The sequence below is a fragment of the Alligator mississippiensis genome, chromosome 5, assembly GCF_030867095.1.
Source record: "Alligator mississippiensis isolate rAllMis1 chromosome 5, rAllMis1, whole genome shotgun sequence".
NCBI classification, from domain to species: Eukaryota; Metazoa; Chordata; order Crocodylia; family Alligatoridae; genus Alligator; species Alligator mississippiensis.
Window position 1 is genome coordinate 220,278,142 of NC_081828.1, and position 278,085 is coordinate 220,556,226.

General features: G+C 53.8%; 11 protein-coding genes and 2 long non-coding RNA genes across 30 annotated transcripts; 8 read left to right on the plus strand and 5 right to left on the minus strand.

Annotated features, from left to right (window-relative positions):
• Positions 1-4,916: 4,916 nt before the first annotated feature.
• On the plus strand, positions 4,917-16,689 carry LOC132250968 (zinc finger protein 883-like). Its single transcript, XM_059729311.1, has 7 exons — positions 4,917-5,121; positions 6,346-6,541; positions 7,165-7,325; positions 7,806-7,932; positions 11,832-11,948; positions 13,131-13,315; positions 13,800-16,689. The coding sequence occupies exons 2-7, from the start codon at positions 6,388-6,390 to the stop codon at positions 14,898-14,900; spliced, it is 1,845 nt and encodes a 614-aa protein (XP_059585294.1). The 5' UTR covers positions 4,917-5,121; positions 6,346-6,387; the 3' UTR covers positions 14,901-16,689.
• A 7,579-nt stretch (positions 16,690-24,268) lies between these two features.
• LOC102563050 (zinc finger protein 436-like) lies at positions 24,269-34,492 on the plus strand. The gene is made up of 9 exons (XM_059729310.1): positions 24,269-24,290; positions 24,649-25,084; positions 25,208-25,403; positions 25,816-25,905; positions 26,400-26,560; positions 27,015-27,141; positions 28,963-29,079; positions 30,272-30,456; positions 30,942-34,492. Exons 2-9 carry the CDS (start codon positions 24,701-24,703, stop codon positions 32,208-32,210), a joined length of 2,529 nt encoding a protein of 842 aa, XP_059585293.1. The 5' UTR covers positions 24,269-24,290; positions 24,649-24,700; the 3' UTR covers positions 32,211-34,492.
• A 29,872-nt stretch (positions 34,493-64,364) lies between these two features.
• LOC106738918 (zinc finger protein 2) lies at positions 64,365-78,043 on the plus strand. 2 transcript variants are annotated; one of them, XM_059729313.1, is made up of 8 exons: positions 64,366-65,072; positions 65,196-65,391; positions 65,798-65,887; positions 66,382-66,542; positions 67,020-67,146; positions 69,566-69,682; positions 73,952-74,136; positions 74,632-78,043. In XM_059729313.1, the coding sequence occupies exons 1-8, from the start codon at positions 64,689-64,691 to the stop codon at positions 75,562-75,564; spliced, it is 2,193 nt and encodes a 730-aa protein (XP_059585296.1). In that variant the 5' UTR covers positions 64,366-64,688; the 3' UTR covers positions 75,565-78,043. The 2 variants fall into 2 exon arrangements, with proteins under 2 accessions (XP_059585297.1, XP_059585296.1); XM_059729314.1 differs by lacking the exon at positions 65,798-65,887 and having other exon boundaries at positions 64,365-65,072.
• Positions 78,044-91,595: 13,552 nt separating this feature from the next.
• Positions 91,596-100,203, minus strand: LOC132250970 (uncharacterized). Of its 3 annotated transcripts, XR_009462753.1 has the most exons (7): positions 99,477-100,192; positions 99,069-99,229; positions 98,462-98,588; positions 96,904-97,820; positions 93,455-94,581; positions 92,954-93,138; positions 91,596-92,463 (listed from the first exon to the last, which is right to left on the minus strand). It is a non-coding gene; the product is annotated as an uncharacterized LOC132250970 (long non-coding RNA). The 3 variants fall into 3 exon arrangements; XR_009462751.1 differs by having other exon boundaries at positions 93,455-97,820; positions 99,477-100,203; XR_009462752.1 differs by lacking the exons at positions 93,455-94,581; positions 96,904-97,820 and having other exon boundaries at positions 99,477-100,146.
• Positions 100,204-100,274: 71 nt separating this feature from the next.
• Positions 100,275-130,132, plus strand: LOC102574318 (zinc finger protein 850). Its single transcript, XM_059729312.1, is given in 7 exon segments — positions 100,275-100,616; positions 115,538-115,627; positions 116,092-116,264; positions 116,755-116,881; positions 119,761-119,877; positions 125,465-125,649; positions 126,146-130,132. Coding segments are annotated over 7 exon segments (3,708 nt in total). The 5' UTR covers positions 100,275-100,471; the 3' UTR covers positions 129,017-130,132.
• LOC132250969 (uncharacterized) lies at positions 100,772-142,287 on the minus strand. Its single transcript, XM_059729315.1, has 3 exons — positions 141,594-142,287; positions 134,427-134,605; positions 100,772-101,570 (listed from the first exon to the last, which is right to left on the minus strand). Exons 1-3 carry the CDS (start codon positions 141,736-141,738, stop codon positions 101,229-101,231), a joined length of 666 nt encoding a protein of 221 aa, XP_059585298.1. The 5' UTR covers positions 141,739-142,287; the 3' UTR covers positions 100,772-101,228.
• Positions 142,288-142,557: 270 nt separating this feature from the next.
• Positions 142,558-150,888, plus strand: LOC132250971 (zinc finger protein 829-like). Of its 3 annotated transcripts, XM_059729319.1 has the most exons (8): positions 142,558-143,249; positions 143,373-143,568; positions 144,042-144,202; positions 144,674-144,800; positions 146,339-146,428; positions 147,614-147,730; positions 148,916-149,100; positions 149,596-150,888. In XM_059729319.1, exons 1-8 carry the CDS (start codon positions 142,578-142,580, stop codon positions 150,412-150,414), a joined length of 2,367 nt encoding a protein of 788 aa, XP_059585302.1. In that variant the 5' UTR covers positions 142,558-142,577; the 3' UTR covers positions 150,415-150,888. The 3 variants fall into 3 exon arrangements, with proteins under 3 accessions (XP_059585302.1, XP_059585303.1, XP_059585304.1); XM_059729320.1 differs by lacking the exon at positions 146,339-146,428 and having other exon boundaries at positions 142,559-143,249; XM_059729321.1 differs by lacking the exons at positions 146,339-146,428; positions 147,614-147,730 and having other exon boundaries at positions 142,559-143,249.
• Positions 150,889-159,031: 8,143 nt separating this feature from the next.
• On the minus strand, positions 159,032-186,860 carry LOC106738948 (zinc finger protein 708). The gene is made up of 9 exons (XM_059729317.1): positions 186,572-186,860; positions 183,553-184,205; positions 183,234-183,429; positions 182,732-182,821; positions 182,077-182,237; positions 181,470-181,596; positions 168,493-168,609; positions 162,035-162,219; positions 159,032-161,538 (listed from the first exon to the last, which is right to left on the minus strand). Exons 1-9 carry the CDS (start codon positions 186,756-186,758, stop codon positions 160,342-160,344), a joined length of 2,913 nt encoding a protein of 970 aa, XP_059585300.1. The 5' UTR covers positions 186,759-186,860; the 3' UTR covers positions 159,032-160,341.
• Positions 186,861-186,909: 49 nt separating this feature from the next.
• Positions 186,910-198,366, plus strand: LOC132250972 (uncharacterized). Of its 2 annotated transcripts, XR_009462756.1 has the most exons (3): positions 186,910-187,571; positions 189,736-189,935; positions 197,649-198,366. It is a non-coding gene; the product is annotated as an uncharacterized LOC132250972 (long non-coding RNA). The 2 variants fall into 2 exon arrangements; XR_009462755.1 differs by having other exon boundaries at positions 186,910-189,935.
• LOC102573831 (zinc finger protein 345) lies at positions 197,978-215,450 on the minus strand. 3 transcript variants are annotated; one of them, XM_019498998.2, is made up of 7 exons: positions 215,112-215,450; positions 210,773-210,983; positions 209,357-209,529; positions 208,732-208,858; positions 206,918-207,034; positions 200,524-200,708; positions 197,978-200,035 (listed from the first exon to the last, which is right to left on the minus strand). In XM_019498998.2, exons 1-7 carry the CDS (start codon positions 215,448-215,450, stop codon positions 198,377-198,379), a joined length of 2,811 nt encoding a protein of 936 aa, XP_019354543.2. In that variant the 3' UTR covers positions 197,978-198,376. The 3 variants fall into 3 exon arrangements, with proteins under 3 accessions (XP_019354543.2, XP_019354545.2, XP_019354546.2); XM_019499000.2 differs by lacking the exon at positions 215,112-215,450 and adding an exon at positions 214,043-214,820; XM_019499001.2 differs by lacking the exon at positions 215,112-215,450 and adding an exon at positions 213,903-214,820.
• On the minus strand, positions 210,962-211,650 carry LOC132243330 (zinc finger and SCAN domain-containing protein 26-like). The gene has a single exon (XM_059729322.1). The coding sequence runs from the start codon at positions 211,402-211,404 to the stop codon at positions 211,090-211,092; it is 315 nt and encodes a 104-aa protein (XP_059585305.1). The 5' UTR covers positions 211,405-211,650; the 3' UTR covers positions 210,962-211,089.
• Positions 215,435-238,420, plus strand: LOC109286048 (zinc finger protein 420). The gene is made up of 7 exons (XM_059729318.1): positions 215,435-215,715; positions 215,968-216,155; positions 226,553-226,725; positions 227,225-227,351; positions 233,100-233,216; positions 234,716-234,900; positions 235,205-238,420. Exons 1-7 carry the CDS (start codon positions 215,486-215,488, stop codon positions 236,900-236,902), a joined length of 2,718 nt encoding a protein of 905 aa, XP_059585301.1. The 5' UTR covers positions 215,435-215,485; the 3' UTR covers positions 236,903-238,420.
• A 14,210-nt stretch (positions 238,421-252,630) lies between these two features.
• On the plus strand, positions 252,631-264,675 carry LOC109286047 (SCAN domain-containing protein 1). 10 transcript variants are annotated; one of them, XR_009462760.1, is made up of 3 exons: positions 252,631-252,746; positions 254,542-254,739; positions 255,033-264,675. XR_009462760.1 is itself a non-coding variant. In XM_059729324.1 (3 exons), exon 1 carries the CDS (start codon positions 253,580-253,582, stop codon positions 254,519-254,521), a length of 942 nt encoding a protein of 313 aa, XP_059585307.1. In that variant the 5' UTR covers positions 253,535-253,579; the 3' UTR covers positions 254,522-254,739; positions 255,033-255,723; positions 255,901-264,675. The 10 variants fall into 10 exon arrangements, 8 of the variants coding, with proteins under 8 accessions (XP_059585307.1, XP_059585310.1, XP_059585311.1 ...); XR_009462759.1 differs by lacking the exon at positions 252,631-252,746 and adding an exon at positions 253,293-253,479; XM_059729324.1 differs by lacking the exon at positions 252,631-252,746 and having other exon boundaries at positions 253,535-254,739; positions 255,033-255,723; positions 255,901-264,675.
• The last annotated feature ends 13,410 nt before the right edge of the window (positions 264,676-278,085 follow it).

Genomic DNA, 278,085 nt, shown 5'->3' on the forward strand with positions numbered 1-278,085 from the left:
AAATACCCATGGTAGAAAACAGGCACAACTACACCTAGATCATCCCCAGCTAATGGCTGCCCAACCTCCTCTTGAGCTCCTCCAATGATGCAGAGTCCCCAGCTTCCCTAGGCAGGGTATTCCACTGCCTCGCTATTCCTACAGGGAAGCATAGGTAGGACCTGATTTAGGTCAAGCCAGTTTATGAAACTTCTGTCCCAGACCCCTTCCTGGTTTAAGTTAACTCAGAGTCCCTCAGCATCCCAGCATGCCTACCTATTCATTCCTGCCCATGGCAGGGGGTCGGACTTGATGATCTGCTCAGGTCCCCTCCGACCCTACATCTATGAATCTATGCAAGAAGTTTTTCTAGATATCCAACCTCAGTTTGCTTTGCTGCAAGTTCCAGCCATTGTTCTGCATCCTCCTCTCTGCAGCAAGAGAGAACAGGGGCTTTCCCTCTGTCGTTTATGGCAGCCCTTTGAGTAGTTGAAGTCTGCTGTCATGTCCCCTCTTAAGCACCTTGTCTGCCAGCTGAACACATCCAGCTCCTTCAGTCTCTCCTCATGCGCCTTGCCTTCCAAGCCCTACATCATCTTTGTTGCTGCCTCTGGACCCTCAAATTTCTCCATGCCCTTATTTAAACGCGGAGCCCAGAACGGCACACAGTATCCAGAGGAAGCCTAACCAGCGTTGAGTAGCTAGGCAGAGTCACCTCCTGTGTCTTGCACCTAATGCTGCTATTGATGCTGGAATAAGTCACCTGAAGAATGGCAAAACAGCTGGACTTTGTGACATGCATGGAGCAGATCAAACACTTTGATCCTACAACCAAGTTATGGGCGTTACGTCCTTAACATCAGCCCTTAGAATAACTAAACTATGGGCAACAAGCCCATCTAACAGCTCTATTTTGAAGCCAGGGAAGGATGCCTTTGGCGCAGAGAACTTTAGGCCAGTGTCACTTCTGAGCCATCTTTATAACCTTTACAAGCGCCTTACTCTCAGTTGTCTTTCACCTCATATCAGACAACATCTAGTCCCACAGCAAGCTCGATTTAGACCAGGCAAGTCCTGCACTGGCCAAATACTAAACATCATATAGAAATTGGATTTGAGAAAGGGACAATAACAGACGCTGTGTTTGTAGACCTATCAGCAACATACGCCACAGTCAACCACCAAAACCTGCTTGCCAAAGTCTACGGTATGACGCACGACTACCGCCTAGAGCAGCTCATCCGATCTCTTTGGGAGAACAGATGTTTTTACATAGAACTGTGCAAGAAATAGAAGTGCTGGCGATGACAACAAAACAGCATCCCACAGGGTGCTGGCACCAATCCTTTTATGTAGATAGATAGATATATATATATATATATAGATATATAGATATATATATACACACCAATGACCAACCCAAATGGAATAATACAAGGAGCTTCACGTATGCTGATGATCCATGCATCATGTCACAAGAGAAGGACTTTGCTACTGTTGAGAACAGACTGACACGTGCACTGAGCAACCTCTCAGGTTACTACAATAAGAACCAGCTTCATCCATGAACAACGCGTGCCCCGGGCGGCTGCGGGGACGTGGAGGTGGCAGCGCGGCGCCGGTAAGCAGGAGCTCCCGCAGACGCTGCTGGCACTGTTGGGGGGCGGGGGGGAGGTGGTGAGCGCCGACCAGAGGTTGGTGACCACCCAAAGATGCCACCAGCAGTGTCAGCAGTGGCCAGTGGTGATCGCTGACCTGGCTGGTGGCATCAGCAGCGGGGGGGAGTGGTGTGTAGTGACTGCCCGTAGGCGCCGCCGACAGTGTTGGTGCCTTTTCAAAGGGGTGCAGTGCCACGCTCAGGGGCTGCACACGCACCCACGTGGACCCCCTACGCGTCGCCAGTGGCTTCACAGCGACCCGGGCAAGATGCAGGTCACAGCTTTTCATCTCACTATCGAGAAGTCAAGTGGAAATTAAACAGCGCCTGGGGTGGAATCCCACTAACTCGTTACCCGAACCCTGTGTACTTGGGGGTCACACTGGACCAAACACTTGCCTTCAAAGCACATGTGAAGAAGATGAAAGGGAAAGTCAGTGCCCAGAACAACATACTTTGAAAGATGGTCACCTCAAGCTGGGGAGTGAACGCAGCTACGTTATGAACCACTGCTACTGCCTTGTGCTCCTCCCCTGCGGAGGATGCATGTCTGGTATGGGAATGATCAGTTCATGCCCAGAAATAAGACTCAGCTCTAAATGACAGCTGTCCTGCAATCACAGGGTGTCTAAAGTCAACACCAAAGGATAGCCTGTACTGACTGGCTGGCATTGCACCACCTGATATCGGAAGAAAAGTATTGAGCCAAAAAGAAAGCAGGGCCCAGGCAACCACTCTGTGGTCACACCGGGGTAGATGAATGGCTCAAAGCACGAAAGAGTTTTGTGACCAGTGTCGTGTTGTTGGACATGATGGGGCGTGAGTGAGGTTAGGTAACGTGCAATCAGATGCCGACATGGACCTGGAGCCCCAGGAGGATCTTCCAAGAGGGGCGGAAGATGTCGTTATGCCATGCAGAGGTAATACATCCCCTGGGGCCCTGGGCTTGTGACCAGAATGGGGGGTGTTTATAATATCTGTGGGGTTAATTCTGGGTTTTTCACATTCATGTTTCCTGCCTCAATTTTCCTTTTTTGTACCCTGTCACCATGGGAAAGAATGGGTTAAGTATGCTATGACTCATACCAGGAAGGAAGGGCAGAGGCAACGGGAAGGGGCCACAGATCACAATGGACTGATTTGCATTTTTTTTTTTTTGCAAAAATATTTATTTCTATATATAGGAATAAAGATATATAGAAATAAATATATTTCAGGGGTGTGGCAAAGCACGTGTGGTGGGGGGCACGGCTTGCAGCTGTGAGGTGGAGCGTAGCTGCAGGGTGCTGTGGAGGGTGCGTCCCACCCCGCGGCCAAGAGCGGCATGGTGGGTGTGCACCACCCCGTGGCCGTGTGTTACAGCCAGCGGGCCCTGCCCACTCCCCACACGGCACCTACCCCCACCTCCGCCTGCGTGTCCGTCTGTCAGTAAGGCTCTGGGCAGCGCAGACAGAAGTGCTACGGCTTTTATTATATTTGGATTATATATCGACCTGGAGGGCTCAGTCCTCGGGCCCGCACTGTTCAACATCTTCATCAGCGACTTGGATGAGGGGGTAAAAAGCACCCTGTTCAAATCTGCTGATGACACTAAGATGTGGGGGGATGTGGGCACGCTAGAAGGGAGGAATAGGCTGCAATGGGACCTAGACAGGTCACAGGGGTGGGCGGATGAGAAAAGATGGGGTTCAACACTCCAAGTGCAAGGTGCTGCACCTGGGGAGGAAGAACCAGCAGCAGACCTACAGGCTGGGAACTCCCTTCTCGTCAGTGCAGAGGCAGAAAAGGGCCGACAGTGTGGGGACACAGTCAGGAAGGTCAACCGCACCTTGTCGTGCATCCACAGATGCATCTCGAGCAGGGCCAAGGAGGTGATCCTCCCCCTCTGTGTGACACTGGTCAGGCCGCAGCTGGAGTACTGCGTCCAGTTCTGGGCGCCGCACTTCAGGAGGGATGTGGACAGCATGGAGAGGGTCCAGAGGAGGCCACCCGCATGATCAGGGGGCAGCAGGGCAGACCCTACGAGGAGAGGTGACGAGACCTGAACCTGTTCAGCCTCCACAAGAGAAGGCTGAGGGGGGACCTGGTAGCCGTCTATAAACTCACTAGGGGGACCAGCAGGTATTGGGGGAGTCCCTGTTCCCCCGAGCACTCCCAGGAGTGACTAGAAATACCGGTCACAAGCTGGCAGAGGGTAGATTCAAACTAGACATCAGGAGGCGCGACTTCACTGTCAGGTTGGCTAGGATCTGGAACCAACTTCCAAGGGAAGTGGTGCTGGCTCCTACCTGGGGGTCTTTAAGAGGAGGTTGGACGAACACCTTGCTGGGGTCGTTTGACCCCAGTGCTCTTTCCTGCCATGGCAGGGGGTCGGACTTGATGATCTGCTCAGGTCCCTTCTGACCCGACCAACTATGACACTATGAAACTAGGATACCTCCACCCCAAAGCGCACTAAACACCCATTGCACAGCTTGCACCGCTCAGCCGCACACCCGTCTCCAGAGCAGCACCGAACCTGGAGAGCCCTGTGGTCCCTGGCACACCCAGGAGGGACAGGAGGAACCCCAGGACAAGCCACTGGCTTGGCAAAGACTCCCAGGGACACGCGGGGATGGAGAAGGCTGAAGCAGAGCAGACCTCTGCCCGCTGCTGTGCTGGGCAGGACTCCCCGCGCCCGGAGCTCGCAGCACGAGAGGTAAAGTCGGACAAAAAGAGAGACCCTGGGCACGGGTCATGCAGAGAGCCGGGGACGGGCCTGGGGGCGAGCCCCGAGGGCCAGGGCTGCCCAGGTCTTGCAGCGATGCCGGGCTGGCTTCAAGGGAAGCTCAGACAGGACGTGTCAAGGTTTGGGATCCAGACACAAAGCCCCAGCGGGCCGGTCGCGCACCTGCCTGGGAAGCGCTCTCCCGCCTCAGCACCAGGCCCTTGGCCAAGCGAGCGGCTGCAGGAAACCCGCGAGGGACACACGTCCCGGTCCCAGGATCTGACTGAGAAACAGACGCGTCCCCAAAGTGACCATCCCCTGCCTTCTGCAGGGTAGACCCGGCCCCTCCGGCCCCTCGCCCCCCCAGCCGCGCCCCCACCCGGCGTCATGTGCAGCCCCCGGGCCGCTGCCCCGCCCCGCCCCGCCCCGCGCCGCGCTCAGCCCCTGCGGCCCCTCCAGCCCAGCACGGCCCCGCCACCCCACAGCTCCCCCCGCAGCCCTGCCCCCTCCCAACCCCTCCGGGACCCCGCCCCGCCCCGCCCCGCCCTGGGGCACGCGCTCCCCCGGCCGCGGCCCCGGCCCCGGCCCCGCCGGGCGGCCCCCGACACACTTGCAGCTGCCCGGGCGGGTCCCGGGGCCGGCGCCAACGCTGCAGCCGCCCCGCCCCGCCCCGGGGGCGTCCCTGACGTCACGGGACGTCACGGGAGTGACGCACAAAGAGGAGGAGGCTGCCGGCAGCGAAGGAGGTCGGGACTGGGCCGGCGGCGCTCGGCTCGGGGTGAGGGCTGCGGGGCGGGGCGGGGCGGGTCTCCGCAGCCTCGGGGGGGGGGGCAGACTGTGCCCCCCGGAGGAAAGGGGGGTCTGGTTGCTTTGTCCCGGGAGCGGAGCCGAGCCCCCCCCGGGCAGGGCGCTCCGGGCCGACACGTCGGGGTGCGGGGAACCCGGCCGGGCCGGGCGATGCGCGGGAAGCAGTCACCTGCAGAGGCGGGAAACGGACAAAAGCAGGAGCCCCCCCCCAGTCCTGTCACCGCGGAGACCGGGTGACGAGACCCTGGCGCGGAAGGACCTTCCAAGCCGAGTCGGGCGATGCTGAGCCCAACACGTGCCCGGTAGACAACGCAGACAAGTGCGGGGTGCTGCACTGGGGAGAAGGGATCCACAGCACACATACAGGCTGGGGAGTTCCCTTCTTGAAAGCACAGAGGCGGAAAGGGATCTCGGAGTCGTTATTGACTCCAAGATGGACATGAGCCCCCAATGCCAGACCGCAGCCAGCAAGGCCAGCCAGACCCTGTCATGCATCTGAAGGTGCATCTCAAGCCAGTCCAGAGAGGTGATCCTCCCCTCTACATGACACTGGTCAGGCCACAGTTGGAGTACTGCGTCCAGTTCTGGGCGCCGCACTTCAGGAGGGATGTGGCCAGCACGGAGAGGGGTCAGAGGAGGCCACCCGCTCGGTGAGAGGGCAGCAGGACAGGCCCTACGAGGAGAGACGGAGGGACCTGAACTTTCAGGTTCAGCCTCGGCAAGAGGAGGCCGAGGGGGACCTGGGGGCTGCCTACAAACTCATCAGGGGAGATCAACAGCAAATAGGCAGAGCCCTTTTCTCCCCAGCACCACCTGGGGTGACGAGGAACAATGGTCATAAGCTGATGGAGAATAGGTTTAAGTTGGAGATCAGGAGGCAATATTTTACAGTTAGGGTGGCCAAACTTCCCAGGGACGTGGTCCTTGCCCCTACCTTGGGCAAATTCAAGAGGAGCTTGGACGATCACCTGTCTGGGGTCTTGTGACCCCAGCATTCATTCCTGCCTGTGGCAGGGGGTCAGGCGAGATGATCTGTTCAGGTCCCTCCTGACCCGAGCTACTAGGAAACTATCTTTATTTATTTCCCCCTGGTCATGGATGCTGCTGTCCCTACGTCTAAGTGTTTTGGGGATGCTCCCTCCCCCCGTCGCTCCCACGTCCCTGCTCCCCCGTGATGGACTGATCTCGTCCCCAGGTCGCGGCGCGGGGGAAGGTGCAGGACGTGGGCGCAGAGGAGATGCCGTCCCCGGGGGCGCAGCGGGAGCCTGGCGATGCCTGGCGGGAGCAGCCCCAGGCCCGCGGTGCCGACAGGCCGCTGGAGGAGCCCGGGCAGAGGGAGACGCCGGGGCCTCAGGACCCTGAGGAGGAGCCCCCGCCCCGCCAGGAGTCAGGTGAGGCGCAGGGCGCAGGCCCGGGCGTGCGAGGTGTGGGCGCCGGCGAGGCCGTCCTGCGCACGGGGAGCGGTCGGACGTCTGCCCGTGCACGGGACACGGCTGCGGTATTTGTCGCCCGGGGGGGCAGAGCTGTGGTCCCCGTGGGGGTGTCTCCCAGGCTGGGGCCCTCGGTCTTTCTCCGTGACTGTGTGCAGTGCCCAGCAAAGAGGGGCTTCGTCTTGCTTGGGCCTTGTCGTGCTGCCAAGATAACAGTCAGTGACCTTATTCACGTCCCAGCAGCCAGTGTTCGCTCGTCCCTTTCTCGTGCCTCCATGAGCCCTCCGTGCCCCACAAGGGGCTGGTGCAGGTGAGATGCCCCAGTGGTCTCCGTCTGGGGCAGGTACAGTTAACCCAGGCCTCTCTCTTGCAGACTGCCCCAAAACAGAGGAGACCTGGGAGATGTCAGCAGATGAAAGCTCCTCGGGCTGCTGCCCCAGACGAGGCCCTTCCCCAGGGCTCCTCCTCACTCTCCACACAATGAAGCCTCCGGCTGCCTTTGTCCCGGGCCAGTACAGGAGACGAGCAGGGCTTTCCCCGTGCCAGCAGCACCAGAGCTCATTTCTACCTTCTCTGCCCCGCAGGTGCTGGGACCCTGAGCAGAGCTGAGCAGAAGCGTCCTGGAGAAGAGCCTGTAACCCTGGAGCTGCACAGGACTTCCCCAGGGAGCCTGGAGGAGAGGGGCTCCCCGACACGTGAGCTGGGCCAACTGCAGAAGGGGCAGGGCAGGCCTCCAAGGCAAGAGGTGAGCAGGGCACCGGGTTGGGTTGGGGGCGGGAGTGCAGGTGGGGCAGAGCACAGGAGGAGTTGGGGGTGGTGTAAAGAAGATGGGGAGCAGAGAGCTCTGAAGAGCGACAAGCCTGTGGTGACAAACGTGGAAACGCAGCAAGCTGCATTAGCAGGAGCCCCCTCCCAAGTGCAGAGAGCAAGGGGGGCTGGCACGGGAAGGCCTGGTCAGAGCTCAAGGTGCTGGGGCTCCCTGACCCCAAAAGTGGTGCCCCGGCTGCCTCAAGGGGCCGAGCAAAGAGAAGGTGGTGAGCTGGGCTAAGTCCTGTGTCCACAGCTGCATCCACACCACAGGCCAGCTGACTAATGGGGACTTTTGCACCCCTGCCTGGCACGGCTAGACGTGCAGTTAGCTGTAGGACAGTCATGGCAGACAGGGCCGAGGGGCTGGAAGCAGCTGGAAGAGGAGACACTGATGGTGCAACGCTTGTGCCCGCAGCTCCAGGAGGTGTTTGAGGACGTGGCTGTGTACTTCACACGGAAGGAGTGGGAGCTGCTGGAAGATGAAGACAAGGTGCTTTACCGGGACCAGATGCTGAAGAATTTCGACGCCCTCATTTCGCTGGGTAAAGCGCTGGTTCTTGCTTCTCCCTGGAGTACTTTAAAGAAGCCTTGCTGAGAGCGCAGGCACAAACCTTCCTGATGGGCAGGAAGACTAACGAGTGTGGCAGAAGAGCAGCTTGGCAGCAGTGTGCCCTTGTTGCCAATAAGGCTAACGCCATCCTGGGCTGCACTGGTAGGTGTGTTGCCAGTCGGCCAAGGGAAGTGATTCTTCCCCCTCTGTTCAGCACTGGGGAGGCCACGTCTGGGACCCTGGGTTTAGTTTTTGGCCCTTGGATGTGGACAAGCTGGAGAGAGTCCAGTGGAGGGCAATTAAAATGGCAAAGGGGCTAGGGGACGTGACTTGTGAGGAGAAGCTGAGGGAGCTGGACTTATTTAGTCTAGAGATGAAACTGTTTGGCAACCACTGAGCTTTCCAGATCGTGGTGTATGCGTGAGAGGTCCCCCAGACCTTCAGTGCACGTGCCGAGGCAGGAGTTTATTTGTGTGGTGGTTTTTTTGAGGAGTGGAGGCTGCCCAGGCCTGCATCTGCCCTTTCGGCCACTGAGACCGATTCCAAGGCCAGACTGGGTTCAGACGTTTGGTGCCTCCATGGCTGTATTTGTATAAAGGTCCGTGAATTGGACCCAGGTCTTTTGTGTGGCAGACAGGGACTCTGCCACTGAACCGCTGGGGACTGCAGAGGAGGAGACGGAGAGGGGACTTAATAGCAGCCTTCAACTACCTGAAGGAGGGTTCGAAAGAGGCTGGAGCTGGACTGTTCTCTGTGGTGCCAGATGTCAGAACAAGGAGCAACTCTCTCAGGTTGCAGCAAGGGAAGTTTAGGTTCAATATTAGAACAGTTTTTTCACTAGGATGGTAGTGGAGCAGGTTACCCAGAGATATGGGGGGGCTCTGTCCTTGGACGTTTTCAAGACCCAGACCAACAAAGCCTTTCCTGGAATGATGCAGTTGGGGCTGGTCCTGCTTTGAGCAGGGGGTTGGACTAGATGTGAGCTCCTGAGGTCACTTCCAGCCCCAACTTTCAATGATTCAGTGTGACCTCTGAAGCTTTGTAGTCTACTGCCTGCTGTTCAACAGTCTTACCCTCGAGCACTCTTGGCTGGTGGTTTCAGTCTTTCTCCCCACTGCTCTGTCCGTGATCAGGCCTGTCTCACATTTCATATTGGTAGATCCTCCTTCATTTGATCAACCCCCCTTCACTTGCGTCTTCGCCATTCTTGCTGCATCTGGAAGCACCAGGAGTTACAGTTTCTTGACAACATGATCTCCCTTTGCCTTCTCAGCATGTTCGTATCATGTCTAGTCTGTTGTACATAAATGCACTAAGAGCTGTTCCTTGGGGAAATGATTCTGATTTCTTGCCTCATTTGTCCTCTCCAAACACATTTAGCAATCCCAGCATGCTCAGTTGTGTGATATCTAAATCCCCTTTTCTCCTCCTTTGGTTCCGACCCATCAGAAGTTGACAGAAGTCTTATCAGCCACTCATGCCACAGCACGTGGACGATGCGTTTCCTCAGCTCTTCCTCCAGTGACAGATGTACAGGTGATGGACCCCAGGTACTTCTACCAAGGGATTGTTGGAAGCTTCTGTCCACATTCCTCCCTAATTTCTTCCTCTTCATACACCAGGGACTCTGGCTTTGCTGTACTTACTTTAAGACCTGTGCTCTCAAGCTCGCTCTGCCATTCTCAGAAGTTTTCCTCTGCTCTTCCTAAAATCCCTCTGCAGATCAGACGCCCATCGCTGTGATTAGAAGTGGGCTAGGTGAAGGTCCTAGCGAAAACCAGTTTTCATTTCCAGAGGATCTCTAATACATGGGCTTGTTCTGGCTTGTGCGCAGGGTTGAGGTACTTACCTTTTACTAGGTTAGTTTGCTTTTCTGATGCTTTCTTTCCCCTCCATTTCCCCCCAAAGGATTTCCTTAGGGAAGTGCTCAAATGCCGTATCTAGTTCAATAAAGTGGATATAGAGCATTTCTACATTACGCCTGCCCACCTATTCAGGGCTAACCCCCACCTCAGCTCGCCTGCCACGCCTTGATGAAAAACAATATGAATGTTTTTACTAAGGCAGGAGGCTGCCCATATTTCAGCCTCCCCTTACAAGTGTCCCATACCTCATGTTTCTAGGCCTAGCACCTGGCCTCCCTTCTGGTGCACACACCGGGGCTTTACCACTGTCTAACTAAGTTTGCCTGGAGGTGTTTGAGGATGCAGCTGTGAACTTCATGTGGAAGGGGTGGGAGCTGCTGGAAGATGAAGACAAGGTGCTTTACCAGGACCAGATGCTGAAGAATTACAAAGCCCTCATTTCCCTAGGTAAAGTCTTGGTTCTTGCTTTTCCCTGGAGTACTTTAAAGAAGCCTTAATGCGAGTGCAGGAATAAACCATCCTGATGTGCAGGAAGACTAACGAGTATGGCAGAAGCACTGGTGAGGCCAAATCTGGAGTCCTGTGTTCAGGTTTGGGCCCTTGGATGTGGACAGATTGGAGAGTCCAGCGGAGGGCAACAAAAAAGGTGATGGGGCTGGGGGACATGACTTGTGAGGAAAGACTGAGGAAACTGGACTTACAGAGAAGAGGAGACTGTTTGTCAACCATTGATCTTTCCAGATCGTGGTGTATGCATAAGAGTTCACCCAGGCATTCAATGCATATGACTGTACAACTGTTTTTAGAGGAGTCGGTGCTGCCCAGACCTTGCATCAGCCCTTTAGGCCACTAAGACAGATTTCAAAGGCCAGACTGGGCCCATACACTTGGTGCCTCCATGGCAAGTCTTTTGTGTGGCAGACAAGGACTCTACCACTAACCACAGGGGACTGAGAAAGAGGACACTGAGACGGGACTTAATAACAGCCTTCAACTATCTGCAGGGGGGTTCAACATAGGATGGAGCTGGACTGATCTCAGTGGTGACAGAAGTCAGAACAAGGAGCAACTGTCTCAGGTTGCAGCAAGGGAAGTTTACATTAGATATTAGGAGGATTTTCTCATTAGGAGGGTAGCAGAACAGGTTATCCAGAGAGGTGGTGGCATCTCTGTCCTTGGAGGTATCAAGACCTGGGTAGACAAAGCCTTGGCTGGGATGATGTAGCTGGGGCTGGTCCTGCTTTGAGTGGGGGGTTGGACTAGATGTGACCTCCTGACCATTTCTACATCATGGCCTTTCACATGCTGTGAGATGTGTCTCCTTTTGCCTTCTTTTGTCCGTATCCCTGAGCCCCAGGAACTGTTTTGAACCCTGCAGTATTTGCCAACCTGTGGACTCATCTCCTCCACTGGGATGATCCTTTCATTGGATGGGATGACTGCTTCAACAGCAAATACAGTTATAACAAAATCATCCATTCCTGTGCCCTTGTGACGATGATCTACCCACTTTGCCAAAATAAAATCTCATATTTAGCCACGTCTCATGTGTTTTCATTCCCAGAAGCCCTCGCTTTAAACCTGCACTGAAAATAAGCTCATTTCTACTCCTTTTCCTGACATTGCACCAATAAGATAAATGTTATACATCCATCTGCGTGTCCAATGTCTCTTCTTTTTGGTATCTTGACAACAGTAAAGCTTTCTCGTTCTGCTTCCTCCTCGTCATGGATCACTGCATCTCCATGCCTGGCCTTGATGACTGTCAGTTTAATGCCCTTTCTATACCAGGGGGTGGTTTGGCTTTTCTATGCCCATCCGTCCACCACCTGGGTGACAAGGACCATCATCTCTTCAAGGCTTCTCCCTGCAGTGCCTTCTCTTTCATCCCAGATGCCCATCCTCCCTTGTCCATCAAACCCCTAATACAAACCTTGAGTTTCTTGAATCTATTCCCCAAATCCCAGTTGGTTGTTCTGCATCCAGTACCCCGTCACTAACCCTGTTTAACCACTGCCCCAAACAGGATATCAGGGTCCCACACCGGACTTAGTCTGCCGCATCCAGCAAGGACAGGTGGAGCTGTGGGTCTGTGAAGATGAGGACGGTGGGGAAATCTCAAGGTCCGAGGAGCTGCTGCCAGGTGAGTTGTGGCTGTCCCCTCCACCCGACTGCGCTAAGTAATGCTCCGTGCCCAGAGTGCCCACCCGCCCGGGGGACGTGGAAAGTGAGACCTGTCCTGTGCTGCCATTGCAGGGTGCTGACCTCAAGCACAGTACATTACGCTGCAACGTGTCCAGGCAGGTCTTGTTCCCGCTCCCTGAAATTCAAGGATGCGGAGAGAAGCAACTTTTCCCTTCTTCTCCCTCTAATGACATACGTCATGGGACAATCAGATTTGGTGTCTTGACTTATTGGCCGAGATATAGTTTCCCTGGGATACTGTGATCTATCTTCACTCAGCAATGTAATAGTTCATCCCGCAGCCCAAGGTAGCCATACCTCTCTAACACTGTCCCAGGGCATTATGGTATGCAGAGGCTCTGTGTAGCTGTTACCGTAGGACAAGGAAGAAGCTGCACTCTCCCTCTTCTGCTCAGGCTGCTCTGGACCCCAGGAAGCGTTTCATCACGGTCTCGGGATGCATTAAAAGACTCCGCAGCATGGGTGGGATTCAGAAACTTTCATATGGGCAGAAGTGAGTTCCCACAGTTTGCACCAGAATTGCCCCCTTCATGTTTAGTCTCTGTGGCCCCGAGTGTCACGAAGTCTGAGACTCGGCACAGAGTCCAGGTTCAGGCTCATGCTGATGCCTTAGACCTGGTGCAGACTCCTGTGACATGGAGCCCACCTGGGACCTGTCAGCAGAGGAAAGCTGCACGGGCTCATCTCCTGCACCAGACCGTGCCCTGGAAGCAGGCAGGAAGCGCAGCCCTGCTCCTTTCAGAAGAGAGAGCCGTAGCTCTAAGCCCTTCCCTCCTCCTTAGCCCGCTACAGCGTGAAGCCATTCAGGTACTGTCCTAACGCACACGTCCCACACGTGCTTCTAGCAGGGTCTGAGGTGTTGGGGCTGACAGCTGGGCCAGAAACTCCTGAGAGTCCTGCTCTGAACCCCACCGAGCAGTGAACGTTATCCCAGCAGAGGGACCTGCCCCTCCCGCAGCCCCAGCACTTGGGGTTTTGGCAGGGAGACCTGGTTTTCTTCAGGGGACACAAGTGCCAAGGGGCAGGCCTGCTGTGCGGCCCGTGCCAGCTGAACGAATAGCAGCGTTTGCCCTCTGCCAACAGGGTAGGCACTAATCTGGTGTTTCTCTTCCCCGAGCAGGAGGCGCCTGGCTGCTGAGCAGAGCTGAGGAGCAACCTCCTGCAGATGGGGCTGCAGACCTGGAGCCAGCAGGGACTTCCCCAGGGAGTTTGGCTGAGATGGACCCCCTGACACCTGAGGAGGATCAGTGGCACAAGAGTCAGGGGAGGCCCCAAAAGCAGAAGAAGAATGAAGCGGTGAACCAGGTACCATCTCGAGTTGGGCGTGAGAGTGGGGAAGGGGCAGAACCCAGAAGGAGCCGTGGGTGCAGGGCAGAGTTTGTGGAGCTGAGAGACCTAAAGAGCCGCTGGAAAGATGCACTGCGTCCCAGCCAAGGCAGTGGGGAGGGGCTCAGAGGGAAGCAGGAGCTCACTGCCAAGCACCGGGGCAAAACCCACCCATTCCCTGAGGTCAGAAAAACCTTTATCTGGGCTCTTCAAAAGGTGAAGCACAGTGGGGAGAAACCCCATGTATGCACCAAGTGTGGGAAGAGCTTCACCTGCCTCTTGACCCTGGTTGCTCACCACCAGACCCATTCTGGAGAGCTACCCCACTGGTTCACCTAGTGGGTGAAGAGCTTTGTGTTACCCCCAGACCTGGTCAAGCACCTACATTTGGAGAGGGGGAAGTGTCAGGCATAGCTGTGTCAAGTGTGACAAGACCTTCACCCCTTTTTTCTCCCTGTCTCAGCACCGACGCATCCACGTGGGCAGAAGGACACACCGCTGCACTAAGTGCAAGAAGAACTTCATCTGCTGGCAAGACCTGTCCCAGCACCAGTGTGTGCGGCACTGCTGCACCAAGTGTGGGAAGAGATTCAAGCAGCTCTCCAACCTGGCCAGGCACTGGTGCATGCACACAAGGGAGAAGCCACTTGAGTGCTCAGAGTGTGGGAAAAGCTTCACCCGATCCTCCTACCTGGCCCGGCACCAGCTCATCCACACAGGGGAGAAGCCACATCAGTGCTTAGAGTGTGGCAAAAGCTTCAACCTGTCCTCTAACCTGGCCCAGCACCAGCGTATCCACACAGGGGAGAAGCCACATCAGTGCTCCGAGTGTGGGAAATGCTTCACCCAGTCCTCCAGCCTGACCAAACACTGGCTTATCCACATCGGGGAGAAACCACATCAGTGCTTGGAGTGTGGGAAAAGGTTCAGACAATCCTCTAACCTGGCCCAGCACCAGCGCATCCACACAGGGGACAAGCCACATAAGTGTTCAGAGTGTGGGAAGAGCTTCTCTTATTCCTCCAGCCTGGCTGAGCACCAGCGTATCCACACAGGGGAGGAGGCATATCAGTGCTTAGTATGTGGGAAGAGCTTTACCCGATCCTATCACCTGGCCCGGCACCAGCTCATCCACACGGGGGATAAGCCCCATCAGTGCTCGGAGTGTGGGAAAAGCTTTAACCGATCCTCTAACCTGGCCCAGCACCAGCTCGTCCACACCGGGGAGAAGCCACATCAGTGCTCAGAGTGTGGGAAAAGCTTCACCCTATCCTCCAGCTTGAGCAAACACCGGCTCATCCACACCGGGGAGAAGCCACATCAGTGCTCGGAGTGTGGGAAGTGCTTCAGTCGATCCTCTCACCTCACCCGGCACCAACTCATCCACACCGGGGAGAAGCCATATCAATGCTTGGTGTGTGGGAAGAGGTTCAACCGAGCCTCCAACCTGGCCCAGCATCAGCTCATCCACACCGGGGAGAAACCACATCAGTGCTCGGTGTGTGGGAAGACATTCAACCGATCCTCCCACCTGGCCCAGCACCAGCTCATCCACACAAGGTAGAAGTCACAGCAGCGCTTCGAGCGTGGGAAGTGCTTCCTTGACTCCTCCAAACTGGCCCTGCACCAGTGCATCCATATCCCATTTTTCTGCCAGCTATACAGGAAGGACTTGGGGATGTATTACCTGCTCAGCACCCACCAGTGTCTACATCCAGGGAAGCGGCCTCGTGTAGGTGTTATACACTGACAGTTCACCCTTCATTCAGCCCTTCTAGGGCACTGCAGCATCTCAAGGACACAGAGGCTGGCTTCCCAGGTTCGATGCGGGTGATGGGTTACAAGGAAACACTTCAGGCAAAGGCCAGCCCAGATGCTGGGGGAACCTGTGAGAAGATCTTTGCATCAGTCATGGAGCCTGTGCCATCCCCATCATTCTCCAAAAGCAGCCAGTGCTCCCAGGGGGAGAAATGCGTGCACGATAGGTGCCCTCCCCAAGACAGCTGGCTCCAAATGACACCCAGGGACCGTCTTTGGCTGACTCCCAATGTTGACTTCCCTCCTGGTCCCAGGGTCCTTGTATGTGCAGCTCTAGAGTTGCAGGAAGGAGGAATTGCTAGGGAAGCATTCCCTGCCTTCCCCCCTGACCTTGCCTTTCCTCCCCAGGACATCACCCTGTTTCCAGGCCTGCACATGCCCATTGGGGTCTGTAAGAAACTGCTACAGCCACCCCGTGAGCCCAGTTTTGGCAGGTTTTGCTTCCCAGCTCCTCATCAGATCTCTGCACCAGCAGGTGCCAACTGCCCCCCGTCCTCCTCCCCTTCATGCCATTCTCTATAACAGATTCCTTGGTAATCAAGGCCCACAGCTTAACATGATACCCCTGTGGTTGGTCTCTATGTCCTCTGCAGAGCTGTGAAATGGGAACAGACCAGGGCCCAGAACCCTTTCCATGGAAGATCTCTCTGTGATTCCTCACCCCCTTCCCTTTCCAGAGGATTCACCACAATCCAGGGGGTTTTGCTAAGTCTCAGGAGCAGGAGTTGGTCATATTTGAGGCATCAGCCCCAAATCCTGCTGTGCAGCCAAGAACCCTTCCCTTTTGAATGAATCTCTGGCTAGGGGGAAGTAGATCTCTTTTCTGGGATAAATGCAATAGTTGTGATAAAGGAAGTGCATCCTGTGACAGGTCCTGCCTCTTATTGAAGGGTGGGGAAAGTAAGGCATCCTGTGGGTGAAACGCAGCACGTTGTAATCTCCCATTGGCAAGTGAGGCTCCCCACTGTGCTTAAGCCATTTGGCTCCATGAGTGTCCTATAGGGGCTACTCCAAGAGGTTAAGAGCCCATCCTGCAGAAAATGAGGGCCCTGAGCAGGCTTGCATAGGAGTGCAGGGGGGTCCCAAAGTCCACTAAGGCTCCCCACTATCTGAAATGGGTCAGGCCCTACGCGTAAATGCAGCCAGCCTCATTTACTGCAAAGAGAAAGGCCAAATGTCTGCTTCTCTCCCACAGCAGCTCCAGCAAGTGAATGGGAACATGGGAGAGTCCCACTGAGACCCTGCCGAGAGGTCAGGCCTCCACTTACCCCTGTGGCCACAGCCAGGTTATGCTCCAGTTCCTATTTGATGATGGCATTTGCACCAGGAGGGATGAAGCCAGTACATCTTCCCTTTTGATTTCTCTCCCCTTGGCTCAGATTGCAGAGACCCAAAGGGCTGCTGAGCAAGGTGAAGTTGGAGGTGGTGATTTAGAGCCCACATCTGGCAGCCTGTGTCAGGTTTCAGACAGTGTTTCTGCCTCCTCCTTTTCCCTCTATTACAGCATTTAGGAAAATAAACTTGTGACTTTTGAATGAGCCTCATGTGTTTGGCAGGAGGGATGGCTTGTCTTGCTGTTCGAGGTGGCCACAAAAAGAAGGGAGGCGATGGGACTTTGTTCAACACATTCTGAATGTGCCTGTTTCTTGTTGAATTCCTAAGAAACTGGCACAAGAAGCAAGGGGGAGTTCCCACTTGTGCTTGCAAGTCAATAGGTGAAAGGGAAGGACCAGGTAAAAGGGAAGGAAACAGTAACTTTGTGGTAACACACTCTACACATTGATTCCCTGCCACCCCCAACATCTCCAGACGTGTTCCCCAAACAAACTTTTAGTCCCAGATTGCATTCACACTACACTAGAATATTTGCCAAAACACCCAACTAAAGGAAGCTTTGCTGGGGTTGGCCCTTTCCTTGGCCCACTATGGTTTTCAGAAATGTAGAAATGGGAAGGCAGATGCTCTTTCCCAGAAAGTGGAATGTGTTGCTAATCTGGCACAGGGAACATTGGAGCCTAGACCCCTTTGAAGCCACGTGACATCCTCGCACCCCCTTGCCAGTGTCTCTGCTGCCTTCACTTGACCGCTGCCTTGGGTCCAGGATGGTGTTATCTTTGCTCAGGGTAAGATTTCCATGCCCCCAGGTCCAGACAGACCCATGGTACTATGTTTATGCCATGAGTTCCTGTTAACTAGGCACTCTGGAAGGGAGAAAAACCTGTCAACTAATCGCCCAATATTTGGGTGGTCATGCTGGGGCAAGATCATGCCAGTGTTCATCTGCTCTTGTAACATTTGCACCCACATAGTGAAGCCCAGTCAAAACCCCTATGTTCTCTTCCAGCCCTTATTCACTTCCTCTCAGTCATGGTCCACTATTTGGAAGGACCATGATATTTTTAGATCTTCTCTAAATGGTTGGGTTCCCTATGATCTGGGTGGTGACAGATTTACTATGACGATGCATTGTAGCCCATGTGTAAGTCTTTCCTCAGCCAAGGGCACTGCCCATCTGCGGTTGGACCACATAGTTCACATCCACACCCTTTGAAGCAGCATAACTTTCAACTCTGCATCCCAGTTTATCTCCTGGTTTGGGCACAAGATCCTGGAACTTTTGGGTTTGGGACCGAGCTTTCATCACTGCATCACCCACACGTGAGCAGCCAAACCAAGAGAACCAGGCAGGTGTGTGCGTTGTTGGAACATTGATCAATATATATACTGCTAACCCCAAAGCATTGGGTAATGTAGGCCTGAGTACCAAGTGTCCCATGCATGAGCTCCTTATAGAAACAGAACTTGATAAGTTGGTCATGTGAGCACTCCTGTTAGGAGCTGGAAGGGGGAGACGACTGGACAAGGTGGAGGTTAGTCCAGTCTTGGGTTGAAACAGAACAGCTAGGTCAAGATGCGAAGCCCATAGCACAGGATGGGTCAAGATATTCAAGATATATGTGGAATGTAATAAGTAATTTGTTTGCATGACTAAAAAATGAAAATTAGAAAGCGGTGGCCAACAGGAGCCTACATGGTGTTGTACTGATACCTTGCCACAGGCATACATGCAATAATATCTTGTCTGTGAAATCACATCTGTGTTTGGGCCATGGCTTGTAGACAATACACTTGCCTAAACCTTTGCTAGCTGCAACTCCAATTGTGCTTTGGCTTTCCTGATTTCATCCCTGCATGCCTGAGCAATACTCTTATACTACTCTCTAGTCATCTGTCCAGGCTCCCACTTCTGATAAACTCCCTCTTTTGTGTTTAAGCTCACTGAAGAGTTCTCTGCTAATCCACGCTGGTCCCCTGCCATACTTGTTAATCTTCCTGCCTCTCGGGACGGTTCGTTCCTACACTCTCAGTGAGGTTTCTTTAAATTACAGTCAGCTCTCCTGGACTCCGTTCCCCCTCAGACTGGCTTCCCAGAGCATCCTGCCCATCACTTCCCTGAGCACGTCAAAGTCTGGTTTTCTGAAGTCCAGGGTCCATACTCTGCTGATCTTCTTTCTTCCTTTGGTCAGGATCCTGAACTCAATCATCTTGTGCGCAGTGCTGCCCAACTTGCCATCCACCAATTCTTCCCAGTTTATAAACCATAGGTCAAGAAGAGCATGGCCCCTAATTGCTCTCCTGAACACTTGCACTAGGAAGTTGTCTCCTACACCGTCCAACAACTTCCTAGATTGCCTGTGCATTGCTGTATTGCCCTCTCAGCAGATGTCAGGGTGACTGAGCCCTCCATGAGAACCGGGCCCTGTGGGCTGGACATTTCTGCTAGTTGTCTGAAGAAAGCTTCATCTACCTCATCCTCCAGGTCTGGTGGTCTATAGCAGACACCCAACATGATTCATAGATTCATAGATGTTAGGGTCGGAAGGGACCTCAATAGATCATCGAGTCCGACCCCCTGAATAAGCAGGAAAGAGTGCTGGGTCTAGATGACCCCAGCTAGATACTCGTCTAACCTCCTCTTGAAGACCCCCAGGGTAGGGGAGAGCACCACCTCCCTTGGGAGCCCGTTCCAGACCTTAAATGATATGATATCATCCTTGCTGCTTTCCCCTCTAACCTGAACCCAGAGACTATCAAAAGACCTATCTCCAGTTTCATATTGAAGCTCTGACAACTATACAGCTTTTTTATACACAGCACAACTCCTCCTCCTCTTCTCCCCCACCTGTCCTTTCTGGACAGTCTGTACCCATCCATGACACTACTTCAGTCATGTGAGTTATCCCACCAAGCCTCTGTTTTTCTAATCACGGATAGTTCCTTGACTGTGAGTGTGGAGACAGTTCAGCCTTTTGACACCAGGCAGGGCTGCGGTGGTCCTTTAGGCTGCAGGAGCAGGGGACCTGCCGGTAAAGGGAGGCAGTGTCTATTAAGCAGCCCTAGTTTCACAAGGAAAGGGAGTGTGGGGAGACATTTAACGTCCTAGTGCCTGTAAGAAGGTTGTTTACAGGGAAGGAATTAGGGCCGAGGGAGGCTTTGGCCAGAGCTTCAGACGCTTCGGGGTCTGAAGCAGCACATCCAGGTGGAAGCGCTGCCTCATTCAGCTTCCCAAGGCGGTTCGGAGCCACCTTGGAGATCCAGCCATAGGGGTATAATGGGGAAACAATAAAATATCTTTAACTTTGTTGTTTTTTTGTCCAATTTAGATGACATTTTCAGGGGTGGTAGACTGCAGAGAGGATGAAACCTGCCACGTTCCAAGAAGATCGGTGCAGGGATTTGGGGGGAACTGCCCCTCAAGCGGTGGCCAAGCAAAACTGGTGCCAGGGGTGCTGTGGGACTGACTGTCTGTCTTGGGGCGGGGAGGGGAGACACTGCTGCAGGCCTGGCTGCTCAGCTGCCCTGTTCCCAGTTACCAACCATGATTCATTCAGGGACCAGGGACTGGGGGCCCAGCTCAATACACAGGACCTAGCTACTGCATTATGACTTAACGAGCAGCAATTGGCACCTACAAAACCAGGCTAAGGAGAGGACATAATCAATACAGACAATCAACTGGCCCAGGACAGAGACAGTCCTGGCACAAGTTTTGCCTGTCAGCAGCTCGGGGTGCAGGGCCCCAGCAGCCCCCTGCACCGATCTCCGCAGCTGGCAGGCATCACAGCAGGGGTCACCCCGCCGTGCCTTAGCACATGCAGTGTCACCCATGGCACCAGTTTTGCTTGTCTGCAGCTTGGGGGTGCAGTTCCCCACAAACCCCTGCACCGATCTTCTTGAAACTTGGCAGGTGTTATAGTCTGGTTTTCTAATAAAATGCCTTTTTTTTTTTTTTTAAAGTAAAAGTCATGCTCTCAGCAGGGGCTACCGTTCCTGCAAGTTTCATCCAAATCGGACAAAAAACAACAAAGTTATAGATATTTCATTGATTCCCCATTATACCCTATGGCTGGATCTCCGAGGCAGCACCGAAGCTTCCGAGCCACTTCGGCCGGATCGAGGTGGAAATCCGGTCCGGATCTCCAGATCGGGTCACGGCCATCCGAAGCGGCTGGATCTGAAGCTGGATTGGATCACTGCTGACTGGCACAGGCCTAGAAGGAATCACCCCGCTACCATCCGGACAGAGGTTTCTGCTTGGAAGAAACACCGGGACCATGCACACTGCTGCAGAGATGCACTGCCGTCTGGTGACCACGCACAGCACCGGCAGTGTTGCCATTGATTTTTATTAGAGTGAACTGAATTCCTGGTGGAACTGGGGTTTAGAGACCATGATCTGGGAAAGGACATATACTGATGGGGCTGTTGTATGTGGGATCACTTGCTGGATGGACTATTCACTAATGTTGGGTTTATAGATCATATTTTGGTTATGGGTTGTAATGGACGTTGTTGAACCTATGTAATGTGTATGTGTATATATGTGAATTATATTGGTTATTAATATTTTCTCTTCTTTCCTGTAGATATCTATAGCTAAAATAAAGAACCCTATTTGTTACTGAGGCTGGAGTGGACTCTTGGGAAGGTGAGAGTGAGGAGCACACCCTTCTCTTTGGCAGGACACCTCAGCCCGCCGAGCTGCCCGAGGGAGAGCCCAAAGCTATTGGCACCCTGAGGATCTTGAATCTGGCATAGCGCCTGGCCATGATGCTGGGGGAGGGTTACATATATTTTTCATAGATTATAGAGCCGGAAGAGACCCAATGGATCATTGTGTCCGACCCCCTGCCCCTGGACACGATGATCCACCGAGGCCAGACAACCCCAGCCAGGTGGTTGTCAAGCCTCCTCTTGAAGACGACCTCCAAGCTAGGTGAGAGCACCACCTCTCTTGGAAGCCCATTCCAGACTCAGCCATCCTTACTGTAAAAAATTTCTTCCTGATATCGAACCTAAATCTACTCTCCACTAGCTTGCACCCATTATTCCTAGTCACTCCCTGGGGCACTCTGGAAAACAGCACGTTTCCTGCTGTCCTCCCGATAAATTTGTAGGCGGTCACAAGGTCACCCCTCAGCCGTCTTTTGTAAAGGCTGAAGAGATCCAGATCTCTCAACCTCACCTTGTAGGGTCTTTCACGGAGGCCACTAATCATGCGAGTGGCCTCCTCTGAACCCTCTCCAGATCCTCCACGTCCCTGTTGAAGCGTGGCGCCCAGAACTGGACACGGTACTCCAACCACAGCCTGACCGATGCCACGTAGAGGGGGAGCATCACCTCCCTTGATCTGTTGGTCATGCACCTGCTAATGCACGACAAGGTGCGATTGGCCTTGTTGATGGCCTCGTTGCACTGCCGGCTCACGTTCATCTTGGAGGCAGCTATGACTCCAAGATCCCTCTCTGCCTCCGAGCTGCTGAGGAGGTCGTCCCCCAACCTGTAGGTGTGCTGGGGGTTCCTCCTCCTCAGGTGGAGTACCTTGCATTTATCTTCGTTGAATTGCATTTTATTTCGTTCCGCCCATTGGTCCAACCTATCCAGATCGGCCTATATCTGCTCCCTGCCCTCCAGTGTCTTAACTTTGCCCCATAATTTGGTATCATCCGTGAACTTGGAGAGGGTGCTCTCCACACCCTTGTCCAAATTGCTGATGAAGGTATTAAATAATACCAGCCCGAGGACCGAACCCTGTGGGACCCCACTGCCCACCTCCTCCCAGGCTGAGAACGACCCGTCCACCCCCACTCTCTGGGCACGGTCCCTGAGCCAGTTGTCACTCCCTGACCGTGTAGGCATCCATTGCACAGCCCCTTAGCTTCCCTATGAGAATAGGATGTGAAACTGTGTCGAAAGCCTTCCTAAAGTCCAGGTAGATGACATGGGCCTCCACTCCTGTGTCAAGGCAGCGTGTGACCTGGTTGTAAAAGGCTATAAGGTTTGTCAGGCAGGATCTACCTGGGACGAACCCGTGCTGGTTTATTTTCAGCATTGTTTCCCCTGCCAGGCCTGCACAAATGCACTCTTTGATTATTTTTTCCAGTGTTTTCCCAGGAATAGAGGTAAGACTGACTGGCCTAAAGTTACCCAGCTCATCCCTTCTCCCTTTCTTAAAAATGGGCACCGCATTGGCCTTTTTCCAGTCCTCAGGGACCTGGCCTGTGCACCACAGTGCTCGAACAACCATGCCAGCGGCTCAGCAATGACACAGGCCAATTCCTTCAGCACCCGTGGATGGAGGTCATCCGGGCCGGCTGACTTGTGCCCATCCAGCTCCTCCAAGTGCTCCTTCACTAAGTCAGCACTAACCTTTGGCGGTCTGGTGCCTTTTGGACATCCGTCTATGTCCAAGGTGGGGGGATTGTCTTGGTCAGTATTGAGGAATACTGAAGCAAAGACCTCATTGAAGAGCTTAGCTCTGCCTTTTTGTCTGCATCAACCACCAACTGTCCTGACTCGTCCTGCAGGGCCCTGTGCTACTCTGCGCCTTATTTTTGCTCACTGTGTATCTGCCGCAGGAATTTTATCCATCTATATATAGATATATATATACTCTACCTCCAATACTGCCAAGTTGCCAAGTGAACCACACAGGCAGCTCAAAGCGCCCTAAGAACCTGTTACACAGTTTGCACCCTCACAACCGCACACCCATCTCCACACCCGCCCCCACCACTGCCCTCCTCAGAGGGTCGCTCCCGACAGCCGATGCCAGACCCCTCTGCCCCAGACGAGCTCTGCCATGTCTTTGCCGGTGGCCTCGTCTGTCTTCCTGCAGTACCAGCACGTTTCACTCAGTCCCACTGCATTGTAATCCAGTCCCGCGCTGTGGGGCCGAGTGTGCGTCCGCGAGCCGGTTCCTGGGTTTCCACAAGTCGCTGTCAGGGCGTCTGGGCAGGGCCCGCAGGAATCACTTCCCTGGTCGGGTCCCGGAGCCGTGTGGGCACCACGAGGCGCGCACGGCCGGGCCGTCCCCCACCCCCGGCTAGGGCAGTCCCAGAGGAGGGGTCGGTCCATCCTGCCGGGCCGGTCTCGGGCAGGTGGATGGCCCTGTCTGCCGGCGCTGTTGCTCCATGGCCGCGCAGGGCGTGCTCCCGCTGCGGGGCCCCGGGACAGTTGCTCCTACCCCGGGCACCGGGTCATGTCCACAGGCGCTGCGCTGCCTCTTGCCCCAAGCACCGCACAGCAGCGCGGCCCGCCAGGGAGCCCAGCGCCCGCCCCGCCCCGGGCCACGCGCGCCCCCAGCCCCAGCCCCAGCCCCGGACGCACGGGGACGGCTCCCGGCACGGGGGCATCGGCATCGGCATCGGCATCGGCATCGGCGTCTGCCCGGGCGGCGGCGGCGCGAGCCCTGCAGCCGCCCCGCCCCGCCCCGCCCCGCACAGACCCGGGCGATGCCGGCCGCCCTCCCCCGGCCCCGGCCCCGCGGCGGGACGTGCGGGAACGACCCCGAGGGGCGGCCGGGCCCGCCCGCTGCCCAGCCCCACGGGCCGGGCCCTCCTCCGCCTCCGCCCGCAGCCGGGCCGGCAGCTCCTGCCGGGGGCAGAAGCCCCTCTTCGGCCCCGGCCCGGGTCTGACGGGACGAGCCCCGGCCCCGCCGGACACGCGCCCGGGCGGCCCCGATCCCCATCCCGATCCGCCCGCACGGCCCCGCCCCGCCCCGTCTCGCCCCGCCCCGCCCCATGACGTCACGGGAGTGACGCGCGAAGGGAGGAGGCCGCCGGGAGCGAAGGAGGTCGGGACCGGGCCGGCCGCGCTCGGGGGGACGGCTGCGGGGCGGGGCGGGGCTGCGCGCGGGGGTCTCCGCAGCCCCGGGGGGGGGTCTGGTTGCTTTGTCCCGGGAGCGGAGCCGAGCCGAGCCGAGCCGAGCCCCCCCCCGGGCAGGGGGCCGACACGTCGGGGTGCGGGGAACCCGTCCGGGCCCGGGCGCGGGGGGGGGGCAGGGAAGCAGTCACGTGCAGAGGTGGGAAACGGACAAAAGCAGGAGAGCGCCCCCCCCCCATCCTGTCACCGCGGAGACCGGGTGACAGACCCTGGCGCGGAAGGACCTTCCAAGCCGAGTCGGGCGATGCTGAGCCCCGGTTCTGCCACAGGCACCAGGCCACGGAGCTGCAGCCGCAGGAGGAGCCGGTCCAGCACCGGGAGATGCGGGGGCCGGCAGTGATGTGGGCCATGCAGCCCCCGTCTGGGACCGGTTCCCCCACACACCCCCCAGCCGGGGCCGGGGCCGGGGCCGAGCTCCCCGGCCCAGAGCCCTGGCGCCAGCGCTTCCGGGGCCTGTGCTACCGGGACGCCCCGGGGCCGCGGGAGGTGTGCCGGCGCCTGCAGGAGCTGTGCCGGGGCTGGCTGGAGCCCCAGCGCCGCAGCAAGGAGCAGGTGCTGGAGCTGGTGGTGCTGGAGCAGTTCCTGGCCATCCTGCCCCCGGGCATGCGGAGCTGGGAGTGGGGGCGCAGCGTGCAGACCTGCGCCCAGGCCGTGGCCCTGGCCGAGGGGTTTCAGCGGGGGCTGGAGGAGGACGAGAAACGCCAGGTGAGAAGGTTTCGCCCTGGTCGTGGATGCTGCTGTCCCCGTGTCCGTGTGTGTGTGGGATGCTCCCTCCCCCCGTCGCTCCCACGTCCCTGCTCCCCCGTGATGGACTGATCTCGTCCCCAGGTCGCGGCGCGGGGGAAGGTGCAGGACGTGGGCGCAGAGGAGATGCCGTCCCCGGGGGCGCGGCGGGAGCCTGGCGATGCCTGGCGGGAGCAGCCCCAGGCCCGCGGTGCCGACAGGCCGCTGGAGGAGGCCGGGCAGAGGGAGACGCGGGGGCCTCAGGACCCCGAGGAGGAGCCCCCGCCCCGCCAGGAGTCAGGTGAGGCGCAGGGCGGCGGCCCGGGCGTGCGAGGTGTGGGCGCCGGCGAGGCCGTCCTGCACGCGGGGAGCGGTCGGACGTCTGCCCGTGCACGGGACAGGGCTGCGGTATTTGTTGCCCTGGGGGGGGCAGAGCTGTGGTCCCCGTGGGGGTGTCTCCCAGGCTGGGGCCCTCGGTCTTTCTCCGTGACTGTGCAGCACCCAGCAGAGAGGGGCTTCGTCTTGCTTGGGCCTTGTCGTGCTGCCGCGATGACAGTCAGTGACCTTATTCACGTCCCAGCAGCCAGTGTTCGCTCGTCCCTTTCTCGTGCCTCCACGAGCCCTCCATGCCCCGCAAGGGGCTGGTGCAGGTGAGATGCCCCAGTGGTCTCCGTCTGGGGCAGGTACAGTTAACCCAGGCCTCTCTCTTGCAGACTGCCCCAAAACAGAGGAGACCTGGGAGATGTCAGCAGATGAAAGCTCCTCGGGCTGCTGCCCCAGACGAGGCCCTTCCCCAGGAGCAGGTACGGAGCGGTGGTTCTCCCTTTTCCAGCAGCACGAGGCACCGTCCCTCAGTGGAGTGATCTCTCCTCCACATGTTTTCATGGGGTCAGTGTCCCAAAGGATCGGCTGTTCTTGTTCTCCCAGCGCCCCTGGAAGCCTTTCACGTGCCCTGGAGAAGCCCCACCGTGCATTCCTCCTCCCCGACCCCTAACCTGTGGATGTGACACAGCACCAACATCCCCCCAGCTTCTTCCCCAAGGAGCGCAGTCCCTGCGGGCTCTGACATGGTGTTGTGATCCCCGCCCCGAACTGAGACAGTTATTGGGTCTCATCTTCTTCCTCATGCCCTTAGAAGTCCATTAGGAAGAGCTGTGGGGCTTGGAGTCTTTCTTCTCCCCACTCGCCACACAATGAAGCCTCTGGCTGCCTTTGTCCCGGGCCAGTACAGGAGACGAGCAGGGCTTTCCCCGTGCCAGCAGCACCAGAGCTCATTTCTACCTTCTTCGCCCCGCAGGTGCTGGGACCCTGAGCAGAGCTGAGCAGAAGCCTCCTGGAGAAGAGCCTGTAACCCTGGAGCTGCACAGGACTTCCCCAGGGAGCCTGGAGGAGAGGGGCTCCCCGACACGTGAGCTGGGCCAACTGCAGAAGGGGCAGGGCAGGCCTCCAAGGCAAGAGGTGAGCAGGGCACCAGGTTGGGTTGGGGGCGGGAGGACACCTGGGGCAGAGCACAGGAGGAGTTGGGGGTGGTGTAAAGAAGATGGGGAGCGGGGAGCTCTGAAGAGCGACAAGCCTGTGGTGACAAACGTGGAAACGCAGCAAGCTGCATTAGCAGGAGCCCCCTCCCAAGTGCAGAGAGCAAGGGGGGCTGGCACGGGAAGGCCTGGTCAGAGCGCGAGGAGCTGGGGCTCCCTGACCCCAAAAGTGCTGAGCTGGGCTAAGGCAGATGCCTGAACTCCTCTGTCCACAGCTGCATCCACATCACAGGTCAGCTGACTAGTGGGGACTTTTACACCTCTGCCTGGCACAGCTAGACTTGCAATTACTAGTACAGAGTCATTGCAGACAGGGCTGAGGGGGCTGGAAGCAGCTGGAAGAGGAGACACTGATGGTGTAATGCTTGTGACTACAGCTCCGGGAGGTGTTTGAGGACGTGGCTGTGTATTTCACACGGAAGGAGTGGGAGCTGCTGGAAGATGAAGACAAGGTGCTTTACCGGGACGAGATGCTGAAGTATTACGAAGCCCTCATTTCCCTGGGTAAACTGTCTCTGGTTGCAGCAAGGGACATTTAGATTAGATATTAGGCAATTCTCTCACTGGGAGGGTCGTGAAACAGTGGAACAAGTTGCCCAGAGAGGTGGTGGCAGCTCTGTCCTTGGAGGTTTTCAAGACCTGGCTAGACAAAGCCTTGGCTGGGATGATGTATTTGGGGTTGGTCCTGTTATGAGCAATGGGTTGGACTGGATGCATGGATGTCTGGTGCCTCTTGAGTCATGGGGGCATGTGCCCCCCCCTGACACCAGTCAGCGACTGGGGAGGGTCCCCCGGCAGCCAATCCTGCTGGTTGCGGCGGCACCGATTTCACTCACTGTCAAAGCAGCCACGACGCTTCGGGAGCTCCACAGCCACTTTCCAACGTGCCGCAGCGCTTTAGCTGGCAGCCCTGCTCCCCGGCCGGTGCTCACGGGGTGGCACTAGTGCTCCCGCCTGTCCCCCTGCCTGCCAGCTATGCAGGAAGCGTGGCCTGAAAGGGGGTGCACTGGCACTCTCGCGAGGTGCATGTGCACCCCCTAAGCATCGCCACTGACTAGATGTGACCTCCTGAGTCCCCTTCCAGCCCCAACTTTCTATGATTCGATGTGAACTCTGGAGCTTCTTAGTCTACTGCCTGTGTTTTGACAGTCTTGCCCTCGAGCACTCTTGGTTGGTGGTTTACATCTTTCTACCCACTGCTCTGTCCATGATCAGGCCTGTCTCACATTTCACATTGGTAGATCCTCCTCCATTTGATCAACCCCCCTTCACTTACATCTTCCCCCTTCTTGTAACTCCTGGTGCTTCCAGGTGCAGCAGTTCCTTGACAACATGATCTCCCTTTGCCTTCCCAGCGTGTTCATATCATGTCTAGTTTGTTGTACATAAATGCACTAAGAGCTGTTCCTTGGGGAAATGATTCTGATTTCTTGCCTCGCTTGTCCTCTCCAAGCTCAGTTAGCAATCCCAGCATGCTCAGTTGTGTGATATCTAAATCCCCTTTTCTTCTCCTTTGGTTCTGCCCTAGCAGAAGTTGACCGTAGTCTTATCAGCCACTCATGCCACACCAGGTGGACGATGCATTTCCTCAACACTTCCTTTAGTGACTGTTGTACACGTGATGTAACCCAGGTACTTCTACCAAGGGATCACTGAAAGTTTCTGTCCACATTCCTCCCTAGTATCTTCTGCTTCATACACCAGGATCTCCTGGGATGATCCTCACATTGGATGGGATGACTGCTTCACCTGCAAATGCAATTATAAAATCATCCTTTCATGTGCCCTGGTGATGATGAGTTACCCTCTCTCCTAGAAAAAAATCTCAGTTTCAGCCACCTCTCGTGTGTTTTCATTCCTAGAAGTCCTCACTGTAAACCTGCACTGAAAATAAGATAATTTCCACTCCTTTGCCTGGTATTACACCAATAAGATAAATGTTATCCATCCATAATTGTGTCCAGTGTCTCTTCTTTGTGGTACCTTGAAAACAGTAAAAGCTTTATCTTTCTGCTCCCTCCTACGGCATGTATCACTGCATCTCCATGCCTCTCCCTGATGACTGCCAGTTTAATGCCCTTTCTATACCAGGGAGTGGTTGGGCTTTGCTGTGCCCATCCGTCCACCACCTGGGTGACAAGGACCATCATCTCTTCAAGGCTTCTCCCTGCAGTGCCTTCTCTTTCATCCCAGATGCCCATCCTCCCTTGTCCATCAAGGCCCTGATAGAAACCTTGAGCTCCTTGGATAGATCCCCAAATCCCAGTTGGTTGTTCTGCATCCAGTACCCCGTCACTAACCCTGTTTAACCACTGCCCCAAACAGGATATCAGGGTCCCACACCGGACTTAGTCTGCCGCATCCAGCAAGGACAGGTGGAGCTGTGGGTCTGTGAAGATGAGGACGGTGGGGAAATCTCAAGGTCCGAGGAGCTGCTGCCAGGTGAGTTGTGGCTGTCCCCTCCACCCGACTGCGCTAAGTAATGCTCCGTGCCCAGAGTGCCCACCCGCCCGGGGGACGTGGAAAGTGAGACCTGTCCTGTGCTGCCATTGCAGGGTGCTGACCTCAAGCACAGTACATAACGCTGCAACGTGTCCAGGCAGGTCTTGTTCCCGCTCCCTGAAATTCAATGGTGTGGAGACAAACAACTTTTCCCTTCTTCTCCCTCTAATGACATACGTCATGGGACAATCAGATTTGGTGTCTTGACTTATTGGCCGAGATATAGTTTCCCTGGGATACTGTGGTCTTGAATTTCCATCTCCACTCAGCAATGTAATAGTTCATCCCCCAGCCCAAGGTAGCCATACCTCTCTAACACTGTCCCAGGGCATTATGGTACGCAGAGGCTCTGTGTAGCTGTTACCGTAGGACAAGGAAGAAGCTGCTCTTCCTCTTCTGCTCAGGCTGCTCTGGACCCCAGGAAGCGTTTCATCACGGTCTCGGGATGCATTAAAGGACTCCGCAGCATGGGTGGGATTCAGAAACTTTCATGTGGGCAGAAGTGAGTCCCCACAGTTTGCACCACTATTGCCCCCTTCATGTTTCCTCTTTGCGGCCCTGCGTGTCACGAAGTCTGAAACTTGGCACAAAGTCCAGGTTCAGGCTCATGCCAAGGCCTTTGACCTGGTGCAGACTCCTGTGACATGGAGCCCACCTGGGACCTGTCAGCAGAGGAAAGCTGCACGGGCTCATCTCCTGCACCAGACCGTGCCCTGGAAGCAGGCAGGCATCGCAGCCCTGCTCCTTTCAGAAGAGAGAGCCGTAGCTCTAAGCCCTTCCCTCCTCCTTAGCCCGCTACAGCGTGAAGCCATTCAGGTACTGTCCTAACGCACATGTCCCACACGTGCTTCTCCTAGCAGGGTCTGAGGTGTTGGGGCTGACAGCTGGGCCAGAAACTCCTGAGAGTCCTGCTCTGAACCCCACCGAGCAGTGAACGTTATCCCAGCAGAGGGACCTGCCCCTCCCGCAGCCCCAGCACTTGGGGTTTTGGCAGGGAGACCTGGTTTTCTTCAGGGGACACAAGTGCCAAGGAGCAGGCCTGCTGTGCGGCCCGTGCCAGCTGAACGAATAGCAGCGTTTGCCCTCTGCCAACAGGGTAGGCACTAATCTGGTGTTTCTCTTCCCCGAGCAGGAGGCACCTGGCTGCTGAGCAGAGCTGAGGAGCAACCTCCTGCGGATGGGGCTGCAGACCTGGAGCCAGCAGGGACTTCCCCAGGGAGTTTGGCTGAGATGGACCCCCTCACACCTGAGGAGGATCAGTGGCACAAGAGTCAGGGGAGGCCCCAAAAGCAGAAGGGGAATGTAGCGGTGAACCAGGTACCAGTTTCAGTTGGGCGTGAGAGTGGAGAAGGGGCAATACCCAGAAAGAGCCCTGGGTGCAGGGAAAAGTTTGTGGAGCTGAGAGACCTAAAGAGCCGCTGGAAAGATGCACTGTGTCCCAGCCAAGGCAGTGGGGAGGGGCTCAGAGGGAAGCAGGAGCTCACTGCCAAGCACTGGGGCAAAACCCACCCCAGAAAAGGTCAGGAAAGCCCATCCCTCCTGGCTCTTCACAAGATAAGGCACAGTGGGGAGAAGCCCCACGTATGCACCAAGTGTGGGAAGAGCTTCACCTGCCTCTTGACCCTGGTTGCTCACCACCAGACCCATTCTGGAGAGCTACGGCACCGCTTCACAAAACGGGGGTAGAGGTTTTTTGCGCCCCACAGACCTGGTCAGGCGCCTACATGTGCAGAGGGGGAAGCATCAGGCACGGCTGTGTCAAGTGTGGCCAGAACTTCACCCATTTTTTCTCCCTGTCTCAGCAGCAAAGCACCCACCTGGGCAGGAAGACACACCGCTGCACTGAGTGCAGGAAGAACTTCATCTGCTGGCAAGACCTGTCCCAGCACCAGTGTGTGCGGCACTGCTGCACCAAGTGTGGGAAGAGATTCAAGCAGCTCTCCAACCTGGCTAGGCACTGGTGCACGCACACAAGGGAGAAGCCACATCAGTGCTCAGAGTGTGGGAAGAGCTTCACTCAGTCGTCCTACCTGGCCCGGCACCAGCTCAGTCACACAAGGCAGAAGCCACATCGGTGCTCGGAGTGTGGGAAAAGCTTCACTTTTTCCTCCAGCCTGGCTGAGCACCAGTGTATGCATGCAGGGGAGGAGGTATATCAGTGCTCAGTATGTGGGACGAGCTTCACCCGACCCTCTCACCTGGCCCGGCACGAGCTCATGCACACCGGGGAGAAGCCACATCAATGCTTGGAATGTGGGAAAAGCTTCAACCGATCTTCTCACCTGGCCCAGCACCAGCGTATCCACACTGGGGAGAAGCCACATCAGTGCTCTGAGTGCGGGAAGAGCTTCACTCAGTCCTCCTACCTGGCCCGACACCAGGTCAGCCACACCAGGCAGAAACCACATCGGTGCTCGGAGTGTGGGAAAAGCTTCACCCAGTCCTCCAGCCTGACCAAACACTGGCTCATCCACACTGGGGAGAAACCACATCAGTGCTCGGAGTGTGGGAAGAGCTTCACTTATTCCTCCAGCCTGGCTGAGCACCAGCGTATGCACAAAGGGGAGGAGGTATATCAGTGCTCAGTATGTGGGACGAGCTTCACCCGACCCTCTCACCTGGCCCGGCACCAGCTCATCCACACCGGGGAGAAGCCACATCAGTGCTTGGAGTGTGGGAAGAGCTTCAACCGATCCTCTAACCTGGCTAAGCACCAGCTCATCCACACTGGGGAGAAACCACATCAGTGCTCAGAGTGCGGGAAGAGCTTCACCCACTCCTCCAGCCTGACCCAACACCGGCTCATCCACACAGGGAAGAAGACACATCAGTGCCCAGAGTGCGGGAAGTGCTTCACCCGATCCTGTCACCTCACCCGGCACCAGCTCATCCACACCGGGGAGAAGCCATATCAATGCTTGGTGTGTGGGAAGAGATTCAACCGATCCTCCAACCTCGCCCAGCACCAACTCATCCACACCAGGGAGAAACCACATCAGTGCTTGGTGTGCGGGAAGAAGTTCAGTCGATCCTCCATCCTGGCCCAGCACCAGCTCATCCACACAAGGTAGAAGTCACAGCAGTGCTCAGTGTGGGAAGCGCTTCCTCCACTCCACCAGACTGGCTCGGCACCAGTGCATCCATAGTCAGCAGTGTCCATAATTCTGCCAGCAATACAGGAAGGGCTTGGGGATTTATACCTGCCTAGCACCCACCCGTGTCTACATTCAGGGAAGTGGTCTCATGCTCATGTGATGCAGCAACAGTTCACCCTTCGTTCAGCCCTTCTAGGGCACTGCAGATCCCAAAGGACACAGGGGCTGCCCTCCCAGGTCTGATGTGGGTGATGGTTTAAAAGGAAACACGTCAGGCAGAGGCTAGCCGGATGCTGGGGGAACCTGTAAGGAAAAGATCATCCTGGGAGCCTGTGGCATCCCCATCATTCTCCAAAAGCAGCTGGTGCTCTCACGGGGAGAAGTACCTGCACAGTAGGTGCCCTCCCCAAGACAGCTGGCTCCAAATGACCCCCAGGGACTGTCTTTGGCCAACTCCCAGCTTCAACTTCCCTCCTGGTCCCAGGGTCCTTGTATGTGAAGCTCTGCAGTTGCAGGGAGGAGGACGTTTATTGCTAGAGAAGGATTCCCTGCCTTCCACCCTGCCCATGCCTTTCCTCCCCACTGCATCATCCCTTTCCCAGGCCTGCACATGCCCAGCAGGGTCTGCAAGAAACTGCTACAGCCGCCCCATGAGCCCAGTTTTGGCAGGTTTCACTTCCCAGCCCGTCATCAGATCTCTGCACCACCAGGTGCCAGCTGCCCCCCGTCCTCCTTCCCTTCATGCTATTGTCTATAGCATATTTCTTGATAATCAAGCCCCACAACTTAACATGATACCCCTGTGGTTGATCTCTGTGTCCTCTGCAGAGCTGTGAAATGGAAACAGACCAGGGCCCAGAACCCTTTCCATGGAAGATCTCTGTGATTCCTCACCCCCGTCCCTTTCCAGAGGATTCGCCACAATCCAGGGGGTTTTGATTAGGCTCAGAAGCAGGAGTTCATCATCTTTGAGGCATCAGTCCCAAATCCTGCTGTACAGCCAAGAACCCTTCCCTTTTGAATGACCCCCTGCCCAGGGGGAAGTAGAGTCTCTTCTCTGGGTTAAATGCGATAGTTGGGGTAAATGAGGTGCAGCCTGTGACAGGTCCTGGCCCTTCTGTGGAAGGGCGGGGAAAGTGTGAAGGCATCCTGTGGGTGAAACGCAGCATGTTGTAATTTCCCACTGGGAATATCGAGGCTTCCCTGCTAGTGCCAAAGCCATTTGGCTCCATGAGTGCCTGTAGGGGCTACTCCTACAGTGTATATAAATCTGCCTTCTCTCTTTCCCTTTTATAGCATTTAAGAAAATAAATATCACTTCTCAGTGAGCCATTTTTTTTGGCAGGATGGCTCGTTTCTCTTGTTGTTGGAGATGGCCACAGAAAGAAGGGAGGGGATGGGACTTTGTTCAACACATTCTGAATGTGCCGGTTTCCTGTTGAATGGCTAAGGGGTGGTGAAGTTTGGGGCCAGGTGTGTAGGTGAGGGAGTGTGTGGCAAAGGAATTGAAATCCAACCCACCCCTTTCCAAGAGGAGGGCATGTGTGCAGATCAGTCAAGGTCCCTGATGTCTCTTCAGAAGTCCTGTGTCCCCAGTGTAGTTCTCACTGCTTTTTGTGGCATAGTCCTGTGGAGAAGAGCGTGGTGTGTTACAAAAGTAGATGTGTAAGCACTGGTTGTGGGGGCCCTGAGCAGGCTTGAATGGAAGCATAGGGAGGCCCCAAAGTCCACTAAGGCCCCCACTATCTGAAATTGGTCAGACTGCATGTGGGGATGTGGCCAGCCTCTGCCTGCAAAGAGAAAGGCCAAATAGCTGCTTCTCTCCCACAGCAGCTCCAGCAAGTGGATGGGAACATGGGAGAGTCCCACTGAGACCCTGCCCAGAGGTCAGGCCTCCACTTACCCCCGTGGCCACAGCCACGTCATGCTCCAGTTCTTATTTGATGATGACATTTGCACCAGGAGGGATGAAGCCAGTACATCTTCCCTTTTGATTTCTTTCCCCTCGGCTCAGATTGCAGAGACCCAAAAGGCTGCTGAGCAAGGTGAAGTTGGAGGTGGTGATTTAGAGCCCACATCTGGCAGCCTGTGTCAGGTTTCAGACAGTGTATAAACCTGCCTCCTCCTTTTCCCTCTATTACGGTGTTTAAGAAAATGAACTCCCTGTTAACTATGTAGCAGGAACTGAACTAATGTAGGTGATGTTAACATAAGGTGTAATAATAGTGAAATATAACCATGTTAGTCTTGTCCTGTAAGCAACTTGAAAACTTCATTTTGTATCCTTCTGCTTGACGTAAGTGAATGAACTCTGCGTCGCCTTTATGTAGGAGTGTGTGTAAAAGGGTGAATGGTGAGATAAGGGCATAGAGATGGGAGAAGAAGATTTAACTGTTTGTGTAAGCAACAAGGCGCCAATGTACGTTACCAGTCAGTAAACTAATTAATGAATGGCTGAAGAATCCCTTTGAGGCCAAGCACAAGAGATATAACGAGGAGGAAGAATGCACACATCCTTTCTAAGGTCTCGCTCATGATTTGAGCAATTGGCAATTTAAAGTAACAACTAGGCACCCTCAAAGAGAGAAAAACCTATCAACTAATTGCCCAATAGTTTGGTGGTAATGCCTGGGCAAGACCATGCCAATGTTCATGTGCTCTTGTAACGTTTGCACCCACATTATGAAGCCCACTCAAACCCCCTTTGGTCTCTTCCAGCCCTTATTCACTTCCTCTCAGCCATGGTCCACTATTCTGAAGGACCATGATATTTTTAGATCTTCCCTAATTGTTTGAGTTCTCTGTGATCTGGATAGTGACAGATTTACTACGCTGGTGCACGGCATCCCGTGTGTAAGTCTTTCCTCAGTCAAGGGCACTGCCCATCTGTGGTTGGACCACATAGTTCACATCCACAGTCTTCAAAGCAGCAAAACATTCAACTGTTCATCCCAGTTTGTCTCCTGGCTTGGGCACAAGGTCCTGAAACTTTTTGGTTTGGGACCAAGGTTTCATCACCACATCACCCACACGTGAACAGCCAAACCAAGAGAACCAGGCAGGTGTGTGCGTTGTTGGAACATTCATCAATATATATATATATATATATATATATATACTGCTGACACTGAAGCATTGCATGATACAGGCCTGAGGAGCAAAAGTGTCCCATGCATGAGCTCTTTCTAGAGGCAGAACTTGACCAATCGGTCAGATGAGCACTCCTGTTAGGAGCTGGAAGGAGGAGACGACTGGACGAGGTGGAGGTTAGTCCAGGAACAGAACACCTAGGTCAAGATGTGAAACAAGCCGATAGCAAAAGACATATCAAGATATTTGTTGAATGTAATAAGTAATTTGTTTGGATGACGATAGAAGGAAAATTAGAAAGCAGTGGCCAACAGGAGCCTGCGTGGTGTTGTACTGATACCTTGCCACAGGCATACATGAAACATTATCTTGCCTGTGAACTCACAGCTGTGTTTGGGCCATGGCTTGTAGACAATAACCTGGTTTAAACCTTTGCTAGCTGCTGTGGTGGGCGAGTAGGTGGTGCTCCTGTGCTGAACCACCCACCTCACTGCACCCGATGACCTTCCAGGCTCCGAGTGTCTCCCTGGGGGCACCTCGCATCCGGCCACCGCCTTCCTGGAGCACAGCTGCTAGCCTGGAGGAAACGCTGCCTGCGCCCAGGGTCTGGACTGATCTGGGACCTGCGCCCTCTGGGAAACACAGGCCTCTTAGTCCTTGAGGGTACTTAGTTCATGGTTGGTCGGGTTGGAAGGGACCTGAGCGGATCAACAAGTCCGACCCCCTGCCATGGCGGGAAAGAGTACTGGGATCAAACGACCCCAGCAAGGTGTTCATCTAACCTCCTCTTAAAGACCCCCAGGGTAGAAGCCAGCACCACTTCTCTTGGAAGTTGGTTCCAGATCCTAGCCGCCCTGACTGTGAAGTAGTTCCTACGGATGTCTAGTCTGAATCTACCCTCTGCCAGCTTGTGACCAGTATTTCTAGTCACTCCTGGTAGCGCTCGGGGGAACAGGGGCTCCCCCAATGCCTGTTGGTCCCCCCTGACTAGTTTGTAACAGGCCACCAGGTCCCCCCTCAACCTTCTCCTGTGGAGGCTGAACAGGTTCAGGTCCCATCGCCTCTCCTCGTAGGGCCTGCCCTGCTGCCCCTGACCATGCGGGTGGCCTCCTCTGGACCCTCTCCATGCTGTCCACATCCCTCCTGAAGTGCGGCGCCCAGACCTGGACGCAGTACTCCAGCTGTGGCCTGACCAGTGCCACGTAGAGGGGGAGGATCACCTCCTTGGACCTGCTCGAGATGCATCTGTGGATGCACGACAAGGTGCGGTTGGCCTTCCTGACCGCGTCCCCACACTGCCGGCCCATGTTCATTTTGGCATCAATAATGACTCCAAGATCCTTTTCTGCCTCTGTGCTGACGAGAAGGGAGTTCCCAGCCTGTAGGTCTGCTGCTGGGTCTTCCCCCCAGGTGCAGCACCTTGCACTTGTCAGTGTTGAAACCCATCCTGTTCTCATCTGCCCACCCCTGTAACCTGTCCCGGTCCGATTGCAGCCTATTCCTCCCTTCTAGCGTGCCTGCTTCTCCCCACATCTTAGTGTCATCTGCAAATTTGAGCAGGGTGCTTTTCACCCCCTCGTCCAAGTCGCTGATGAAGATGTTGAACAGTGCGGGCCCAAGGACCGAGCCCTGGGGGACCCCACTGCCCACAGCCCCCCAGGTCGAATAGGACCCGTCCACCACCGCTCTCTGGGTGTGGCCCTCCAGCCAGTTAGCGACCCATCTCACTGTGTAGGTGTTGACACCACAGACTCCTAGTTTTTTAATGAGGATGGGGTGAGAGACAGTGTCGAAGGCCTTCCTGAAGTCCAGAAACACTACGTCCACTGCTACCCCTGCGTCTAAGGATGTTGTACCTGGTCGTAGAAGGCACCAGGTTGGTCTGACAGGACCTGCCTCGAATGAACCCATGTTGGTTGCCCCTAAGCATAACCTCCACTGCTGGCCCCTCGCAGACATACGCCCGGATAATTTTCTCAAAAAGCTTTCCCAGGACCAAGGTAAGACTCACGGGCCTATAGTTTCCTGGGTCCTCCTTCCCCCCTTTTTTGAAAATGGGAACCACTTTGGCCCTTTTCCAGTCCTCCAGCACCACACCAGAGCACCACGAGTGCTTGTAAAGCCGTGCCAGGGGTCCTGCAATGACTTCTGCTCATTCCCTCAGCACTCGGGGGTGGAGATTGTCAGGACCAGCTGATTTAAATACATCCAGTCCCTCCAGAAGTTCCCTGACTAGATCTTTGCTGACCCTAGATCTGGGTACGCCTCCCACGGGGCCTGAGGGGGTCCCGGTGGGGGGATGACCTGGTCTCTGCTCAGAAAAATGGAAGCAAAAGAAATTGTTAAGTAGGTTAGCTCTGCTGTCTGGTGTGACGGCCAGATTTCCTAGTGTGTCCTGCAGAGGCCCCACGTTACCCGGTAACTTCTTTTTACCCGCTATGTATTTAAAAAAGGACTTCTTATTGTCCTTGATCCAGGTCGCTAGTCCCAGTCCCACCTCCGCTTTGGCCTTCCTGACCTACGGCCCCCCGGCAGCCCTGAGCAACCAAGGTATAGTCCTCTTTGGTGATGGCTCCTCCCTTCCAATGGGTGTACGCCTCCTTTTTAGCTTGGAGATATTTCCGGATGCTTTGGTGAGCCATGGGGGCCTTTGCACCTCTTGCCCCCTTTGATCCATGTAGGGATTACCTCCCTTTGGGCTTGGAGGATCATCTCTTTCAGGAATGACCACTCTTCTTGGACACCCAACTCCCCCCCCCCCACCCTTCCGGACCCCAGTGCCTCCCCGACTAGTCTCCTTACCTCGTTGAAATCCTCCCTCCTGAAGTCCGGGGTTGCTGCCTTGCTGCAGTCCTTTGCCACCCTGCGCTGGATGGTGAATCCCAGCAGGCAATGATCACTGTCGCCCAGGTGTTCGAGCACCCACAGACCCCTCATCAGGTTGTTGCCCGTGGCCAGAACCAGGTCCAACAAGGCGTCTCCCCCGGTGGGGCTATGCACCTCCTGGGTTAGGTGGAGGTCCTGTATCTCGGCTAGGAACCTACGTGAGGAACCTGCATGAGCGGTTAGATCTGGCTGACTGCTCTTCCCAGCAGATGTCTGGAAAGTTCAGGTCACCCATGATGACCACGTCCTTTGACCTAACTACCTCCATGAGCTGACTTAAGAAATCCCCGTCCAGCTCTTCCCCCTGGTTGGGTGGTCTGTAGTAGACCCCCACCGTTAAGTCCCTTTCCCCTCGGCCTTCTTGGACTCTAACCCAGAGCACTTCAGCCTGCCCCTCCTCTGACCCCGTGCTGCTCGTTGAGGATGTGTATTCCTCCTTGACGCAGAGCGCCACACCCCGCCTCTCCTCCCTGTCCTGTCCCTCCTGTACAGCCTATAGCCCTTGATATTCACCGCCCAGTCGTGTGTTGGGTCCCACCACATTTTGGTGAGCCCCACTATGTTTGGGTTGGTGTCAGCTAGCAGGAGGGCAAGGTCCTCCTGCTTGTTCCCCATGCTACGAGCATTAGTGTAGAGGCATTTGAGGCCTCCTGAAGATGCATGCACTGCCCCCCTAATCCCAGTACTACCCGGGCCCCTGTTACTTACCTGGGTATTTGTTCTGCTCGTCATTGGTCTAGGCTGGGCTGCTTTTGTGGGTGACGCTTGATTTGGTGGTCCAAGGCTACCTCCACCCTCGTCTTCCCCTTTCCCCAATGAGCCTAGTTTAAAGCCCACTGGAGGAGATCCGCCAACCTAGAAGAGAACACGCTTACCTTTGGGGGAAGGTGAAGCCCAGCCCATCTGAGCATGTCTCTCATCCTGATGTGTGGGTTGTTGTCTAAGAAGCCGAAGCCTGCCTCGAGACACCATTCCTGAAGCCTCAAGTTGAGCTCTCTGATTCAGGTCTCACGTCATCTTCTACATCCACTCACTGGTAGGACAGAAGAGAATACCACCTGTGCCCCTATCTCCTTCAGCATGCCCCCCCCACCACCCCTCCAGAGCATGGTAGTCCATCATCAGGTGATCGGGGCTTCTCCTGGCTGCATCATTAGTGCCCACATGGATTAGGACCATGGGGTAGTAATCAGTGTGGTGGATAATGGCCGGGATCATCCCTGTCACATCCTGGATCTTTGCTCCGGGCAGACAGTAGACTGCACGTGTTGAGGGGTCCTGGTGACGGATGGGACCCTCTGTACCTCTCAGGATGGAGTCACCTATGACAATCACTCAACGTTTCTACTTGACCCACCACCAGGACTTGGGGTGCTTCCCTCAGTTTGATGTACAAATAGTGGTCTCCCTTAGTCACCCAGACCAAGGGGACCTCAAGGCATAATTTACACCCTCTCCCAATAAGTCTCCAATGCTAGGTACAAAGGAGAACTTTATTGGTTACGAGGAGTATGTTTGAAATAGGGTACAGGCTAGAGCAATATCAGAGGAATCCCTTAGAGCAAAGTGGCATGGTAGCCTTTGATCACACATCTGAGTTATTTATTATAAGCTATATATCTAGCTAGATCTCAGATGGCTTACTCATGAGTATCATCCAGAGGCAGGTGGAGCTCCCCTCTGGAGGCAGGCAGCTCATTGATCATGAGTTTCAAGACAGAGAGTGAGTTTCAGATGGTCCAGCTTCTCTCTGAGTTTTCATCATGGCCACTGCCCCTCCTCCTGGGCAATCCTTCACTTATATAGCCCTCATGACCTCATTTATGTGATCCAATGAAGGCCAGCAACTGTGGGCTGCGAGCCAACCAGTCTGAAATGCATCACTGGTTGCCGGGCAGACTGGCAGGGTCTTAGCCCCCTCCCAGGCATGTTGGCATTGCTCAGAACAATAGGGAGCTTAAGCCCCACCACCCAGGTGTGTGAGGCCAGTCACATGGGCAGCGGGAGCAGGTTTCCCCCTCCCTCAGGAATGTATCCAGCTCCAGTCACAACTCAGGATCAGAGGTGTCTGCCCTCTGCAGTGACCATGGTAACCAATTTGTCAGATAGCAGAGCTTTGGGGAGAGTCAGATGTTCCGCCACAGCTGCAACTCCAGTTGTGCTTTGCCTTTCCTGATTTCATCCCTGCATGCCCGAGCAATACTCTTATATTACCCCCTGGTCATCTGTCCAGGCTCCCACTTCTTATAAACTCCCTCTTTTGTGTTTAAGCTCACTGAAGAGTTCTCTGCTAATCCACGCTGGTCCCCTGCCATACTTGTTAATCTTCCTGCCTCTCGGGATGGTTCATTCCTGCACTCTCAGTGAGGTTTCTTTAAATTATAATCAGCTCTCCTGGACTCCGTTCCTCCTCAGACTGGCTTCCCAGAGCATCCTGCTCATAATTTTTCTGATGAAGTCCAAGTCTGGTTTTCTAAAGCCCAAGGTCCATACTCTGCTGATCTTCTTTCTTCCTTTGGTCAGGATCCCAAACTCAATCATCTTGTGCGCAGTGCTGCCCAACTTGCCATCCACTTCTACATCCCCCACCAATTCTTCCCAGTTCATAAACCATAGGTCAAGAAGAGCATGGCCCCTAATTGCTCTCCTGAACACTTGCACTAGGAAGTTGTCTCCTACACCGTCCAACAACTTCCTAGATTGCCTGTGCATTGCTGTATTGCCCTCTCAGCAGATGTCAGGGTGACTGAGCCCTCCATGAGAACCGGGCCCTGTGGGCTGGACATTTCTGCTAGTTGTCTGAAGAAAGCTTCATCTACCTCATCCTCCAGGTCTGGGGTCTATAGCAGACACCCAACATGGCATCAGCCTTGCTGCTTTCCCCTCTAACCTGAACCCAGAGACTATCAAAAGACCTATCTCCAGTTTCATATTGAAGCTCTGACAACTATACAGCTTTTTTACACACAGCACAACTCTTCCTCCTCTTCTCCCCCACCTGTCCTTTCTGGACAGTCTGTACCCATCCATGACACTACTTCAGTCATGCGAGCTATCCCACCAAGCCTCTGTTTTTCTAATCATGGATAGTTCCTTGACTATGAGTTTGGAGACAGTTCAGCCTTTTGACACCTGACAGGACTGCTGTGGTCCTTTAAGCCTGCAAAGCATATCCTTGACATGAGTGCATTGAGGAGCTAGCTCCTGTGCACAGGCTATAATTATATAACTTGTTTTTCTGTGAAAAGTCTGAGAAAATGGCCTATTAGCACATATTCCAGTCTATCTGAAGCAGGAGGGTCCTGGTGCTGAGGAGGAGAGTATGGATAGAGGACAGAAAGAAGTACGTTTATAAAACAACAACAAACCCAAATAAAACCTGTTGATGAACTACAAAAGCTGACCTCGCTGGTGACTGTGTGACCAAAGGACTATAAATATCACCACCTTGAACAGAGGAGAAACAAGCTGCTTCTTCCCCAGTTCTGATTGTGTCTGAAGTGGGAAAAACATCTGATCTCCCTTCAGGTGAACCAGCGTCTCCGACAGTGGTGCCACCAAGAAGCCTTCGGCATCTACAACCACGGTGCCCACTTCGAGGACAGAGGACTCTTGGGGAGAGACAGCATCCACCTCAGGCAGAAAGGTAAGTCTCTTTTCTTGGCCAGGATGGCCGATCTCTAAGATACGGCTTTAAACTAAGATCACTGGGGGATGGGGAGGCGCTAACTGGATCCTACCCAGGGACCAATATACAGTGTAGTCCAGGCGGTCCTCCAAGAGCTACCCCCCTCTCCAATTGAATGGATCAGAGCAGGTGCACAAGCTCTGCGGGAGCTCCTCCCCCTATAGAGTAGAGCCAGACCACCAATGGGGACTTAACTGTATACCTTGTAATGAGAGAACAGTAGTGGGAACATAACCAATATAAACCAGGGGTACAGCGGATGCTACAATGCCCTGAGGGGGCAGGATTCAACAAGGGTTAGGCACTTACAATCGTAGATATATTCATCAAGTTGACAAAAGACAGAAATAACAAAATATAAAACACAGACCGCAGAACAAACAATATTGGTGGGTGAAATATAAAAGGCACAAAATACAAAACATGAAATAACAAGAAGCATAGGACCTAGGTACCTTGAGGGGGGGAAAGACACCTTGTTCCCGTTCCACTGCAGCACAGATTTCTCCCTCTCACTTCACTCACACCTACGTGATCCCAGCTGGGACTTGCATTCAGCTCGCCATGTGGCAGGCAGAAACTCTACCGCACAACCACCAGTGCTCATGCTGCCCCAAGCTGCTAGGGGTCTTGACCTTTCAGGTGCCCTGGCCTCACGTCGAGCTTCCTGGCCTCTTGCTGGAAGAGCTGGAAGCGGAGCTGGGAACCTCTCAGGGACATACAAGAGATGGCCGAAGTAATCGCAGAGAACCTGGCAAAGGTCTTTCAAAAATCACTGGCCTCTGGAGAAATGCTAGAAGACTGGAAGAGGGCCAGTGTTGTGCACATCTTCAAGAAGGGGAAGTGTGAAGACCCGGGAAACTACAGGCTGATTAGCTTAACTCCTATTCCAGGGAAAATCCTAGAAACATGCATCAAAGAGGCTATATGTGACAAACTTGCGGCAGGCATGATACTGAAAAACAGCCAGCATGGCTTCATCACAGACAGGACTTGTCTGGCCAACCTCATTTCTTTCTATGATTAGGTGACTCATCACCTGGAGAAGACAAAAGCGGTTATCATATACCTCGACTTCCAGAAAGTCTTTGATGTGGTATCCCATGAAATACTGATCAGAAAACTAGAAGATATCAGGCTCAACTGCAGGACTGACAAGTGGGTGTGAAACCGGTTGCAGGGTAGATGCAGAGTCCAAATGAATGGATCGGTGTTGTCCTGGTGAGATGTGGGCAGCGGCATACCCCAGTGGTCAGTACTTGGCCCAGTTCCATTCAATATCTTCATCAACAACCTGGATGAGGGGGTGAAAAGCCCATTGGCCAAGTTTGCAGAAGACACCAGGATATGGGGTTGTGCGGACACACCTGCAGATGAAGAGGCTGCAGATGCAAGCAGACATAGACAGGCTGGCATCGTGGGCAGAACGGAGCCAGATGTAGAGAAATGCAAAGTGCTGCAAAGTGCTGCGTCTGGGAAGGAAGAACCCCCAGCTGCGAATCACTAACCTGAGCAGCACTACAAATGAAAGGGATCTGGGGGTAAGCATAGACCCCAGCATGATTATGAGCCGGCAATGCGAAACAGTAGCCGCTAGGGCCAATAAAGCTCGGGCATGCATCAATCGATGCATCTTCAGTAAATCCAAAGGAGTGATTCTCCTGCTTTACTCAACATCGGTGCGGCCGCAGCTGGAGTATCGAGTCCAGTTCTGGACGTGCTAAAGCTCAAGAGGGTCCAGAGAAGGGTCACCCATATAATCAGGGACTTGCACGGCAAGTCATACGAGGAGAGGCTGAGGGATCTCGGACTCTTCAGCCTAAAGAAGAGAAGGCTGAGAGGGGACCTGAATGCGGCTTATCGCTGTATCGGAGGTGTACATCAGGGGCTAAGGGGTCCATTACCACTTCCCTTTAGTAAATCCATCAATGGCGCTGTTACTTCAGTGAAATGCAGGATGAACTGGCAGTAGTTTCATAGTTTCATAGTAGGTAGGGTCGGAAGGGACCTGAGCAGATCATCAAGTCCAACCCCCTGCCACAAGAAAGAGCACTGGGGTCAAATGACCCTGGCTAGGTGTTCATCCAGCCTCCTTTTGAAGACCCCCTGGGTAGGAGCCAGCACCACTTCCCTTGGAAGTTGGTTCCAGATCCTAGCCGCCCTGACAGTGAAGTAGTGCCTCCTGATGTCTAGTCTACATCTACTCTCAGTCAACTTTTGGCCATTATTCTTCATTACTCCCTGTAGTGCTCAGGGGGAACAGGGACTTTCCCATAGCCTGCTGGTCCCCCTTGGTCAACTTGTAGACAGCCACCAGATCCCCCTCAGGCTCCTCTTGTGAAGGCTGAACAGGTTCAGGTCCCGTCGCCTCTCCTCGTATGGCCTGCCCTGCTGACCCCTGATCATGCGAGCGGCCCTCCTCTGGACCCTCTCCGTGCTGTTCACATCCCTCCTGAAGTGCGGCGCCCAGAACTGGACACAGTACTCCAGCTGCGGCCTGACCAGTGCCGCATAGAGGGGGAGGATCACCTCCTTGGACCTGCTCGAGATGCATCTGTGGACGCACGACAAGGTGCGGTTGGGCTTCCTGACCGTGTCCCCACACTGCCAGCCCATGTTCATTTTGGAATCAGTAATGACTCCAAGATCCTTTTCTGCCTCTGCACTGATGAGAAGGGAGTTCCCAGCCTGTAGGTCTGCTGCTGGTTCCTCCTCCCCAGGTGCAGCACCTTGCGTTTGTCAGTATTGAATCCCATCCTGTTCTCATCCGCCCACCCCGTAACCTGTCTAGATCTAGTTGTAGCCTGTCCCTCTCCTCCAGCGTGCCCACTTCTCCCCACATCTTAGTGTCATCCACGAATTTGAACAAGGTGCTTTTCACCCCCTCGTCCAAGTTGCTGATGAAGATGTTGAACAGTGCGGGCCCGAGGACTGAGCCCTGGGGGACCCCACTGCCCACATCCCTCCAGGCTGAAAAAGACCCATCCACCACCACTCTCTGAGTGTGGTCTGCCAGCCAATTTGCAACCCATCTGACTGTGTAGGCTTCGATGCCACAGTCACCTAATTTCTTAATGAGAATGGGGTGGGAGACCGTGTCGAAGGCCTTCCTGAAGTCCAGAAAGACTATGTCCACCGCGACACCTGCATCCAAGGATTTTGTGACCTGGTCATAGAAGACCACCAGGTTGGTCTGACAGGACCTGCCCATGATGAACCCATGTTGGTTGCCCCAAGCATGATCCCCCCTGCTGGTTCCTCACAGATGTGCTCCTGGATAATTTTCTCAAAGAACTTCCCAAGGACCAAGGGAAGACTAATGGGCCTGTAGTCTCCTGGGTCCTCCTTCCTCCCTTTTTTGAAAATGGGGACCACATTGGCCCATTTCCAGTCCTCTGGCACCTCACCAGAGCACCACGAGTGCTCGTAAAGCCGTGCCAGGGGTCCTGCAATGACCTCTGCCAATTCCTTCAGCACTCGGGGGTGGAGATCATCAGGACCTGCTGACTTGAACACATCTAGACCCACCAGAAGTTCTCTGACTAGGTCCTCGCTGACCCTGGGCCTGGCAGCGACTCCCCTAGGTCCGTCAGGGATCCCAGTGGGGGGGATGCCCCAGTCCCTGCTCAAGAAGATGGAGGCAAAGAAATTGTTAAAGAGGTTAGCTTTGTCATCTGGTATGACCAAGTAATAAAAGCATTGACCTTCATCCCCAACATCAGTAGTAACCGGCTAATCCTAGGAAGGCTCTCGTTTGTTTCCTCATCTGGAGTGGAGTGTAGTCTCAAATCACCTTTATCTTGTCTGTTAGAGGATTAATATGCCCTTGGCCTACCATGATACCTAAATACTTAGCCTCTGCTTTTCCTAGCACACGTTTTCTGGGATTTGCTGTCAGCCCAGTTAATTGTAACTCATGTAGGACTGCCCAGAGAGCTTCTAAATGTTGGTCCTAGTCATCGTTATATATAATATCATCTAAAGGCAAGGGATGTAGCTGTCATGGGTGATCTAAATTACCCGGACATCTGCTGAGAGGAGCAGTCAGCCAGGTCGGACCGTTCCAGGAGGTTCCTGGCCAAGATACAGGACCTCCACTTGACCCTGGAGGTGCACAGTCCCACCAGAGGAAATGCCCTGTTGGACCTGGTCCTGGCCACAGGCAATGATCTGGTAAGGGGGCTCCAGGTCCTGGACCACCTGGGTGATAGCGATCATCACCTGCTGGAATTCATCATCCAGCGCAGGGTGACAAGGGCCTGCAGCAAGGCGGTAGCCCTAGACTTCAAAAGGGTCAACTTCAACAAGTTGAGGAGATTGGTGGGAGAGGCGCTGGGGTTCTCAAGGACAGGGGAACTCAGTGCCCAAGATGAGTGGTCATTCCTTAAGGAGATGATACTCAGGGCCCAAGGGGTGACGATCCCAACAAGAAGCAAGCGGGGCAAGAGTGCCCAAAACCCCCCCTGGCTTACTAAGGATGTCCAGGAATGCCTGGTTGCCAAAAAGGCGGCGTACACCCAGTGGAAGGCAGGGGCGATCTCCAAAGAGGAGTACACCTCCACTGCTCGGGCCTGTAGGGGGGCTGTTAGGAAAGCTAAGGTGAACATAGAGCTAGGACTAGCCTCCAAGATGAAAGATAATAAAAAGTCCTTTTTCAAATATATAGGGAGGATGAAGAAGGCGCTGGGAAATGTGGGGCCCCTGCAAGATGCGCTGGGCAATCTGGTGGTTGCGCCAGAGGAGAAGGCAGACCTCTTTAACAAATTCTTCACCTCCGTTTTCTTGTGCAGGGACTGGGACTCCCCCACCATGTTTCAAGATGGACTCAAGGGAAACGCCTCCAGACCTAAGGTTGAGGAGGACCGGGTTAGAGTGCTTCTGGAGGGGCTGGATGTGTTCAAGTCAGCAGGTCCAGATGCTCTCCACCCCAGGGTGTTGAGGGAGCTAGCACGGGTTATTGCAGGGCCCTTGGCATGGCTTTACGAGCACTCGTGGTGCTCGGGCCGGGTGCCAGATGATTGGAGGGTGGCCAATGTGGCCCCCATCTTTAAAAAGGGAGGAGGGAGGGCCCGGGCAACTATAGGCCCATCAGTCTTACCTCAATCCTGGGGAAACTCTTTGAGAAGATCATCAAGGAGCACATCTGTGATGGGCTGGCATCGGGGATAATGCTTAAGGGCAACCAGCACAGTTTCATTAGAGGCAGGTCATGTCAGACCAACCTGATTGCCTTTTACGATCAGGTCACAAAAGCATTGGAAGCAGTGTCGCCGTGGATGTAGTCTTTCTGGACTTCAGCAAGGCCTTTGACACTGTCTCTCACCCCATCCTCATTAAAAACTAGGCAACTGTGGCATCGATGCCTACACAGTCAGATGGATTGTGAATTGGCTGAAGGGTCGTACTCAGAGGGTGGTGGTGGATGGGTCATATTTGACTTGGGGGGAAGTGGGCAGCGGAGTCCCCCAGGCCTCAGTCCTTGGGCCCACACTGTTCAATTTCTTTATCAGCGATTTGGATGATGTGGTGAAAAGCAACCTGTTCAAATTTGCTGATGATACCAAAATTTGGGGTGAGGTGGGCATGCTAGTAGGGAGGGAAAGACTGCAGCAAGACCTGGATAGGTTGCAGGGGTGGGCTAACAAAAACAGGATGCGTTTCAATACAGACAGGTGCAGGGTGCTGCACGTGGGCAGTAGTAACCAGCAGCACACTTATAAGATGGGAAACTCCCCTCTTGAGAGCACAGAGGCAGAAAGGGATCTTGGAGTCATCATTGACTCCAAGATGAACATGGGCCGACAATGCGAGGTCACGGTCGGCAGGGCTAACCGGACCCTATCGTGCATCCACAGGTGCATCTCGAGCAGGGCCAAGGAGGTGATCCTCCCCCTCTACGCGACACTGGTCAGGCCGCAGCTGGAGTACTGCGTCCAGTTCTGGGCACCCCACTTTAAGAGGGATGTGGACAACATTGAGAGGGTCCAGAGGAGGCCACCCGCATGATCCGGGGACAGCAGGGCAGACCCTACAATGAGAGGCGACGGGACCTGAACCTGTTCAGCCTTCACAAGAGAAGGCTGAGGGGGGACCTGGTGACCATCTATAAACTCACTGGGGGGACCAGAAGGGTTTGGGGGAGACCCTGTTTCCCCCAGCACCCCCCGGGATAACAAGGAATAATGGCCACAAGTTGTTGGAGAGTAGTTTTAGATTAGACATCCGTAGGAACTACTTCACAGTCAGGGCGGCTAGGATCTGGAACCGACTTCCAAGGGAAGTGGTGCTGGCTCCTACCCTGGGGGGCTTTAAGAAGCGGCTCGATGCCTACCTGGCTGGGGTCATTTGAGCCCAGTTTTCCTCCTGCCCAGGCGGGGGTCGGACCTGAAGATCTACAAGGTCCTTTCCGACCCGACTTGTATGATTCTATGATTGTATGAATATATCATCCAGCCTTGTGACCAGCAACTTTTGCTGAGATTACTTTTAATATATCATCCAGCCTTTTGACAAGCAGCTTTTTCTGAGACACAGGAAAAAACTTCATTCAGCTGCACACCCAGTACTCCCCAAAATTCACATCGTTACTGTAACAGAGTCCTGGCTGCAAGTCTGTTACTTAGAAGGGGTAACAGCTGACGAGGATTAACACAGCTGGGAAATGGGAAACACCATGCCTCAGGAAGCCAATGAGGACCCAGAGGGAAGAATAAGAGGCGGAGAAGATCTCCCAGGTTTGCCTTCGGGCACACACTGAGTGAGAAGCGGGAACGAGGGTCCTGTCGGGCAAGACCAAGAGGCAGTGCCAGGGATTGAGACTCCCCTCCCCTCCTGCAACTGGAGACCGGGATCACAATGCCCAGTAGGTTGCCACCTACCTGAGAAGCCAGCTCCAGTGGTGAGTCACAGGAACAGAGCAGGGAAGCAGCGACAAGCTACAGCTCCTAGGTGGTTGGGACTTGCGGAGAGAGAGAAGAGGAGCGAGCGGAGAGTCCAGGAGAGAGTCACGCTCCATTCATGGACTCAAGCCACAGTCAGGGTGAATCACCGGTTCTGGCGCTAATCAACTGATGGACAAATAACGTCTAGTTTATCGCCTGTGACCATTCCCAAGGAGTTCCTTGGCAGATCCCCATAATTTGCTCTTTTTGCCTGGCGTTCACAGTGAAACTAAGACCAGGCTGCAAACAATAAAGTACCATTAACCAGAGACCATTGCCAGCGTGTTCCTTCCCGCGGGTACCGGCGCATAACAACTTTTCCTCCCCAGGAATTGGTGAAGATCAAAAGTCGTGGCAGGCAAGAATCGCGGGAAAAGCAGGTCCCCAGGGCAGACACGCTGACAGTTACCCTAACAACGCTAACATATTCTTAAAATGCCATTTTATACTCTAAATACTATTTCATTTACAAAAACATACATAAAGGAAAACAAATGCTAAATCAATTAAATAACAACAACAACAAAAATCCAGAATCTTGTTTAGGATGGAGCTGTCAGAGGTTTTGGGTAGGGCCTTGATCAGAAGGACTTGGGGGCCCCCCGAGAGCAGCACTGGAGAGTGGGACTTCTGCATGCCACATATCACGTGTCCCACCGCAGGACAGGGATTTGGAGCTAGGCTGCATCTGAAAAACAAAACTAAGAGGAGCTCTGCTGCAATTACTTATTGCCCTTCTGCTCCTTCAGTTGTGAGGAGTGGTACCACTTGCACATTTTTGCCTTATCATTATGGATTTCAACTTGATATACAGTAGGGCTGACTTTGTTAATTATGTACACTGGGCCTTTCCACACAGCAGAGAAAGCATCCTTAGCATCCCAGGCTCAATACTTTACTTGATCTCCCACCTGCCACTCTAGGTTTTAACAGAGGGCCCAAGTGTTTGTCCATCTTAGCATAATTCTTTTCAGAGTGGCTGCAACCTGACAGTGAGCTTCAGAAATGGTAGCTAACAAGTTGCCCATCCCAGTGTCATTTAGAACATGAGGTTGCAAAGAACCTGGGCTGGCATCTCCCAACCACCAATGTTCAGGAAGGCACAGAAGGCATCCTGTCATAGCTTCACGTGGGGAAAATCCATGGGCTGCTTGAGTTCCTGATAGCCATCAAGACCAGAGGTAACTTTTCATCCCAGTCTTTGCCTTCTAGATTCATAGATTCATAGATGTTAGGTTCGGAAGGGACCTCAATAGATCATCAAGTCCGACCCCCTGCATAAGCAGGAAAGAGTGCTGGGTCTAGATGACCCCAGCTAGATGCCTATCCAACCTCCTCTTGAAGACCCCCAGGGTAGGGGAGAGCACCACCTCCCTTGGGAGCCCGTTCCAGACCTTGGCCACTCGAACTGTGAAGAAGTTCTTCCTAATGTCCAGTCTGAATCTGCTCTCCGATAGCTTGTGGTCATTATTTCTTGTAAACCCCGGGGGCACCTTGGTGAATAAATCCTCACCAATTCCCTTCTGTGCCCCCGTGATGAACTTATAGGCAGCCACAAGGTCGTCTCTCAACCTTCTCTTGCGGAGGCTGAAGAGGTCCAGTTTCTCTAGTCTCTCCTCGTAGGGCTTGGTCTGCAGGCCCTTGACCATACGAGTTGCCCTTCGCTGTACCCTCTCCAGGTTATCCGCATCCTTCTTGAAGTGCGGCGCCCAGAATTGCACGCAGTACTCCAACTGCGGTCTGACCAGCGCCCGATAGAGGGGAAGTATCACCTCCCTGGACCTATTTGTCATGCATCTGCTGATGCACGATAAAGTGCCATTGGCTTTTCTGATGGCTTCGTCACACTGCCGACTCATGTTCATCTCGGAGTCCACTAGGACTCCAAGATCCCTTTCCACCTCTGTGCCACCCAGCAGGTCATTTCCTAGGCTGTAGGTGTGCTGGACATTTTTCCTCCCTAGGTGCAGCACTTTGCATTTCTCCTTGTTGAACTGCATCCTGTTGTTTTCTGCCCACTTGTCCAACCTGTCCAGGTCTGCCTCCAGCTGTTCCCTGCCCTCCGGCGTGTCCACTTCTCCCCATAGCTTTGTGTCATCTGCAAACTTGGACAGAGTACATTTGACACCCTCGTCCAAGGCACTGATGAAGACATTGAAGAGTATCGGTCCAAGGACCGAGCCCTGCGGGACCCCACTGCCCACACCCTTCCAGGTCGAGACCGACCCATCCACCACGACTCTCTGGGTGCGACCCTCCAGCCAATTCGCCACCCACCGGACTGTGCAGTCATCCACATCACAGCCTCTTAACTTGTTCACCAGTATGGGGTGGGATACCGTATCGAAGGCCTTCCTGAAGTCTAAGTATACGACATCCACCCCTCCTCCTGTGTGCAGGCATTTCGTAACCTGGTCATAAAAAGAAACTAGATTGGTCAGGCATGATCTGCCCGCCACGAACCCGTGCTGGTTTCCCCTCAGCATAATTTGTCCTGCCGGGCTCTCACAAATGTGAGCCTTGATAATTTTTTCAAAGACTTTACCAAGGATGGAGGTGAGACTGACCGGCCTATAGTTGCCCAGGTCCTCCTTCCTCCCCTTCTTGAAAACGGGGACCACGTTAGCCCTTTTCCAGTCCTCCGGGACTTGGCCTGTGCACCACAAGCATTCGAATATTCCCGCCAGTGGCTCGGCGATGACGTCGGCTAGTGCCTTCAGCACCCTCGGATGGAGCCCATCCGGGCCTGCCGACTTAAAGGCATCCAGTTCTTCCAAGTGACTCTGCACCACCTCAGGATCTACGTATGGACGTCTGGCGCCTTGCTGCTGCCTCTCCACAACCCCAGTGAGAGACTTGTCGTGCCCCTCGCTTAGGAACACTGAGGCAAAGAACTCGTTGAGGAGTTCAGCCTTGTCCCCCCTGTCTGTCACCAATTGTTTCTGCCCATTTAGCAGGGGTCCTATTCCTCCCTGGGCCTTCCTTTTACTCCCTATATATCTAAAAAACAATTTCTTGTTGTCCTTTACTTGGGTTGCCATCCTCAGCTCCATGGTAGCTTTGGCCCGCCTAACTGCCTCCCTACAAGCACAAGCAGAGGAGGTATATTCATCTTCAGTGATCTCTCCCTGTTTCCACTTTTTATGTGCTCCCCTTTTGGCCCTTAGGCTGCCCTGGATTTCTCTGGTCAGCCAGGGAAGCCTCCTGGCCCCTTTCCCTCTTTTGCCTCGCTCGGGGATCGTCTTGCTTTGTGCCCGAAGGATCGTTTCCTTTAGGCACAGCCACCCTTCTTGGGCTCCCATCACTTCAAAACTCCTACTCTGCAGTGCGTCCTTGACTAATCGCCTGAGTGCATTGAGATCAGCTTTCCTAAAGTCTAGCATTTTCACCCTACTAGTTACCTTACCCACTCGCCGTCTTATGGTGAATTCTATTATAAGGTGATCACTGTCTCCCAAATGGCTACCCATCTGGAGGTCCCCTACCATGTCATCTCCTGTTGCCAATACCAGATCCAGTATGGCATTCCCCCTAGTGGGACCGTGCACCTCCTGTGTCAGATGGAGGTCCTGTACACAGGTTAGAAACCTGCGTGAGCGATGGGACCTTGCTGTCTGCGTCTCCCAGCAGATGTCCGGGTAGTTTAGGTCCCCCATGACTACCGCCTCTTTAGCTTTTATGGTCTCCGAGATTTGCCTCAGGAGCCCCGCATCTATTTCTTCCCCTTGGTGTGGGGGTCTGTAGCAGACCCCTACCACCAAATCCCTTTCTCCTTGCCCCCCATGTAGCCTAACCCACAATCCTTCTACTTCCTCAGCCTCGGATTCTGTCTTGATGAGGGTTGATATATATTGCTCACTGACATAAAGTGCAACCCCCCCCCCTTTCTTCCCCGACCTGTCCTTTCTATACAATCTATAGCCCTCAATATGTACCGCCCAGTCATGGGATGAATCCCACCAGGTCTCTGTTAGCCCCACTAAGTCATAGGTGTTTAGTGCAAGCAGGAGCGCTAGTTCATCCTGCTCGTTCCCCATGCTCCTAGCATTAGTATATAGGCACTTGAGCCCTTGTTACTCAGTAACTTTTTTCAAGGCCAGTTTTAAGGTGCGTGTGAAGAGGGACTGGTTAAAAAAAAGATTCAGGGAACAGAAAACACGATTGCTTTCTTTGAAGTTGAAGAGACCCGGGGCAGTGCAGTGTGACGCACAGGGGGAGGGAAGACGGAGAGTGTTTTTGAGAGAGGAGCAGCAGGGGGGAGAGGATTGAGATAGAGGAATCCCAGGAGCTGGTCTGATCAGAAGAGAAGGTTCAACAAGAGGGGAGGATCTGGAGTCCCTGAAGAAATGGGTTGCCTTGTGAGCCGCTCAGAGGAGTAGCACGACAGGAATAGAAACTGCGAGAAGGAAGGAGCTGAGGATGCTTGTAAGCTTACACAAAGGTCCAGTTCATTCTTCCCTGTTCAGTTTTTATGGTTTGTTTGATTTTTAAATTTGAGTGGGACCAGGTGTGTTCTGAGTGTGTTGGGAAGAGGAAGAGTCCGAATCCAGGCTGTGCTCACACCCAAACAAGGAGGAAGCAGAAGCATATGGAAGAACTTATTAAGATAATCTCCCTCCCCCCCCCCCCCAAAAAAAAAAAAACCCAAAAAAACAAATGAAAAGGGAGAAGAAAGAAAGATACTGAAAGAAATACACCTGGTCAAGAGGGGAAAAAATTATAAATAGTTCTGAAGGTGACTTTAACTGGTTGAGGACGTGTCTTTATGGTATTAAATAAATGCAACAAAGTGTTCTCAAGGGTTTAAATAAAAGTATGTAAAACAGTTTGAAAGATTCACAAGCTGTATAAATGTTCACTGCTAGAGGCTGCAAGAAAAACAAAAGTTAATAATAAAGAGAATTGATCAACCGTATAGGAATTCGATTCAGTTGGTGATTAAAAATTCTGGGATGTTCTCCAAAAGAACTAGAGGAGAGGGGTAGCGCAGTCAGAAATCTCTCTGTATAGTCGGTGTCCTACTGCGCCAATAACACCTCCCACTAATAACATCAAATTAGATCAAGATGTGGCAGGAAAGAGTCAGACTATAATGCAGAGGTACACAAATCTGGGAATCGGAGAGATAAGAGCAAAGAGCAGACTCTCAAATATCAAGGGAAAACCACAGTGCGGTTAGTTCTTCCAACTTGGCCTGAGGATTGAGGGTTTCCTGCAATATGAAATCACTGTTTTATACCCAGGCCTCACAAAGTTCCTGCGTTACCTTCCCCACAAAGTGAGGACCTTGATCAGAGTCAGTTTCATCCAGGAGCCCAAATCGAGCAAACTGTCTGCCATTAGGACTTTGGCAGTAGTAAGCGCATCATTTTTATGAGTGGGAATTGCTTCTACCCACTTGGTGAGGGCATCCACTATTACCAGACAATACTTAAATCCTTTTCTGCTCTGGGGCAACTTAATATAGACTATCTGGAGGCAGTTCCATAGTCCTAAAATGGGTTGGTGATCTAAAGGTCCCTTTACAATTTGTAAGTCTGGGTTATTTGCTGCACAAGGGATGCAATTGTAGATATAATGCTCTATGTCCTCCATCATGTTTGGTTACCAGCCAGCATATGATAACCTTTCAAGGGTTTTATCTACCCCAAAACCGCCATCTCTGTGGGCTAACCCCACCATTTCCCATCTTACTCCCTGTGGAACTACCCAAACAGGCAATCCATCTTCCCCCTGTTGTGACAGCACCAGTAGATGTTCATTTTTCCAAATTGTCCGCTCTCCCCTTTTCCCCTTTTCTGCTAGCTTCTGGACTTGGGGGTCTGAGGCCTGCAATGCACGTAGGCTGAGTTCAGGCTGATTGGATCCTGTTTTAGCTGCTGCTACTGGGGCAGTCTTACCAGGCAGCATCCACAAAGGGCCTTCTAGGGCTCCTCCCTTAGCTGCGACATCTGCTTGATTATTTAGATCAGCAGCCTGCGACCTTTTTTTGGTGTATACTTTCCCTATGCTAACAGGCACCTTGAGTTGTTTTACTAAGTAACACACATATTGCAGTAGCTGTGAGTGGGTAATTTGCTTCCCAGCTGAAGAGACCCATCCTCTCAATTCCCATAAGGGTAACCAGTCTAGCAGTGCACACACTACCCAATCCAAATCAGAGGAAATGCAGACCCGACCAGCGGTGCCTCTGGACTTTTCCAGTGCTACTGCAGCAGCCACCGCTTCTGCGGCTGGAGCAAAATGGGGCTCACAGGATCCTTTATAAAGCATTAAGTGTTCCTGCTGATTCTGTCCAGGCTTGTGCTGGAATTTGTGTTCAGACACTTTAATTGCTGCACGCCCAGGATGGGGTTTCCCTTCCTGATAGGAACTAGACCCATCAACAAACCACACTAAAATACCCTCCACACTTTCTAGAGCTGGATCATAAGTGCAAAAAGCAAATGGACTTGGTTTTTCTGGTGTAATTTGTGGTAGTGGGCGCTCATGGGTGGCTCCATGAGGTGTCTCCCCTCCTTCCACCGGCCATGCTGTTAGGGCATAAGGGACAAGGCATGGGCGAGGGACCTTTTGTACAGTCACATTTTGGTTTTGAAGTTTAGAAATCTTGCCTTCATTGTTTTTGCCTGATAAAATATATTTGAGAGGAGTGTGGCTTCTTTGCAAGACCACTGGGCTGTTGCCAATTAAGTATTCCCAGTGCTGCAAGGCCTGACTAGAGCAAGGACTTCCTTTGCACAGGGGGTGAATGCTTGTTCAACTTGGATCAGTATTTGTGACACATAGGCTGTAGGCCTTAGCCCAGTGCCATGGTCCTGTAAAAGCACAGCACCTAAGCTGTCTTCTGAGCCAGCTAAGCGTAACTCAAAAGGTAACTCTGGTCTAGGATAGGCCAATGCTGGGGCTTGCATCAGGACATGTCACAACTTATTAAAAGCACTTTGCTGAGCAGGGCCCCACTCCCGTGGCTGACCCTTTGTTAGTAGCTGATACAGCAGAGCAGGTTTTTGAGCATAAAACTCAGGAAATTCATGTGAAAACCCTGTCAGGCCCAAGAATGGTGGAGGGTTGTTAAGTCAGTAGGAGCTGGAAGTTTGCACAGAAGTTCAACTTTTTGCTTATAGGGGTACATCCCTCTGTTCCTAATTCAATGCCCAGATACTTAACTTGTTGTTGTTCCAGCTGTGTCTTTTGTGGGTATATCGATTAAGCTCACAATAGTCAATAGTGACTTGCCAGGTATTTCCACCTGCCTTTAAGACTGGCCAAATTGGACTATTACTGCTACTGGGTTGTTCAACTAGGACTTTTTGTTGCATGAGGCTCTGAATGATTTATAGCATAATGTACTGTATTTGAGGTCAGCACCCTGCAATGGCAGCACAGCGCAGGTCTACATCTTCCAGATCCCCTTGGTACTCTGGGCAAGGAGCATTACTTAGAGCAGAGTCGGGTGGAGGGGACAGCCACAACTCACCTGGCAGCAGGTCCTCAGACCTTGAGTTTTCCCCAGTGTCCACATCATCACAGACCCAGAGCTCTACCTGTCTTTGCTGGATGAGGCAAATTAAGTCAGGTGTGGGAATTTGATATCCTGTTAGGGGCCTGTAACAGGGAACCCTAGCCCTGTTATCAGGAAGCAGCGTGGCCCCTTTAAATCCAGAACCTCCCAGGCACAGTCATCCTGCCGAGCAGGGGTTAAGGATCGGGCCCTGCCAGGTGGTCAGGTGACAGGAAGGGGCAGGCTGGAGCCATATAAACCTCAAGCAGAGAAGACCAAGGAGGCAGCAGAGAGGGAGACTCCCAATGACTATGGAGCCTCCTCGGGAAGAATATGCCACGCTGTGAGACAGAAGCACAAGCACGTGTAAGCGGGCACTTTGCCTCTCTTAGTTTTTTTATTTTCATTATATGGCCATAGGGACCTATGGTTTACGTTTAACATTAAATGCCGGTGGTTTGTGGCTGAGGCTGTAGGGGAGGAGGAGACCTCATTATCGCTGAGGGGTGCTGTGATGAGTGCTCAAGAAGCCGGGCTGCACTAGGGGTGCAGCACTAGGGCCATGAGCCCAAAGTAACTTGAAGGGAAGCTAGGAGCCCTGAAGCCAGGTCCTAGCGGGTGGACTTAGGTGAACCGCCCTAACTACAGAAAGAGGGGCAAAGCTGGAGGGGCTGAGGCCCCAACAGCCTGGTGCTGCAGGGGTGCAGCGTAGAAGGGCCAGTAGGCCTGGTGTTGTGGAAAGTATGGGATGGAGACCTTGAGCCCGAGCGAGTTAGAGAGCGAGAGCCTTGGAGTCAAGCCTTGCTTAGTGGGTTTTTTGACTGACAGGCCTAGCTAGAGAGAGATGGGATAAGCCCACAGATACTGAGCCCCCAACATAAAGAGAAAATTATGAAACATCTGTGAGGCATGGGGCACATCAAGGGGAGGTAGGAATGTGCATTTTGCCCTTAAGGCAACAGCTTATTATCCTACAGGTGGTGAGCCTAGAGCCTGACTGGGAACCTGTGGGTCAGCCTCCTGCCTTTTAAGAAACAAGTAATATCAAGTTGTGGCAGGCAAGTAAAAGGGGGGAAAGCTGATCCCCAGGGGAGGAAAATTCAGCAAGACTTGATGGATGAACATGCACTGGCCTATACAAATATGTAGCTGAAGACGGCACCCTGTCACAGGGCTATAGTGGCTATAGAGAGTTTGTGACTGGGTACTGGATATAGAATAACCAACTGGGATTTGAGGAATGGATCCAGGGATCTTAAGATTTCTATTAAGGCCTTGATGGGGAAGGGAGAATGGGCATTTAAGATGAAAGCAGAAGGCACGACACAGTGAAGCCTTCTATTTATGATGGTCCTTGTTACCCAGGGGGTGGAGGGATGGGCATAGAAAATAAAGGTCCAACCACTCCTGGTTTAGAAAGGGCATTAAACTGACAGTTGCCAGGCATGGAGATGCAGTGATCCATGATGTACCAGGGAGCAGAAAGATAGAGCTTTTACTGTTTCCAAGGTACAAAAATGAAGAGACATTGGGCACACTTGTAGATGGATAACAGTTATCTCATCAGTGGAATTCCAGGAAAAAGAGCGGAAATGAGCTTATTGTCAGTGCAGCTTTAAAGCGAGGACTTGTGGCAATGAAAAGTATTCATGACAGGTGCTTGAAAAAGAATCTTTTTTCTGGGAGAGAGTGTAATTCATCTTCATCAAGGCAAAGGCAAGGATAATTTTGTAATAACGGTAGTTGCAACTGAAGCATTATCCCATCCAACGGGAGGAACATCCCAGAAAGGGAGATGAGTCCACACATTGGGAAATACTGCGGGGTTTATCACAAAGTTTCTGGGAGTCACAGATGTGGACAAAAGAAGAGACAAGGGACACGTTTCACAGCATGTGAAAGTCCATATTGTAGAAATGGTTTATAGGTCTTTAGAAATGCCCCTGAGGCCAGGATAGAGCCTGCGAGTAAGGGACATTGGCAGGGCTGCGGGTCAGGAATGAGGGTCCCATGCTGCAGGACTGGGAATAGGGGATGCTGGTGCCCCTCATCCCGGACCCCCCCCTCCCCACCCCAGCACTGGGCAGGGCTGGTGGGGGCAGGAGATGTGAGTCGGTAGTGAGGGGTCCTGGCAGGGCTGGGGGGGAGGGGCTGGGGGTCACTGAACACGTACCATCAAAGCACACGTGAAGAAGATGAAAGGGAAAGTCAGAGCCAGCAACACGATACCTCCAAGGATGGTCATATCAAGCTGTGGAGTGAATGCAGCTACGTTATGAACCACTGCTACTGCCTTGTGCTCCTCCCCTGCGGAGCGTGCATGTCCAGTACGGGAATGATCAGCTCATGCCAAGAAATAAGACTCAGCTCTAAATGACAGCTGTCCTGCAATAACAGGATGTCTAAAGTCAACACCAAAGGATAGCCTGTACTGACTGGCTGGCATTGCACCACCTAATATCAGAAGAAAGGTACTGAGCCAAAAAGAAGGATCATGGCAGATGAAAGATGGCAGGCATCCACTCTGTGGTCACACAGGAGTAAATAAACAGCTTAAAGAGTGAGAGTTTTGTGACTAGTGTTGTGTTGTTGGACATGACAGGGCATGAGTGAGGTTTGATTACGCTCAATCAGATGTCCCGACATGGACCTGGAACCCCAGGAGGACCTTCCAAGAGGGGTGGAAGACTCAGGGGGCATGGGCGACTGGTGCCACCTGAGTCAGGGTGGGCACGTACCCCTCCCAGCCGCCAGTCAGTGATGGGGGGCAGTGTTCCCCTCACAGCCGATCTCGCCAACCAGGGGGGAAGTGCCGGTAGCGCTTCACCTGGCACCCCCACTCTGTGACTGGCACTCCTGCCTGCCCCCCTGCCTGTCATCTAAGTGGGGAGCACTGCCTGTCGGGGGTTGCACCAGTGCTCTCACCCTCTATACATTACCTCTGAGCAGAGGCAAAAAACTCCCGGCGCCCTGGGTTTGAGACCAGAATAGGGGTTGTTTATAATATCTGTGGGGTTAATTGTGGGGTGCCCCAAGGGGATGCAAGCAGAGGGCCTGGAGCCCCCGAAAAGCCCTGAGGGCAGGGCATACTTACTTCTTTTAGTGGAAGCAGAGCCGGATGACCCGCACTGGGATGGACCAACCACGCAGTTTGTCAGCTGTTTTTATTGCCAGCTAGGGATGGCGCAAGCAGATGACCTCATCAGAAAATGCATCCTGGCTGATTTAAAAGCCAGTGGTGGGGAGCACCACCAGACGGCAAGGCTGCTCCCGAGCTACACACAGGCTGCACCAGCAGCCCGGAGAGAACCCAGACAGGGACCCGATGGAGGGGTCCAGGACTGATTGAAGAAGGCACCACACTGGCCCAGCAGGGCAGCCAGGCCAAGGAGGATGGTATTGAGGGACCTTGGAGCCGCAGATGCCAGACCTATGAGTGGGGTGGGCTGAGGCACCATGCCCCAAACTTTCCTTTTTGTCCTGTTTTGTTTTGAGTTATCCTAGGGCCCCCAAGCAGGAAGAGGGATCACGAGCAAACCCTGTAGGCCACGGGGAGCCAGAACAGTGCAGCAGATGGCTACGGAGCGAGGGAAGGCCCGGAGCTTTGCCAGGGATGGTCCAACATCCCATGGTCAGCCCATGTAGAAGGAGACCAGGAGATGAGTAGGGGGAAGAGAGACAGACAAGAACATCAGAGGGGGAGCCGGAAATCCATCATCTGGTCTTCCTGAGGGCTGGGGCATGGCTGGGGTGTAGGGGAGGTGGAGCCCCAAGAATGCCTGCTAAGGGCAGTGCCCAGTCTGTGAGGAGTTACGAGACAGAGCCCAACCACTGAAGAAGAAGATCAAGTCACGGAAGGCGAGTATCAGGATCCCCTTCGGGGTGAACATGACCCAATGTCCAGGCTACAGGAACACACCTGTGGCCGGCACTGGGTACATGCTCCAAAGCAGCAGGTCAGCGCCTACATGAGGCTAGGTGGGTGCATGGCGTTATCACATTGATGTTTCCTGCTTCAATTTCTCTTTCTTGTACCCTCTGTCACCCTAGGAAAGAATGGGTTCAGGATGATATGACCTAAACCAGGAAGGAAAGGGAGGGGCAACTCAGCTCCTGGGGAGGGGCGCACTAAGATTACAATGGGCTGATTTGCATTTTTGTTTTGGCAAATGTGTGTGTATATATATATATATATATATATATATATATATATATATATATACACACACACACACATATATATATATATATATATATATATACACACACACACATATATGTGTATATATATATATATATATATATATATACACACACACTAGCCAATTGGCTGTCAGGAATGACTCAGGGTGGGGGGAGCATGCGGGGATGGAGCCTCAGGTCCCCCGCCATCTGGGCCCACTCCCCCTTTACCTCCTGCTGCTTGGGGTCCAGGCCCACTGTCACAGGTAGGCTAGGAGCTGTGAGTGTATCAGCCATTAGGCTGCTAGGTTTGGGATCGAGGAGGTGAGTCGGGAGTGAATCAAAGGCAAATTTACTGATAGCTCACGCATACAACAATTGACAAACAGATAGTACAATAATAAAAAGCTAGTAGTAAATAATAACAGCAGATAGACAAAATGACAAAGAATTCTCACATGGGGTTGGCAACTTACCGGCAGTCACTCTATGCCAGGTGCATGCCAAGTTGTTCCAGCGAAGTCGGGCGTCCCTTATCAATGCTGTCCGACGGGTCACCTGGAAGGTCCCTAGATCGGGATCCGGTTCTCACTCACACTGGGAGTCTGGGGTCCAGGCTTGGTACAGTGATGATCCTTCTGTTCCATCCTTCATGCTGGTCACTTGACATACGTGCTACTTTATACCTTATTTTATGCTAATCTGTTAGTTTAGAGCTACTCACGGTCTTGCCCTACAGCTCTTACCCTATGGGATTAGAAGGTGTTAGAAAGTATCATAAAAGGTTACTGCCTAAACTTGGACTCACTCAATAAGCAAATCACACCACATCACTTTGGGGTTTGAGATGAGCATTTACTCCGTCCAAGATCAACCCCCTTGGTTTCTTCCTCTTTTTTCAACTCTTCTTTGGATTTATGAAAGGTGCTAATTATATTTTGTGGTTAGGGTTTGCTGTTATGGCCGAACCTTAAGTGAGAACCATTAGATTAGCTGATGTTTGCAGTTTTATTTTTGGGGCTCAGTTAATCTCATGATCAGTGTAGACAGTTAGTTTCAACACTTCGGTTAAATTTATGACAGACAAGTTACATTTGCGGGTTACAAACTTGCAAGCTTTGCATTAGCTAATATTAACTGCCACACAATTACCATATGTCTCCAAGACCCTATATTTATTGATTTAACTCCTCTGGTTCTGGCCATCACAGTCCACTCCCTGCCTCCCCGCTGCAGCGGCAGGAGGAGGGGAGGAGTGGGCCTGGGCCCAATGCAGGGGAGGACCGGGCCTGAGGGTGGGGAGAATCGGCCTGCCATGGTAGAGAGAGCAGCAGGCCCAGGCTGATTTGGTGGCAGTGAGGGGACAGGAGGAGAGGGCTCAGTGCCAATGGGAGGTAGGAGGGGGCGTGGGGGAGGTGTGAGCCTCGCCTCCCTCCTCCCATCCCCTGTGTCCCCCCCATGATCATGGCAGCACTCCACCACACCACCAGCTCTTGTTTGCACTCTGATTGGCTGTTTGTCCTATCACCTGGACAAGGGAGAAGACATTGATGTCATATATCTTGACTTCAAAAAAGCCTTTGATCTGGTATCCCATGATCACCTCTGGGTGAAACTGGCCAATTGTGGCCTTGGGTCCACCGCGATCCACTGGCTGGGGAATAGGCTCATTGGTGGGACCCAGAGGGTGCTATTTGATGGAAGTCAATCGTCTTGGTGTCCTGTGACCAGTGGGGTCCCCCAAGGCTCTGTCCTTGGACCCATACTGTTCAACATCTTCATTAGCGATGTGGACACTGGAGTCAGAAGCGGACTGGCCAAGTTCACCAATGACACCAAACTTTGGGGCAAAGCATCCACACCTGAGGACAGGAGGGCGATCCAGGCTGACCTGGGCAGGCTCAGCAAGTGGGTGGGCGAGAATCTGATGGTGTTTAACACTGAAAAATGCCAGGTTCTCCACCTTGGGAGGAAAAACCTGCAGCATCCTTATAGGCTCAGCAGTGCTACGCTGGTTAGCACTATGGACGGAAGGGACTTGGGGGTCATCATTGACCACAAGATGAACATGAACCTGCAATGTGATGCTGCCGCTAGTAAAGCGACCAAAACGCTGGCTTGCATCCATAGATGCTTCTCAAGCAAGTCCCGGGGCATCATTCTCCCCCTGTACTCAGCCTTAGTGAGGCCGCAGCTGGAGTACTGCATCCAGTTTTGGGCTCCACAATTCAAAAAGGATGTGGAGAAGCTTGAGAGTCCAGAGAAGAGCCACGCGCACGATCAGAGCTCAGGGAAGCAGACCCTACGATGACAGGCTGAGAGCCCTGGGGCTCTTTAGCCTGGAAAAGCGCAGGCTCAGGGGTGATCTGGTGGCCACCTGTAAGTTTATCGGGGCGCTCACCAGGATGTGGGGGAACATCTGTTCACCAGAGCGCCCCAAGGGATGACAAGGTCGAATGGTCACAAACTCCTTCATGACCGTTTCAGGCTGGACATAAGGAAGAACTTTAATGTCCGAGCCCCCAGGGTCTGGAGTAATTTGCCATCGGAGGTGGTTCAAGCACCCAGTTTGAACGCCTTCAAGACACGTTTGGATGCTTATCTTGCTGGGATTGTATGAGCCCTGCTGACTTCCTGCCCCTGGGGCAGGGGGCTGTACTCAGTGATCCTCCAGGGTCCTTTCCAGCCTGAATGTCTATGAAATGTATAAAATTTCATTGTAATCCAGTCCCGCGCTGTGGGGCGGAGTGTGCGTCCGTGAGCCGGTTCCTGGGTTTCCACAGCGCACACCTGAAGCACAAGATGAGCTGCTCGAAGCCACTGTCAGGGCGTCTGGGCAGGGCCCGCAGGAATCACTTCCCTGGTCGGGTCCCGGAGTCGTGTCGGCACCACGAGGCGCGCACGGCCGGGCCGTCCCCCACCCCCGGCTAGGGCAGTCCCAGAGGAGGGGTCGGTCCATCCTGCCGGGCCGGTCCCGGGCAGGTCGATGGCCCTGTCTGCCGGCGCTGTTGCTCCATGCCCGCGCAGGGCGTGCTCCCGCTGCGGGGCCCCCGGGACAGTTGCTCCTACCCCGGGCACCGGGTCATGTCCACAGGCGCTGCGCTGCCTCTTGCCCCAAGCACCGCACAGCAGCGCGGCCCGCCAGGGAGCCCAGCGCCTGCAGCGCCCCGCCCGGACAGCCCCGCTGCAGAGCCCAGCCGCCCCACAGCCCTCTCAGCGCCTCTGGGACCCCTGCCCCGCCCCGCCCCTGCTTCCCCGCGCCGGGGCACGCGCTTCCCACCCCGCGGGGCGGCTCCCGACACGGCACGCGCTGCATCTGTATCTGCATCTGCCCGGGCGGCGGCGGCGGGTCCCGGGGGCGGCGCGAACCCTGCAGCCTCCCCGCCCCGCCCCGCCCCGCACAGACCCGGCCGCCCCCGGCCCCGCGCCGGGACATGCTGGCACGACCCCGAGGAGAGGCCCCGCCTGACAGCTGCCCAGCTCCACGGGCCGGGGCCGGGGCCTCCTCCGCCTCCGCCCGCAGCGGGGGCCGAGAGCCCCTGCCGGGGGGAGAAGCCAGGCGGCCAGGCGGAGGGCGGGGGGAAAGCCCCTGCTCGGCCGCGGCCCCGGCCCCGGGACTGACGGGACGAGCCCCGGCCCCGCCGGCCACACGAGCCCGGGCGGCCCCGATCCCGATCCCAATCCGCCCGCACGGCCCCGCCCCGCCCCATGACGTCCCGGGACGTCACGGGAGTGACGCGCGAAGGGAGGAGGCCGCCGGGAGCGAAGGAGGTCGGGACCGGGCCGGCCGCGCTCGGGGGGAGGGCTGCGGGGCGGGGCGGGGCTGCGCGCGGGGGTCGCCGCAGCCCCAAGGGGGGGTCTGGTTGCTTTGTCCGGGATTAGAGCGGAGCCCCCCCCCCCCGGGCAGGGGGCCGACACGTCGGGGTGCGGGGAACCCGTCCGGGCGCGGGGGGGGGCAGGGAAGCAGTCACGTGCAGAGGTGGGAAACGGACAAAAGCAGGAGAGCGCCCCCCCCCCCCATCCTGTCACCGCGGAGACCGGGCGACAGACCCTGGCGCGGAAGGACCTTCCAAGCCGAGTGGGGCGATGCTGAGCCCCGGTTCTGCCACAGGCACCAGGCCACGGAGCTGCAGCCGCAGGAGGAGCCGGTGCAGCGCGGGGAGATGCGGGGGCCGGCGGTGATGCGGGCCATGCAGCCCCCGTCTGGGGCCGGTTCCCCCACACACCCCCCAGCCGGCGCCGGGGCCGGGGCCGAGCTCCCCGGCCCAGAGCCCTGGCGCCAGCGCTTCCGGGGCCTGCGCTACCGGGACGCCCCGGGGCCGCGGGAGGTGTGCCGGCGCCTGCAGGAGCTGTGCCGGGGCTGGCTGGAGCCCCAGCGCCGCAGCAAGGAGCAGGTGCTGGAGCTGGTGGTGCTGGAGCAGTTCCTGGCCATCCTGCCCCCGGGCATGCGGAGCTGGGAGTGGGGGCGCAGCGTGCAGACCTGCGCCCAGGCCGTGGCCCTGGCCGAGGGGTTTCAGCGGGGGCTGGAGGAGGACGAGAAACGCCAGGTGAGAAGGTTTCGCCCTGGTCGTGGATGCTGCTGTCCCCGTGTCCGTGTGTGTGTGGGATGCTCCCTCCCCCCGTCGCTCCCACGTCCCTGCTCCCCCGTGATGGACTGATCTCGTCCCCAGGTCGCGGCGTGGGGGAAGGTGCAGGACGTGGGCGCAGAGGAGATGCCGTCCCCGGGGGCGCAGTGGGAGCCTGGCGATGCCTGGCGGGAGCAGCCCCAGGCCCGCGGTGCCGACAGGCCGCTGGAGGAGCCCGGGCAGAGGGAGACGCCGGGGCCTCAGGACGCTAAGGAGGAGCCCCCGCCCCGCCAGGAGTCAGGTGAGGTGCAGGGCGCAGGCCCGGGCGTGCGAGGTGTGGGCGCCGGCGAGGCCGTCCTGCGCGCGGGGAGCGGTCGGACGTCTGCACGGGACAGGGCTGCGGTATTTGTCGCCCGGGGGGGCGCAGAGCTGTGGTCCCCGTGGGGGTGTCTCCCAGGCTGGGGCCCTCGGTCTTTCTCCGTGACTGTGCAGCACCCAGCAGAGAGGGGCTTCGTCTTGCTTGGGCCTTGTCGTGCTGCCGCGATAACAGTCAGTGACCTTATTCACGTCCCAGCAGCCAGTGTTCGCTCGTCCCTTTCTCGTGCCTCCATGGGCCCTCCGTGCCGCGCAAGGGGCTGGTGCAGGTGAGATGCCCCAGTGGTCTCCGTCTGGGGCAGGTACAGTTAACCCAGGCCTCTCTCTTGCAGACTGCCCCAAAACAGAGGAGACCTGGGAGATGTCAGCAGTTGAAAGCTCCTCGGGCTGCTGCCCCAGACGAGGCCCTTCCCCAGCAGCAGGTACGGAGCGGTGGTTCTCCCTTTTCCAGCAGTACGAGGCACCGTCCCTCAGTGGAGTGATCTCTCCTCCACATGTTTTCATGGGGTCAGTGTCCCAAAGGATCGGCTGTTCTTGTTCTCCCAGCGCCCCTGGAAGCCTTTCACGTGCCCTGGAGAAGCCCCACCGTGCATTCCTCCTCCCCGACCCCTAACCTGTGGATGTGACACAGCACCAACATCCCCACAGCTTCTTCCCCAAGGAGCGCAGTCCCTGCGGGCTCTGACATGGTGTTGTGATCCCCGCCCCGAACTGAGACAGTTATTGGGTCTCATCTTCTTCCTCATGCCCTTAGAAGTCCATTAGGAAGAGCTGTGGGGCTTGGCGTCCTTCTTCTCCCCACTCTCCACACAATGAAGCCTCTGGCTGCCTTTGTCCCGGGCCAGTACAGGAGACGAGCAGGGCTTTCCCCGTGCCAGCAGCACCAGAGCTCATTTCTACCTTCTCCGCCCCACAGGTGCCGGGACCCTGAGCAGAGCTGAGCAGAAGCGTCCTGGAAAAGAGCCTGTAACCCTGGAGCTGCACAGGACTTCCCCAGGGAGCCTGGAGGAGAGGGGCTCCCCGACACGTGAGCTGGGCCAACTGCAGAAGGGGCAGGGCAGGCCTCCAAGGCAAGAGGTGAGCAGGGCACCAGGTTGGGTTGGGGGCGGGAGGACACCTGGGGCAGAGCGCAGGAAGAGCCAGGGATGGTGTAAAGAAGCTGGGGAGCGGAGAGCTCTGAAGAGCAACAAGCCTGTGGTGACAAACATGGAAACGCAGCAAGCTGCATTAGCAGGAGCCCCCTCCCAAGTGCAGAGAGCAAGGGGGGCTGGCACGGGAGGGCCTGGTCAGTGTGAGAAGCCAGGGCTCCCTGACCCCAAAAGTGCTGCCCCGGCTGCCTCAAGGGGCCGAGCAAAGAGAAGGTGGTGAGCTGGGCTAAGTCCTGTCTCCACAGCTGCATCCACATCACAGGTCAGCTGACTAGTGGGGACTTTTGCACCCCTGCCTGGCACGGCTAGACATGCAATTAGCTGTAGGACAGTCATGGCAGACAGGGCTGAGGGGCCTGGAAGCAACTGGAGGAGGACACTGATGGTGCAACGCTTGTGCCCGCAGCTCCGGGAGGTGTTTGAGGACGTGGCTGTGTACTTCACACGGAAGGAGTGGGAGCTGCTGGAAGATGAAGACAAGGTGCTTTACTGGGACCAGATGCTGAAGAATTACCAAGCCCTCATTTCCCTGGGTAAACTGTCTCCGGTTGCAGCAATTGAAGTTTAGGTTAGATATTAGGCAGTTCTCTCACTTGGAGGGTAGTGAAACAGTGGAACAATTTACCCAGAGAGGTGGTGGAAGCTCTGTCTTTGAAGGTTTTCAAGACCTGGCTAGACAAAGCCTTGCTAGGATGATGTAGCTGAGGCTGGTCCTGCTTTGATCAGTGGGTTGGCCTAGATGCCCCGCCCCTGACACCAATCCCGATAGCCACGGGGAAACCAGCTGTAAAAGCAGCCGCACCGCTCCGGGAGCTCTGCAGCCTCGTGCACCCCCTACGTGTCGCCCGCCACTGACTAGATGTGAGCTCCTGAGGCCCCTTCCAGCCCCAACTTCCTACAATTCGATGTGACCTCTGGAGTTTCATAGTCTACTGCCTGCTGTTCAACAGTCTTGCCCTCGAGCACTCTTGGCTGGTGGTTTCAGTCTTTCTCCCCACTGCCCTGTCCGTGATCAGGCCTGTCTCACATTTCACATTGGTAGATCCTCTTCCATTTGATCAAGCCCCCTTCACTTGCATCTTCCCCCTTCTTGTAACTCCTGGTGCTTCCAGGTGCAGCAGTTCCTTGACAACATGATCTCCCTTTGCCTTCCCAGCGTGTTCATATCATGGCCAGCCCGTTGTACATAAATGCACTAAGAGCTGTTCCTTCGGGAAATTATTCTGATTTCCTCCCTGTCTTGCCTTGCTTGTCCTCTCCAAACACATTTAGCAATCCCAGCATGCTCAGTTGTGTGATATCTAAATCCCCTTTTCTCTTCCTTTGGTTCTGACCCAGCACAAGTTGACAGAAGTCTTATCAGCCACTCATGCCACAGCTCGTGGACGATGCATTTCCCCAGCTCTTCCTCCAGTGACAGATGTACAGGTGATGGACCCCAGGTACTTCTACCAAGGGATCACTAGAAGTTTCTGTCCACATTCCTCCCTAATATCTTCCTTTTCATAACACCAAAGGCTCTGGCTTTGCTGTACTTACTTTAAGACCTGTGCTCTCAAGCTCGCTCTGCCATTCTTAAAAGTTTTCCTCTCCTCTTCCTAAAATCGGTCTGCAGATCAGACGCTCATCACTGTGATAAGTGGGCTAGGTGCAGGTCCTAGCGAAATCCAGTTTTCATTTCCGGAGGATCTCTAATACAGGGGCTTGTTCTGGCTTGTGCACAAGCTTGAGGTACTTACCTTTTACTGGGTCAGTTTGCTTTTCTGATGTTTTCTTTTCCCTCCATTTCCCCCCAAATAATTTCCTTAAGGAAGTGCTCAAATGTCTTCTCTAGTTCAAGGATGTGGATATAGACCATTTCTACATTATGGCCTTTCATATGCTGTGAGATGTGTCTCCTTTTGCTGCCTTTTGTCCATATCCCTGAGCCCCAGGAACTGTTTTGAACCCTGCAGTATTTGTCAACCTGTGGACTCATCTCCCTACCTGGGATGATCCTCTCAACTGGATGGGATGACTGCTTCAATGGCAAATATGGCCATCTATAACCTTACCAAGGGGGACCAGCAGGGAATGGGAGAGACCCTCTTCCCTCTAGCACCACCAGGACTAACAAGGAATAACGGCCATAAGTTGACTTGAGAGTAGATTCAGGCTAAATATCAGGAGGCGCTACTTCACCGTCAGGGCAGCTAGGACCTGGAACCAACTTCCAGGGGAAGTGGTACTCGCTTCTACCCTGGGGGTCTTGAAGAGAAGGCTGGATGAACACCTCACCGGGGCCGTTTGACCCCAGTACTCTTTCCTGCCTATGCAGGGGGTCGGACTTGATGATCTGCTCCGGTCTCTTCCGACCCTACCAACTATGAAACTATGAAATACAGTTGTAATAAAATCATCCTTTCCTGTGCCCTGGTGATGATGAATTACCTTCTCCCAGAAAAAAATCTCATTTTCCACCACCTCTCATGTGTTTTCATTGCCAGAAGTCCTTGTTTTATACCTGCACTGAAAATAAGGTAATTTCCACTCCTCTGCCTGATATTGCACCAATGAGATAAGTGTTAGTCATCCATCTGTGTGTCCAGTGTCTTTTCTTTTTGGTACCTTGACAACGGTAAAAGCTTTATCCTTCTGCTCCCTCCTACAGCATGGGTCACGGCATCTCCATGCCGGTCCCTGGTGATGACTGTCAGTTTAATGCCCTTTCTATACCAGGGAGTGGTTGGGCCTTGCTATGCCCATCCCTCCACCACCTGGGTGACAAGGACCATCATCTCTTCGAGGCTTCTCCCTGCAGTGCCTTCTCTTTCATCCCAAATGCCCATCCTCCCTTGTCTATCAAGGCCCTAATACAAACCTTGAGTTCCTTGGATATATTTCCAAATCCCAGTTGGTTGTTCTGCATCCAGTACCCAGTCACTAACTCTGTCTAACCACTGCTCCAAACAGGATATCGGGGTCCCACACCTGACTTAATCTGCAGCATCCAGCAAGGACAGGTGGAGCTGTGGGTCTGTGAAGATGAGGACGGTGGGGAAATGTCAAAGTCCAAGGAGCTGCTGCCAGGTGAGTTGTGGCTGTCCCCGCTGTTGCCTTGAGGGGTCAGGCCAACCCTCAGGATCTCAATATTCTGCTGTTAGACAGGAGGGCGTGGTGTATAATTGCACATGCACACACTCAAAACCCAAGTAGGTGCATACACACACTCTAGGTGCATACACCCCCTCCAGGCGTGCACGTGCACGTATATCATGCACACAGTGACATTCATGTATATGAGTTCACATACATACCACTCACCTACACATACACACAGGTGAGTTCCTAATTTGGGTGTTGTGGTGTGCGTGTATGTACTTGGTGTACTTGAGATACCTGGGGGAAGGTTAAGATAATAGAGAGAGAGAGTGAAAGTGTAGGGGGTGAAAGTTGCCAGGACCAGGAATAGAACCTGCAGACTGGAGGGGAGTTGGGGTAACTTAAAGTTAATTGGTGTTAATTGAAAGCCAGCAAAGCAAAGGAGCAATGCCAGGGAGAAGCCCGGAGGCTGCAGCTGGAGCAAGGAAGCTACAGGGGAGCCAAGAGGTCTGTAGGGAGAGGAATACTGGGAGTGAGGCTGTGGGGCAGAGGGAGGGGGCGGGCTGGAGAACACGGAGAGAGAGAGCGAGACAAAGTGTAGGCAGTGAGAGATGGGGATTGGGAAGAGGTGGCAAGAGGGAAAAAGTGGCAGGAACCGGGCTGAGAGTCTGCAGAAAGCAACGGGGCTGACAGCCTGCAGAAAAGGGACAGAGAGGAGGCAAAAGGTGGCAGGAACCGGGGTGAGAGCCGAGAGGGAGAGAGAGAGACAGAAACTGGAATTTAAGATAGGGAAGGGACTGGGGCTCAGTAAAACACAACCCAACTCAGCGTTACAAATGACAGTAGTTTTATTGAACAGAGGAGATGGTAACACAATATTTTTATTGTTTCCTTTGCACACAGATGCACACACACACACAGACAATGGCAGCAGGGGTCAGAGAGGCTTGGTGCAGGGGCTGAAGTCCAGGAGAAGAGAGAGAGGGTCCAAATTGGAAGGGGAACTATGCAGGTGATATCTACCTATCTCAGGCTGAAAGTGGGTCCTCGATGGCCAGTCGGGGTCTCCTTCAGGTCAGTGTTGTCTAGAGGGGGTTGCAGGCAGTGCCTCTGGGGTGGATAGGCAGCATGACATGGAGCTGGTCTGGTCCAGATGGAAATGGCGTTCCCAAGGAGTCAGTCTTCACTACCCCTTTTTATGGGGCAGACTACCTCTGATCTCTTATGGGGAGGGCCTGTCCAGGCAATGTCAGTCCTGTCCCAGAGGGCTCCAGGTGTTCTTACTGAGCATCTGCAGCCTGGGCACAATGGTGGGTTGCCTCATCTTTTGTTTCTTGAATGCTGAGAGTGGTTCCAAGGGCTGGGTCCTTGGTCCAGGTATTGGTGTTGATAGTTTGGTCATTCAGAAGGAGCTATTTTTAGACCTACTGCCATTGTCTCTCAAGCACCCTCATTCATCCCCATTCATTCAGGAATCAAGTTACATAGGAGGGGTAGGTGTGAGTCATAGGTTACACAACCAGGCATGGGGATAAGATGGAGGCTTGACATTACAAGATGGAAACTTGACATGACTTACGCTAACCTACATATATAGGCCTTAAAACAGTAATCACACAATATAAAATCAGTAAAAAATCAATACAAACATAATAATTGTAACTTATAAAACAGTGGATATCTATATCAAAATAGCAGGGCACTTATTTGCAAAGAGGGGAGAGAAAAATAAAACTTACTACCTAAAATAAAATGTTAAAGCTTATCCTATATCTTAGCTTACTTATAATTATCTATAGGGAATAGAGAGTTAGAGGAAAAGTCAGAAATAGTTGGGGAAGGGAAGGGAATGCATATCTGTGTGTGTGTGTGTGTGTGTGTGTGTGTGTGTGTGTGTGTGTGTGTGTAAAAGAAAAGAAACTGGGGTTTATGTTACACCGCCACCCAACTGCTCTAAGTAATGCTCCATGCCCAGAGTGCTTGCCAAGGGGACGTGGGAAGTGCAGACCTGTCCTGTGCTGACCTCAAGCACAGTACATTATGCTGTAATGTGTCCAGGCAGGTGTTGTTCCCACTCCCTGAAATTCAAGGGTGTGGAGTGTGACAGCTGAAAAGTGTGCCTGTGTGATAAAGGTGCTTGCTGAAGGCTCTATGAAGATTAGACCAAGTGTTTTTCTGTATTTGTTTAGATATTAAGCTATATGTTGTTGCTAAAAGCCTAATTAAAGTCTAAGATGTAGTGAGGCCTTGTATAAAGTAAAACCTAGTAAATTTAGCAAAGCCTTGAAGTAGTAAGGCCCTGTAGCGTAGTTAAAATTACCTTATCAAAGGAATGCAAGGCTTGTTGCTCACTAGGGGAGGCATGCTCAAAGGAAAAACGTTAAAGCACACTGATGAATTGCTAACTGATGTAGGATTAAAGACAGCCCATTTTGCTCAGGTCATGATGGACACTGCTTTTAAAGCAGACAAAAATCAAACTTGGAGTACTGCTTGTGTGCAAGTTCAGTTATCATTGAATATGCATTTTTCCCAGGTAATAAACAACGTTAAAAATAGAAAATGACCCCCTGGCTTAGAGAATCATAGGATGCCTGCAACATTTAAATAAAGATACCCCTACCAAAGTACCTAGATTACCACTTGGGAAGGCTGTGATAATATAACACAGTCCCCCTTAGTTCAAATTAGTAGCACCTTAATTAGATTAGGGACCCTATGGAGAGGCTGGCCTCTCAACCCACCTAACATGACCTGAGTATATGAGTTACCTAATGTGTCATATGTAACAATAGGGCAATCTGTTTGTTGGGAAGGACCAAGTCGTTTGCTGCATGAAAACGGTACCACCTGGACTTCATGCAATTCGTGTTGCTTAGGAGCTAAAAGTGGAGCCATTGCTCTACTTCAATTGAGTAACGATACTATTGCCCTAAAATGGCCAGAAATTTCCTCTGAAACTATACCTCTCAACTTTACGATACCCACTTCATGGGTATCAGATGTAGGCATGCCATGGTTAGAAAACTGGAATGAAGTGAAAAATAAGCTGCAAAACCTTGAGGCAAAGGCTCGGCAAGGCACTCAGTCGGCACTCCTAGCTCGACAGGGTGGGCGAATGATCAGCCTAGCTGTCAACGTGCCCAAGCCATGTAAACGGTATGATGTAATCTGTACTATTCGTGTATCGCCAAGTGTCACCACAACTACATAGCTAACCATCTTAAACATCATAGTATTCTGCATTGCCCTAATAGCAACAGCTAAATAGTGTTTTAACCGTTGTTGTCGTAAATCTGTTTATGCTATGCAAGTTAAATTTATAGATCCCTCCCCATTTCTCTAATGTAGCACATGTGGCTTTAGCATCTCAATTGTAGCTATCATAGTGCTTCAGCAAGCAAGGAGTGGAGTGTGACAGCTGGAAAGTGTGCCTGTGTGATAAAGGTGCTTGCTGAAGGCCCTATGAATATTAGACCAAGTGTTTTTCTGTATTTGTTTAAATATTAAGCTATATGTTGTTGCTAAAAGCCTAATTAAAGTCTAAGATGTAGTGAGGCCTTGTATAAAGTAAAACCTAGTAAATTTAGCAAAGCCTTGAAGTAGTAAGGCCCTGTAGCGTAGTTAAAATTACCTTATCAAAGGAATGCAAGGCTTGTACTGCTATTGGTCAGTCAAAGGACAGTTGAAGTAAAAAGAATCTGAGTAGTTGTATGTTATCAGATCCATTCAGAAGCTTTGAATTGGCTAGAATATCTAGAAACCATTCAGAAGGTAGATACAGCTCTGTAAAAAGGATTAGTTAGCTGTTGCGTGAATCAGTGGGCCCGTGGACCTCGAGGAGCCCAAGGACTGCATTCCAGGGTCCTTCATGGTACCCTTCGGACAGCGCTGTTCGGGGACGCCTGACTTCACTGAACTTTGTAGAAAGAGAAGCTTGCTGTGTATCAGGCATCAGAGGGGACTGCCGATAAGTTGCCGACGTGAATTGCTTTTGTCTGTCATTGTTTGTCTCGTTACTATGTGTAGTTGTGTTTTTGTTAAGTCAGTAAATCTTTCTTACCGTACTGCCCTCGACCATACTCTCAATCCTGAACCCTCTGCAGGCAGCTGAAACAGAGAAAACAAATTGTTCCCTTCTTCTCCCTCTAATGACACAGATCAGGGGACAATCAGGTTTGGTGTCTGAACAAATAGCAGCGGTTGCCCTCTGCCAACAGGGTAGGCACTAATCTGGTGTTTCTCTTCCCCGAGCAGGAGGCGCCTGGCTGCTGAGCAGAGCTGAGGAGCAACCTCCTGCGGATGGGGCTGCAGACCCAGAGCCAGCAGGGACTTCCCCAGGGAGTTTGGCTGAGATGGACCCCCTGACACCCGAGGAGGATCAGTGGCACAAGAGTCAGGGGAGGCCCCAAAAGCAAAAGGAGAATGTAGCGGTGAACCAGGTACCAGCTTGAGTTGGGCAGGAGAGTGGAGAAGGGGCAACACCCAGAAGGAGCTCTGGGTGCAGGGAAGAGTTTGTGGAGCTGAGAGACCTAAAGAGCCGCTGGAAAGATGCACTGCATCCCAGCCAAGGCAGTGGGGAGGGGCTCAGAGGGAAGCAGGAGCTCACTGCCAAGCACCGGGGCAAAATCCACCCCAGAAAAGGTCAGGAAAAACCTTTAACTGCCCATCCCTCCTGGCTCTTCACAAGATCAGGCACAATGGGGGGATGCCCCACGTATGCACCAAGTGTGGGAAGAGCTTCACCTGCCTCTTGACCCTGGTTGCTCACCACCAGACCCATTCTGGAGAGCTACCACACCGCTTCACCAAACTGGGGAAGAGGTTTGTGCGCCCCACAGACCTGGTCAGGCAACTACACGTGCAGGGGGGGAAGCATCAGTCAGAGCTGTGTCAAGTGTGGCAAGACCTTGACCCATTTTTTCTCCCTGTCTCAGCACCGACGGATCCACCTGCGCAGGAAGATGCACCGCTGCACTGAGTGCAGGAAGAACTTCATCTGCTGGCAAGACCTGTCCCAGCACCAGTGTGGGCAGCACTGCTGCACCAAGTGTGGGAAGAGATTCAAGCAGGTCTCCACCCCGGCCAGGCACTGGTGCATGCATGCAAGGGAGAAGCCACTTGAGTGCTCAGAGTGTGGGAACAGCTTCAACCTATCCTCCAATCTGGCCCAGCACCAGCATATGCACACGGGGAAGAAACCACATCGGTGCTCGGAGTGTGGGAAAAGCTTCACCCAGTCCTCCAGCCTGACCAAACACCGGCTCATCCACACTGGAGAGAAACCACACCAGTGCTCGGAGTGTGGGAAGAGCTTCACTTATTCCTCCAGCCTGGCTCTGCACCAGCGTATGCACACAGGGGAGGAGGTATATCAGTGCTCAGTATGTGGGACGAGCTTCACCCGACCCTCTCACCTGGCCCGGCACCAGCTCATCCACACCGGGGAGAAGCCACATCAATGCGTAGAATGTGGGAAAAGCTTCAACCGATCCTCTCACCTGGCCCAGCACCAGCGTATCCACACCGGGGAGAAGCCACATCAGTGCTCAGAGTGCGGGAAGAGCTTCACCCACTCCTCCAGCCTGACCCAACACCGGCTCATCCACACTGGGGAGAAACCACATCAGTGCCCAGAGTGCGGGAAGTGCTTCACCCGATCCTGTCATCTTACCCGGCACCAGCTCATCCACACTGGGGAGAAGCCATATCAATGCTTGGTGTGTGGGAAGAGATTCAACCGATCCTCCAACCTCGCCCAGCACCTGCCCATCCACACTGGGGAGAAACCACATCAGTGCTTGGTGTGTGGGAAGAGCTTCAACCGATCCTCCTACCTGGCCCAGCACCAGCTCATCCACACAAGGTAGAAGTCACAGCAGTGCTCAGTGTGGGAAGCGCTTCCTCCACTCCACCAGACTGGCTCGGCACCAGTGCATCCATAGTCAGCAGTGTCCACAATTCTGCCAGCAATACAAGAAGGGCTTGGGGATTTATACCTGCCTAGCACCCACCCGTGTCTACATTCAGGGAAGTGGTCTCATGCTCATGTAATACAGCAACAGTTCATCCTTCGTTCAGCCCTTCTAGGGCACTGCAGATCCCAAAGGACACAGGGGCTGCCCTCCCAGGTCTGATGCGGGTGATGGTTTAAAAGGAAACATGTCAGGCAGAGGCTAGCCGGATGCTGGGGGAACCTGTAAGGAAAAGATCATCCTGGGAGCCTGTGGCATCCCCATCATTCTCCAAAAGCAGCTGGTGCTCCCACGGGGAGAAGTACCTGCACAGTAGGTGCCCTCCCCAAGACAGCTGGCTCCAAAAGACACCCAGGGACTGTCTCTGGCCAGCTCCCAGCTTTGACTTCCCTCCTGGTCCCAGGGTCCTTGTATGTGAAGCTCTGCAGTTGCAGGGAGGAGGACATTGATTGCTAAGGAAGGATTCCCTGCCTTCCACCCTGACCATGCCTTTCCTTTGACACTGTCTCCCACCCCATCCTCATAAAAATACTAGGCGACTGTGGCATCAATGCCTACACAGTCAGGTGGATTGCAAATTGGCTGAAGGGTCGTACTCAGAGGGTGGTGGTGGACGGGTCATATTTGACCTGGGGGGAAGTGGGCAGTGGAGTGCCCCAGGGCTCGGTCCTTGGACCCGCGCTGTTCAATTTCTTTATCAGCGATTTGGACAACGGGGTGAAAAGCAACCTGTTCAAATTTGCTGATGATACCAAAATTTGGGGTGAGGTGGGCACGCTAGTATGGAGGGAAAGACTGCAGCAAGACCTGGATAGGTTGCAAGGGTGGGCTAACAAAAACAGGATGCGTTTCAATACGGACAAGTGCAGGGTGCTGCACGTGGGCAGTAGTAACCGGCAGCACACTTATAAGATGGGAAACTCCCTTCTTGAGAGCAGGGAGGCAGAAAGGGATCTTGGAGTCATCACTGACTCCAAGATGAACACGGGCCGACAACGCGAGGTCATGGTCGGCAGGGCTAACCGGACCTTATCGTGCATCCACAGATGCATCTCCAGTAGGGCCAAGGAGGTGATCCTCCCCCTCTACACAACACTGGTCAGGCCACAGCTGGAGTACTGTGTCCAGTTCTGGGCGCCGCACTTCAGGAGGGATGTGGACAACATAGAGAGGGTCCAGAGGAGGCCACCCGCATGATCCGGGGACAGCAGGGCAGACCCTACAATGAGAGGCTACGGGACCTGAACCTGTTCAGCCTTCACAAGAGAAGGCTGAGGGGGGACCTGGTGACCATCTATTAACTCACTAGGGGGGACCAGAAGGGTTTAGGGGAGACCCTGTTTCCCCTAGCGCCCCCAGGATAACAAGGAATAACGGCCACAAGTTGTTGGAGAGTAGGTTCAGATTAGACATCCGTAGGAACTACTTCACAGTCAGGGTGGCTAGGATCTGGAACCGACTTCCAAGGGAAGTGGTGCTGGCTCCTACCCTGGGGGGCTTTAAGAAGCGGCTCAATGCCTACCTGGCTGGGGTCACTTGATCCCAGTTTTCTTCCTGCCCAGACAGGGGGTCGGACTTGAAGATCTACAAGGTCCCTTCCGACCCGACTTCTATGATTCCTCCCCACTGCATCACCCCTTTCCCAGGCCTGCACACCCCCATCAGGGTCTGCAGGAAATTGCTACAGCCGCCCCATGAGCCCAGTTTTGGCAGGTTTCACTTCCCAGCCCGTCATCAGATCTCTGCACCACCAGGTGCCAGCTGCCCCCCGTCCTCCTTCCCTTCATGCTATTGTCTATAGCATATTTCTTGATAATCAAGCCCCACAACTTAACATGATACCCCTGTGGTTGATCTCTGTGTCCTCTGCAGAGCTGTGAAATGGGAACAGACCAGGGCCCAGAACCCTTTCCATGGAAGATCTCTGTGATTCCTCACCCCCGTCCCTTTCCAGAGGATTCGCCACAATCCAAGGGTTTTTGCTAAGGCCCAGGAGCAGGAGTTGGTCATCTCTGAGGCCAAGAACCCTGCCCTTTTGAATGACCCTCTGGCCAGGGGGAAGTAGAGTCTCTTCTCTGGGTAGAGTCTCTTCAGTGTGATAGTTGGGGTAACGGAGGTGCAGCCTGTGACAGGTCCTGGCCCTTCTGAGGAAGGGTGGGGAAAGTGTGAAGGCATCCTGTGGGTGAAACGCAGCATGTTGTAATTTCCCACTGGGAATATCGAGGCTTCCCTGCTAGTGCCAAAGCCATTTGGCTCCATGAGTGCCTGTAGGGGCTACTCCTACAGTGTATATAAATCTGCCTTCTCTCTTTCCCTTTTATAGCATTTAAGAAAATAAATATCACTTCTCAGTGAGCCATTTTTTTTGGCAGGATGGCTCGTTTCTCTTGTTGTTGGAGATGGCCACAGAAAGAAGGGAGGGGATGAGACTTTGTTCAATAAATTCTGAATGTGCCTGTTTCCAGTTGAATTTCTAAGAAACTGGCACAAGACGCAAGGGGGAGTTCCCACTTGTGGCTTGCAAGTCAACAGGCGAAAGGGAAGGAACAGGTAAAAGGTAAGGAAGCAGCAACTTTGTGGTAACACACACTGCACCTTAATTCCCTGCCACCCCCAATGCCTCCGGACATGTTCCCCAAACAAAGTTTTAGTCCCAAGAGTGATCGAGTGCCTGTAGCTGCCCCCGAGTCTGAGTGCAGCTCCTTCAGTCCACAGCCGTGGCTGACAGAGCCACTGAGATTTCCGGCTGCACTGCACACTCCTCTGTGTAGGGATGGCCAGGTTACAGGTGCACACTGCTCTATTGATCCCTTACTGCAGCCTCCAGCTTTCTCTTTCTTTTTCCCTACCCCATTACTCCAGGGTTTTCTGACAGTTGCCAGCCAAACGCCGAGTGAACACAGCTATGCAGACGGCTCTTGGTTCCTCCTGATGACCCACATTGTACTCGCACTGCACTAGAATACTTGTGTGTGTCCAAAGCACTCAACCAGAGACAGCTGTGTTGGGTTTGGCCCTTTCCTTTTCCCACTTTTGTTTGCAGATAATGTAGAAATGGGAGGGCAGATGCTCTTTCCCAGAAAGTGGAATATATTGCTAATCTGGCACAGGGAACATTGGAGCTTAGCATGAATGCCGTGTGTCCCCAGCAGCTGCGGGGGCACGGCAATGGTGATGGGAGTGCAGCGGTGGTAAGTGGTGAGCACCTGCAGATGCTGCCGGCAGTGTCAGCGGTGGGGGGGTGGCGGCGAGCGCCGACCAGGGGTCGGAGACCCCACACGGATGCCGCAAGCAGTGTTTTGCGATGGCCAACGGCAATCGCTGACTGCCTGCTGACACTGCTGGTGGTGGTGGCAGTGATGGTGGGAGCAGGGTGGTGATCAATGATCAGTGGCGCCTTTTTGTAGGGGGTGCATCACCATGCTCAGGGTGCATGCGTCGCCAGTGGAGCCTAGCCCCCTTTGAAGCCACATGACATCCTTGCACCACCTTGCCAATGGCTCTGCTGTCTCAGCCACCTGGAAGGAAATCCCCCGAGAAGCAGGCTGCCTTCACTTGACCACTGCCTCAAGTCCAGGGTGGTGTTCTCTTCACTCAGGGTAAGACTTCCACGCCCCAGGTGCAGACAGACCCATGGTACATGTTTATATCGTGACTCCCTGTTAACTATGTAGCAGGAACTGAACTAATGTAGGTGATGTTAACATAAAGTGTAATAATAGCGAAATGTAACCATGTTAGTCTTGTCCTGTAAGCAACTTGAAAACTCCATTTTGTATCCTTCTGCTTGACATAAGTGAATGAACTCTGCCTAGCCTTTATGTACCAGTGTGTGTAAAAGGGTGAATGGTGAGAGAATGGCATAGAGATGGGAGAAGAAGATTTAACTGTTTGTGTAAGCAACAAGGCACCAAATGTACGTTACCAGTCAGTAAACTAATTAACGAATGGCTGAAGAATCCCTTTGAGGCCAAGCACAAGAGATATAACGAGGAGGAAGAATGCACACATCCTGCCAGATGGGCAGCAAGAACACTCCCAGGCTGAAATACCAACTTTGGTGACCAAACTGACCTTGGGCTGAGATAAGCTGAAGACGAATAAAGAACAACTGCAAAGACATACTCTGGGTATGGAAAAACCCCCAAGTGCTAAAACAAAGGATGCCAATCCCTGTAAAAGAAGACTTCAAAAATGCCGAGTTGGGTGAGTCTCTCTCTCTCTACTCTTGTTTCATCGGAGCACAGAGGCATCTGTGCATCCCGCTGCAAGCTGCTGTCTCCAAGATCTTTCTCCAGCTCCTATCTTATAACATCATCATTTACTCAGTAAGCCAGGGTTGGCCATCCCATGCTGATAGTTTCCTAGTAGCTAGGGTCATGAGGGACCTGAACAGGTCATCTAGCCTGACCCCCTGCCACAGGCAGGAATGAATGCTGGGGTCACAAGACCTCAGACAGGTGATTATCCAACCTCCTCTTGAATTTGCCCAAGGTAGGGGCGAGGACCACTTCCCTGGGAAGTTGGTTCCAGATTTTGGCCACCCTAACTGTAAAATATTGCCTTCTGATCTCCAACCTAAAACTATTCTCCATCAGCTTATGCCCATTGCTCCTCGTCACCCCAGGTGGTGCTGGGGAGAAAAGGGCTCTGCCTATTTGCTGTTGATCCCCCCAATGAGCTTGTAGGCAGCCACCAGCTCCCCCCCTCAGCCTCCTCTTGCTGAGGCTGTATGAGTTCAGGTCCCTCAGTCTCTCCTCGTAGGGCCTGTCCTGCTGCCCTCTCACCAAGTGGGTGGCCCTCCTCTGAACCCTCTCCATGCTGGCCACATCCCTCTTGAAGTGCGGTGCCCAGTACTGGACGCAGTACTCCAACTGCGGCCTGACCGGTGTCGCATAGAGGGGGAGGATCACCTCTCTGGACCGGCTTGAGATGCACCTTTGGATGCATGACAAGGTATGGCTGGCCTTGCTGGCTGCGGTCTGGCATTGGCGGCTCATGTTCATCTTGGAGTCAATAATGACTCCAAGATCCCTTTCCACCTCTGTGCTTTCAAGAGGAGAACTCCCCAGCCTGTACGTGTGCTGTGGATTCCTTCTCCCCAGTGCAGCACCCTGCATTTGTCTGTGTTGAACCCCATCCTATTCTCGTCTGCCCACTTTTGTGGTCTGTCTAAATCTAGTTGCAGCCTCTCTCTCCCTTCAAGTGTGTCCATCTCACCCCACATCTTAGTGTCATCAGCAGACTTGGACAGCGTGCTTTCCACCCCCTTGTCCAAGTCACTGATGAAGATGTTAAACAGTGTGGGCCTGAGGACCGAGCCCTGGAGGACCTCACTGCTCACATCCCACCAGGTTGAGTACAACCCATCCACCTCTCTGGGTGCACCCCATCAGCCAGTTTTTTACCCATCCAACTGTGCAGGCATCAATGCCACAGTAGCTTAATTTATTGATGATGATGGGGTGAGAGACAGTGTCAAAGGCCTTCTTAAAGTCTAGAGCGACACCATCATCCAAGGATTTAGTTACTTGGCCATAAAAGGCAATCAGGTTGGTCTGGCAGGACCTGCCTTTGGTGAACCGATGCTGGTTGCCCCTGAGCATGATCTCCCCTGCCGGCCCCCCACAGATGTGCTCCTGGATGATTCTCTCCAAGATCTTGCCGAGCACCGAGGTGAGGCTTATGGGCCGATAGTTACCTGGGTCCTCCTTCCTCCCTTTCTTGAAAATTGGGACCACATTAGCCAGTTTCCAATCCCCCGGCACCTGGCCAGATGACCATGAATGCTCATACAGCTGGGTCAAGGGCTCTGCGATGACCCCTGCCAGCTCCCTCAACACCCTTGGGTGGAGGGCATCTGGACCTGCAGATTTAAAAATGTCCAGCCCTTCCAGAAGATCCCGAACTACATCTGCACTGACTGAAGGCCCGACAGAGCTATCCCCAAGACTGTCCCTACCTCTGGTAGGTGGGATATCCCGGTCCCTGTTCAAGAAAACAGAGGCAAAGAAACTGTTAAAAATATCAGCTTTCTCATCTGGTGTAGCCACAAGATTACCATTTGCATCTTGCAGGGGCCCTGCATTGCCTGGTGCCCTCTTCTTGCTCCCAATTTACTTGGAAAAGGACTTTTTCTTCTCCTTAATCCTAGATGCTAGCCTGAGCTCCATCTCTGCCTTGGCCTACCTAATAGGTATTTGTTCTGCTCGTCATCGGTCCAGGCTGTTGGTCTAGTGTGTGTGTGTGTGTGTGTGTGTGTGTGTGTAGGAGCCAATAAATTCATGGGGCTGTGTGGTGTGTTGTCTGTTTAATAAACCTGTTATTTTGAAATCCCAAGTTCAGTTTTGTCTTACTAATCTCCAGCCCTGCTCCAGTCTCTGCTTTCTGTCACTGATCTTTCTCCCATGTCTGTCTGTCTGTCTGTCTCTGTCATCTCAGCTCCCTCTCTCTGCCTCCCAGCTATCCGCTCACCAAACCCTGGGCTTACCTCCCAAGTAACCCCCGGGACACAGTGACCTTAAGTAACCCCAGGGGCCACTTTAACCTTAAATAACTCTATTCTCAAGTGACCTCAAGTAGCCCCTGGGGTACATTGACCTCAAGTAACCCTAGGGATCACCTGACCCCAACTCCCCTTCCAGTCTGCCAGTTCTAATCCTGGCCCCAGCAACTGTCACTCTCTTAATTCTCCCTTTCTCATCTTAACCCCCATCCAGCTCCCCCCTTCCCCTCCTTACGGAAATCTTTGACCCTTGACTCCCTCTCCCATAGTCAGCAAGCACCCTAGTTATCCTAAGTACCCCAAGCACACACGTACCACACCACACAAGTTAGGAACTCACCTGTGTGTATGTGCTTGAATTGGTGATAGGTGTGCATGTGCTTAGACTGGTAATCTTGGATGTGCACGTGTGCCTAGTGTATGTGTATGCACCTATTGTATGTATGTACTGTGTGTATGCACCTAGCATGTGTGTATGTGCCTAGTGTGTGTATGCACCTAATTCATTTTTGTGTGTATATGTACAATTCTGTCACACCCTCCCATCAAACAGTGCAATTTTGAGATCCTGAGAGTTGGCTTGGCCCTGCAAGACAACATGGGCAGGCACCATGCTTGAGCGCAGGGGAGCGAGAGCACAGGCCCTGGCGGGGGAGGCCTCTCCTGGGCAGACGGTGGCTGGGAGGCTGTCCTGCATGCCGGGGGAGAGGCTAAAATGTCTGCCCATGCTGGTGACAGGGCTGCAGTATTTGTAACCCTGTGGCTGGGGGGGGACAGAGCTCTGGTCCCTGTGGGGGGTGTCTCCCAGGCTGGGGCCCTCGGTCTTTCTTCCTGACTCTGCAGCATCCAGCAGAGAGAGGTTTCATCTTGCTTAGGCCTTGTCATGCTGCCACGGTAACATGATAACCTTATTCGTGTCCCAGCAGTCAGTGTTCACTGGTCCCTTTCTCATGCCACGAGACCCTTATAGATTCATAGATGCTAGGGTCGGAAGGGACCTCAACAGATCATCGAGTCCGACCCCCTGCATAAGCAGGAAAGAGTGCTGGGTCTAGATGACCCCAGCTAGATGCTCATCTAACCTCCTCTTGAAGACCCCCAGGGTAGGGGAGAGCACCACCTCCCTTGGGAGCCCGTTCCAGACCTTGGCCACTCGAACTGTGAAGAAGTTCTTCCTAATGTCCAGTCTAAATCTGCTCTCTGCTAGCTTGTGGCCATTGTTTCTTGTAACCCCCGGGGGCGCCTTGGTGAATAAATCCTCACCAATTCCCTTCTGTGCCCCCGTGATGAACTTATAGGCAGCCACAAGGTCGCCTCTCAACCTTCTCTAGCGGAGGCTGAAAAGGTCCAGTTTCTCTAGTCTCTCCTCGTAGGGCTTGGCCTGCAGGCCCTTAACCATACGAGTTGCCCTTCTCTGGACCCTCTCCAGGTTATCCGCATCCTTCTTGAAGTGTGGCGCCCAGAATTGCACGCAGTACTCCAACTGCGGTCTGACCAACGCCTGATAGAGGGGAAGTATCACCTCCTTGGACCTATTCGTCATGCATCTGCTGATGCACGATAAAGTGCCATTGGCTTTTCTGATGGCTTCGTCACACTGCTGGCTCATGTTCATCTTGGAGTCCACTAGGACTCCAAGATCCCTTTCCACCTCTGTGCCACCCAGCAGGTCATTCCCTAGGCTGTAGGTGTGCTGGACATTTTTCCTCCCTAGGTGCAGCACTTTGCATTTCTCCTTGTTGAACTGCATCCTGTTGTTTTCTGCCCACTTGTCCAGCCTATCCAGGTCTGCTTGCAGCTGTTCCCTGCCCTCCGGCGTGTCCACTTCTCCCCATAGCTTTGTGTCATCTGCAAACTTGGACAGAGTGCACTTCACTCCCTCGTCCAAGTCGCTGATGAAGACATTGAAGAGTATCGGTCCAAGGACCGAGCCCTGCGGGACCCCACTGCCCACACCCTTCCAGGTCGAGACCGACCCATCCACCACGACTCTCTGGGTGCGACCCTCCAGCCAATTCGCCACCCACCGGACTGTGCAGTCATCCAAGTCACAGCCTCTTAACTTGTTCACCAGTATGGGGTGGGATACCGTATCAAAGGCCTTCCTGAAGTCTAAGTGTACGACATCCACCCCTCCTCTTGTGTCCGGGCGTTTCGTAACCTGGCCATAGAAAGAGACTAGATTGGTCAGGCACGATCTGCCTGCCACGAACCCGTGCTGGTTTCCCCTCAGCATAATTTGCCCTACCGGGCTCTCGCAAATGTGAGCCTTGATAATTTTTTCAAAGACTTTGCCAAGGATGGAGGTGAGACTGACTGGCCTATAGTTGCCCGGGTCCTCCTTCCTCCCCTTCTTGAAAATGGGGACCACGTTGGCCCTTTTCCAGTCCTCCGGGACTTGGCCTGTGCACCACGAGCGTTCAAATATTCCCGCCAGTGGCTCTGCAGTGATGTCGGCCAGTGCCTTCGGCACCCTCGGATGGAGCCCGTCCGGGCCTGCCGACTTAAAGGCATCCAGTTCTTCCAAGTGACTGTGCACCATTTCAGGGTCTACGCATGGCAGTCTGGCGCCTTGCTGCTGCCTCTCTGCAACCCCAGTGAGAGACTTGTCCTGCCCCTCGCTTAGGAACACGGAGGCAAAGAACTCGTTGAGGAGTTCAGCCTTGTCCCCCCTGTCTGTCACCAATTGCTTCTGCCCATTTAGCAGGGTTCCTATTCCTCCCTGGGCCTTCCTTTTACTCCCTATATATCTAAAAAACAAATTTTTGTTGTCCCCTTCCCCAGGACCAGGTACAAAGCGGTGGTTCTCCCTTTTCCAGCATGAGCCACTGTCCCTCAGTGGAGTAATCTCTCTACAAACATTTTCTCTCTTCCAAACATCAGTGCCCCAAAGGATCGGCTGTTCTTGTTCTCCCAGCTCCTCTGGGAGCATTTCACATGCCCTGGAGAACCCCAACCTGGCATTTGTCTTCATCCCTGCTCCACCCCTAACCTGTGAATGTGACACAGCACCAACATCCCTCCAGCTTCTTCCCCAGGGAGTGCGGTCCCTGCAGGCTCTGACATGGTGTTGTGATCCCTGCCCTGCACCAGGACAGAATTATTGGGTCTCATCTTCATCCTCATGCCCATAGAAGTCTATTAGCAAGAGCTGTGGGGCTTGGAGTTTTTCTACTCTCCACACAATGAAGCCTCTGGCTGCCTTTGTCCTGGGCCAGTACAGGAGACTAGTGGGGCCTTTTCCCGTGCCAGCAGCAATGTAGTCCACCTGTGCCTTCTCCACCCCACAGATGCCGGGACCCTGAGGAGAGCTGAGCAAATGACTCCTGGAGAAGAGCCTGTAAACCTGGAGCTGCACAGGACTTCCCCAGGGAGCCTGGAGGAGGGTAGTGGAACAGGTTCCATGGTTTCATAGTTGGTCGGGTCAGAAGGGACCTTGACAGATCATCAAGTCTGATCCCCTGCCATGGCAGGAAAGAGTACTGGAGCAAGGTGTTCATCCAGCCTCCCATAAAGACCCCCAGGGTAGGAGCCAGCACCACTTCTCTTGGAAGTTGGTTCCAGATCCTAGCCGCCCTGACAGTGAAGTCGCGCCTCCTGATGTCTAGTCTGAATCTACCCTCTGCCAGCTTGTGACCGCTATTTCTAGTCACTCCTGGCAGTGCTCGGGGGAACAGGGACTCCCCCAATGCCTGCTGGTCCTCCTTGGCAAGTTAATAGACAGCCACCAGATCCCCCTCAGCCTTCTCGTGTGGAGGCTGAACAGGTTCAGGTCCCGTCGCCTCTCCTCGTAGGGCCTGCCCTGCTGCCCCTGACCATGCGGGTGGCCTCCTCTGAACCCTCTCCATGCTGTCCACATCCCTCCTGACGTGCGGCGCCCAGACCTGGACGCAGTACTCCAGCTGTGGCCTGACCAGTGCCACGTAGAGGGGGAGGATCACCTCCTTGGCCCTGCTCGAGATGCATCTGTGGATGCACGACAAGGTGCGGTTGGCCTTCCTGACCGCGTCCCCACACTGCCGGCCCATGTTCATTGTGGCATCAATAATGACTCCAAGATCCTTTTCTGCCTCTGCACTGACGAGAAGGGAGCTCCCCAGCCTGTAGGTCTGCTGCTGGGTCTTCCTCCCCAGGTGCAGCACCTTGCACTTGTCAGTGTTGAACACATCCTGTTCTCATCTGCCCACCCCCCTAACCTGTCTAAGTCCAATTGCAGCCTATTCCTCCCTTCCAGCGTGCCCACTTCTCCCCACATCTTAGTGTCATCAGCAAATTTGAACAGGGTGTTTTTCACCCCCTCGTCCAAGTCACTGATGAACATGTTGAACAGCGCGTGCCTGAGGACCGAGCCCTGGGGGACCCCACTGCCCACAGCCCTCCAGGTCGAAAACGACCCGTCCACCACCGCTGTCTGGGTGCGGCCCTCCAGCCAGTTAACGACCCATTTGACTGTGTAGGTTTTGACTGTGTAGGTTACCCAGAGAGGTGGTGAAAGCGCTGTCCTTGGGGGTTTTCAAGACCTGGCTAGACAAAGCCTTGGCTGGGATGATGCAGTTGGGGCTGGTCCTGCTTTGAGCAGGGGGTTGGATTAGATGTGACCTCTTGGAGTCCCTTTCAGCTCCAACTTTCTATGATTCAATGTGACCTCTGGAGTCTCATAGTCTACTGCCTGTTTCAACAGTCTTACCCTCGAGCTCTGTTGGTTGGTGGTTTACATCTTTCTCCCCACTGCTCTGTCCGTGATCAGGCCTGTCTCACATTTCATATTGATAGATCCTTCTTCATTTCATCAACCTGCCTTCACTTACATCTTCCCCATGCTTGTAACTCCTGGTGCTTCCAGATGCAGCAGTTTCTTGACAACATGATTTCATAGATTCATAGATGTTAGGGTCAGAAGGGACCGCGACAGGTCATGGAGTCCAGCCCCCTGCCTGGGCAGGAAAGAGTGCTGGGGTCAGATGACCCCAGCCAGATGCCTGTCCAGCCTTCTCTTAAAGACCCACAAGGTAGGGGAGACCACCACCTCTGTCTGAAGCCCATTCCAAATTTTGGCCACCCTTTCCATGAAGTTTTTCCTGATATCCAGCCTAAATCTGTTCTCTGTCAGTTTGTGACAACTGTTCCTTGTTACATTTCATACTCGTTATGGCTGGAAGGGACCTCGTGAGATCATCAGGTCCAGCCCCTTGCCCAAGGGGCAGGAAGTCAGCTAGGGTGAAAGGGTCCCAGCAAAATACGCATCCAACTTTTTCTTTAAAGTGTCCAGAGTAGGTGTTTGCACCACCTCTGAGGGGAATCTGTTCCAGACCTTGGGGGCTCGGACAGTAAAGAAGTTTTTCCTTGTGTCCAGCCTAAAACGGTCTTGGAGAAGTTTATGACCATTTGACCTTGTCATCCCTTGGGGCGCTCTGGTGGGCAGGTGTTCCCCCGGATCCTGATGCACAGCCCTTATACATTTATAGGGAGCCACCAGGTCCCCCCTGAGCTTGCACTTCTCCAGACTGAAGAGTCCCATAGCTCGCAGTCTCTCTTCATAAGGCCTACTCACATGCCCTCTGATCACATGCATGGCTCTCCTTTGGACTCTTTCAAGTTTCTCCTCATTCTTCCTAAATTGTGGAGCCCAGAACTGGATGCAGTACTCCAGCTGCAGCCTCACCAAGACCAAGTACAGCAGGAGGATGACATCCTGGGTCTTGCTTGAGATGCATTGGTAGATGCAGCCAGAGTTTTGTTCATTTTGCCAGCTGCAGTACTGCATTGATGGCTTATGTTCATCTTGTGGTCAGTCATGAACCCCCAAGTCTCTCTCAGCCGTGGTGTTAGTGACTGTAGCATTGCCGAGCCTACGAATGTGATGTGGGTTTTTATTCCCAAGGAGAAGCACCTTGCATTTCTCTGTATTGAATGCCATCAGGTTTTCATCCACCCACCTTGCAAGCCTATCGAGGTCTGACTGAATCACCAGTCTGTCCTCCAGTATGGACACTTCCCCAAAATTTGGTGTTGTCAGTGAACTTAGCCAGTCCACTTTTGACACCAATGTCCAGATCTTTTATGAAGACATTAAAGAGTACAGGTCCAAGAACAGAGCCTTGGGAAAACCTTTGAAAAATGATTAATGCTCACATTTGTGAGAGTCCAGTAGGAAAAATAGTACTGAAGGGCAACCAGCATGGGTTCACAGCAGGTAGATCCTTCCTGACTAACCTTGTTTCTTTTTATGACCAGGTCTCAAAACGTTTGGATGCAGGAGTTGAGGTAGATGTCATCTACTTGTATTTTTAAAAGGCCTTTGATACAGTGCTGCATCCCATTATTATAAAAAATTAGGCAATTATGGCATAGATTACTACACGGTCAGGTGAGCGGAGAATTGGCTTATGGAACGCACACAGTGTGGTGGCAGACGGGTCGTTTTTGACCTGGAAAAATGTGGGTAGTGGAGTTCCTCAGGATTCAGTCCTTGGACCAGTGCTATTCAATATCTTCATCAGTGACTTGGATGAGGGCGCAGAAAGCACTCTGTCCAAATTTGCAGACCACACCAAATTATGGGGCAAAGTAAACACAATGGAGGACAGGAAGTGGATTCAGGTGGATTTGGACAGGTTGGGAATGTGGGCAGAACAGAATAGGACGCAGTTTAACAAGGATAAGTGCATAGTGCTACATCTAGGGAGAACCAATCACCAACACTTACAGACTGGGGGGTGACTTTCTAAGCAGCACAGCAGAAAGGGATCTCCGAGTCATAGTCGACTCAGAGATGAACATGAGTTGTCAATGTGACGAAGGGATCAGGAAAGCTACCCGCTCTCTTCCTTGCATTCGCAGGTGCATCACAAGCAGATCTAAGGAAGTGATCCTTCCCCTCTATGCGGCCTTGGTCAAACCGCAGCTGGAGTACTGAGTCGTTTTGGGCACTGCAATTTAAGAGGGATGTGGACAACCTTGAGAGGGTTCAGAGGAGGCCACTCGTATGGTTAGGGGCCTGCAGCTAAGATCCTACAAGGAGAGGTTGAGAGACCTGAATCTCTTCAGCCTCCACAAACCGAGGCTGAGAGGTGAACTTGTGGTCATCTACAAATTTATCAGGGCAGGGCGGCAAGAAATAGGAGACGCGCTGTTTATGAGAGCACCCCTTGGGGTTACTAGGAACAATGGCCATAAACTGATGGAGAGCAGATTTAGATTAGACATTCGGAACAATTTCTTTATGGTGAGGGTTGCCAAAATTTGGAATGGGCTTCCAAGGGAGGTGATGCTCTCCCCTACCTTGGGGGTCTTTAAGAGGAGACTGGACAAGCACCTGGCTGGGTCATCTGACCCCAGTGCTCTTTCCTGCCCAGGGCAGGGGGTTGGACTCGATGGTATACTGACGTCCTTCTGACCCTAAAAATCTATGAAACCTATAAAAGAAGAATTGCAAAGCATGGGACCTGTGTATTTCCCTCAGGGAGCCTACATGCTCGTGTACTGATAGCTTGTCATGGGCATACATGCAATAACATCTTGGCCAGATCACAGTTGTGTTTGGGCTATGGCTCGTGGACAGTAAACCTGCCCAAACCTGTGCCAGTTCTTGAAGATAAGATTGGTGTTGGGATCTTCTGGCTTCACTTTTTGACAAAACCACAATCATGGAGACCTCAACACTGAGAACATATGAATAACACCCAGAGAGGACAGCGACACCACTAGAGCAGTACTTCTGGGGCTACCTGGGCGCCGCACTTCAGGAAGGATGTGGACAGCATTGAGAGGGTCCAAAGGACTGGACATTAGGAAATTAGACTGGACATTAGGAAAAACTTCTTCACAGTTCGAGTGGCCAAGGTCTGGAACGGGCTCCCAAGGGAGGTGGTGCTCTCCCCTACCCTGGGGATCTTCAAGAGGAGGTTACATGAGTATCTAGCTGGGGTCATCTAGACCCAGCACTCTTTCCTGCCGATGCAGGGGGTTGGACTCGATGATCTATTAAGGTCCCTTCCGACCCTAACATCTATGAATCTATGAAAGGAGGGCCACCCACATGATCAGGGGGCAGCAGGGCAGACCCTATGAGGAGAGGCTACGGGACCTGAACCTGTTCAGCCTCCATGAGAGAAGGCTGAGAGGGGATCTGGTGGCCGTCTGTAAACTTATCAGGGGAGACCCGTGGGGAACAGGAGAATCCCTGTTCCCCCAAGCACTACCTGGAGTAACAAGGAATAACGACCACAAGTTGACAGAGAGTAGGTTCAGGCTAGACGTCAGGAGGCGCTACTTCACTGTCAGGGCAGCTAGAATCTGGAACCAACTTCCAAGGGAAGTGGTCCTCGCTCCTACCCTGGGGGTCTTCAAAAGAAGCTAGATAATCACCTAGCCGGGGTCATTTGACCCCAGCATCCTTTCTTGCCCATGGCAGGGGGTTGGACTTGATGATCTGCTCAAGTCCCTTCTGACTCTACCAACTATGAAACTACCTCATTTTACAACAAAACCACAGGTGATCCAGGACTTGAAAGTTAAATCAGCCCAGTTCCTCCAGTCTTTCCTCACACTCATGTCCCCACAACCCCCTCACCATTTTTCTCACCAAGGAATCTGTTATAGAGAATGGTATAAGAGGATGTTTCCGAAAGATGTCTCGGTGATTCAGCCTTAGGCTATAATGGGGAAGCACTAAAATGCCTATAACTTTGTCATTTCGTGCCTGATTCAGATGAATCTTGCTGGGATGGTAGCCACTTCATGAGGCCACAAAGTCTGCCATGTTTCAAAGAGATAGGTGCTGGGGCTTCTGTGAAACTGCACCGCAAACTGTTCAAAACAAACCCTGTATCACTTGCCAGCAGTGGCAGCCTGCTGTCATCCCGCGCACAGATCTGGGGGTCTGCACCCCTGGGAAGGCTGTGGGCTGTGCCAGATTCCTCCCATGGGGCACAGGCCCCTGGATCTGCATGCAGGATGCCAGCAGGCTGCCGTTCCTCCCCCAGAGCACTGGGATTGGAAGGGAACTCAGGGACAAATCACAGACACTGGCCGGCTACAGATGTCAATATCAGAGCAGTCCTTCCCCCACTCTTCCCCCCCTCTCTTCTTAGTTTCTGATTCTCTGGAAGCCTGGCTCTGAAATTGAAATTTTTCCAAATGTTTCAGATGGTTTTGTTTTGTTTCAGAGATGTTTTGGAGCCTCCCGTTTCATTTCAGATGCAGGGTTTTGGGTGCCAAAACAGGCTGAAACACCTCCAAAATGAAACAGCTGCTAAAGATTTGCACAGCCCTAGTGAGCACGTAAACATCCCCAAGCCCTCTCTGTATTGCAGGAAGCATTCTGAACACTCCTGACTACAGATGCACTGGTGCAAGGCTGTTGTCCCCAAAGGACAGTGAGTTCGTGCCCAGTGCGCTTGTGCCAATAAACACACAGGGGTGAAGGATCCAACTTAATCTTTATTTCTGCGCAGAAAGTGGTGCTTGGCAATCGTTCGCAAAGCAAGCACCCACACCCCAGTGGGCGTCTGCCTTATATAGCTACGTAACAGGTTAAACTTGCTGATGTGATGAAATGTATAGCAAGCCCAGCAAGTAACCCCCCTTCCAGCTCCCCCCCAAGTAACCCCCCTTCCAGCTCCGGACTTTGTTGATACAGCTTTTCCTTCTAGTGAGGCCAGCAATCAGCAACTACGCAACAAGCAATCTCCCCCAGCCTAAACAACCTACTCTATGCCCTTGGTTAGATAAAATACTTTTTCAAAACATACAAAGCTGTTCCCTGGTTAAAATGCAGTGAAAGTCCAGGGGTGCTTCATCAGGGCCAGTTTGGAGAAGTGGAGGAAGCACTTCCCACACTTTGAACACTGACGTGGCTTCTCCTCTGTATGGATGAGCCGGTGTCTGGTCAGATGGAAAGACTGGGTGAAGCTTTTCCCACACTCCGAGCACTGATGTCGCTTCTCTGTGCTGTGGATGAGCTGGTGCCAGGCCACGTCAGAAGACTGGCAGAAGCTCTTCCGGCACGCTGAGCACCGATGTGGCTTCTCCCCTGTGTGGGTACGCTGGTGCTGGGCCAGGTTAGAGGACTGAGTGAAGCTCTTCCCACACTCTGAGCACTGATGTGGCTTCTCCCTTGTGTGCATGCACCAGTGCCTGGCCAGGTTGGACAGCTGCTTGAATCTCTTCCCACACTTGGTACCGTGGTGCTGCACACGTTGGTGCTGGGACAGGTCTTGCCAGCAGATGAAGTTCTTTCTGCACTCAGTGCAGCGGTGTGTCTTCCTGCCCAGGTGGGTGTGTCAGTGCTGAGATAAGGAGAAAAAATGGGTGAAGGTCTTGCCACACTTGACACAGCTGTGCCACGGTTCCCCCTCTGCACATGTAAGTTCTTGATTAGGTCTGTGGGGCGCATAAAGCTCTTCCCCAATTAGGTGAAGTGGTGTGGTAGCTCTCCAGAATGGGTGTCATGGTGAGCAACCAGGGCAGAGAGGCAAAGGGAACTCTTCCCACACTTGGTGCATATGTGGGGCTTCTCCCCAGTATGCCTTATCTTGTGAAGAGCCAGGAGGGATGGGCAGTTAAAAGTTTTTCTTTGGGGGAGGTGTGGGCTTTGCCCCTCTACTTAGCAGTGAGCTCCTGCTTCCCTCTGAGCCCCTCCCCACTGCCTTGGCTGGGATGCAGTGCATCTTTCCAGCGGCTCTTTAGGTCTCTCAGCTCCACAAACTCTGCCCCGCACCCACGGCTCTTTCTGGGTGTTGCCCCTTCCCCACTCTCACGCCCAACTCAAGCTGGTACCTGGTTCACCACTACATTCCCCTTCAGCATTTGGGGTCTCCCCTGACTCTTGTGCCACTGATCCTCCTCAGGTGTGAGGGGGTCCATCTCAGCCAAACTCCCTGGGGAAGTCCCTGCTGGCTCCAGGTCTGCAGCCCCATCCGCAGGAGGTTGCTCCTCAGCTCTGCTCAGCAGCCAGGCGCCTCCTGCTCGGGGAAGAGAAACACCCGATTAGTGCCTACCCTGTTGGCAGAGGGCAAACGCTGCTATTCGTTCAGCTGGCACGGGCCGCACAGCAGGCCTGCCCCTTGGCACTTGTGTCCCCTGAAGAAAACCAGGTCTCCCTGCCAAAACCCCAAGTGCTGGGGCTGCGGGAGGGGCAGGTCCCTCTGCTGGGATAACGTTCACTGCTCGGTGGGGTTCAGAGCAGGACTCTCAGGAGTTTCTGGCCCAGCTGTCAGCCCCAACACCTCAGACCCTGCTAGGAGAAGCACGTGTGGGACGTGTGCGTTAGGACAGTACCTGAATGGCTTCACGCTGTAACGGGCTAAGGAGGAGGGAAGGGCTTAGAGCTACGGCTCTCTCTTCTGAAAGGAGCAGGGCTGCGCTGCCTGCCTGCTTCCAGGGCATGGTCTGGTGCAGGAGATGAGCCCATGGAGATTTCCTCTGCTGACAGGTCCCAGGTGGGCTCCATGTCACAGGAGTCTGCACCAGGTCAGGCATGAGCCTGAACCTGGATTCTGTGCCAAGTTTCGGACTTCGTGACACTCAGGGCCGCATAAAGGAAACATGAAGGGGGCAATTCGGGTCCAAATCATGGGGAGTCACTTCTGCCCACAACTCGGAAGCTTCTGAATCCCACCCGTGCCATGAAGCCCTCTAATGCAGCCTGAGACCGTGATGAAACACTTCCTGGTTCCAGGTCAGCCTGACCTTCTGGGCCTGGTGGGACTCCACCTATGACTAGACCAGAGGTATTGATGGCTATGCATTGTACAGGAGGGATCTTGTTGTGAGGAAGGGCGGGGATGTAGTTCTCTGTGTGAAGGAGCAGTACACTTCCCTACAAGCAGAGATTAGCACCCAAGGAGGGGGACTCGAGACCCTCTGAGTTAGGAAGTGGAAATAACACGGTGAAGGGGCTATTACAGACCTTCTAGCCAAAAGGAAGAGCTTGACTACAGATTCACTACAAATCTTGGTGCATGGTCATCATGGGTGATTTCAACCACCCTGACCAGGGCTGTCCCTAGGAGAGGCTGAATCAGGGCAACCACCCCGGGCCCCGCGCTTTGGAAGGCCCCGTGGAGCCGGGCAGCGCGGCGCAGTGACTCCGTGCTGCCACCAGCTTCACGTCTGGCTGCTCAGCAGTGCCTCCCCACCCCCTCCACCGCCGAATCTGCCACTGAATCCAGTGTGTCCGGGGGCAGGGCCCTGCACACTCTGATTTCACCCAGGTCCTCCACCCTGCTCGGATCGTCTCTGACCCTGACATCTCATGGGAAGAGCATTCACCCAAATCTGATCAGTCGCAAAGCTCTGTCGCTTGCATTGATGAGCTCTATTTGACTCAAGACGTCTACGGGCTGACAAGAGGAAAGGCAGTGCTGGATCTGGTACTGGCCAAAGGTGATGATCTAGTCAGTGACCTGAGGATCGAAGGGAAACTTGGTGACAGTGATCACGAGTTGATCACTTCCTCCATGTATTGCAAAGCTGGCAAATCAGTCAGCAATGCAGAAATCTTTGACTTTAGGAAAGCTGATTTTCACAAGCTCAGGAGGTTGGTAGTTGAGGCCCTAAGAGACCATGATCTGACAGGGAGCAGAGTCCATGATGAGTGGTCGCTCCTTGAGGACATGATCCTAAAAGCACAAGGGAAGTCAGTTCCAGCCCGTAGGAAAGGTAGCAAAAGGGCTGGAAGATTCCCTGGTCTCAAAAGGGAACTCGTGGACCTCCTGAATCTGAAAACAGAAGCTTATAAGGGATGGAAGTTGGAAACTACCACTGAGGAGGATTATGTAGCACTGGCCTGCCCTGTAGGGAGCAGACCAGAAAAGCCAAGGCGGAAACCAAACTCAGACTGGCTATGGGAATCAAGGACAATAAAAAGTCCTTCTTCAAATATGTGGGAAGTCAGAAAAAAACACGGGACCCTTGCTGAACCAGATGGGGCAGCTGACAACCAACACCCAAGAGAAAGCTAATCTCCTCAACAATTACTTTGCGTCAGTTTTCCACCAGCGCAAGGGAATCACCCTGCCTGACAGGACGCAGGACTACCAGGATGCAGGTGAACACACGCCAATAATTGGCAAAGATCTTGTTAGGAAACAGCTTGAGAGGCTGGACACCCACAAGTCAGCTGGCAAAGGAGTGGAAATGAGCTTATTTTCAGTGCAGGTTTAAAGCGAGGACTTGGGGCAATGAAAAGCACACATGATAGGTAGCTGAAAATGAGTGGTTTTTTCTGGGAAAGAGGGTAATTCATCATCACCAGGGCGCAGGAAACGATGCTTTTTATTATAACTGTATTTGCTGTTGAAGCACTCATTGCATCCAATGAGAGGATCATCCCAGAAGGAGATGAGTCCACAGGTTGGCAAATACTGCAGGGTTGAAAGCAGTTCCTGGGGCTTAGGGATATGAACAAAAGGCAGAAGGAGACTGTAGGAGGGCACCTGCAGTGCCTTCTGCTTTAAGGTTTCAAACTGGCAGTGAAGCAGCCTGCAAGTGGGTGCTAGCCTCATCAAGGCTAGCACATGACCCCAGGAAGGCCCTGGGATCGGCTGAGAGGGTGGAAGAGGCTCCATTTTAACCCAGGCCCTCAGAGATGGAAGCACCAGTCCCTTGCTCTGGTTTTCCCCCAACAACACCGGCCGAGCGGCTGCTCAGAAACATCTTGGCAATAAGGGCAGGAGCTACTGGGGATGATTAGAGGCTCCTGGTCCAGCGTATGACCTAAAACTGCACCCTGCCGGGGAAGGGTGGCCTGGTGGGGCTCCCTGTGGCTGTGGAGTCCCCAAGAAATGCCAGGCCAGTTACCTCCCCGGTGAAAGGCGAGGAGGGGCACCTGAATACCCCTGTCCCCGCCTACAGGCAGGTTACCAATACTGAACAGTACGGCAGCAGCCACCTGAGCCCATACGGTAGAAGATCCCCGTGGCCCTAGCAAGGGGGTCGGAGCATAGAGCAGCCCAGAAGGGGCTGTGAGATGAGTGGCCCTGGTGAGAGAGCAGACTTACCTAACAGGGAATGCAGAATTACGTGCATGAGGAAACAGAATTACCGGATAAGAGAATGCTTGATTACTACCTGTGACCAGGCAGACTTAATTAGATATTGGTAAAGGCCCAGTGTGTGCACCAGAAGGGAGGTCAGGTGCTAGGCCTAAAAACATTAGGCACGGGACACGTGTAAGGGGAGGTTGAAAAATGGGCAGTCTCCTGCCTTAGTAACAATATTCATATTGTTTTTCATCAAAGCGTGGCAGGCGAGCTGAGGTGGGGGGGAAGCCCTGAACAGGTGGGCAGCCAAAACGTAGATATGGTCTATATTCACTTTATTAAACTAGAGAAGGCATTTGAGCACTTCCCTAAGGAAATCCTTTGGGGGCGGGGGGGAGTGGAGAGAAAAGAAAGCATCGGAAAAGCAAAATGACCCAGTAAAAGGTAAGTACCTCAACCCTGCGCACAAGCCAGAACAAGTCCCTGTATTAGAGATCCTCTGGAAATGAAAACTGGTTTTCGCTAGGACCTGCACCTAGCCCACTTCTAATCACAGCGATGGGCGTCTGATCTGCAGACCGATTTTAGGAAGAGCAGAGGAAAACTTTTGAGAATGGCAGAGCGAGCTTGAGAGCACAGGTCTTAAAGTAAGTACAGCAAAGCCAGAGTCCCTGGTGTACGAAGAGGAAGAAATTAGGGAGGAATGTGGACAGTGAACTTCCAGTGATCCCTTGGTAGAAGTACCTGGGGTCCATCACCTGTACATCTGTCACTGGAGGAAGAGCTGAGGAAACGCATCGTCCACGGGCTGTGGCATGAGTGGCTGATAAGACTACGGTCAACTTCTGCTAGGGCAGAACCAAAGGAGAAGAAAAGGGGATTTAGATATCACACAACTGACCATGCTGGGATTGCTAAATGAGCTTGGAGAGGACAAGCGAGGCAAGAAATCAGAATCATTTCCCCAAGGAACAGCTCTTAGTGCATTTATGTACAACAAACTAGACATGATATGAACACGCTGGGAAGGCAAAGGGAGATCATGTTGTCAAGGAACTGCTGCACCTGGAAGCACCAGGAGTTACAAGAATGGTGAAGACGCAAGTGAAGGGGGGTTGATCAAATGAAGGAGGATCTACCAATGTGAAATGTGAGACAGGCCTGATCACGGACAGAGCAGTGGGGAGAAAGACTGAAACCACCAGCCAAGAGTGCTCGAGGGTAAGACTGTTGAACAGCAGGCAGTAGACTACAAAGCTCCAGAGGTCACACTGAATCATTGAAAGTTGGGGCTGGAAGTGACCTCAGGAGCTCACATCGAGTCCAACCCCCTGCTCAAAACAGGACCAGCCCCAACTACATCATTCCAGGAAAGGCTTTGTTTGGCCGAGTCTTGAAAACGTCCAAGGACAGAGCCCCCCCATATCTCTGGGTAACCTGCTCCACTACCCTCCCAGTGAAAAAACTGTTCTAATATTGAACCTAAACTTCCCTTGCTGCAACCTGAGAGAGTTGCTCCTTGTTCTGACATCTGGCACCACTGAGAACAGTCCAGCTCCAGCCTCTTTCGAACCCTCCTTCAGGTAGTTGAAGGCTGCTATTAAGTCCCCTCTCCGTCTCCTCCTCTGCAGTCCCCAGCGGTTCAGTGGCAGAGTCCCTGTCTGCCACACAGAAGACCTGGGTCCAATTCACGGACCTTTATACAAATACAGCCATGGAGGCACCAAACGTCTGAACCCAGTCTGGCCTTGGAATCGGTCTCAGTGGCCGAAAGGGCAGATGCAGGCCTGGGCAGCCTCCACTCCTCAAAAAAACCACCACACAAATAAACTCCTGCCTCGGCACGTGCACTGAAGGTCTGGGGGACCTCTCACGCATACACCACGATCTGGAAAGCTCAGTGGTTGCCAAACAGTCTCATCTCTAGACTAAATAAGTCCAGCTCCCTCAGCTTCTCCTCACAAGTCACGTCCCCCAGCCCCTTTGCCATTTTAATTGCCCTCCACTGGACTCTCTCCAGCTTGTCCACATCCAAGGGCCAAAAACTAAACCCAGGGTCCCAGACGTGGCCTCCCCAGTGCTGAACAGAGGGGGAAGAATCACTTCCCTTGGCCGACTGGCAACACACCTACCAGTGCAGCCCAGGATGGCGTTAGCCTTATTGGCAACAAGGGCACACTGCTGCCAAGCTGCTCTTCTGCCACACTCGTTAGTCTTCCTGCCCATCAGGAAGGTTTGTGCCTGCGCTCTCAGCAAGGCTTCTTTAAAGTACTCCAGGGAGAAGCAAGAACCAGCACTTTACCCAGCGAAATGAGGGCGTCGAAATTCTTCAGCATCTGGTCCCGGTAAAGCACCTTGTCTTCATCTTCCAGCAGCTCCCACTCCTTCCTCGTGAAGTACACAGCCACGTCCTCAAACACCTCCCGGAGCTGCGGGCACAAGCGTTGCACCATCAGTGTCTCCTCTTCCAGCTGCTTCCAGCCCCTCGGCCCTGTCTGCCATGACTGTCCTACAGCTAACTGCACGTCTAGCCGTGCCAGGCAGGGGTGCAAAAGTCCCCATTAGTCAGCTGGCCTGTGGTGTGGATGCAGCTGTGGACACAGGACTTAGCCCAGCTCACCACCTTCTCTTTGCTCGGCCCCTTGAGGCAGCCGGGGCAGCACTTTTGGGGTCAGGGAGCCCCAGCACCTCGAGCTCTGACCAGGCCTTCCCGTGCCAGCCCCCCTTGCTCTCTGCACTTGGGAGGGGGCTCCTGCTAATGCAGCTTGGTGCGTTTCCACGTTTGTCACCACAGGCTTGTCGCTCTTCAGAGCTCTCTGCTCCCCATCTTCTTTACACCACCCCCAACTCCTCCTGTGCTCTGCCCCACCTGCACTCCCGCCCCCAACCCAACCCGGTGCCCTGCTCACCTCTTGCCTTGGAGGCCTGCCCTGCCCCTTCTGCAGTTGGCCCAGCTCACGTGTCGGGGAGCCCCTCTCCTCCAGGCTCCCTGGGGAAGTCCTGTGCAGCTCCAGGGTTACAGGCTCTTCTCCAGGACGCTTCTGCTCAGCTCTGCTCAGGGTCCCGGCACCTGCGGGGCGGAGAAGGTAGAAATGAGCTCTGGTGCTGCTGGCACGGGGAAAGCCCTCCCGCTACGCCCCCGGGGGCTGCATCTCCTCTGCGCCCACATCCTCCACCTTCCCCCGCGCCGCGACCTGGGGACGAGATCAGTCCATCACGGGGGAGCAGGGACGTGGGAGCGACGGGGGGAGGGAGCATCCCCCACACACACGGACACGGGGACAGCAGCATCCACGACCAGGGCGAAACCTTCTCACCTGGCGTTTCTCATCCTCCTCCAGCCCCTGCTGAAACCCCTCGGCCAGGGCCACGGCCTGGGCGCAGGTCTGCACGCTGCGCCCCCACTCCCAGCTCCGCATGCCCGGGGGCAGGATGGCCAGGAACTGCTCCAGCACCACCAGCTCCAGCACCTGCTCCTTGCTGCGGCGCTGGGGCTCCAGCCAGCCCCGGCACAGCTCCTGCAGGCGCCGGCACACCTCCCGCGGCCCCGGGGCGTCCCGGTAGCGCAGGCCCCGGAAGCGCTGGCGCCAGGGCTCTGGGCCGGGGAGCTCGGCCCCGGCCCCGGCCCCGGCTGGGGGGTGTGTGGGGGAACCGGCCCCAGACGGGGGCTGCATGGCCCGCATCACCGCCGGCCCCCGCATCTCCCCGCGCTGCACCGGCTCCTCCCGCGGCGGCTGGGTGATACGTGGCGCCCGCCGCGCCCCGGTGCCAGTCGGGACGACACAAGGGACTTGTCCTGCCCGGAGCCCCCGGGGCCTGCTCCTCCGGCGTCACCTCCGGCTGCAGCAGGGCTGCCACGGGAAGGGCCGCGCTGCCACGGGCTGCCCCGGGACAGGCCTCCCCGCCGGGGCCGGGGCTGGCGTCCGGTGTGCGGGGCTGCGGGGAAGGAGACAGCGCGGACGTCACTGCGTGGCGGGAGAGCGCGACCGCGACCCCGCCCCCGAGGTCTGCCCCATCCCGGGGTGCACAGACGAGGGCTGCCCCGCCCCCCGGGCACACCCCCACTCAGCCCCGCCCAGCCGCAGGGCACGCCCCGCCCCCGGAGCGCTGGAGCGGGCGGGAGGCGCCGCAGCGGGACGGACACGCTGGCTCCGCGCCGAGCGGGCGGCCCCGCCCCTGCCGGGGGGAAGCGCCCCGCCCCCGGGGCGCCCCTGACGTCATACGCCGGACAGCTGGGGCTGCGCTGCCGTGACGCTGCGTGCCCCCAGGTCGCGGCGCGGCGGTGGCGGTGGCGGACGTGCGCGCAGAGGAGATGCCGCCGCCGGGGGCGCGGCGGGAGCAGCCCCAGGCGCGCGGTGCGGACAGGCCGCTGGAGGAGGCCGGGCACAGGGAGACGCGGGGGCCTGGGGACGCCGAGGAGGAGCCCCCGCCCCCGCCCCCGCCCCGCCAGGACTCAGGTGAGGCGCAGGGCGGCGGCGAGGCCGTCCTGCGCGCGGGGAGCGGTCGGACGTCTGCCCGTGTGCGGGACAGGGTGCGGTATTTGTCGCCCCGGGGGGGGGCAGTTTCTGTTCTGCGCTGGGACAGGCACCAGTCTTACTGTTGATACCAGGGGTGAAAGTACAAAGAAGGTTTATTGCTAGCAATCAAAGGTGCAAGCGGAGGGAATAATTTCACAAAACAAGCACAGCACGTATGCAATACTGAGCCCCTTATATACAAGAGATTGAATCTTCATAAGCATCCTTGTTTGCTGATTGGTGATAAAGGAGTGACGCAAGGAGTTCTTTACTGAGCATGTCTCTATACCTGTGTTTTAGCCATGTATCTCATTAACATACATATGTTTCATTAGCATATATCTTCCCCGCCTAGGGGTGTGATTTTTAGTATTATAATGAGCTCTTTGTTCCAGTACCTCTGATTCTGTTTTTGTTTTCAAGCTTCCTCTATCTAAGACTGTCTGCTCCTTATCATTGCAGATGGGCATTCGACACACAACATTCACTTTTGCTTAGGCTTTGCATAGTAGTTTCTAGGTCAAACCTTACATTACCAGTACTGGGACCCGCTCAGTGGCCAGCCAGGTTGGTCAGGAGCAGGTGCTGGGCAGACAGACCGGTGCTGCAGGGTGACACGCAGAACGAGACCCAGAATCGATAGGTCTCGTCCCATCTTTCATAGCCTTGCCAGGTCCCCCAGGCCCCGGGCTCTTGCCGGGCGATCGCTGTGTTGTTCGGTGAAGGCGATTGCCGTCGTTGTCTCGCGGTTCGGGGGCGGACGGACTCTCCTCGCTCGGTCTCGTGTCTGTCTGCTCTCTTCAGCCGGTCGCCAGCTGATGTTTTCCTTTTCCACAAACGCGCTCTCCCCCGTACAGCCTGCAGACGAGCGAAGGGTCGAGCACTTGTGTCAAGCTACAGAGCAATACAAAGTGGACTTTCTGAAGGCCGTGCAAAACGCAAGAAAATACACGAGGTTAAAAGCAATAGGGAAAAGTCTATTTGCTTGTTATTTACCTAGCAGCAAGCTGGTACGTTTGCTTTTTGCATAACGCTTCCTTTGATCCTTCAAAACGTTTTGTTTTGAATGGATCACTCTGATGTCTGCAAGGCTATATGTTGTTAAGCAATTAAGGTATGTGATTTCAATTTAAGACACATTTGTTTCATCCAGCAACACATACAACAACATCACAATCACCATTATTCCAGTTAGTGTAGAAAAGATGATAATAGGATGTAACGTAACATTTAGGACCGCCACCCGTGATGGGGACCATCCCTTGAATATCATACCAATGGTGTGTCATCGTTTGTCTAGCTTGTTCAGATACTCTCCGAATTTCTGAACCTTGGTGTAAAATAGTTATAGTGCGCAGTTGCTTTTGTCCTCGTGCTGTAGTGGTAAGATAGCTTATTTGTGAATTCTTCTGTAACCAATCATTTAAGGTAGTCCAATTGACTCCTTAAGAGAAATGGAAATCAATCAAATTGTTCTATCTCCAGGGATGTTTTCCTGTAAGACACTTGTGCAATTCAAAATGCTCAAAAGGAAAATAACAAAACGTAACAATATACCGATAAAACTTAACAAAGTAATAAGCAAGACTGAGTCAAAATATCCAGGGCTCGTGCCATGCAGTTTCCAGCATCACGTGCAGGTTCTATATATGTATGTTAAATAACTGGTCACGTTCGATTCACGACACACACATATATCAAAAATAGAAAAACACAACAACAGATACAAATTAATGCTGGTTCTCCTTCAGCGGTGTTTAACAACCACTGGTCTTTTAGTCCATCGGTATCACTGGGCATCCTGTGGCTTTCAAATTAATATATTAAATTCCATGCAGCATTGAATAACTTTAACTGACATACATGTACCCATTTTAATGCTTTTCCCCAATTGTATTTCATATACCACTGGACTAGGACGGGTAATGATAGACATTGGTCCAATTCACTTGCAGTCCGAAGTGTTTTTCCCCCCAGTTATAAATACATAACTTGATCATCAGTTTCCTATAAAAATGGGTTGCCAATCTTTTGCTTTCACCCTCCTGCATCTTAACACACAGTGTCACCCATGTCACGAGTTTTGCTTGTCCGCAGCTTGAGGTACAGTTTCCCCCGAACCTCTGCACCGATCTCCTTGAAACTTGGCAGTCTTTGTGGCATCCGCAGGGGCTAGCATGCCTGCAGTTTTGACCCCACTGTGGCTTAACACATACATGTGACATGAGTTTGGCTTTCAAGACTTTGGGGTTCAGTTTCCCCAAGCCCCCCCGCACCTATCTCTTTGAAACTTGACAGGCTTCAGGCACTCAGAAGGGGCTACTATTCCTGTAAGCTTCATCCAAATCAGGCCAGAAATGACAAAGTTATAGGATGTTTTGTCCTTCCCCATTATAGCCTCTGGGCAAAACAGCAAAACGTTTCAACTTCCCTCGTTTTGACTATATCTGTTCTGTTTCTGTTTTGCTGTTTCAACCTCAAAATGGGTCGAAACAGTGTCGAAACAAAACTGGCAGTGAAATTTCTCACAGCCGTAATAAATAGTATCTAAATACAAATGAGATTTATTGTATAGCTTTAAAAACCTTTTATCAGGTTCTTTACTAAACGCACACAAATTACTTTTTAAATAAATACCATTTTGTTAATCAAGTAAACTTTATAACTTGAAACTTTCATCTGAATTGCTTCTCTTCGTTTCAAAGATTAGAACAATTTTCCTGTCCAAACTGGATGAAAAGTGTCCTGGTCTAGGTTCCACAGACAAATTCAATTTTTAGAGGCGGTATTACCAATTATTTTTATTATATCTTTATGATATTCATATGCATTTAAACTTTTGACAACTTAAAACCAACCAACCAACCAAACAAAAACCACACAACTAGACAAACAACACAAAACAGACGGACAGAACAATTTTTGCTGTGGTGATAAAATGGTGGCTTAGGAGAAGAAAACGCTGTTGATGGTAATGAGGCCTCTTAGTCTTTCAGTCACTTTTGCTACTAGATTGAATTTTACACTTGGTTTCTGCAAAAGAAAACACACAGACCTTCCAAGGAAAACTACTTACAGTAAAATATTATTCATATTTACACATTTACAATGCTGACGTGCAGTAACAACACACATTAATACAATTCTTGGGGTGTTTTTCTTGGGGCTGGGGAGAGAGATTGATTGACAAGGATTATTTACATTTATTTTACTGTTTTCCATCACTCGTTGAACTATTTTGGCAATTGAAATTGGGACTGTTACAATTTTTTTTCCCAAATGTGAGATCAAGGGCTGCTCTTGTAACCATCCACAAAATACTGTAACCCTTCCCAAGGGCCCTAGAGTCAAAGGACCCTGTTCATTCACACAGCCTTTCCAGTGGAGAGATGACTTTCTCTGATCTCTAGCTTCCTGTTGCAAACACAACAGTAGGTTCTTGCTTAATCACAAGAAAACCACAGCATGTAATCATGTCCACTACTCTGCCTGACCTAGGCAAGCCGTCTCCCAGTCAGCAGTAGCAAACAGTCTTTCCTGAACAAAACTTATAACCCTAGTCACAATTGCCATACAGCTGTACCTTACTGCAAGTCATAGCTAATCGCTCTAGACAGAGTCACTCTGTACCAACAAATTCCCTGGTCGGTCAGGTTTAGTGCCTTTATGTCCCGACAAAGTGGCCAATTGTTGGACTGAATTTTAGAAAGCAGCCCCTATACGTTTGTTCTGGGCAAGCGCAACCCTCAGACCGACCACTACACCTGCCAGTTGATAATAGGCAAGTTTACTGATACAGCGCGATAACAAAAAGCAACAATACAAACAAACGATTCTATATCTAGCAATCTTAGGGCTGTCATCAGAGTCAAGGTACATCTGGCCCGGATGCAGTCTTCACTTCTGAGGCTCTCTCTTAGGTGTCATCAGTCTGGAGGTGGGATTCCAAGGCCCACAGCCCTGCTCCAGTGGGGTGCATGAGATGGGCTGCTGGTATGCCCTCTGTCCATGGCAGCCTTGGGGACTGTGGTGGCGAGGAAACCCCCACAGGCATTACCACCAGAATAGTCTGGGGTGGAGTAAGTGCCGTGAGAGCCAGTGTTTCACCGGCTCTTCAAGCAGCTGTTTCCCAGGCGGGATGGCGGCTAGCTGATTGCAGCAGCTGGAGCCACCACCATGGGGAACTGAAATATCATGCCAGAAGCCAGCAGTGGGGAGAAAGCCAGCTGGGAGCACACTAACCAGACAGGGGCTCTGGCAGCAGTGGCTCTAGGCACTGCCCTGCGGCGGCAGAGTGGGAGCAGTGGCTGGCACCAGGCTGGGGGCGGGCAGTCCCCAGCACCTCAACATTAAAGAAATCCAAGGAGGGGTCTCTCGCAGGGAGGATGCCTAGCACCTGAGGCTCAGACCCCTGAGGCTAGGAATCAAAGCCACCTGTGCAAGTCTACATCTGGACCACGGGCTGGATCATTACTGTCAATGCTGGACCCCACAGTCAAGGGGTTGGCATCATGTTGGGACAAACACCTGAGTACCTGAGTGGTTGACGAGTGGACAGGTTGTAGGGGAGGCTGAGCTCGAAGGAACATCATGGGGCACTTGTGAGTACCCCGTCCCCGGGACTGGAGGGGAAGAAAACACCACTGAACGCCCTCCTCCTTTATATATATCATCAAGTTGTGGCAGGTGAGTTGGGCGGGCCCTGACCGTGGGGCAGAGCCATATTCATAGCGCTGACTCGGTGCGTGCCAGGGACCCTCAAGTCTTTGCTTTTGTCTTTTGCATAACAGCCATCTGCAAAGCTTCAACGAACAGCTGACACTAAAGATATTTCAACTGCTTAACCTGTTTTGATATATGTTAATTAATAAACTCCTAAACTTCTTACAACCTTTTATTCAGATACCACCTTTATTTCCAAACTTTAAAGTCCACTTGCCTTAAGTCACAATGTACCTTAAAATCTGTGGTCACAAACCGCACAACGCTTAAATTTCCCCTTCTGACCCTCAGGTATGGCTACAGCCAAGGATTAGTGGTAGAAGCAGAGATCCTAAACTCCCTCCCTAGTTTCTCGGGTAATCTGCAGCCAAAAAACATCAAAAAACTTGTTTCCATAAACTTGTTTCTTCTGTCTCCTAACAGAAACATCTCTGAATCTCCAAATCAGTGAGAATTCAACTTCTCCCATAAGCTCAGGGAATTCTACAGCCCAAGTTGTGTACACCAAAAGAACAATGAACACAGAGCTTCCTCTATATCCCCCCCCCCCTTCACAATTCTCCACCACTTAAATGCTACACAAATTGCCAATTGCTCAAATCCTGAGTGAGACCTTGTGAGGGAGCGTAAGGCAAGATGTCACATTTGTTGATTAAGCATTTAACACACACGCGCGCACACAATTTCTGTTCTGCGTTGATATGCGTTACCAGTCTTATTAGTGCTCAGATCAACTTAGTGGCCAGCCAAGTTGATCACAAGTGGGAGCCAGGCTCAGGGCTGGCCTATCCTATACTGCAAAACCTGTGGCTGCAGGGGGCCCTGTGTGTAGGTGGATGAATGCCTGAGCAAGGAGGGCAGTTGCCCAGGGCCCTTCAGGACAGGGGCCCTGGGAGGGAGAGGCAGGCAGCCCAGCATGGCTATACTGCATGCACATGTGGGCTGGCCACAGGCATTCTGCCAGCAGACAGCCAGGAGCCGAGTGCAGGTGCAGGCTGGAGGCTTCCCCAGGGAAGGTGGGGAAGTGGGAGGAGGGGGCTTCAGGCTGGGAGCAGGTAAGGTGATCGGTTGTCAGGGGTCACGAACTGCCCACGCAGGCTCTAGTAAGCCCAGTAGAAACAGAGAGATTGTGTGGGTGACTGAGAGAGAGTGGGAGCTGCTTAGGCATCAGGGCTGGGGGGCAGAGGCTGCAGGTTGGGAGTGAAGGGCACAAGCAAGAGTTGGGGGGCAAGGTGCATGCCTGAGGCAGGGAGGAGGTTTCTGCAGGCAGCTTGGGGGGTGGAGGAGCAGCTCCCTGTTGCTGCATGCACCCTGGGAGAGGTATGTGGGGGGGGGGCATGTCCCCCCCATATTTGTGCAGGGGGCAGAGGCAGGCTGCAGCTGTTTGCTCAGATCTGTGCCTGCTGCCTTTGTTTGGGCCCTGGGTCCCCTTCCTGCCCTCCCTGGCAGGGTGCAGGCCCCTGGGGCAAAAGCACCAGTGCAGAGAGACCCAGAAAATACTAGCCCAAGCAGTTGGGCAAATTATTTTAAAAGCTCTGTATCTCAAGCCAGGCTCCTAAGTGAATGGGGTGCTTAGCATACTTGAAAAATCTTTAGGCCACTTACCTAGATAGCCAAAGCCGTTAAAGCCTAGCTTTAGGACCATGTGTTTTTAAAAAGTGTATGTCTGCATTTTTTTAAACACCGAGCCTAGCTTCGGATACGAAATGCAAAAATCTAGAACTCTTGTTTCAGAAATTATACCTTTTATTCGACCAACTAGAAAATCACCAAAAAAAATCTTTTTCTGCAAACTTTCAGGCTCAAATGCCCTTCATCAGGCTCTGGGAAAATTAAAGATAAGAAGTCCCCATAGGTAGGAAATCAGCTTCATTTTTGCACAGAGGGAGCTGGAGATGGCAAATCTGTCCCTGTGGATCCATGGGAGTGAACCAAGAGTTCTAGATTTTTGCATTTCTTTTGTCGCAGACCAACACCGCTACTAAATACATCCCTGAAACATGGAAGATGCCATATTTTAGCCGATTTTGGATTTTAAACTTCATTGCAGAACAACAAGAAAGATTTTTTTTAAACTTCCCTGCTTGCCGTGGGACACCTCCAGGGAAGGAATCCTACCTGATCTACACAACCCATGAGCACTCAGAACAACTCGGAGAGTCAAAGGTTCCTCCTCTGAGCCTGAAAGCTTGCAGAAAAAGAGAGTTGTTTTGCAATTTCCTAGTTGGTCTAATAAAAGGTATCATTTCTGAACCAAGAGTTCTAGACTTTTGTATTTCTTTTTTGTCTCAGAACAATACGGCTACCAAATACATCCCTAACTTCAGGTATGGAGCTTTTAAAATCATTTGCCCAACTTCTTGGACTAGTATTTTCTTGGGTTTCTCTGCACTGTTGCCTTTGCTCCTGGGGCCCTGCCCTCTGCCCAGCAGGCGGGGGGGGGGGGGGTGGATGCAGGGCCCTGGCAAAGGCTCTATACCCCACGCATATACCCACTGCCCCCACACCTTCAGAAACGGAGAGGATGTAGGTGTCCAAAAGCTTGCAAAGAAGAACTTTCTGCAACTATTTAGTTGGTCTAATAAAAGATATCACATCTAACCAAAGACTCCAGCTACAGGTCAACATCCCTGTCCCTCCACCTTCCTGGATCATCCAGGAAGAGCACAAAACATCTGCAGGTGCCCTCTTTGCCTGAACAAGGCTGTTTGTGCCCAAAAGCTTGCAAAAAAGATTTTTTCCAACTATTTTAGTTGGTCTAGTAAAAGATAGCTTGTAGTAGTGGTAGTTTTACCAGTCTGACTGCATTTGCTGTGTACTGAGCTACAAGGAATGGAGCATGGCTCCTGGCCACTTTCATTCTTCTTTCAGGATGGCTTATCCCAGAAGCCAATATGCAAGAACGCCAGTCAGGGAAAATGCCATGAGACAATGGGTGAGAAACGAGGTAAGGGTGGAAGGGGGAATGTTGACCTGTAGCTGAAGTCTTTGGGTAGATGTGATATCTTTTATTAGACTAACTAAATAGCTGCAAAAAGTTGCTATTTGCAAGCTTTTGGATACCCACATCCTCTCTGAAGCAGAAAAAAGAAATTTAAAATGGTGAGAGATGAAAGATGGTCAGACATTCCTCAGGTATGAAAAAAACAGTCTTTCGAAACGTGCTATAGGAATGCAAAATGAGACAAGCTGTTAAAAATCAAGAGATTTCATAGATTCATAGATTGTAGAGTCGGAAAGAACCACAATGGATCATCATGTCCGACCCCCTGCCCCTGGCAGGAAAGAGGACTGAGGTCACATGACCCCAGCCAGGTGACTATCTAGCCTCCTCTTGAAGACCTCCAAGCTAGGTGACAGCACCACCTCTCTTGGAAGCCCATTCCAGATCCTGGCCACCCTTACTGTGAAAAATGTCTTCCTAATATCTAACCTAAAACCACTCTCAACTAGTTTACACTCATTATTCCTAGTCACTCCCTGGGGCGCCTTAGTAAACAGCGCTTCCCCTGTTCCCTGTTGACCTCCCCTAATAAATGTATAGGTGGCCACAAGATCTCCTCTCAGCCATCTCTTGTGAAGGCTGAAGAGATTCAGCTCTCTCAACCTCCCCCCCGTAGGGTCTATCATGAAGGCCACTAATCATGCAAGTGGCCTCCTCTGGACCATCTCGAGATTCTCCGCGTCCCTCTTGAAGTGCGGTGCCCAAAACTGGACCCAGTACTCCAACTGCGGCCTGACCAGTGCCACATAGAGGGGGAGTATCACTTCTCTGGACCGGCTTCAGCTGCACCTTTGGATGCATGACAAGGTCTGGCTGGCCTTGCTGGCTGCGGTCTGGCGTTGGCGGCTCATGTTCATCTTGGAGTCGATAATGACTCCGAGATCCCTTTCCACCTCTGCTTTCAAGAAGGGAACTCCCCAGCCTGTATGTGTGCTGTGGATTCCTTCTCCCCAGGTGCAGCATCCTGCATTTGTCTACGTTGAACCCCATCCTATTCTCATCTGCCCACTTGTGTAGTCTGTCTAAATCTAGTTGCAGCCTCTCTCTCCCTTCAAGTGTGTCCATCTCACCCCAGATCTTGGTGTCATCAGCAAACTTGGACAGCGTGCTTTCCACCCCCTCGTCCAAGTCGCTGATGAAGATGTTAAACAGTCCGGGCCCGAGGACCAAGCCTTGGGGTACCCCGCTGCTCACATCTCGCCAGGTTGAGTACAATCCATCCACCACTACTCTCTGGGTGCGCCCCATCAGCCAATTTTTTACCCATCCAACTGTGCAGGCATCAATGCCGCGGTCACTTAATTTATTGATGAGGATGGGGTGAGAGACAGTGTCAAAGGCCTTCTTAAAGTCTAGAAAGACTACGTCCACAGCGACACCATCATCCAGGGATTTAGTTACCTGGTCATAAAAGACAATCAGGTTGGTCTGGCAGGACCTGCCTTTGATGAACCCATGCTGATTGCCCCTGAGCATGATCTCCCCCACAGGCCCCCCACAGATGTGCTCCTTGATGATCCTCTCCAAGAGCTTCCCGAGCACTGAGGTGAGGCTTACGGGCCTATAGTTACTTGGGTCCCCCTTCCTCACCTTCTTGAAAATTGGGACCACATTAGCCAGTTTCCAATGCACCGGCACCTGGCCAGATGACCACGAATGCTCATACAGCTGAGCCAAGGGCTCCACAATGACCCCTGCCAGCTCCCTCAGCACCCTTGGGTGGAGGGCATCTGGACCTGCAGATTTAAAAATGTCTAGCCCTTCCAGAAGATCCCTAACTACATCTGCGCTGTCTGAGGGCTTGATAGAGGTATCCCCAAGATTGTCTCTACCTCTGGTAGGTGGGATATCCTGGTCCCTGTTCAGGAAAACAGAGGCAAAGAAACTGTTAAAAATATCAGCTTTCTCGTCTGGCTTGGCCACCAAATGACCGTTTGTGTCTTGCAGGGGCCCTACATTGCCTGGTGCCCTCTTCTTTCTCCCAATGTACTTGAAAAAGGGCTTTTTGTTGTCCTGAATCCTGGACACTAGCCTGAGCTCCATCTTTGCCGTCGCCTTCCTAGCAGCCCTCCTACACTTCCAGGCCGAGGAAGAGTACTCCTCCTTGGTGACAGCTCCTCCCTTCCACTGGTTGTACGCCCCCCTTTTAGTCCTCAGGCATTGCTGAATGCCCTTGCTGAGCCAAGGGTGGCTCTGAGCACTCTTACCCCCCTTGCTTCTCTCAAGGACTGTTATCCTTTGGGCCAGAGGATTGCCCGCTTAAGGTATGACCATCCTTCGTGGACTCTCATCTCCTCTCCCTTCTGGGCCCTCAGTGCCTCCCCCACTAGTCTCCTGAGCTCGTTGAAGTTGGCCCTTCTGAAGTCAAGGCCTTTAGCCTTGGTGTGAGTCCTAGATGCCGTGTGTTGGATAATGAAATCCAGGAGGTGATGATCACTGTTGTCCAGGTGGTCAAGGACCCGCAGTCCCCTCACCAGGTCATCCCCCATGGCCAGGACCAGGTCCAGCAAGGCGTTACCCCTAGTGGGGCTGTGCACTTCCTGGGTAAGGTGAAGGTCCTGTAATACAGCCAGGAACCTACGCGAGCGGTCAGACCTGGCTGTCTGCTCCTCCCAGCAAATGTCTGGGTAGTTTAGGTCACCCATGACAATAACATCCCTTGACCTAACCGCCTCCATAAGCTGACTGGAGAAGTCCTCGTCCAGCTCTTCCCCCTGGTTGGGTGGTCTGTAGTAGACCCACCGTAAGGTCCCTTTCTCCATGCCCTCCTTGTTTGACCCATAGTGTCTCTGTCCAATCCTCCTCTAACCCGAAGCTAATCCTTGATGATGTGAGGTGCTCTTGACATAGAGCGCAACCCCCCTCCCACCTTTCCTCTCTGTCCTGTCTCTTCTATCTAGGGTGTATCCCCAAATGCCCACCGCCCAGTCGTAGGTAGGGTCCCACCAGGTTTCTGTGAGCCCTACTAAGTCTGGGTTCTTGCTTGCAATCAGAATTAGGATGCCCAGGATTCATAGATTCATAGATGTTAGGGTCGGAAGGGACCTCAATAGATCATCAAGTCCGACCCCCTGCATAAGCAGGAAAGAGTGCTGAGTCTAAATGACCCCAGCTAGATACTTGTCTAACCTCCTCTTGAAGACCCCCAGGGTAGGGGAGAGCACCACCTCCCTTGGGAGCCCGTTCCAGACCTTGGCCACTCGAACTGTGAAGAAGTTCTTCCTAATGTCCAATCTAAATCTGCTCTCTGCTAGCTTGTGGCCATTGTTTCTTGTAACCCCCGGGGGCGCCTTGGTGAATAAAACCTCACCAATTCCCTTCTGTGCCCCCGTGATGAACTTATAGGCAGCCACAAGTTCGCCTCTCAACCTTCTCTTTCGGAGGCTGAAAAGGTCCAGTATCTCTAGTCTCTCCTCGTAGGGCTTGGTCTGCAGGCCCTTAACCATAGGAGTGGCCCTTCTCTGGACCCTCTCCAGGTTATCCGCATCCTTCTTGAAGTGTGGCGCCCAGAATTGCACGCAGTACTCCAACTGCGGTCTGACCAACGCCCTATAGAGGGGAAGTATCACCTCCCTGGACCTATTTGTCATGCCACTATCCTTCTTGGCAACAAGGGCACACTACTGGCTCATATCCAGCTTCTTCTCCACTGTCACCCCCAGCTCCTTTCCTGCAGAGCTGCTGCCCTGTCAGTCAGCCCCCAGCCTGTACCAGCGCATGGGTGTAAATTTCCCTACCTTTCTCCTGTGCGTTGAGTCCGTATGGATTTTTCTAGCTTTGCCATTGCTTTAAGGGAAGAACAAGCTTGTTAATAGACTGGACCTTTTCAGCTTCCGCAAGAGAAGGTTGAGAGGCGACCTTGTGGCTGCGTATAAGTTCATCACGGGGGCACAGAAGGGAATTGGTGAGGATTTACTCACCAAGGCGCCCCCGGGGGTTACAAGAAATAATGGCCACAAGCTAGCAGAGAGCAGATTTAGACTGGACATTAGGAAGAACTTCTTCACAGTTCGAGTGGCCAAGGTCTGGAATGGGCTCCCAAGGGAGGTGGTGCTCTCCCCTACCCTGGGGGTCTTCAAGAGGAGGTTAGACGAGTATCTAGCTGGGGTCATCTAGACCCAGCACTCTTTCCTACTTATGCAGGGGGTCGGACTCGATGATCTCCACAATTCAAAAAGGATGTGGAGAAGCTTGAGAGAGTCCAGAGAAGAGCCACGCGCATGATCAGAGCTCAGGGAAGCAGACCCTACGATGACAGGCTGAGAGCCCTGGGGCTCTTTAGCCTGGAAAAGCGCAGGCTCAGGGGTGATCTGATGGCCACCTACAAGTTTATCAGGGGTGACCACCAGTATCTAGGGGAACGTTTGTTCACCAGAGCGCCCCAAGGGATGACAAGGTCGAATGGTCATAAACTACTACAAGATCGTTTCAGGCTGCACATAAGGAAGAATTTCTTTACTGTCCGAGCCCCCAAGGTCTGGAACAGCCTGCCAGCGGAGGTTGTTCAAGTGCCTTCATTGAACACCTTCAAGATGAAACTGGATGCTTATCTTGCTGGGATCCTATGACCCCAGCTGACGTCCTGCCCTTTGGGCGGGGGGCTGGACTCGATGATCTTCCGAGGTCCCTTCCAGCCCTAATGTCTATGAAATCTATGAAATCTATTGAGGTCCCTTCCGACCCTAACATCTATGAATCTATGGACCTCAGTGGGTATCCCAGGAGGGGTCTCACCTGCCACATCTTTGCTGGAAAATTAATTTTTGATGGGGAGGAAGAGGGTTTGTCCCGTCCTCCCTGGTGCCTTCCTTCGGTCATTCTGTTTGTCCTTCCTGCTCGGTGTTAGCAAATAAAAACCTAGCATTCCAGACTAGCCCAGGGATTGACACGACACCTCGTTCGATGAGTGACGGCAAGGCTTTATTTACTACAAGTATTTAAAATCAAGTCAAGTGATTCCAAACCAAATCAAAGTCTAGTAATTAGCTATAAGGTGGTGATTTCTCACCAAATGGTGACGAAGAGGCAGTCTGTTTCTCTTCAGCTTCTTGAGTAAGTCAGGCGCATCAGCAACTGCTGTTAGAGAGATTTCTCACTCTTGAAGCGTGTGTGCTGTTTGCTGTTTTACTGCATTTTTATACCCTTAGTTCAGCATCTTCAAAGCATTCTTTTAGTTGTGTAAATCAAGACAGAGTCCCAAGCAATAATTGACAGGAAAAACCTGCTGATTACTGGTTATCAGAAATTTCTCATTTGAATGAGTTACCTTCTTCAGTAACAAGAGGTTATCCAGTTTGGAACATATCAAGAAACTGATTAACAGCAAGGAAAAGCATACTCAATCAGGAGGAGACATCTATTACATATGGAGAATGTCTCTTCCTGCACATAAACATGAGTTAGTCACAAAAGAAATATTTACCATACTAATTAATCAGGGAAAGACACTTCATATGGTTACACACCAGGCAACTAAAAGTCTGCTTGAAATCATCCTGAATATAGCAAGGTAAGCTGGAAGCTTCATTATTCCTTCTTACATGGCCTAGCCATGAATTTGCATCCTCTTGCAATATGCAGTTAGCATCAGTATTCTGTATTTTAACTTTGTGAGTAGGCCCAAGCTTAGCATGAGTTTCAGAGTCATCCCTCAGGGCTCCACCTCCCCTACACCCCACCTAATGCCATCTGACGATGTTGTTGCTTGAGCCACCTGGATTATTATGACACACTCTTTTGGTGTCTTAGACCTTTAGATTTCCTGCGACAGAACCAAGACATTATTTTACTCATTTGATCACAGCCGTACCTTGCCTTACTTATGCATCTTGTGGGTTAACAACTGTCGTGTTCCCCAGCATCCCGTTCTCTACTGGCGTCTTATACTTGCCGTGGTTTGGTTCTGTAGCAATCCAGTCTGCACTGTGGATCTCTGTCTCCCACAGCACCTCCTCCGGTAAATTATGGAGCCATCTCTGGCTTTCTCTCTTCACTGAAACCCCTTCCTGGGGTAGCCACCACGTCCCTGTGCTGGGACCACTTTCAATATTTGGCCCCTCCAGGCTGATTGGGGACCTCACTTCTGGTCCTGCTTCCCTGCTGGGCTTTTTATCCCAGCTGCAGTGTTCCGGCCCGCGAATCGGCCCCAGCACGCTGTTACAAAGCGTGCCCAGGCTGACGTAGGAGCTGATCCCAGCCCCTTCTGACTCAGCAGGTTTTTTTTCTTTTCCTCCTTCACTGTGGTGGGCGGGAGCACCACAGATTCACTTTCACGGTGCTTCGCTTCTGGTGTGGCGTCCCGCCACCTTCTCTCCTCATCTGATGGAGTTAAGTCTTTCCCACAGTGGGATTGTTACATCCGAAGTACTTGTCCTTGTCGAACCTCATGAGATCTTGTTTGGCCCACTCCTCCAATTTGTCAAGGTCTCTCTGAATCCTAGCTCTACCTCACTGTCTCTACTGCTCCCCCCAGCTTGGTGTCACCTGCAAACCTGCTGAGGGTGCACTCTATGCCATCCTCCAGGATGTTGATGTAGACATTGAACAAAACCGGCCCCAGGACCAACCCCAGGGGCACTCCGCTTGATACCAGCTGCCAACTAGACATTGTGCCATTGATTAATAACATCTGAGTCCAGTGCTCCAGCCAGTTTTCTATCCACCTTACAGTCCATTCATCCAGCCTGTACTTCCTTAGTTTCCCTGAGAGAATGTAGTGGGAGACCGTTTTAATTTAAGATTACGTTAAAACTCAACCTTATTGCCTTCTATGATGTGACTGGCTCTGTGGATATGGGGAGACCAGTGGATGTGGTATACCTTGATTTTAGAAAGACTTTTGATACTATCTTTTATATAGGCTTATTCTTTTTAAATAAGCATCATTAAAAAAATTTCAAAACCTTTTAAATATATAAAATCTGATTTAAGTAAAAAAAAATCCTTTAAAAAAATCATTCATTTGTATCCACCGTAATTGCTGTTCTAACAATCAGTGCTCTGCTTGCCCTTTCTCATGCCTCTGTGAACCATCTGTGCTGAATAAGGGGCTGGTGCAGGTGACAGGGAAATGAGACTCCCCAGGGGCCTCTCCCTGGTTCAGGTGCAGCTAACCCAGGCCTTTGTCCTGCTGCAGATTCTCCTGACACCAGAGAGACCTGGGAGTTGTCAGCAGATGGAAGCTCGTCACGCTGGTGCCCCAGACAAGGCCCTCCCCAAGGAGCAGGTAAGGAGCGGTAGCTCTACCCTTTCCAGCAGCAGGAGGCACCATCCGCCTGTCTGCTGGCATATTTTGGTGGGGTCAGTGCTCCAACACAGTGCCTGTTCTTGTTTTCCCTGGAGAAGACAGACCTTGCATTTCCCCTCCCCCTACCCTTCATGTGTCAATCTGATAGAGTTCCTAAATCCCTTGAGCTTCTTTCCCAGGCAGTGATATTCGTGCAGGCTCTGTCATGGTGCTGTGATCACCACCCTGCACTGGGATAGACTTATTGGGGCTCATCTCCAGCTTCGTGCCTGTGGAGGTCTGTTAGCCATACTTGTGGGACTTGGATTCTTCTGCCTCCACCTTCTTCCACACACTGAAGCCTCCGGCTGCCTCTGTCCCAGGCCCGTACAGGAGACCAGCAGGGCTTTCCCCGTGCCAGCAGCACCAGGGCTCACCTGAGCATTCTCTTCTCCACCCCACAGGTGCTGGGACCCTGCAGAGAGCTGAGCAGCAGCCTCTTGAGGACGGGTCTGTTAACCTGGAGCTGCAGAGGACTTCCCTGGGGAGACTGGAGGAGAGGGGCTTCCTGACACCTGAGCCAGGCCAAGTGCAGAGGTGGCAGAGCAAACCTGCAAAGCAGGGGGAAAGCTTGGAAGTGAGCAGGGCACTAGGTCCATTTGGGCGTGCAAGTACAGCTGGGGCAGAGCACAAGAAGAGCCAGGGGTGGTGTAAAGAATTTGGGATGCAGAGAGACCCAAAGAGCATCAAATCTGTTGTGATGGATGTTGCAAACACACCAAGCTGCATTAGCAGGAGCTCCCTCCCAAGTGCAGGTATCCAGGAGGGTGCTGGCATGGGCAGGCCTTGTCAGAGTGCGTGGAGCCGGGGCTCCCTGCCTACAAGTGCTGCCCAGGCTGTCTCAAAGTACCAAGCAATTATGAGCTGGGCTAAAGTTGACACATCAACTCCCAGGTCCACAGCTGCATCCACATCACATGTCAGCTGAAGACTGGGGAATATTGCACCCTTACCTGTCATGACAAAGCCTGCAGTTGGTTGTAGTACAGAGCGATTGCAGACAGGGCTGTGGGAGCTGGAAGCAAGTGGAAGAGGAGACACTGATGGTGTAATGTTTGTGACTGCAGCTCCAGGAGGTGTTTCAGGACGTGGCTGTGTACTTCACACGGAAGGAGTGGGAGCTGCTGGAAGATGAGGACAAGGTGCTTTACCGGGACCAGATGCTGAGGAATTTCCAAGCCCTCGTCTCCCTGGGTAAAGCGCTGGTTCTTGCTTCTCCCTGGAGCTATGTGAACTCTGAAGTTTATTGTCTTCTTCCTGTTTCTCAGCAGTCTCATCCTCATGCATCTTTGGCTGGTGGCTTCAGTCTGCTTCCTCCCCACTGCTCTATCAGTGATCAGACCTCTCACATAGCATGTTAATAGATCCTCCTTCACTTTATTATGCCACCTTCATTTGTGTCTTCCCGATTCTCGTAACTGCTGGTGCTTACAGATCCAGTGGTTTCTTGACAACATGATTTCCCTTTGCCTTCTGTCGATGTCCAGACCTGTTCAATTCATTGTGCATCAATTCACTCTTCCCTGGGAAATATTTCTAATTTTCTCCTTCACTAGTGTGTCCTTTCCAAACACATTTAAGAGTCATTGTGTGCTCAGTTTTGCACTATCTAGGGTTGCACTAATAGAAATGTTTTGGGCTGAAGCTGATGGCCGATTTTTAAGAAGCCATATTGGCCAATTCGAATCTGATTCTGATATGCAGCCAGGCAGATTGGAGACAAGCGCTGGGCTGGTAAGTCTGTTGTGGGGGAAGGACTGGGAGGTAGAAAGGGGCACGCAGGGGACAGATGGAGGCCCATATGGTGAGGGAGGACATGGGGCTGAGGCTGGGGCAGGCATTGCTCAGCAGGGGAGGGGTGGGGCACAGGACGGAGCTGTGAGTGGTTCATCTGGAGGGTGCGGTGAGGGGTGGCTCCCGCCCCTGCACACACCCCAGGAGGGCATGGGGGCATGTGCCCCCAGATCTCCTTGTGCCCGGGCATGCTGCCACTGCAGGCTGGGACTGGAAGTGGCACCGGGGACTTCCTGGTAGGAGGTGGGCAGTGCTGAGCTCAGGGCGGGTGGGAGCGGCACTGGGAAGAGGGTTATGGGGGGGCTGCAGCCACTCCAACCTTTGCCATTGCAGCACATCCCCCTCCCCCCCATGCTGTACCCCTGCTCCCAGCAGTGCTGCCACCCACCCCAAACACAACCCAGCCCAGCCTTTCTTGCTGGGAAGACCCCAGTGCCGCTCCGACCCCAGCCCATCGGCACCCTGCCCTGCCTCACGCGGATCTGGGGGCACACCCCCCATGCCTCCTGGGGTGCTTGCAGGGGCAGGGGTAGGAGCCGTTTCCTCTGGACCAGCCACTTGCAGTTCTGTCCCACGCCCCACTCCATCCCGAATTAGCAGTGCCTGCCCCAGCCCCACTCCCTCCCGCACCGTGGGGTCGTCCATCTGCCCCCCTATATCCCTTCCCTCCTCCTCTCCCTTCCCCCACAACAGACTTACCAGCTAATGCTGCTCTCCAAGCCACCAGGCTGCGCTCCTGGCCATGTGCGTGCTGCAGCTACACACGTGCACGGGTCATTTATTAGAGACATTAATGGCCACATCACGCAAAATAAGCTGATTGCCAGCGCTCTCAATTTTCCCGATATCAGTGGCAGTCTGATATGGGACCAATGTATAGCACCTGTAGTACTATCTAAATCCTTTCTCTCCTCCTTTGGTTACGACCTGGTACAAGTTACTGGAAGTTAATCTCCTCTGCTGCTACATGTGGATGATGCATTTCCTGAACTCTTCCTCTAGTGACAGATGTACAGGTGATGTAACTTAGGTACTTCTGCCATGGGGTCACGGGAAGTTTCTGTCCACATTTCTCCCTAATATCTTCTTCTTCATACACCAGAAACTCTGGCTTTGCTGTACTTACATTAAGACCTGTGCTCTCAAGCTTGCTCTGCCATTGTCAGAAGTTTTCTCATTCTCTTCCTAAAATCCCTCTGCAGATCAGACACCCATCACTGTGATAAGAAAAAGTGGGCTAGGTGTGCAGGGCCTAGTGAAAACCATTTTTCATTTCCAGAGGATCTCTAATACAGGGGCTTGTTCTTGCTTGTGTGCAGGCTTGAGGTACTTACCTTCTCCTGGGACAGTATGCTTTTCTGATGCTTTCTTTCCCCTCCACTTCTCTCAGAGGATTTCCTAAGGGGAGTGCTCAAATGCTTTCCGTAGCTCAACAAAGACCACATACAGGGCTGTACCTGATGGGGGGCAAATTGGGGTGACCGCCCCAGGCCCTGCACTTTTTTGGGGGCCCCGCAGAGCTGGGCAGAGTGGTGTGGTGACTCTGCGCTGCCACCAGCTTCATGCCTGGCTGCTCGGCACCCCCGCCGCCAAATCCGCCACTGAATCCGGTGTGTTTGGCTACTCACCTCGCCTCCCCTCCCACCCCTTTCCACTGCTGAATCTGCTGCCAGCTTCCTTGCATCCGGAGGCAGGGCCCTGCACAGGCTGATTTCCCCTGGGCCCCGCACCCTGCTCAGATCTTGTCCTGTGCCCTGGCGATGCTGATTTATCCTGGCTCCCAGAAAACAGTTTCATTTTCAGCCACCTGTCATGGATGCTTTTCACTGCTACAGGTCCTCACTTTAAACCTTCACTGAGAATAAGCTCATTTCCATTCCTTTAACCGGAGTTGCACTGGTGAGATAAATGATATCCATCCGTAAGTGTGTCCAGTGTCTCTTCATTTTGGTACCTTGAAAACAGTAAAAGCTTTATCTTTTTGCTCCCTAGTATATCGCGGATCACTGTATCTCCATGCCTGTCCTTGGTGACTGTCAGTTTGATACCCTTTCTATACCAGGGAGTGGTTGGGCTTTGTTTCCTATGACCATTCCTCCAGTACTTGTGTGACAAGGACCATTATCTCTTCAAGTCTCCCTGCAGTGCCTTCCCTTTCACTCTAAATGCTTCCTCCTCAATGAAACGTTGAGTTCATTGGATCCATTCCCCAAATCCTGGTTGGTTATTCTGCATCCAGTACCCAGTCACAAATGCTCTTTAAACACTGTACCAAACAGGACATCGAGGTCCCACACCTGACTTAATCTGCCGCATCCAGCGAGGACTGGTGGAGCTGTGGGTCTGTGATGATGAGGATGGTGGGGAAATCTCCAGGTCAGAGGAGCTGCTGCCAGGTGAGTTGTGGCTGTCCCCTCCACCCAATTCCCCTCTCTGAAATGCTGTGTGCCCAAAGTGCCAGGGCAGCCTGGGAACTGCTGACATGCCCTGTGCTGCCATTGCAGGGTGCTGACCTGAAAGACAGTACATTATACTGTAACGTGTCCAGGCAGGTGTTGTTCCCCCTTTCTGAATATCCAATGATATGGAGACAAGCAACTTTTCCTTTCTTCTCCCCATGATTACAGCTATTAGGGGACAATTGAGTTTGCTGTCTCGATTTATTGGCCCAGATCTGGTTTCCTTGGGTACCATGATCTTAAATTTGCACCTTCACTTAGTAATGTAGAGTTCATTCCTCAGCCAAGGTTGCCTTACCTCTGTAACACCCTCTCTCAGGACATGATGGCATTTGTAGTCCCCCCTGGAAAACAAGATGATGTACAGAAGCTCTGTTTAACCAAAAGCTGGGGCTTTCCCTGGCTGCTTCTGGTCGGGTTGACCTGGAACCTAGGAAGTGTGTCAGCATCATCTCAGGCTGCATTAAATGGCTCTATGGCAGAAGCTTTCATAGATTCATAGATGTAGGGTCAGCAGGGACCTTGCAGATCTTCTAGTCCGACATCCTGCCCTGGGTAGGAGAGAAAACTGGGCTCAAATGACCCCAGCTGCGTAATCATCAAGCCTTCTCTTAAAGACCCTCAAGGTAGGAGCCAGCACCACTTCCCTTGGAAGTTGGTTCCAGATCCTAGCCGCCCTGACTGTGAAGTAGTGCCTCCTGATGTCTAGTCTGAATCTACTCTCCATCAACTTATGGCTGTTATTCCTTGTTACACTGGGAGGTGCTTCGGGGAACAAGGTCTCTCCCATTCCCCGCTGGTCCCCCTTAGTAAGTTTACGGATGGCCACCAGGTCCCCTCTCAGCCTTCTCTTGTGGAGGCTGAACAGGTTCAGGTCCCGTAGCCTCTCCTCATAGGGTCTGCCCTGCTGTCCCCAGATCATGCGAGTGGCCCTCCTTTGGACCCTCTCAATGCTGGCCGCATCCCTCCTGAAGTGCGGCGCCCAGAACTGGACACAGTACTGAAGCTGCAGCCTGACCAGTGTCACATAGAGGGGGAGGATCACCTCCTTAGCCCTGCTTATGATGCATCTGTGGCTGTATGACAAGGTGCGGTTATCCCTAATAAAGAAATTGAACAGTGCAGGCCCAAGGACCGAGCCCTGGGGGACTCCACTGCTCACATCCCTCCAGATCAAATATGACCCGTCTACCACTACCCTCTGAGTGCGGACCATCAGCCAATTTGCTATCCATCTGACTGTGTAGGCATCAGTGCCACAGTCGCCTAGCTTTTTAATGAGAATGGGGTGGGAGACAGTGTCAAAGGCCTTCCTGAAGTCCAGCAAGACTACATCCACCATGACACCTGCATCCAGTGATTTTGTGACCTGATCGTAGAAGGCAATCAGGTTGGTCTGACAGGACCTGCCCTTAATGAAACCATCCCTGAGCACCATCCCTGCTGCTGGCCCTTCACAGATGTGCGTCTTGATAATCTTCTCAAAGAGCTTTCCTAGGATGAAAGTAAGACTAACGGGCCTATAGTTGCCCGGGTCCTCCCTCCTCCCTTTTTTTGAAGATGGGGACCACACTGGCCTTCTTCCAGTCGTCTGGCACCTGGCCAGAGCACCACGAGTGCTCGTAAAGCCGTGCCAGGGGCCCCGCAATGACCTCTGCCAATTCTCTCAACATCTGGAGAGCATCTGGACCTGCTGATTTGAACATGTCCAGCTCCTCCAGAAGTTCTCTAACTCGGTCCTCCCTGACCCTAGGCCTGGCAGAGTCTCTCCTGAGTCTGTCCGAAATCTTGGGGGAGTCCCGGTCCCTGCACAAAAAATGGAGGCAAAGAATTTGTTTAAAATGTCTGCTTTTCCCTCTGGTGCAACCACCAGATTGCCTAGCATATCCTGCAGGGGCCCCACATTACCCAGTGCCTTCTTCATACTCCCTATGTATTTCATGTTGTGGGAAGGAAATCCCCCATGTTTTGCACCAGAATTGCCCCCTTCCTATTTCCTCTCTAGGTCCCTCAGTGTCACAAAGTCTCAGACTCAGCACAGAGTCCAGGTTCAGGATTATGCCAAGCTCTTACACCTGGTTCAGACTCTCGTGACACAGGCCAGCTGGGGCTTGTCAGCAGAGGAAAGCTCCATGGCCCCATTCCCTGCACCAGACCTTACCTTGGAAGCAGGCAAAAAGCAAAGCCCTGCTCCTTTCAGAAGAGACAGCCACAGCCCTTGCCTGACCCACAGGTCCAGGGGACGCGTGCCCCACGTCTCCCCCACGGTGTGCGGAGCCACAACACCCAGACAAGCCATGACTCCATCCTACTCCCTCCCTCACCATGGGGGCCCTGATCTGCCCCCCTGATCACCCATTCTCCCCAGGAGACTTACCAGCTGAACGCTGCTTTCTAGGGCTGTGCAAAGCTGTGGATCATGATTTGGATACAGAGATGATTTGGATGATTCAGAGGCCGAGTCTATTACCCTGAATTGAATCGCTGGAAGCTTTAGGCTTTCCGAATCAATTTGGAAAAGATTCGGCAATTCGGCTACAGGGTATAATGGGGAATCAATGAAATATCTATAGTGTTATTATCTTTTGATTGATTTAGATGAAACATGCCGGGATGGTAGCTTCTGCTGAGAGCATGATGTGTGCAAAGTTTCAAGGAGATAAGTGCAGGGGTTTCTGGGAAACTGCACCTCAAAGTTATGAAAGCAAAACTCATGTCACGTGTGTGTTAAGCCACAGGGGGGTGAAAACTGCAGGGATGGTAGCTCTTTCAGGGGCAACAGCACCTGCCAAGTTTCGAGGAGATCGGTGCAAAGGTTTGGGGGAAACTGCACCTCAAGCTGCGGACAAGCAAAACTCGTGCCATGGGTGACACCGTGTGTGTTAAGGTGCAACAGGGTGACAGCTGCAGGGATGGTGGCCCCTGCTTGACCACGAAGCCTGCCAGCTGTGAAGGAGATCGGTGCAGGGGCTTCTGGGTTCTGGGGCCTGCACCCCTCGCTGCTGACAGGCAAAACTCGTGTCATGGGTGCTTGTGCAGCTGTCTCTCTCTCGGGGCACAGAGGGAGGCGGGGGAACTAGGTCAGGCCCGGCTGCTAAGCTACTGTGTTACCAATCAACCATGATTCACTCAGGGGCTGGCTCAATACACAGTAGCTAGGTACTAGATAACGAGTTAATGAGCAAGGATGAACACCTACAAAACCACAGACTAACGAGAGGAAAGAATCAGTACGGAGCCGGGATCTCCTTCTGCCCCAAGACAGAGACAGTCAGTTGCACAAGCACCCATGTCACGAGTTTTGCCTGTGAGCAGCTCGGGGTGCCGGGCCCCAGAACCCCCCTGCACCCATCTCCTCCACAGCTGGCAGGCTTTGTGGCCACAGCAGGGCCTAGCAGCCAGGCCTGCAGTAGTTTCCCCCCCACCCCGCCCGTGCCTCAAGAGAGACAGTTGCACAAGCACCCATGACACGAGTTTTGCCTGTCAACAGCTAGAGGTGCAGGGCTGTCTCCTCGATAGCTGGCAGGCTTCGTAGCCTCAGCAGGGGCTAGCAGGCCTGCAGCTTTCACCCTCGTGTGCCTTAAAACACACAGCGTCACCCGTGTCATGAGTTTTGCTTGTCCGCAGTTTGAGGTAGTTTCCTCCAAACCCATGCACCTATCCCCTTGAAACATGGCAGGCTTTGTGGCCTCAGCAAGAGATACCATCCCTGCAGTCTTCACCCCCCTGTGGCTTAACACACACACGTGACATGAGTTTTGTTTTCAGGACTTTGAGGTTCAGTTTCCCAGAAACCCCCACCCCTATCTCCTTGAAATTTGGCACATCATGTGTGGCAGAAGGCTACCTCTGTTTCTCCCCCAAAACTCTGCTCTGTGACAATTTGGTTAGGATGGGCCCAGCAGAGGATACACACCTTACCCTATCCCTGTAGGTAACCTGAGCTGGATACATCCCTGAGGGAGGGGGGAAACCTGCTCCCTGTGCCTACATGACTGGCATCACATACCTGGGTGAGGGGCTTGGGCACCCTGGTGGGCTAGAGACTGCCAGTCTGCCCAGCAACCAGTGATGCATTTCAAATTGGTTGGCTGACAGCAAAGAGATGCTGGCCTCCATTGGACCGATAAATGAGGTCATAAGGGCTATGCAAGTTAAGGACTCCCCAGGAGGAGGGAGCAGCAGCCATGAGGAAAACTGAGAGAGAGGGGGAGAGAGAGAGGAGCTGGGGCATCTGAAACTTGCTCTCTCTCTCAAAACTCATGATCAATGAACTGCCGGCCTCCAGAGGGAAACTCCACCTGCCTCTGGATGATACGTGTGAGTAAGCTACCTGAGGTCTAACTGGATATATAGCTTGCAGTAACTCAGATGCAAGATCAAAGGCTACCCAGCCACCCTGTTTGCTCTATGGGATTTCTCTGATACTACTCAACTCTGTACCCTAGTCCAACCCTACCCCTTGTTACCAATACAGTTCTCCTTTGTACCTACCATAGGAGACTTATTGGGAGTGGGTCTCGATTATGCCTTGGGGTCTCCTTGGTTTGGCTGACTATGGGAGACCACTACCTGTGTTTCCGACTGAGGGTAGCACCCTGTTTTTGAAGCGAGTCAAGTACCCTCGAGGGCTACTAGGCCTGTGTTTCCCAGGGGTGCAGAGCCAGAATCAAGCCCATCCCTGGGTGGTGGCAGCTCTACCCCCAGGCTAGCGGGTGTGCTCCAGGAATGGGGTCGGCCAAACATGAGGCGCCTCCGGAGGAAGGGGGTTGGCCAGACGTGAGGTGCCCCCAGGGAGGCACTCGGAGCCTGGAAGGTGGTCGGGAGCAGTGAGGTGAGTGGCTCAATGCAGGAGCACCTGCTACTGGCCCGCCACATCATGCTCTCAGCAGAGGCTACCATACCTACACGTTTCATCTGAATCAGTCAAAAGACGACAAAGTTATAGATATTTCATTGATTCTCCATTATACTCTATGGCCAAATCTCCGAATTGCCTCCAAATCCTCCAAAGTGATTTGGACGAATCGAATCGGAAAAACTATTTGGATCTCCAGATCAAATCTCTGGCATCCAAATCGGCCGAGTCTAAATTGAATAGTTCCCTATTCAAACAGGCCTACTGCTTTCCAAGCTGCCAGGCTGCATATTGCCAGTTGAATCATTATCCACCAATATGGCTCGTTAATAATCAGCCATCAGTATCAACTCAAAAAATCTTTACTGGTGCACACCAGCCACGTGTCCTTGTCTCAGCAGGGTCCGAGGTGATGGGGCTGACAGCTGGGACAGAAACCCTCAGAGTCTGACTCTGAACTCCCCTGAGGGAACATTAGCCCGCCACAAGGACCTGCCTTTCCCTCACTCCCTGCACTTTGGGTTTTGAAGGAAGACCTTGATTTCTTGAGGGAACGCAAGGGCCAAAGTCCAGGCCTGCTCGGGCCCATCCATGCAGAAGAGATAGCAGTGTCTGCCCCTTGCCAGCAGCACAGGGACTAATCTGGAGCTTCTCTTCCCCACTCAGGAGGTGCCTGGCTCCTCGGTGGAGCTGAGGAGGAGAATCATGCAGAAAGGCCTGCAAACCTAGAACCACCATGGGCTTCCCCAGGGAATTTTGGTGACATGGACTCCCTGAGACCTGAGAAGGATCAACGGCCCAAGAGTCAGGGGAGACCCCAGAAGCAGATGAAGAATGTAGCGGTGAACCAGGTACCATCTCCAGTTGGGCGGGACAGTGGAGAAGGGGCAGAACCCAGAAAGAGCCCTGGCTGCAGGGAAGAATTTGTGGAGCTGAGAGACCTAAAGAGCCACTGGAAAGATGCACTGCATCCCAGCCAAGGCATTGGAAAGGGCCTCGGAGGGAAGCAGGAGCTCACTGCCCAGCACCGGGGCAAAGCCCACACTTCCCCCAAGGTCAGAAAAACCTTTAACTGCCCATTCCTCCTGGCTCTTCACAAGATAAGACACACTGGGCAGAAGTCCCACATATACACCAGGTGTGGGAAGAGCTTTATCTGCCTCTTGACCCTGGTTACTCACTGCTCATCCTATTCTGGAAAGCTACCCCACCGGTTCACCAAGTGGGTGAAGAGCTTTGTGTGACCCATAGACCTGGTCAAGCACCTACATTTGGAGAGGGGGAAGTGTCAGGCACAGCTGTGTCAAGTGTGACAAGACCTTCACCCATTTTTTCTCCCTGTCTCAGCACCGACGCACCCACCTGGGCAGGAAGACACACCGCTGCACTAAGTGCAAGAAGAACTTCATCTGCTGGCAAGACCTGTCCCAGCACCAGTGTGGGCAGCACTGCTGCACCAAGTGTGGGAAGAGATTCAAGCAGGTCTCCAACCTGGCCAGGCACTGGTGCATGCACACAAGGGAGAAGCCACATCAGTGCTCAGAGTGCGAGAAGAGCTTCACCCGATCTTCCAACCTGGCCCGGCACCATCAGATCCACACACAAAAGAAACCAAATCAGTGCTCGGTGTGTGGTAAGAACTTCACACACTCCTCCAGGCTGGCCCAGCACCAGCCTATCCATACAGGGGAGAAGCCACATCAGTGCTCGGAGTGTGGGAAGAGCTTCAGTCAGTCCTCCAGCCTGGCTGAGCACCAGCGTATCCACACAGGGGAGAAGCCACATCAGTGCTTGGGCTGTGGTAAGAGGTTCGCTCGCTCCTTCACCCTGGTTCAGCACCAGCGTATCCACACAGGAGAGAAGCCACATCAGTGCTCGGAGTGTGGGAAGAGCTTCAGTCAGTCCTCCAGCCTGGCTGAGCACCAGCGTATCCACACAGGGGAGAAGCCACATCAGTGCTTGGGCTGTGGTAAGAGGTTCGCTCGCTCCTTCACCCTGGTTCAGCACCTGCGTATCCACACAGGAGAAAAGCCACATCAGTGCTTAGAGTGTGGTAAGAGCTTTGCTTACTCCTCCAACCTGGCCCAGCACCAGCTTATCCACACAGAGAAGAAACCACATCAATGCTCGGAGTGCGGTAAGAGCTTCACTCTGTCCTCCAGGCTGGCCCGGCACCAGCTCAGTCATATGGGGAAACCACATCAGTGCTCAGAGTGTGGGAAGAGCTTCACTCTCTCCTCCAGGCTGGTCCAGCACCAGCTTATCCATATGGGAGAGAAGCCACATCAGTGCTCGGAGTGTGGGAAGAGCTTCACTTACTCCTCCCGGCTGGCCCAGCACCAGCTTATCCATACAGGGGAGAAGCCACATCAGTGCTCGGAGTGTGGGAAGAGCTTCACCCGGTCCTCCCACCTGGCCCGGCACCAGCTCATTCATACGGGGGAGAAGCCACATCAGTGCTCAGAGTGTGGGAAGAGCTTCGCTGTCTCCTCTAGCCTGGCTAAGCACCAGCTTATCCACACAGGAGAGAAGCCACATCAGTGCTCGGAGTGTGGGAAGAGCTTCACCCAGTCCTCCCACCTGGCCCGGCACCAGCTCATTCATATGGGTGAGAAGCCATATCAGTGCTCAGAGTGTTGGAAGACTTTCACTGACCCTTCTAGGCTGGCCCAGCACCAGCTTATCCACACAGGGGAGAAACCACATCAGTGCTCAGAGTGTGGGAAGAGCTTCACCCAGTCTTCCAACATGGCCCGGCACCAGCTCATCCATATGAGGGAGAAGCCACATCAGTCCTTGGAGTGTAGAAAGAACTTCACTGTCTCCTCCAGTCTAGCTAAGCACCAGGTCATTCGTATGGGGGAGAAGCCACATAAGTGCTCAGAGTGTGGGAAGAGCTTCGCTCACTCCTCCCAGCTGGCCCAGCATCAGCTTATTCATACAGGGGAGAAGCCACATCAGTGCTCAGAGTGTGGGAAGAGATTCACTCAGTCTTCCAACATGGCCCGGCACCAGCTCATTCATATGAGGGAGAAGCCACATCAGTGCTTGGAGTGTGGGAAGAGCTTCGCTGTCTCCTCCAGCCTAGCTAAGCACCAGCTCATTCATACTGGAGAGAAGCCACATAAGTGCTCAGAGTGTGGGAAGAGCTTCGCTCACTCCTCCCAGCTGGCCCAGCATCAGCTTATTCATACAGGGGAGAAGCCACATCAGTGCTCAAAGTGTGGGAAGAGATTCACCCAATCTTCCAACATGGCCCGGCACCAGCTCATTCACATGAGGGTGAAGCTACATCAGTGCTTGGAGTGTGGGAAGAGCTTCACTCTCTCTTCCAGCCTGGCGAAGCACCAGCGTATCCACACAGGGGAGAAGCCACATCAGTGCTCCGTGTGTGGGAAGAGCTTCACTGTTTCCTCCAGCCTGGCTAAGCACCAGCTCATTCATATGGGGGAGAAGCCACATCGGTGCTTGGAGTGTGGGAAGAGCTTCACTCTCTCCTCCAGCCTGGCTAAGCACCAACGTATCCACACAGGGGAGAGGCCACATCAATGCCCAGAATGTGGTAAGAGCTTCACCCAGTCCTCCAGCCTGGTTGAGCACCTGCGTATCCACACAAGAGAAAAGCCACATCAGTGCTCAGAGTGTGGGAAGAGCTTTGCTTTCTTCTCCAGCCTGGGTAAGCACCAACGTATCCACACAGGGGAGAAGCCATATCAGTGCTTGGAGTGTGGTAAGAGGTTCACTCAGTCCTCTACCCTGTCTCAGCACCACCATATCCACACAGGGGAGAAACCACATCAGTGCTCGGACTGTGGTAAGAGCTTTGCTCGCTCCTCCAGGCTGGCCCAGCATCGGCTTATCCATACAGGGGAGAAGCCACATCACTGCTCAGAGTGCAGGAAGAGCTTCACCCGATCCTCCCACCTGGCCCGGCACCAGCTCATTCATATGGGGAAGAAGCCACATCAGTGCTCAGAGTGTGGGAAGAGCTTCACTGCCTCCTCCAGCCTGGCTAAGCACCAGCTCATTCACACAGGAGAGAAGCCACATTGATGCTTGGAGTGTGGGCAGAACTTCAACCAGTCCTCCCACCTGTCTGAGCACCAGCTCATCCACACAGGGGTGAAGCCACATCAGTGCTCGGAGTGTAGTGAGAGCTTCCCTCGCTCCTCCAAAATGGCCCAGCACCAGTGCATCCATATCCAGGAGCATCCATAATTCTTCCAGCTATGCTGGAATTGCTTGGAGATGTATACCTGCTCAGTAGGGCTATGCAGAATTTCACTAGCAGTCTCATTTCAACGGTGTTTCGACTCATGTCAATATGCAATAGTTCACCCATCATTTGACCCTTTTAGGGTCGTGCAGAACCCGAACAACACAGAGGCCTAACCCTAAGTTTTGATGAGGGGAGGGGTTTAAAAGAAATGCTTCATGCAGAGGCCAGCCCAGATGCTTGGGGAACTTGTGAGTAGATGGTCTTTAAATCAGCCCCAATCCATCATTCTCTAAAAGTAGGCAGTGCTCCCAGGGGGAGAAGAAGTGCCTTCACAATAGGGTTCACCCCCTTATGCAACTGGCTCTATATGACATCCAGGGCCTGTGCTTCGTAGACTCCCAACTTTGTCCTCCCTTCTGGTCCCCGGGTTCTGGTATGTGAGGCTCTAGAGTTGCAGGAAGGAGGACATTTACCGCTGGGCAGGCATTCCCTGCCTTCCACCCTGACCTTGCCTTTCCTCCCCACCACGTCACCCCCCTGCCAGGCTCACACATGCTCACTGGGGTCTGCAATAAGCTGATACTGCCACGCCATGAGCTCAATTTGGCAGGTTTTGTTTCTCAGCCACTTGTCAGAACTCTGCATCACCAGGTGCCAGCTGCTGCCCCCCACAATCCCTTCATCCCATTCTCTGTAATGTATTCCTTGCTAATCCAGTCCCACAATTTAACACTGGGCTGGGAAATGATTTGGCTGGAGAGCTGTTTACACAGTTTAGGTAAGCTGTCACATGGGTAGCCCCGTCCCTTGACAAGTGTTCCACCCCTTAGTTGCCATATTGGGACTGGAAGTCCAGCCCCCTAAACTCTGAGCTTTTCCACCAGAAGTCCCTTCCCTTGCCTCAAGAAGCACTTCTTTCAGCAAGGGGGTTTGCCATCTTGGAACCAGAAAAATATCAAATTATATTTTAAAAATTGAACATCTACAACATTCACTAATTTGTTTTTGTCCTGATTTACATGTGTTTGTGTAGTATACACAGAGATGATTTCACAGTAGCTTAAAATGAAGTCTTACTTTTCTGTATTGTTGGGGGGGTGGGTATTGGTTTGTGGGGTGTGTGGGTATTTGGGGTGTGGGGGATGTGGGTGTGAGAATATGGGGTGTCGTGTGTGTGAGGGATCTACATTGCTGTAGCTGTAATTGCTTTAATTGCTTATATTGCTAGTTTTTCTACTGAATTACTTAGCCATTAAGATAAAGTTAAATAGTTTTATGATTTACTTTCCATACTTTAATCGGTCATTATTGTTTTGGAATTAGCCATCTATTTTAAATTTCCTAGTGCTTAGCATAAATATTTTTGACCTATTTGTCTCATGTTTTTAGAACTTAAATTTGGTATAAGGAAAATGCTTATGGAGGGTCTGTGGTGTGTCTGGCATGTTTGAAAAGTGGTAGTGAAAGAATGAATGATGTATGTATGTGACCATGTGAAGGAAGACAGTCCCCTTGCAGCAGGTGAAAATAGCCTTCTGTGGCTTAACAGTTAAAGGTTGCAGTGACACAAAGTCAGCAGCTAAGGATTACCAAATACTAGACCATGCCTTCACCCTGACGGCTGAAGACTACAAGCAGCGACCCCCCTGAAGATTGCAGGTCACAAAGCCAGAAGATCATGTCCTACCAAGCCCAGCCTGCCAATTGGACAAGGAGGATGACCTTTGTTGAGCTGACACTAGCATATTAATCTTTTAATTAGGTGTAGTATTATCTAGTTTTATTTAGGCTTTATTGTTATGCAATGCAAGACTTGGACTCCACTTTGTATTGCTTACCATAAATAAGAATAGTTATTTTATTTCAAGTTGACAAATTAAGTTGTTATTTGTCTATACTCTGATTATTATATTTTCATAGAAGTATTTCTTTTATATTATTTTAAACTTTCAGATGCATGGATGAATGAATGTAGAGTGAATGGTAAAAGCAGAGCAAGCTATGAATATGTGTCAATAAGTTACCAAACAGCGGATCACACTGCAGAAACAGTTGGTGGTGTTTCTACCAAATGGTGGATCCCACTGAAGAACTAATTGATACCAGACGAGGAAAAGATAAGCAGCAGAGACCAGCTTAAAACAAGGCCTGGACAGCATCCCAAGGCTAAAGGACTCCCTTTGCGATGGACCCTGCCTGCACCGTGATAACAGAGGAAGTTTCAATGATACTAGCACCTGGGGCAATGATGTATGAGCTTGACCTCATGCCAGAATGGAAAAGTACCCTTGTCTCAAACAAAGACTTACAATCCCTGTAGTTTCATAGTTCATAGTTGGTCGGGTTGGAAGGGACCTAATCAGATCATCAAGTCCGACCCCCTGCCATGGGCAGGAAAGGATACTGGGGTCAAACGACCCTGGCTAGGTGTCTATCCAGCCTCCTTTTGAAGACCCCCAGGGTAGGGGCAAACACCACCTCCCTTGGAAGCTGGGTTCATCTCCTAGCTGCCCTGACCATGAAAAAGTGCCTCCTAATGTCCAGCCTGAATCTACTCTCAGTCAGCTTACGGCCATTATTTCTTGTTACTCCTGGTAGTGATCGGGGGAACAGGAACTATCCCAGTGCTTGCTGGTCCCCCTTGGCAAGCTTGTAGGTGGCCACCAGATCCCCCTCAGCCTTCTTTTGTGGAGGCTGAACAGATTCAGGTCCCATAACCTCTCCTCATAGGGCCTACCCTGTGGCGGGCCAGTAGGGGGCGCTCCTGTGTTGAGCCACCCACCTCACTGTGCCCGATCACCGTCCAGGCTCCGAGTGCCTCCCTGGGGTGCCTCCCGTCCGGCCGACCCCTTCCCTGGAGCACACCCGCTAGCCTGGGGTTCCCACTGCCACCATCCAAGGCTCTAGACTCACTTCTGGCTCTGCGCACCTTGGAGAACACAGGCCTGATCGTCCAATGGGTACTAGACCCAATACAAGCACTTGGGGCACTTCCCCAAGTCAGGGGCTTAATAGGAAAGTCTCCCTTAGTCCGCAGACCTAAGGGCCCTCCTAGGCATAATTTAGACCCACCCCTCAATAAGTCTCCCACACCGGTCACAAAGGAGAACGTTATTGATTACAGGGGGTAAGGCGGAAACAGGGTAAAAGGTAGAGCAATATTAGAGGAATATCAAAGGAATCCCATAGAGCAAACTAGAATGGCTGAGGTAGCCGTTTTAACATGCATCTGAGTTACTGAAGCTAAATATCTCGCCTGATCTCTAGTAGCTTACTCACTCGCATCATCCAGAGGTGGTTGGAGTTTCCTCTGGAGGCAGGGCGCTCTTGGAGCATGCGGTGATGAGGAGAGAGAGAGTTTCAGATTCACCTGGATGACCACATGGCTAATGGCTCCCTTTTTCCTGGCCTGGGCCTTTTTATCACCTCTCTGACCTCAGCAGCCCGGTCCAATCGAAGCTGCCAATACTGGCCACAAGCCGACCAATCTACCAAGCATCCCTGGCTACCTGGGCCCGCGCAGGGCTGGGCTTTCCCCCCTGCCCAGGTGACCAGAGCATCCGCCTCCCAGGCCCCAGGCCTTTGTCATGTAGACAAGGTGGGAGATCCCCGCCCTGAGGGATTCAACAGCAGCCTCTCAGGCTGGTGGAGACAGATCTCTGGAGAGGGGCACCCACAGTGGCATTTCTGCCACATACCCTGCTGCCCCCTGACCATGTGAGTGGCCCTCCTCTGAACCATCTCGATGCTGTCCACATCCCTCCTGAAGTGCGGCACTCAGAACTGGATGCTGTACTCCAACTGCGGCCTTACCAATGTCGCATAGAGGGGGAGGATCACCTCCTTGGACCTGCTCGAGATGCATCTGTGGATGCACGACAAGGTGCAGTTAGCCTTCCTGACCGTGTCCCCACACTGTCGGCCCATGTTCATCTTGGAATCAATAGCGAATCCAAGATCCTTTTCTGCCTCTGCACGGACAAGAAGGGAGTTCCCCAGCCTGTAGGTCCGCTGCTGGTTCTTCCTCTCCAGGTGCAGCACCTTGCACTTGTCAGTGTTGAAACCCATCCTCTTCTCATCTACCCACCCCTATAACCTGTCCAGATCCAATTGCAGCCTGTACCTCTCTTCTAGTGTGCTCACTTGTCCCCAAATATTAGTGTCATCTGCAAACTTGAACAAGGTGCTTTTCACCCCCTCGTCCAAGTCACCGATGAAGATATTGAACAGTGCGGGCCCAAGGACTGAGCCCAGGGGGACCCCACTGCCCACGTCCCTCCATGTCAAAAATGACCCATCCACCACCACTCTGGGTGTAGCCCTTCAGCCAATTTGCGACCCATCTGACTGTGTAGACATTGACGCCACAGTCGTCTAATTTTTGAATGAGGATGGGGTGAGAGATAGTGTCGAAGGCCTTCCTAAAGTCCAGAAAGACTACGTCCACCACAACACCTGTTTCCAAGGATTTTGTGACCTGGTCGTAGAAAGCCACTAGGTTGGTCTGACAGGACCTGCCTCTAATGAACCCATTATGATTGCCCCTAAATATAATCTCCCCTGCTGGTCCCTTGCAGATGTGCTCCGGGATAATTTTCTCAAACAGCTTCCCCGGGACCGAGATAAGACTAATGGACCTATAGTTTCCTGGGTCCTCCTTCCTCCCCTTTTTGAAAATGGAAACCACATTGGCCTTTTTCCAGTCCTCCTGGCCAGAGCACCACAAATGCTCATAAAGCCGTGCCAGGGGTCCCGCAATGACCTCTGTCAATGCCCTCAGCACTCCGGGGTGGAAATCATCAGGACCTGCTGATTTCAACATGTCTAGTCCCACCAAAAGTTCCCTGACTAGGTCCTCGCTGACCCTGGGCCTGGCTGCACCTCCCCTGGGTCCATCCAGATTCCCAGTAGGGGGGATGGCCCTGTCCCTGCTCAGAAAAATGGAAGAAAAGAATCTGTTAAGGAGATTAGCTTTCTCATCTGGTGTTACCACCACATTACCAAGCATGTCCTGCAGAGGCCCCGCTTTATTTGATAGTTTCTTTTTACCTGCTATGTATTTAAAAAAGGACTTCTTGTTATCTTTGATCTAGGTTGCTTGTCCCAGTTCCATCTCTGCCTTAGCCTTCCTAACAGCCTCCCCACAATCTCAAGCAATGGAGGTATAATCCTCCTTGGTGATGCCCCTCCCTTCCATTGGATGTACGCCTCCTTTTTGGCTTTGACACATTCCTGGATGCTTTTGGTGAGCCGTGGGGGCTTTTGAGTGCTCTTGCCCCCTTTGATCCGTGTGGGGATTGTCACCCTTTGGGCTTGGAGGATCGTCTCCTTAAGGAACAACCACTCTTCCTGGACTCCCAATTCCTGTGCCCTCCAGGACCTCAGTGCCTCCCCGACTAGTCTCCTTACCTCATTGAAGTCTGCCCTCCTGAAGTCCAGGGCTGCTGCCTTGCTGCAGGCCCTTGACACCCTGTCCTGGATTGTGAATTCCAGTAGGCGATGATTTCTATCACCCAGGTGGTCAAGCACCCACAGTCCTCTCACCAAGTCATCGCCTGTGGCCAGGACCAGGTCCAACAAGGCAGGATCTATAAAAGAACATAAAAGAACAGATCTATAAAAGAACAGATTTAACAGTATAAAGGTGGGAACTCACTCTGCAAACTTGCCAGAAGCACTGGTGCATCTGTACACCCCACTGACCACCTAGAGCAAATATTGAGCAACTGACTTTGGTAACTATAACATCTGCAGAGAGAAGGAGACCAGATGTGTATACGTGTGTGTTGATGTTTGTATCATTTTAAGGTTGTATTCTCAATAAACATGGCAAATTGCCTTGTTCCTCCTGATAGAGGTCTGGCTTGTTTTTTAATATAATATACGCTTCATGCCTGTTACACCTTCGCATCTGACTCAGCGGAATTCATAAACTTGTATGGACAGCTATCACTATAAAGAATGAGCACAAAGAAAAGGCTTTGGGTCTGTCCACCTGCAAGAAGGAATTTTGGGCGCATCCAACAAGACCTGACTCCATTCCTCGTGATCAGTCCGGCTGGCCACCAGACTGATCCAGGCAACTTTAGAACTTGGTAACTCCTTAACCTTTGCAGGACCATCTAACTATCTGTGTGCATGCTAGGTTTTTTTTGCATGAATGAATGAGTATGTATGGGAATGAGTGAAGCAGATAGCCTTACTCTTCTTTGTTCTTTTCATGTTGCATGTTTTATGTTCCAATTAATGGGGCATTGTGCCTTATCCCCGATAAGATTCCTGCTTGTTTTTAATTCACACTGTATGTCCCGTGCAGACAACATTTAATTGCTGGACAATGCAAAAGGGGGATGGTAGATGTCATGGTTATTGATGTTTGTTATTGTTATTAATATTATGGTCACCAATGTTTGTCTGTTGATGTTGGATGTGCGCAGTCCTCGGCCATAGATACCCAAGGAATAAGATAAAAAATTTAGGCTTTTTCTCTGATACTGGTACAGGAAAAGTTTGACATGATCAAGGACCAGCAGGCTTAGAGATGAAAAGCTTGATGTGGTCAAGGACCAGCAGGCTCAGAGGTGAAAACCTTGATGCGGTCAAGGACCAGTGGGTTTCACGGCTCAGGACAGCTTGGCATGGTTAGGGACCAGCAAGCTTAGAAGCAAAATATAGTACTTGGTTGTAGCCTGTTCCAAAGTGATAGGCTTAATGTGGGGGAGTTGTGTGGCTTTGTAACCAGGAAGCTTAGAAAAAGGAACCTGGCGTGGGTAGAAACCGGCGAGCTCAGGGCAGGTTGAATTGGTAAATTGTCAGGAGAGAGAGAGAGAGAGAGAGAGAGAGAGAGAGGGGTGAGTGGCTTGAGGCTGACAGATTTTAAAAGAATGGAAGTGAATGTGGTTTAAAACTAAGAAGTTTTAGGGAGTATAGGGACCAGACATTGGTAGAGAAATGAACCCTATTAAAACAACGGGTCCAAGAAAAAGGTACCTGTCCCTGGAGTCTGAGTGCCTTTCAGGGACATGACAGCTTAAAGCAGGCTTATAAGGCATTTAATGTTTTTTTTACTGCCACCAAACCAAAAGTAACTAAGAAGAAAAAGGAAACAGAAGCCGTTTTAATTGTTCTGGAAGCTGCAAAGTACTATACAAACTTAGTTCAGAATTTTAAAAAAAGCTGAAATATATATATATATATTTTAGAAAAAGAAGTAATTTAAGAAAAAAGTTTGATAAATATAAAGTATAGTTCTCTGGTGTAGCTGCAAAAGCACTACAGACTGCTGCAGCCTTATGAGGCACAGCAACAGTAAATCTGGCAAGAAAAGGAACTCACTATATTGTGGATAATTTGATTAATTCATGTAAAAAAAAACCATATTAATCCAAAAGATTTTGCAGCACTTCCCCCTAATGTAAAAAGTAGGTAAGTGACAGTGTTAAAACTGAACCTGCTTTCCCCAGAAAAGTGCCATTTAGAAAAAGACAGAGAAAAATGAAAACAGTAAGGCATCTATTATACAAAAAGAAATGCAAAGTGTTTAAAACAAAAAGGGCAGTAAAGAAATTAACAATTTAGATACAAGAGGGGGCAGGAGAAGAAAGAGTAAAAATGAGACTTAAAAAAAAACCTGTTCTAAATTGTAACCTAATTTCAGAATACCCGAGATCATGCTGTGGTTAAGTATAATACCTTCTATCACTGGTTCGATAGGAAGTCAGTAGCAGAGAAGACAAAGCTCTGCTAAAAACTATGTAAATGTTTATAACAAAAATGAAGCCTAAAAATGGGCTGCATTACAGGAATTATTAAGCTATTTATGTAAAACAGAGAGTTTAAAAAGTGTTATGCATTTGCTGTGTGCCAATATTATAAGGCAGAGACTGCCAAAGTATGAATGTGTGCACTGTCATTGGTAATGGTAGAAGATGGATCTTAAAACAGTATGGGTACAGTGTAAATATTCTAAAAAAAAGTGTTAGCAGCTATTAAAGTTTTTGCTGCTATTGAGTAATTAATAAAGTAAACCAAAACAGCTAAATAAAGACATTTCCTAAAGTCTGGCAGAAAAAGAGTTAAAATACAGCAAGATACCAGCATGTATTTTAAATTAGACATTAAACTTCCCCTCACAAAAGTAGTGTAAAATTCACTATGAGCTAAAATAAAATTATAATTCATAACAAGGTAGTTTAAGTTAAAGAAATAATCATATAAATGTTTAGTATTCATAATTCTTTATTTTTGGTCCATTTTAAGAACAAACAAGAACCTAGAAACTAACAATGAATTTCAAAGCTTTGATAATAAGTAATAAGTCTTATAGTTCCTTGTGGTGGCGGGGTACACCCTCGGAGGCTGGAAGCACTGGGGGAAGACCCCGACACTTGCAGAGAGGGGGATAGGGGCCCCGACACCACAGAAAACTTACCAAGGAGACAGGCCAGGGCAGAGAGAGAGCCATGTGAGCCAGCATTGTGCTGGCTCTTCAAGAGGCTGTCAAACTAGGCAGCGGTCAGCTGATTACATCAGATGGAGTCGCTGCTGCCAGAGATTTAAAAACCCTGCTGGAAGACAGATGTGGGGTGGGGGGGAGCCAGCTGGCCACATGCCGGGCCGACTGAGACCCAGCACGCCAGCATGAGTGAGCCCTGCGACTGCCCTGCAGCGAATGGGCAGGGGCAGAAGTCAGGCAGGACCTTGGAAACCCCTGTCCTGGAGCATGAGGGGCTCATGGTCAGTGATCCTCCATAGGAGACCCGACTGGCCATATTTACCCAGGCCCCGAGACCCACCTGGGTCTGCCTTGTACCCTACTCCAGGCATGGGAAGAAGGGTGAGCAGGCTTAATTCCCAAGCCTGCACCCCCATCCACAGTTGAGGAGGCAGAGGACCCTCAGGGGAACAGACGTGCCAAACACTGGAGCTGGTGTGGCAGCACAAGGATCCACGTGGTTGGCAAGTGGATGAGGTGTAGGGGAGGTGGAGCCCCAAGAACTAATGTGGCGAACCCGTGAGTATCCCATCTTTGGGTCAAGGGGGAGGAATACCACCGAACCCCTCCTTTCAGAATTCCATCAAGTCGTGGCACGCAGGTCGGGGGCCCTGACCGTGGAGGGGCAGAGTACTCACAGCGCCAGCAGGGGGTGCCACACTCCTGATATAGCAGAATACCCTAAAATTCCAGCAGCTATAACAGAAGGGGTAAAATGATTTTATTATTAAATTTGGCTAATATCAGGGTTTTTTGGTTATTTCCGTGACACAAAAGTGTTTGTGTAATTTTGAATTTATATTAAAAAAAAAAGTATTGTTTTATCCTCATTTAATATGTAAACGTATGTGTGTATATCTATGTTCTCCCCTAGAATTACAAGAATGTATGCATTGCCACTGCACGTCAGCAGTGTAAATTTATAAATAAGAATAATATTTTGCTGCAAGGAATTTTCCTTGGCAGGGGTTGTGTGTTTTCTTTTGCTGAACCTATAATGTAATCAACCAAGCCAATGCTTTCCTGTATTTTGAAGTAAATATATCTACAGCTTTAATGTATGTACAAGTACAGTTATGGTCCCTGGGTGCAGTTCACAGTTTAATAGAAAAAAGAGCTAATTGGCATATACCTGTAGAACTAAGAAAACTAATTTAAAGTTAAACAAACCAACCGACTTGGTTGTGGCCTTATAATAAATTAATAGGATTCAAATACGATCCTAATATTATGTCTTTATCTCTTCAAATTGAAGCTATAATGAAAGCAAAACAGGATTTAGTGTTTCCTATTTTTGTATTAGGAGCACAAATTAATGAAACTATATTATTCCCCCGACTAAATAGACATTGGGCTCAAAAAACTGTGGATGGATATGAAACTATACCCACCAACATATATGACCACCACCCAGAAGGCTTTATTTGTCTGGAATATATATTATAAACATTTTTTGTGTCTTAGTACAGATAATAAAGTATGTCAATATATCATAAAATGTGATCAATATAATAAGTCTATTCTTCTTGATGTTGGAAAAGATTGTGTCTATCTAAGAACTTGGTGTCCCATAACTGGTATAATCTAACTCTTTCTGATGGCAACATTTGCCTATCCCCGGCAATTGCCTTAAATGGGTGTGACATCAATTATATTCAAAATAAGGTTGTCCAACACCATTTCAGCTTAAGATATTAAATATATAAAAGTCATTGCTTACACCCTGTTCCATTAGGTATTTCTCATGCATTATTGCAGAGCCTTGTAGCCCATCCAAAAATTAAGCAACAGGTTTCTGACGTAATGAATGGAGCAAAGGCAGTTTATTTTCAAGTCCATCATGATAGTAAACAAATCAGAGATGTCCTCGCTCATGCCCGTGACATAACTAAATGCTCTTGGTGGGAAAAAAATTTTGGGTGGTCACCCACAGCAAATGAAATTTGAATATAGCATTACATGCACTAATCCTTTCAGTCATTATGGGAATAATGTTTCTAGGAATGCTTTTTATGTGTATTTGAATGTGGCGTATGTATTCAAGACTTCAAGCCATTGCAACCATACAGTCACAATATATAGCTTTACAACTAAGACGCTTATAAAAAGTGGCCTTTCTCCCCTAACACTCAAAAGGGCCAAAGGGGGGAAATGTTGTATTGCAGTATCTATAATTGCTTTAATTGCTTATATTGCTATTTTTTATAATGAATTATTTACCCATTAAGATAAAGTTAATCTTGTCATGATTTACTTTCCATAATATTTTAAGCAGTCATTTTTGTTCTGGAATTAACCATCTTGTGAGGAGTTTGCTCTAGGCTCTTGACATATATATAAATAACACCATCACTTTGATTGGTCTTAATTTACCTGATTTTACTTCTTTTTTTCTTCAGTGGTGACCCAGATCTCACCTGCCATATCTTTGATATTAACAGATTTATACCAGGAGGGTAAGACTTAAATGTCACTGGACCAAAAGGGTTATTGATCAATTCCCTTCTGTTTTGAATTTTATTTAAAAAAAATGAACTGGTTGACAACAAAATAGAGACTCACAGGGTGTTCTTTATAATAAGGTTCTTTTATTTGGTATCTATCTCTTTACATCGATTATTCTTGTTTCTTATAGTTTCATAGCTGGTCGGGTCAGAAGGGACCTGAGCAGATCATCAAGTCCGACCCCCTGCCCTGGCAGGAAAGAGTGCTGGGTCAAACGACCCCAGCAAGGTGTTCATCCAGCCTCCTCTTAAAGACCCAAGAGAAGTGGTGCTGGCTCCTACCCAGAGAAGTTGGTTCCAGGTCCTAGCTGCCCTGACAGTGAAGTCGCGCCTCCTGATGTCTAGTCTGAATCTACCCTCTGCCAGATCGTGCCGTTATTTCTAGTCACTCCTGGCGGTGCTCGGGGGAGCAGGGACTCCCCCAATGCCTGCTGCTCCCCCCTGACCAGCTTGTAAATAGCCACTAGATCCCCCCTCGGCCTTCTCTTGTCGAGACTGAACAGGTTCAGGTCCCGTCGCCTCTCCTCGTAGGGCCTGCCCTGCTGCCCCTGACCATGCGGGTGGTCTCCTCTGGACCCTCTCCATGCTGTCCACATCCCCCCTGAAGTGCGGAGCCCAGCACTGCGCACAGTACTCCACCTGCAGCCTGACCAGTGTCGCGTAGAGGGGGAGGATCACCTCCTGGGACCTGCTCGAGATGCATCTGTAGATGCACGACAAGGTGCGGTTGGCCTTCCTGACCGCGTCCCCACACTGTGCTTTTCACCCCCTCGTTCAAGTCGCTGATGAAGATGTTGAACAGTGCAGGCCTGAGGACCGAGCCCTGTTCAGCCGGGACCCCACTGCCCACATCCCTCCAGGTCAAAAATGACCCGTCCACCACCGCTCTCTGGGTGCGGCCCTCCAGCCAGTTAGGGACCCATCTCACTGTGTAGGTGTTGACGCCACAGTCCCCGAGTTTTTTAATAAGACTGGGGCGAGACACAGTGTCGAAGGCCTTCCTGTAGTCCAGAAAGACCACATCCACTGCTACCCCTGTGTCTAAGGATGTTGTCACCTGGTCATAGAAGACCACCAGGTTGGTCTATAGCCGTGCAGAAATCAGAGTGATGTTTTGACGCATCAAAGAAGAGAACGTTATCGATTCTGGGTCTCGTTCTGTATGTCATCCTGCAGCACTGGTTTGTCTGACGAGACAGACCGCCAGGAGCCCAGCACCTGCTCCTGACCAACCTGGCTGGCCACTGAGCTGGTCCCAGTACTGATTAGACTGGTAGCCTGTACCAGCGCAGACCAGAAACTGGGGCGAGCGAGTGTTCAGCAATTAACCAATAAATGTGGCATCTTGCCTTCTCCCTCCTCAGGTGTTGCCTGTGATTTGAGCAACTGGCAACTTGTGTACCGGCTGCGCACACGCGGGGAGCAGGATCAGGTGCCCCAGCCTGGGAGACACCCCCACGGGGACCACAGCTCTGCCCCCCCCACAGGGGGACAAATACCGCACCCTGTCCCGCACACGGGCAGGCGTCCGACCGCTCCCCGCGCGCAGGACGGCCTCGCCGCCGCCCTGCGCCTCACCTGAGTCCTGGCGGGGCGGGGGCGGGGGCGGGGGCTCCTCCTCGGCGTCCCCAGGCCCCCGCGTCTCCCTGTGCCCGGCCTCCTCCAGCGGCCTGTCCGCACCGCGCGCCTGGGGCTGCTCCCGCCGCGCCCCCGGCGGCGGCATCTCCTCTGCGCGCACGTCCGCCACCGCCACCGCCACCGCCAGCTCCGCCGCGCCGCGCCGCGACCTGGGGGCACGCACCGTCACGGCAGCGCCGGGGACACGGACGGCGCAGACAGCCGCGCTGCAGCACCGCTCTGGGCAGGCCGCTCACCGGGGGCTGCTCCGCCTGACCGCCCCACCCCGGCCCGCGGCCCCAGCCGCCCCTGCACTCTCCCCGCAGCTGCGAGCCTCTCCCGCCCCGCGGCTCCGGGGGGCCACGGCCCGCAAGCGTTGGCGCCACGACCCCAAAACAGCCCCTCGTGACTTAAGGGCGCCGTGGCGGCGGCGCGGGGCTGCCCGCGCGGAGCCGGCGGGCCCTGGCGGCGGGCGGACAGGGCGGCGCGTCCCGCCGGCTCCAGCGCCCCCGGGCAGGGGGCAGCGACAGGCCCCGCGCGCTCCGAGGCGAGGATCTTCCCGGCCCGTGTGACACGTCCCCCCCCCGGGCACCGCGCTGCGCTGCGCTCCGCCGGCCGGGGCTCCGCTCGTGCCGCCCGGGGGCGGGGCGGGGCGGGACGGGGCCCGGGGCGGCCCTGCCTCCCCCGCTCCTGCGCGGCGCCCCCGCCCACCGGCCGCTCTGACAGGTGTGGGGGGCGGGGCCCGCCTCCGCTTCGCCCCGCCCCGCCCGTCTCCGAGCCGCAGCGAGGCAAGGACGTCACGTGGCGTCAGAAGGCGGGGGAGGAGCCGCGCGGCGCCGGGCGGCCTTGGACTCCGCTCCCACAAGCCCCCGCGACGGCGGCGGCGGCGGCGGCGGCGGGGCTAGGGGCAGGGGCGGGGCTTCCCAGGGCGGAGCGGGTTGCTCAATGTGTCGGGGGCGGGGCAGCCCTCGTCTGTCCACAGCGGGGCGGGGTCACGGTCCCGGTCCTGGTCCCGGTCCCGCTGTCCCACCAAGCGGTGACGTCCGCGCTGTCTCCTTCCCCGCAGCCCGGAGGCGGTGGCAGGCGCGCAGGCAGCGAGAGCTCGGGCCCGGCGGGGAGGCCTCTCCTGGGGGAGACGGAGGTGACGCCTCGTGTCGTCCCGACTGGCACCGGGACGCTTCCAAGGCGCGGCGGGCGCCACGTATCACCCAGCCGCCGCAGGAGGAGCCGGTGCAGCGCGGGGAGATGCGGGGGCCGGCGGTGATGCAGGCCATGCAGCCCCCGTCTGGGGCCGGTTCCCCCACACACCCCCCAGCCGGGGCCGAGCTCCCCGGCCCAGAGCCCTGGCGCCAGCGCTTCCGGGGCCTGCGCTACCGGGACGCCCCGGGGCCGCGGGAGGTGTGCCGGCGCCTGCAGGAGCTGTGCCGGGGCTGGCTGGAGCCCCAGCGCCGCAGCAAGGAGCAGGTGCTGGAGCTGGTGGTGCTGGAGCAGTTCCTGGCCATCCTGCCCCCGGGCATGCGGAGCTGGGAGTGGGGGCGCAGCGTGCAGACCTGCGCCCAGGCCGTGGCCCTGGCCGAGGGGTTTCAGCGGGGGCTGGAGGAGGACGAGAAACGCCAGGTGAGAAGGTTTCGCCCTGGTCGTGGATGCTGCTGTCCCCGTGTCCGTGTGTGTGTGGGATGCTCCCTCCCCCCGTCGCTCCCACGTCCCTGCTCCCCCGTGATGGACTGATCTCGTCCCCAGGTCGCGGCGCGGGGGAAGGTGCAGGACGTGGGCGCAGAGGAGATGCCGTCCCCGGGGGCGCGGCGGGAGCCTGGCGATGCCTGGCGGGAGCAGCCCCAGGCCCGCGGTGCCGACAGGCCGCTGGAGAAGGCAGGACACAGGGAGACGCCGGGGCCTCCGGACCCCGAGGAGGAGCCCCCGCCCTGCCAGGAGTCAGGTGAGGCGCAGGGCGCAGGCCCGGGCGTGCGAGGTGTGGGCGCCGGCGAGGCCGTCCTGCACGCGGGGAGCGGTCGGACGTCTGCCCGTGCACGGGACAGGGCTGCGGTATTTGTTGCCCGGGGGGGGGCAGAGCTGTGGTCCCCGTGGGGGTGTCTCCCAGGCTGGGGCCCTCGGTCTTTCTCCGTGACTGTGCAGCGCCCAGCAGAGAGGGGCTTCGTCTTGCTTGGGCCTTGTCGTGCTGCCGCGATAACAGTCAGTGACCTTATTCACGTCCCAGCAGCCAGTGTTCGCTCGTCCCTTTCTCGTGCCTCCATGAGCCCTCCGTGCCCCACAAGGGGCTGGTGCAGGTGAGATGCCCCAGTGGTCTCCGTCTGGGGCAGGTACAGTTAACCCGGGCCAGTATAGGAGACGAGCAGGGCTTTCCCTGTGCCAGCAGCACCAGAGCTCATTTCTACCTTCTCCGCCTCGCAGGTGCTGGGACCCTGAGCAGAGCTGAGCAGAAGCGTCCTGGAGAAGAGCCTGTAACCCTGGAGCTGCACAGGACTTCCCCAGGGAGCCTGGAGGAGAGGGGCTCCCCGACACGTGAGCTGGGCCAACTGCAGAAGGGGCAGGGCAGGCCTCCAAGGCAAGAGGTGAGCAGGGCACCGGGTTGGGTTGGGGGCGGGAGTGCAGGTGGGGCAGAGCACAGGAGGAGTTGGGGGTGGTGTAAAGAAGATGGGGAGCAGGGAGCTCTGAAGAGCGACAAGCCTGTGGTGACAAACGTGGAAACGCAGCAAGCTGCATTAGCAGGAGCCCCCTCCCAAGTGCAGAGAACAAGGGGGGCTGGCACGGGAAGGCCTGGTCAGAGCTCGAGGCGCTGGGGCTCCCTGACCCCAAAAGTGGTGCCCCGGCTGCCTCAAGGGGCCGAGCAAAGAGAAGGTGGTGAGCTGGGCTAAGTCCTGTGTCCACAGCTGCATCCACATCACAGGCCAGCTGACTAATGGCACCCCTGCCTGGCACGGCTAGACGTGCAGTTAGCTGTAGGACAGTCATGGCAGACAGGGCCGAGGGGCTGGAAGCAGCTGGCGCAGGAGACACTGATGGAGCAACGCTTGTGCCCGCAGCTCCAGGAGGTGTTTGAGGACGTGGCTGTGTACTTCACGCAGAAGGAGTGGGAGCTGCTGGAAGATGAAGACAAGGTGCTTTACCGGGACCAGGTGCTGAAGAATTTCGACGCCCTCATTTCGCTGGGTAAAGCGCTAGTTCTTGCTTCTCCCTGGAGTACTTTAAAGAAGCCTTGCTGAGAGCGCAGGCACAAACCTTCCTGATGGGCAGGAAGACTAACGAGCGTGGCAGAAGAGCAGCTTGCCTTAGTGCGGGGTGACTGGCAGGGCACCTGCTCTGCAGAAAAGCGCCTGGGCGTGACAGTGAACAATAAGCTGGATCTGAGCCAGCAGTGTGCCCTTGTTGCCAAGAAGGCTAACGGCATCCTAGGCTGCATCTGTAGGTGTGTTGCCTTTAGGTCAAGGGAAGCGATTATTCCCCACTATTCAGCACTGGGGAGGCCACGTCTGGAGTCTTCTGTTCAGTTTTAGGCCCTTCAATGTGGACAAGCTGGAGAGAGTCCACTGGAGGGCAACAAAGATGTTGAGGGGGCCAAAGGGACGTGACTTGTGAGGAGAAGCTAAGGGAGCTGGACTTATTTAGTCTAGAGATGAGGAGACTGTTTGGCAACCATTGATCTTTCCAGATCACGGTGTATGCATGAGAGGTCCCCCAGACCTTCAATGCACATGCTGAGGCAGGAGGTTTTTTGGAGGAGTGGACGGTGCCCAGATCTTACATTTCCCCTTTAGGCCACTGAGACCGATTCCAAGGCCAAATTGGGTGCAGACGCTTGATGCTTCCATGGCTGCATTCGTATAAGCGCCTGGGAATTGAACTCAGGTCTTTTGTGTGGCAGAAAAGGACTCGACCACCGAACCACAGGGGACTGCAGAAGAGAAGACAGAGAAGGGACTTAATAGCAGCCTTCAATTAACTGCAGTGGGGTTCGAAAGAGGATGGAGCTGGACTGTTCTCAGTGATGACGTATGTCAGGACAAGGAGCGTCCATCTCAGGTTGCAGCAAGCAAAGTTTAGGTTACGTATTAGGGATTCTTTTCACTAGGAGGGTGGTGAAACAATGGAACAAGGTACCCAGAGAGGTGGTGGCAGCTCTGTCCTCGGAGGTTTTCAAGACCCGACTAGACAAAGCCTTTCCTGGAATGATGTAGTTGGGGCTGGTCCTGCTTTGAGCAGGGGGTTGGACTAGATGTGAGCTCTTCAGGTCCCTTCCAGCCCCAACTTCCTACGATTCGATGTGACCTCTGGAGCTTCGTAGTCTACTGCCTGTTGTTCAACAGTCTTACCCTCGAGCACTCTTGGCTGGTGGTTTCAGTCTTTCTCCCCACTGCCCTGTCCGTGATCAGGCCTGTCTCACATTTCACATTGGTAGATCCTTCTCCATTTGATCAACCCCCCTTCACTTGCATCTTCCCCCTTCTTGTAACTCCTGGTGCTTCCAGGTGCAGCAGTTCCTTGACAACATGATCTCCCTTTGCCTTCCCAGCGTGTTCATATCATGGCCAGCCCATGTTACGTAAATGCACTAAGAGCTGTTCCTTGGGGAAACGATTCTGATTTCCTCCCTCTCTTGCCTCACTTGTCCTCCCCAAACACATTTAGCAATCCCATGCTCAGGTGTGTGATATCTAAATCCCCTTTTCTCCTCTTTGGTTCCGACCCAGCACAAGTTGACAGAAGTCTTATCAGCCACTCATGCCACAGCCCGTGGACGATGCGTTTCCTCAGCTCTTCCTCCAGCGGCAGATGTACAGGTGATGGACCCCAGGTACTTCTACCAACGGGTCACTAGAAGCTTTTGTTCACATTCCTCCCTAATTTCTTCCTCTTCGTACACCAGGGACTCTGGCTTTGCTGTACTTACTTTAAGACCTGTGCTCTCAAGCTCGCTCTGCCATTCTCAAAAGTTTTCCTCTCCTCTTCCTAAAATCGGTCTGCAGATCAGACGCCCATCGCTGTGATTAGAAGTGGGCTAGGTGCAGGTCCTAGCGAAAACCAGTTTTCATTTCCAGAGGATCTCTAATACCTGGGCTTGTTCTGGCTTGTGCGCAGGGTTGAAGTACTGACCTTTTTAGGTCAGTTTGCTTTTCTGATGGTTCCTTTTCCCTCCATTTCTCCCCAAATGATTTCCTTAGGGAAGTGCTCAAATGCCTTCTCTAGTTCAACAAAGTGAATATAGACCATATCTATGTTATGGCCTTCTTCATGCTGTGAGATGTCTCCTTCTGCCTTCTTTTGTCCGTATCCAGGAGCCCCAGGAACTGTTTTGAACCCTGCGGTATTTGCCAACCTGTGGACTCGTCCCTCCCCCCCCCCCGGGATGATCCTTTCATTGGATGGGATGACTGCTTCAACAGCAAATACAGTTATAATAAAATCCTCCATTCCTGTGCCCTGGTGATGATGAATTACCCTCTCTCCCAGAAAACCCCCCACTCATTTTCAGCCACCTGTCATGTATGCTTCCCATTGCCGTAAGTCCTCACTGTAAACTTGTACTGAAAATAAGATAATTTCCACTCCTTTGCCTGGAATTACACCAATAAGGTAAATGTTATCCATCCATAATTGTGTCCAATGTCTCGTCTTTGTGGTACCTTGAAAACAGTAAAAGCTTTATCTTTCTGCTCCCTCCTACGACATGTATCACTGCATCTCCATGCCTCTCCCTGATGACTGTCAGTTTAATGCCCTTTCTATACCAGGGAGTGGTTGGGCTTTGCTGTGCCCATCCGTCCACCACCTGGGTGACAAGGACCATCATCTCTTCAAGGCTTCTCCCTGCAGTGCCTTCTCTTTCATCCCAGATGCCCATCCTCCCTTGTCCATCAAACCCCTAATACAAACCTTGAGCTCCTTGGATAGATCCCCAAATCCCAGTTGGTTGTTCTGCATCCAGTACCCCATCACTAACCCTGTTTAACCACTGCCCCAAACAGGATATCAGGGTCCCACACCGGACTTAGTCTGCCGCATCCAGCAAGGACAGGTGGAGCTGTGGGTCTGTGAAGATGAGGACAGTGGGGAAATCTCAAGGTCCGAGGAGCTGCTGCCAGGTGAGTTGTGGCTGTCCCCTCCACCCGACTGCGCTCCATGCCCAGAGTGCCCACCCGCCCAGGGGACGTGGAAAGTGAGACCTGTCCTGTGCTGCCATTGCAGGGTGCTGACCTCAAGCACAGTACATTACGCTGCAACGTGTCCAGGCAGGTCTTGTTCCCGCTCCCTGAAATTCAAGGATGCGGAGAGAAGCAGCTGTTCACTTCTCCCTGTAATGACAGATGTCAGGGGACACTCAGGCTTGCTGTCTTGATTTATTGGCCGAGACCTGGTTTCCCTGGGGTACATTATCTTATATTTCCATCATCACTCAGAAATGTTCATTCCCCAGCCCAAGGTAGCCATAGCCGTGTAACACTCTCTCCCAGGGCACGATGGGAGTCCCCTGTGGAATTCAGCATGGTATGCAGAGGCTCTACGAGGCCGTGACTGTTGGAAAAGAAAAGTTGAGGCTCTCTTCCTGGACCCCAGGAAGTGTTTCTTCATGATCTCAGACTGCGTTAAAGGGCTCCATGGCTTGGGTGGGATTCAGAAACTCACATTGTGGGAGGAAGTGAATACCCCAGGCTTTTCCCAAGAATTGCCCCCTTCCTGTTTAGACTCTGCAGCCCTGAGTGTCACAAAGCATCAGACCCAGCACAAAGTCTGGGTTCAGGCTCATGCTGATGCCTTAGACCTGGTGCAGACTCCTGTGACATGGAGCCCACCTGGGGCCCGTCAGCAGAGGAAATCTCCATGGGCTCATCTCCTGCACCAGACCGTGCCCTGGAAGCAGGCAGGCAGCGCAGCCCTGCTCCTTTCAGAAGAGAGAGCCATAGCTCTAAGCCCTTCCCTCCTCCTTAGCCCGTTACACCATGAAGCCATTCAGGTACTGTCCTAACGCACACGTCCCACACGTGCTTCTCCTAGCAGGGTCTGAGGTGTTGGGGCTGACAGCTGGGCCAGAAACTCCTGAGAGTCCTGCTCTGAACCCCACCGAGCAGTGAACGTTATCCCAGCACAGGGACCTGCCCCTCCCGCAGCCCCAGCACTTGGGGTTTTGGCAGGGAGACCTGGTTTTCTTCAGGGGACACAAGTGCCAAGGGGCAGGCCTGCTGTGCGGCCCGTGCCAGCTGAACGAATAGCAGTGTTTGCCCTCTGCCAACAGGGTAGGCACTAATCTGGTGTTTCTCTTCCCCGAGCAGGAGGCGCCTGGCTGCTGAGCAGAGCTGAGGAGCAACCTCCTGCGGATGGGGCTGCAGACCTGGAGCCAGCAGGGACTTCCCCAGGGAGTTTGGCTGAGATGGACCCCCTGACACCCGAGGAGGATCAGTGGCACAAGAGTCAGGGGAGGTCCCAAAAGCAGAAGGGGAATGTAGCGGTGAACCAGGTACCATCTCGAGTTGGGCGTGAGAGTGGGGAAGGGACAACACCCAGAAGGAGCCCTGGGCGCACGGCAGAGTTTGTGGAGCTGAGAGACCTAAAGAGCTGCTGGAAAGATGCGCTGCATCCCAGCCAAGGCAGTGGGGAGGGGCTCAGAGGGAAGCAGGAGCTCACTGCCAAGCACCGGGGCAAAACCCACCCATTCCCTGAGGTCAGAAAAACCTTTAATTGCCCATCCCTCCTGGCTCTTCACAAGATAAGGCACAATGGGGAGAAACCCCACGTAAGCACCAAGTGTGGGAAGAGCTTCACCTTTCTCTTGACCCTGGTTACTCACCGCCAGACCCATTCTGGAGAGCTACCACACTGCTTCACCAAATTGGGGAATAGCTTGGTGCACCCCACAGACCTGGCCAAGCATCTGTAGTGCAGAGGGGGAAGTGTCAGGCACGGCTGTGTCAAGTGTGGCAAGACCTTCACCCCTTTTTTCTCCCTGTCTCAGCACCAACGCATCCACCTGGGCAGAAGGACACACCGCTGCACTGAGTGCAGGAAGAACTTCATCTGCTGGCAAGACCTGTCCCAGCACCAGTGTGGGCAGCACTGCTGCACCAAGTGTGGGAAGAGATTCAAGCAGCTCTCCAACCTGGCTAGGCACTGGTGCATGCACATGAGGGAGAAGCCACTTGAGTGCTCAGAGTGTGGGAAAAGCTTCACCCGATCCTATCACCTGGCCCGGCACCAGCTCACCCACACAGGGGAGAAGCCACATCAGTGCTTGGAGTGTGGGAAGAGCTTCACTTATTCCTCCGACCTGACCATACACCGGCTCATCCATGCAGGGGAGAAGCCACATTGGTGCTCGGAGTGTGGGAAAAGCTTCACTCGCTCCTACAACCTGGCCCAGCACCTGCTCATCCACACAGGGGAGAAACCACATCAGTGCTCAGAGTGTGGGAAGAGCTTCACTCATTCCTCTGACCTGACCAAACACCTTCTCATCCACACAGGGGAGAAGCCACATTGGTGCTCAGAGTGTGGGAAGAGCTTCACTCGATCCAATGACCTGACCAAACACCAGCGTATCCACACAGCGGAGAAGTCGCATCATTGCTCGGAGTGCGGGAAAAGCTTCAGCCAATCCTCCAACCTGACCAGACACCAGCTCATCCACACAGGGGAGAAACGATATCTGTGCTCAGAGTGCGGGAAAAGCTTCAATCGATCCTGTCACCTGTCTCGGCACCAACGTATCCACAATGGGAAAAGTAACATCAGTGCTTGGAGTGTGGGAAGAGCTTCACTCATTCGTCCAACCTGACCCAACACTGGCTCATCCGCGCAGGGGAGAAGCCACATCAGTGCTTGGTGTTTGGGAAAAGCTTCACCGAAACCTCCAACCTGGTCCAGCACCTACTCATCCACACAGGGGAGAAGCCACATCGGTGGTCAGAGTGCGGGAGGAGCTTCATTCAGTCCTACAACCTGATGAAACACCAGCGTATCCATATAGCAGAGAAGACACATCAGTGCTCAGAGTGTGGGAAAAGCTTCCGCTGGTCCTCCAACCTGGTCCAACACCAGCTCATCCACAGGGGGGAGAAGCCACATCAGTGCTTGGTGCGTGGGAAGTGCTTTCTTCACTCCTCCAAACTGGGCCAGCACCAGTGTATTCATATCTGAGAGTACCCATAATTCTCCCAATTTTGTACTGCTACCCCAAGTGTATAAATCTGCCTCTTCCCTTTCCCTATATTACAGTGTTTAAGAAAATAAAATTCTATCTTTTGAATGAGCCAGTTGTTTGGCAGGAGGGCTGGTTTGTCTTGTTGTTGGAGGTGGCTGCAGAAAGAAGGGAGGGGATGGGACTTTGTTCAACAAATTCTAACTGTGCCTGTTTCTTTTTGAATTTCTAAGGGGTGGTACAGCTTGGGGGCAAGGTATGTAGGGGCGGGAGTGTGTGTCATAGTTTCATAGCTGGTCGGGTCGGAAGAGACCTGAGCAGATCATCGAGTCCAACCCCCTGCCGTGGCAGGAAAGGGTACTGGGAACACCTGGCAAGGTGTTTGTCTAACCTCCTCATAAAGACCCCCAGGGTAGGAGCCAGCACCACTTCCCTTGGAAGTTGGTTCCAGATCCTAGCCGCCCTGACAGTGAAGTTGCGCCTCCTGATGTCTAGTCTGAATCTACCCTCTGCCAGCTTGTGACCATTATTTCTAGTCACTCCTGGCGGTGCTCGGGGGAGCAGGGACTCCCCCAATGCCAGCTTGTCCCCCCTGACTAGTCTGTAAATGGCCACTAGATCCCCCCTCAGCCTTCTGGAGGCTGAACAGGTTCAGGACCCATAGCTTCTCCTCGTAGGGCCTGCCTTGCTGCCCCCGATCATGCAGGTGGCCTCCTCTGGACCCTCTCCATGCTGTCCACATCCTTCCTCAAGTGCGGCGCCCAGAACTGGACACAGTACTCCATTTGCAGCCTGACCAGTGCTGCATAGAGGGGGAGGATCACCTCTTTGGATGTGCTTAAGATGCATCTGTAGATGCATGACAAGGTGTGGTTGACTGTGTAGGTGTCGACGCCACAGTCCCCCAGTTTTTTAATGAGAATGGAGTGAGAGACAGTGTTGACGGCCTTCCTGAAGTCCAGAAAGACTATGTCTACCACTACACCTGCGTCTACTAACTTTGACCTAACTACCTCCATGGGCTGACTTAAGAAATCCCGGTTTAGCTCTTCCTCCCGGTTGGGTGGTCTGTAGTAGACCCCCACCGTTAAGTCCCTTTCCCCTCGACCTCCGTATACTCTAACCCAGAGCACTTCAGCCTGCCCCTCCTCTGACCCCGTGCTGCTCACTGAGGATGTGTATTCCTCCTTGACGTAGAGCGCCACACCCCACCTCTCCTCCCTGTCCTGTCCCTCCTGTACAGCCGATAGCCCTTGATATTCACTGCCCAGTCGTGTGTTGGGTCCCACCACATTTTGGTGAGCCCCACTACGTCTGGGTTTGTGTCAGCTAGCAGGAGGGCAAAGCACAGGATCCTCATTCAACCTCTTGCAGCCTCAGTTGAGCCTGAGGCTCAGAAGATCTGTTTAAGAAGCTCTGATGTACAGGGCCCTTGAGCTCTGGGGCTCTTCCTTGCTTCTCCTGCTCAGGTTGACCTGGGACACAGGAAGTGTTTCATCACGCTCTCAGGCTGCATTAAATGGCTCCATGGCGTGGGAGGGATTCGGAAGCTTTCTTGTTGTGGGAGGAAGGAAACCCCCCCATGTTTTGCACCAGAACTACCCCCTTCCTGTTTCCTCTCCAGGACCCTGAGTGTCGCAAAGCCTGAGACTCAGCACAGAGTCCAGGTTCAGGATCATGTCAAGGCCTTACACCCAGTTCAGACTCCTGTGACATACAGGTCATCAGGGACTTGTCAGCAAAGGAAAGCTCCACGGGCTCATTCCCTGCACCAGACCTTGCCTTGGAAGCAGGCAGGAAGCACAGCCCTGCTCCTTTCAGAGGGAGCCACAGCCACGGCCCTCGCCCCATACACAAGTCCAGGGTACATGCCCCCCATACCTCCCCTGGGGTGTGCACAGCCACAGGAGCTGTACCCCCTGGACGAGCCATGGCTCCATCCTGTACTCCACCCCACTCTACCCCGGTTTGGCAGCACCTCCCCAGCCCCAACCCCACACCCTCCCTCACCATGGGGTCCTTGATCTGCCCCCACAACCCTTCCCCCCAGCAGACTTACCAGCTGGACGCTGCTTTCCAAGCTTCCAGGCTGCATACTGGCAGTTGGATAGCTATCAGCCCATACGGCTCGTTGTTAATTGACCATCGGTATCAGCTCAAAAGATCGTTATCAGTCCATGCCTACCCACATGTCCTTGTCTCAGCAGGGCCTGAGGTGATGGGGCTGACAGCTGGGACAGAAACACTGAGAGTCTCTGAACTCCCCTGAGTAGGGAACTTTAGCCCAGCACAAGGACCTGCCTTTGCCTCACTCCCTGCACTTTGGGTTTTAAAAGGAGAACCTTGATTTCTTGAGGGAACGCAAGGGCCAAAGCCCAGGCCTGCTCAGGCCCATCCATGCAGAAGGAATAGCAGTGCTTGCCCCTTGCCTGCAGCACAGGGACTAATCTGGAGTTTCTCTTCCCCATGTAGGAGGTGCCTGGCGGATCAGGAGCCACCATGGATTTCCCCAGGGAGTTTGGGTGAGATGGACTCCCTGAGACCTGAGAAGAAGCAATGGTCCAAGAGTCAGGGGAGACCCCAGAAGCAGATGAATGTAGCAGTGAACCAGGTACCATCTCCTCTTGGGCATGAGAGTGAGCAGGGGCAGGACCCAGAAAGAGCCCTGGGTGCGGGGAAGGATATCTGGCAGCCAAGGTGGAGGGGAGGGTGTCAGAGGGAACAGGAGCTCACCGCCAAGCACAGGGTTGCAGGAAGGAGGGACCTGAGCAGATCATCAAGTCCAACCCCCTGCCACGGGCAGGAAAGGATGTTCCCCACGTATTTTGACCAAGAGAGACTCCAGTCATCCCTTCTGGGTGCCAATGTCAATTTGAAGAGATGTGTAGCTGTCCTTGACATGAGGGCTACACCCCCACACCTTTTATCTGAACAAACGTGCCTGTACAGGGTATAGCCATCCATACCTGTGGCCCAGTCATAGGTGGAGTCCCACCAGGTCTCCGTTATCCCTATGATGCCATAGCTGTTCTTGTTTAGCAGGAGGACCAGTTCCTCCTGTTTATTCCCCAAGCTCCTGGCATTGGTGTAGAGGCAGACAAGTGTCCCACTGGGGGCCCTTTTCATTCCGGGGCTAGGGCAGGGGTGGGTTCCCTTAGGTGCCTTGGCCCACTGGATTTACAAGGGTTACCCAGCAGGCCAGCAGTGGCAGTAATCCCCCCCCCCCCAGCGGGCTCAGTTTAAAGCCCAGGCGAGCAGGTCAGCCATTCTGGCTGAGAAGAGCCTCCATCCAAGCGGAGTGAGGTGGAGGCCGTCTCTCCGCAGCAGACCACTGCCTCTCTCGCCAAAGAGCGGACTGTGATCATGGAAGACGAAGCCTTCATGATGATGCCAGCGCCGCAGTCTATGGTTGACTACCTCAACCCATCTCTCCCTCCTCTGCCCATGACCTACAACTGGGAGGAGTGAGGAAAAGATCACCTGCGCACCCAACCCCCTAAGCCCCGCTCCCAGAGCCCTGTAGTCTCTCATGACACGGCTGGGATTGCTCCAAGCCGGGTCATTTGTGCCCACATGGATAAGGAGCCACAGGGTAGTGGTCGGAGGGCTGGATAATCCTTGGTGTCCTCTCTGCTATGTCCTTGATGTGGGCCCCTGGGAAGTAGCAGACCTCCCAGGCTAGGGGGTCTCAGCGGCAGATAGCCCTCTTAGGAGGGAGTCTCCCATGATGACCACTGTGCATGTCGTCTTAGGGAGAGTAGGGGTGGGTGATCCTTCCTCGCCTGCAGGAGCTGGCATCTCCACAGGCTCAACTGAGGCTGCAAGAGGTCGAATGAGGACCCTGTGCTTTGCCCTCCTGCTAGCTGACACAAACCCAGACATAGTGGGGCTCACCAAAACGTGGTGGGACCCAACACACGACTGGGCAGTGAATATCAAGGGCTATTGGCTGTACAGGAGGGACAGGACAGGGAGGAAAGGTGAGGTGTGGCGCTCTGCATCAAAGAACAATTCACATCCTCAACGAGCAGCACGGGGTCAGAGGAGGGGCAGGCTGAAGTGTTCTGGGTTAGAGTCCAAGGAGGTCAGGGAAAAAGGGACTTAACGGTGGGGGTCTACTGCAGACCACCCAACCAGGGGGAAGAGCCGGACCGGGACTTCTCAGGTCAGCTCACGGAGGCAGTTAAGTCAAAGGACGTGGTCATCATGGGTGACCTAAACTATCCGGACATCTGCTGGGAGGAGCAGTCAGCCAGGTCTGACCGCTCACATAGGTTCCTAGCCAAGATACAGGACCTCCACCTAACCCAGGAGGTGCACAGCCCCACCAGGGGAGACACCTTGTTGGACCTGGTCCTGGCCACGGGCAACGACCTGATGAGAGGACTGTGGATGCTCGACCACCTGGATGACAGCGATCATCGCCTGCTGGGATTCACCATCCAGCGCAAGGTGGCAAAGGCCTGCAGCAAGGCAGCAGCCCTGGACTTCAGGAGGGCGGACTTCAGTGAGGTGAGGAGACTAGTTGGGGAGGCACTGGGGTCACGGAGGGGAGGGAAATCGGGTGTCCAGGAAGAGTGATCGTTCCTGAAGGAGACAATCCTCCAAGACCAAAGGGAGGTAATCCCAACACAGATCAAAGGGGGCAAGAGCGCTCAGAAGCCCCCATGGCTCACTAAAAGCATCCAGAAACGTCTCAAAGCCAAAAAAGAGGTGTACACCCGTTGGCAGGGAGGGGCCATCACCAAGGAGGACTATACCTCCATTGCTCGGGATTATAGGGGGGCTGTGAGGAAGGCCAAGGCAGAGACAGAACTAGGACTAGCAACCCGGATCAAGGACAACAAGAAGTCCTTTTTTAAATACATAGGGGGTAAAAAGAAGGTACCGGGTAACGTGGGGCCTCTGCGGGACACGCTACGAAATCTGGTCATCACACCAGGCGACAAGGTTAACCTGTTTAACAATTTCTTTGCTTCCATTTTCCTGAGCAGGGACCAGATCAGCCCGTCCGCCGGGACCCCCTCAGGCCCCGGGGGAGGCGCACCCAGGCCTAGGGTCAGAGAGGATCTAGTCAGGGAACTTCTGGAGGGACTGAATGTATTTAAATCAGCTGGTCCTGACGACATCCACCCCCGAGCGCCGAGGGAATTAGCAGAGGTCATTGCGGGACCCCTGGCACGGCTTTACGAGCACTCGTGGTGCTCTGGTGTGGTGCCAGAGGACTGGAAAAGGGCCAAAGTGGTTCCCATTGTCAAAACAGAGAGGAGGGAGGACCCTGGAAACTATAGGCCAGGTAGTCTTACCTCGGTCCTGGGGAAGCTTTTTGAGAGAATTATCCAGAAGCGCATCTGTGAGGGTCAAGCAGGGGAGGTTATACTTAGGGGCAACCAACACGGGTTCATTAGGGGCAGGTGCTGTCAGACCAACCTGGTGTCTTCTACGACCAGGTCACAACATCCTTAGACGCAGGGGTAGCAGTGGACGTGGTCTTTCTGGACTTTAGGAAGGCCTTCGACACTGTCTCCCACCCCATTCTCATTACAAAACGAGGGGGCTGTGGCGTCGACACCTACACAGTCAGATGGGTCGCAAATTGGCCGGAGGGCCGCACCCAGAGAGCGGTGGTGGATGGTGGTGAATTTCCTTATCTATTGGGTCGTTTTTTGACCTGGAGGGCTATGGGCAGTGGGGTCCCCCAGGGCTCGGTCCTCGGGCCCGCAATGTTCAACATGTTCATCAGTGACTTGAACAAGGGAGTAAAAAGCACACTGTTCAAATTTGCAGATGACACTAAGATGTGGGGGGATGTGGGCACACTAGAAGGGAGGAATAGGCTGCAATCGGACCGGGACAGATTACAGGGGTGGGCAGATGAGAACAGGATGGCATTCAGCACTGACAAGTGCAAGGTGCTGCACCTGGGGAGGAAGAACCAGCAGCAGAGCTACAGGCTGGGAACTCCCTTCTTGTCAGCGCAGAGGCAGAAAAGGCTCTTGGAGTCATTATTGATGCCAAAATGAACATGGGCCGACAGTGTGGGGACACGGTCAGGAAGGCAATCGCACCTTGTCGTGCATCCACAGATGCATCTCGAGCAGGTCCCAGGAGGTGATCCTCCCCCTCTACGTGGCACTGGTCAGGCCACAGCTGGAGTACTGCGTCCAGTTCTGGGCGCCGCACTTCAGGACAACACGGAGAGGGTCCAGAGGAGGCCACCCGCATGATCAGGGGCGGCAGGGCAGGCCCTACGAGGAGAGACGACAGGACCTGAACCTGTTCAGCCTCCACGAGAGAAGGCTGAGGGGGATCTGATGGCTGCCTATAAACTGGCCAAGGGGGACCAGCAGGCACTGGGGGAGTCCCTGTTCCCCCGAGCGCTACCACAAGTAACAAGGAATAATGGCCATAAGTTGATGGAGAGTAGATTCAGGCTAGATATCAGGAGGCGATACTTCACTGTCAGGGCGGCTAGGATCTGGAACCAACTTCCAAGAGAAGTGGTGCTGGCTCCTACCCTGGGGGTCTTCAAAAAGAGGCTGGATGAACACCTCGCCGGGGTCGTTTGACCTCAGCATCCTTCCCTGCCATGGCAGGGGGTCAGACTTGATGATCTGCTCAGGTCCCTTCCGACCCGACCTACTGTGAAACGATGAGATGGGTGGCTCATCTCACAGGCACCCCCTACTAGCCCTCCGCATCTGGGTTCTTCAGGCTTCTCGGAGCGGGGCTGAACAGCCGGTGCCTGTTTTTTCTGCCCTGCCAGGCCAGCTACCGGCTGCCCCTGGTCAATGCCGTGCAGCTGGAGTGACCCTGGCTGCTGGCAGTCGGAGGGCTGGAGGAGCTGCTGTATTTGTAGGTGGCAGGAGTAGGGGTCAGTATACAGGGGTGTGGGCTGGAGATGCAGTTCAGCTCTGGAGACGGGGTTTATCTGAAGCCCTGGGGTGGAGCTGCTGGAAAATGGCCACATATAACACTTCCCGTGACACAGCTCTGGGCTGGAAACACGGGGGAACAGTCCTAACTGCAGTCTTGAAATCCAGCCGGGAGCAGGGGGATAGTTTGGGACACCTGCATAGTCTCCTAGGTCTGGGGCAGCAGGGTCTCAAGTGGGAGCCTAGATGCCTGGGATCTATCCCCAGACCTGGGAGTGGAGTGGGGTCTGGGTTGTTTGAGATGGAAGGGGCTGGGAGCCTCCGGTGTGACTGGCTGCATCGAGTGATGCACCCCCGAGACGCATCGCCCACCAGGCCACAGCCTCCACTCCCCAGACACGGGCTAGAAGACGGGATGGAGGATGATGGCAAGAGGGCGTCAGGGGCCCTGAGCAGCCAGGCCAGCCTGCGCCGAGCGCCGCAGCAGCTACACCTGCAGCAAGCCCAGCCAGTGACCTCTGCCGCGATTTAGGAGCAGCCACACCCTGGTTGGCTGCTGAGCAGCACCGGTATGTTTAGCACCGGCCGGGCCCCGGGCCCCGGGGCTGCAGCTCCGTCTGCAGTTCTGCTGCGACAAGTCTCCTATTCCCTGCACTTGGCTTCTCCTGCCTCCTGACCTTGGTTTTCAGCTTATTTCTGTGGTATTCTGGGGTTTTGGAAGAGCCTCATTAAGCCTTTATTGTAACAACTAACCCCTGACCCAAAATATTTGACTGACCCCTTCCTGTGGGTGACATCACTCTTTAGTAAGGGAGATGACCCTCACTACTGCAATTCTTCCACTCTACTCGGTGTGGGTGAGACCGCAGCTGGAGTACTGCATCCAGCACTAGACACCGCACCTGAACAAGACGTGGTAAAGCTCAAGAGAGGCCAGAGAAGAGCCACCCGTACGATCAGACTTGCACGGCAAGCCACACGAGGAAAGGCTGAGGGACACGGGCCTCTTCACCCTGAAAAAGAGAAGGCCGAGAGGGGATTTGATGGCAGCTTACCACTACATCAGAGGCATACACCAAGGGCTCAGCGAGCAACTGTTCACCAGGGCACCCTTGGGGAAAACCGTGAGTAATGGCCACAAAGTCCTGGAAGACCGCTTCAGGCTCAACGTCAGGAAAAACTTCACAGCTAGGGGATCCGGACTGTGGAATAAGCTCCCCGCAGAGGTGGTGCAATCGCCTAACCTGGAAATCTCCCAAGAGGAGGCTGGATGGTCACTTTGCTGGGGTCACCTTGGATTACACTGGATTTTAGGAACCAGCCGCCATACCTTTGTTGTGGGCGGGCACAACCCTCAGACTGACCTCCACACCGCCAGCTGATAATAGGCAAATGTATTAATACAGAGTAAGAACAGAAAAACGACAATACAAATAATCAAACCATTCTATAGCTACCAATCCTAGGGCTGTCATCAGATATTCCCAATGGGAGATTACAACATGCTGCGTTTCACCCAGAGCACACCTTCGTACTTTCCCTGCCCTTCCACAGAAGGGCCAGGACCTGTCACAGGCGGCACCTCCGTTACCCCACCTAGCACATTCAACCCAGAGAAGAGACTCTGCTTCCCCCTGGCCAGAGGGTCATTCAAAAGGGCAGGGCCCTTGGCTGCACAGAAGAACACGGGGCTGATGCCTCAAATATGACCAACTCGTGCAGCTTAGCAAACCCCCCTGGATCGTGGTGAATCCCCTGGATAGGGAAGGAGCTGAGAAATCACAGAGATCTTTCATGGAAAGGGTTCTGAGCCCTGGTCTGTTCCCATTTCACAGCTCTGCAGAGGACAGAGAGACCAACCACAGGGGTATCGTGTTAAGCTGTGGGCCTTGATTACCAAGGAAATTGTTATACAGAATGGCATGAAGGGAAGGAGGGCAGGGGGGCAGCTGGCACCTGCTGATGCAGAGTCGTGACAAGGGGCTGAGAAGCAAAACCTGCCAAAACTGGGCTCACGGGGTGGCTGTAGCAGTTTCTTGCAGACCCCGGTGGGCACGTGCAGGCCTGGGAGAGGGGTGATGTGGTGGGGAAGAAAGGCAAGGTCAGGGGGGAAGGCAGGGAATGCGTCCCTAGCAATCTATGTCCTCCTCCCTGCAACTCCAGAGCCTCACATACAAGGACCCTGGGACCAGGAGGGAAGGTGAAGCTGGGAGCTGGCCAAAGACAGTCCCTGGGGGTCATTTGGAGCCAGCTGTCTTGGGGAGGGCACCTACTGTGCAGGTACTTCTCCCCGTGGGAGCACCAGCTGCTTTTGGAGAACGACGGGGATGCCACAGGCTCCAAGACTGATGCAAAGATCTTCTCCTCACTGGTTCCCCAGCATCTGGGCTGGCCTCTGCCTGAAGCGTTTCCTTTTAACCCTTCATACACATAAATCCTGGGAGGCCAGGCTTTGTGTCCTTTGGGACCTGCAGTGCCCTAGAAGGGCTGAACAAAGGGTGAACTTGTTGCTGCATCTCACCACCATGAGACCACTTCCCTGGATGCAGACATGGGTGGGTGTTGAGCTAGTATACATCCCCAAGCCCTTCTTGCATTGCTGGCAGAATGATGGATGCTCCCAGATCTGGATGCACGGGTGCTGGGCCAGTTTGGAGGAGTGGAGGAAGTGCTTCCTGCACTCTCAGCACTAATGTGGCTTCACCCCTGTGTGGATGAGCTGGTGTTTGGTCAGATTAGAGGATCGGGTGAAGCTTTTCCAACAGTCTGAGCACTGATGTGGCTTCTCTTGCAAGTGGATGAGCTGGTGCTGGGCCAGGGAGGAGAAACAAGCAAAGCTCTTCCCACAGTGCGAGCACTGATTTGTCTTCTCCCCTATATGGATGAGCTGGTGCCGGGCCAGGTTAGAGGACTGGGTGAAGCTCTTCCCACACTCTGAGCACTGATGTGGCTTCTCCCCTGTGTGGATACGCTGGTGCTGGGCCAGGTGGGAGGATCGGGTGAAGCTCTTCCCACACTCTGAGCACTGATGTCGCTTCTCCCCGGTGTGAGTGAGAAGGTGTTGAGCCAGGTAGGAGTATCGGGTGAAGGTCTTCCCACACTCGGAGCACTGATGTCGCTTCTCCCCGGTGTGGATGAGCTGGTGCCGGGCCAGGTTAGAGGATCGGTTGAAGCTTTTCCCGCACTCCGAGCACTGATGTGGCTTCTCCCCGGTGTGGATGAGCTGGTGTTTGGTCAGGTCAGAGGATCGAGGGAAGCTCTTCCCACACTCCGAGCACCAATGTCGCTTCTCCCGTCTGTGGATTTGCTGATGCTGGGCCAGGCTCAAGGACTGAGTGAAACTCTTCCCACACTCCGAGCACTGATGTGGCTTCCCCCCTGTGTGGATGAGCTGGTGCCGGGCCAGGTGAGAGGGTCGGGAGAAGCTCTTCCCACACTCTGAGCACCGATGTGGCTTGTCCCCTGTGTGGATACGCTGGTGCCGGGCCAGGTGAGAGGGTCGGGAGAAGCTCTTCCCACACTCCGAGCACTGGTGTGGTTTCTCCCCTGTGTGGATGAGCCAATGTTTGGTCAGGTCAGAGGATCGGGGGAAGCACTTTCCACACTCCAAGCACTGATGTGGCTTCTCCCCCATGTGGATGCGCTTGTGTTGGGCCAGGTGAGAGGATCGGGTGAAGCTCTTCCCACACTCTGAGCACTGATGTGGCTGGTCCCTCGTGTGCATGCACCAATGCCTAGCCAGGTTGGAGAGCTGCTTGAATCTCTTCCCACACTTGGTGCAGCAGTGCTGCCCACACTGGTGCTGGGACAGGTCTTGCCAGCAGATGAAGTTCTTCTTGCACTCAGTGCAGCGGTGTGTCTTCCTGCCCAGGTGGGTGCGTCGGTGCTGAGACAGGGGAGAAAAAAGGGGTGAATGTCTTGTCACACTTGACACAGCTCTGACTGATGCTTCCCCCCCTGCACTTGTAGGTGCCTGACCAGGTCTGTGGGGCGCACAAACCTCTTCCCCAGTTTGGTGAAGCGGTGTGGTAGCTCTCCAGAATGGGTCTGGCGGTGAGCAACCAGGGTCAAGAGGCAGGTGAAGCTCTTCCCACACTTGGTGTATACGTGGGGCATCCCCCCATTGTAACTGATCTTGTGAAGAGCCAGGAGGGATGGGCAGTTAAAGGTTTTTCCTGACCTTTTCTGGGGTGGGTTTTGCCCCAGTGCTTGGCAGTGAGCTCCTGCTTCCCTCTGAGCCCCTCCCCACTGCCTTGGCTGGGATGCAGCGCATCTTTCCAGCGGCTCTTTAGGTCTCTCAGCTCCACAAACTCTGCCGTGCGCCCAGGGCTCCTTCTGGGTGTTGTCCCTTCCCCACTCTCACGCCCAACTCAAGATGGTACCTGGTTCACCGCTTCATTCCCCTTCTGCTTTTGGGGCCTCCCCTGACTCTTGTGCCACTGATCCTCCTCGGGTGTCAGGGGGTCCATCTCAGCCAAACTCCCTGGGGAAGTCCCTGCTGGCTCCAGGTCTGCAGCCCCATCCGCAGGAGGTTGCTCCTCAGCTCTGCTCAGCAGCCAGGCGCCTCCTGCTCGGGGAAGAGAAACACCAGATTAGTGCCTACCCTGTTGGCAGAGGGCAAACGCTGCTATTCGTTCAGCTGGCACGGGCCGCACAGCAGGCCTGCCCCTTGGCACTTGTGTCCCCTGAAGAAAACCAGGTCTCCCTGCCAAAACCCCAAGTGCTGGGGCTGCGGGAGGGGCAGGTCCCTGTGCTGGGATAACATTCACTGCTCGGTGGGGTTCAGAGCAGGACTCTCAGGAGTTTCTGGCCCAGCTGTCAGCCCCAACACCTCAGACCCTGCTAGGAGAAGCACGTGTGGGACGTGTGCGTTAGGACAGTACCTGAATGGCTTCACACTGTAACGGGCTAAGGAGGAGGGAAGGGTTTAGAGCTATGGCTCTCTCTTCTGAAAGGAGCAGGGCTGCACTTCCTGCCTGCTTCCAGGGCACGGTCTGGTGCAGGAGATGAGCCCATGGAGATTTCCTCTGCTGACGGGCCCCAGGTGGGCTCCATGTCACAGGAGTCTGCACCAGGTCTAAGGCATCAGCATGCGCCTGAACCCAGACTTTGTGCTGGGTCTGAGGCTTTGTGACACTCAGGGCTGCAGAGAAGAAACATGAAGGGGGCAATTCTGGTGCAAATCATGGGGATTGGAAGTTTCTGGATCCCGGCCGCACCGTGAAGCCCTTTAATGCAGCCTGAGGCGGTGATGAAACGCTTCCTGGTTCCAGGTCAGCCTGAGCAGAAGAGGGAGAGCCTGGGTCTTGTCCAACAGAGTCTCTGCATGCCATGATGATTTCCATGGGGGACTACAAATCCCATCATGCCCTGGGACAGTGTTAGAGAGGTACGGCTACCTTGGGCTGGGGAATGAACTCTTACATTGCTGAGTGAAGATGGAAATATAAGATCATGGCATCCCAGGGAAACCAGATCTGGTCCAATAAATCAAGACAGCAAACCTGATTGTCCCCTAATGTCTGTCATTAGAGGGAGAAGAAGGGAAGAGTTGCTTGTCTCCACATCCTAATACCCTACCCTACATCCTAATACCCTACCCTACTCAAAATGGGATCAGAGGAGAAAGTGGAGGCATTGTGGGTGAGGATACATGGAGGTCGAGGGGAAAGGGACTCGGTGGCGGGGGTCTGTTACAGACAAATTCACCATAGGCACAGGGTGGGTAAGATAACTAGTAGGGTGGAAGTCCTGGACTTTAGGAAGACTAACTTCAGTCAGCTCAGGAGTGTAGTCAATGACACACTGCAGGATAGGAGTACTGGCGAGAAGGGAGTCCAGGAAGGGTGGTCGTTTCTAAAGGAAGCTATCCTTCGGGCACAGAGGGAGACTATCCCAGTAGGAGGGAAAAGGGGGAAAGGAGCCAAAAATCTTCCTTGGCTAAGCAGGGAATTCCAGGGGAGCCTAAGGGCAAAAAATGACCTATAGGCGGTGGAAGCAGGGGGACGCTACCAAGGAGGAGTATACCTACTTGGCCTGCGCTTGCAGGGAGGCAGTTAGAAAAGCCAAAGCAACTACAGAGCTGAAGCTAGCAACACAAAAACAACAAAAAGTATTTTTTTAGGTATGTAGGGAGTAAAAGGAAGGTGCAGGGAAGCATAGGACCCCTAGTGAACAAGAAGGAGCAATTAGTGATAGACAGGGGGGACAAGGCTGGGCTCTTCAGTGAGTTTTTTGCTTCGGTGTTCCTGAACAGGGCTCAAGACAAGTCTCCTAATGGGTTCTTAGACGGGCATCAGAGAGACACCAGCCTACCAACAGTCGACGGTGCCTTGGTGCAGTCACGTGGATGGACTGGACGTGTTCAGGTCGGCAGGCCCGGGCGAGCTGCGTCCGAGGGCACCGAAGGAATTGGCGGGTGCTGTAGCAGAACCACGGGCACGGCTGTTTGAGCGCTCGTGGTGCTCAGCGCAGGTCCCAGGGGACTGGAAAAGGGCCAATGTGGTCCCTGTTTTCAAGAAGGGGAGGACGGAGGATCCAAGTAATTAGAGGCCGGTCAGTCTCACCTCCATCCTTGGAAAGGTCTTTGAAAAGATTATGAAGTGTCCTATATGTGGGAGTCCAGCGAGAAAATGAATGCAGCAGGGCAACCAGCATGGATTCGTAGCCAGTAGATCATGCCTGACCAATCTGGTTTCCTTTCATGACAGGGTCACAAAATGCTTAGATGCAGGAGCGGAGGTGGATGTCGTTTTCTTGGACTTTAGCAAGGCCTTCGATACGGTATCTCATCCTAGTCTCATAAATAAATTAAGAGGCTGTGACATAGATGTTTACATGGTCCGGTGTGTGGTGAATTGTCTTAGCGGTCACACCCAGAGAGTGGTAGCAGACGGGTCGGTATTGACCTGGAAGGGTGTGGGCAGTGGGGTCCCGCAGGGCTCACTCCTTGGACCTGTACTCTTCAATGTCTTCATCAGCAACTTGGATGTGACGTGTACTCTGTCCAAGTTTGCGAACAATACTAAATTGTGGGGTGAAGTGCACACTCCGGAGGGCAGGGAACAATTGCAGGCAGACCTGGACAGGGTAGAAAAGTGGGCTGTGCACAATAGGATGCAGTACAACAAGGACAAATGCAGACTGCTGCACGTAGGGTGCAAAAATATCCAGCACATCTACTGGCTGGGAAATGACCCTCTCAGCAGCACAGAAGCGGAAAGGGATCTTGGAATCATTGTGAACTCCAAGATGAACATGAGTCATCAGTGTGATGACATCATCAGCAAAGCTAACTGCACTTTATCATGCACCAGCAGATGCATGATGAATAGATCCAAGGAGGTGATGCTTCCCCTCTATGCAGCACTGGCCAGACCGCAGTTGGAGTACTGTGTCCAGTTTTGGGCACCGCACTTCAAGAAGTATGTTGATAGACTTGAGAATGTCCAGAGGAATGCTACTCGTTGGTTAGAGCAGGGTAGGCAATGTTTTTTGGCCAGAGTGCCAAAAAAACCACAACATCTACCTTGGAAGGTGCTAGAGTGCTGGCATTCCAGAAAAACAAAATGTGGGGGGCGGGTACATGGCAGGACACACTGCATATTAGTATATTTAATAATTATAAATGTTGCCTTTGTTGTTGCGTACTTTTTTTTTGTTAAACATGTTGCAGAGACAGAGAGAGAAAAAAGAGAAATAGGAGAAAGAGGACAGAGAGAGAGAGAGAGAAAGAGGGAAAGAGAAAGAAAAAAGAAAAGAGAACAAGAGAGAGAGAACCAGGCACATGCACATGCACACGCACACCCAGAACCAGACATGTGTACACACACAGACGTGCAGAACCAGAGGCTGACAAACGCAGAGAACCAGATGCGTGGGTGCACAGAGCCGGGCTGCTGGGCCACCGGACAAAGTCTGACCCAACAATGCCTGGGGCCTGCCGGAGTCCCTGTGCTTCCCTGAGGAGCCAGCCCCCAGGCTGCAGCATGGCCAGCTGAGGCCCAGGCCCAGAGCCTGCCCATCAGCCCAACCACTCCACACAGCTAAGCCTGCAAAGGGGCGTCGCTCCTGGCAAGGGGCAGCCCCAGCCTCATCCCAGTATGGGGGCTGGGCCAGTGCTGGGCTTGGAGCAGGTGGGAATCAGGTAAGCTCAGCTTCAAGCCCTGCTGCAAGCAGCCCAGGCTCCATAGTTGGCAGCAGCTACCCAGAACTGGGGCTGGCTGCAGCCAGGAGGTTGCAAACAGTGTGCCTCGGAGCAGATAGGGGGGAGGGGAGGGCCTGAGGCAGCATAAGCCTGGTCTCTCCCCTGCTGCTGGGACACAGCTGATGACCAGGCTCCAGAGCCCGGAGCAGCTGCTTGTAGCTGGCCTGGACTCTGGGCCGTTGCAGCAGGCAGGCTGCAAACAGCTGTGCCAGGCTCCAGCATCAGCTCTGTACCAGCACATGCACATGCGCCTCGGAGCAGACAGCGGGAGGGGCCCGAGGCAGCGCAATCCCGGTCTTTCCCCCGCTCCCAGCACAGAGCTGATGGTGGGGCTCTGGAGCCTGGCACAGCTGTTCATAGCCAGCCTGGGCTCTGGGCAGCTGCAGCAAGCAGGCTGCAAACAGCCGTGCCAGGCTCCACAGTTCCCGCATCAGCTCCATGCTGGTGGCGAGTGCACACGCACCTCGGAGCAGACAGTGGGGTTAGGGCCCGCCCTTAGGCAGCACAGCCCTCCTGCCATCCGCTCCAAGGTGCATGCTCAGTCCCCGCCAGCACAGAGCTGATGCCGGAGCTGTGGAGCCCAGCGCAGCTGTTTGCAGCCTGCCCACCGCTTGGTGAAGCTACCCAGAGCCCAAGCTGGCTACAAACAGCTGCACTGGGCTCCAGAGCCCCACCATCATTTCTGTGTTGGGAGTGGTGGAGAGACTGGGGCTGCGCTGCCTCAGGCCCCTCCCACCACCTGCTCCAAGGCGCGCATGCACGTGCCAGGACAGAGCTGATGCCAGAGCCCAGCACAGCTGTTTGCAGTCTGCCTGCTGCACGCAACCCCGGCTCTGGGTAGCTGCTGCTAACCATGGAGCCCGGGCTGCTTGCAGCAGGGCTTGCAGCTTCCCAGCCACCTGCTAGGAGCAGCCCAGGCTCCATGGTTGTCAGCAGCTACCCAGAGCCAGGGCTTGTGGTGGTGTGCCAAGCAAAATGGCCTTGCATGCCATGTTCAGCATGCCGGGGGTTGCCAACCCCTGGGTTAGGGGCTTACAGGACAAGCCCTATGAGGAGAGACTGAGGGACCTGGACCTCTTCAGCCTCCACAAGAGAAGGCTAAGAGGTGATCTTGTGCCCGCCTACAAACTCACTGGGGAGGTGCAGCGAGGGATCAGAGATGCTCTGTTCACCAGGGTACCCCTTGGGGTAAAAAGGAACAATGGTCATAAGCTGACAGAGAGCAGATTTAGGCTGGATATCTGGAACAATGTCTTCATGATAAGGGTGTCCAAAATTTGGAATGGTCTTCCAAGGGAGGTGGTGCTCTCCCCTACCTTGGGGGTCTTTAAGAGAAGGCTGGATGGGCATCTGGATGGGGTCTGCGGTAGGCCAGTAGGGGGAGCTCCTGCGTTGATCCTCCCACCTCACCACGCCCGTCCACCTTCTGGACTCCACGCGTCTCTCCAGGGGTGCCTAAGCCCCGGCAGACCCCCTTTCGAGCCCCACCACAGAGTCCGGGGGTAACGTGTGCTGCCACCACCCCGAGAAGGGACTGTCTGGGTCCTGTGTCCTTGGGGAAACACAGGCCTAATAGTCCTATGGGTACTCGACCCAATACGAGAACTTGGGGCACTTCCCCAAGTCGGGGGCCAAAAAGGATAGTCTCCCTTAGTCCGCAGACCTAAGGGGCTCCTAGGCATAATTAAACCCACCCTCAATAAGTCTCCTACACCAGTCACAAAGGAGAACTTTATTGGTTACAGAGGGCAGGGTTAGAATAGGGTACAGGGTAGAGCAATATCAGAGAAATCCCATAGAGCAAACTCCTGTGGCTGGGTAGCCTTTGATCTCACATCTGAGTTACTGCAAGCTGTATATCTAGCTGAATCTCAGCTTACTCACAAGTATCATCCAGAGGCTGTTGGAGATTCCCTCTGGTGGCAGGCAGTTCCTTGATCATGAGTTTTGAGAGAGAGAGCCAGCTTCAGATGATACAGCTCTTCTTTGTTCCTCATTATCCCTCATGGCTGCTGCCCCCTCCTCCTGGGCAGTCCTTAACTTATATAGCCCTTGTGACCTCATTTACCTGGTCCAATGGAGGCCAGCACCTGTTGGCTGTGAGCCAACCAATCTGAAATACATCACTAGTTGCTGGGCAGACTCTAGCCCACCAGGAAGCAAGCCCCTCACTCAGGTATGTGATGCCAGTCATGTAGGCAGAGGGAGCAGGTTTCCCCCCTCCCTTAGAAACGTATCCAGCTCAGGTTACCCAAAGAGATGGAGTAAAGATGTGTGTCCTCTGCTGGGCCCATCCTAATCACAACTGTCACATAGCAGAGTTTTTGGGGGAGAAACAAAGGTGGCTTTCTGCTACAGGGTCATCTGACCCCAGCACTTTTTCCTGTCTAGGCAGGGGGTTGGACTCAATGATCTGTTGAGGTCCCTTCTGACCCCAGCATCAATGAATCCTTGAATTTCAGGGAGTGGGAACAACACCTGCCTGGACACATTACAGCATAATGTACTATGTTAGAGGCCAGCACCCTGCAATGGCAACACAGGACAGGTCTGCACTTTCCAGGTCGCCCGGGAACTCTGGGCATGGAGCGCTACTTAGAGCAGAGTCGGGTTGGGGGGACAGCTACAACTCACCTGACAGCAGGTCCTTGGGCCCTGAGATTTCCCCACCATCCTCATCATCACCGACCCACAGCTCCACCTGTCCCTTCTGGATGCTGCAGATTAAGTCAGGTGTGGGACCCTGATATCCTGTTTGGGGCAGAGGTTAAACAAGGTTAGTGACTGGGTACTGGATGGAGAATAACCAACTGGGATTTGGAGAATAGATCCAAGGAACTGAAGGTTTCTATTAGGGCCTTTATGGACAAGGGAGGATTGGCATTTAGGATGAAAGAGAAGACATTACAGGGAGATGCCTTCAAGAAATGATGGTCCTTGTCACCCAGGTGGTGACGGGGTGGGCATAGGAAACAAAGCCCCAACCACTCCCTGGTATAGATAGGGCATTAAACTGAGTCATGAGGGTCAGGCATGGAGATGAATCATACAATCATAGGACTGGAAGGGACCTCAAAGGATCATTGGGTCCATGCCCCTGCATAAGCAGGAAAGACATCTGGGGTCAGATGACCCCAGTCAGGTGACCGTCCAGGTCCAGTCTTCTTTTGAAGATGTCTAGGTAGATGATTGCACCACCTCTGGGGGAGCTTGTTCCATACTCTGGTTGTGAAGAAGTTTTTCCTAATGTTCAACCTGAAGCTATCTTCCAGGAGTTTGTGGCCATTGTTTCTAGTTCCCCCCCAGGGCACCCTGGTGAACAGTTGTTCACTGAGTCCCTGATATAGTGGTAAGCCACAATCAGGTCTCTTCTCAGCCTTCTTTTCTTTAGGCTGAAGAGTCGGAGATCCCTCAGCCTCTCCTCATATGTCTTTCAATGCAAGTCCCTGATCATACGTGTGGCCCTTCTCTGGACCCTCTTGAGCTTTAGCATGTCCTTGTTGAAGTACGGCACCCAGAATTGGATGCAATACTCCAGCTGTGGCTGCACCAATGTTGAGTAAAGTGGGACAATCACTTCTTTGAATTTACTGGAGATGCATCGATTGATGCATGCCAGAGTTTTATTGGTCCTAGCAACTACTGCATTGCATTACTGGCTCATATTCATGCTGGGGTCTATTCTTACCCCCAGATCCCTTTCATTTGTAGTGTTGGTCAGGTTAGTGATGCCCAGCCTGTAGGTGCACTGGGGGTTCTTCCTTCCCAGATGCAGCACTTTGCATTTCTCTACGTTGAACTTCATCTGGTTCCCTTCCATCCAAGATGCCAGCCTGTCTAGATCTGCTTGCATCTGCAGCCTACCTGTGGGTGTGTCCCCATATCTTGGTGTTCTCCGTGAACTTGGCCAATGGGCTTTTCACCCCCTCATTCAGGTCGTTGATGAAGATATTGAACAGCACTGGGCCAAGCACCAACCCCTGGGGTGCTGCTGCCCACATCTTGCTAGGATGACACCGATCCATTCATTTAGACTCTCTGTGTCCCACACCCTGCAACAAGTCTGCACCCACTTGACAATCCCACAGTTGAGCCCTGTATCTTCCAGTTTTCTGATTAGTACCTCATGGGATACCAGGTACAAGGATTTCTGGAAGTCAAGGTATGGAAGTGACTCATGACATAGGAGGTGATACTCAGAGCCCAAGGGGAGACAATCCCAACAAGAAGCAAGGGGGGCCAGAGTGCCCAAAAGCCCCCCTGGCTCACCAAGGGCATTCGCGAATGCCTGACTGCCAAAAAAAGGAGGTGTACACCCTCTGGAAGGGACGGGCTATCACCAAAGAGGAGTATACCTTCACCACTCGGGTCTGTAGGGGGGCTGTTAGAAAAGCTAAGGCAGATACGGAGCTAGGGCTAGCGTCAAGGATCAAAGATAATAAAAAGTCCTTTTTTAAATATATAGGGAGTGTCACAGGGAGAGACAAACGGGTGGGACCCTAAAGCCTACGGCGGGAACCCCAGGACCAGAAAATGGGGGAAGAACAGAAAAAGTAAAAGTAAAAAAAGAACGCTTACTTGCAGCAAGACCTGCAGCAAAGCAGGAACACCAGAAAGAACTCGCACGCGCCATTAGCCACGCTTTCATACAGTTGCAGCCGGTCGGTGACGTCAGCGGTAATTACCGGCCAGCAGGGATAAAAAGGATGGCCCACAAAGAGGCAGGGGATCAGACGCCGGGAGGAACCCCAGCCAGAGGGGCCAGCCGGAAGCTCGGAGCGGAGCAAGAAGTGGCGATCCCCAATAGAGGCGGATCCAATGCCTCACGCAGCAAGGGTGAAGCCGCCGACGGCAGTGAAGGTAAACCTGCACTCGGGGCAGGAGCTCCGGTGCGGAGAAAGGCAGGGGAGGAAGACAGAAGCTGGAGAAACCCTGAGCCCAGCAGCCTCCGCAGAGAAGCGGGAGGCACTGGCCCTCCCTCCAGCGTCCAAACAGGTGGGACTGTGGGGGAACCCGGGGGACCCAAGGGTGTGCCCCGGGGACAGCGATAATATTGAAAGGCCCAGAGAGAGGGCAGCACCGTTGTGAAGGCCCAGAGAGCAGGCAAAAACATTGTGAAGGCCCAGAGAGTGGGCAACAACATTGTGAAGGCCCACAGAGAGGGCAACGATATTTAGGACTGAAGGGGCCAAGCCAGGAGAGACCAAGGCTGACCCTGAAGGTCTAGCAACCACGGAGGAGAGCTTCAGATAGCCCCCAAGCGGAAACGGGGGCTGGGTGAACAGGAAGGGGCCCTAGTGGCCAGATAGGAGCACGGGGGTGTGCCTTGGGCGTGGTCAGAATGCACCGTGTTGGTGGAGGTTTTCTTGCGTTTTTCTTTTCCTGTAAAGTATTTTGTGTTTCCCCGTGCCTGGAGGGGTTGAGGCAGAGCGGAGTGAGGAGAACCGAGTGAGGAGAGGTGCGCTTATAGATTGAAAGACAACCATGATGCACAAGATTGGCCGCAGGATCAGCAGTGACCCGCCAGGCTGGGTATAGGGCGAGATAGAGGGGAGGTGGAGCCTCACAGAAGACTGCCGTAGGAACGAGTGGCCAGGGAGGGAGACCACGCAGTACTGAGCCCCCCACTGAAGAAGATTTCAAGTCGTGGCAGGCGAGAAAGGGGTGGACTGCGTCCCGGGTAAATACCTCCTCGAAAGACCACCTGCAACGGCAGGGCAGATTCTGGTGAGCACCCGAACCAAAGTGGCACGGAACAAAATGTTTGAGGCCAGGCGGGCACAGGGAGAATGAAGAAGGCACCGGGTAATGTGGGGCCCCTGCAGGATATGCTAGGCAATCTGGTGGTTGCACCAGAGGAGAAAGCAGACCACTTTAACAAATTCTTCGCCTCCATTTTCTTGTGCAGGGACCGGGGCTCCCCGACCAGGATTCCAGACAGACTTGGGAGAAACGCCACCAGGCCTAGGGTCAGGGAGGACCGAGTTAGAGAACTTCTGGAGGGACTGGATGTGTTCAAATCAGCAGGTCCAGATGCTCTCCACCCCAGGGTGTTGAGGGAATTGGCAGGGGTTATTGCGGGGCCCCTGGTGCAGCTTTATGAGCACTCGTGGTGCTCGGGCCAGGTGCTGGACAACTGGAAAAGGGCCAATGTGGTTCCCATCTTCAAAAAAAGGGAAGAGGGAGGACCCAGGCAACTATAGGCCCATTAGTCTTACTTCAATCCTGGGGAAACTCTTTGAGATTATCCAGGACCACATCTGTGATAGGCCAGCAGTGGGAATGATGCTCAAGGGCAACCAGCACAGTTTCATTAGGGGCAGGTCCTGCCAGACCAACCTGATTGCCTTCTATGACCAGGTCATAAAAGCATTGGATGCAGGTGCCACGGTGGACGTAGTCTTTCTGGACTTCAGCAAGGCCTTTGACACTGTCTCCTACCCAATTCTCATCAAAAAGCTAGGTGACTGTGGCACTGATGCCTACACAGTCAGATGGATTGCAAATTGGCTGAAAGGTCGTACTCAGAGGGCAGTGGCAGACAGGTCTTTTTCGACCTGGAGGGAAGTGGGCAGCGGAGTCCCCCAGGGCTCGGTCCTCAGGCCTGAACTGTTCAATTTCTTTATTAGTGACTTGGACGATGGGGTGAAAAGCAGCCTATTTAAATTTGCTGATGATTTCAAGATATGGGGTGAGGTAGGCATGCTAGTAGGGAAGGACAGATTACAGCAGGACCTGGACAAGTTATAGGGGTGGGCTAACGAAAATAGGATGGGGTTCAATACCGAAAAGTGCAGGGTGCTGCACTTGGGCAGTAGGAACCAGCAGCACACTTATAAGCTGGGAAACTCCCTTCTCGAGAGTACGGTGGCAGAAAGATCTTGGAGTCATCATTGACTCCAAGATGAACATGGGCCAACAATGCAAGGTCACGGTCGTAGGACTAACCGCACCTTGTCATGCATCCACAGATGCATCTCGAGCAGGTCCAAGGAGGTGATCCTCCCCCTCTATTCAACACGGGTCAGGCCGCAGTTGGAGTACTGCATCCAGGTCTGGACGCCGCACTTCAGGAGGGATGTGGACAGCATGGAGAGGGTCCAAAGGAGGGCCACCTGCATGATCCGGGGACAGCAGGGCAGACCCTACAATGAGAGGCTACGGGACCTGAACCTGTCCAGCCACCACAAGAGAAGGCTGAGGGGGGGACCTGGTGACCGTCTATAAACTCACCGGGGGGGGCCCAGAGGGGAATGGGAGAGACCCTGTTCCCCCTAGCGTCCCCCGGGGTAACAAGGAATAACAGCCACAAATCGTTAGAAAGTAGATTCAGACTAGACATCAGGAGGCACTACTTCACAGTCAGGGTGGCTAGGATCTAGAACCAACTTCCAAGGGAAGTGGTCCTGGCTCCTACCTTGGGGGTCTTTAAGAGGAGGCTTGACATCTACCTGTCTGGGGTCATTTGAGCCTGGTTTTCTCTCCTGCCCAGGGCAGGGGGTCGGACTTGATGATCTACAAGGTCCCTTTCGACCCTACTTCTATGAATCTATGAGGGAGCAGAAAGATAAAGCTTTTACGGTTTTCAGGTACAAAAAAGAAGAGGCATGGGACACTCTCATGGATGGATAACATTTGTCTTATCGGTGTAATTTCAGGCAAAATAGTGAAAATAAGCTTATTTTCAGTGGAAATTAGCTTATTTTCAGTGCAGGTTTAAAGTGAGGACTTGTGGTGATGAATACACCATACATGCATAAAAGAAGGCTGAAAATAAGATTATTTTTCTTAGAAAGAGGGTAATTCATAATCACCACTTGCCTGCCTGTACACCAGTGCCAGGAGCTTGGAGAATAAACAGGGGGAACTGGTCCTCCTGCTAAACAGGAAGGACTACAACATCATAGGGATAATGGAGACCTTGTGGGACTCCACCTATGACTGGGCCACAGGTATAGATGGCTGTACCCTGTACAGGCGTGATCATGCAGATAAAAGGGGTGGGGGTGTAGCTCTCTATGTCAAGGACTGCTAAACATCTCTGCAAATTGACATTGGCACCCAGGAGGGACAACTGGAGTCTCCCTGGGTTAAAATACATGGGGAATGTGCCACAAGGGACACCATGGTAGAAGTCTACTACAGACCTCATGACCAGAAACAAGAGCTGGGCCAGGAACTCGCCTGGGAACTGGCTGAGGACACACGTTCTCAGTGCACGATTGTCAAGGGAGACTTTAACTACCCAGACATCTCATGGGAAGAGCAATCGGCCAAATCCAATTGGTCGCAAAGCTTCCTCACATGCGTGGATGAGATCTACCCGGCCCAAGAAGTCTATGGACTGATGAGAGGTAAAGCGTTGCTGGACCTGATACTGGCCAAAGGGGATGACCTAGTCAGTGACCTAAGAATCGATGGAAAGCTGGGTGATAGTGATGATGAGCTGATCACCTTTACTATCCATTGCAAAGCTGGCAAGTCAGTCAGCAATACAAAAGTCCTTGACTTCAGGAGAGCTGACTTTGACAAGCTCAGGAGGCTCGTTCTTGAGGTCCTAAGGGACCCCGACTTGACAGGAAGAGGAGTCCAAGAGGAGTGGTTGCTCCTCAAGGGAGAGATCCTGACAGCACAAGGGATAGTTATCCCATCTTGGAGGAAGGGCTGCATGCTTCTAGTCCATGGTTGTCATGGAGACTTCAACTACCAAGACATCTCGTGGAAAGAGTGGTCGGCCAAATCCGAGTGGTTGCAAAGCTTCCTCTCACGCGCAGATGAACTCTATCCGACTCAAGAAGTCTACTGGCCGATGAGAGGTAAAGCACTGCTCGACCTGGTACTGGCAACTGGGAACGACCAAATCAGTGACCTAAAGATTGAAGGGAATCTGGGTGACAGCAACCATGATCTGATCACCTTCACCATCTGCCATAAAGCTGGCAAGTCAGTCAGCAATACAGAAGTCCTCGAGTTCAGGAAAGCTGGCTCTGACAAGCTCAGGAGGCTTGTCGGTGAGGCCCTAAGGGACCACGACCCCAGGGGGAGGGTAGTTCAGGACGAGTGGTTGCCCCTCAGGGGAGCGATCCTGGATGCGCAAGCTAAGGCTATTCCATCTTGGAGGAAAGGCAGCAAGAGGACACAGCAACCCCCTTGGCTCAGCAAGGAACTAGCGGACCTCCTGTGTCTAAAAAGAAAGACCTACAAAGATGGAGGACTAGAACCACCTCCAGGGAGGAATATTCTGCACTGCTCCAGACATGCAGGGAGCAAACCAGGAAAGCCAAGGCTGCGACTGATCTCCAACTGGCCACTAGTATCAAGGACAATAAAAAGTCCTTTTTTAGATATGTGGGGAGCCGGAGGAAAAGCAAGGGCAACACTGGACCCCTGCTGAACCAGATGGGACAACTGACAACTGATGCCCAGGAAAAAGTCAACCTACTAAATGGGTACTTTGCGTCGGTCTTTCTTCAGTCCCATGGGATGCCTCTGCCCATCATGGGACAGGGAGGCCTAAGTGAGGGAGATTCCCTTCCCCCCATCAAAGCTGACCTCGTTAAGGCTGGACACCTTCAAGTCAGCCAGCTCTGACAATCTACACCCCAGGGTACTCAAGGAGCTGGCACGGATCTTCGAGAGCTCCTAGCGCTCGGGTGAAGTGCCCGAAGATTGGAAGAAGGCCAATGTGGTGCATCCAGTTTTGGGCTCCACAATTCAAAAAGGATGTGGAAACGCTTGAGAGAGTGTGTGGCTCTTCTCTGGACATGATCAGAGGTCAGGAAAACAGACCTTATGATGACTCTTTCCTGCCTATGCAGGGAGTCGGACTCGATGATCTATTGAGGTCCCTTCCGACCCTAATATCTATGAATCTATGACAGGCTGAGAGCTATGGGACTCTTCAACCTGGAAAAGCGCAGGCTCAGGGGGATCTGGTGGCCACCTATAAGTTTATCAGGGGTGTCCACCAGGGTCTAGAGAAACGTTTGTTCACCAGAGCACCCCAAGGGAAGACAAGGTCTAATGGTTATAAACTACTGCAAGATCGTTTCAGGCTGGACTTAAGAAAGACTTTCTTTATTGTCCGAACCCCCAAGGTCTGGAATAGCCTGCCACCGGGGGTGGTTTAAGCACCTACTTTGAACGCCTTCAAGAGAAAACTGGATGTTTATCTTGCTGGGCTCCTATGACCCCAGCTGATTTCCTGACCCTTGAGCAGGGGGCTGGACTCGATGATCTTTCGAGGTCCCTTCCAGCCCGAATGTTTATGAAATCTATGAAAAGGGCACAGCAACGCCCTTGGCTCAGCAGGGAACTTGAGGACCTCCTACGCCTCAAAAGAGAGACTTACAAAGGATGGAAGTCTGGAATCACCACCAAGGAGGAGTACTCAGCACTGGCCTGTACCTGCAGGGAGCGGATCAGGAAAGCCAAGGCTGCAAGTGAGCTCCATCGGGCTTCACATATCGAGGAAAACAAAAACTCCTTTTTCAGATATGCAGGGAGTCGGAAAAGTAGTAAGGGTAATATTGGACCCCTGCTGAATCAAAAGGGACAGCTGATAATCGACACCCAGGAAAAGGCCAATCTGCTAAATGGGTACTTCGCACCGATCTTTCATCAGTCTAATGACACCGCCCTGCCTAGCAAGATGAGGGGTGGCCAGGGTGAGGGCATATTTATACCCAGCAGCTGTGTTGATCTGGTAAAGGATCACCTTGAGGGGCTGGACACCTTCAAGGCAGCTGGTCCTGACAGATTACACCCTATAGTACTCAAGGAGTTGGCAGGAGTCATAGTCCAACCACTGGCAAAAATATTCAAAACCTCATGGTGCTTGGGTGAAGTACCTGAAGACTGGAAGAAGGCCAGTGTGGTACCATCTTTAAGAAAGGGCAGAAAGTAGATCCCAGGAATTACAGGCCAATCAGCTTGACCTCAATCCCCGGTAGGATTCTGGAGAAAATTATCGAGGAGACCCTTCTGGATAAGCTGGCTGATGGCAACATCCTGAGGGATAGGCAGCATGGGTTTTGTCGCGGGTAGGTCTTGCCTGACCAATCTCATTTCCTTCTATGACCAGGTGACATATCACCTGGACAAGGGAGAAGAATTGACGTCATATATATGGACCATAAAAAACACTTTGATCTGGTGTCCCATGACCTCCTTATAGAAAAGTCGGCCAACTGTGGCCTTGGCTTCACCACAGTCCAATGGCTGGGAAACTGGCTACGAGGTCGGACCCAGGGAGTGGTGGTCGATGGTAGCAAGTCATTATGGCGCTCCGTGACCAGTGGCGTCCCCCACAGCTCTGTCCTTGACCTGGTTCTCTTCAATGTCTTTATCAGTGATGTGGACATTGGCGTCTGAAGCGCACTGGCTAAGTTCACCAATGACACTAAACTTAGGGGCATAGCACCCTCATCTGAGGACAGGCTAGTGATCCAGGCTGACCAGGATAAACTTAGTAAGTGGGTGGATACAAACCTGATGATGTTCAATATTGATAAATGCAAGGTACTCCACCTCGGGGGGGAAAAACCCACAGCATGCTTATAGGCTCGGCAGTGCTACGTTCACTAGCACCACGGCTGAAAGAGACTTGGGGGTCATGATTGACCACAAGATGGACATGAGCCACCAGTGCGATGTCGCAGCTGGTGAAGCAAACAAAACTCTGGCTTGCATCCACAGATGCTTCTCAAGTAAGTCTCAGGATGTCATCCTCCCGCTGTACTTGGCCTTGGTGAGGCCGCAGGTGGAGTGCTGGAGTTCTGGGCTCCACAATTCAAGAAGGATGTGGAGAAGCTTGAGAGAGTGCAGAGGAGAGCCACGTGCATGATCAGAGGGCAGGAGAACCGGCCTTATGAAGAGAGGCTGAGAGCCACTGAACTCTTCAGCCTGGAGAAGCCAGGCTCGGGGGGCCCTGGTGGCAGCCTACAAGTACACCAGGGGTGTGCATCAGGATCTAGGGGAACACCTGTTCACCAGAACGCCCCAAGGAAAAACAAGGACCAATGGTCATAAACTCCTCCAAGACTTCCCAACCCCAGTGCGATGGTTGGGCGAAGTGTCGGAACAGCGTTGAAACAGCCTCGCTGTTTTGACAAAGCAAAATGGAACGGTTGTTTCAACTCCAAATGAAATTCAAAACAAAATGCTATTCCATTCAAACCTTGAAATTCAAGTTGAAATGGAACAGTGCCATTTCACACAGCCCTAGAAAGGATGATTTTATTATAATTATATAATTATATCCTGTATTTCATAGATTTATAGATTGTTAGCGGCTGGATGGGACCTCGGAAGATCATCCGGTCCAGCTTCCTGCACTAGGCAGGAAAGACATCTGGGCTCAGGTGACCCCAGCAAGGTGGCCGTCCAGTCTCCTCTTGAAGATTTCCAGGGTGGGTGACTGCACCACCACCGGAGGGAGTTTATTCCAGTCTGGACACCCTGACTGTGAAAGAGTTTTTCCTGGAATTGAGCCTGAAGTGGCCTTCCAGGAGTTTGTATCCATTACTTCTGGTCGTGCCACAAGTTGCCCTGGTGAACACTTGCTCACCGAGCCCTTGATGTACTCCTCTGATGTAGAGGTCAGCTGCTGTCAAGTCCCCTCTCAGCCTTCTCTTTTTTAGGCTGAAGAGCCCCAAGACCCTCAGACTCTCCTCAAATGGCTTGCTGTGGAAGTCTCTGATCATACAGTTGGACTCTCTCAAGCTTTTCCACGTTCTTGGTGAAGTGCAGTGCCCAGAACTGGATGCAGTACTCCAGCGGAGGTCTCACCATGCAGTGAGAACCATCACTTCCTTGGTTTTACATGAGACGCATCAATCGATCGTTGTTTGCCCTGCTGGCTACAACATCGCACTGACACCTCATGTTCATGCAGTGGTCCACTGTTACCCATTGGTCCCTTTCCATCATGCAAGTCAAAATGGCACCATCAAGCTTGTAGGTATGCAGGGGACTGTGTGCCCCCAAATTAGGTGCTTGAACCACCTCTGGTGGCAGTCTATTCCAGACCTTGGGGGCTTGGACAATAAAGAAGTTCTTCCTTATGTCCAGCCTGAAACGGTCATGAAGGAGTTTGTGACCGTTCGACCTTGTCATCCCTTGGGGCGCTCTGGTGAAAATGTTCCCCCAGATCCTGGTGAGCACCCCGATAAACTTATAGGTGGCCACCAGATCACCCCTGAGCCTGCGCTTTTCCAGGCTGGAGAGCCCCAAGGCTCTCAGCCTGTCATCGTAGGGTCTGCTTCCCTGCCCTCTGATCATGCGCGTGGCTCTTCTCTGCACTCTCTCAAGCCTCTCCACATCCTTTTTGACTTGTGGGGCCCAAAACTGGACACAGTACTCCAGCTGCGGCCTCACCAAGGCCAAGTATAGCAGGAGAATGATGCCCTGGGATTTGTTTGAGAAGCATCTATGGATGCAAGCCAGCATTTTGCTCGCTTTACTAGCCGCAGCATCGCACTGCAGGCTCATGTTCATCTTGTGGTCAATGATGACCCCCAAGTCCCTTTCATCTGTAGTGCTAACCAGCGTATCACTGCCGAGCCTATAAGGATGCTGCAGGTTTTTCCTCCCAGGGTGGAGAACCTGGCATTTTTCAGTGTTAAACACCATCAGGTTCTCGTCCGCCCATTTCCTGAGCCTGTCAAGGTCAGCCTGGATTACTCTGCTGTCCTCAGGTGTGGACGCTTTACCCCACAGTTTGGCAACATCGGCGAACTTGTCCAGTCCTCTTCTGATACCAATGTCCACATCATTAATGATGTAATGACGATGTTGAACAATATGAGTCCAGGGACAGAGCCTTGGAGGACCCCACTGGTCACAGGGCACCACAACGATTGACTTCCATCAACCACCACCCTCTGGGTCCGACCAATGAGCCAATTCCCCAGCCAGCGAATAGTGGTGGATCCGAGGCCACAGTTAGCCAGTTTTGCCAAGAGGTGATCGTGGGATACCAGATCAAAGGCTTTTTTAAAGTCAAGATATATGACATCAATCTTTTCTCCCTGGCCCAGGTGATAGGTCACCTGGTTGGAAAAGGAAATGAAATTGGTCAAGCAAGACCTACCTGCAACAAACTCATGCTGGGTGTCCCTCAGGATGTTGCCATTGGCCAGTCTGTTAAGGATGGCCTCTTTGATAATCTTTTCCAAGACCTTCCCCAGGATAAAGGTCAGGCTGACGGGCCTGTAGTTTGCCAGATCCACTTTCCTCCCTTTCTTGCAGATAGGCACCACATTGGCCTTCTTCCAGTCTTCGGGCACTTCACCCGAGCGCCAGGAGCTCTCGAAGACCCATGCCAGGGGCTGAGCTATGATGCTCGCCAGCTCCTGGAGTACCCTGGGGTGTAAACTGTCAGGGCCGGTCGACTTGAAGGTGTCCAGCCGGTCAAGGTGTTCCTTCACAAGGTCAGCTTCGATGGAGGGTAAGGGATCTCCCCCACCCAGGCGTTCCTATCCCGTAATGGGCAGAGGCATCCCTTGGGACTAATGAAAAACCAATGCAAAATACCCATTTAGCAAGCTGACTTTTTCCTGGGCATCAGTTGTCAGTTGCCCCATCTGGTTCAGCAGGGGTCCGACGTTGCCCTTGCTTTTCCTCCGGCTCCCCACGTATCTAAAAAAGGACTTTTTATTGTCCTTGATACTTGTAGCTAGTTGGAGTTCAGTCACAGCTTTGGCTGTCCTGGTTTAGTCTCTGCAGGTCCAGACCAGAGCAGAGTATTCCTTCTTGGAGGTGGTTCCAGTCCTCGATCCTTTGAAGGTCTTCCTTTTAAGACGCAGGAGGTCCGCCAGTTCCCTGGAGAGCCAAGGGGGCTGCCTTTCAGCTGAGATGGGATACACTTTGCTTTTGCATTCAGGATCGCTCCCTGGAGGAGCAACCACTCGTCCTGAATTCCCCTCCCTTCGGGTCGTGGCCCCTTAGGGCCTCACTGACAAGCCTCCTGAGCTTGTCAAAGTCAGCTCTCCTGAAGTCTGAAGGGGAGATGTGAGGTGTGGGCAGCTTCCACTGCTCAAAAAAATGAAGAAACTCCTGCCTAGGCATATGCATTAAAGATCTGGGTGACCTCTCATGCACATCCCATCATCTGGAAAGATCAATGGTTGCCAAACAGTCTCGTCATCTCTAGACTAAATAAGTCCAGCTCCCTCAGACTTTCCTCACAACTCACGTCCCCTAGCCCCCTCACTATTTTTGTTGCCCTCCGCTGGACTCTCTCCAGCTTGTCCACATCCAAGGGCCCAAAACTGAACACAGGACTCCAGACGTGGCCTCACCAACGCTGAACAGAGAGGGAAGAACCACTTTCCTTGACCTAAAGGCAACACACCTACAGATGCAGCCTAGGATGCCGTTAGCCTTCTTGGCAACAAGGGCACACTGCTGGCTCAGATCCAGCTTATTGTTCACTGTCACGCCCAGGCGCTTTTCTGCAGAGCAGGTGCCCTGCCAGTCACCCCGCACTAAGGCAAGCTGCTCTTCTGCCACGTTCGTTAGTCTTCCTGCCCATCAGGAAGGTTTGTGCCTGCGCTCTCAGCAAGGCTTCTTTAAAGTACTCCAGGGAGAAGCAAGAACTAGCGCTTTACCCAGGGAAATGAAGGCGTCGAAATTCTTCAGCATCTGGTCCCGGTAAAGCACCTTGTCTTCATCTTCCAGCAGCTCCCACTCCTTCTGCGTGAAGTACACAGCCACGTCCTCAAACACCTCCCGGAGCTGCAGGCACAAGCGTTGCACCATCAGTGTCTCCTGCGCCAGCTGCTTCCAGCCCCTCGGCCCTGTCTGCCATGACTGTCCTACAGCTAACTGCACGTCTAGCCGTGCCAGGCAGGGGTGCAAAAGTCCCCATTAGTCAGCTGGCCTGTGGTGTGGATGCAGCTGTGGACACAGGACTTAGCCCAGCTCACCACCTTCTCTTTGCTCGGCCCCTTGAGGCAGCCGGGGCAGCACTTTTGGGGTCAGGGAGCCCCAGCTCCTCGCGCTCTGACCAGGCCTTCCCGTGCCAGCCCCCCTTGCTCTCTGCACTTGGGAGGGGGCTCCTGCTAATGCAGCTTGCTGCGTTTCCACGTTTGTCACCACAGGCTTGTCGCTCTTCAGAGCTCCCCGCTCCCCATCTTCTTTACACCACCCCCAACTCCTCCTGCGCTCTGCCCCACCTGCACTCCCGCCCCCAACCCAACCCGGTGCCCTGCTCACCTCTTGCCTTGGAGGCCTGCCCTGCCCCTTCTGCAGTTGGCCCAGCTCACGTGTCGGGGAGCCCCTCTCCTCCAGGCTCCCTGGGGGAGCCCTGTGCAGCTCCAGGGTTACAGGCTCTTCTCCAGGACGCTTCTGCTCAGCTCTGCTCAGGGTCCCGGCACCTGTGGGGTAGAGAAGGCACAGCTAAGCCCTGGTGCTGCTGGCACGGGGAAAGCCCTGCTCGTCTCCTGTACTGGCCCAGGACAAAGGCAGTCAGAGGCTTCATTGTGTGGCGAGTGGGGAGAAGAAGGACGCCAAGCCCCACAGCTCTTCCTAATGGACTTCTAAGGGCATGAGGATGAAGATGAGACCCAATAACTGTCTCAGTTCGGGGCGGGGATCACAACACCATGTCAGAGCCCGCAGGAACCGCGCTCCTTGGGGAAGAAGCTGTGGGGATGTTGGTGCTGTGTCACATCCACAGGTTAGGGGTCGGGGAGGAGGAATGCACGGTGGGGCTTCTCCAGGGCACGTGAAAGGCTTCCAGGGGCGCTGGGAGAACAAGAACAGCCGATCCTTTGGGACACTGACCCCATGAAAACATGTGGAGGAGAGATCACTCCACTGAGGGACGGTGCCTCGTGCTGCTGGAAAAGGGAGAACCACCGCTCCGTACCTGCTCCTGGGGAAGGGCCTCGTCTGGGGCAGCAGCCCGAGGAGCTTTCATCTGCTGACATCTCCCAGGTCTCCTCTGTTTTGGGGCAGTCTGCAAGAGAGAGGCCTGGGTTAACTGTACCTGCCCCAGACGGAGACCACTGGGGCATCTCACCTGCACCAGCCCCTTGCGGGGCATGGAGGGCTCGTGGAGGCACGAGAAAGGGACGAGCGAACACTGGCTGCTGGGACACGAATAAGGTCACTGACTGTTATCGCGGCAGCACGACAAGGCCCAAGCAAGACGAAGCCCCTCTCTGCTGGGCGCTGCACAGTCACGGAGAAAGACCGAGGGCCCCAGCCTGGGAGACACCCCCACGGGGACCACAGCTCTGCCCCCCCCAGGGCAACAAATACCGCAGCCCTGTCCCGTGCACGGGCAGACGTCCGACCGCTCCCCGCATGCAGGACGGCCTCGCCGGCGCCCACACCTCGCACGCCCGGGCCTGCGCCCTGCGCCTCACCTGACTCCTGGCGGGGCGGGGGCTCCTCCTCGGGGTCCTGAGGCCCCGGCGTCTCCCTGTGTCCTGCCTTCTCCAGCGGCCTGTCGGCACCGCGGGCCTGGGGCTGCTCCCGCCAGGCATCGCCAGGCTCCCGCCGCGCCCCCAGGGGCGGCATCTCCTCTGCGCCCACGTCCTGCACCTTCCCCCGCGCCGCGACCTGGGGACGAGATCAGTCCATCACGGGGGAGCAGGGACGTGGGAGCGACGGGGGGAGGGAGCATCCCACACACACACGGACACGGGGACAGCAGCATCCACGACCAGGGCGAAACCTTCTCACCTGGCGTTTCTCGTCCTCCTCCAGCCCCCGCTGAAACCCCTCGGCCAGGGCCACGGCCTGGGCGCAGGTCTGCACGCTGCGCCCCCACTCCCAGCTCCGCATGCCCGGGGGCAGGATGGCCAGGAACTGCTCCAGCACCACCAGCTCCAGCACCTGCTCCTTGCTGCGGCGCTGGGGCTCCAGCCAGCCCCGGCACAGCTCCTGCAGGCGCCGGCACACCTCCCGCGGCCCCGGGGCGTCCCGGTAGCACAGGCCCCGGAAGCGCTGGCGCCAGGGCTCTGGGCCGGGGAGCTCGGCCCCGGCCCCGGCTGGGGGGTCTCTGGGGGAATCGGCCTCAGACGGGGGCTGCATGGCCTGCATCACTGCCTGCCCCTGCATCTCCCGGTGCTGGACCGGCTCCTCCTGCAGTGGCTGGTTGATACGTGGCACCCGCCGCACCTTGGAAGCGTCCCCGGTGCCAGTCTGGACGAGACAAGGGACTTGTCCTGCCCGGAGCCCCCCGGGGCCTTCTCCTCCGGCGTCACCTCCGGCTGCAGCAGGGCTGCCACGGGCTCCAGTGCATCCACCGTCTGCCCCGGCAGAGGCCTCTCCGCCAGGACCTGGGCTCTCGCTGCTCTGTGCTCGCACCTGCCACAGTGTCCAGTCTGCGCGGCCTGTGGGGAAGGAGACAGCACGGATGTCACCGCGTGGTGTGAGACCAGGACCATGACCCTGCCCCACGGTCTGCCCAGTCCTGATGTCTTGACTGTCCCCACTCAGAGCAGCCTCGGGGTCATCCTCAGTCCCCTCCTGCCCCACAAAGGCTGCAGGGACCAGGCTGGCTCCAGAAACCCCCAGCCACAGCTCCCCCCGCTCCTCAGGCTCACGCCTGCCCTGCCAAGCCCTGCAGCACCCGCTTGACACTTGGCCTGGGGGGCTCTTGCCAGCCTCCAGTGCCTCCCAACAGCCCCACACATGCAGGGCCTCTTCCCAGACAGACCCCCCTGGACACGTGTCAGGGCCCAGAGCCCCTTGCCCAGGTGGGACTTAGCTCCAGTCTCAGAATAAAACCTCATGGACCCCTCCCCACTTTGCTCCGGGGGGGTGGGCAGCCCCGAGCCACCCCTCATGCAGGTCTAAGGCTGCAGAGATTCAGTTTTCTGGTCTGGGGATTAGTTCTGGCCTTTCTGCTTAATTTTTTTTAGATCTTCCTGGAGGGCTCTCAAGCAAGCCAGGATGTTATGTTTTTCTCTAAGTGGCAAGCTTTCAAAGGAAGCCAGGAGATCGAATTCCTCATCTGAATAGGAGTGTCGACACCCCTCCTTTTGCTCTGTTAGGTAAACCGCCAGTCCAGTCCAATCAAGTTTGTAGACGCGTGTCTAATTGTCTTAATAACCAATTGGGTCTACCCTTTAGTTTTGGGAACGCACTTCCTTGTCCATGTCTTTTCCCAGTATGGTTGGACTGGGCTGGCCGTCTCACTCGTGACTGGACCTAAGTTAGGAGAGTTTTTACAAAATGGTAAGATCAGATGCAGCGAAAACCCTTGTTGCATGAATTCCTCACTTAATCAGAGCCCTCTTTCTCCTTATACCCAAGGACACTCGTGAGGGGGAGCATAGTTATCTCATAGATCTCTTAACTGATGTATTACTACATAGTTGTGTTACTTTCTTAACATCCTCCTTCCTATGTTCACTGAGAGCAGCGTTCCTAGGTGCTGTACGGCCCCCCCAGGAGCGTCCCAGAGGGGGATACCGTTACAATCGTGGTATCTTTTATTAGAACAGCATTTCCTGTACCATTTGATAAACGGGGCAGTCTGCTCGGTACTAATCTCTATTCCCCCTAACCTCTAGCTGATCTGGGCTTCTCTTGTCTCCATCATCCCGGCACCCCAATAAGATCTCTGTTCTCAGCAAGGTGCTGTCGCTCACTCGGGTTATCCTCAGCCCCTCTTAACAGTACTTGTAGGTCTACTGTTCTGCACTCTAGCGCTTCCATTCGAAGACAGACCTGCTGTGTTGTTTTAGCTGTCAAGAGTGTGGAAAGGAAGCCTGAGGTTTTCAGTTGTCTGTGAGTTAGGGTTGTTTTGTATTCCAAGTATACCTTCCTCTAACAGTTGATCGTCATGTAAAAAAGGATGAAAATTGAGGACCACCTTGGTGCCCCAGTCTGAATGCGAAAAGGAGTGTGATGATGAGATATATGCTTGTGGACCATTTGTATCTAAGATTTAATTTTTTATCAAACAAGGGCCCAGTTTACTTGGTCTTCTAGGGGGTGCTGCAGCAAGTGGAAATGTGCAGGGTCTTTTTGTTCTGGGAGCCATTTAAAGGAAAAAAATATCCAAGTAATAACACGAAAATCTGACTAACAACACTAACAGTACGATGTCTCAGGTGACAATAATAAACTGATATTATTAGTATTATTATTAACTACTAGAACTGGAACTTCATTTAAAAAAGAGAGAAAAAGATAAATGAAACAAAACTAAAGAGCTTTCCAGGCTGGCCAAGGGGACGCGGGGCTGCCGCGCTGTGGCTGCGAGGGCTGGGCTCGGTGGGCCTCCTGCCCCGCGCTGCCGCAGCCACGCGTGCCCCCCCTGCCCGCCCGCTCCCGCCTTGCGGGGCCTGGGGGCGGGCCGTCCGGCCCCGGCACAGGACCAGGGCGCCCGTGTGTGCCCCGAAAACGGGCCCGCGTGCGTGTCCGCAGCTGCAGCTGCGCTCTCCTCCCAGCCGACCCGCCGCTTGCTCGCAGCCGTCTTTCCTCCGTCTCGGGCCCTGCAGCACCGCTCCCAGCCCGGGCGCCCACGGCCCCCGGGATCCCACGTGCGGCTTGAGGACCGAAGCCCGCTGCCGAGGCCAAGCGCTGTTAGAGCCCGCCACGCGCCGCGCCCGCCCGCCCGCCCGCCCGTCTCCCACCTCTGCCCCCCGCTCCCGCACCAGCCTCCTTCTCCACAACCCCCCCCCCGGCTGCCTCCCGCGCCCCCACACCCACACCCACAGCTACCGCCCCGCCCCGCCCCGCCCCGCACCTCGCAGCAGCACGGGAACAAGCGATCCGGGCCGCAGAGAAGGCAGCGCACGCTGTGTCCCCCCTCGCCCCGCCCCGCCCCGCTGTCCCGGGGGCAGCCGCCTCCTCCCCCCCCGCGGGCGCTCCTGGGAGCGGAGCGCAACCCCAGCTGCCCAGCCCCCCCCCACGCCACACTCATGACGTTCCATGACGTCAGAGGCGCCCCGAAGAGGCGGGGCGGGGCTTGTTCGTTGCTGGCTAATCGGGATCGGGGCCGGGCCGGGCTGGGCGCACCCCGCCCCCGGGCGCGTGTGTCCGGCGGGCCGGGGCCGAGGAGGGGCTTCTCCGCCCGGCGGGGGCTCCCGGCCCCGCCCCGCCCCCCCCCGCCCGGCGCGGCGCGGCGCGGCGCCGTGGGGCCGGGCAGCAAGGGCCGGCCCCCGAGGAGGAGCTCGGCCGCTGGGCTGCGCTTGCAGGGGATCCGTCAGAAAGGGCAAAGCAGAAACGGCCCCGGGCCGGCAGCAACGATTAAAGACGGCAAGAAGCCCTTCTTTAGGTGCGCAGGGAGCGGACAGCAGGCGCGTGGTGACACAGGACAGGCTAGGGCAACTGGTAAGGGACAGGAGGGCCAGAGCTGAGCTCCTGCACGAGTTCTTTGCGTCTGCATTCCTGAACACGGATAAAGACACACCTCCCACGGCGCTAAAGACGGGCACGAGAGGGTCCAGCCCGCCACCAGTGAGCCCTGACCTAGCGAGGGGGCATCTGGAGGGCTGGACGTGTCTGTGTGCAGGCCTAGACGATCCTCATCCGAGAGTGCTGAAGGACTTGGCCAGCGTGAGACCAGAGCCGCTGGTGCGATGGTTGGAGCGCTCGTGGTGCTCAGCTGAGGTCCCAGAGGACTGGGAAAGGGCCAGTGTGCTCCCTGTTTTCAGGAAGGGGAGAAAGGAAGGTCTGGGCAAGTACAGGCTGGACAGTCATAGACTTCATGGGAATTTTTCCAGCCCAGTCACCTAAGTGACCAGGTGAAAGAGGAGGGGTGTGTGGACTGAACCAAGGAGGGAGATACAGAGGGGGATTTCTTCACATGGGGGGCTGTGTGTATGTGTGTGCAATGAGGGAGTGTGTGTGTGCCTGTGTGCGCACGTAATGAGGGAGGGATGGGGGTGTGTGGCTGGGGAGGGTTGTGTGTGGAGAGGGAGGGTGGCTGCAGTGTGTGAGAGGGTGTGGGTGTGGGGGTCTGCATGTGCGTGTGTGTTCGTAAGGTGAGTCTCACATGCACACCTTGCCACATACAGGCACCCCCTTGCACTGCCATACATGTAGACACCCACACCCTCTCACACACCTCAGCACCCTCCCAGTCCACACACACCATGACCCTCTACACCCGCCCTCCCCATACCTACCCACACCCAGATATCTACATAACCCACCTATCCATCGCCCCACAAAATCACCCCACCCACCCACATCCTCCCCACACCCCAAAGCCCCCCACAAATCTATACCCACCCTCAATTTCCCCCACCAGCCACACAGTATAGAAGAGTAAGACTTCATTTTAAGCTATTCTGCAACCACCTCTATGAACACTAGACAAACACACATCTAAATCAAGACAAAATGATCTGCTCAGGTTCCTTCCGATCCTACTAACTATGAAACTATGAAAAATATGTTTTTGAAATGAAATTAATGAATCTTGTAAATGTTCAATTTTTTAAATATAATTTGGTATTTTTCTGGTCCCAAGACGGCAAACACCCTTGCTGAAAGGAGTGCTTCCGTGGGCAAGGGGAGGGATTTCTGGTGGCAAAGGTCAGGGGTTAGGGCACGGGACTTCTGGGCGCAAAATGGCGAGCAGAATGCAGGGCACCTGTCGGGGTGGGGCTTGTCAACACCTTGTCTAAACTCAGCAGCTCTCCAGATGAAATAATTGCCTGCCCCCTGTTACATTGTGGGACTTGATTAGCAAAGAATCCATTATAGAGAATGTGATGAAAGGATTGTGGGGGGGGGGACAGCTGGCACGAGGTGGTACGCAGTTGGGACAAGCGGCTGAGAAGCAAAACTTGCTAAACTGGGCTCATGGTGTGGCAGTATCAGCTTCTTGCAGAGCCCAGTGGGCATGTGCAGGCCTGGGAGTGGTGTCATGTGGTGGGGAAGAAGGGTAAGGTCAGGGTGGAAGGCAGGGAGCACCTCCCCAGCAATCAATGCCCTCCTTCCTGCAACTCTAGAGCTTCACATACAAGAACCCTGGGACCAAGAGGGAGGACAAAGCCTGGAGTCACCCAAAGACAGTCCCGGGGTGTCATTTAGAGCCAGTTGCATAACGGGGTGCACCATATTGTGCAGGCACTTCTGCTCCTAGGAGCACTGCCTGCTTTTCCAGAATGATGGGGATGGCACAGCTCCACGGCTGATTTAAAGACCATCTCTTGGGACAAGTGGGCAGAAAACAACAGGATGCAGTTCAACAAGGAGAAATGCAAAGTGCTGCACCTAGGGAGAAATGTCCAGCACACCTACAGCCTAGGGAATGACCTGCTGGGTGGCACAGAGATGGAAAGGGATCTTGGAGTCCTAGTGGACTCCAAGATGAACATGAGCTGGCAGTGTGACGAAGCCATCAGCAAAGCCAAAGGCACTTTATCGTGCATCAGCAGATGCATGACGAATAGGTCCAGGGAGGTGATACTTCCCCTCTATCGGGCGCTGGTCAGACCGCAGTTGGAGTACTGCGTGCAATTCTGGGCACCACACTTCAAGAGGGATGCGGATAACCTGGAGAGGGTCCAGAGAAGGGCAACTCGTATGGTCAAGGGCTTGCAGACCAAGCCCTACGAGGAGAGACTAGAGAAACTGGACCTTTTCAGCCTCCGCAAGAGAAGGTTGAGAGGTGATCTTGTGGCTGCCTATAAGTTCATCACGGGGGCACAGAAGGGAATTGGTGAGTATTTATTCAAGGTGCCCCCGGGGGTTACAAGAAACAATGGCCACAAGCTAGCAGAGAGCAGATTCAGACTGGACATTAGGAAGAACTTCTTCACAGTTCGAGTGGCCAAGGTCTGGAACGGGCTCCCAAGGGAGGTGGTGCTCTCCCCTACCCTGGGGGTCTTCAAGAGGAGGTTAGATGAGTATCTAGCTGGGGTCGTCTAGACCCAGCACTCTTTCCTGCCGATGCAGGGGGTCGGACTCGATGATCTATTGAGGTCCCTTCCGACCAGTGACCGGACAAGGAAGACGGCATGAGAACTGCATCCGAGAGACCAACTGGCGGCTTTGGCAGTGGTGTCTCGAGGCAGGCTTCGGCTTCCTGGACCATGACCCGCACATCACGACGAGGGACATGCTCATCTGGGATGGGCTTCACCTGTCCCCCAAAGGTAAGCGTGTGTTTTCTTCTAGGTTGGCGGATCTCCTCCGGCGGGCTTTAAACTAGGCTCGTCGGGGGGAGGGGAGTACGAGGGCAGGAGAAGCTGTGGACCACCAAACCATGTGGCACCCACAAGGACAGCCCAGCCTGAAGAAGGAGAACATTGGGAACCTGAAAGCCATGGGGAGGCCAGCACAACAGAACAGGTAAGGAACAAGAAGGTAAGAAACAGTGGGCCCCATGGGACTGGGAGCAGGGGGGCAGCAAAGGCGCCAGTCGCAGGGCTCAAGTGCCTATATACTAATGCTAGGAGCATGGGGAACAAGCAGGATGAACTAGCGCTCCTGCTTGCACTAAACACATATGACTTAGTGGGGCTAAGAGAGACCTGGTGGGATTCATCCCATGACTGGGCGGTACATATTGAGGGCTACAGATTGTGCAAAAAGGACAGGTCGGGGAAGAAAGGGGGGGGGGGGGTTGCACTTTATGTCAGTGAGCGATATACATCGACCCTCATCAAGACAGAATCCAAGGATGAGGAAGTAGAAGGATTGTGGGTTAGGCTACATGGGGGGCAAGGAGAAAGGGATTTGGTGGTAGGGGTCTGCTACAGACCCCCACACCAAGGGGAAGAAATAGATGCGGGGCTCCTGAGGCAACTCTCGGAGACCATAAAAGCTAAAGCGGCGGTAGTCATGGGGGACCTAAACTACCCGGACATCTGTTGGGAGACATAGACAGCAAGGTCCCACCGCTCACGCAGGTTTCTAACCTGTGTACAGGACCTCCACCTGACACAGGAGGTGCATGGTCCCACTAGGGGGAATGCCATACTGGACCTGGTATTGGCAACGGGAGATGACATGATAGGGGACCTCCAGATCGGTAGCCATTTGGGAGACAGTGATCACCTAATAATAGAATTCAACATAAGACGGCGAGTGGGTAAGGTAACTAGTAGGGTGAAAGTGCTAGACTTTAGGAAAGCTGATCTCATTGCACTCAGGCGATTAGTCAAGGACGCACTGCAGAGTAGGAGTTTTGAAGGGATGGGAGCCCAAGAAGGGTGGCTGTGCCTTAAGGAAACGATCCTTCGGGCACAAAGCAAGATGATCCCCGAGCGAGGCAAAAGAGGGAAAGGGGCCAGGAGGCTTCCCTGGCTGACCAGAGAAATCCAGGGCAGCCTAAGGGCCAAAAGGGGAGCACATAAAAAGTGGAAACAGGGTGAGATCACCAAAGATGAATATACCCGCTCTCCTCATGCTTGTAGGGAGGCAGTTAGGCGGGCCAAAGCTACCATGGAGCTGAGGATGGCAACCCAAGTAAAGGACAACAAGAAATTGTTTTTTAGATATATTGGGAGTAAAAGGAAGGCCCAGGGAGGAATAGGACCCCTGCTAAATGGGCAGAAACAATTGCCGACAGACAGGGGGGACAAGGATGAACTCCTCAACGAGTTCTTTGCCTCCGTGTTCCTAAGCGAGGGGCATGACAAGTCTCTCACTGGGGTTGTGGAGAGGCAGCAGCAAGGCGCCAGACTGCCATGCGTAGATCCTGAGGTGGTGCAGAGTCACTTGGAAGAACTGGATGCCTTTAAGTCAGCAGGCCCGGATGGGCTCCATCCGAGGGTGCTGAAGGCACTGGCCGACGTCATTGCAGAGCCACTGGTGGGAATATTTGAACGCTCGTGGTGCACGGGCCAAGTCCCGGAGGACTGGAAAAGGGCTAACGTGGTCCCCATTTTCAAAAAGGGGAGGAAGGAGGACCCGGGCAACTATAGACCTGTCAGTCTCACCTCCATCCTAGGCAAAGTCTTTGAAAAAATTATCAAGGCTCACATTTGTGAGAGCCCGGCAGGACAAATTATGCTGAGGGGAAACCAGCACGGGTTCGTGGCAGGCAGATAGTTCCTGACCAATCTAGTCTCTTTCTATGACCAGGTTACGAAACGGCTGGACACAGGAGGAGGGGTGGATGTCGTATACCTGGACTTCAGGAAGGCCTTCGATACGGTATCCCACCCCATACTGGTGAACAAATTAAGAGGCTGTGATGTGGATGACTGCACAGTCCGGTGGGTGGCGAATTGGCTGGAGGGTCGCACCCAGAGAGTCGTGGTGGATGGGTCGGTCTCGACCTGGAAGGGTGTGGGCAGTGGGGTCCCGCAGGGCTCGGTCCTTGGACCGATACTCTTCAATGTCTTCATCAGTGACTTGGACGAGGGAGTGAAATGTACTCTGTCCAAGTTTGCAGATGACACAAAGCTATGGGGAGAAGTGGACACGCCGGAGGGCAGGGAACAGCTGCAGGCAGACCTGGATAGGCTGGACAAGTGGGCAGAAAACAACAGGATGCAGTTCAACAATGGCCACAAGCTAGCAGAGAGCAGATTTAGATTGGACACTAGGAAGAACTTCTTCACGGTTCGAGTGGCCAAGGTCTGGAACGGGTTCCCAAGGGAGGTGGTGCTCTCCCCTACCCTGGGGGTCTTCAAGAGGAGGTTAGACGAGTATCTAGCTGGGGTCATTTAGACCCAGCACTCTTTCCTGCTTATGCAGGGGGTCGGACTTGATGATCTATTGAGGTCCCTTCCGACCCTAACATCTATGAATCTATGAATCTACTCCTCACAAGTTCCCCAAGCATAGATTCATAGATTGTCGAGTCGGAAGGGACCACAATGGATCATCATGTCCGACCCCCTGCCCCGGCAGGAAAGAGGACCGAGGTCAGATGACCCCAGCCAGGTGACTGTCTAGCCTCCTCTTGAAGACCTCCAAGCTAGGTGAAGGCACCACCTCTCTAGGAAGCCCGTTCCAGATCCTGGCCACCCTTACTGTGAAAAATGTCTTCCTAATATCTAACCTAAATCCACTCTCAACTAGTTCACACCCGTTATTCTCACTCACTCCATGGGGCACCTTAGTAAACAGCGCTTCCCCTATTCCCCATTGACCTCCCCTAATAAATTTATAGGCGGCCACAAGATCTCCCCTCAGCCGTCTCTCGTGAAGGCCGAAGAGATTCAGCTCTCTCAACCTCCCCCCGTAGGGTCTATCACGAAGGCCACTAACCATGTGAGTGGTCCTCCTCTGGACCTCTCCAGATTCCCCACGTCCCTCTTGAAGTGCGGCGCCCAAAACTGGACACAGCACTCCAACTGCGGCCTGACCAGTGCTGCATAGATGGGGAACATCATCTCCTTTGATCTATTAGTCATGCACCTGCTAATGCACGACAAAGTGCAATTGGCCTTGTTGATGGCCTCGTTACACTGCTGCTCATGTTCATCTTGGAGTCAGTTATGACTCCAAGATCCCTCTCTGCCTCCAAGCTGCTGAGAAGGACACTCCCCAACCTACAGGTGTGCTGGGAATTCCTCCTTCCCAGGTGGAGTACCTTACATTTATCTTTATTAAATTGCATCCTATTTCTCTCTGCCCATTGCTCCAACCTGTCCAGGTCGGCCTGAATCTGCTCCCTGCCCTCCGGTGTACTAACTTTGCCCCATAACTTGGTATCATCAGCGAACTTGGAGAGGGTGCTCTCCATGCCCTCGCCCTAATTGCTGATGAAGATATTAAATAATACCGGTCCAAGTGTTGGCTACAAATGTCCAACTCGGGATCCTTAAAATTCTAGTTTATTAGGTGGATTGAAACACTGTAATCATAAACCTTGGGGCTGGTCCCCACACACACACATGCACACACATACACACACACACACACACAGTAGCAGGCTACAGAGTCAGGTATACCTATCCTACAAGTGCTGGAGTCTGCCGTCGATGGCCAGTCGAGGCTTCTTTCAGCATGGTGTTATCCTCCAGAAGGGGGTCGCCGGCTGGTCCTTCTGGCTGGACAGGTCTGGTCCAGTTGGAGATCAAGAGGGTGCCCCTGAGGGTCACCTTTCACTGCCTTTTATCTGTCCTTGGCAGACTTTGGTGACTCCCCAGTTTTCAGATTTGCCCAATCATTGACCCTCGTGGGACTTCCCCCTCTCAGTGGCTACTGGACGGCATCTGTCAGCCCCAGGGGTCGTCTGCATGAACATGCAGGTTTGGGAGTCCGTTGATGAATTTTGAATAGGGCTCTGGGAGCGGCCGATCTGGAGATATTCAGCCCAAAAGTTGGTCCCCAGCGTTGATGAACTCAGGGCAGGGCTTCTAGCCCTTGATCAGTGACGTTTAGAAATTTCCCGGTTGTTACATTGTCTTCTATTGAGTTCTTCCTTTGGTTGATCTGCAGTTTCCCAGGTGTTAATGGCTGCCTGCTACCATGTTACACATTCAATCACTGATTCACTCACTCTTTCAGGGGCCAACCTGATACAGGGAAGGGCAGTTTGATTCCTGCCCTTGTTAACATTGTTACAATGTATAACTTACTTATGAAACTAAAACACATTTAGTTGAAAGTTGAAAGGTGAGGAGTGGTATAAAATATAAGCTACAAATGCCATGGCACACAAATAGATAAAAATACCAAACTACAAGGGGAGATACAAAATGCACACATACAAATTTTAAAACACAATTCCTTATCTTAAAGTGAAAGAGAGAGGAAGGGAGAAAAGGTAGAAAAAAAGAAACATATCCAAAGAGGGGGGAGCAAATGCAGGCAAGAGGAAAAGGGGGCTTTCTGCTACACAAGGACCAAACCCTGTGGGACCCCACTGCCCACCTCCCTCCAGGCTGACGAGGAACCATCCACCACCTCTCTCTGGGTGCAGTCCCTAAGCCAGTTGGCCGCCCACCTGACCATGTAGGCATCCACTCCACAGTCTGCTAGCTTCCCAATGAGGACAGGGTGCGAGCCTGTGTCAAAGGTCCTCCTGAAGTCCAGGAAGATGACATCAGCCTCAGTTCCCCTCATCCAGGCAGCGTGTGACCTGGTCATAGAAGGCTACAAGGTTTGTCAGGCAGGATCTACCTGTGACAAACCCAGGCTGGTTTCCCCTCAGCATCGTTTCCCCTGCTGGGCCTGCACAAATGTGTTCTTTGATTATTTTCTCTAGCACTTTCCCAGGAATAGAGGTAAGGCTGACTGGCCTAAAGTTACCCAGCTCATCCCTTCTCCCTTTCTTGAAAATGGGCACCACATTGGCCCTTCTGCAGTCCTCAGGGACCTGGCCGGAGCACCACGACCACTCGAACAGCCGTGCCAGTGGCTCAGCAATGACACTGGCCAATTCTTTCAGCAGCCGTGGATGGAGGTCATCCGGGCCGGCTGACTTGTACCCATCCAGCTCCTCCCGGAGCTCCTTCACTATTTCAGAACTAGCCGTAGGTGGACTGGTGCCATGTGGACATCCGTCAATGGTTGAGGTGGGGGAATTGGCTTGGTCGGTACTTAGAAATACTGAAGTGAAGAACTCATTGAAGAGCTCTGCTTTTTTCCCCCGCGTCAACCACCAACTGTCCTGATTTGTCCTGCAGGGGCCCTATGTTGCTCTGAGCTTTCCTTTTGCCCGCTATATACCTGAAGAAGGACTTTTTATTGTCCTTGATTGTTGAAGGCAGCCTGAGCTCAAGCCCCGCCTTGGCCTGTCTGATTCCCTGCAATAGTGCGCCAGGGAGAGATATTCCTCCTTGGTGGCTGCCCCCTGCTTCCATCGCCTATACATCTTTCTTTGCCCCCAGACTCTCCTGGAGTTCCCTGTTCAGCCAAGGGGGCTTTTTCGCCCCCTTACCCCCCTTCCTATGTAATGGGATAGACTCCTTCTGAGCCCCAAGGATCACTCCCTTGAGATACCTCCAACCCTCCTGGACCCCCATTTGCTCTATGTTCTTGAGTTGCATCCCCTCACTAACTAGCCTTCTAAGCTTGCTAAAGTTGGCCCTTCTGAAGTCCAACACCTTAACCCCACTATTTACCCACCCTTCACTGGATAGTGAACTCAACCAAGTGATGGTCACTATCTCCCAGGATACCATGAACTTGCATGTTGCCCACAGGATCATCCCGTTGCTAAGACCAGGTCTAGCAAAGCGCTACCCCTGGTGGGACTGGACACCGCCTGCGTTAGGTGGAGGTCCCGCACACAGCGTAAGAACCTCCATGAGGTTCAAGAGGGATGCGGATAACCTGGAGAGGGTCCAGAGATGGGCCACTCATATGGTTAAGGGCCTGCAGACCAAGCCCTACGGGGAGAGACTAGAGAAACTGGACCTTTTCAGCCTCCGCAAGAGAAGGTTGAGAGGCGACCTTGTGGCTGCCTATAAGTTCATCACGGGGGCACAGAAGGGAATTGGTGAGTATTTATTCACCAAGGCGCCCCCGGGGGTTACAAGAAAGAATGACCACAAGCTAGCAGAGAGCAGATTTAGACTGGACATTAGGAAGAACTTCTTCACAGTTCGAGTGGCCAAGGTCTGGAACGGGCTCCCAAGGGAGGTGGTGCTCTCCCCTACCCTGGGGGTCTTCAAGAGGAGGTTAGATAAGCATCTAGCTGGGGTCATCTAGACCCAGCGCTCTTTCCTGCCTAGGCAGGGGGTCGGACTCGATGATTTATTGAGGTCCCTTCCGACCCTAACATCTATGAATCTATGAATCTATGAGCAGCTTGTTTTGGCTGTCTGCTCCTCCCAGCAGATATCTGGGTAGTTCAGATCTCCCGTGACCACCGCCTCCCTCGCCTGTGTGACGTCTGCTAGCTGCCCGGAGAGTACATCAGCTAGCTCTTGATCCTGATGGGGAGGCCTGTAGTAGACCCCCACAACCAAGTCCTTTTCCCTACCCCCGCCCCCCTCCGGATCCTGACCCACAATGCCTCGGTGTTCCCCTCCTCCACCCCCGCCTCAATGGTGGAAGACATATACTGCTCCTTAACATCGAGTGCTACCTCCCACCTTTTTCCCCACTCTGTCATGCCTATACAACCTGTACCCCTCCATGCCCACCGCCCAGTCGTGTGTACGACCCCACCATGTCTCGGTTAGTCCAACTAGGTCAGACTGGGTGCTAGCAAGCAAGAGTGTGAGCTCCTCCAGCTTGTTCCCCATACTCCTGGCATTTGTATAAAGACACTTTAGTCCCCCAAAGGGGTCTCTTGGTGCCCCTGTGCCTTGATGGCATGTGTTCCCTTTATTACTTACCTGGTGTGGTCTGGTGCCTTGTTTATGGCTTACCGACCCCTTAATACTTGCCTGGTGTGATCTGGCATCTTGTTTGTGGTTTACCAACCCTGGGCTCTCTTCGACCACCGGTTCCCCATTTGGGCTGGCCTCTTCATGAGGCATTTCTTTTTAACCCCTCCCCTCATCAAACCTTGGGGGCCAGCCTCTGTGTCCTTTGGGTTCTGCGGGGCCCTAAAAGGGTCAAATGATGGTTGAACTCTTGCTGTAGTCCACCAGCATGAGGCTCCTTACCTAGATGAAGACACTGGTGGGGGCTAAGCAGGTATATGTCTCCAAGCAATTGCAGCATTGCTGGAAGAATTATGGATGACCCCAGATTGGGCTGCGCTGGTGCTGTGCCAGTTTGGAGGAGGGAAGCACTTCCCACACTCTGAGCACTGATGTGGCTTCTCCCCAGTGTGGATATGCTGGCCCACAGCCAGGCTGGAGGACAGAGTGAAGCTCTTACCACACTGAGCACTCATGTTGTAGTATGAATTTTTGCATATTAGTTATTATGTTTAAATGATAATAGTATTGAATTGATCAACCTCTATGATTGCCTAAACACCTAAAACTCCATTTTGTGCTTGTTCCCAGTTTGACGTGAGTAGATGAACTTCATATGCCCTGCGTACGTGTGTCTCTGTGAGAGGGTGAACGGTGAAAGAATGGTAACTATTTGCATGAAAACAAAAGAAGATTTAACTGATTGTGTAAGCAACAAGGCACCAATGTATAAGTGACCAGACAGTACATAAATTAAGCTAATTAATGGATGGCTGAAGAGCTCGTCTGTAATCAGGTGCAAAGAAGATAGTAAGAAGAAAGAATTTTGCATATCCTGCCATTTGAACTACACAATACTTTAAGACAAAGATACCACCTACACAATGCTTCAAGGCAAAAATCAAGACTGAAATATCAACTCGGAGATAACCAACTTTACTGGAATGACTGAGCATGGAAAAACCCCAAGGCTGAACAAAGACTTGAAATCCCTATAAAAGTGAGATGCAGACAAACCAAGATGGGGAATCCGCTCCCTGCAACCTCATGGAGCAGAGGCATGCACGTCTGTTCTTCCCTCGCTTCTGTCACCCTCAACAAGCCTGGACCCAGCCACACATTGCTAATATTGAGTGACTTCTGCTGGTAACTATAACATCTTACTGGAGTGGTTTGGTCTGTATGTGCGACTGTGTCTCTTTGTACATATGCTGGTGTATGTCTGTTTCTATAACTGGAGTGTCCAAGTTTATGTAATTGCTTCATGTAATTGATAAATCTGGCATTTTTGCCTTATCACCCTTTATAAGGTCTCGCCCTTAATTTGAGCAATTAAAAATTTTAAGTAACAAAGTCGCTTCACCCGTGTGGATAAGCTGGTGCTGCACCAGGTCGGACGATCGGGTGAAGCTCTTCCCACACTCCAAGCACTGATGTGGCTTCTTTCCCGTGTGGACACGCTGGTGCTTAGCCAGGCTGAACGACTGAGTGAAGCTCTTCCCACACTCCGAGCACTGATATGGCTTCTCTCCCGTGTGGATACGCTGGTGCTTAGCCAGGCTGGAGGACTGAGTGAAGCTCTTCCCACACTCCGAGCACTGATGTGGTTTCTGTCCCGTGTGGATGAGCTGGTGCTTCCCCAGGTCGGATGATCGGGTGAAGCTTTTACCACACACCAAGCACTGGTGTGGCTTCTCTCCTGTGTGCATGAGCTTGTGCTGCACCAGGTCGGACGATCGGGTGAAGCTCTTCCCACACTCCAAGCACTGGTGTGGCTTCTCTCCCATGTGGATACGCTGGTGCTTAGCCAGGCTAAACGACTGAGTGAAGCTCTTCCCACACTCCAAGCACTGATATGGCTTCTCTCCAGTGTGGATACGTTGGTGCTTAGCCAGGCTGGAGGACTGAGTGAAGCTCTTCCCACACTCCAGGCACTGATGTGGCTTCTCTCCTGTGTGGATGAGCTGGTGCTTCCCCAGGTCGGACGATCGGGTGAAGCTCTTCCCACACTCCAAGCACTGGTGTGGCTTCTCTCCTGTGTGGATACGCTGGTGGCCAGCCAGGTTGGAGGAGCGAGTGAAGCTTTTACCACACTCCAAGCACTGATGTGGCTTCTCTCCTGTGTGGATGACCTGGTGCTGTACCAGGTCGGACGATCGGGTGAAGCTCTTCCCACACTCCAGGCACTGATGTGGCTTCTCTCCTGTGTGGGTACGCTGGTGCTCAGCCAGGCTGGAGAAGCGAGCAAAGCTCTTCCCACACTCCAAGCACTGATGTGGCTTCTTTCCTGTGTGGATATGCTGGTGCTCAGCCAGGTTGGAGGAGCGAACAAAGCTCTTCCCACACTCCAAGCACTGATGTGGCTTCTTTCCTGTGTGGATATGCTGGTGCTCAGCCAGGCTGGAGGAGCGAGAGAAGCTCTTCCCACACTCCAAGCACTGATGTGGCTTCTCCCTCATGTGGATGAGCTGGTGCTTCCCCACGTCAGACGATCGGGTGAAGCTCTTCCCACACTCCAAGCACTGATGTGGCTTCTCCCCGGTGTGGATATGCTGGTGCTCAGCCAGGCTGAAGAAGCGAGTGAAGCTCTTCCCACACTCCAAGCACTGATATGGCTTCTCTCCTGTATGGATACGATGGTGCTCAGCCAGGCTGGAGGAGCGAGTGAAGTTCTTCCCACACTCCAAGCACCAATGTGGATTCTTGCCTGTGTGAATGAGCTGGTGTTTGGTTAATTTGGAGGACAAGTCGAAACTCTTCCCACACTCTGAGCACTGATGTGACTTCTCCCTTGCGTGCATGCACCAGTGCCTGGCCAGGTTGGAGGGCTGCCTGAAGCTCTTCTCACCCTGGGTGCCATTGTGCGGCTGGTCGCCACTCTGCACACACTGGTGCTGGCACAGGTCTTGCCAGCATGTGAAGTTCTTCCTGCACTCAGTGCAGTGGTGCGTCTTCCTCCCCAGGTGAATGCGTCGGTGCTGGTTTGGGCAGAAACAATGGAAGGTCTTACCACACATTGCACAGTGATACTGGCATTTCCCCGTGTCCGTGTAGGTGCTTGTCCAGGTCTGAGGGGCACACAAAGCTCTTCCCCCATTTGGTGTAGGAGTGGGGGAGCTCTCCAGAATGGATCTGGGGGTAAGCACCCAGGGTTGAGAGGCAAGTGAAGCTCTTCCCACACTTGGTGCATAAATTGAGCTTCTCCCCACTGTACCCTCTCTTGTTAAGTGTGCCCTATCTTGGGCAGTTAAAGGTTTTCCTGACCTTCGAGCAGGGGTGGGCTCTACCCCTGTGCTTGGTACAGAGCTCCTGCTTCATCTCTGGCACCCTCCCCACTGGCTCGGCTTGGATGCACTGACTCTTTCCAATAGATCTTTAGGTGTCTCGTCTCCAGATATCCTTCCCCGCACCCACAGCTCTTTCTGGGTATGTCCCTTCTCCACTTACACCTAACTGCAGATGGTACCTGGTTCAGTGCTACATTCTTCATCTGCTTCTGGGGTCTTCCCTGATTCTTGGGCCACTGCTCCTTCTCAGGTCTCGGGGAGTCCATCTCACCCAAACTCCCTAGGGAAGTCCATGGTGACTCCGCATTTGCAGGCCCTTCCACATGAGCCTCCTCCTTGGGTCCTCTAAGGAGCCAGGCACCTCCTGCATGGGGAAGAGAAACTCCAGATTAATCCCTGCCCTGCTGGCAAGGGGCAAACATGCTTACTCTTTGTGCTGGGATGGGCCTGAGTAGGCCTGGACCTTGCGTTCCCTCAAGGAATCACTCTCTTTCTTCCAAATCTCATTTCAAGGACTCAGGTGCCTGTACTTATGCCAGGAGCACGGGGATCGAGGAGGAGCTAGCCTTCCTACTCTCTGGTGGGCATTATGATCTAGTAGGGATTACGGAGACCTAGTGGGACTCCTCACATGATTGCAACATAGCCACTACACCCTGCACAGAAGACACTAGTAGAGAAGCAAGGCAGAGGTTTAGCTCTCTAGATGAGGGAGCAGTACACCTCCTTGGAGGCCAAACTCAGCTCCAAAGAAGAGCGGCTCAAAACTCTGGGTCAAACTACAGGGGCGCGGGGGGCATGTTGAGACAGACGTGTACACTACAGACCACTAAACCAGGGGGAGGAGCTCCATCTGGAGTTCTCACCAGAACTGGCAGAGGCCACGCACGCAAGGGACATGGTCGTCATCAGCAACTTCAGTTACCCGGACATCTTTTGGGAGCAACACTTGGCTAAGTCGGATCGGCTGTGCTGCTTCCTGACTTATATGGAAGAGCTCTACCTGACTCAGGACATGCATAGGCCAACCAGAGGTAACACACTCCTAAGCTGGCCAAAGGACATGATCCGGTGAGCAATCTGAACGTAGAGGGTAGCCTGGGCGACACTGACCACAAAACCATCACATTTACTCTTCATCACAAGGCAGGCAAATCAACTAGAAGGGTTGAAGTTTTGGACTTCAAAAAATGAATTTCAACAGGTTCAGGGCAATAGTAGGGGAAGCATTGCGGGACCAGAGACCAAAGGTGAAAGGAGTGCATGAAGAGTGGTTGTTCCTCAAGGCCACGATCCTCGAAGCACAAAAGACATCCATTCCCATGCGGAAGAAAGGTAGCTGAAGGGCTGGGAAGTCCTCTTGGCTTAGTAGGGATATCATGGTCCTCTTGAAAAAGAAGAATGAGGCATACAAACAATGGAAGCTTGAGCCAGGCCCCAAGGAGAACTACACAACAATGTCCCACGCTTGCAGGGAGAAGATTAGAAAGGCTAAGGCAGCAACTGAAGTTAAACTAGCAACACAAATCACGGACAATAAGAAGTCCTTCTTTAGGTATGTGGGGAACAGGAGGAAAACAAATGGGAGTGTGGGGCCACTGCTTAACAACTCAGGACATCTGGTTACCAGCACTCAGGAGAAAACTCAGCTTGATTGACTACCTCACTTGGGTATTTCACCAGACTAAGGGACAAATCATACTAGAAGAGGTTGAGAATGGACATGGTGGGAGTGACCACCTTCCTTGTGCTGATGTGGAGCTGGTGCGTGATCAGTTTAAAAAGTTAGACATTTATAAATCAGCAGGACCAAATGAATTTCATTTGAGAGTGCTGCAGGAGCTGGCTGAAGTCATCATGGGACCTCTGGTGAAACTCTTCTAAAGCTTGTGGTGCTCAGGGGAAGTTCCTAAAGACTAGAAGAGGGCCAATGTTGTGCCCATCTTCAAGAAGGGGAGGAGAAAGGGCATTGGCAACTGTAGGCCAATTAGCTTAACTTTTATCCCAGGGAAACTACTAGAAAAACTAGTCAGAGTCTACGTGCGATAAGCTTGCAGAAGGTAGGGTTCTGAATGATGGCTTCCACGGCCTCATCATAGGCAGGTCTTGTCTTACCAATCTCATCTCCTCCTACAACCACGTAACTCACCACCTGGATAAGACAGAGGAGGTCGCCATTGTATACCTAGACTTCCAAAAGGCCTTTGATCTGGAATCCCATCATGTTCTCATGGGAAAACTGAAGGATTGTGGACTCAACTGTACGACAGTTAGGTGGGTAGGAAGATGGCTGAGGGGCAGGACTCGGCGAGTCCTAATGGGTGGACCCATGTCACCCTGGTAAGAAGTAGCCAGTGGTGTCCCTCAGGGGTGCGTGCTTGGTCCAGTGCTTTTCAACATCTTTATCAATTATTTGGATGTGGGGGTGAAGAACTCACTGGCCAAGTTCATGGACAATACCAAGTTATGGGGGAGCATGGTCACACTTGAAGATAGGCTGCAGGTACAGGCGGACCTAGACAGGTGGAGAGTTGGGCGGATCAGAACCAGATGAAGTTCAAACTGCTCCATCTGGGGGCAAATATCCCCAACTTACTTACAAGCTTGGTAACGCCAAACTGACTAGCACCATGACTGAAAGGGACCTAGGGGTAATAATAGACCACAGTATGAACACGTGCCATCAGTGCAATGCTCTAGCCAGCGTGCATTAATCAATGCATCCCCAGCAAAACCAAGCAGGTGATTCTTCTGCTTTACTCAGCCTTGTTGAGACTGCAGCTGGAGTACTGCGTCCAGTTCTGGGCACCACACTGCAACAAGGACGCTGTAAAGTGTGAGAGTCCAGAGAAGGGCCACACACACGATCAGAGACTTACATGGCAAGCAATACGAGGAAAGGCTCGGGGACCTGGGACTCTTCAGCATAAAGAAAAAGAAAGCTGAGAGTGGACCTGGTAGTAGCTTACCGCTACATCAGAGGCATACAACAACAGCTCGGTGAGCAACTGTTCACCAGGGCACCCTTGAAGAAAACCAGGAGTAATGGCCACAAACTCATGGAAGACTGTTTCAGGCTTAACACTAGGAAAAGCGACTTGACAATTAGGGTATCCAGAGTGTGGAATAAATTCCCTCCAGAGGTGGTCCAATCGTTTACCTTGGAAACCTTCAAGAGGAGACTGGACAGTAACCTTGCTGAGCTCACCTGACCCCACTTGTCTTTCCTGCCTAGTGCAGGCGGGCAGGACCCGATGACCTGCGAGGTCACTTCCAGCCCCTAGCAATCTATGAATCAATGAATCTATAAACCCAAAGTGCAGGGAGTGAGGGAAAGGCAGGTCCTTGTGATGGGCTAATGTCCCCTACTCAGGGGAGTTCAGAATCAGACTCCCCCAAGGTTTCTGTCCCAGCTGTCAGCCCCATCACCTCGGACCCTGCTGAGACAAGGACACATGGGTAGGTGTGCACCAATAAAGATTTTTTGAGTTGATACCGATGGCCCATTATTAGTAAGCCATGTCAGCCGATACCAATTTGACTGCCCATATGCAGCCTGGCAGCTTGGAAAACAGCATCCAGCTGTTAAGTCTGCCGGGGGGAATGGGCAGTCAGGGGGCAGATCAAGGCCCCCGTGGTGAGGGAGGGACTGGGGCTGGGGAGCTGCTACCCCAGGGGGGAAGAGTGGGGCAGGGTGCAGGACAGAGCTGTGGCTTGTCAGGGGGTGCAGATACTGCAGTGGTGCAAACCCAGGGGAGGCATGGGGGGTATGTCCCCTGGACCCATGGGTGGGGTGAGGTCTGTGGCTGTGGCTCTCTCTTCTAAAAGGAGCAGGGCTGTGCTTCCTGCCTCCATCCAGGGCATGGTCTGTTGCACGGAATGAGCCCATGGAGCTTTCTTCTGCTGACAAGTCCCATCTGGCCGGTATGTCATAGGAGTCTGAACTGGGTGTAAGGCCTTGCCATGATCCTGAACCTGGACTCTGCCGAGTCTTAGGCCTTCTGAAACTCAGGGCCCTAGAGAGGAAACAGGAAGGGGGCAATTGTGGTGCAAAACATGGGGGTTTCCTTCCTCCCACAACAGGAAAGGTTCCAAATCCCTCCCACGCCATGGAGCCATGTAATGCAGCCTGAGACCATGACGAAACACATCCTGGGGCCCAGGTCAACCTGAGCAGGAGAACCCAGGGGGAGCCCCAGCTTTTCCCTTGTCCAACAGGAATGGTTAAACAGAGCTTCTGTACATCATCTCGTTTTCCATGGGGGACTACAAATCCCATCATGTCCTGGGAAAGGGAGTTTCATAGTTGGTCGGGTCGGAAGGGACCTGAGCAGATCATCAAGTCCGACCCCCTGCCCTGGCAGGAAAGAGCACTGGGATCAAACGACCCCAGCAAGGTGTTCATCCTGCCTCCTCTTAAAGACCGCCAGGGTAGGAGCCAGCACCACTTCCCTTGGAAGTTGGTTCCAGATCCTAGCCGCCCTGACAGTAGCGCCTCCTGATGTCTAGTCTGAATCTACCCTCTCCCAGCTTGTGACAGGTATTTCTTGTCACTCCTGGCAGTGCTCGGGGGAACAGGGACTCCCCCAATGCCTGCTGGTCCCCTCTGACTAGTTTGTAAACGGCCATCAGGTCCCCCCTCAGCCTTCTCTTGTGGAGGCTGAACAGGTTCAGGTCCCGTCGCCTCTCCTCCTAGGGCCTGCCCTGCTGCCCCCGATCATGCGGGTGGCCTCCTCTGGACCCTCTCCATGTTGTCCACATCCCTCCTGAAGTGCGCTGCCCAGACCTGGACACAGTACTCCAGCTGTGGCCTGACCAGTGTCGCGTAGAGGGGGAGGATCACCTCCTGGGACCTGCTCGAGATGCATCTGTGGATGCATGACAAGGTGCGGTTGGCCTTCCTGACCGCGTCCCCACACTGTCGGCCCATGTTCATTTTGGCATCAGTAATGACTCCAGGATCCTTTTCTGCCTCTGCACTGACGAGAAGGGAGTTCCCAGCCTGCAGGTCTGCTGCTGGTTCTTCCTCCCCAGGTGCAGCACCTTGCACTTGTCAGTGTTGAATCCCATCCTGTTCTCATCCGCCCACCCCTGTAACCTGTCTAGGTCCAATTGCAGCCTATTCCTCCCTTCTAGCGTGCCCACATCCCCCCACATCTTAGTGTCGTCTGCGAATTTAACTAGGGTGCTTTTTACACCCTCATCCAAGTCACTGATGAAATGTTGAACAGTGCGGGTCTGAGGACCGAGCCCTGGGGGACCCCACTGCCCACATCCCTCCAGGTCGAATAAGACCCGACCACCACCACTCTCTGGGTGCGGCCCTCCAGCCAGTTAGTGACACATCTGACTGTGTAGGTGTCAACGCCACAGTCCCCTAGTTTTTTTAATGAGAATGGGGTGAGAGACAGTGTCGAAGGCCTTCCTAAAGTCCAGAAAGATTACGTCCATCTGCAGGGGAGACTCCCTTTCCCTGTGGCCAGGCTATTGCTAAACTTCCCACCTTTGACCTGGGAGGGTGGTCCTAAGGCACTGATCCCCACGCGAGGCGAGGGCTGACATTACTCAACCGCACTGGTCAGCCTCAGTGATGCTCAGAAAACACCTGATGTTGGTTGAGTAGAGGTAGCGAGGTCAGAAAACTTATAAATAGGGTCCCTCCATCTTGGGATAGGCAGGCATCTTCTGGTCACTGGATCAAGCTGCGCACCTCTATGATCCTCTGGACGCTGCTGTGAGTAACTTATCTGAATTGTAACCAGTAACGTAGACCTAAGTGTTCAAGACACATTCTCAAAGGGCCCGCAAGACCCTTATACTGTTTTGCTCAAGGCTGTTCTCTTTCAAAGCTCCTTTTGCTTAGTATTCCTTCCCTATGCCCCCCCTCTCCAACAATAAAGCTAACTATCATAGTAAGGCCAGCAGTAAATGTTTGAGAAGGACTGCGCAACCTTTTTGCTCCCTTTGTGCAGCTGACTAAGGGAGGCTACCTTCTATGCTCTGAATAAAGGAAGCACTGCAAGATCTCATGGTGGGTTAAGCACCCTCAAGGTCCATCTATAAGGCCTTTGTACCCTGGGGGGCACAGAGCCTGGACAAAGCCCAGACCCCAGTGGTGCCAGTGGTTCTTCCAGGTTTGCGGGTCTGCTCCAGGAAAGGGGTTGGCCAGACGTAGGCGTCCCAGGGGAGCCACTCGAAGTGGGGGTTTTTGCTTGGCTGCAGTGAGGCAGGTGGCTCAGTGCAGAAGTGCCCCCCACTGGCCCATCACACATGGTATCCCAGGGAAAACAGATATGGGCTGAAAATAAATCAAAAAAGCAAACTCAATTGTCCCGTAATGGCTGTGATTTAGGGAGGGAAGAAGGGAATAGTTGCTTGTCTCCATATCGTTGGATATTCAGGAAGGGGGAACAATACCTGCCTGGACACGGTACAGTATAATGTACTGTATTTCAGGTCAGGACCCTGCAATGGCAGCACAGGGCATGTCAGCAGTTCCCAGGCTGCCCTGGCACTCTGGGCACGGAGCATTTCAGAGAGGGGAATTGGGTGGAGGGGACAGCCACAACTCACCTGGCAGCAGCTCCTCTGACCTGGACATTTCCCCACCATCCTCAACATCACAGACCCACAGGTCCTCCGGGCCTCGCTGGATGCGGCAGATTAAGTCGGGTGTGGGACCTCGATGTCCTGTTTGGGACAGCGGTTAAAGAGCATTTGTGACTGGGTACTGGATGCAGAATAACCAACCAGGATTTGGGGAATGGATCCAATCAACTCAAGGTGTCATTGAGGAGGAAGCATTTAGGGTGAAAGGGAAAGTACTGCAGGGAGAAGTCTTGAAGAGATGATGGTCCTTGTCACACAGGTACTGGGGCAATGGTCATAGGAAACAAAGCCCCAACCACTGCCTGGTTTAGAAACGGTATCGAACTGACAGTCACCAAAGACAGGCATGGAGATACAGTGATCCGTGTTGTACTAGGGAGCAGAAAGATAAAGCTTTTACTGTTTCCAAAGTACCAAAATTAAGAGACATTGGACACACTTTTAGATAAATTATATCCATCTATTCAGTCCAACTCCAGTTAAAGGAATGGAAACGATCTTATTCTCAGTGAGGGTTTAAAGTGAGGACCTGTGGCAGTGAAAAGCATCCATGACAGGTGGTTGAAATTGAAACTGTTTCCTGGGAGACGAGATAAATCAGCATCACCAGGGCACAGGACAAGACTATTTTGTAATACCGGAAGTTGCAACTGAAACCAGCATCCCATCCAATGGGAGGAACATCCCGGGAATGGAGACGAGTCCACAGGACGGTAAATACGGCCAGGTGTAAAACAAAGTTCCTCAGAGTCATGGTAATGACAAAAAGAAGGTGAGAAGACACACGCTTCATTGCATGTGAAAGCCCATAATGTAGAAATGGTCTATGTGGTCTTTGTTGAACTACAGAAGGCATTTGAGCACTTCCCTAAGGAAATCCTCCGGGGGAAGCGGAAGGGAAAGAAAGCATCAAAAAAGTAAATGGACCTAGGAAAAGCTACGTACCTCCAGCCTGCACACAAGCAAGAACAAGCCCCTGTATTAGAGATCCTCTGGAAATGAAAAATGGTTTTCACAAGGCCCTGCACCTAGCCCAGTTCTTGTTATCACAGCGATGGGTGTCTGAGCTGCAGAGGGATTCTAGGAGAACAAGAAAACTTGAGACTGGCAGAGTGAGCCTGAGAGCACAGGTCTAAATGTAAGTACAGCAAAGCCAGAGTCTCTGGTCCGTACAGATGAAGTTGCGAGGAAGGAATGTGGACAGAAGCTTCCAGGGACCCCTTGGTACAAGTACCTGGGTTGCATCACGTGTACATCAGACACTAGAGGAAGACTTGAGGAATTGCAGGAGAGGCTAATAAGGCTTCCATTAACTTGTGCTGGGTCATAACCAAAGGAGGAGAAAAAGCATTTAGCTAGCACTGAACTGAGCATGCTAGGACGCTTAAATGTGTATGGACACGACACACGAGTGAAGGAGAAAATTTGAAATATTCCCCAAGGAAGAGCTGTTAGTGAATTGATGCACAATGAACTGAAGATGGTATGAACACCTTGAGAAGGCAAAGGGAGATCATTTTGTCAAGAAACTGCTGGAGATGGAAGCACCAGGAGTTACAAGAAAGGGGAAGACACAAGTGAAAGTGGCTGAATGAAATGAAGGCGGATCTATTAACATGATATGCGAGAGGTCTGATCGCTGATAGAGCAGTGGGGAGGAAGCAGACTGAAGCCACCAGCCACAGGTGCACCAGGATGAGACTGCTGAGAAACAGGAAGACGACAATAAACTGCAGAGTTCACATAGCTCCAGGGAGAAGCAAGAACCAGCGCTTTACCCAGGGAGACGAGGGCTTGGAAATTCCTCAGCATCTGGTCCCGGTAAAGCACCTTGTCCTCATCTTCCAGCAGCAACCACTCCTTCCGTGTGAAATACACAGCCACCTCCTCAAACACCTCCCGGAGCTGCAGTCACAAGTGTTACACCATCAGTGTCTCCTCTTCCAGCTGTTTCCAGCCCCCACCGCCCTGTCTGCTATCAGAGTATTAAAACTAACTGCAGGCTTTGTCACGACAGCTAAGGGTGCAATATTTCCCAGTCTTCAGCTGACATGAGATGCAGACGCAGCTGTGCACACAGGAGTCCATGTGTCAGCTTTAGCCTAGCTCATCACATTCACTTTGTTCAGTCCCTGGATGCAGCCTGGGCAGCAGTTCTAGGGGCAGGGAGCCCCGGCTCCATGCACTCAGATGATGCCTGCCCACGCCAGCACCCCCCTGGCCGTCTGCACTTAGGAGGGAGCTCCTGCTAATGGAGGCAACAAACACACCAAGCTGCATTACCACAGGCTTGATGCTCTTCGTGTCTCTCTGCACCCCAAATTCATTACACCACCCCTGGCTGTTCCTGCACTTTGCCCCAGCTGTACTCCCACCCCCAACTGGACCTAGCACCCTGCTCACCCCCAAGCTCTCCCTCTGCTTTGCAGGTTTGCTCTGCCGCCTCTGCAGTTGGCCCAGCTCATGTGTCGGGGAGCCCCTCTCCTCCAGGCTCCCTGGGGAAGCCCTGTGCAGCTCCAGGGTTACAGGCTCTTCTCCAGGAGGCTTCTGCTCAGCTCTCCTCAGGATCCCAGCACCTGCAGGGTGGAGAAAGCACAGGTGAGCCCTGGTGCTGCTGGCACGGGGAAAGCCCGGCTCGTCTCCTGTACTGGCCCAGGACAAAGGCAGTCAGAGGCTTCACTGTGTGGAGAGTGGGGAGAAGAAAGACTCCCAAGCCCCACAGCTCTTCCTAATGGACTTCTACGAACATGAGGATGAAGACGAGACCCAGTAATTCTGTCTCAGGTCAGGGCAGGGATCACAACACCATGTCAGTGCCTGCAGTGCCCTCGCTCCCTGGGGAAGAAGCTGAAGGGATGTTGGCACTGTGTCACATCCACATGTTGGGGGGGGTGGAGGAGACAAATGCCAGGTCGGGGTTCTCCAGGGCATGTGAAATGCTCCCAGAGTCACTGGGAGAACAACAGCCGATCCTTTGGGCCACTGACTAGTCAAGGGGGACCAGCAGGCATTGGGAGAGTCCCTGTTCCCCCGAGCAATCCCAGGAGTTACAAGAAACAACGGACACGAGCTAGCAGAAGGTAGTTTCAGGCTAAACATTAGAAAGCGCTATTTCACTGTCAGGGCAGCTAAGACCTGGAACCAACTTACAAGGGAAGTGGTGCTGGCTCCTACCCTGGGGGTCTTTAAAAGGAGGCGGGACGAACATCTGGCCGGGGTCATTTGACCCCAGTACTCTTTCCTGCCACGGCAGGGGGTCGGACTAGATGATCTGCTCAGGTCCCTTCCGACCCGACCAGCTATGAAACTATGACCCCATGAAAATGTGTGGAAGAGAGATTACTCTACTGGAGGATGGTGCCTCATGCTGATGGAAAAGGGTCTCCTCTGTTTTGGGGGAATCTGCAAGAGAGAGGCCTGGGTTAACTGTACCTGACCCAGACGGAGACCACTGGGGCATCTCACCTGCACCAGCCCCTCGTGGGGCACGGAGGGCTCATGGAGGCACGAGAAAGGGATGAGTGAACACTGACTGCTGGGACGTGAATAAGGTCACTGACTGTTATCATGGCAGCACAACAAGGCCCAAGCAAGACGAAGCCTCTCTCTGCTGGGTGCTGCACACAATCAGGGAGAAGGATCAGGTGCCCCAGCCTGGGAGACACCCCCACGGGGACCACAGCTCTGGCCCCCCAGCCACAGGGTGACAAATACTGTACCCTGTCCTGTGCAGAGGCAGACATTCGACCCACTCCCCCGCGTGCAGGACGGCCTCGCCGGCACCCAGACCCACGCCCAGGCCTCCACCCTGTACCTCACCTGACTCCTGGCGAGGCGGGGGCTCCTCCTCAGGGACACAGGGGGGCTGGTCCCAAGGCCCCAGGGTTTCCCTCTGTCCTGCCTCCTCCAGTGGCCTGTCAGCACCAAGGGCCTGTGGCTGGTCCAGCCAGGCATCACCAGGCTCCCGCCGTGGCCCCGTGGGCTGCATCTCATCTGCGCGCACGTCCATGACCTTCACCCTCGCTGTGACCTGGGGTCAAGATAAATACATCACTGGGGAGCAGGGATGTGGAAGCGACGGGGCGGGGAGGGAACATCCCCAAAACACTTAGATGTAGGGACAGCAGCATTGATGACTAGGGTGAAACAAATGCTTTCACCAGGAGATGGTCACCTTCCCCCTGGCCCAGCTGAATCCCCTCGGCCAGGGCCACAGCCTCAGCGCAGGTCTCCACGCTGCGCCCCCACTCCCAACTCTGCATCCCCGGGGGCAGGATGGCCAGGAACTGCTCCAGCACCACCAGCTCCAGCACCTGCTCCTTGCTGCGGCGCTGGGGCTCCAGCCAGCCCCGGCACAGCTCCTGCAGGCGCCGGCACACCTCCCGCGGCCCCTTGGATTTTAGGTAGAAGAGACCCTGGAAGCGCTGGCATCTCTGGGGTGGGGAGGTCATCCCCGGTGCCAGCTGTGCAGTCTCCGACCACCTCAGGGAGACCCCCGCTCCATCCCAGTCTAGATGAGACAAGGTCTGCCCAGCCTTGACCCCAGACTGTCCCTACTCAGAACAGCCTCAGGGTCGTCCTTGCTTCCTTTCTGCCCCGCATAGGCCGTGAGGAGCGGACTGGCTCCACAATCACCAAGCATAGCCCCCTCCCAGCCTCACACCTGCCCCGGCCCCCACCAGTCCCTTCTGCACAGTGCCTCCAGTGCCCCCCGGCGCTACACCCCGACCCCCCACCCACGGCACCTGCAGGGCACACAGCCCCCACCACCACCCCCATAGGCCAAGGCTTCTCCCGCACCCCGGCCATGTGTCAGGCCCAGAGCACCGCCCAGGTGGGACTTGGCTGCAATCCATAAGGATGAACCGTGGTTCGTAAGGATACGCCAGGCGGCACGACGGCACTTAGCTGAGGATTTTACATTTGGTCTTCCTCTCCCACTGCCTTTACCTATACCTTGTCCTGACATCTCTCCACCCCTTCCACCACTTTTATTTGAACAAGTGACCTGGTCTATTGCTGTCACTCCTGGAGCTCTCTCTCTCTTAATGGTTACGGTACAAGGAGCCGCACGCAGTGTTATTGGCTGGAGTTTGTGTCCTAATTCTGCCAATGTGGTAGGATGTCCATCATCCCAGATACCCAATCTGTTTGCATACATTGGCTACATAGCTGCTGCACAATCCTGTAAGTTTTCCACTGGAAACTGCGTATTGTTTAGAACTCCATTCCCTCCCCCAGCAACTACAACTCTTGCCATTATCTGCACAAGTTCCCAACAAGTAAAAAACATTTTAGGGTCCTCATCTGATCTGTGTGTTAGGGTAGCCGCTTGAGCTAGTAAATACTGGCGCCCCATAGCACTGCCCAGGTGTTTGAACAATGCCAATACAGTGGGAACCTGGGTTAACGTACTTACTCTCTATACAATACCCTGGAGATCTGAACTCGCACAAGCCGACATTACGTGCTGCCCTAAAATTGTAGCTAGTGCCCTTAAATCTGTGGCTGTCAAAGGGATGACAGTAGTGGTGGCTTGGGAACCAGTGACTGGCCCTCGTCCTGTTCATCAGGCACAGGTCCTCTAGTTTCAGTGGTGGAACAGCTTTTCATGGCAGCCGCCGCAGGCGGGTAGTTATCCCATGCGTTGACACTCTAATTGTAGTCAATAAACCTGGTTCCAAATCCGGGGTGTCCATTGGGATGTCCCCAGTGGTAACAGCAGCAACCTGCCTGCTTGCAAATCCCAATTTAAGTCTTGGATGATTCATTCTGGCCTTGCACTGAGTGTGATTTGCCGGTGCCTGTCCTTGCTTTAGTGTTAACTTCTTTACCATTCCTTGTAGGAATTGGACCCTTTGTTCTAGTTTTGTCTTTTCCTCAGCCACTGTCTTAAGATTTTTATTTTCCAGCGCAGTTTATTTAAAACATTATGAAGGGTTTGCAGCTGTGAGTGTGTGCATCCTGCTGCTATTTTTAAAGTATCCAATTCGCGTGTAATCTGTGTGAGCTGTTTCCCTCTCTGCTCGAGTCCCTCCTCACAGTTAGTCAGACAGAGGAAAAGATTTTTAGTAGCTTTTTATAAAAGCCACATAGCAGCAGCTTCCTTCTTTGTGGACTGGGGTGGTACATTATATACCTGCATATAGTTTCTGAATGTATCTCTTATGCCTGCACTGGTGTGGGCATCTGATGCTGCCTGCTCAGTCCAAGGACTATGGCCAAACCACTGCTTTAAAAGACTTGCATCCTGCAGATACGTAGGCAGCGGATCTTCAACATCTGCCTCACTCCTTATTGTTTTTCTTTTAAACATCTTAACTCAAGTTCCCAATACTGCGTCTACTTATTATAGTTACCGTTTATTATTTCTTAAAGCTAGTATCCTAGTCCGTAACATGCCAAAAGTCTGTTTTTTTAATATAACAGAGTCTCAAGGCAGAAATCCAAACCAAAGCAATGGACCCCTCTATAAGCAGCCCAGACCTCCACCTACCCACAAAGTGAGCTTCTGATTCTCCACAACCCACAGCTGGGCCTTCTATTTCTGTAACATGGCCGGTCTAACCTGAGACTACTATAGCCGGCACTTCTACCACCGGTCGGTGTGCACACTTTTAGACAGAGACAAATAAACATTCGGACGAGACTTATGACATAAGACCCACTAATAACCACAACGGAGAGCACCGAGCTGATCAACAACCGCAGCATATAACCTTGTTCACCCCCACACGCATTCTCCACCAAAACGTTACCTTGAAATACCAATTGCTAAATCAAAAAGCGAGACTTTATAAAGGGGGATACGGCAAGGTGCTGTGTTTATTGATTACGAGTCGGACACACGATTCATACAAACACACACAAATCATCATACACATCATTACACGCGGGCACACGCACACAAAACAACCACTCCACCCGCACACACACCAGACACGGTTACCAGCAACAGAGGCTCAGCACGAGCCCAGGGTGGCCAGCTCCAGGCGTATCGAGTAGACGACGAAGTTTTGAGATTGCAGCTTGGAGCGGGGTGAACAGACGCGTCCGTGCTCCCGTGAAACAGCAAGAGAAGAGACTCACCCAACCCGGCATTGTGCGGCTCGTCCTTTTATAGGGTTTACCAGTCTTTGCTCAGCATTTTGGGGGTTTTCCACGCGTAGCCTGTGTTTCAACCGTTGTTTTGCATCCATCTTCTGCTTATCTCAGCTCAAGGTCGTAAAACTGGGTCTCAGCCTTGAAGCGTCCTTGTTGCGCACACGGCAGCGCTCCTTCCCTCACCATCTCCCTTGTGCCCTCGGCTTCAAAGGGGTTCTTTGGCCGTCCGTTAATTAGCATACTGGCTGCTCATTTACACATCTGGCGCCTCGGTGCTTACACAAACAGCTACTTCTGCTCTCCCTGCTCCTCCTCAAAACTGCCGTTCACCCCTTCACCCACGCCTGCCGTACGCACAGCACACAGCGAGCGCGCGGCTACTGAGCTCACGCAAGAGTCACTGCACGAGGAGTGCAGCAGCGACCCCTTAAAGCACAGCGATGAAGTTACCGAGCTACATTAAAGCACACCGAACTAAATTCAATCCAGTTAGTTTAGCCAACTGCATGCTACGCTCCCCCTGGCCCCGCTGAACCCCCTCGGCCGGCCGGGGCGCAGGTCTGCACGCCGCGCCCCCATGCCCGCGGCAGGAGGGCCAGGAGCGGCTCCAGCACCTGCTCGTGGCTGCGCGCTGGGGCTCCAGCCAGCCACCGCGCAGCTCCCGCCGCCCCGGGGCGTCCGGGCAGCGCAGGCGCCACGGCTCTGGGGCGGGGAGCTCGGCCCTGGCCCCGGCGCCGGCGCCGGCTGCGGGGTCTCCGACCACCGCGGGGACACCCGCGCCCCTCCCCCACCCCTCTACACCGCACCGGCTCTGCCCGGCCCCTCCGGCCCCACGCCTGCCCCGGTCCCAGCCCGCTGCCCCCGCCCGGCCCCGAGCGCCGGCCCGCACTGCCCCCCCCGGCCCCGAGCGCCGCGCGGCGGGGATCGGGACGAGGCAACCGGACCCCCCGGGGGCCACAGTCTGCCCCGCCCCCAATGCGGGGCTAAGGATGCAGGGCCCCCCGCCCCTCCCCCCGCGGGCACACCGACTCCGCCGCCCCGGCAGCCTCCTCACCCCGCCGCGGCGGCTCCTGGGAGCGCAGCGCAACCCCAACTGCCCGGCCCCGCCCCCTGTCGCGTCACGCCCGTGACGTTGCAAGATGTCAGAGGCGCCCTGGGGGCGGAGCCGGCGGGCGGGTGAGCAGAGGGCGGTGTCCCGCCTGCGGCGCCTCCCGCCGGCTCCAGCGCCCCCGGGGGCAGGGACAGGCACAGGGACAGGGACAGGGACAGGGACAGGCCCCTCGGGGCGGGCTGTGCTGTGCTGTGCTGTGCTGGGGGGTCCCGGGCGCTCCGAGGACGAGACCAGTCCATCGCGGGGGAGCAGGGACGTGGGAGCGACGGGGGGAGGCAGCATCCCACACACACACGGACGTGGGGACGGCAGCGTCCATGACCGCGGTGAAACCTCCTCTTCCCGCCCCGCTTGAAACCCGCTCACGGCTCCGCCCCGCCCCGCCCCGCACGTCATGGGACGTCACAGGCGTGACGCGCAGGGGGCGGGGCCGGGCACCTGGTGTTGCGCTCAGCTCCCAGAAGCCCCCGCGGAGGAGGAGGAGGTGGAGGTGGAGGCTGCCGGGCCGGCGGAGACGGTGCGCGGGGTCTGCCCGCCCGCCCGCGGGGTGAGGGGCTGGGGGGCATGGAGAGGCCGTGTGGGGGGGTTGTGGCGCCAGCGCTTGCGGGGCCGTGGCCCCCCGGAGCCGCGGGGCGGGAGAGGCTCGTAGCTGCGGGGGCGGTGGGGGCGCGGGGCTGTGGCGGGGTGGCAGCAGCAGTGGGGGCGGTCAGGCGGCGCAGCCCCGGGCGGGGCGGGACGGAGCAGTGTTGCAGCGCGGCGTCCGTGTCCCCGGCGCTGCCGTGACGGTGCGTGCCCCCAGGTCGCGGCGCGGCGCGGCGGTGGCGGTGGCGGACGTGCGCGCAGAGGAGATGCCGCCGCCGGGGGCGCGGCGGGAGCAGCCCCAGGCGCGCGGTGCGGACAGGCCGCTGGAGGAGGCCGGGCGGAGGGAGACGCGGGGGCCTGGGGACGCCGAGGAGGAGCCCCCGCCCCCGCCCCGCCAGGACTCAGGTGAGGCGCAGGGCGGCGGCGAGGCCGTCCTGCGCGCGGGGAGCGGTCGGACGTCTGCCCGTGTGCGGGACAGGGTGCGGTATTTGTCGCCCTGCCGGGGGGGGGACAGTTTCTGTTCTGCGCTCGGATAGGCACCAGTCTTACCAGTACTGGGACCCGCTCAGTGGCCAGCCAGGTTGGTCAGGAGCAGGTGCTGGGCAGACAGACCGGTGCTGCAGGGTGGCACGCAGAACGAGACCCAGAATCGATAGGTCTCGTCCCATCTTTCATAGCCTTGCCAGGCCCCCCAGGCCCCGGGCTCTTGCCGGGCGATCGCTGTGTTGTTCGGTGAAGGCGATTGCCGTCGTTGTCTCGCGGTTCGGGGGCGGACGGACTCTCCTCGCTCGGTCTCGTGTCTGTCTGCTCTCTTCAGCCGGTCGCCAGCTGATGTTTTCCTTTTCCACAAACGCGCTCTCCCCCGTACAGCCTGCAGACGAGCGAAGGGTCGAGCACTTGTGTCAAGCTACAGAGCAATACAAAATGGACTTTCTGAAGGCCGTGCAAAACGCAAGAAAATACACGAGGTTAAAAGCAATAGGGAAAAGTCTATTTGCTTGTTATTTACCTAGCAGCAAGCTGGTACGTTTGCTTTTTGCATAACGCTTCCTTTGATCCTTCAAAACGTTTTGTTTTGAATGGATCGCTCTGATGTCTGCAAGGCTATATGTTGTTAAGCAATTAAGGCATGTGATTTCAATTTAAGACACATTTGTTTCATCCAGCAACACATACAACAACATCACAATCACCATTATTCCAGTTAGTGTAGAAAAGATGATAATAGGATGTAACGTAACATTTAGGACCGCCACCCGTGATGGGGACCATCCCTTGAATATCATACCAATGGTGTGTCATCGTTTGTCTAGCTTGTTCAGGTGCTCTCCGAATTTCTGAACCTTGGTGTAAAATAGTTATAGTGCGCAGTTGCTTTTGTCCTCGTGCTGTAGTGGTAAGATAGCTTATTTGTGAATTCTTCTGTAACCAATCATTTAAGGTAGTCCAATTGATTCCTTAAGAGAAATGGAAATCAATCAAATTGTTCTATCTCCAGGGATGTTTTCCTGTAAGACACTTGTGCAATTCAAAATGCTCAAAAGGAAAGTAACAAAAACGTAACAATATACCGATAAAACTTAAAGCAATAAGCAAGACTGAGTCAAAATATCCAGGGCTCGTGCCATGCAGTTTCCAGCATCACGTGCAGCTTCTTTATATGCTGGTCACGTTCTATTCATGACACACACACATATCAAAAATAGAAAAACACAACAACAGATACAAATTAACGCTGGTTCTCCTTCAGCGGTGTTTAACAGCCACTCCATCAGTGTCATTGGGCATCCTGTGGCTTTCAAATAAATGTAATGTGTTAAATGTCATACACCGTTGAGTAACTTTATCTGAAATGCATGTACCCATTTTAATGCTTCTCCCCAATTTGATTTCATATACCACTGGACTAAAACGGTTGATGATAGGCAACAGTCCAATTCACTTGGAATCCAAAGTATTTTTCCCCCCAATTATAAATACATAACTTGATCATCAGTTTCCGATAAAAATGGGTTGCCAATCTTTTCTTTCTGTATTTTCCCCTGCATTTGTTGAATGGCTTCCATCATTCATATTTGAAGGGTTACCTTGCTCTCTTTTTAATTGTGCCAGCCATTTATACACATCGTAGTTAGTGGCATCTCTCACATCGTTAAACTGATCCACGTCCATCACCAACTTCATGGACTGTTCAAATAAAAATTGAAAAGGCTATAGGCTATATATATTGTTCACAAACAGTTAGTCTAGAATTAAAGGCAATTTATTAATGAAATCTATTTGTAACCTACTCCATAAGCCTCCCTTCTTTTGATGAAATAGTGATTGGTGCTCAGAAGGTTGGGCCTCTTCTTTTGCACATTGGACATAATTAGCTGTCCAGGGTTTCACATCATTTTACATACCTGTCCATTCTGTATTTTGTTTTAATCAATAAAGAGTTTCCTTTACTTTATACAAATAATGATGTGCTAGGTTTATCAACTCTTGCTTTTCCTGTAAAACAATGGTTAATGCAGTTTTCACACACTATTTATAACACCAACATACCAGGGTGTATCTAAATACAAATGAGATTTCTTTTATAGCCTTAAAAATGTTCTATGAGGTTGTTTACTACACACACACACACACACACACCTTTTGTACTAAATGACATTTTGCTAAACAAGTAAGCTTTTTGTAACTTGAAACTTTCATATGAATTGGTGCTCTGTTTCAAAGATTAGAACAACTTTCCTGTCCAAACTAGACGAAAAGTGTCCTGTCTGTGGTCCACAGACAAATTCAGTTTTTAGAGGAGGTACTACGAATTATTTTGATTATATCTTTATGATATTCATATGCATTTAAACTTTTGACAACTTAAAACCAACCAACCAAACAAACAAAAACCACACAACCGGACAAACAACACAAAACAGACAGACAAAACAATTTTTGCTGTGGTGATAAGACTGTGGCTTAGGTGAAGAAAGCACTGTTGATGGTAATGAGGCCTCGTAGTCTTTTATTCACTTTTGCTACTAGATTGAATTTTATTCTCTGGTTTCTGCAAAAGAAAACATACTAACCTGCCAAGAAAAACTTTCAGTAAAATATTCATATTTACACATTTACAATGCTGACGTGCAGTAGCAGTGTACATATTAATACCATTCTTGGGGCGTTTTTCTTTTATACGTGTACATACATGCATGCATAAGTGACAAGGATTATTTGCATTTATTTTACTGTTTTCAGTGGTTCATTGCACCATTTTGGCAATTGGAATTGGGACCCTTATAATTTTTTTCCCCCAAAAGTGAGATCAAAGGATGCCAATACCCTTGTTGCACTTTAACCATATTGCCATTTTAAAAATAATTTTTCCCTTTTAGAGGGGCAGTTTTCCCTTCAATTTTTATTTAAAAAGCTTTTTCCATATCTTTATTGCTGGGATGTTATAAAATCTTTAAGGTATTTGAATAAAGCAATACTATTGTTCCCATGAATATCAGTTCCAAATTATACCAGCACTTTTCTGCTAAGGAAATAACCAAAATATTATATTAGCCAAAATCAGTATTAAAAATCATTTTACCCCTCCTGCTACAGTTGTTGGAACCTCTGAGTATTTTGCTATACCAGGAGCTACAACCGTTGTTACTGTGTTTAAAGCTCTGAAATTTATTGTCAGTTTTCAGCTTTTCTTGTTTGCCCTCAAAACAGACCAGTGTTGGAGAACTATACATATTAAACAACTATACTGTCATGTCCTAACTTAAACCATCTATTATAACTTATAGTAGATAGTTTATTTCAGCCTCTAGTGAATATTTACACTACCTTTTTGTGTGTGTGTGTGTGTGTGTGTGTGTGTGTTGGGGGGGGGGGGGTTGATTTCTCATTTAAAACACACTCCTGTATCCTGCCAGAATGAGTTTTCTGCCTGAGCCTTAAGAAATGCCTTCACTTATTTGTCTTGATTAACTCTATCAATTACAGTAAAAGCCTTGATAGCTGACACTGAGGTTTCAGAACCATCTTTTTTTCTCTTAACAAGCTGCTAACACTTCGCTCTCTAAAAGATTCACACTATTCCTGTAGAGCAAGGGGAAATAAAAAAAAAACATTTCTCACCCCCTTTACCAATGAGATTGCAGACACTTACACTTCCAGCAGTTTCTCTGCCTTGCAGTACACACACGGAGCAAACATACCACACTGCTCACACTCTGTTTTGCACCAACACCTTAACAGTCTCTGCAAAGCTGCTCACTCATTAGGCTCCTTAGTCTCTACTTCTGTTTACAGACATAAACAACGTGTGCCCCCAGAGGCTGAGGTGGCCTGGCGACTGCCCGCAAGTGGGGGTGTGGCGGCGGTGAACGGGGACCCAGGCAGCCGTGGTGAGGGCTGGGGGCGAGCACCGATCGGCTGTCAGCAACCACCCACAGATGCCACTGGTGATTGGGGGGGAGCAGTGACCACCCATAGACTGTGGTGGCCAGTAGCAGGACGTGCACATGCACCCCCTGCGTGTCACCAATGGTTGCAGACATTCTCACATAGTTTCTAGCACACGGGTTGATTTTCTTTGCTACTGACTTCTTACGGGACCAGCAGTAAAAGGTATTTTACTTAACCACGTCAGACACTCTCTGAGATCAAGTGACAACGCTCTCAAGGTTGCTATATTTCTTCCTGCTATAAAGCAGTCGTTCCTAAACCCGCAATCTCACTCTCTCCTCTGCTGTCTTCAGAGCCACTGGACCCATCCGGTCCTATTCTCTCCTGATCTAACCCTTCCTGGACTCCAAGTCAGTAACTCTGCCTCACACCCTTCAGACTGAGTCTCTGTCTTTCTGTGCTCTCTCAAGTTCTGGCTGAGCTCTGCTCTTTAGCACCCACTCTCAGTTCTTCTCTGTCCTCTGTGAGTCTGTTCTCAACCCCCCTCTAAAGAATCTCTCATTCTTCAACAGGTCTCTCCGTCTAGCAATTCTCTCTCCACTCTGATGGCAATACTTTCTCCAGCAGATCTCTCTCTCTCGCAGCTATCTGGAATACACCCTCTCTTCTGGGTCTTACCTAACTTCCAGCTTTCCTTTCCTTTACCAGATCTTAACCATATCCTTTCTGGTCTACAGGCTTCCCAATCCATTCTCATCAGTGGCCCTTCTTGCCTTGCACTTTGCAGACCAATACATCCAGCAAGCTTCGTTCTAGGACTGAGAAAGTTCACCCTGAAAGACTGAGACAGATTACACAGCAGACAATCCCCTCAGAAAAGCTCTTCCTACCTCCAAAAGGAACCCCCAAACCATGCATCCCTAAAGAAAAAACAAAACATGTCTAAGCTCACTCTTCCTCTGCCCAGAGTAACTCTGGGCACTGACCTGTTTACACAGCTGTACCCTGATGTTTCCCAAAACAAGATGTTACTCTCCTAGAACAATCTCTTCTAGGCTCTTCACGGTTCCTAGAGAAGCCAGGATTACTTCCAATCATAAATTCTCTGCCACTGCCTGAGCAGATGTCCAGTAGCAGACCCTGTCTCCTTTTGTGCCCGCTGCTGCCTCTATTCTCTGGGGCACCCGGGATCCCAAAGTATCTGTAACATGCCTCTCAACTGTCTCTGATCTCTCTGAAGCTGCATTTCCTGGACAACACTTTTCCTTGCCATAAACTGCACCTTTACCTTACAGACTCCACAGAAAACGCACATGACTGCTCTTGTAACCATCCACAAAAGACTAAATAACATCTACTTCTACTCCTCCTTGCCACCCCCCTTCCTCCCTCCCTCCCTTGCCAATGGCTTCTTCAGGGAAGGAGGCCCCAAAATATTTCTTGCAAGGGGGGCCCAAAAAATTGTGGGCTGGCCCTGGCCAGGCTCCTGGCGGTCCATCTCGTCAGATGAACCAATGCCCCAGGATGACATGCAGAGCAAGAGCCAAAATCGATACGTCTCACCTCATCTTTTATACCCTTGTCAATTCACCCAGTCCTCTGGGCTTTTGCTGGGTTATCGCTGTGTTCTTGCTTGAAGGTCGATTGCCGTTGTGCTCTTGCTGTTCTGGGGCAGATTCTTGTTTTGGTCTCTTATCTGTCTGCATTCTTCACCCAGTCTCCAGCTGACATTTTCCTTTTCCACAAACACGCACATACCCATTCTCACACATACAGCATACAAAGTTAGAGCACTTATATGTCAAGCTACGGAGCAAAACACAAATGAGTTTCTTCATAGTGTCATAGTAGCTCGGGTCAGGAGGGACCTGAACAGATCATCTAGCCTGACCCCCTGCCACAGGCAGGAATGGATGCTGGTTCACAAGACCCCAGACAGGTGATCGTCCAACCGCCTCTTGAATTTGCCCAAGGTAGGGGTGAGGACCACTTCCCTGGGAAGTTGGTTCCAGATTTTGGCCACCCTAACTGTAAAATATTGCCTTCTGATCTCTAACCTAAACCTATTCTCCATCAGCTTATGAGCATTGTTCCTCGTCACCCCAGGTGGTGTTGGGGAGAAAAGGGCTCTGCCTATTTCCTGTTGATCCCCCCGATGAGCTTGTAGGCAGCCACTGTTGGCTACAAATCTCCAACTCGGGATCCTTAAAATTCTAGTTTATTAGGCGGATTGAAACACTGTAATAATAAACCTTGCTGCTGGTCCGCACACATGCACACACATACACACACGCAGTAGCAGGCTACAGAGTCAGGTATACCTATCCTACAAGCGCTGGAGTCTGTCGTTGAGGCTTCTTTCAGCGTGGTGTTATCTTCCAGAAGGGGGTCGCCGGCTGGTCCTTCTGGCTGGACAGGTCTGGTCGAGTTGGAGATCAAGAGGGCGCCACTGAGGGTCACTTTTCACTGCCTTTTATCTGTCCCTGGCAGACTTTGGTGACTCCCCAGTTTTCAGGTTTGCCCAATCCAGGGGTCATTGACCCTCATGGGACTTCCCCCCCTCAGAGGCTACTGGACGGCATCTGTCAGCCCCAGGGGTCATCCGCATGTACGTGCAGGTTTGGGAGTCCATTGATGAATTTTGCATAGGGCTCTGGGAGCGGCCGATCTGGAGATATTCAGCCCAAAAGTTGGTCTCTGGTGTTGATTAAGTCAGGCCAGGGCTTCTAGCCCTTGATCAGTGACGTTTAGAGATGTCCCGGTTGTTACATTGTCTTCTATTGAGTTTTTCCGGTTGATCTGCAGCTTCCAGGTGATAATTGCTGTCTGCTGCTACAGTGTTACACATTCAATCACTGATTCACTCGCTCTTTCAGGGGCCAGCCTGATACAGGGAAGGACGGTTTGATTCCTACCCTTATTAACATTGTTACAATGTATAACTTACTTATGAAACTAAACACATTCAGTTGAAAGGTGAGGAATATAAAATATAAGCTACAAATGCCATGGCGCACAAATAGATAAAAATACCAAACTACAAGGGGAGATACAAAATGCACACATACACATTTTAAAATACAATTCCTTATCTTAAAGTGAAAGAGAGAGGAAGGAAGAAAAGGTAGAAAAAGAGAAACATATCCAAAGAGGGGGGAGTAAATGCAGGCAAGAGGAAAAGGGGGCTTTCTGCTACACCACCAGGTCCCCCTCAGCCTCCTCTTGCTGAGGCTGTACGGGTTCAGGTCCCTCAGCCTCTCCTCGTAGGGCCTGTCCTGCTGCCCTCTCACCAACCGGGTGGCCCCCTCTGGACCCTCTCCGTGCTGGCCACATCCCTTTTGAAGTGCGGAGCCCAGAACTGGACGCAGTACTCCAACTGCGGTCTGACCAAAGTTGCATAGAGGGGGAGGATCACCTCTCTGGACCGGCTTGAGATGCACCTTTGGATGCACGACAAGGTCTGGCTGGCCTTGCTGGCTGCGGTCTGGCATTGGCGGCTCATGTTCATCTTGGAGTCAATGATGACTCCAAGATCCCTTTCCACCTCTGTGCTTTCAAGAGGAGAACTCCCCAGCCTGTATGTGTGCTGTGGAGTCCTTCTCCCCAGGTGCAGCACCCTGCACTTGTCTCCGTTGAACCCCATCCTGTTCTCATCTGTCCACTTTTGTAGTCTGTCTAAATCTAGTTGCAGCCTCTCTCTCTTAAGGCAATGCAAAACTCAAGAAAATACACAAGGTGAAAAGCAGCAGGCAAAAGTCTATGCCTGTGTTGTTTACTTCACATCAAACTGGTATTTATGCTATTTGCATAACTGCTCCCAGCACAAAGAGGCTTTATCTTGCTTGGGCCCTTTCCTACTGCCGAGGCAACAATCAATGATCTAATCATTGTCAGGGTGGAATTGATTTAAATCATGATTTTAATCACTGGTCAGGAAGTCTTGATTTAATCACTATTTTTTTGCAGAAAGTGCATTCTTGTTGTTTGATATCCTCTACTCATTTAACTTCTTGAAAATGTATAGAGGTAAGGACTTGACTCTGTGTACACAAACTTGCAGAGAGACAAGAGGGCTGATGGGTAGGTAATCACATCTGTTCTGTCTGATCCCCATAGACTGCTGTTAACAAGGATGTTGCCTCTGGAGACTCAAGTCCACGGCCTGGGAACTGAAACTCAGCATCACATGATGCTTAATGGGATCTTCTAGACTGAGCACTGAGTCCCATTGGGTAGAGCTGTTTCTTTAACACTTACAAATGGATAGAGGAGCCTCTGGGAACCCCATAACATGGGGCCATTAACATAGTTCATTGCCTGTTGTGACCTATTTATACAACTTTTCTAAAGAGCTTACATGATTATGTTGTATTGTGTAGTATATAATTAGATGTTATAATTCCTAGCCCATTGTGATGTCTTTGGATCATAGAAAATGAGGGCTGGAAGGGACCTCAGGAGGTCACATCTAGTCCAACCCCTGCTCAAAGCAGAACCAGCCCCAACTGCATCATCTCAGCAAGGCTTTGTAAACCGGGTCTTCAAAACTTCTAAGGATGGAGACTCCACCACCTCCCTGGGTAACCTGTTCCAGTGCCTCACCACCTACCTCATGAGAAAGCTCTTCGTAATATCTAACCTCAACTTCCCTTGCTGCAACTGGAGCCCATTACTCCTTGTTCTGTCATCTGCCCCCACTGAGAACAGCCCAGCTCCATCCTCTTTCAAACCCCTTTCAGGTAGTTGAAGGCTGCTATCAAATCCCCCCCTCAGTCTTCTCTTGACTAAATAAGATCACTTCCCTCAGTCTCTCCTCATAAGTCCTGTCCCTTAGCCCCCTCACCATTTTCATTACCCTCTGATGGACTCTCCCCATTGTGTCTACATCCTTTCTGTCGTGGGGGCCTAAAACTGGACACAGGACTCCAGATGTGGCCTCACCAGTGCTGAATAGAGGGGAAGAATCGCTTCCCTTGACCTACCGGCAACACACCTACCAATGCAGCCCAGGATGCCATTAACCTTCTTGGCAACAAGGACACACTGTTGGCTCAGATCCAGCTTATTGTCCCCTGTCACCCCCAGGTCCTTTCCAGGAGAGCGCTGCCCTGTCAGTCAGCCCCAGCCTGTACCAGTGCATGGGATGTTCTGTCCTAAGTGCAGGACTTTGCACTTGTCCTTGTTGAACCACATGACATTTCTTTTTGCCCCAATCCTCCAATTTGTCGAGGTCCCTTTGAATCCTAGTCCTACCTCCAGTGTATCTACTACTCCCCTCAGCTTGGTGTCATCTGCAAACTTGTGGAGGGTGCACTGCATCCCATCTTCCAGGATGTTGATGAAGACATTGAACAAAAATAGCCCCAGGGCCAACCCCTGGGGCACTCCACTTGATACTGGCTGCCAAGTAGACTTTGAGCCATTGATTACTACCCTCTGAGCCCAGTGCTCCAGCCAGTTTTCTATCCGCCTTACAGTCCATTCATCCAGCCTGTACTTCCTTAGCTTGCCTGTGATAATGTTGTAGGAGACCATTTTAATTTAAGATACGTTAAAGCTCAACCTTATTGCCTTCTATGGTGAGGTGACTGGCTCTGTGGATATGGGGAGATGTGGATGTGGCGTACCTTGATTTTAGCAAGACTTTTGATACTATCTTTTATATAAGTTTATTCTTTTTAAATAAGCATCTTTAAAATATTAAAAATATACTATTACATGTATAAAGTCTCATTTAAATAAAAAAAATCCTTTAAAAACATCATTCATTTGTATTCACCCTGATTGCTGTTCTAAGGATCAGTCCTTTACTCACCCCTTTCTCACGCCCCCGTGAGCCCTCTGTGCCCAATAAGGGGCTGGTGTGGGTGACGGGGAAATGGGACTCCCCAGTGGCCTCTGGCTAGTTCAGGTACAAGGCCAGACAAGGCCCTGCCCAAGGAGCAGGTAAGGAGCGGTAGCTCTACCCTTTCCAGCAGCAGGAGGCACCATCCGCCTGTCTGCCAGGACATTTTGGTGGGGTCAGTGCTCCAACATAGTGCCTGTTCTTGTTTTCCCTGGAGAAGAAGGACCTTTGCATTTCCCCTCCCCCTGCCCTTCACGTGTCGATCTGATACAGTCCCTACATCCCTCGAGCTTCTTTCCCAGGCAGTGATATTCGTTCAGGCTCTGTCATGGTGCTGTGATCACCACCCTGCACTGGGATAGACTTATTGGGGCTCATCTCCAGCTTCGTGCCTGTGGAGGTCTGTTAGCCATACCTGTGGGACTTGGATTCTTCCACCTCCCCGCTTTTCCACACACTGAAGCCTCCGACTGCCTTTGTCCCAGGCCAGTACAGGAAACTAGCAGGACTTTCCCCGTGCCAGCAGCACCAGGGCTCACCTGAGCATCTTTTCCCCACCCCACAGGTGCTGGGACTCTGAGCAGAGCTGAGCAGCAGCCTCCTGAGGAGGGACCTGTAAACCTGGAGCTGCAGAGGACTTCCCGAGGATGTCGGGAGGAGAGAGGCTCCCTGACACCTGAGCCAGGCCAAGTGCAGAGGCGGCAGAGCAAACCTCCGAAGCAGGGGGAGAGCTTGGAGGTAAGCAAGGCACTACGTTCAGCTGGGGGTGAGAGTACAGCTGGGGCAGAGTGCAGGAAGAGCCAGGGGTGGTGTAAAGAATTTGGGGTGCAGAGAGACCCAAAGAGCATCAAGCTTGTGGTGTTGGAGGCTGCAAACACACCAAGCTGCATTAGCAGCAGCAGCCTTCCAAGTGCAGGTATCCAGGGGGGTGCTGGCATGGGCAGGCCTTGTCAGAGTGCGTGCAGCCGGGGCTCTCTGCCTTAAAAGTGCTGCCCAGGCTGCCTCAAAGGACCAAGCAAATAAAATGTGATGAGCTAGGCTAAAGCTGACACGTGGACTCCTATGTGCGCAGCTGCATCCACATCTCATGTCAGCTGAAGACTGGGAAATATTGTACCCCTACCTGTCATGACAAAGCCTGCAATTAGTTGTAGTACCGAGTGATTGCAAACAGGGCTGTGGGGGCTGGAAGCAGCTGGAAGAGGAGACACTGATGGTGTAATGTTTGTGACTGCAGCTCCAGGAGGTGTTTCAGGACGTGGCTGTGTACTTCACACGGAAGGAGTGGGAGCTGCTGGACGATGAGGACAAGGTGCTTTACCGGGACCAGATGCTGAGGAATTTCCAAGCCCTCGTCTCCCTGGGTAAAGTGCTGGTTCTTGCTTCTCCCTGGAGCTATGTGAACTCTGAAGTTTATTGTCTTCTTCCTGTTTTTCAGCAGTCTCATCCTCACACACCTTTGAAGGTGGTTTCAATCCATTTCCTCCCCACTGCTCTGACCTCTCTCACATACCATATTGATAGATCCTCCTTCATTTCATTTGGCCACCTTCACTAGTGTCTTCCCCATTCTTGTAAGTGGTGGTGCTTCCATATCCAGCAGTTTCTTGACAACATGATTTCCCTTCCTCTTCTCTCGATGTTCATATCATCTTCAATTCATTGCTAAGCAGGGAAATCCAGGAGAGCCTACAGGGAAAAAGAGAGGCATACGGGCTATGGAACCAGGGGGCAGCCACCAAGGAGGAGTATACGTGCTTGGCCGCGCTTGCAGGGAAGCAGTGAGGAAGGCCAAAGCAGAAACAGAACTCAGGCTGTCAGTAAAGATTAAGGGTAACAAAAAATCCTTCTTTAAATACATAGGGAGCAAAAAGAAGGCTCAGGGTAACATAGGGCCGCTACAGGATGGACTGGGGCATCTCATAACAGGTAGGATGGCAAAGCTGAGCTCTTAAACAATTTCATTGCATCTGTGTTCCCTGACACGGATGCAAACACACCTCCCAGTGAGACTTTAGTGTAGGTTGAGGGAGATACCAGTCCACCAACGGTTAGTGCTGACACGGTGAAGGGGCACTTGGAGGGGTTGGACATACTTAAGTCACAAGGCCCCAGTGATCTTCATCCAAGGGTACTAAAGGAATTGGCCAGTGTCATAACAAAACCGCTGGTACAACTTTTTGAACACTTGTGGCACTCAGGACAGGTCCCAGAAGACTGGAAAAGGGCCATTGTGGTCCCTGTTTTTATGAAGGAGAGGAAGGAGGACCTGGGTAATTATAGGCCGGTTAGCCTCACCTCTCTTCTTGGCAAGACCTTGTGGCAGTCGAGTGGTAGGCCGGGCTGTGGCCAGTAGCCCAAAACGGCAGGCGGGTACTTTTGACCGATGGAGTGGAATTAGGCACAGATGCATATTGGTAACATATAGATTGTTTACTTATGCCACTGATGTATGGGCGCAGGCAGAGTTGACTGGCTTAGTTGCAATTACAAACGAGTTACAAAGACTCTCTTAAAAGCGCGAGAGAACCGGGACGAAGTTCCCGTAATCGGCTTACTGCGGTACCGGGGTTGGGGTACGTCAGGAGGGTCGAGGACGGGGAGTCACTGGTGGGTGATCAGTCCGCCAGGTTCACTCCGAGAAAAGCACGGAGTTCTCCAACTCCAAGGTGTATGCGGAGTTCTCCAAACTCCGAGAAATGTGCGGAGTTCTCCGAGTTCTCCAACGTGGGCGGAAACTGCTCTAATTTTTATATGACTAACAAGCCAATCGCTAGTTGCCAAATATGAATAATTTGGAACCGGCCAATGGTGGTGTGCGTATTTGCATAAAGTTGGCGGGAACTTTTTCTAAGCTGTAATTTTCCACTACTGTGCCATAGTTACTGGGTTCTGACAGCGGAATTTTTCACCGTGACCTAGTTACTGCCACCAGCGGAATTTTCCACTGTGCCATAGCATTCAGAATGATTGACAGTGGGATCTTCCACTATGGCGGGAGATTCCTCTAAGGATCAAACCAAAGGAATGTTCCACTGTGCCATAGGCATACAACTACTTGGTTCTGATAGACCTTAGAAAAAATCATAAGGATCACATTTCATAGATTTCATAGACATTACGGCTGGAAGGGACCTCGGAAGATCATCGAGTCCAGCCCCCTGCCGCAGGGGCAGGAAGTCAGCAGGGGTCATAGGATCCCAGCAAAATAAACATCCACATTTCTCTTGAAGGCGTTCAAAGTGGGTTCTTGAACCACCTCCGACAGCAGTCTATTCCAGACCTTGGGGGCTCGGACTATAAAGAAGTTCTTCTTATGTCCAGCCGGAAATGGTCCCGAAGGAGTTTGTGACCATTTGACCTTGTCATCCCTTGGGGTGCTCTGGTGAACAGACGTTCCCCCACATCCTGGTGAACACCCCGATAAACTTATAGGCAGTCACCAGGTCCTCCCTGAGCCTGCGCTTTTCCAGGCTGAAGAGTCCCATGGCTCTCAGGCGCTCATCATAAGGTCTGTTTTCCTGTCACACCCAATTCTTACAAGTAAACTAAGTAATTGTGATGCAAATTTTTTCACGGTCAGGTGGGTGGAAAACTGGCTTATAGGATGCACCCAGAGAGTGGTGGTGGATGGGTCAGTCTCCACCTGGAGAGATGTGGGCAGTGGTGTCCCCCAAGGCTCTGTACTTGGACCAGTAATGTTCGGTATCTTCATCAGTGATTTGGAACGTAGAAAGCAGTCTGTCCAAATCCGCAGACAACATCAAACTATGGCATATAGTAAACACACTAGAGGGTAGGGAATGAATTCAGGTGGATTTGGACAGGCTGGGGAGGTGCGTGGATCAGAATAGGATGCAATTTAACAAAGATAAGTGCAAAGTTCTGCCCCAGGGGAGAAACAATCACGAGTACATCTATAGACTGGGAAGTACCGTTCCATGTAGCACAGCAGCAGAAAGAGATCTCGGAGTTGTAGTTGATGCAAAATTGCACGTGAGTCACCAATGTGATGAGGTGATAAGTAAGGCTAACCGCACTCTTTCCTGCATTAGTAGGTGCATCACGAGCAGGTCTAGGGAGGTGATACTGCCCCTCTATGTGGCATTAGTAAGGCTGCAGCTGGAGCACTGCATCCAGTTTTGGGTGCTGCACTTCAAGAGGGATGTGGATAACTTAGAAAAGGTTCAGAGGAGGGCTACTTATATGGTTGAGGGTCTGCAGGTAAGATCCTATGAAGACAGATTGAGGGACCTGAGTCTCTTCAGCCTCCACAAGAGAAGGCTGAGAGGTGATCTTGCGGCTGCCTGCAAACTCATCAGTGGGGTCAGCAGGGAATAGGAGATACTCTGTTTACCAGGGTTCCCCTCGGGCTTACTAGAAACAATGGCCATAAACTGAAGGAGAGTAGATTTAGATTGGACATCAGAAAGAAATTCTTTATGGTGAGGGTTGCCAAAACATGGAACGGGCTTCCAAGGGAGGTGGTGCTTCCCCCTACCTTGGAGGTGTTCAAGAGGAGATTAGAAAAGCACCTGGCTGGGATTACTTGACCCCAGCGCTCATTCCTGCCCAGAGCAGGGGATCAGAGTCAATGATCTAATAAGTCCCTTCTGACCCTAGAAATCTATGAAATCTGTGAAGTTGTACATCAACTCACTAACCGCTCTTCCTTGGGGAATATTTCTAATTTTCTCCTTCACTAATGTGTCCTTTCCAAACACATTTAACAGCCATAGTATGCTCAGTTCTGCACTATCTAGGTTTGCACCAATAGAGATTTTTTTGGGCCAAGACTAATGGCCAGTTTTTAAGGAGCCATATCAGCCAATTCAGATCCGATTCCAATATGCAGCCAGGCAGGTTGGAATCAAGCATTGGGCTGGTAAGTCTGATGGAAGGGAAGGGGTGGGAGGAAGAAAGGGGCATGCAGGGGGCAGATCGAGGCCCATGCGGTGAGGGAGGGAGTGGGGCTGGGGCAGGCGTTGCTCAGCCGGGGCATGGTAGGGTGCAGGACAGAGCTGCAAGTGGCTCGTCTGGGGGGTGTGGGAGGTGGTGGCTCCTGCCACTGCACACACCCCAGGAGGGCATGGGGGGCATGTGCCCCCAGATATGCTTGAGCCTGGGCACACTGCCACTGCGGGGTGGGACTGGAAGTGGCGCCAGGGTCTTCCTGGCAGGAGCAGGGCCGTACTGCACTCAGGGCAGGCGGCAGCAGCACTGGGAAGGCAGCTATGGGGGGGGCTGCAGCCACAACAAAACTTGCTGTAGCAGTACAGTCCCCCCTCCCCCATAACCCTGCTCTAAGCACCGCCACCATCCGCCCTAAGTGCAGCCTGGCCCAGTCCTCCCTGATGGGAAGACCCCAATGCCGCCCCAGCACATCGGCACCCCACCCTGCCCCACACAGACCTGGGGGCACATGCCCCCCATGCCTCCTGGGGTGATCGGAGGGGCAGGAGCCACCTCCTCTGGACAAGCTGCTTACAGCTCCATCCCACACCCAACCACCAGCCACCCACCACCCAGCCGAGCAGTGCTGCCCCAGCCCCGCTCCCTTCCTCACCAAGGGGGCCTCACTCTTCCCCACCCCCCCATTACCCTTCCCTCCCCCTGCCCCTTCCCCCACAACAGACTTACCAGCTAACGCTGCTCTCCAAGCCCCCAAGCTGCACTCCTGGCCACGTGCCTGCTGCGGTTGTGCATGTGCACCAGCCATTTCTCAGACATTAACGGCCACATCGGGCAAAAAAAAGCCAATTGCCGATCCTCAATTTTCCCGATGATAGTGCCAATCCGATATGGGACCAATGTATGGCACCTGTAGTACTATCTAAATCCTTTCTCTCCTCCTTTGGTTATGACCCAGTACAAGTTACTGGAAGTTAATCTCCTCTGCTGCTACAACATGCGGATGATGCATTTCCTGAACTCTTCCTCTAGTGACAGATGTACATGTGATGTAACTTAGGTACTTCTACCATGGGATCACGGGAAGTTTCTGTCCGCATTCCTCCCTAATATCTTCCTCTTCATATACCAGAGACTCTGGCTTTGCTGTACATACATTAAGACCTGTGCTCTCAAGCTTGCTCTGCCATTCTCAGAAGTTTTCTTCTCCTTCTCCTAAAATCCTTCTGCAGATCAGACACCCATCACTGTGATAAGAAGTGGGGTGTGCAGGGCCTTGTGAAAACCATTTTTCATTTCCAGAGGATATCTAATACAGGGGCTTCTTCTTGCTTGTGTGCAGACTTGAGGTACTTACCTTTTCCTAGGACAGTTTGTTTTTCTGATGCTTTCTTTCCCCACTGCTTCCCCCAGAGGATTTCCTTAGGGGAGTGCTCAAATGCCTTCTGTAGCTCAACACAGGCCACATAGACCATTTCTACATTATGGGCTTTCACATGCTATGAAGTGTGTGTCTTTTCACTTTCTTTTTGTCATTTCCATGACTGATGAACTTTGCTGTACACCTGGCCCTATGTGCCAGCCTGTGGACTCATCTCCATTCCTGGATGATCCTTCCATTGGATGGGATGCTGGATTGCAACTCCCATTGTTATAAAACCATCTTTTCCTGTGCCCTGGCGATGCTGATTTATCCTGGCTCCCAGAAAACAGTTTCATTTTCAGCTACCTGTCATGGATGCTTTTCACTGCTACAGGTCCTCACTTTAAACCTTCACTGAGAATAAGCTCATTTTCATTCCTTTAACTGGAGTTGCACTGGTAAGATAAATGATATCCATCCATAAATGTGTCTAATGTCTCTTCATTTTGTACCTTAGAAATTGGAAAAGCTTTATCTTTCTGCTCCCTAGTACAACACGGATCACTGTATCTCCATGCCTATCCTTGGTGACTCAGTTCGATACCCTTTCTATACCAGGGAGTGGTTGGGCTTTGTTTCCTATGACCATTCCTCCAGTACCTGCGTGACAAGAACCATTATCTCTTCAAGATTTCTCCCTGCAGTGCCTTCCCTTTCACTATAAATGCTTCTTCCTCAGTGAAACGTTGAGTTCATTGGATCCATTCCCCAAATCCCGGTTAGTTATTCTGCATCCAGTACCCAGTCACAAATGCTCTTTAACCACTGTCCCAAACAGGACATCAAGGTCCCACACCCGACTTAATCTGCCGCATCCAGCGAGGACTGGTGGAGCTGTGGGTCTGTGATGATGAGGATGGTGGGGAAATGTCCAGGTCAGAGGAGCTGCTGCCAGGTGAGTTGTGGCTGTCCCCTCCACCCAATTCCCCTCTCTGAAATGCTCCATGCCCAGAGTGCCAGGGCAGCCTGGGAACTGCTGACATGCCCTGTGCTGCCATTGCAGGGTCCTGACCTGAAATACAGTACATTATACTGTACCGTGTCCAGGCAGGTGTTGTTCCCCCTTCCTGAATATCTAACAATATGGAGACAAGCAACTTTTCCTTTCTTCTCCCCATAATTACAGGTCTTAGGAGACAATCCAGTTTGCTCTCAATTTATAGGCCCAGATCTGGTTTCCCAGGAATACCATGATCTTAAATGTGCATCTGCACTCAGTAATGTAAGAGTTCATTCCCGGGCCCAGGTAGCCCTACCTTTCTAACACCCTCCCCCAGAACATGATGAGATTTGTAGTCCCCCCTGGAAAACGAGATGATGTATGGAAGCTCTGTTTAACCATTCCTGTTGGACAAGAGAAAAGCTGGGACTCTCCCTGGCTTCTCTTGGTCAGGTTGACCTGGACCCCAGGAAGTGTTTCATCACGGTCTCAGGCTGCATTAAGTGGCTCTGTGGTGCGGAAGGGCTTCCAAAGCTCTCATGTTGTGGGAGGAAGGAAATCCCCCACGTTTTGCACCAGAATTGCCCCCTTCCTGTTTCTGCTCTGGGGGCCTGAGCATCACAAAGCCTCAGACTCAGCACAGGGTCCAGGTTCAGGATCATGGCAAGGCCTTCCATCCGGTTCAGACTCCTGTGCCATACAGGCCAGCTGGGACTTGTCAGCAGAGGAAAGCTTCGTGGGCTCATTCCCTGCACCAGACCTTGCCTTGGAAGGAGGCAGGAAATTCAGCCCTGCTCCTTTTAGAAGAGAGAGCCACAGCCGCAGGTCCAGGGGACACATGCCCCACATGCCTCCCTCAGAGTGTGCGCAGTCGCAGGAGCTACACCACCCGGGGACAAGCCATGACTTCATCCTGCACCCTGCTCCACTCTACCCCATCTGGGCAGCGCCTCCCCAGCCCCAACCCCTACTCCCTCCCTCCCTCACCATGGGGGCCTTGATCTGCCCCCCCGGCCACCCCTGCCTCCCAGCAGACTTATCAGCTGGACACTGCTTTCCAAGCTGCCAGGCTGCATATTGGCAGTTGGATTGCTATCACCCGATATGGCTTGTTAATCGGCCATTGGTATCAACTCAAAAAATCTTTATTGGTGCATGCCTATCCACGTGTCCTTGTCTCAGCAGGGTCTGAGGTGATGGGGCTGGCAGCTGGGACAGAAACCTTGAGAGTCTGACTCTGAACTCCCCTGAGTAGGGAACATTAGCTCAACGCAAGGACCTGCCTTTTCCTCACTCCATGCACTTTGAGTTTTGGAAGGAAGACCTTGATTTCTTGAGGGAACGCAAGGGCCAAGGTCCAGGCCTGCTCAGGCCCATCCATGCAGAAGGAATAGCAATGTTTGCCCCTTGCCAGCAGCACAGGGACTAATCTGGTGTTTTTCTTCCCCACACAGGAAGTGCCTGGCTCCTCAGAGAAGCTAAGGAGGAAACTCCTGTGGAAGGGCCTGCGGATCCGGAGTCACCATGGACTTTCCCTGAGAGTTTGGGTGAGATGGACTCCCTGAGACCTGAGGAGGAGCACTGGCCCAAGAGTCAGGGGAGACCCCAGAAGCAGATGAAAAATGTAGCCGTGAACCAGGTACCATCTCCATTTGGGTGTGAGAATGGAGAAGAGGCAGAACCCCGAAAGAGCCCTGGGTGTAGGGAAAGATACGTGTAGATCCACTGGAAACAGGCACTGCATCCCAGCCAAGGCAGTGGGGAGGGTGTCAGAGGGAAGCAGGCGCTGACTGCCAAGCACAGGGGCAGAGCCCAGCCCTGCTCCAAGGTCAGGAAAACCTTTACCTGCCTCTCAACCCTGGTTGTGTACCACAGCGGGGAAAAGTCACTACTACTATGTAATGTATGGTAAGACCTTCACTCATTTTTTCTCCCTGTCTCAGTACCGACGCATCCACCTGGGCAGGAAGACACACCGCTGCACTGAGTGCAGGAAGAACTTCATCTGCTGGCAAGACCTGTCCCAGCACCAGTGTGGGCAGCACCGCGGTACCAAGTGTGGGAAAAGGTTCAAGCTCTCCAACCTGGTCAGGCACCAGTGCATGCACAGAAGGGAGAAGCCACATGAGTGCTCAGAGTGTGGGAAGAGCTTCACTCAGGCCTGTGACCTGGCCCGACACCACCTCATCCACACAGGAGAGAAGCCACATCAGTGCTCAGAGTGTGGGAAGAGCTTCACCCGATCCTCTAACCTGGCTCGGCACTATCGTATCCACACAGGGGAGAAGCCACATCAGTGCTCCGTGTGTGGGAAGAGCTTCACCCGTTCTTCTAACCTGGCCCAGCACCAGCGCATCCACACCGGGGACAAGGCACATCAGTGCTCAGAGTGCGGGAAGAGCTTCACCCAGTCCTCCAACCTGGCCCGGCACCAGCTTCTCCACACAGAGAAGAAACCACATCAGTGCTCGGAGTGTGGAAAGAGCTTCACTCTGTCCTCCAGCCTGGCCCAGCACCAGCTCATTCATATGGGAGAGAAGCCACATCAGTGCTCAGAGTGTAGTAAGAGCTTCACACTCTCCTCCAGTCTGACTAAGCACCAACATATCCACACAGGGGAAAAGCCCTATCAGTGCTTACAGTGTGGTAAGAGGTTCGCTCACTCCTTCAGCCTGGTTCAGCACCAGCGTATCCACACAGGAGAAAAGCCGTATCAGTGCTTGGAGTGTGGGAAATGCTTCACCCAATCCTCCCAGCTGGCCCAGCACCAGCCTGTGCACATGGAGGAGAAGCCACATCAGTGCTCGGAGTGTGGGAAGAGCTTCACTCTCTTCTCCAGCCTGGCTAAGCACCAACGTATCCACACAGGGGAGAAGCCTTATCAGTGCTTGGAGTGTGGTAAAAGGTTCACTCAGTCCTCCACCCTGGTTCAGCACCAGCGTATGCACACAGGAGAGAAGCCACATCAGTGCTTGGAGTGTGGTAAGAGCTTCTCTCGCTCCTCCAGGCTGGCCCAGCACCAGCTTATCCATACGGGGGAGAAGCCACATCACTGTGTGGAGTGTGGGAAGAGCTTCGCTCGCTCCTCCTACCTGGCCCAGCACCAGCTTATCCATAAAGGGGAGAAGCCACATCAGTGCTCAGAGTGTGGGAAGAGCTTCACTGTCTCCTCCAGCCTGGCTAAGCACCAGCTCGTCCACACAGGAGAGAAGCCACATCAGTGCTCGGAGTGTGGGAAGAGCTTCACTCTGTCCTCCAGCCTGGCTAAGCACCAGCTCGTCCACACAGGAGAGAAGCCGCATCAGTGCTCGGAGTGTGGGAAGAGCTTCATTTACTCCTCCAGCGTGGCTAAGCACCAGCGTATCCACACAGGAGAGAAGCCACATCGATGCTTGAAGTGTGGGAAGAGCTTCATCCAGTCCTCCCACCTGTCTGAGCACCAGCTCGTCCACACAGGGGAGAAGCCACATCAGTGCTCAGAGTGTGGGAAGTGTTTCGCTCGCTCCTCTGACCTGGCCCGGCACCATCGTATCCACACAGGGGAGAAGCCACATCGATGCTCGGAATGTGGGAAGAGCTTCACCTTCTCCTTCCAGGTGGCCCGGCACCAGCTTATCCACACAGAGAAGAAACCACATTGATACTCGGTGTGTGGGAAGTGCTCCCCTCACTCCTCCACACTGACCAAGTACCAATGTATCCATATCCAGGAGTATCCATAATTCTTCCAGCAATGCTGGAAGGGTTTGGGGATGTATACCTGCTCAGCCCCCACCAGTGTCTTCATCCAGGCAAGGAGCCTCATGCTGGTGGACTGCAGCAGGAGTTCACCCATCATTCGACCCATTTAGGGTCCTGCAGAACCCCAAGGACGCAGAGGCTGGTCCCCAAAGTTTGATGAGGGGAGGGGTTTAAAAGAAACGCCTCATGCAGAGGCCAACCCGGATGCTTGGGGAACTTGTAAGAAGGCAATCTTTAAATCAGACGTGGAGCTGTGCCATCCCCATCATTCTCTAAAAGCAGGCAGTGTTCCCAAGGGGAGTAGAAGTGCCTTCACAATAGGGTTCACTCCCTTATGCAACTCGCTCTAAATAACGCCTTGGGCCTGTCTTGGGATGACTCCCAGCTCTGTCCTCCCCACCTGGTCCCAGGGTTCTTGTATGTGAGGCTCCAGAGTTGCAGGAAGGAGGACATTGATTGCTGGGGAGGTGCTCCCTGCCTTCCACCCTGACCTTGCCTTTCCTTCCCACCACATAACCCCACTCCCAAGCCTGCACGTGCACATTGGGGTCTGCAAGAAGCTGATACTGCCACTGCGTGAGCCCAGTTTGGCAGGTTTTGCTTCTCAGCCCCTCGTCAGAACTCTTCACCACGCAGTGCCAGCTGCTCCCAACCCCCCATCCCTTCATCCCATTCTCTGTAATGGATTCCACGCTAATCAACCCCCACAATTCACCACAGGACTGGGAAATTATTTCAGCTTGTAAACCTCCAGAGTAGGTGACCTCCATGTGACTGCACCACCTCTGCAGGGAGTTTATTCCAGAATCTGGACGCTGACTGTGAATGAGTTTTTCCTGGGATTAATCCTGAAGAGGTTTTCCAGGAGTTTGTATCCATTGGTCCTGGTCTTCCCTGGGGGTGCCTTAGTGAAGAGTTGTTCACCGAGCTCCTGATGTGCTCATCTGTTCCAAGCTCATCTCTGGACCTTCTCAAGTTTTTCCACGCCCCTATTGAAGTGCAGCGCTCGGAACTGGACACAGTACTCCAACTGCGGTCTCACCAGTGCTGAGTACAGCGGGAGTATTGCTTCCTTAGTTTTACATGAGATGCATTGGTTGATGCATGCCAGTATGGTGTTTGCCCTGCTGACCACCGCCTCGCACTGATGGCTCATATTCATATGATGGTCAATCATTACCCCTAGGTCCCTTTCAGCCGTGGTGCAAGTCAAGCTGTTACCACCGACCCTGTAAGTATGTTGAGAGTTGTTTGGCCCCAAATAGGAGTACCTGACACTTAGAAGTGTTAAACTTCATCTGACTCTGGACTGCCCAGCTGTCGAGCCTGTCCAGGCCCATCTGTATCTGCAACCTAATCTAAAAAGTGAACATCTACAACATTCATTAATTTGTTGTCAAAAAATATTTTTGTCCTGATTTCCATGCATTTGTGTAGTGTACACAGAGGTGATGGCACAGTAGCTTAAAATGAAGTCTTCCTCTTCTATGTTGTGGGGGGTATAGGTTTGTGGGGTCTGTGGGTATGTGGAGTGGGGGGGTTTGTGGGGCAGTGGATAGGTATGGGGTGAGGGAGCCATGTAGGTGTGTGGATATGTGGGGGGTAGATGTGTATGGGGTGTGTAGGGGACTGGGAGGAGCGTGGCTGGGGAGGGTTGTGGTGTGTGTGAAGGGGAAGGGTGGGTGGCTTGTGTGACAGGTTGTAGGTGTGAGGGGTCTGCATGTATGGCAGTGCAAAGGGAGGTGTGTGCATGTGTGTAATGTGGTGTGTGTGTGAGACTTGCCTTACAAACAGACACACACACACTCTCCCTGTATCCCTCACTGTGTGCAGACACACTGTCCCTCATTGTAGTCTCCCTCCCTCCCTCATTGCATGCACACACACTTTCTCTTTTCCTCACTGCACGTGCACACACACACTTCCTCATTGCACACCTGCACACATGCACACAGACCTCCATGTAAAGAAATCCCCCTCAGTCTGCCCTTGCTTGGGTCAGTTCACACACCCCTCCTCTTTCACTTGTGTGCTGTTTGGTTTTAACCTGGTCACCTAGGTGACTGGGCTGGAAACATTCCTAAGGGGGGAGGAGTTCTTTGTCTGTCTGGCTCCAGCAGCATTTTGGAACAAGCACAAGACATGAGCCTCCAGAGGCTCTCTGGATGAACCGATGAAAGTAGAAAACTTGGAATTCAGCCAGAATTTAGGATTTTTATGTAGGAAGGTCATGTCTTAAAAGGGTGATAAGCCCATGGTCGTAGGACTCAAGGTATTTTGAGTTAATCTGTCCCTTCATCCTTGTGCATGCACACACACACCCACCCACCCACCTCTTTCCCTCCCTTATTGCACACACACCTCTATACATGCAGACCCCAACACCCTCTGTGCTCTGACAGACCCTGGCTCCCTACCAGAGCCCAGGAGGGGAGCCATTTGTCTGGGCTACCATGACCATCCCTTACAGTCCCCAAACCCTCCCAAGGCTGGGATGAAAACTAGGTGCCTGGGCTCCCCCTCCCACAGCCCACCAGGCCCCATACAGGCTGGAGTGGATCTGAGGTGACCACTTTTTCCAAATGGAAAGGAGGGACACATGCCTGCCTCCATCCCTGCTATCCCACCCCTGCCACCTCCCTTGGTGGCATGGCCAGAGGAGAGGAGAGCCCTGGGCCTTTAGTAGGCAGCCCACCTCCACCCCGCTCTGTAGTGCTTTGGCCGTGCTGCTTATGGGCTGGGTCAGGGGAGGAAACTGGCATGTGTCCTACCTTTCCATGTTGAAAACGTCCCAAAGGTGTCATGCTTCCCCAGCCCCATGGGTGGACAAGCAAAGCTGAGCCATGGGGAGGCCTGAGTGGCACCTGAGTGGCTGTGCCTTAAGGAAATGATCCTTCGGGCACAGAGGGAGATGATCCTGATGCGGGGAAAGGGGCCAAGAGGCTTTCTTGGCTGACCAGAGAAATCCAGAGCAGCCTACGGGCTAAAAGGGGAGCACATAAAAAGTGGAAACAGGGAGAGATTACTCAAGAGGAGTATACCTCCTCTGCTCGTGCTTGTAGCGAGGCAGTTAGACGGGCCAAAGCTACCATGGAGCTGAGGATGGCATCCCAAGGAAAGCATAACAAAAAATTGTTCTTTAGCTATATAGGGAGTAAAAGGAAGGCCCAGGGAGGAATAGGACCCCTGCTAAATGGGCAGAAACAATTGGTGACGGACGGGGGGACAAGGCTGAACTCCTCAACGAGTTCTTTGCCTCAGTGTTCCTAAGAGAGGGGCACGACAAGTCTCTCACTGGGGTTGTGGAGAGGCAGCAGCAAGGCGCCAGACTGCCATGTGTAAATCCTGAGGTGGTGCAGAGTCACTTGGAAGAACTGGATGCCTTTAAGTCGGCAGGCCCGGATGGGCTCCGTCTGAGGGTGCTGAAGGCACTGGCCGACATCATTGCAGAGCCACTGGCGGGAATATTTGAATGCTCGTGGCGCATGGGCCAAGTCCCAGAGGATTGGAAAAGGGCTAACGTGGTCCCCATTTTCAAGAAGGGGAGGAAGGAGGACCCGGGCAACTATAGGCCGGTCAGTCTCACCTCCATCCTTGGCAAAGTCTTTGAAAAAATTATCAAGGCTCACATTTGTGAGAGCCCGGCAGGACAAATTATGCTGAGGGGAAACCAGCACGGGTTCGTGGCGGGCAGATCGTGCCTGACCAATCTAGTCTCTTTCTATGACCAGGTTACGAAACGCCTGGACACAGGAGGAGGGGTGGATGTCGTATACTTAGACTTCAGGAAGGCCTTCGATACGGTATCCCACCCTATACTGGTAAACAAGTTAAGAGGCTGTGATGTGGATGACTACACAGTCCGGTGGGTGGCAAATTGGCTAGAGGGTCGCACCCAGAGAGTCTTGGTAGATGAGTCGGTCTTGACCGGGAAGGGTGTGGGCAGTGGGGTCCCGCAGGGCTCGGTCCTTGGACCGATACTCTTCAATGTCTTCATCAGCGACTTGGACAAGAGAGTGAAGTGTACTCTGTCCAAGTCTGTGGATGACACAAAACTGTGGGGAGAAGTGGACACGCCGGAGGGCAGGGAACAGCTGCAAGCAGACCTGGACAGGTTGGACAAGTGGGCAGAAAACAACAGGATGCAGTTCAACAAGGAGAAATGCAAAGTGCTGCACCTAGGGAGGAAAAATGTCCAGCACACCTACAGCCTGGGGAATGACCTGCTGGGTGGCACAGAGGTGGAAAGGGATCTTGGAGTCCTAGTGGACTCCAAGATGAACTTGAGCCGGCAGTGTGACGAAGCCATCAGAAAAGCCAATGGCACTTTATCGTGCATCAGCAGATGCATGACGAATAGGTCCAAGGAGGTGATACTTCCCCTCTATCGGGCGCTGGTCAGACCGCAGTTGGAGTACTGCGTGCAGTTCTGGGCGCCGCAATTCAAGAAGGATGTGGATAACCTGGAGAGGGTCCAGAGAAGGGCCACTCGTATGGTCAAGGGCCTGCAGACCAAGCCCTACGAGGAGAGACTGGGGCACCTGGACCTGTTCAGCCTCCGCAAGAGAAGGGTGAGAGGCGACCTTGTGGCTGCCTTTAAGTTCATCACGGGGGCACGGAAGGGAATTGGTGAGGATTTATTCACCAAGGCACCCCTGGGGGTTACAAGAAATAATGGCCACAAGCTAGCAGAGAGCAGATTTAGACTGGACATTAGGAAGAACTTCTTCCCAGTTCGAGTGGCCAAGGTCTGGAACGGGCTCCCAAGGGAGGTGGTGCTCTCCCCTACCCTGGGGGTCTTCAAGAGGAGGTTAGATGAGTATCTAGCTGGGGTCATCTAGACCCAGCACTCTTTCCTGCTTATGCAGGGGGTCGGACTCGATGATCAATTGAGGTCCCTTCCGACCCTAACATCTATGAATCTATGAAAAACCCCTGTGGTCTCTTCTAGCCCCTTTCCACTCCCTCTCGGCCTCTTGTAGGCTAACATCAAGCGTGTTTTTCCTGAACTGAGTGGGATCTCTATGATCTGGATGGCAGCAGATTGACTAAGATGGTGCACTGCATCCCACATGTATGTGTGCTCTAGTGTCACCACTTTATAAATGTAAAGACAGGACACCTGCCCACCTTCCCATTTACAACCCCCCAGATATGTGCATGGGGAGGGGGTGGATGTGGGCTGTCCACTGCAGGCTGCCCGCCATGTGCTCAGGGCTCCCCGCTCTGCTGCCCTCCCCCTGGAAGCCCCATGCCAGCCATGTCCCCCTTGCCCATGGGCAGCAGCAGGGGACAAACCCCACCCTCACCCCACTGCTGCCAGATGGGCAGGGTGCACCTTGCTATGGAGGCGTTGAGCTCCCAGGGGTGCAGCAGGGCAGGGAGCCCTGAGTCTGCAGCAGGCAGCCTGTATCCTCCCCCACCCCATGCACAAATCTGGGGAGACACGTGCATGAGCTCCTGATAGAACCAAAACTTGACCTGTTGGCCAGATGAGCATTGCTGTCACAAGTCTGGGGGCTGCGAGGAGAAGGCGGTGTAAGGTAGAGACCAGTCCAGTCCTGGGTTGGAGCACAACACCCAGATGAAGATGTGGAACAAGCCCGTACTACAGGATGTCTCAAGATATTCCAGATATTTGTGGAACTTCATATGTAATTTATTTGGATCGTTGTATAAAAGGAGAATTATAGATTTCATAGACATGAGGGCTGGAAGGGACCTCGGAAGATCATCGAGTCCAGCCCCCCTGCCCAAAGGGCAGGAAGGCAGCTGGGGTCACAGGATCCCAGCAAGATAAGCATCCAGTTTGCTCTTGAAGGTGTTCAATGAAGGCGCTTGAACCACCTCATGTGGCAGGCTGTTCCAGACCTTGGGGGCTCGGACAGTAAAGAAATTCTTCCTTATGTCCAGCCTGAAATGGTCTTGTAGTAGTTTATGACCATTCGACCTAGTCATCATCCCTTGGGGCGCTCTGATGAACAGACGTTCCCCCAGATACTGGTGGTCACCCCTGATAAACTTGTAGGCGGCCACCAGATCACCCCTGAGCCTGCGCTTTTCCAGGCTAAAGAGCCCCAGGGCTCTCAGCCTGTCATCGTAGGGTCTGCTTCCCTGACCTCTGATCACGCGCGTGGCTCTTCTCTGGACTCTCTCAAGCCTCTCCACATCCTTTTTGAATTGTGGAGCCCAAAACTGGACGCAGTACTCCAGCTGCGGCCTCACTAAGGCCGAGTACAGGGGGAGAATGATGTCCCGGGATTTGCTTGAGAAGCATCTATGGATGCAAGCCAGCGTTTTGGTCGCTTTACTAGCCGCAGCATCGCATTGCAGGCTCATGTTCATCTTGTGGTCAATGATGACCCCCAAGTCTCTTTCTTCCATAGTGCTAACCAACATAGCACTGCCGAGCCTATAAGGATGCTGCGGGTTTTTCTTCCCAAGGTGGAGAACCTTGCATTTATCGGCGTTGAACACCATCAGATTCTCGTCCGCCCACTTGCTGAGCCTGTCCAGGTCAGCCTGGATCATCCGCCTGTCTTCTGGTGTGGATGCTTTGCCCCAAAGTTTGGTGTCATCGGCGAACTTGGCCAGTCCGCTTCTGACTCCAGTGTCCACATCATTAATGAAGATGTTGAACAGTATGGGTCCAAGGACAGAGCCCTGGGGGACCCCACTGGTCACAGGACACCACAATGAGTGACTTCCATCAATGACTACCCTCTGGGTCCGACCCCGGACCCAATTTTCCAGCCAATGTTGCCCCTCCTTTTCCTTCCACAGCCAATGCCCCCCAGCCCTGCCGGTGCCCGCCACTCCCGACCCACAGCCCCTGCCCCCTCTCCCTCTCAGTGCCCCCCACTCCCGACCCACAGCCCCTGTCCCCCAAGCCGTGCCGGTGCCCCCCACTCCCGACCCACAGCCCCTACCCTGAGCCCTGTCAGTGCCCCCCACTCCTGAACCACAGCCCTGCTCCCAGCCCTTCTGGTGCCCCCCACTCCTGACCCATATCCCCTGCTCCCCAGCCCTGCAGGTACCCACCACTCCCAACCCAAAGCCCCTGCACCCCCAGCCCTGCCAGTGTCCCCCACTCCTGACCCACAGCCCCTGCCCCCTCTCCCTTTCAGTGCCCCCCCACTCCCGACCCACAGCCCTGTCCCCCGAGCCATGCCGGTGCCCCCCAATCCTGAACCACAGCCCTGCCCCCAGCCCTGCAGGTACCCACCACTCCCGACCCAAACCCCTGCGCCCCCAGCCCTGCCAGTGTCCCCCACTCCTGACCCACAGCCCCTGCCCCCTCTCCCTGTCGGTGCCCCCCACTCCCGACCCACAGCCCTGCCCCCCAACCCTGCCGGTGCCCCCCACTCCTGACCCACAGCCCTGCCCACAGCCCTGCCGCTGCCCGCCACTCCCAACCCATATCCCCTGCACTCCCAGCCCTGCCGTTACCCCCCACTCCCGACCCACAGCCCCTGCCCCCTCTCCCTGCCGGTGCCCCCCACTCCCAACCCACAGACCCTGCACCATCTCCCTGCCAGTGCCCCCCACTCCCGACCCACAGTCCCGTCCCCTGAGCCGTGCCGGTGCCCCCCACTCAACCACAGCCCTGCCCCCAGCCCTGCCCCCAGCCCTGCCGGTGCCCCCTACTCCCGACCCATAGCCCCTGCTCCCCAGCCCTGCCGGTACTCACCACTCCCAACCCACAGCCCCTGCGCCCCCAGCCCTGCCAGTGCCCCCCACTCCCAACCCACAGCCCCTGCACCCTCTCCCTGTTGGTGCCCCCACTCCCGACCCACAGCCCTGCCCCCCAGCCCTGTCGGTGACCCCCACTCCCGCCCCCCGCTCCCGACCCACAGCCCTGCCAGTGCCCCCCCCCGACCCGGAGCTGGTGCCCGTGTGCTGTTCCCGTGCCCGTGTCCCATGCCCCGTGCCCCGTGCGGGCACACGCTGCCCCGCGCCGCTCTTGGCCGCTCGCTGCCGGTGTCTGAGCGGGACTCCCGACGGGCCGTTGCGCCGGTTGGTCTGGCGGGTTTGTGATGTCACGGAAGGTTCTCTGGCGTCACTCGCTGCTCGGGCCAGTGGGCTGGGGGGGGGGGGGGTGCTGCCGGGTCGGGCTTGGTGTCCCTGCCCGGCCCGGCCCGGCCCGGCCCGGCCCCGAGCCCGGCCGAGGCTCCGTGCGGGGCGCCAGGGCTGGGCGCGGAGCTGCAGGGGCCTGCCCGGGACGGGACGGGAGGGGAGGGGAGGGGAGGGGAGGAGGGCGCAGCCCCCGAGACCGGTCCAGCAGTTAGGGCTGGAAGGGACCTCTGCGATGCTCCTCTGCCCCGACGCTGGGGTGGAAGAGGTCCATCCCTGCTGCATTCTTCATCTGCTCTCGGGGGCTGCCCTGACTCCTGGCCCATTGCTCCTTCTCCCGTCAGCTCCATCGAGGAGCCAGCCACCTCCTGCCTTGGGAAGAGAAATACCAAATTAGTCCCTGCGCCGCTGGCAGGGGGAAACACTGCTATTCCTTCTGCGTGGATGGGCCCGAGCAGGCCTGGACCTTGGCCCTTGCGTTCCCTCAAGAAATCAAGGTCTTCTTTCCAACACCCGAAGTGCAGGGAGTGAGGGAAAGGCAGGTCCTTGCGACGGGCTACAGTTCCCTCCTCAGGGGAGTTCAGTCAGACTCTCAGGGTTTCTGTCCCAGCTGCCAGCCCCATCACCTCGGACCCTGCTGAGACAAGGACGTGGGTAGGCATGCACCAATAAAGATTTTCTGAGTTGATACCGATGGCCGATTATTAACAAGCCATATCAGCGATACCAATCTGACTGCCAAGATAAAGCATGGAAGCTTCGCAAGTAGCATCGAGGTGGTAAGTCTGCTGTGGGGAACGGGTGGTTGAGAGGCCCGATCAAGGCGAGGCGTTGCTCAGCCAGGGAGGAGTGGGGAAGGGCGCAGGATGGAGTTCATGGCTCATCTGGGCCGGAAACATCTCCTGGCTGAGCTGCAGCAGGAACACCCAGGAGGTAAGGGCAAGAGCTGATGGGGATGGCCAGGAGGCTCTTGGTCCTGGGCATGATCTAAACCTTCACCCTGCTGGGAGTGGGTGGCCTGGTGGGGCTCCCAGTCCCACGGGAGCCCTCAGGAAATACCAGGTCACTTACCACCCCAGTGCAAAGCGGGTTGAGGTGCCTTAACCCCAGCTCCCACATCCCTGGTGGGCGAGATCAAGCAAGGCGGGCCCAGGCTCACTGTGGAGCACTGAGACAGGGCCAGGGTTGGTGGAAGGACCTGTGGCGGTGCCCAGACCCTGCAGTGTAAGCCTGAGCCTGTGTATAGAAGCCAGAGCGAAGCCCCAGCGGGGTGGGGCCCTGAGCCTTGGGGAGCTTTTAAGGAAGCTGCAGGGGGCAGGGATAAGGGGATTGCCCAGGGAGGGTTTGGGGGCAGGGCTTGGAGCCCTGATCCCGGGGGAGGGCCTGGAGACCGAGGTGTGTGGAGTCAGAGCCCCGGGGTGTGTGGGCTTGGAGCCCAGAAGGAGTTGGAGCCCTGAGATTGTGGAAGGGGTTGGAGTCCAGTGTGTGGGCATGGGATCTGGTGTATGTTGCTTTGTGTGTGTACTGAGTAAACCCAGTGTGAGGGTGCTGGGACCAGGAGCTCGGGTGGGGAGTGGGAGTCATAGTGAGACTGGAGCTTGGGTCCGAGTGCTGGCTAGCTGAAGGGAACACCTGCAAGGCTTGGGCTGTGGTGTAGGGGAGGAACGGAGTCGCAGATAGTGCCCCCTGGCATCAGGGCGGGAAAATGGGCAGCCTCCTGCCTAATTAACACCATAATTATGTATTGACAAGACATGGCAAGCAAGAGAGGTGGATGGTTAGCCCAGAAACAGGTAGGTGGACCAATGTCTGAGTGTCCCTGGGAAGGCCCACTTGTTACAGCCAGTCAGTCTCACCTCCATCCCTGGAAAAGTCTTTCAAAAGATTATTAAGGATCATATCTGTGGGAGTCCAGAGGGAAAAATAATGCAGCAGGGCAACCAGCATGGATTCGTAGCAGGTAGATCGTGCCTGACTAATCTGGTTTCATTTTATGACCAGGTTTCAAAATGCTTAGACTCAGGAGTAGAGGTGGATGTCTTTTTTCCTGGATTTTAGGAAGGCCTTCGATACGGTATCTCATCCCATTCTCATAAATAAATGAAGAGGCTATAACTTATATGCTTACACAGTCCGGTGGGTGGCAAACTGGCTTGGACGTCAGAGGCCCTTGGAGGGAGGCCCGGGTGAGGGAGATCCCTTACCCTCCATTGAAGCTGACCTCATGAAGGAACACCTTGACAGGCGGGATGCCTTCAAGTCAGCCGGCCCTGACGGTTTACACCCCAGGGTACTCCAGGAGCTGGCGAGCATCATAGCTCAGCCCCTGGCACGGGTCTTTGAGAGCTCCTGGAGCTCTGGTGAAGTGCCCGAACATTGGAAGAAGGCCAATGTGGAGCCTATCTTCAAGAAATGGAGGAAAGTAGATCTAGCAAACTACAGGCCCATCAGCCTGACCTCTATCCAGGGGAAGGTCTTGGAAAAGATTATCAAAGAGGCCATCCTTAAGAGACTAGCTGATGGCAATATCCTGAGGGATAGCCAGCACGGGTTTGTTGCGGGTAGGTCTTTCTTGACCAATCTCATTTCCTTTTACAACCAGGTGACCTATCACCTGGACAAGGGAGAGGAGATTGATGTCATATATCTTGACTTCAAAAGAGCCTTCGATCTGGTTTCCCATGATCGCCTCTTGGCAAAACTGGCTAACTGTGGGCTCAACCTCACCACGATCCACTGGCTGGGGAACTGGCTCCGTGGTCGGACCCCGAGGGTGGTGGTCGATGGGAGCCAATCGTTGTGGTGCGCTGTGACCAGTGGGGTCCCTCAGGGCTCTGTCCTAGGGCCTTTATTTTTTAACGTCGTCATCAATGATGTGGACATTGGTGTCAGAAGCTGGCTGGCCAAGTTCACCAATAACACCAAACTCTGAGGTAAAGCATCCACACCTGAGGACAGGAGGGTGATCCAGGTGGATCTTGAGAACCTGATGGGCAGACGAGAACCTGATGGTGTTTAACACCAAAAAATGCAAGGTTCTCCACCTTGGGAGGAAAAACCTGCAGCATGCTTATAGACTCGGCAGTGCTACGCTGGTTAGCACTACAGATGAAAGGGACTTGGGGGTCATGACTGACCACAAGATGAACATGAGCCTGCAATGCAATGCTGCAGCTAGTAAAATGAGCAAAATGCTGGCTTGCATCCATAGATGCTTCTCAAGCAAATCCCAGGACATCATTCTCCCGCTATACTTGGCCTTGGTGAGGCCGCAGCTGTGTCCAGTTTTGGGCCCCACAATTCAAAAAGGATGTGGAGAAGCTTGAGAGGGTGCAGAGGAAAGTCATGCGCATGATCAGAGGTCAGGAAAACAGACCTTACAATGACAGGCTGAGAGCCCTGGGACTCTTTAGCCTGGAAAAGTGCAGACTCGGGGGCTATCCAGTGGCCACCTATACGTTTATCGGTGTGGCAGGGCACAGTTTGCCGGACACTTTAGGGGCCTGAAGACAGCAGCCCGCAGGTGCCCGACGAGGGCGGTGGTCGTTTTGGATCTGGGGCTGCCCATAGAAACAGGGCAGTTCTGCTGCTGGAGGCCAGGCAACAACATCGCCTGGCTGCTGGTCTCATCCGGAGGCAAGGGAGGAGCTGCAGGGGACAGTCAGGAGGCTCCTGGTCCTGGGTACGACCTAAAACCGCACCCTGCCGGGAGTGGATGGCCTGGTGGGGCTCCCAGTGGCGCGGGAGCCCCCTGGAAATGCCACACTAGTGACCACCCCGGTGAAAGGCGGGATGGGGCGTCTTAACCCCTAGCCCCCACCACCGGGTGGGTTACCCCTTCGTAGGGTCTGGAGGGTGGACCCTGCGAGAGAGAGAGAAAGGCCATAAACTCACGCCTGTCTGGACTTCTCCCGACTGGCCCGTGCTGGGGCCAGGACCGGAAGGGTCGACGGGCCGGGAGGGGCGCACGGCGAGGGACACCCAAGAGCCGAGGGCTGGGGGGGGGGGGGCTCCGACTGGCCTGGAGGTGGGCCACGGCTAGTAGCTGAAGGTCTCGGGAGGAGGACCACACCGGAAGAGGAGGCGGTTCAGGGAGCTGTGCTGCCCGGTATGACAGCGGATGAAACCGCCGGAGGAGAGGAATGAAGGTGGGGTTCAACCAGGAGGATTCTGGGGCCCCGTGTGTGGGCCGGTGATGATGAGAACAGCTAGATGCCATCTGCGAGGCTTGGGCTGCGGTGTAGGGGAGGAATGGAGACGCAGATAGTGCCCCCTGGCATCAGGGCAGGAAATGGGCAGCCTCCCGCTTAATTACATCGATGAACTAATTAACAACGAGGCATGGCAGGCGAGAAGGCGGGCGGTTAGCCCAGGAACAGGTGGGCGGGCCACAGTGAGATCGACCTGGAACAGGCCCCCTGTTACAATCAGGGGTGTTCACCAGGATGTGGGGGAACCTCTGTTCACCAGAGCGCCCCAAGGGATGACAAGGTCGAATGGTCACAAACTCCGCCACAACCGATTCGGGCCGGACATAAGGAAGAACTTCTTCACTGTCCGAGCCCCCGAGGTCTGTAATAGACTGCCGCCGGAGGTGGTTCAAGCGCCCACTTTGAACGCCTTCAAGACACATTTGGATGTTTATCTTGCTGGGATCCTATGATCCCTGTGGACTTCCTGCCCCTGGGACAGGGGGCTGGACTCGATGATGCTTCGGGGTCCTTTCCAGCCCGAATGTCTATGAAATCAGGAAGAATTTCTTCACAGTAAGGATTACCAGAATCTGGAACGGGCTTCCAAGGGAGGTGGTGCTCTCCCCTACCCTGAAGGTCTTTAAGAGCAGACTGTACAAGCATCTGGCTGGGGTCATCTGACCCCTGTGCTCTTTCCTGCCCAGGGCAAGGGTCGGACTCTATGATCTGCCAAGGTCCTTTCTGACCCTAAAATCTATGAAATCTACGACACAAATGAAGGTGGCTGAATCAAATGGAGAATCTATCAATATGATATGTGAGAGAGGTCTGACAGAGCCGTGGGGAGTAAGCAGATTTAAACCACCAGCCAAAGATGCAATGAGGATGAGACTGCTGAAAAACAGGAAGAAGATGATAAACTTCAGAGTTCACATAGCTCCAGGGAGAAGCAAGAACCAGTGCTTTACCCAGGAAGACGAGGGCTTGGAAATTCCTCAGCATCTGGTCCCGGTAAAGCACCTTGTCCTCGTCGTCCAGCAGCTCCCACTCCTTCCTCGTGAAGTACACAGCCACGTCCTCAAACACCTCCCAGAGCTGCAGTCGCATGCATTACACCATCAGTGTCTCCTCTTCCAGATGCTTCCAGCCCCACAGCCCTGTCTGGAGTCACTCTGTATTACACGTGTCAGCTTTAGCCCAGTTTATCACGTTTTATTTGCTCACTCCTTCGAGGCAGCCTAGGCAGCACTTTTAGGGGCTGGGAGCCCTGGCTCCACGTGCTCTGACAAGGCCTGCCCGTGCCAGCCCCCCTGGCTCTCTGCACGTAGGAGGGAGCTCCTGCTAATGCCAGCTTGGTGTGTTTGCAGCCTCCATCACCATAGATAGGGTTGATCTTCTTCGGGTCTCTCTGCACCCCAAATTTTTTACACCACCCGTGGTTCCTCTTGCGCTTTGCCACAGCTGTACTCCCACGCCCAACGGGACTAGTGTCTTGCTCACTGTGATGTTGCTGCTTATTTTCACTTCTTAGACCCTTTCCTGTGATTACGACTCTTTGAGACTTTGCGGTATAGTCCAACTCTCTTACCTGCTACGTCTTGGATATTTTTTTAGATGTTATTAGTTGGGAGGTGTTACTTACTCTTTTTTCTTCTTACTGCACTCATACAACAGCAACTCACACATGGACTTGCTAGGTCACCAGCTCAGTCTCCTCTTGACAACATCTGAACTTAAAGTCAGAGAGTGAATCACAATTTCATTTATGTTAATCACTTTTCTTTATTTTTCTTTTGACATTTTTTTGGAACGACAGTCAGACAATCTCTTGAAATACTGCAGGTAGTCCCCGAGCACCACTGGCGGCCACCAACTCCGGTGATCCTGGGGGAGTGCTGAGACGCACCCCCAGTCCCAGGTGCAGGGGAGCCCTAAGACCTCCCCAGAGCTGGATGCAGGGAGACCCCAAGAGCCAGCAGCATTGGGGACCCCAAGACCCAACCAAAACCGGTGGCATCAGGGACCCTGAGACCCCCCACCCCAGACCCACGTGCAAGGGTCGAAACTCCCCCCAACCCAGATGCAGGGGGAACCTGAGACCCCTCTGAGCCTATGGGACCCTGGGATCCCCCCAGAGCCAAGTGTGGGGGGGACCCTGAGACGAAACCTGAGTCTGGTGCCAAGGAACCCCAAGACCCCTCCAGAGCTGTCAGTGCTGGGGACCCTAAGACCCCCCTGTCCTGGGTACAGGGGGACCCTGAGACCCCCCCCCCAGTCCTGGGTGCTGCGGCACCCCGAGACTCCACTAGAGCCGGCAGCACTGGGGACTCTGAGACACCCCCCCTAGAGCTGGGTGCCATTTGACCCCGAAACCCCACCAGAGCTGGCAGAATTGAGGACCCCGAGACCCTCCCCAGTCAGGTGTGGGGGACCCCAAGACCCAACCAGACCTGGGTGTGGGGGCACTCTGAGGTGCCCCCAGAGCTGGGTGCAAAGGGAACCTGAAACCCCACCAGAGCTGGCAGCGTCGGGGACCTCAAGACCCCAGCCCAGAGTCAGATGCGGGGGGCCCTGAGACACAACCAGACCAGCAGCATTGGGAACCTGTCACCCCCGCCTGTGCTTGGGCTCGTGGTTACGGCCCAGCACTCAGGGGTGCGCAGCCCCTCAGCTCCGGGGTCAGGGGTCGCTGGGTCATGGTCATGGGGGGACCAGGGGGTCGGTTGGGTCTTTGGGGGGGTCTCTAGGCTGGGGGGCAGTAGGTGTCTAGTGGCTGGGGGGGAGCCCTGACACCCCCATTCTGCCTGCTCTGGGGCTCAGGGGTGGGCTGCAGCGCCCCGACCTCCCCTGTGCAGCAGGAGAGACCCAGGCAGGACGAGGCCATCCTGGTGATACCGCAGGGCCCAGCACCCATCGCATCAACTCCCTTGCAATCCTGCGGCCTGCGGGAGGGAGGGGGGTGCGGGGCCGGACGTCTGGTCCTCCGGCCAGGGCTACGTGGGCCGCGCTCATGCTGTGCCTTGCTCCCGCGCAGGCCCGAGCTGACCCCAGAGCGGGAGGACTGCGCTCCGGCTCGGGGCGACGGGCGTTGGGAAGCCTGGGCCGGGCCAAGGCTCCTGTTGGGATCAATGGGCAGGGTGCTGGCTAGGGGTCTAGCCCCCTGGCCCGGCTCAGCCCGTGGGGCAGGCGGGGGGGTTCCCTGTGTGAGCCAGCCCAGCCCCTTCCCGCACGGTCCTGAGATGGCCCGAGCCCCTCGTGGAGCGCCCCGCGGCCACCTCTGCAGGTGCCACAGCGCAGGGCCCCTGCCACGGGTCGGGCCTGGCTCCAGTCTGGACCCTTGGCACCTTGGGGAGGGCAGGGCCGCCCCGCCCCGCCCCGCCGGTCCCAGGCACGGCGCGAAACCGGCCGGCCGCGGTGGAGGGCTGCCTGGGGAAACTGAGGAGCGGCGGGTCGCCGGGGGAGCAGGCACGGGGCGGAGGTGTGGGGGCTCTGGGGAACGGGCCTGAAGCACGGGCACCCCACACACAAGCTGCAGGCTCCGGGGGGCGGAGGAAGCGGTGTCTGGGTGCAGAGCGGGGGGGGGGGGGCACCCCCGATGGCCGCCCGCTTTTCTTCTTTCGGCAAGTGTTTCTTTCCGTCTGCACAAGTGAACGCACACCCGCGCCTGCGGCTCGGCTCCCCGCAGCACCCGCCCGCGGCGGGCCGTGCCGCGCGTGCGGCCGGCGGGGCTGAGCGGGCTCGGGGCTGCGGGCGCGGCCCGGCCCGGCCCGGCCTGCCCGTCTGGGCGCGGCCGCCTCCCCGTGTCCCCGCCCGGGGCTGGGGGGCAGTGCCGGTGCCGGTGCCGGTGCCGGCCCGTCCGGGCAGGGCTGTGCTCCCGCCGCGCGGCCTCCCGGGGACGCCGACGAGGGCTGGCCTGAGCCGGGGGCGGGGGCGGGGCGGGGGGGTCTCCGGCCCTGCGGGTCCTGCCCCAGCAGCTGCTGCCAGCAAAGGGTTAACGTGCGGGGAAGGGGGGACCTGCAGCAGGCGTGACCTGGCGCTGACGTCCTGTGACGTCATGTGTGTGATGCGAGGGGGAGGAGCCGCAGCAGCGGGCCCCCGTTTGCGCTCAGCTCCCAGCAGCCCCCGCGGGGGGCGGGGGGGGGGCAGCGCGGAGCGGTCTGGGTGCAGCCGAGCCCCGCCCGGGCAGGGGGCTCTGCCCTCACACTGTCCGGGTCTGTCTGGGAAGCATCCTGGCCGCGTGCAGTGCAGTGCAGTGCAGTGCAGTGCAGTGGTGGGGGCGGGGCCATCAGAGTCCTCGGCACTGGAGGGGCCATGGGGGACGGGCACGTGAGGAGATGGGGGTGGGCACTGTGGTTGGGGGTTTCTGGAGCCAGCCCGGTCCCCACAGCCCTCAAGGACGACCCCGATGCTGCTCTGAGTGGGGACAGCCGAGGCGCCAGTGCTGGGGCAGGGTCACGGTCCTGGTCTCCCACGTGCAGTGACCTCCATGCTGCCTCCTTCCCCGCAGCCCTGCAGCTGTGGCAGGCGCGTGCACAAGCGCAGAGCAGCGAGAGCCCAGGTCCTGGCGGGGAGGCCTCTCCCGGGGCAGACAGTGGCTGCGCTGGAGCCCGTGGCAGCGCGGCCCTTCCCGCCGCAGCCCTGCTGCAGCCGGAGGTGACGCCGGAGGAGCAGGCCCCGGGGGCTCCGGGCAGGACAAGTCCCTCGTGTCGTCCCGACTGGCACCGGGGACGCTGCCAAGGCGCGGCGGGCGCCACGTATCACCCAGCCGCCGCAGGAGGAGCCGGTGCAGCGCGGGAGATGCGGGGGCAGGCGGTGATGCAGGCCATGCAACCCCCGTCTGGGGCCGGTTCCCCCAGAGACCCCCCAGCCGGGGCCGGGGCCGAGCTCCCCGGCCCAGAGCCCTGGCGCCAGCGCTTCCGGGGCCTGCGCTACCGGGACGCCCCGGGGCTGCGGGAGGTGTGCCGGCGCCTGCAGGAGCTGTGCCGGGGCTGGCTGGAGCCCCAGCGCCGCAGCAAGGAGCAGGTGCTGGAGCTGGTGGTGCTGGAGCAGTTCCTGGCCATCCTGCCCCCGGGCATGCGGAGCTGGGAGTGGGGGCGCAGCGTGCAGACCTGCGCCCAGGCCGTGGCCCTGGCCGAGGGGTTTCAGCGGGGGCTGGAGGAGGACCAGACGCTCCAGAAGACTGTTCCCACCTCCATGTGGTTGCGCGGTGTTGCCTCCCAGCCCCACCTCTCCCAGATCCTGGCTCTCCACTGACAGTTTTCTCTCATTCCTAGATCATGAGTGTGAAAGTCAAGGAGGTGTCCACAGACGAGGTGTAGCCCTGCAGGAAACGGGTGGCTCCTGGCCAGAGCTGCCACAGGCCCGTGGTGCCGACAGGCTGCTGGAGGAGGCAGGGCAGAGGGAAACCCCGGGGCCTCGGGACAAGCCACCCCGTGTCCCCGAGGAGGAGCCCCCGCCCTGCCAGGAGTCAGGTGAGGCGCAGGGTGGAGGCACGCGGGGGCGAGGCTCGAATGTCTGCCCGTGCACGGGACAGGGCTGCGGTATTTGTCCCCCTGTGGCTGGGCTGGGACAGCTCTGGTCCCTGTGGGTGGGCAGTTCCTAGGCTGAGGCCCCTGAGCTTTGTCACTGCACTCAGTGTTCACTTGCCCCCCTGAGCCCTCTGTGCCCAGTAAGGGGCTGGTGCAGGTGATGGGGAAATGAGACTCCCCCGTGGCCTCTGCCTGGTTCAGTTACAGTTAACTCAGGCCTCTGTCCTTGGTGTCAGGGGAATCTGCAACAGGAGACCTGGGAGATGTCAGCAGATGAAAGCACCTGAGGCTGGTGCCCCAGACGAGGCCCTTCCCCAGGAGCAGGTACGGAGCGGTGGTTCTTCCCACTCCCAGGAGCAGGAGGCACCGCTCCTCAGTGGAGAAATCTCTCTGCTGCAACATTTTGATGGGGTCAGTGGTCCAACAGATCAGCTATTCTTGTTCTCCCGGTGCCCCTGGAAGAATTTAACGTGCCCTAGAGAAGACTGACCTTGTATTTCCCTTCCCCCGTCCTTAACATACGGATGCTGATTAGGGCTGTGCAAAGCTTCGGTAGCCGATTTGATTCAGAGGAGATTCAGCCCGATTTGGCGGCCGAATCTCCGAATCCAAATACAATCGAGAGACCCATTACAAGCCCCACATCGATTCAAAGCCTCCGAATTGATTCGGAAAAGATTCGGAGATTCGGCAGGAAACAGACACTGAGAAGAGGGAGGGAGTAGAAAGACAGCTCTGAAGTTGACATCTAGCTGGCCAGTGACTGTGACCTTTCTCTGCGATCCCTTCCAGTCGCAGTGCTCTGGGGGAGGGACGTAGAAACAACATATAAGGCTGTGTGTGAACTCATCCGTGCGCCTTTTGTGAGCTGTCCGGCGTCTATCTGGGCTGCAGCAGCAGCAGCGTGTGAAGGGCTCTGGCTTGGTGGTAGGTAGTCTCTTGCCACCAAGTCCTATCCAGTCCTTTCCTATTTACCCTTGCCTGCAATCCCCATTGTTATCCATTCCTTTCACCTTATTCTTCCCCCAACATCCTCTTATTTGTTCTCGTTAGCCTGCCTTTCTTTTTCCCCCCACAAAAAGAAATCTGTGTTTTCTTTGACAGTGTGTTATCATCGCTGTGCAGGAAAGATGTGGGCAGTGGAGTCCCGCAAGGCTCAGTCCTTGAACTGGTGCTATTTAGTGTCTTCATCAGTGACTTGGACAAGGGCATAGAGAGCACCTTGTCCAAGTTTGCAGATGATACCAAAGTATGGGGCAAAGTTAACACACCAGGCGGTAGGGAACAGATCCAGGTGGGTCTGGACAGGTTGGAAAAATGGGCAGAACAAAATAGGATGCAGTTCAACAAAAACAAGTACAAAGTCTGCACCTAGGCAAAAAGACCCACCAACACACTTCCAGGCTGGCGGGGGGGTGACCTTCTCAGCAGCACAGCAGCGGAAAGGGATCTCGGAGTCATAGTTGACTCCAAGATGAACATGAGTTGTCAATGTGATGAACTGACCAACAAGGCTAACCGCACTTTATCATGCATGAACAGATGCATGATGAACAGGTCCAGGGACGCGATGCTTCCCCTCTATGCGGCACTGGTCAGGCCGCAGTTGGAGTAAGGCATGCAGTTCTGGGCGCCGCACTTCAAGAGAGATGCGGGGAATCTTGAGCGGGTTCAGAGGATGCCACTCGTACAGTTAGAGGCCTGCAGGCAAGGCCCTGTGAAGAGAGACTGAGGGACCTAGATCTTTTCAGCCTTCGCAAGGCAAGCCGATGAACTTCACTTCATCAACCTCCTAGATACAGAAACTTATGGACTCAATATAGACATTATGACACTATAACCTGCCCGACATCTGACTCCTCAGGTGCCTCTTCACTTTTACCTGCTGTGTCTCACCCCCGATGCCTCAATTTACATTTTTCCTGACTGGCTTTCTTGCCTGGAGACCAGCCTCTGGCTCCTTACTACCCATTCCATCCAGGAAGAGCACACACCAACTACAGATGCTTCCTCGACCTGGCAAAGCGTTTTTAAACCCAAAAGTTTGCCAAGATATATTTCTTCAACTATTCAGTTGGTCTAATAAAAGATATCACATCTACTCAAAGAAGCTTGCGTGCCCGTTCGTTAGACCAACACGGCTACAACCAGAAACACAGTTAACACACAAATGACGAGAGTTTTGCTTTCAACAGTTTGAGGTGCACTTACACAGAAGCCCCTGCACCTATCTCCTTAAAACCTGGCAGGCTTCATGCCCTCAGAAGGGGCTACCATCCATGCTGTTTTCTTTCAAATCGGCAAAAAAAAGACAGTTATAAGTATTTAGTGATTCCCTGTTACAGCCTATGGTCGAATCGAATCAGGACAGTGACTCGAATCACCAAATCGAATCATTGTCCCCTGAATCGGCCAAATCCAAATTGAATACTTGCTGCTTCACACAGGCCAAATGCTGACACCGCCCCAACATGCATGGTGTTTCTTTCCCAGGGAGCAGTGTCTCCACAGGCTCTGACATGGTGCTGTGATCATCACCCCATGCTGGGACAGAGTTATTCAGGCTCATCTCCAGCCTCGTATCTATGGAGGTCTATTAGCAGGATCCAGGGGAGACACGTTAGGGGTGCACATGGGTGCACCCGCTGAGCATGGCAGTGCACCCCCTACAAAAAGGCACCCCGCACACTGTCGGCAGCACCTGCGGGCAGTCGCCACTTGCCACCCTGCTGCCAGCACCGCCGGCAGCATCTGCGGGCGGTCCACAATCCCTGCTGGACGCTGCCAGCGGCGGCTGCAGGTGGTCGCTGACCCTTGGTCAGTGCTTGCCACCCCTGCCACCAACAGTGCCGGTGGTGGCTGCAGGAGCTCCCACGTGTACCACCACCATGTTCCTGCCGCCACTCTCCCACCACCGCCGTGCCCCCACAGCCGCCAGGGGCACGAGTCTTTCATGGAAGGATCTGTGGGATTTTGAATCTTCCTTCCACACACTGAAGCCTCCATCTGCCTTAGTCCCAGGCCAGTACAGGAGACGAGCAGGGTTTCCCCGTGCCAGCAGCACCAAGGCTCACCTGTGCCTTCTCTTCCCCACCGCACAGGTGCTGGGGGCCTGCGCAGAGCTGAGCAGAAGCCTGGAGAAGAGCCTGTAACCCTGGAGCTGCACAGGACTTCCCCAGGGAGGCTGGAGGAGAGGGGCTCCCTGACACCTGAGCAAGGCCAAGTGCAAAGGGGGCACAGCAGGCCTCCAAAGCCAGGGGAGAGCTTGTAGTAAATATTTTGGGGAGCAGAGACTGGAAGAGTGACAAGATGGCATTAGCAGGAGCTCTCTCCCAAGGGCAGGTAGCCAAGGGTGCTGGCACAGGAAGGCCTGATCAACATGCATGTAGCTGGGGCTCCCTACCTCTAAAAGTGCTGCCCAGGCTGCCTCAAGGGGCCAAGCAAATGGAACATGATGACCCGGGCTAAGGCCAACAAATGAACTCCTATGTCCACTGCATCTACATTGCATGTCAGCTGAAGAATGGGGCATTTTGCACCCCGATCTGTCATGCTTAAGCTTGCAGTTAGTTGCAGTGCTGAGTAATTGCAGACAGGGCTGTGGGGGCTGGAAGCAGCTGAAACAGGAGAGCGTGATGGTGCAACGCTTGTGACTGCAGCTCTGGGAGCTGTTTGAGGACGTGGCTGTGTACTTCACACGGAAGGAGTGGGAGCTGCTGGAAGACAAAGACGAGATGCTTTACCAGGACCAGATGCTGAAGAATTACCAAGCCCTCCTTTCCCTGGGTAAAGCGCTGGTTCTTGCTTCTCCCTGGAGCTACGTGGACTCAGATGTTTTGTAGTCATGTCCCTGTGTTTCAACAGTCTCATCCTTGTGAATCTTTGGCTGGTGGTTTAAATCAGCTTCCTCCCCGCTGATCTGTCAGTGATCAGACCTCTCTTCATTTCATATTGATAGATCCTCCTTCATTTGATCCACTTGCCTTCACTTGATTCTCCCCCATTTCTGAAGTCCTGGTGTTTCCGTAGTCAGCAGTTTCTGGGCAGCATGATCTCCCTTCGCCTTCTCAGCACATGTATTTACTAACAGATCTTCTTTGGGAAATAATTCTGATTTCCTCCCTCTCTTGCCTAGCATGTCGTGTCCAAACACATTTTCAAATTATAGCGTGTTGAGTTCTGTGATAGCTAAATGCCCTTTCTCCTCCTTTGGTTATGACCCAGCAGAAGTTAACAGAAGTCTTATCAGCTTCTGCTGCTACAACACATGTATGATGCATTTCCTCATCATCTTCTCTAGTGACATGTACACATGGACCCCAGGTACTTCTACCAAGGCCTCACTGGAAGCTTCTGTCCACACTTCCTCCTAACATCTTCATCTTCGCAGACCAGAGACTCTGGCTTTGCTATATTTATGTTAAGACCAGTACTTTCAAGCTCACTCTGCCATTCTCAAAACTTTTCCCGTCCTCTTCGTAAAGCCCCTCTACAGATCTGATGCCTATCACTGTGATAAAAAGACGTGAGCTCAATGCAGGGCCTAGTGAAAACCAGTTTTCCTTTCCAGAGGATCTCTAATACAGGGGCTTCTTCTGGTTTGTGCACAGGGTTGAAATACTTACCTTTTACTAGGTCACTTTGCTTTTCTGGTGCTTTTTTTGCCCTCATTTTTCCAAAAGGATTTCCTTAGGGTAGTGGTTCTCAACCTTTTTTGTACCAGGACCCACTTGTAAACTTCAGTGGCCAGTCCCAACCCAGTAAATCGTTTAATTAGAAAACACCTAGGGCACATAGACATTTGTGGGGAGCCTGCTTTGATGCACTGGAAATCTAGCAAGTCACGTGCGTCAGCAATGCAGCGTGTCTCCGTGCTGAGAAAGTGGCAGCTGTGCACTTTGGAATAGAAGACAAGGTTCTTTGGGTGAATCTGATATCTTTTATTAGACCAACTTAAGTAGTTGGAAAACAATTTTTAAGCAAGCTTTCGTGTTCAAACCAAAGAACCGTGTCTGCCTATGTCCTTAGACCGATACAGCTACTACCTACACCCCTTTGACATAGAACACATTCATAGATTTCATAGAGCTGCGCTTCTCTGCAAAGTACCCTGCCACCAGTTTCTCAGCATGGGGATGCACTGCACTGCTGATGCACATAATTCATAGATTGTCAGGGGCTGGAAGGGACCTTGTAGATCATCGGGTCCCGTCCCCCTGCACTAGGCAGGAAAAGACAGCCGGGGTCAAGTGACCCCAGCAAGGTGACTCCAGTCTCCTTTTGAAGATTTCCAGGGTGGGTGACTGCACCACCACTGCAGGGAGTTTATTCCAGTCTGCACACCCTGACTGTAAAGGAGTTTTTCCTGGAATTGAGCCTGAAGCGGCTTTCCAGGAGTTTATATCCATTGGTCCTGGTCTTCCCCAGGGGTGCCCTGGTGAACAGGTGTTCGCCGAGTTCTTGATGTAGCGGTAAGCCACTACCAAGTCCCATCTCAGCCTTCTCTTTTGTAGGCTAGAGAGGCCCAAGTCCTTCAGCCTCTCCTCATATGGCTTGTCTTGCAAGTCACAGATTATATGTGTGGCCCTCCTCTGGACCCTCTCAAGTTTTTCCACGTCCTTGTTGACGTGCGGCACCCAGAACTGGACACAGTACTCGAGCCTCGATCTCACCCGTGCAGAGTACGGTGGGAGGATCACTTCCTCAGTTTTGCATGAGATGCAGCAGTTGATGCATGCCAGCGTGTTGTTTGCCCTGCTGACCACAGCATCGCGCTGCCGGCTCACGTTCACACGATGGTCAATCACTTCCCCTCGGTCCCTTTCAGCCACGGTGCAAGTCAAATTGTTGCCTCCGAGCCTGTAGGCATGTTGGGGATTGTTTGTCCCCAGATGGAGCACCTTACGCTTCTGAGTGTTGAACTTCATCTGGTTCTGGCCCTCCCAACTCTCCACCTGGCCAGGTCTACCTGTATCTGCAACCTGTCTTCTGGCATGACCGCGCTCCCCCATAACTTGGTGTCATCTGCGAACTTGGCCAGTGAGCTTTTCACCCCCACATCAAAATCATTGCTAAAGATGTTGAAAAGCATCAGTCCAAGCACGGACCCCTGAGGGACGCCCACCCACTGAACTGTTGAGCAATTAAGCTCACAATCTTCCAATTTTTTCCACAAGGATATTGTAGGATACTAGATCAAAAGCCTTTTGGAAGTCTGCGTATATAATGTCGACCTTCTCTCTCGTGTCCAGGTGGCAAGAGACCTGTTCGTAGAAGGAGATGAGATTAGTAAGACAAGACCTGCCTGAGACGAAGCCATGCTGGCTGTTGTTCAGAAGCTTACCCTCAACGAGCATATTGCATATAGATTCTTTAATGAGTTTTCTGAGGATCAGCAGGCGCTTTTAATTAGCACGGCTCCCTAATTAAAAGTACCCAGCACTGTGTCAGGAGCACATGTAAAAATTTCCACAAGTATTTTGCTCCCAAAATACTTGATATACAGTACAAGTTAAAGCAACTCAACAGTTTTAATTTTCAAGACAGAAATCAACAACAAGAGGAAAACATTAAATTACTCCCCAAGTGACATTCATCTTAGATTTCATAGACGTTAGGCCTGGAAGGGACCTCGGAAGATCATCGAGTCCAGCCCCCTGCCCCAGGGCCAGGAAGTCAGCTGGGGTCATAGGATCCCAGCAAGATAAACATCCAGTTTCATCTTGAAGGTGTTCAATGAAGGCGCTTGAACCACCTCCGGCGGCAGGCTGTTCCAGACCTTGGGGGCTCGGACAGTAAAGAAGTTCTTCCTTATGTCCAGCCTGAAATGGTCTTGCAGTAGTTTATAACTGTTAGACCTCGTCATCCCTTGGGGCGCTCTGGTGAATAAACGTCCCCCAAATCCTGGTGGTCACCCCTGATAAACTTGTAGGTGGCCATCAGATCACCCCTGAGCCTGCGCTTTTCCAGGCTAAAGAGCCCCAGGGCTCTCAGCCTGTCGTCGTAGGGTCTGCTTCCCTGAGCTCTGATCATGCGCGTGGCTCTTCTCTGGACTCTCTCAAGCTTCTCCACATCCTTTTTGAATTGTGGAGCCCAAAACTGGACGCAGTACTCCAGCTGCGGCCTCACTAAGGCTGAGTACAGGGGGAGAATGACGTCCCAGGATTTGCTTGAGAAGCATCTATGGATGCAAGCCAGCGTTTTGGTCGCTTTACTAGCCGCAGCATCGCATTGCAGGCTCATGTTCATCTTGTGGTCAATCCTGACCCCCAAGTCCCTTTCATCTGTAGGGCTAACTAGTGTAGCACTGCCGAGCCTATAAGGATGCTGCGGGTTTTTCCTCCCAAGGTGGAGAACTTTGCATTTTTCGGTGTCAAACACCATCAGGTTCTCGTCTGCCCATTTCATGAGCCTGTCCAGGTCACCCTGGATCGCCCTCCTGTCCTCGGGTGTGGATGCTTTACCCCAGAGTTTGGTGTCGTCGGTGAACTTGGCCAGTCTGCTTCTGACACCAATGTCCACATCATTAATGAAGATGTTGAACAATACAGGCCCAAGGACAAATCCTTGCGGGGGGGACCCCACTGGTCACAGCGCACCATGACGATTGACTTCCATCAACCACCACCCGCTGGGTCCAACCACAACACCAATTCCTCAGCCAGCGGATCGTGGCGGACCTGAGGCCACAGTTGGCCAGTTTTGCCAAGAGGTGATCATGGGATACCAAACTGAAGGCTTTTTTGAAGTCAAGATACATGACATCAATCTCTTCTCCCTTGTCCAGGTGATAGGTCACCTGGTCATAAAAGGAAATAAGATTGGTCAAGCAAGACCTACCTGCAATTTGCACGATCCAAGTTGCCAGTGCCCCTCACTCCTCACTTGCAGCCCCCAGGCCCTGTCGGTGCCCTGGAAGGCTGCCAGCCTGCAAGGGGAAACCCATGCTTTTGCGTTTTCTTCTGTGACTGTTTTCTCCTCTCATATTTTCTTGTGACCCACTTTTGAGTCATGACCAGGGATTCAGGTTTTCCATTTCCTACGGAAAAACAGAGAAAACCACGGATTTCCTGTTTTTATCAGAGAAAATATGGATTTTACCTTTTAGCAGAGAAACCCGCACGTTTCCCGAATTTGCAAAGAGCTCTGCAGGCTGATTGCAAAAGGGGCGGGATCCCCCAACCTGCCCAGAGGGGGAGGGGGAAGGGGAGAGGGAAGGGGGGGCCCGAGGCTCGCGCTCACCCAAGGCTTGGATCAGGCTCGCTGTTCGTTCCTGGAGCCTGCAAGGTAAGTGGGGTACAGGGGTTGCAGGGCAGGGCTGTCAGGGAAGCTGGCTGGGGGGCGGAAGCAGGGGCGAGGGCAGCAGTGCCCCTCTGTGGGCTGCACACGTGCCACCTGGCCAGACAGGAGGGGGGTTCACGCTGCGGCTGCCGCTGCCCCATGCTGCTTCGCCTCAGCCAAGAAGGACATGGTGGATAAGCTCAAGAGGGCACAAAGAAGGGCCGCCCGCATGGTCAAGGGCATGGAGGATAGGCCCTACGGGGAGAGACTCGGGGAACTGAGCCAGTTCAGTCTGAGTAAGAGAAGGCTGAGGTGTGACGTGATAGCTGTCTGCAAGTACATCGGGGTGAACACCCAGATTTAGGTGAGCAACTCTTCGGGAAGGCACCTCCAAGGAGGATGAGGGCCAATGGACATAAGCTTATAGAAGGTGAATCCAGGCTAGATGCAAGGAAGAACTTCTCTGTAAGGGTCGCCGGAATCGAACACGCTCCCAGCAGAGGTAGTGCGGTTACCAGCCGTGGAGGAGGCTGGACAGGCACCTTGTTGAGCTGGTCTGAGCCCGATAACTTCCTGCCCTTGGCAGGGGACCGGACTTGATGATCTTATGGGTCCCTTCCGGTTCTACAATGCTGTTACTTTTGTGGCATTGGTATGCTCTGGGTGCGTGAGCATGTAGCACTGATTGTGTGACACGTGTGTTCTAGCGAAGGCAGAGCAAAGCCGTGGGCGCTTAGAGCTGGGAGCTAATGCTCTCCTCACTCTGACTGAAGGGAGATGCAAAGAGAAGGCAAACTCCCCACGGAAGTTGTTCTGCTCTTGGGCTTTCTCTCCTTTTCACTCTGTGCTCATCTCCCTCCTCTTGCCCTGGGGCCGGGAAGGACTCCTGCAAGACAGTACAGGAAAAGGAAAAGGAAAATCCATCATCATATGTCCAGACTGTGGCATGCAGACACCATACTGGCAGGGGTCTCTGCTATGTCCATCCAGCCCCTTGGGCACCCACACTCCCAGATGCTTTTAATCTCTGCAGGACCCCCCCCCCCCCAATCCCAAGAAAGGAGGAGTCATAGGGAAAGCAGGAGCTCAGAAAGGGATTGGGGGTCCTTTTGGAAGCAAAGAAACAAACACACAAAAGGTAGCCCAGTCACTTCCCCATGATTACATTTTTCCTCTTTTCCAATGTGATTCTTGATCAGCTTTGAAAAGCACCTAAAACCTTGGGCTTTTTTCTCCTTGGAGTGAAGTAGAACAGAGGGAAGGCTCACTTTTACCTTTTCTTTTCTTCAGGACCTGGACAGAGAGCTTATCTGCTCACACATTGGTGGTTCAATGGTAGCCTTCTTGCCTCCTATGCAGGAGACCTGGGTTCAATTCCCCGTCAATATAGATGTCTTAGGTGAATTACTTGCTTATCTTAAAAACCTACAATAATCCTTGACATAGATGCCCACTTGTAACTTTCCCTCATTTCTTGACTGAAAAAAAAATAAAACATCTTCTGTTTTATGATGCATATGCAGATGTATACACAACTAGCAGTTTTAATATTGTGTGGCACCTTAAAAATATATCATGGCACCCCAGAGTGCCCCATCACCCTGGCTAAGACTCCTCTAGATTATTTCAACAGCACTGAGAGCATGCTACAAATAAAAAGAAGATGAACAGAAGTGCAGCCTTCAACCCATGCATTGCCCAGCAGGGAAAATGAATAGTGCAATAAAGAGAAACCTCATATATCTAATGCCTTAATTTTATTTCAGTCTGCACAAAAATAGATGAGCTATCCATTGAGAAATGCAGTTGGCAGAAAGAGAAGGGGAGCGGAGAATGAGGGACGTTCAAGGCTGGATTCTTGCTGGGAAAGCCTCACTCCCCTATCACTGCTCTTTTCTATTTTCTAGCCCCCTTCACACCTAGCTTGCTTGCCCCTTTACCTTTTTTCGTCTTCAGCAAAACTCTGGGGACTATTACAGAAAGGGTGTTGGCTCTGTACCAGTCCCCATGGAGGGCTCTTTCCCCAGAAGTAAGCACAGATTGCCACAAAAGGCCTTTTTATACAGAAAGTAAAGTTACACCTCGGCAAAGAAGGTCTGCCCCTTCCCCTCCTCACCACCACAACCACAGAAGACTTCACTTCACAGGGTAGATGAGGAACCCCTGAATCACCGGCACACGCAAACATCAAATGGGGCTACTCTAATTACATGAGTATGTGTGAGTGCGGTGAAGTGCAGACTGCTCATCTGCCGATCCTTGATGAGACCTGTATGAAGGAGGACCTCACTGCAGCAATGGAAAGAGCCATCACTTATGCATGATTGTGGGAAAGCATCTAGTTTATGACAAGGACCCGAGCAGATGGAGAGAAGAAGATTGATGCAGCCCAAAACCACATTGACCTTTCATGCAGGCCCATCATACTGCATGAGCCTCTGGTCTACCAAGATTCCCAAGTCCTTTTCCGTAGAGCTGCCATCCAGCTAGGTGTCCCTCATTTCGTATTTGTGATTTTTATTATTCCTCCTGAGGTGCAGCACCTTGCACTTGTCCACAATGAAAACCAAGCTGGACTGTGAGGAACTACAGAAGGATCTGGCACCATTGAGCAAATGGGCAACTAAATGGTAGAGGAAATTCAATGAAGACAAATGTAAAGTAATGCACGTGGGCAAAAATAACCCAAACTAGACCTACACTAGGGTAGGCTCTACATCAGGTATTACCACACAGGAAAGCAACCTGGGAGTCCCTGTGGACACCCGCTCAGTGCTCAGCAGCCATCAAAAAGACAAACAACGTGTTCGGGTTTATGAAGAAGAGAACTGTAAATGAAACAGATGGCACTATGATGCTCATTTATAAGTCCATGGTGTGTCCACACTTCGAATAGTGCCCAGGTCTGGTTCCCACACTTCCAAAAGGACCTGGAAGAACTAGAGAAGGCCCAGAGAAGGGGAACAAGGATGATGAGTGCTATGGAGGGGTTTTCCTGTGAGGAGAGACTGAAGAAGCCAGGCCTGGTCGGTTTAGAGTAGAGACACTTGAGGAAGGATAGGAGAAGGGTTTACAAAATGCTAAACACAAAGAGAAAGTCAATAGGGATTTATTATTATGTACTAGCTCCCACAATACAAGAACTAGGGGCACAACATGAAACTAGCACACAGTAAGTTTAAAACTGAGACCAGGCAGTTCTTTTCCCCCAGTGTGTCATTGAAGTGTGGAAATCATGGCCACCAGATGCAGTGGAAGCTGAGTGGCCAGATTCACAAGGCATTGGACATGTGCTTGGAGGAAAGGGGCATCAATGGCCCTGGAGCAGGGAGCGAGGGGCACGGGCTCTGCATCAGCCCTGCCTGGACCCGCAGTGCTGGAGGCTGCAGGGAGAGAGGAACAGGAGAAAGCCCTGGTCAGACCTGGTCGCTCTCCCTTCAGCCTCCGCTGTCTGTTGCCCTGTGACAAGCCTGGGCAAGACGGACGTGTGGTCTGACGCCATGAATGGCAACCTTTATGTTCGTACGTTCAGGTTTAGAACAAACAATTCTTCCTCTTGCAGCATGTAGTTAACTTGTGGGACTCACTGCCACAAGATGCCGCACACGCTGACAGCCTAATCGCCTTCACAAGAGGATTAGAGGCATTTGGGCAGGACAGGCCCACTGGTGGGTCTGAAATGTGGTAGTTAGGGCTGCAGCCTCTGTAGGAGGACTTCCTGGGCCTCTGAACACTGTAAGCTGGAAGGGAAGAGGGACAAGAGATGTGCCCTGCTCTTCCCTTTGGCGTCGGCTCCGTGCCCCGTGAGATGGAGGGTGCGGGCTGAGCCGGTACGTCCCATCTCCTGTTCTGCTTCACCTCATGCTGCACAGCGTGGGAACGTGCACAGGACAGAGCTGGAGATGCGCTGTTTACCAGGGCACCCCTAGGAGTAGCTAGGAATAATGGGTACAAACTAGTGGAGAGTAGATTCAGGTTAGACATTAGGAAGAAATGTTTCACACTAAGGGTGGCCAGGATCTGGAACGGGCTGCCAAGAGAGGTGGTGCTCTCACCGAACTTGGAGGTCTTCAAGAGGAGGCTGGACAGGCACCCGGCTGGGCTCGTCTGACCTTAGTCCTTTTCCTGCCGGGGCAGGGGGTCAGACACGATGACCTTTTGGGGTCCCCTCCAACTCTACAAGCTATGAATCTATGCATGAGCAGGGTGACGAGCTGCGTCATGGAGGGCTCAGGGTCTCTGCACTGCTGAAGTTGGCAGAACCAGTTACGCACAAGCAGCCTTCAGCTGGTGATCTTTCCCTAGCTGCCTTGGTAGACACCTGCCCAAGACGGAGCTGGCCGGGTCAGGATTCCCAGCGTCTGAGGTGGCTGCTCTCCCAGCTCAGCTGGGCTCAGCATTGGGGAGGAGTGGCTGACGGCCTTTCCACACCACCTGAACCCGGCTACGCCACCCCTGCCTGTTCCCTGAAGCATAGAGCTGCTGCTGGCAGGGACCTCTGGACCCCTTAGTCCTAACACTACACAACACCCCTGCTGCACAGCTACAAAGCCCATTGCCCAAAGGCACCAGAGCCTCTAAAACTGCCCCAGGAGGAGCAGGGGGCTGGGGCTGGCAGTGTCCCGCTACTGCAGGAATGGTAGAAAAAGGGTTACCAGGCAAGTTTCTCCTCTTTGGCTTCTTCCCTCCTCCCCTCCGGCTGCCTCTCTCCCGCGCAGTTCTTGCTGCCCTGCCTCTGCTCCCTTGTAGCTTAGCCAGCAGGGCGGGCCCAGGGCAGTACCCTGGTGCACCTGCATCACCCTTTGATCCCCGCTCCTCCAAATTGTAAAACCAGCTGCCTGGCAGTGGCAGCACTTCCAGTCAGGCAGCGCTGAGGGAGTCGCTTGACTTGATGGCTCATTTTAATTTTCACCTGTTCCCTTCTACACTCTCCAATCCACGGATGTTAACGACCCACTCTTCTTTTTAATGGTCTGGGTGGTCCACCAGCGAAGCTCTTTGTTCTGCCATCCTGCTGTCTGCTGGCTGGTCCTGGTCATGAAGCTCCTCTTTCACAGCCCTGCAGGTTGCTTTTAACTCATTCCAATAAAGTGATATTTGTTTTAGCTTCAATCTTAAACTGAATCACACAGCCCTATTACTGAAGTTTCTAGTTTATTTTTAATGAGAGAACTGCGTGTTGTTTTATATGTGATGAGGCATCTCACCATCTGTACCCCTTCCCAAAATTCTGGATCTGCCCAGGCTCAGACACACTTCCCCACATGCCAGGATGCTTGTGCCGTGCTGCTGGGACAGTGCCATGGTGTAGTACAAGGAGAGCGGGGCTGGTACATGGTTGCCTGTGCCTGCGACCTGGGGTGTCAGCTGTGGAGGGGACCCACCAGCCAAACGCGGAGGACAGAGTGGCCCTCAGAGCTGCCAGCGCCTCACTAGTGGAGGCAGTAGCATACCAAGGCACCTGGGCCAAGAAGAGCTCTGGGACCCTGCAGTCACTGGCCTTAGGGGAAATGGTGCCTTGGGTGGACTTGTATTTTGGTGCCCCCCCACGCCCGGGCACACCTGCTAGCCCCAGCACCCTCCTCCCCAAGTCAGCAGTGCAGCAGGCAGGCAGGGGCGTGAGGGCACAGTCTGGCAGGGAGGCAGAGCGGCACCGTGGGACAGGCAGGCAGGTGAGCAGTCACCGCTGCTGCCCATATTGCCTGGTCTGGCTCCTGGGCAGCAGCTGGGGGGGGCGGGGGGGTGAGCTGGGCACCACCTCTCCTGCCTGGGGGGGGGATCACCTGGGTTGGGCTGGAGTCGGGAGCACTGCTGTGAGTGCAGGCTGCTCACGTGTGTGCATTCAACTTTGTGGGTTTAGTCCTCCCCTGACCACAGTGCCCACCCATAAGGCTGGCTCTGCCTGCAGCAATGCTGCCCTCAGCCTTGCAAATGCCCCCTTGGGGCTAGCTCCCAAACAGACACAAGGCCTTGCATGGTATGTGCACCAAGGGCAGCCTGGGCTGGAGGAAAAGGCCTCGGACTCCCACAGCTGCTTGCTGGGGACCAGCAGGCTCAAGGACTTCCCCTCCCCGCCACCTCTGCATGCCTGGAGGCCAGCTGAGCAAAGGATGCTGCGCGGAGTCCTGGAGGTGCTGCCCGGCAGGAAGCCCTACCGAGCCCGTCGTGCCGCGTGATGGGGGAGGCAGAGGGGAGCGCAGGGCTTGGTGGGTGGCATGACCTGGGATACGATTAGTGGGTCCAAGAGTCTGATGGAGAAGTCTGCACCCTCCAGCTCCTGCTCTGGGCATGCTTGGCTCACACGCTCGCTCTCGGGAGCTCCTCCTGCAGCAGTGCCCAGCGCTCTCTCCCCAGGCCTGCCTGCACTGTCTCCTGCTAAAGGCTCCTCTGCCCGAGGCAGGCATCTCTCTGCTGAGGGCTGTCCGAGCCCACAGTGCCTGCATCCTGCTCCCGGCTCGGACACAGGGACGCAGCGGCCTTGGGGGGCTCCCCAGGAATGCCTCCTGCCTGCTCCTCTGTCTGTCTGTCAGGCAGGGCTGGCGGCAGCACGTTCTCCCACGCGCCTGCTGCTTTTGTCACAGGCTTCTGCCCCCAGCCATGCCCGATGCCAGCAGTGCCCTGACCGAGCCTTCGGCAGGGTCCTGTCCCAGCCACGAGGCCACTGCTGCCACATACCCGCACCACTGCATTGGTGCAGGGAAAGGCCACAGGTGCTGGAGGGGGAGCGAGATCCCTGCTGGACACTGGAAGGCTGCAGCGGAGCTGGGCGCAGTCTAGGCCCAAGCCTCAGCCCTCTGCCCAGAGGCGCGTCCTCCCCCTCCACAGAGCGACGTAGTCACCGTGGCTCACACCTGCCCCTCCTCATGCACCAGCCCAACCCTGGGCAATTGAGACTGGAGAGGAGGTGAATTGGGGTAAGGAGCTGACCCTGGCACGCAGCAGTTCCTCTTGCTCAGCAGCTCCCCAGGGTGTCCGGGCCTTGCTGCTGGGGAGATGGGTGCGATGGATCTGCATGGCATGATCCGGGGCAGGGTTAAATGCTCTGGGGGGTCCGGCCAGGCCCACATCTCTGCAGCCCCCACACCCTCTGTGGCCTTGGTGCCCAAGCCGCTGGCCTGGCATCATGGGCGCGTGGCCGTGCGGTTGCCTGGGTTGAAGCTCGTGGGCGCTGGACTCGCCCTGGCTGAGTCGTGGCAAACGCTGCAGCTTCCCCGACAGTCGCTCGAGGCTGCCGGAGCTGGGCCCGGGGCGGCCGCGGCGCACGGGGCAGCCTTGGGGCTCCGGACCCGGGCCCGGGCCCTGCAGCGGAGCCCGGCTGCTCCCCGAGAGCCGCCCCGCACGCGCAGCCCCGCGGCCCCGCTTCGCCCTGGGCCAGCACCAGAGCCCCACTGCAGCCAGACCCGGGCGCGGGAGCAGCCTGGGGGACACGGGGCGACGGCGGGGCAGGGCTGACGCCGCGTGCCCCCCCGGGAGCCGTGCCCAGCGGGCTGGGTGCCGGGTGCTCGGCGCGGCCGCCGGGGGGGCGGGGGTTGCAGGCGGCGCGGGGCTGCCCCGTGCATGCACACGCGGACACACACACATGCGCGCGCAGGTGCACACGCACACACACACACACACACAGACGCGCGCAGACACGCGCACAGGTGCAGGCGCGCGCAGGCGCGCGCACGGGGCGGGGGTCGGGGCCGGGCGGCGGCGGCGGCTCTCTGCAGACGCTCCGGCCGCTCCGCTCGTCCCGTCCCGTCCCGTCCCGTCCCGTCTGTCCGACCGCAGCGCGCGGGCGCCGGCCCGGCCCGGCCCGGCCCGACCCGACCCGACCCGGAGCGGCGGCCCCTGCGGCGCGGCGCGGAGCGGAGCATGGCCGGGACGGTGAGCGCGGGCGGGAGGCGGGATCCGGGCGCGGCTGCAGCTCGTGCCCCAGCCCCGGCCCGGCCCGGCCCGGCCCGGGACCCTCGCGCCCGCGGCAGGTGCGGGCAGGAGCTGCCGGCGCTGGGACGGGGCCCCCGCGGACCCGGCTCCTTTGCCCCCGCACGGCGCCCATTTGCTTCCCCCGCAGCCCCATCGCCCCTGCCCGGGCATCCCCCTGCCCCCCCACACACACACAGTGTTGTCTCCCCCCGAACCCTGCCCGTGTCCCCCCTGCCGCCATGCCCGCCCCATCCATCTGCTCCACTGCTCGCTGCCTGCCTCCTCCTCGCAGCGCTCACCCCGCCTGCGCCCGGGGCCCGCGGCCGAGCTGCCCCCGCGCCCGCGAGCCAGGCCAAGGCTGGCCAGTGTGCCATGCCCCGCGCGCCCGGCACTGCCCTGCCCTGCCCTGCCCTGGCCCCCGGCACATGCGACTCCCGTCTTCCTCATCAGCCTGGTCTGGCACAGGTAGGTCCAACCTGTCAGCTGTGGCCTGGCCCTGGGGGTTACGCGGTCTGTCCGAGGGGTGTCGTGGCACTGGGCCCGGCCGGAGGAGCCCTGGCAGAGCAGAGCAGCGCTGTCAGCCCCTTTCGCTGGGCTCTGGCCGGTTCTTGGGGCCGTTGCCCCTGCTGCAAGGGGTCCTGACCCAGACCCAGGCATGGGCACCTGAGGCAGTGGAAGGGGCAGGAGCGTGGCAGGAGAAGCACATCACGGTGCCCTTCTCTCCTTGCACAGAGCCAGCCCAGCCAGGGCCGGCCAGACGGAGACGGAGCCTTGGCTGGGCACCTGCCGGCATCAGGCCAGTGCTCGCCACCCTGCTCTGCCTGGCTTCGCTGTGCATCCTCCTCTGCCTCCTGCCCGCCGCCTCCACCGAGCCCTCTGCTTTGCTTCTGCCCGCTGGGATCTGCCAGGCAGCTCGGCCGGTGCGTGCTCTCTGTCGCTGGCTCTCTCTGCCCCGCAGCTGGAAGGGCCCTCGTGTCCCTCAGCCTGCTGAGTTGGTGGCTGCTGGTGCTGAGGGTGGCAGAGGGCAGGGTGGGCAGCACCTTAGAGACCGACTGGCTCCAAAGCAGCAGCCTGCTTTGCTGCATGCTGATGCTGTGAAGCGAGTAGAGGGCCATGCAGTTGACAGCCCGAGACCATGTAGTGTAGATGCTATTCCCTTTGATTTTAAGAATAGAAGGGGCGGCGATGACCGTGCAGCCTGGCCTCCTATGTGCCCCGTGGTTGGGCTCCTGCCCATTGCTGCTGGTGACCGGCTCTTCCAGGCAGAGGCGTCCTGTCTTGGCGCTCACTCCAAGGAACAGGGAACCTGTCGCATCTTTGGATCGGGTCTTGTCACCAGAGAAAACAGTGCCTTGTTTCTAGTCTGCGCCTGTCCTGTTGGAGGCTTCAGCCCTGGGCTCCTCAGGTGCGAAGCTCCCTGTTGCCACCTGATCTGTTCGCATGGGTGCAGTGGAGTTGGCTCACAGATGCTGAGGCTGGCAGGGATCCCGTAGCCCATCCTGTCACTCCTGGGGCCTCACACAGGTGGGATACTCACCCAGTGACTTCCGTCCAGCCCAGCCTGCAGCTGTGAGAAGAGCATTGATCCTGGCCTTCAGCCTGGTGAGCGGGGCTTGGATGAGAGCACGCTGGGACAGGTGCAGCCCAGGTGCGAGGGTGTGATCCTGGAAGACAGGAGGGAGCAGTGTGAAGAGGAGGGCAGTGGGCTGCGTCCACCTGTGCTGTTATTTCCACTCCAGTTTGCTCTTCATAGGCCAGGGGATGTTACTTCCTCTGGCAACTGGTGCAGCATGTTGCTGCCTCCTGCCCCTTGCCCTTTCCAGGGAGGGGCCTGCCTTGTCTTTGCAATCCCAGGTCTTCCTTGTGGTTGCTCCTGTTGTTGTCACTTTGCTAGACCAGCAGCACGTGCCCTGCACTGGCTAATGGCTTCTGGTCATCAAGACACTGATGCTACCCCAGGATGCAACCTTCTGCTACAGCCTTGCAAGCGGTGCGGACCCGTGGCCTTTCCGTGCAGATGAAATGCTTCTAACAAGGGTGCGTTCCAAAGTCTGCGCGGGGGTCCGGGGAGCTTCCGGGTGGAGCTGAGGTGTGGGCCGCATCTGTGAAAGCTCTGGATGTTTTGGGACATGCCTCTCTCCGAGCAAGGTCTGCTGCTGTTGCTGGAGCCACCCCACTGCCCCCTCGTGTGAATGGAGGGGAGCAGGAGGTCTGGGTGGAAAGAGGCACAGAGATAGGTGCCTGTAGGCAGGGGGAGGCCTGTTGGCTGGCACACTCGCTCCACGTGCATTTAATTGGTGCCCAAGGCCCATAGCCCTGAACACAGACACTTTAGCCAGGCCCAAGGAGTTATAGGGAACAACCTGGTCTTCCCAGCCTGGACTGGAAATGTTTGTGTTAGTCTCCAGAAACCATTTGGATCTGCACCCGGCCTGGGGACTGTCCGTCTCTTCTCATGGGGAAGCAAGGTGCTCAAAAAGTGCCTGTGTGTGCGCCTGTGCACTTCCAGCTGGGAGACCTGTGGGCTGTGTGCAGTTGTCTCTGGGATTTAGTAACTGAGCACTAGGACCAGGCTGGTGGCTGCCCTGGCCTCAGGGCCCTGCTGTTCACAGGGATGCTGTTGGGTGCTCGGTGGGTAGGAAGCATGGGGCCGCTGCAAGCGTGCACGGCTGTGTGGAAGGGCCCGGAGCAAGTGGTGGGAGCAGGGGAAGGTTGTCTGCTCTAACTGCTGCGATCATTCCTGGGCTTGGACACAGGCCAGCTGTGCCTGGTTCAGAATAACGTGGCTGTGATGGTCTGCCTGACCTGTCGCTCTGTCTGGGCTCCTCTCCTTCCAATCCATCTCATAGCTCCTTCTTCCCTAAGATGCCCAACAAACTTCCTGTCCTCGCCTTGCTGGCATGACAGGCCTGGCTGTTGAGCCATCCTACTGTCTTCCCATGCCTTGGGTCTTGGCCTTTGCCAGGCAATGGCTGAGGCCCCAGGACAGATTTCCTCCTTATTTGTCATGTCTCAGTCTCTCGTTTGTTAAGCAAAGCCTTTGGCTGAGCTTGCAGACAGGTTTCGTTGTAAAGGGGCTGTTTGCAGATGCTTCTGCCTTCACTGGCTATGATGCTTTACTCTGAAATCTGCCATGTTTGGTTCCTGCCTGGGTGTGAATTTTGTTAACATTTGAGTGAAAATCATCCGGCTCCTTTTAGGAAGGAAGATGGTGAGGAGGAGATGCGTTGAGCTTGTATAAGAACGTGGTTCCTGTCTGATGCAGAGCTTTGGCGCGCTGCGGGAAGCGGTGGTAGGTCGATGCTTGGCAGGAAAGCAATCCCTAGATTGTACACATGCCTTCTGCGGTCTGATGGCAACTGGACCCAATCTGGTGATGATACTGGGTATAAAAGCCCTATTTTGCACCTTGTACATTCTGTTAGACTGCCATTCTCCAGCAGCACATACATGGCAGGAGGAGACAGAGTAAAATCCTTCCCTGTTAGGGTGGTGTCAGGATGGAGAAGCCGAGTTGCATCTGCAACTGTTGGTTCACAGGGAATGGTCTGTAAAGTCAGACCCGTGCTCCAGCTAGCTCACTTCTCTGTACTAGCCGTGGTCAGGACCAGTTGCTGCAGAGGAAGATGCACAGTCGGTGATTACTCATAGCTCTGTGGAGTTTAAGGCTGGAAGGGATCTTGAGATTGTCCAGCCTGGTCTCCTGCCTGTCTCAGGCAACTGCACCCCACCCTGCCACCCAAGCACAGAGCCCAGGCTCCTGCCTGGCACCCACTTCCATGGTTTGCCTCCGTGGCTGTTGAAAACAGGCACCGTATTGCAAAGAGCTTGTCTGTGCTGCTGCCTCAGTGTCAAGCCGTGGCTGGGGTGGGTTGTGCCTGGGGTTGTAACCGCACAGCTGTACCTGGTCGGGGTTGGGGGGTTGCACTTCTAGCCAGTGCAGCTCTGCAGACCTGGCACGGCTGGAGGCAGCCTGGCTGCAGCTGCCAGCCATTGGTTCTGGCGCTGCCTCTACGCCACTGTTCCTGCCTGAATGTCCCTGGGCCCCATCACTGCTCTCTCGTAAACTGAACGGATTGAATGCGTTTTGAGTCTCTTGCCATCAGTCTTTTTCTCCAGCTATTTTTATCTCTCTTCTCCTTCCCCAGTTTTCAGCATCCCTGCCCCAGCCTGGGCCCCGGGGCAGGTGGCTGCATCACAGCATTAGTTTTACAAGTGCTGTCTGCGTGCAGAGAGAACCACCCTCCACATCCTGCTCCCCCTTTGCCTGTCCAAGGGTTGCAGCGTGACCCCTTTTGCCACAGCAGCACGTGGGTGGCTCCTGTGGAGCTGTTTGCTATGACCCCCGGGTCCTTGTGGGAGTTGCTGCTCGCCAGGACCCTCCCCAATCTGTAGCGATGCTCCTGGTGCCTGCAGCTTGGACTGAGGAGCAGGAGGGCTAGTCCCAGCCCCTGCAGAGCCTCGCTGCAGCTGCCCCATGCCTTGGCAGTTCCTGTTTGAGACATGTCAGCCTGTCCGTTCCCTCTCCATCATGCGGGGGGCTGATTCTTGGACTAGAAGGCCAAACGAGCCAGGCCACAGGCCTTGTGACAGCAGTCAGAAGTGCCCTTGCCTTCGTGATGGGACAGGCTGCCTGCTGGAGAGGTTTCCAGTGAGCTCCCAGTAGTAAGAGCGGCAGTTCCCAAGCCAGGGGTGGTGAGTCCCACGGGTGTTCACCTGCAGGTGTGGGGCTTGCAAAGGGAAGGGGGAGTCGTGCCTGAAGGAGTTGGGAGCTGCTGAGCCACGGCCTGGCTTTGGGGGCAGGTGGGTGTTGATTGCCTTTCTGACCCTCCTCTCTGTCCTGCTGCTGCTTGCTGGGATGGGTCTGTGACGTGGCAATGTCTGTTCCTTTGAGTCCTGCCAGGCTCCGGTGTCCCGTGGCAGCACAGTCCACAGGCCAGCTGCGTCACGAGATTCACTTTGGAATTTGCTGGTTTTCCATCTTGTTAGCTGTCCCCTTCCCTGAGGCCACGTGAGTCCGAGCCTCTGCCTTCCTCTCCGTGCCTGCCCCCATCCGGTGCGTCCTTCCCCTCCTCCTCCTCCTCTCCCCTTGAGGTAAGCCACCCTGATCTCTTCAGCCTCTTGATGCGAGGGCAGCCAGCACTGCCCCTGCTGATCCCGGTGCTCATATAACGATGTCCGGATGCTCTCTGAGCTGCCCCGCTCTTGTTCCCAGGCATCCCCGCTGCACCAGGTTCTCGTCACCTTGCCCACGCTGCTTATACAAAGCCTGCTTGACATTTAAATAACATACGGCAAGTCTGGCCAACCATGGTGGGGGTGGGAGGTGTCGGGGACGGCTGTCAGGAGATTTCAGTGCACAGTGGAAGGGGTGAGGATATCGCATCTTTAACACAGGTGTTCTTCATCCAGAACATGGATGTCACCAAAGTTTAGTGGCTGTTAAGAACAAGACTAGGAACGTTAAACTTAAGTTTCCTGTCCCAGTCCTTCCCCGCTCTTTGTGGTGGGTCCATCTCCTCTTGCGCTCGGGCGCCGGAGGATTCCTGGCTGTACAGGGCTGCAGCGCTGACCTGTGCGTGGCTGCAGCGTTGGGCTGCAGGAGGGCGGAGCGGAGGAGACTTTTCAGCCACTTTGTTCACCCAAAAGAAGCAAAAATGCACTCCAGCCCCATTGTCTCTGCCTTTGCCTGTTGCATTTTAGACAGCAACTAAGACAGGACGTGATGGCAGTCTTCAGATATCTGAAGGGCTGCCACAGAGAAGAGGGAGGACACCTTTTCTCCATTGCTGAATAGCGAAGCATAGGAAGTGGCTTGAAGTTGCAGCAGCATAGGTTTAGATGGGATCTCAGGAAGAACGTCTTCACTGTCAGCAGGGAGGCCGTGGGATAGACACCCAGGGAAGCGGTGTGCTCGCTATCGCTGGAGGTGCTCAAAGAGAGACGGGCACTGGTCAAGAGCAGCAAGGTGTAGAGCGTGCCGTGAAGTCCAGGAAACCCCCACCCGTGTGTCGCCTGGGGACTGAGGAGAGCTCAGCAGCCCAGAGCAGGTGGATGTAAAGGACGGCGCTCAGCGGCAGGAGCGTGAAGCAGAGCTCCACGGTGGGCTCCGTGACGGAGAAAGGTGAGAGCAGCAGGGCATGTTTATGCTGGGGACAGGATGGCAAAAAGGGGAGTCCTGCTGCACGGAGATGTGTCCGTGTCCCCTGGCTGCAGAGCAGAGGGTGTTTGGTGTTTCTCAGGCTTCTGGGCATTGCTGGTTGTATCTTGGGGCCAGGAAGGACATTTTCCCCCCTGCTCTTGCTGTGGCTGTTGAGAGTTTTGTCACCTTCCTCAGAGGCGCTGGGTGTTGGCTGCAGCCCAGGCTGGGGCTGGGGCTGGGCTGTGCCAATGCTTCTGCTGCCACCAACCCCGCAGGGTCTTGCCCCTGCACTCAGGCTCAGCCCAATACTCAGCACTAGGGACAGGAAGGGATTTCCCACCGGTCACACTGGTCTGGACTGGGGGGCATTGCCCTGTGGTAGGGGCACGGCCCTTTTCCTCTGATCTCATGAGCATATTAACCATTCCCGTCCTTGCCGTGGCAGGTGCTGGTCGTGCCTTTGTCCCTCGGCTTCCTCTGGGGTGCTCAAAGCGTGTTCTTGATGTGTCAGGCCTTGTGCACAAGGGGTGTTCCTGGAGGCTTTCAGAGCAGGTCAGACAAACCCTTGTCTGGGGTGGCTCGGGCAGGGTGGTTCTGCCCTGAGCAGGGGCTGGACTAGACGTGACGTCCTGGTGGCCTGGAGGGTTTTCCCGTGGGACCTTGCTGTGTTTGCTGACCTGCCCGTGCTGGCGCCCCTGTTTGACCTGCAGCTGGCTGCCCGCTCCAATGGCATCGCCCTGCGCGTATGGACCAGATCCTGGCTCCCGCTGCCCTCTTCAAGCTGCATGTGCTGCAGAGGCTGGTTCACTCCACATAGCCTAGCCTGTCCCACGCCCGTTCCCCCATAGGGCTCTGCCCCATCCCCTTCCCGGGGTGTTTTGCCTCCATCGTGCTCTGCCTGCACCTCTACTTCCCGATGCCCCTGGCGTCCAGTGAGTGCATGGTGTGAGGGCATGTGT

What these genes read in the sequence shown, in the direction of transcription:
- LOC132250968 (XM_059729311.1), top strand. Translation starts at nt 6,388, where the DNA reads ATGCCGTCCCCGGGGGCGCAGCGGGAGCCTGGCGATGCCTGGCGGGAG. An exon ending in CGACGCCCTCATTTCGCTGG is followed by an intron (nt 7,933 to 11,831) that starts GTAAAGCGCTGG and finishes TGCCCCAAACAG; the next exon opens with GATATCAGGGTCCCACACCG. An exon ending in AGAATGAAGCGGTGAACCAG is followed by an intron (nt 13,316 to 13,799) that starts GTACCATCTCGA and finishes TCCCTGTCTCAG; the next exon opens with CACCGACGCATCCACGTGGG.
- LOC102563050 (XM_059729310.1), top strand. Translation starts at nt 24,701, where the DNA reads ATGCGGGGGCCGGCAGTGATGTGGGCCATGCAGCCCCCGTCTGGGACC. An exon ending in AGGAGGACGAGAAACGCCAG is followed by an intron (nt 25,085 to 25,207) that starts GTGAGAAGGTTT and finishes TCTCGTCCCCAG; the next exon opens with GTCGCGGCGCGGGGGAAGGT. An exon ending in GCAGGCCTCCAAGGCAAGAG is followed by an intron (nt 26,561 to 27,014) that starts GTGAGCAGGGCA and finishes TTGTGACTACAG; the next exon opens with CTCCGGGAGGTGTTTGAGGA.
- LOC106738918 (XM_059729313.1), top strand. Translation starts at nt 64,689, where the DNA reads ATGCGGGGGCCGGCGGTGATGCGGGCCATGCAGCCCCCGTCTGGGGCC. An exon ending in CCAAGCCCTCATTTCCCTGG is followed by an intron (nt 67,147 to 69,565) that starts GTAAACTGTCTC and finishes TGCTCCAAACAG; the next exon opens with GATATCGGGGTCCCACACCT. An exon ending in AGAATGTAGCGGTGAACCAG is followed by an intron (nt 74,137 to 74,631) that starts GTACCAGCTTGA and finishes TCCCTGTCTCAG; the next exon opens with CACCGACGGATCCACCTGCG.
- LOC132250969 (XM_059729315.1), bottom strand. Translation starts at nt 141,738, where the DNA reads ATGCCGCCGCCGGGGGCGCGGCGGGAGCAGCCCCAGGCGCGCGGTGCG. An exon ending in CCCGCCCCGCCAGGACTCAG is followed by an intron (nt 134,606 to 141,593) that starts GTGAGGCGCAGG and finishes GTTCTTTTATAG; the next exon opens with ATCCTGCCTTGTTGGACCTG. An exon ending in GGAGGGCAGACTTCAATGAG is followed by an intron (nt 101,571 to 134,426) that starts GTAAGGAGACTA and finishes ATTGCTCTGTAG; the next exon opens with CTTGACACAAGTGCTCGACC.
- LOC132250971 (XM_059729319.1), top strand. Translation starts at nt 142,578, where the DNA reads ATGTGTCGGGGGCGGGGCAGCCCTCGTCTGTCCACAGCGGGGCGGGGT. An exon ending in CGACGCCCTCATTTCGCTGG is followed by an intron (nt 144,801 to 146,338) that starts GTAAAGCGCTAG and finishes GTTCCGACCCAG; the next exon opens with CACAAGTTGACAGAAGTCTT. An exon ending in GGAATGTAGCGGTGAACCAG is followed by an intron (nt 149,101 to 149,595) that starts GTACCATCTCGA and finishes TCCCTGTCTCAG; the next exon opens with CACCAACGCATCCACCTGGG.
- LOC106738948 (XM_059729317.1), bottom strand. Translation starts at nt 186,758, where the DNA reads ATGGAACGTCATGAGTGTGGCGTGGGGGGGGGCTGGGCAGCTGGGGTT. An exon ending in GCCCAAGGACCTGCTGTCAG is followed by an intron (nt 162,220 to 168,492) that starts GTGAGTTGTAGC and finishes TTCCCCGAGCAG; the next exon opens with GAGGCGCCTGGCTGCTGAGC. An exon ending in GGAATGAAGCGGTGAACCAG is followed by an intron (nt 161,539 to 162,034) that starts GTACCATCTTGA and finishes CCCCTGTCTCAG; the next exon opens with CACCGACGCACCCACCTGGG.
- LOC132243330 (XM_059729322.1), bottom strand. Translation starts at nt 211,404, where the DNA reads ATGACCTCCCCACCCCAGAGATGCCAGCGCTTCCAGGGTCTCTTCTAC.
- LOC102573831 (XM_019498998.2), bottom strand. Translation starts at nt 215,450, where the DNA reads ATGCTGCCTCCCCCCGTCGCTCCCACGTCCCTGCTCCCCCGCGATGGA. An exon ending in CCAAGCCCTCGTCTCCCTGG is followed by an intron (nt 207,035 to 208,731) that starts GTAAAGCGCTGG and finishes TGTCCCAAACAG; the next exon opens with GACATCGAGGTCCCACACCC. An exon ending in AGAATGTAGCACTGAACCAG is followed by an intron (nt 200,036 to 200,523) that starts GTACCATCTGCA and finishes TGCCCAAACCAG; the next exon opens with CACCGACGCATTCACCTGGG.
- LOC109286048 (XM_059729318.1), top strand. Translation starts at nt 215,486, where the DNA reads ATGACCGCGGTGAAACCTCCTCTTCCCGCCCCGCTTGAAACCCGCTCA. An exon ending in TCTGCCCGCCCGCCCGCGGG is followed by an intron (nt 215,716 to 215,967) that starts GTGAGGGGCTGG and finishes GCGTGCCCCCAG; the next exon opens with GTCGCGGCGCGGCGCGGCGG. An exon ending in GTCAGAGGAGCTGCTGCCAG is followed by an intron (nt 233,217 to 234,715) that starts GTGAGTTGTGGC and finishes TTCCCCACACAG; the next exon opens with GAAGTGCCTGGCTCCTCAGA.
- LOC109286047 (XM_059729323.1), top strand. Translation starts at nt 253,580, where the DNA reads ATGGGGGACGGGCACGTGAGGAGATGGGGGTGGGCACTGTGGTTGGGG.